Source organism: Trachypithecus francoisi, unplaced genomic scaffold, assembly GCF_009764315.1.
Source record: "Trachypithecus francoisi isolate TF-2019V2 unplaced genomic scaffold, Tfra_2.0 Lachesis_group11, whole genome shotgun sequence".
Classification (NCBI taxonomy): domain Eukaryota; kingdom Metazoa; phylum Chordata; class Mammalia; order Primates; family Cercopithecidae; genus Trachypithecus; species Trachypithecus francoisi.
Window position 1 is genome coordinate 22,806,587 of NW_022681456.1, and position 288,358 is coordinate 23,094,944.

At 43.8% G+C, this 288,358-nt stretch overlaps 5 protein-coding genes across 15 annotated transcripts in view; 2 read left to right on the forward strand and 3 right to left on the reverse strand.

Annotated features, from left to right (window-relative positions):
• The first annotated feature begins 9,966 nt into the window (after nt 1–9,966).
• On the forward strand, nt 9,967–42,347 carry ANAPC7 (anaphase promoting complex subunit 7). 3 transcript variants are annotated; one of them, XM_033220641.1, is made up of 11 exons: nt 9,967–10,184; nt 17,496–17,682; nt 18,520–18,639; nt 24,664–24,775; nt 25,392–25,545; nt 27,221–27,363; nt 31,332–31,449; nt 32,787–32,983; nt 37,406–37,630; nt 39,548–39,698; nt 41,432–42,347. In XM_033220641.1, the coding sequence occupies exons 1-11, from the start codon at nt 9,982–9,984 to the stop codon at nt 41,619–41,621; spliced, it is 1,800 nt and encodes a 599-aa protein (XP_033076532.1). In that variant the 5' UTR covers nt 9,967–9,981; the 3' UTR covers nt 41,622–42,347. The 3 variants fall into 3 exon arrangements, with proteins under 3 accessions (XP_033076532.1, XP_033076534.1, XP_033076533.1); XM_033220642.1 differs by lacking the exon at nt 9,967–10,184 and adding an exon at nt 11,743–11,965 and having other exon boundaries at nt 41,432–42,285; XM_033220643.1 differs by lacking the exon at nt 37,406–37,630 and having other exon boundaries at nt 41,432–42,285.
• Nucleotides 42,348–43,140: 793 nt separating this feature from the next.
• LOC117089419 lies at nt 43,141–45,921 on the forward strand. Its single transcript, XM_033220644.1, is given in 2 exon segments — nt 43,141–43,599; nt 43,601–45,921. Coding segments are annotated over 2 exon segments (723 nt in total). The 5' UTR covers nt 43,141–43,273; the 3' UTR covers nt 43,998–45,921.
• Nucleotides 45,922–65,810: 19,889 nt separating this feature from the next.
• ATP2A2 (ATPase sarcoplasmic/endoplasmic reticulum Ca2+ transporting 2) lies at nt 65,811–139,340 on the reverse strand. 3 transcript variants are annotated; one of them, XR_004439588.1, is made up of 21 exons: nt 138,559–139,214; nt 137,847–137,864; nt 137,677–137,759; nt 127,655–127,759; nt 122,814–122,952; nt 95,717–95,797; nt 91,740–91,825; nt 90,176–90,640; nt 84,817–84,905; nt 84,225–84,327; nt 83,062–83,193; nt 77,778–77,900; nt 77,459–77,677; nt 75,864–76,199; nt 74,381–74,601; nt 73,461–73,663; nt 71,922–72,007; nt 71,515–71,648; nt 70,787–70,904; nt 69,442–70,701; nt 65,811–66,601 (listed from the first exon to the last, which is right to left on the reverse strand). XR_004439588.1 is itself a non-coding variant. In XM_033220646.1 (21 exons), exons 1-21 carry the CDS (start codon nt 138,674–138,676, stop codon nt 66,588–66,590), a joined length of 2,994 nt encoding a protein of 997 aa, XP_033076537.1. In that variant the 5' UTR covers nt 138,677–139,214; the 3' UTR covers nt 65,811–66,587. The 3 variants fall into 3 exon arrangements, 2 of the variants coding, with proteins under 2 accessions (XP_033076537.1, XP_033076536.1); XM_033220646.1 differs by having other exon boundaries at nt 70,581–70,701; XM_033220645.1 differs by having other exon boundaries at nt 65,811–70,701; nt 138,559–139,340.
• A 26,122-nt stretch (nt 139,341–165,462) lies between these two features.
• Nucleotides 165,463–166,549, reverse strand: LOC117090967 (prohibitin-like). The gene has a single exon (XM_033223513.1). It carries the CDS (start codon nt 166,427–166,429, stop codon nt 165,611–165,613), a length of 819 nt encoding a protein of 272 aa, XP_033079404.1. The 5' UTR covers nt 166,430–166,549; the 3' UTR covers nt 165,463–165,610.
• Nucleotides 166,550–207,174: 40,625 nt separating this feature from the next.
• IFT81 (intraflagellar transport 81) overlaps nt 207,175–288,358 on the reverse strand; it is a 95,168-nt gene continuing 13,984 nt past the window's right edge. For 3 of the 7 annotated variants that reach the window (XM_033220651.1, XM_033220653.1, XM_033220654.1), the window contains 10 exons: nt 278,950–279,045; nt 262,492–262,638; nt 244,581–244,730; nt 234,144–234,272; nt 232,501–232,590; nt 220,732–220,818; nt 218,543–218,614; nt 218,377–218,462; nt 214,725–214,770; nt 207,179–207,920 (listed from right to left, as the gene is read on the reverse strand). In XM_033220651.1, coding sequence (XP_033076542.1) covers nt 207,738–207,920; nt 214,725–214,770; nt 218,377–218,462; nt 218,543–218,614; nt 220,732–220,818; nt 232,501–232,590; nt 234,144–234,272; nt 244,581–244,730; nt 262,492–262,638; nt 278,950–279,045 — 1,086 coding nt within the window. In that variant the 3' untranslated portion in view covers nt 207,179–207,737. Of the gene's footprint in view, nt 207,921–214,724; nt 214,771–218,376; nt 218,463–218,542; nt 218,615–220,731; nt 220,819–232,500; nt 232,618–234,143; nt 234,273–244,580; nt 244,731–262,491; nt 262,639–278,949; nt 279,046–282,759; nt 282,924–288,358 lie in introns of those variants that run through there. The other 4 variants (XM_033220648.1, XM_033220649.1, XM_033220650.1 and 1 more) reach the window with 3 other exon arrangements.

Here is a 288,358-nt window from a genome sequence, read left to right on the forward strand (position 1 = left end):
TCCAGCCTGGGTGACACAGTGAAACTTTCAAAAAAACAAAAAACCGGATTACTTCAAATTTTAAAATCCAGATTTATGACTATGAATTCTTTTAAAAAGTCAAATGATACAGAAAATTCCCAGCTGCCTGGGACTAATATGTTCAAATTAAGTTGCAGCTGCCCCTGTACATAGGGCACATTCCAGTTGGTTACAACTTCCCTGCTCCTCCCAATGTGCTGAGTGGTGATGTCAATTGCCATTTGTCAAGATGACAATGTTATATATTGGTTTTGGATACATACATATTTAGAAAAAGTATTTAAGGCTGGGCACGGTGGCTCACGGCTGTAATCCCAGCACTTTGGGAGGCTGAGGTGGGTGGATCTGCTGATGTCGGGAGTTCAAGACCAGCCTGGCCAACAGGGCAAAACCTCATCTCTACTAAAAATACAAAAATTAGCTGGGCATGGTGGCACCTTCCTGCTATCCCAGCTACTTGGGAGGCTGAGGCAGGAGAATTGCTTGAACCCGGGAGGCAGCGTTTGCAGTGAGCCGAGATCACGCCATTACATTCCAGCCTAGGCAAGAAGAGTGAAACTCCATCTCAGAAAAAAAAAAAAAAAAAAAAAAGAAAGAAAAGAAAAAGTATTTAAAAGTTCACAGAAGGCCAGGCATGGTGGCTCATGCCTGTAATCCCAGCACTTTGGAAGGCCGAGGCTGGAGGATCACCTGAGGTCAGGAGTTCAAGACCAGAGTAGCAAACATACTGAAATCTCGTCTCTACTAAAAATACAAAAATGAGCCAGGCATGGTGGTGCATGCCTTTAATCCCAGCTACTAGGGAGGCTGAGGCAGGAGAATCGCTTGAACCCGGTAGGCGGAGGTTGTGGTGAGCAGAGATCCCACCACTGTACTCCAACCTGGGTGACAGTGAGATTCCGTCTCAAAAAATAAATAAATAAATAAATTTTGGCTGGTTGTGGTGACTCAAGCCTGTAATCCCAGCACTTTGAGAGGCTGAGGTGGGCGGATCACCTGAGGTCAGGAGTTGGAGACCAGCGTGACCAACATGGAGAAACCCTGTCTCTACTAAAAATACAAAATTAGGCTGGGTGCGGTGGTTCACGCCTGTAATCCCAGCACTTTGGGAGGCCAAGGCGGGTGGATCATGAGGTCAGGAGATCGAGACCATCCTGGCTAACACGGTGAAACCCCGTCTCTACTAAAAATATAAAAAATTAGCCGGGCGTGGTGGTGGGTGCCTGTAGTCCCAGCTACTTGGGAGGCTGAGGCAGGAGAATGGTGTGAACCCGGGAGGCGGAGCTTGCAGTGAGCCGAGATCATGCCACTGCACTCCAGTCTGGGCAACACAGCGAGACTCTGTCTCAAAAAATAAATAAATAAAATAAATAAAAATACAAAGTTAGCTGGGCGTGGTTATCAGGCCTCTGAGTCCAAGCCTGCAGGTATACATCCAGATGGCCTGCAGTAACTGAAGAATCACAAAAGAAGTGAAAATGGCCAGTTCCTGCTTTAACTGATGACATGACCTTGTGAAATTCCTTCTCCTAGCTCAGAAGCTCCCCCACTGGGCACCTTGTGAGCCATACCCCTGCCTGCCAGAGAACAACCCCCTTTGATTGTACTTTTCTACTACCTACCCAAATCTTATAAAACAGCTCCACCCCTATCTCCCTTCGCTGACTCTCTTTTCAGACTCAACCCACCTGCACTCAGGTGAAATAAACAACCTTGTTGCTCACACAAAGCCTGTTTGGTGGTCTCTTCACATGGACACACGTGACATTTGGTGCCAAAACCTGGGACAGGAGGACTCCTTAGGGAGACCGGTCCCCTGTCGTCACCCTCACTCCGTGAGGAGATCCACCTACGACCTCGGGTCCTCAGACCAACCAGCCCAAAGAACATCTCATGAATTCCAAATCGGGTAAGCAGTCTTTTCACGCTCTTCTCCAGCCTCTCTGGCTACCCTTCAATCTCCCTGTCCTTCCAATTCCAGTTCTTTTTCCTCTCTATTAGAGACAAAGGAGACACATTTTATCCATGGACCCAAAACTCCAGTGCCGGTCACAGACTTGGGAAGGCAGCCTTCCCTTGCTGTTTAATCATTGCAGGAATGCCTGCCTGCTTATTCACCCACACTCCATTGGTGTCTGATCACTGCGGGGACACCTGTCTTGGTCATTCACCCACATTCCCTTGGTGGCAAGTCAATTGTGGAGACACCTGCTTTGGCTGCTCACCCACATTGCAGCCCAGGGCTGCTCACCATCCCCTTCTCCATGTCTCTACTTTTCTTTTTAAATTTACCTCCTTCACTATGGGCAACCTTCTGCCCTCCATTCCCCCATCTTCTCCCTTTGAGAGGCTGAGGTGGGCGGATCACCTGAGGTCGGGAGTTGGAGACCAGCCTGACCAACAGTGAGAAACCCTGTCTCTACTAAAAATACAAAATTAGTTGGGTTGTCAGGCCTCTGAGCCCAAGCCTGCAGGTATACATCCAGATGGCCTGAAGTAACTGAATAACAAAAGAAGTGAAAATGGCTGGTTCCTGCCTTAACTGATGACATTACCTTGTGAATTCCTTCTCCTGTCTCAGAAGCCTTAGAGCCTGTGCTCTTAAAAACTTAAAACCTCTTTAACTCTCACCTGACCTAAATATGTAAGCATCTTACTTTCTTCTGCAACACTGATTGGCCCCAATACAAACTACAATGGTTCTAAATAGGCAGAAAATGGCACTTTTGATTCTCCATTTTACAAGACCTGGATGATTTTTGTCAAAAAATGGACAAATGGTCTGAGGTGGCTGATGTCCAGGCATTCTTTTACATATCGGTCCCTCCCTAGTCTCTGTTCCCAATGTGACTCATCACAAATCCTCCTTCTTTCCCTCCTGCCTGTCCCTTCAGTCCCAGCCCCAAGCATCACTGAGTCTTTTGAATCTTCCTTTTCTACAGACCCATCTGACCTCTCCTCCCCAGGTTGCTCCTTACCAGGCCGAGACAGGTCCCAGTTCTTCCTCAGCCTCCGCTCCCCCACCCTATAATCCTTTTATCAGCTCCCCTCCTCACACTGGGTCTGGCTTATAGTTTTGTTCCACGACTAGCCCTCCCCCACCTGCCCAACAATTTCCTCTTAAAAAGGTGGCTGGAGCTAAAGGCATAGTCAAGGTTAATGCTTCTTTTTCTTTATCCGACCTCTCCCAAATCAGTTAGCGTTTAGGCTCTTTTTTGACAAATATAAAAACCCAGCTCAGTCTATGGCCTGTTTGGCAACAACCCTTAGACACTTACCATCCTAGACCCAGAAGGGCTAGAAGGCTGTCTTATTCTCAATATACATTTTATTACCCAACCCACTCCCGACCTTAAAAAAAAAACCTCCAGAAATTAGATTCTGGCCCTCAAACCCCACAACACGACTTAATTAACCTCACCTTCATGATGTACAATAATAGAGTAGAGGCAGCCAAGTAGCAACTTATTTCTAAGTTGCAATTCCTTGCCTCCACTGTGAGACAAACCCCAGCCACATCTCCAGCACACGAGAACTTCCAAACACCTGAACTGCAGCAGCTAGGTATTCCTCCAGGACCACCTGTCACACACGTCCATGTGAAGAGACTATCAAACAGGCTTTGTGTGAGCAACAAGGCTGTTTATTTCACCTGGATGCAGGCAGGCTGAGTCCGAAAAGAGAGTCAGCAAAGGGTGGTGGGATTATCATTAGTTGTTATAGGTTTGGGATAGGCATACAAAGTACCTTCTTTTTTTTTTTTTTTTTTTTTTTTTGAGATGGAGTCTCGCTCTGTCACCCAAGCTGGAGTGCAGTGGCCAGATCTCAGCTCACTGCAAGCTCCGCCTCCCGGGTCCACGCCATTCTCCTGCCTCAGCCTCCCGAGTAGCTGGGACTACAGGCGCCCGCCACCTCGCCCGGCTATTTTTTTGTATTTTTTAGTAGAGACGGGGTTTCACCGTGTTAGCCAGGATGGTCTCGATCTCCTGACCTTGTGATCCGCCCGCCTCGGCCTCCCAAAGTGCTGGGATTACAGGCTTGAGCCACCGCGCCCGGCCACAAAGTACCTTCTTAAGGGCAGAGTAGACTATATCGTATCAGTTAGGGTGGGGCAAAAACAAATCACAGTGGTGGATTGTCATCAGTTAAGGCTATTTTCACTTCTTTGTGGATCTTCAGTTGCTTCAGGCCATCTGGATGTAAAAATGCAGGTCACAGAGGATATGATGGCTTAGCTTGGGCTCAGAGACCTGACACTGCCTACCCCAGGATCTTGCTTCAAGTGCTAGAAATCTGGCCACTGGGCCAAGGATTGCCCGCAGCTTTGGATTCCTCCTAAGCCATGTCCCATCTATGCGAGACTCCACTGGAAATTGGACTGTCCAACCCGGCAGCCATTCCCAGAGCCCCTGGAACTCTGGCCTAAGACTCTCTGACTGACTCCTTCTCAGATCTTCTCTGCTTAGCGGCTGAAGACTGATAACTGCCCAATCAGCTCAGAAGCCTACAGGACCATCACAGATGCTTTGGGTCTTACAGTAGAGGGTAAGTCCATCCCCTTCTTAATCAATACGGAGGCTACCCACTCCACATTACCTTCTTTTCAAGGGCGTGTTTTCCTTGCCTCCATAACTGTTGTGGGTATTGATGGCCAGGCTTCTAAACTTCTTAAAATTCCCCAACTTTGTTGCCAACTTGGACAACATTCTTTTATGCACTCCTTTTTACTTATCCCCACCTGCCCAGCTCCCTTATTAGGTTGAGATAATTTTAACTAAATTATCTGCTTCCCTGACTATTCCTAGGCTACAGCCACACCTCATTACTGCCCTTTCCCCAGTTCAAAATCTCCTTCGCATCCTCCCCTTGTATCTCCTCACCTTAATCCATAAGTATACGACACCTCTACTCCCTCCTTGGAGACTGATCATGCACCCCTTACCTTCCCCTTAAAACCTAATCATCCTTAGCCTGCTATGCTTTAAAAGGATAAAAGCCTGTTATCACTTGCCTGTTATAGCATGGCCTTTTAAAGCCTGTAAACTCTCTTTACAATTCCCCCATTTTAACTGTCCAAAAGCCAGACAAGCCTTACAAGTTAGTTCAGGATCTGTGGCTTATCAACCAAATTGTCTTGCCTATCCAACCCATGATACCAAAGCCATAGACTCTCCTATCTTCAATATCTCCCTCCACAACCCCTCCATAACCCATTATTCTGTTCTGGATCTCAAACATGCTTTCTTTACTATTCCTTTGTACCCTTCATCACAGCCTCTCTTTGCTTTCACTTGGACTGATCCTGACACCCATTAGGCTCAGCAAATTACCTGGGCTGTACTGCCACAAGGCTTCACAGACAGCTCCCATTACTTCAGTCAAGCCCAAATTTCTTCCTCATCCATAACCTATCTTGGCATAATTCTTTGTGAAAACACATGTGCTCTCCCTGCTGACTGTGTCCGGCTAATCTCCCAAACGCCAACCCCTTCTACAAAACAACTCCTTTCCTTCCTATGCATGGTTAGGTACTTCACCTTTGGATACCTAGTATTACCATCCTGACTAAACCATTATATAAACTCACAAAAGCAAACCTAGCTGACCCCATAGATCCTAAATCCTTTCACCACTCCTCTTTCCTTTCCTTAAAAACAGCCCTAGAAGCTGCTCCCACACTAGCTCTCCCTAACTCATCCCAACCCTTTTCATTACACATAGCCAAAGTACAGGGCTGTGTGGTCAAAATTCTTTCACAAGAGCTGGGACTGTGCCCTGTAGCCTTTCTGTCCCAACAACTTGACCTTATTGTTTTAGGCTAGCCCCCACATTATTCCAGATACCACACCTGATCCCCATGACTGTATCTCTCTGATCCACCAGACATTCACTCCATTTCCCCATACTTCCTTCTTTCCTGTTCCTCACCCTGATCACACTTGGTTTATTGATGGCAGTTTCATCAGGCCTAATCGCCACTCACCAGCAAAGGCAGGCTATGCTATAGTATCTTCCACATCTATCATTGAGGCTACTGCTCTGTCCCACTGCACTACCGCCCAACAAGCCGAACTCATTGCCTTAACTCAGGCCCTCACTCTTGCAAAGGGACTATGCGTCAATATTTATACTGACTCTAAATATGCCTTCCATATCCTGTACCACCATGCTGTTATTTGGGCTGAAAGAGGTTTCCTCACTACTTGAGGGTCCTCCATCATTAATGCCTCTTTAATAAAAACTCTTCTCAAGGCTGCTTTACTTCCAAAGGAAGCTAGAGTCATTCACTGCAAGGGCCATCAAAAGGCAGCAGATCCCATTGCTCAGGGCAACGCTTATGCTGATAAGGTAGCTAAAGACGCAGCTTAGCATTCCAACTTCTGTCCCTCTCGGCCAGTTTTTCTCCTTTTCATCTGGTCACTCCCACCTACTCCCCCACCAAAACTTCCACTTACCAATCTCTTCCCACACAAGGCAAATGGTTCTTGGACCAAGGAAAATATCTCCTTCCAGCCTCACAGGCCCATTCTATTCTGTCATCATTTCATAACCTCTTCCATGTAGGTTACAAGCTTTAGTCCACCTCTTAGAACCTCTCATTTCCTTTCCATCATGGAAATCTATCCTCAAGGAAATCACTTCTCAGTGTTCCATCTGCTATTCTAGCACTCCTCAGGGATTGTTCAGGACCCCTCCTTTCCCTACACATCAAGCTCAGGGATTTGCCCCTGCCCAGGACTGGCAAATTGACTTTACTCACATGTCCCAAGTCAGGAAACTAAAATATCTTTTGGTCTGGGTCGACAGTTTCACTGGATGGGTAGAGGCCTTTCCCACAGGGTCTGAGAAGGCCACCACGGTCATTTCTTCCCTTTTGTCAGATATAATTCTTTGGTTTGGACTTCCCACCTCTATACAGTCTGATAACGGACGGGTCTTTACTAGTCAAATCACCCAAGCAGTTTCTCAGGCTCTTTGTATTCAGTGAAAACTTCATACGCCTTACTGTCCTCAATCTTCAGGAAAGGTAGAATGGACTCATGGTCTTTTAAAAGCACACCTCACCAAGCTCAGCTTCCAACTTAAAAAGGAGGATTCTGTCAAGGATAGAGCCCAAAAACTCACCAACCAAGCAAGTAATTATGCTGAACCCCCTTGGGCACTCTCTAATTGGATGTCCCGGGTCCTCCCAATTCTTAGTCGTTTAATACCTGTTTTTCTCCTTCTCTTAATTCAGACCTTGTGTCTTCCATTTAGTTTCTCAATTCATACAAAACTGCATTCAGGCCATCACCAATCATTCTATACGACAAATCCTCCTTTTAAGAACCCCACACTATCACCCCTTACCACAAAATCTTCTTTCAGCTTAATCTCTCCAACTCTAGGTTCCCACACCACCCCTAATCCTGCTTGAAGCAGCCCTGAGAAAAATCACCCATCATCTCTCCATACCATCCCCAAAAATTTTCACTGCCCCAATACTTTATGACTATTTCATTTTATTTTTCTTATTAACATAAGAAGACAGGAATGTCAGGCCTCTGAGCCCAAGCCTGCAGGTATACATCCAGATGGCCTGAAGTAACTGAAGAAACACAAAAGAAGTGAAAATGGCCATTCCTTCCTCAACTGATGACATGACCTTGTGAGATTCCTTCTGCTGGCTCAGAAGCTCCCCCACTGAGCACCTTGTGACCCCCGCTCCTGCCCGCCAGGGAACAACCCCCTTTAACTGTAATTTTTCACTACCTACCCAAGTCTTATAAAACGGCCCCACCCCTATCTCCCTTTGCTGACTCTGTTTTTGGACTCACCCTGAGAGAAGACAGACAGACCTTCTCATATGGGTTTTTTTTTTTTTTTTTTTTGAGATGGAGTTTCTCTCTTGTTGCCCAGGCTGGAGTGCAATGGCACAATCTCGGCTCACCGCAACCTCCACCTCCCAGGTTCAAGCGATTCTCCTGCCTCAGCCTCTCTAGTAGCTGGGATTATAGGCATGTGCCACCACGCCCAGCTAATTTTGTATTTTTTAGTAGAGAAGTGGTCTCTCCATGTTGGTCAGGCTGGTCTTGAACTCCCGACCTCAGGTGATCCACCTGCCTTGGCATCCCAAAGTGCTGGGATTACAGGCATGAGCCACCGCGCCAGGCCTCTGATATGGTTTTATGTTGTTTTATACTCAGAAAAGGAAAGAAAAGCGAAACAAAAAGCCCATAACTCAGCACCTAGGAACCAGACCCCAAACCAAGGAACCAGACCCGAAACCAGGCCTAGGCCTGCCTGACCTAAGCCTGGTAGTTAAAATTCGACCCTGACCTAGCAACTAATGTTATCTATAGATTATAGAAAGACATTGTGAAACTTCCCGGTCTGTTCTGTTTCACTCTGACCACCAGTGCATGCAGCCCCTGTCACGTACACCCTGCTTGCTCAATCGATCATGAGCCTCTGACGTGGACCCCCTTAGAATTGTGAGTCCTTAAAAGGGACAGGAATTGCTCACTTAGGGAGCTCAGCTCTTGACACAGGAGCCTTGCCAATGCTCCCGGCCGAATAAACTCCTTCCTTCTTTAATTTGGTGTCTGAGGAGTTTTGTCTGCAGCTCATCCTCCTACATGCCCACCTGTACCCAGGTGAAATAAACAGGCTTGTTGCTCACACAAAGCCTGTTTGGTGGTCTCTTCACACGGATGTGCGTGACAGTGGTGGCAGTTGCCTGTAATCCCAGCTTCTCGGGAAGCTGAGGCAGGGAGAATCACTTGAACCCGGGAGACGGAGGTTGCAGTGAGCTGAGATTTTGAACTCCAACCTGGGCGACAAGAGCAAAACTCCGTCTCAAAAAAAAAAAAAAAAAAGAAAAGTTCACAGTGATCATGCCCACCAAAATCAAATCAAAGGTCTCATACATCCAGGAAACTAGAGTAGGTGATGAGATGGGAAAAGGATCACAGGAACTTCAACTGTGACAAAATGTAAGAGCTGAAAAAGTTGACTGGTGAAGATATACTGTGATTTTTTCAGAGCATTTTTTTTGCATCTGTTACTCTAAAAATCAAATGAAAAAAAAATATAGACCAAAACGACTGTCTCCTTCAAGAAAGGAGCGAAAGGCTATATCTGAGAGGGTGATTGTGGAGGATATTCGGATTCTGATTTAAATACCTAAACTGCCTCATTGGCTCAGTTACCTCCCTGGTCTCTGTATACGTTCGAGTTTGCGATCCATCATATTTAACCACTGACGATCTGATTCCAAGTCAACTATTTAACAACCTGAGCACAAAATTTAAGCAGGCAGTTTCTTCCCTTGTGAGAAGGAAAAGACAACTTCAACTTTATGGATTGTTGTGAATGTCCAATAACTTGTGTAAAACTTTTGTAAAACGTTAACTGTGCCAGACACATGCTGGTTTATATGGGTATCAGCTAATTCCTGGATCCAGTCTTTATTTCCACGGATTTAGGGAATCATTTTACATGGTAAAATACGCCCCTCGAACCAAGAAGTTCATCCAGGGCCAAAGCCTGACTTTTAGCAGGAATACACAACACCTGAGCAGCGGGGCGGCGGCCCCGGCCTGGTGCGCATGCGCGACTGTAAAAGCCGTTAGGTGTGTCCCTGGCGCCCGATTAGAATATTTAATTCCAGTTGGAGCGCTTTTCCTCACCTTACTATATTTTATTTCTCGTAAATGCCCACACATTTTAATTTCTGAGAGGCACAAATTCCTCTCCGATTCATTCAAATTGACCGAGTAGTCTTACTAAGGTGACTTTTGTCTCATTGTAAATCCTCAGTAAATTTTGCAGTTTAGGATGATGACGTAATTTTTGCGTAAAAGTAACAACTCATTTCACCGGAAAGGGACCACGACAGGAGCAGGGACTCTAGTTTCTTTTTATTCGGGCACTTCAGTAGTTACCTCTTGCTTGGGGGCGGTGCCGCGTGTGGACCCGATGGACCCCGGCGACGCGGCCATTTTGGAGTCTTCCCTAAGGATCTCTTACCGGCTTTTCGAGACAGTGCTGCTGCCGCTGCCGGCAGCCTTGCAGGGCAGGATGAATGTGATAGACCACGTGCGGGACATGGCGGCCGCGGGGCTGCACTCCAACGTGCGGCTCCTCAGCAGCTTGTTACTTACAATGAGTAATAACAACCCGTGAGTTGAGGCGGGGAGCGGCCTGGGGCTGAGGAGAAAGCGACAGTGGTCTGGGAGCGGGGGCTCAGGGCACGCGGGAACAGGCTGGAAGGAGCGGCCTCCCGCGCCAGCGGAGGCTCCGGGGTCTGCGAGGGCGTAGTGGAGCGGAGCAGACTTCAGAGCGCAAGTTGGGTTCACTGGGTGCCGACGTCAAGTCCCCGCGGGGATGTGGCGAGTGGCGGCTTGGAGAAATAGAAGGCAGAGGCTCTGAGGACGACCCAGGCGAGGGTTTTCTGAGGCACCTGTCGCGGGGTAGCGCGACTGTCACATTGCTGGGCCGAATCCTCCCCTCTCGGCTCCTTCCAGAGAACGTTTTTTTCTCTCGCTGCAGCTCAGGGACCCAGCCTCCTGGTTTTTATGCTCTAGCCCCGCATCTGAGATTGGTCACCCTATTAAGTGTATCAGGAGGGTCCACTTTCTCGCCTTGGGAGACCCATGAAAACGGGGCCGGGCGCGATGGCTCACGCCTCTAATACCAGCACTTTGGGAGGCCGAGGCGGGAGGATCGCTTAAGCCCAGAAGTTAAGACTAACCTGGGCAACATAGGGAGACCCTGCCTCTATGAAAAATAAAAATTAAACAATTGGCCGGGCGTGATTGTGCGTGCCTGAGGTTTCAGCTACTCGGGAGGCTGAGGCAGGAGGATTGCTTGAGCCCAGGAGGTCGAGGCTGCAGTGAGCCATGATCGCATCACTGTCCTTTACCGTGTGCGACACAATGACAGCCTGTCTCAAAAAAAGGAAACGGGAGATTCCATTAATGGGTGGGCGTGGCGCCTTTGTTTCATTGAAGCATTGGGCTGATTCCATCCTTGAGTGCATGTCCCTCTCCTGCTTAAAATCCTTCATTGGCCAGTTGCAGTGGCTCACGTCTGTAACCCCAGCACTTTGGGAGGCCGAGGCAGGCGGATCACGAGGTCAGGAGATCGAGATCATCCTGGCTAACACAGTGAAACCGCGACTCTACTAAAAAAATACAAAAAAATTAGCCGGGCGTGGTGGCGGGTGTAGTCCCAGCTACTGGGGAGGCTGAGGCAGAAGAATGGCGTGAACCCCGGAGGCAGAGCTTGCAGTGAGCCGAGATCGCGCCGCTGTACTCCAGTCTGGGCGACAGAGCGCGACTCCGTCTTAAAAAAAAAAAGTCCTTTATTGCACTCATGAAAATTCTTTCCCATGGCCTCCTAAGGGAAATATCTGCCCTCCACTTTCTGCTACTTCATCTCATTACTGTGTTCACTGCTCTCCAGCCTCTCTGGCTATTCTTTCTGTTGTTTGTTTTTTTTTTATTTATTTTTATTTTTTTGAGACAGAGCCTTGCTCTGTCGCCCAGGCTGGAGTTTAGTGGCGCGATCTCGGCTTACTGCAGCCTCCACCTCCTGGATTCAAGCGATTCTCTTGCCTCAGCCTCCCAAGTAGCTGGGATTACAGGCGAGCGCCACACGCCCAGGTAATTTCTGTAATTTTAGTAGAAACGGAGTTTCACTATATTGACCAGTCTGGTCTTGAACTCCTGACCTCAGGTGATCCCACCACCTCGGCCTCCCAAAATTTTGGGATTACAGGCGTGAGCCACTGCGCTTGGCCTCTTTGTGTTATTTGAATGCACCAAGCGTGTTCTCTACCCTGGGCCCTTGTACTTGCTGTTCCTGCTGCAAGGGTCTTCATCTCAGCGCTGCCTCCTCCTTCAGGTTTTAGCCCGAACATCTCTCCTAGAGAACCTTCTCTGACTCCCAGGACTCTCAGGTACTCCCAGTTTTCTACCCTTCTCATCACCCACCAATTGAAAGCGCAGTGGCTGTGCGCAGTAAGCACTCACATGCTTATTGACTGTGTTGAGGAAGTGAGTACAACCTCAGGGAGGTGAAATACCCTTGTCTGCGTTCACACATCTAATGAATGGAGGAGTATAATGTCTGGACCTGGTCTTCTCTGACTGGAGAGTCTCCATTCTGAGCCACCAGTCTGCTACCTCCAAATGGCATTATCATGGAAACTTCTACTCTGTAGATGTATTAGTGTTTGGCCTGCTGTAGAAGCTGGTCTAGGTCAGAAGGGAAAGGTCCTTTAAGTGCTTACAATGCAGCTGCTGCTGCCCATTGGATTTTCATTAGTGTGCTTTGGTGTTTTGTTTTGTTTTGTTTTGCTTTTCAGACAGAGTCTTGCTCTGTTGCCCAGGCTGGAGTGCAGTGGTGCGATCTTGGCTCGCTACAGCCTCCACCTCCCAGGCTCAAGCGATCCTCCCACCTCAGTCTCCTGAGTAACAGGGAATACAGATTCGCACCACCACGCCTGGCTAATTTTTTTTTTTTAAATAGAGATGGAGTTTTATCATGTTGACCATGTCTCGAACTCCTGACCTCAAGTGATCCCCATGACTTAGGCCTCCCAAAGTGCTTGAATTACAGGTGTGAGCCACCGAGCCTGGCCTCATTAGTGTGCTTTGGACCTTACTAGTGAGACCCATCATTTTGCCATCATCCACTTCATGTTGACAGGAGTCCTGGTCTCTGTCAGCCTTCTGTGTTTATTCTGGAACCTTTCACTTGGTTTCCACGTTTGGAGATTTAGGCCCTACTTGCTCTTAGTTCTCAAAGATGTTACAGGAGAGTTTGAAACAGTTTAATTCTCTGGCTAGACCAAGTTTAGCCCATGCTTTTTCATATTAGGTTAGATTGGCAGTTTCCTAGCTTCAGGACATGTTCAGGTTCTGCCCTTCATGATTTATACTTTAAAATTTCTTGTGGAATAGGCAGTAGACACTGTTAAATTCAAACAGTGGAGCCTTAAGGGGCATGCAGATCAGTATCTTTCCCTGAGTCTTGAACCTCACTCCACCATTTCCTTTCTCCAGAGGCAATAACTATTTTTTCCTGTGTCATTACAGAGGTAACTTATGCATGTGTAAGTAGACATGTATGTTATATGAATATCTGAATGCTTTCTGTGGGTGTAATAATACTTTTATATCCAAGCATCAGATGGTTCTCACTACATACCTAGAATCACAGAGTTTGAAGAGAACTTAAGTCATCTAGACTATACTTGTTGTTGTTTTTTGTTTTTTTTTCGGGGGGGAGACTGAGTCTCGCTGTGTCACCAGGGCTGGAGTGCGGTGGCGTGATCTTGGCTCACTGCAGCTTCCGCCTCCTGGGTTCAAGCAGTTTTCCCTCAGCCTTCCAAGTAGCTGGGTTTACAGGTGCCCACCACCATGCCTGGCTGATTTTCGTATTTTTAGTAGAGACAGGGTTTCAACATGTTGGCCAGGCTGGTCGAACTCCTGACCTCAGGTGATCCTCCCACCTTAGCCTCCCAAAGTGCTGGGATTACAGGCATGAGCTACCGCTCCTGGCCGTTTTTTGTTTGTTTGTTTGTTTGTTTGTTTATGAGACAGAGCCTCTCTCTGTCACCCAGGCTGGAGTGCAGTGGCGGGATCTTGGCTCACTGCATCCTCTGCCTCCCGGGTTCAAGTGATTCTCCTGCCTCAGCCTCTAAGTAGCTAGGATTATAGGCGTAAGCCACCGTGCATGGCCACAACAATGCAATTCTGTGGGTTTTAGAGTATTTACAAAATTGTATGATCACCACCGTGATCTAATTCCAGAAAGTTTTCATTACCTCAACGAAAAGAAACCCTGTGTCTATTAGCAGTCACTCTCCAATTGTCCCTTCCTCCTGCAAACACTAATGTATGATACCTGTTTTGTTTTTTTTTAAGAGACAGGATCTCACTAGGTTGACCAGACTCTAGGCTCAAGCAATTTTACCACCTCAACCTCCCAAAGTGTTGGGATTACAGGTGTGAGCCACTGTGCCTAGCTTGTTGAGAAATTATCTACAGAATTATTCGACTCGGCCAGGTGTGGTGGCTCACGCCTGTAATCCCAGCACTTTGGGAGGCTGAGGCAGGTGGATCACGAGGTCAGGAGTTTGAGACCAGCCATGGACAACGTGGCGTAACCTCGTCTCTACTAAAAATATAAAAATTAGCTGGATGAGGTGTCAGGCGCCTGTAATCCCAGCTACTCAGGAGGCTGAGGCAGGAAAATTGCTTGAACCCGGGAGGCAGAGGTTGTAGTGAGCAGAGATCGTGCCACTGCACTCTAGCCTGGGCGACAGAGTAAGACTCCTTCTCAAAAAAAAAAAAAAAAAAGTAGAATTATTCGACTCTTTCTGTTCTTTCATTATAAGCAACTACAGCTTTGGTTTTTTTTTTCTTTTGTTTTTGGAGACGGAGTTTCGCTCTTGTTGCCCAGGCTGGAGTGCAGTGGCGCTCTATCTTGGCTCACGGCAACCTCTGCCTCCCAGATTCAAGCGATTTTCCTGCCTCAGCCTCCAAAGTAGCTGAGATTACAGGCGTGCGCCACCACGCCCGGCTAATTTTGGATTTTTAGTAGATATGGGGTTTCTCCATGTTGGTCAGGTCCTGAACTTAGGTGATCCACCTGCCTTGGCCTCACAGAGTGCTGAGATTACAACAGGAGTGAGCCACCATGCCCGGCCTGCTGTAGCTTTTACTTGTCAAAGAAAAACACTAAACTTCCTCTTATCTGGGAAGGAGTGGAATTGGAGGTTGAAAATATGAGCTCCTCATTAGGAATGGTGATCAACTTCTAGGCAGTTGTAATTCTTGACTGTAATACTCAAGGTTAAATAAACAGTTTTAAAACATTGGTTCCTTTAGACTGTCCTGAAATCCCTGAGACTCAAGGAGGTAAGAATTCTAGTGTTGGTGAAGCTAGTGAAGTTTCCTTTTTTTTTTTTTTTGAGACAGGGTTTCACTCCTCATTGCCCAGGCTGGTGTACAATGGCATGATCTGGGCCCACTGCAACTTCTGGCTCCTGGGCTCAAGCCATTGTCCTGCCTTAGCCTCCTAAGTAGCTGGGCACCACCATGCCTGGCTCATTTTTGTATTTTCTTTTTTTTTTTTTTTTTTTGAGACAGAGTTTCACTTGTCACCCAGGCTGGAGTGCAGTGGCACAATCTTGGCTCACCGCAACCTCTGCCTCCCGGGTTCGAGTCATTCTCCTGCCTCAGCCTCCCAAGTAGCTGGGATTACAGGCACTCGCCCCCACACCTAGCTAATTTTTGTATTTTTACTAGAAACGGGGTTTCACTGTGTTGGCCAGGCTAGTCTCAAACTCCCAGCCTGCCTCGGCCTCCCAAAGTGCTGGGATTACAGGCTTGAGCCACTATGCCCAGCCCCCCATTCTCCTTTTATAGTGGCATTTTCTTTAGTTGTTTTGTTTTTGTTTTGTTTTGTTTTGTTTTGAGATGGGGTCTCACTCGGTCACCAGGCTGGAGTGCGAGTGCAATGGTGCAATCTCGGCTCACTATAACTTCCGCCTCCTGGGTTCAAGCAATTCTCCTGCCTCAGCTTCCCGAGTAGCTGGGACTACAGGCACCTGCCACCACTCCCAGCTAATTTTTGTATTTTTAGTAGAGCTGGGGTTTCACCATTATGGCCAGGATAATCTTGATCTCGTGACCTCGTGATCTGCCCATCTCGGCCTCCCAAAGTGGTGAGGTTACAGGCGTGAGCCACCGCGCCCGGCCTTTCTTCAGTATTTGAAGAGCTTTCAGGTTTTTTCAAACTTCTTTTTGTGCAGCATTTTGTTGTTGTTGTTGTTGTTGTTGTTGAGACGGAGTCTGGCTCTGTTGCCCAGGCCCAGGCTGGAGTGCAATGGCATGATCTTGGCTCACTACAAGCTCTGCCTCCTGGGTTCATGCCATTCTCCTGCCTCAGCCTCCCGAATGGTTGGGACTACAGGCGCCGGCCACTACCCCCCGCTAATTTTTTGTATTTTTTTTTTTTTTTTTGAGACGGAGTCTTGCTCTGCCACCCAGGCTGGAGTACAGTGGCCGGATCTCAGCTCACTGCAAGCTCCGCCTCCCGGGTTTACGCCATTCTCCTGTCTCAGCCTCCCGAGTAGCTGGGACTACAGGCGCCCGCCTCGTCGCCCGGCTAGTTTTTTGTATTTTTAAGTAGAGACAGGGTTTCACCGTATTAGGCAGGATGGTCTCGATCTCCTGACCTCGTGATCCGCCCGTCTCGGCCTCCCAAAGTGCTGGGATTACAGGCTTGAGCCACCGCGCCCGGCCTAATTTTTTGTATTTTTTAGTAGAGATGGGGTTTCACCGTGTCAGCCAGGATGGTCTTGATCTCCTGACCTCGATATTCCCCCCCCTCGGCCTTCCAGAGTGCTGGGATTACAGGCGTGAGCCGGTGCACCCAGCCTGTGCAGCCTCTTTTTAAAAAGGATTGAAAGTGGTTGGGCCGGGCGCGGTGGCTCAAGCCTGTAATCCAGCACTTTGGGAGGCCGAGACGGGCGGATCACGAGGTCAGGAGATCGAGACCATCCTGGCTAATACGGTGAAACCCTGTCTCTACTTAAAAATACAAAAAACTAGCCGGGCGACGAGGCGGGCGCCTGTAGTCCCAGCTACTCGGGAGGCTGAGGCAGGAGAATGGCGTAAACCCGGGAGGCGGAGCTTGCAGTGAGCTGAGATCTGGCCACTGCACTCCAGCCTGGGTGGCAGAGCAAGACTCCGTCTCAAAAAAAAAAAAAAAAAAAAAGAAAGTGGTGAGGTTTCTCTATACTTGGTCTTAATATGAGAGTGTGGATAGATATATATCAAACTGTTGAAAGGGCCTGGTGGTCAGGCATGGTGGCTCACGCCTGTAATCCCAGCACTTCGGGAGACCGACGCAGGTAGATTACTTGAGGTCAGGAGTTTGAGACCAGCCTGGCCAACATAGCAAAACCCCGTGTCTACTAAAAAAAAACAAAAATTAGCTGGGCGTGGTGGCACGTGCCTGTAATCTCAGCTACTCTGGAGGCTGAGGAAGGAGAATCGCTTGAACCTGGGAGGTGGAGGTTGCAGTGAGCTGAGATCGCACCACTGTACTCCAGCCTGGGTGATAGAGTGAGAATCCATTTCAAAAAAAAAAAAAAGTTGGGGGAGCTTGGATTGAAAGGGAAGAAAAGATGTATTACATTTTCTCTATCTCCTACTGGATTTGATTCATAGGTATCATTGCTTTAATGTTAAATAAAGATTATATTGAACAATAGATGTATTTATCTTATTAGCATAGAGTTCAGCTTTCAACTTTCATGTTTCTTACTTTAGGGACGAGTACTCAGGGTACATCGACTCTTTTGTAAGCTGTCATTATACAAGGCTTTGCGCTAGGCTTATGTAGACACAACAGTATTCCTTCTAAAATTTCAAAATAACCTACGTAGGGGATATACTTTCTTTGTTTTCTAGTGAGTTATTCTCCCCATCTCAGAAGTACCAGCTTTTGGTGTATCATGCAGATTCTCTCTTTCATGATAAAGAATATCGGAATGCTGTGAGTAAGTATACCATGGCTTTACAGCAGAAGAAAGCGCTAAGTAAAACTTCAAAAGTGAGACCTTCAACTGGAAATTCTGCATCTACTCCACAAAGTCAGGTAATTGAAGATAGAATTGTGATTTTTTTTTTTTTTTTTTTTTGAGAAAGACTCCAAAAGTTTAGAACAGGGGTCCCCAGGCCCCAGTGCCTGGTCTGTTAGGAACCAGGCTGCACAGCAGGAGGTGGGTGGAGGGTTAGTGAATATTACTGCCTGAGCTCCGCCTCCTGTCAGATCAGCTGTAGCATTAGATTCTCACAGGAACACGTGAGAGAACTATTGTGAACTACACGTGCTAGGATCTAGGTTGTGTGTTCCTTATCATAATCTGACTAATGCCTGATGATCTGAAGTGGAACAGTTTCATCCTGAAACCACCCCCTCACTCCCCATCTGTGGAAAAATTGTCTTTCATGAAACTGGTCCCTGGTGTCAAAAAGGTTGGGGACCGCTGATTTAGATGATAGCTAATTAGATGTAAAAGATGAGGCCAGGCACAGTGACTCACACCTGTAATCCAAGCACTTCGAGAGGCTAAGGTGGGAGGACTTGAGGTCAGGAGTTTGAGACTAGCCTCAGCAACATAGTGAGACCCCTGTCTTTACACAACTGGGCATGGTGGCACACACCTGTAGTCCTAGGTACTGAGGAGGCCAAGGTGGGAGGATCGCTTGAGACTAGGAGTTCAAGACTGCAGTAAATTATGTTGGCACCACTGCATTGCAGGACTCCAGCCTGTCAACTGGGCTTTGCAGCCTGGGCAACAGAGCAAGACCCTGTCTCAAAAAAAGAAAAAAAAGAATTACTGGGTCATATGATAACTCTGTGTTTAACGTTTTGAGGTACTTTCATATTGTTGGAATAATGTTTCAAAGAGATATTTTCATTGTCTTTTAGTGTCTTCCATCTGAAATTGAAGTGAAATACAAAATGGCTGAATGTTACACAATGCTAAAACAAGATAAAGATGCCATTGCTATACTTGATGGGATCCCTTCAAGACAAAGAACTCCCAAAGTAAGCTGAATGTTTGTGTGTTTTTCTCCTCAGCCCTCCTAACCTTGCTCCCTCCCTCCATGTTTTCTCATGCATTAAGGAGTCCATCTGAACATTTTACTCGTGATTCTAATTCTCATTTTCTTCCTCTTCATGGAGTGGGGGACCCTGAAAATTCAGCTGATGAAAATGATAACTGGAGAATACTACACATGCTTATTCTTTGGTTTTTTCTTTCTTTCTTTTTTTTTAATGTTTAACTTAGTATTTTTTGAGACTGAGTCTCACTGTCACCCAAGCTAAAGTGCAGTGGTGTGATTCTGGCTCACTGCAGCTTCAACCTCCCAGGCTTAAGCAATCCTCCCACCTCAGCCTCCCAAATAGCTGGGATTACAGTTGCAAGCTGCCACACCCAGCTAATTTTTTTTTTTTTTTGAGATGGAGTTTTGCTCTTGTTGCCCAGGCTGGAGTGCAATAGCATGGGGGCTCACTGCAACCTCCGTCTCCTACGTACAAACGATTCTCATGCCTCAGCCTCCCGAGTAGCTGGGATTACAGGCACCTGCCACCATACCAGTCTAATTTTTTTGTATTTTTAGTACAGATGGGGTTTTGCCATGTTGGCCAGGCTGGTCTTGAACTGACCTCAGGGGATCCGCCTACCTTGGCCTCCCAAAGTGTTGGGATTATAGGCGGGAGCCACTGCACCCAGCCAATTTTTTTTATTTTTGGTAGAGACAAGGTTCCACTGTGTTGTCCAGGCTGGTCTCAAACGCCTGGGCTCAAGCTATCCTCCCACTTTGGCCTCCCAAAATGCTGGGATTATAGGCGTGAGACACCACTCCACGCCTATTTTTTATTTTTGTTTTGTTTTTTTGTTTTGAGACAGTCTTGCTCTGTCTCCCAGGCTGGAGTGCAGTGGTGCAAGCTCGGCTCACTGCAGCCACCACCTCCCAGGTTCAAATGATTTCTCCTGCCTCAGCCTCCCGAGTAGCTGGGACTACAGGCACCCACCACCACCACCACCACTCCTGGCTAATTTTTGTATTTTTGGTAGAGATGGTGTTTCACCATACTGGCCAGGCTGGTCTTGAACTCCTGACTTTGTGATTTGCCTGCTGCGGCCTCCTAAAGTGCTCGGATTACAGGCATGAGCCACCGTGCCCGACTTTTTTTTTTTTTTTTTAGAGGGAGGTTCGCTCTTGTTGCCCAGGCCGGAGTGCAATGGCGCAATCTCAGCTCACTGCAACCTCCGCCTCCTGGGTTCAAGCGATTCTCCTGTCAATCTCCCGAGTAGCTGGGATTACAGACATGCACCACCATGCCTGACTAATTTTGTGTTTTTAGTAGAGATGGGGTTTCTCCATGTTGGTCAGACTGGTCTCGAACTCCTGACCTCAGGTGATCTACCCACCTTGGCCTCCCAGAGTGCTGGGATTACAGGCATGAGCCACCGTGCCTGGCATATATATATATATATATATTTTTTTTTTTTTTTTTTTAGAGATAGTCTCCACTGTGTTGCCCAGGTTGGTCTCAAACTTCTGGGCTCAAATTTTCCTCCCACCTTAGCCCCCCAAATTGCTGGGATTACAGGTACGAGCCACTGCACCTGGCTTCTTCATGTTTGTTTTTGTTTTTAAGTGAAAGTGAGTTTATTAATAAAATAAAGGAATAAAGAATGGCTACTCCATAGGCAGAGAAGCCTTTGATGTTTCTTATTATAGGAAATAATGATTTGCAAATAATGATTATTTGCAAAACACTTCCAGGTGGCAAACATACTTTTTTAGAACTTCATTTTTTGCCTTCCATAGGTGTACCCATTTGGTAATGGGGGTGGTTTTATTCCTTTGTTTTCAAACTTAATACTGTAAGATTCTTTTATCCTTATTTATGTGTAGAATATGTTTTTGTGTTTGATTTGGCAGCATATTACAGTGAAGAAAACACCTTTAATTAAAATCAAAGTATCTGGTGTCTGGTTTGAGTTTAGGGCATACAAGCTGTGTGCAGTGGGAACTTGGGCATGTTACCAATTTGTGAGCTTTACTACTTTTTTATTTATAAAATGAGAAGAATAGTATTTTTTCTGTTAGTTTTATAAATGCTAAATAAGTTCATGAATGTGAGACTGTATCCGTATTTAATATTCTAAGAATACTATCATGTCTCCTGCCTTGCTCGCTTTGTTGAAAAACTGTTTTGTGCAACTTGTGCTTAACAATAAGGAATTTTATAGGTAAAATGACGTGTGTATCCTCCTGCCTTTAAAAGATACAAAATCGGCCGGGCGCGGTGGCTCAAGCCTGTAATCCCAGCACTTTGGGAGGCCGAGACGGGCGGATCACGAGGTCAGGAGATCGAGACCATCCTGGCTAACACGGTGAAATCCCATCTCTACTAAAAACTACAAAAAAAAAACTAGCCGGGCGAGGTGGCGGGCGCCTGTAGTCCCAGCTACTCGGGAGGCTGAGGCAGGAGAATGGCGTAAACCCGGGAGGCGGAGCTTGCAGTGAGCTGAGATCTGGCCACTGCACTCCAGCCTGGGCAACAGAGCAAGACTCCACCTCAAAAAAAAAAAAAAAGATACGAAATCTAAGCAGTAGGGGCCTGGTGTATTTTAGTTAGTGCTGCTTCATCCAAGTCTTGCCGAACTTTAAAAGGAACCAAACTTGATGAGAACATGTTTAAGCACCTCCTCATATTAAGGTATTATTTACTCTTTTCTGAGTTTTTGAAGCTATTTCTTCAGCATGATTTTGGCTGCTATTAAAAACACTTGAAAGTTTATTGTGAATTAACCTCTCTCATAATAAGCTTGGATGCTGTATACTAAATCCTGTTCTGGTAACCTATGAAAGTCTTCTCTTACTCCAAGAATAATCTTTTTGCACAGATGAAGAATGTCTGCTGTAATACTCAAGGTATCTTCCTTTTGTAAGAAGCCTTTTTTTTTTTTTTTTTTTTGAGACAGAGTCTTACTGTGTCGCCAGACTGGAGTGCAGTGGCACGATCTCGGCTCACTGCAACCTCCACCTCCCTACCTCAGCCTTTCGAGTAGCTGGGACTACAGGCGCACGCCCCCATGCCTGGCTACTTTTTTGCATTTTAGTAGAGACAGAGTTTTACCATGTTGGCCAGGATGATCTCGATCTCCTGACCTCAGGTGATCCGCCCACCTCGGCCTCCCAAAGTGCTGGGATTATAGGTGTGAGCCACCATGCCCGGCCAAGAAGCCATTTTAATTATAAACTTTGAAGGATACTGTTCCTTATCTTATTAGAAATATACCATAATCTCCTTCGAAATGACTTGTGGATATTTGTAGGACTTTTTTTTGGAAAATAGTAATGGCAAAGCATCTCAACTTTATAGCATCCACTGCTTGATTTTCATTGCCATCATTCTTAGAGCAACTGTATAAGTCTGCATTTGTCAGTAGTATGTATCCTTCATTCTGTAGTGCTCTTACATAGCTAGGAGCAAAGATGTGTGCCTCAAACATAAACCTATAATATTTACAGTTTTTCTTTCTTGTCCGTTAGGGAGTTAACTGGCTTCTCAGTCTGTGTAAAGGACAAGGAAGTGAGTCAAAATATGTCTAAATGAGTGTCTGTTAATGTAAACATCGCCACACATTCCCTCACATTTTAAAGGAAAATTTCAGTGTTAGATTATTAAATCTTGGTAAATGTTCACATTTTAAGAGTAAACATACCAACATAGAATTCTTACTCAGTTTTTAGAAAATGATGACTGCCTGTTTTTATAACTGGTGGAATGTGGCTTTATGATGTTCTTACGTGAGGATCTATTTTTAAAATAGTTGACTTTTTTTTTTTTTTTTTTTTTTGAGATGGAGTCTCGCTCTGTTGCCCAGGCTGGAGTACAATGGCATGATCTCAGCTCACTGCAACCTCCGCCTCCTAGGTTCAAGCGATTCTCCTGTCTCAGCCTCCTGAGTAGCTGGGACTACAGGCACATGCTGCTGTACCTGGCTAATTTTTTGTATTTTAATAGAGACAGGGTTTCACCACATTGGCCGGGCTGATCTCGAACTCCTGACCTTGTGATGCACCCGCCTCGGCCTCCCAAAGTGGTAGGATTAGAGGCGTGAGCTACCACGCCCGGCCAATAACTGACTTTTTCATTAGGTATTACTCAAAACTCATTCTTTTAAAGTGACAGGTAGCTTAAAGGAAATTTTGATATTTGTTGAGACATAGTCCATCAGTCATAGTTTGTTAATATAACCAGCAGTCAAGAAGGAATCTTAAATTTAACTTTTTATTCTTTACAAGTATTGACATCAATCCTGGAGTTTTCCTTTAAGTATTTTTCTTTGCATTTTCAAAATAGTAGCCTAATAAGGAAAATCTGAGGCCAAGTAAAAAATAGTTTTATTTTTAGTGTTTCATTATTCCATTGTTTGAATTAGTGTGAATTAATGCTATATTAGATTGTTTTATGTAATGTAGGTCTGTAATTGCAACAGATGTTCTTTATCTTCAGAGCCACTCTTTCTAGTAAATATCTGGCATACCAAGCCACAGATAATCGAAGAGATTGGGGGTTGACCTTTTTTCTTTTGTGCCCTCACATTGACTGCTTCCTTAGGTTAGTGATCTAGCAAATACTGTTATGTTTAAAATCTACTAATTTTGCCAGACACGGTGACTGACACCTGTAATCCCAGCACTTTGGAGACCGAGGTGGGCGGATCACCTGAGGTCAGGAGTTCGAGACCAGCCTGGCCAACATGGTGAAACCCCATGTCTGCTGGGCGTGGTGGCGGGTGGCTGTAATCCCAGCTACTCAGGAGGCTGATGCTGGAGAATCACGTGAACCCAGGAGGCAGAGGTTGCAGTGAGCTGAGATGGCGCCATCACACTCTAGCCTGGGTGACAAGCGTGAAACTCCGTCTCAGAAAAAGAGAAAAAACCTAATTTTAAATTGGAATATTGTGTTTACCTGTGTACTGTTAGGAAGGTCTTTTATCACTTGCCTATAACTTCTACATTCTTTGGAACTTACAGATTTTCTTTTTTTTTTTTGAGACGGAGTCTCGCTCTGTCTCCCAGTCTGGAGTGCAGTGGCACGATCTTGGCTCACTGCAAGCTCTGCTTCCTGGGTTCACATCATTCTCCTGCCTCAGCCTCCCAAGTAGCTGGGACTACAGGTGCCCGCCACCACGCCCAGCTAATTTTTTGTGTTTTTTAGTAGAGACGGGATTTCACCATGTTAACCAGGATGATCTCGATCTCTTGACCTTGTGATCCACCCACCTCGGCCTTCCAACGTGCTGGGATTACAGGCATGACCCACCACGTCTGGCCAGAACTTTTAGATTTTCTTGAGTTTTCCCAGTTCCATGTTAGGTAGGATTATTTTAATTTAGCTTTATGAAGTTACATATTTAAATTATGCTAAAATGCAGCTGTCTGCACTCACTGGATTTAAATAGTGTAGCTGATTTTTGTAGCATTACTTTAGTGAGTTAGACAGTACCTACGGGCCAAAGCCTTAAGTGTTAGGCTAGAGTCTAGCCACAAGTCGAATTGTCAGAGAAAAGCCAAGTATTACACTTCTTTATCTGTCTTTCTGTATCATTTCCTTTTTAGGAAAAACTGATCTGATCCTTCTTAACTAGCTATGTCAGGAGTTTCTCACTTTCTTATGTGAGATAGTTCATCGTCTGTTTTAAGATCAAGAAAGAATCAAGTTAACTAGCATTCTCTACCATTTCTTAAATGAATGTTCCAGTTTCCAAAGGGCAGCGTCTTTTGTTCAGATATTACTGGGCCTTGTTAGAAGGTAATGTGACTTTCCTCTTAGGGATGGGAGGAGCTAGGGAAAGGAAAGATAGTAATTTCTTCTTTGTTTTGAAGAATGGGGTCAGTCTCCCTTTATTTGCACAGGGTTGTGGGTAGATTTTCCAGTAAAAAGTAAATAACTGGTCATGAAAATTAGGACTTCTTCATGGTGAGAGATTTTCTTTGCAGTATACACTTATTTTACTATCTGTTGTTTGTGTTTATACAGATAAACATGATGCTGGCAAACCTGTACAAGAAGGCTGGTCAGGAGCGCCCTTCAGTCACCAGCTATAAGGAGGTGCTGAGGCAGTGCCCATTAGCCCTTGATGCCATTCTAGGTAGAGATATTTTCTGCCTGTTTTCATGGCATGTTTACTGTCAAAGATAGTAGTTCTCAATCTTGGCTGTACATTAGAATAACTTTATTTTTTAAAAGTTCCCCTCCAGAGAGTGATTTAATAGGATTCCTGTTGTCACATATTCAGTCAAGAAATACTTAATCATGGTTTTTGGCCAGGCACAGTGGCTCACACCTGTAATCCTAGCAGTTTGGGAGGCTGAGGTGGGTGGATTGCCTGAGCTCAGGAGTTTGAGACCAGCTTGGGCAACATGGCACAACCCCGTCTCTACTAAAAATACAAAATTAGCCAGGCATGGTGGCACACGCCTGTAGTCCCAGCTTCTCGGGAGGCTGGGGCATGAGTATCACTTGAACCCAGGAAGTGGAGGTTGCAGTGAGCTGAGATCATGTCACTGCATTCCATCCCAGGGGGACAGAGCAAGACTCTGTCTCAAAAAGAAAAGAAATACTAAAATATGTTTTTTCTGTCATGCATTGCTCAGAATAGGGAAGCAGTTGCCTTTTAGCCGAGGAAATACATAGCTCGTTGCTCCTTGCATGTGGAAGAGAAATATCGTGCCTTACTTTCTTTCTTCTGCTTTTTGTTCGTTTAGGCTTGCTGTCCCTTTCTGTAAAAGGGGCAGAGGTGGCGTCCATGACAATGAATGTGATCCAAACCGTGCCTAACTTGGACTGGCTATCTGTGTGGATCAAAGCGTATGCCTTTGTGCACACCGGTGACAACTCAAGAGCAATCAATACCATCTGGTGAGAGCCACAAAGTTAATTCAGTGTTTTTGAGGCCTTTGCTTGTCTGCAATTCTGGTGTATCTGAAGTAGCAAAAAGAAAAATGAGATGCTTCTCTCTTGGTGCTGCAGCCAGTCTCTGGGATGTATTAGTCTTTTATACTGAATGGTCCCAATATAATCATGTAATCATCTCTGTTGGGGACCTGTAAAAATATAAATCTGACTGAGTTTAGCTCTGCGCCTGCATAGGTAGTAAGCCTTGCGAAGCAAAGCCGGCTACCTTGGTGCGTCATTTTTTTTTTTTTTTTTTTTGAAACAAGGTTTCTTTCTCACCTAGGCCGGAGTGCAGTGGCATAGTCACAGCTCAGTGTAGCCTTTTTTTTTTTTTTTTTTTGAGGTGGAGTCTCGCTCTGTCACCCGTACTGGAGTGCAGTGGCCAGATCTCAGCTCACTGCAAGCTCCGCCTCCCAGGTTCACGCCATTCTCCTGCCTCAGCCTCCCGAGTAGCTGGGACTACAGGCGTCCGCCACCTCGCCCGGCTAGTTTTTTTGTATTTTTAGTAGAGACGGGGTTTCACCGTGTTATCCAGGATGGTCTCAATCTCCTGACCTCGTGATCCGCCTGTCTCGGCCTCCCAAAGTGCTGGGATTACAGGCTTGAGCCACCACGCCTGGCCTCAGTGTAGCCTTGACCTGTCAATCTCCTGGGCTCAAACCATCCTCCTGCTCAACCTCCTGAGTATCTGGGACTACAGGTGCACGCTACCACACCCAGCTAATTTTCGTATTTTTTTTGTAGAGATGGGATTTCACCATGTTGCCCAAGCTGGTCTTGAATTCCTGGGCTCAAGTGATTCTCCTACCTGGGCTTCCTAAGTACTGGGATTATAGACATGAGCCACTATGTCTGACCTTGGTGTATCATTCTTCAACCTGGAAGAAAATAATTTTGCACTCACCAGAAGCTTAGTTTATTGCAACATCTAACCCGGCTTGCCTTCTTGGGACTAGGGATTTTCTTTATATTCAGATAAAGTTCAAGGACAAGAAGAGGCTTGGGCTTGTGTTATGCAAAGTCGTTTACTTGAGTAATAAATAGGTGTCACTTGTGAATGACATTACTTTTAACACCATGTAGCGTATGTTGTGTTCTGAAGAACTGCCACCACAGTTACTTGTCTGTACTGAGAGATTTCTGCTTTATTCTGTGTTTTTGCTATCCTGTCCTATATAACTTTTTTTTTTTTTTGAGACGGAGTCTCGCTCTGTCGCCCAAGCTGGAGTGCAGTGGCCAGATCTTAGCTCACTGCAAGCTTCGCCTCCCGGGTTCACGCCATTCTCCTGCCTCAGCCTCCTGAGTAGCTGGGACTACAGGCGCCCGCCACCTCGCCCGGCTAGTTTTTTGTACTTTTTAGTAGAGACGGGGTTTCACCGTGTTAGCCAGGATGGTCTCGATCTCCTGACCTTGTGATCCGCCCGCCTTGGCCTCCCAAAGTGCTGGGATTACAGGCTTGAGCCACCGCGCCCGGCCCTATATAACTTTTTTTAAAGTCATAAGCTTAAAGTTTTTTATTATGAAGACTTTTATATTTATGCAAAAGAAAATAGTATCTGTATGACCAATCATCCAGATTCAACAACTAAGAGGATTTATAATAGATTTAAAGGTTCAGTGTTTAATAAATATCTTCAAGTTCACTAGAGAAAAAATCCTTATTGCGAGATAACGTGGACCTACTGGGAAGCTTAGCAGATCTGTACTTCAGAGCCGGAGACAATAAAAACTCTGTCCTCAAGTTTGAACAGGCACAGATGTTGGATCCTTATCTGATAAAAGGTAAGTAATTCTTGGGCAGGAAGACAGTGGCTGTTGTGGGGGGGATCAGAGATAATAGGGAGAATATGCAACATGAATGCTCGATACCAAGTTTCATAGAAATAGCGTATAAAACATATAGTAGTCTTTTAGTTTTTTTAGGTCATGACACATGTTTCTAACGCTTAGGTAATTCCATTTAAGCAGTTGTTTTTGCTTGAATTCAAGTGTCTTCTCCCCATAGATCATTATTTGGCTTTTTTTCTTTTGAGGGGGTCATAGCTCCTCCTTATGACTTACAAGTTTATGATGTGCCTGACTGAGAATTTGGATGGCATCCCTAAATCCATAATATCCTTTTAGGGAATTTTGTTTTACCGTATCCTTAGTATAATTAAAAAGGAATAAGAAAGGGATAAGGTGATTAAAGACAGTAATTAGGCGTGAACAACAGAAAAATCACTGATCTTAAAAAAGATTGCAGGTGACAGGTAATCTTCACAGGGACCTCCAAGAGATGGCAGTTGGAACACTGGCAGTGAGTACTCAGGAATAGTGGGAAATAAGGTCAGATAAATATGCTATTTGTAAAGGCCCAAAAAAGGCCATCAGAAAAACAGGGCCTTGTGACAATAAACAGTCTTGTGAGCTCTTAACCCAGGGGAATGGCGGAGCTGGGAAGGGGCCATCCCAAGCATTTAGATGAGGAAACAGATCTAGAAAGATGGATTTGTTTGCACAAGATCTCCCTCTCGCCTCCAGTGCTTATTCCTCTTCTGCAAGCTGCCTGCACCCATGATGAAAATGGTGTTTTAGAAATACTAGTCTGGCAGCAGCTGGCAGCTTGGAATGGTAGTGACAGCTTGGAATCTCAGACCCAGGCCCAGGAGCCAGCAGGAGCATTGCAGTAATCTTGGCTTGAGAGGAATTTTCATGGGAATCTGAAGGGGGATAACAAGGGATGGAAGAGAATGGTGGCAAGAGATAGGTAACAGTGAGCATAGATCCCTTTTTATAGAATGTGGGTGAGAATAAAACGGGAGCTGGGGAGAGGCAGTGATTTTTTGTTTGCTTGTTTGTTTGAGACGGAGTTTGACTCTTGTCGCCCAGGCAGGAGTGCAGTGGCACAATCTCGGCTTACTGCAACCTCCGCCTCCTGGTTAAAGTGACTCTCCCACCTCAGCCTCCCGAGTAGCTGGGATTATAGGTGCCCGCCACCACACCCAACTAATTTTTGTATTTTTTTAGAGGAGACGGGGGTTTCACCATGTTAGCCAGGATGGTCTGCAGCTCCTGACCTTAGATAATCCACCCACCTCAGTCTCCCTTAGTGTTGGGATTATAGGCCTGAGCCACTGTGCCCAGCCTGAGGCGGTGATCTTTTTTTCTGATACAGAGTCTCGCTCTGTGGCCCAGGCTGGAGTGCAGTGGCCGGATCTCAGCTCACTGCAAGCTCCGCCTCCTGGGTTTACGCCATTCTCCTGCCTCAGCCTCCCGAGTAGCTGGGACTACAGGCACCTGCCACCTCGCACGGCTAGTTTTTTTGTATTTTTAGTAGAGACGGGGTTTCACCGTGTTAGCCAGGATGGTCTCGATCTCCTGACCTCGTGATCCGCCCGTCTCGGCCTCCCAAAGTGCTAGGATTACAGGCTTGAGCCACCGCGCCCGGCCAGATCTTTTTTTTTTTTTTTTTTTGAGACAGTCTCCCTCTGTTGCCCAGCCTGGAGTGCAGTGGCTGGATCTCAGCTCACTGCAAGCTCCGCCTCCGGGGTTCACGCTATTCTCCTGCCTCAGCCTCCTGAGTAGCTGGGACTACAGGCGCCCGCCACCTCGCCCAGCTATTTTTTTTTATTTTTTAGTAGAGACGGGGTTTCACCGTGTTAGCCAGGATGGTCTTGATCTCCTGACTTCGTGATCCGCCCGCCTTGGCCTCCCAAAGTGCTGGGATTACAGACTTGAGCCACCGTGCCTGGCCGAGGTGGTGATCTTTAATGAACTACATTCTGGATAGAACTACGAGTTTTTTTGGAATAGGCCAACTTTTTCTAAGACTGACTGGCTTTTCAGCAGCATGTTTCTGATGGTCTAGAACTCTTGAAAGAGAGACGTTACTTGATGCCTTTTTTTGGGCCTTTTCTGATTGGGTTGGGTTAGGGTAGCTGTATATCACGCCACAGGATAGAGGGACAAACACTTCCTGAAAATTGCGGGGTTTCAAATTGTGAGGTAGGTTGTTCTGCTCCTTTGGGTTTTTTTTGTTTTTTTTGTTTTTTGTTTTTGTCTTTTTTTGTGTGTGTGTGAGACGGAGTCTCACTCTATTGCCCAGTCTGGAGTGCAGTGACGCGATCTTGGCTCACTGCAACCTCCACCTCCCGGGTTTAAGCAGTTCTCTGCCTCAGCCTCTTGAGTAGCTGGGATTATAGGTGTGTGCCACCATGCCCAGCAAGTTTTTGTATTTTTAGTAGAGACGGGGTTTCACCACCTTGGCCAGGCTGGTCTTGAACTCCTGCCTCCCAAAGGGCTGGGATTATAGGCGTGAATGACCGTGCCTGGCCTCCTTTGGTTTTTGGTTTTGTTTTTGTTGTTAGAGACAGGGTCTCACTCTGTCACTCAGGCTGGAGTGGCTCAAACATAGCTCACTGCAGCCTTGACCTCCTGGGCACAAGCAGTCCTCCTGCCTTAGCCTCCTGAGTAGCTGGGACCAAAGGCATGTGTCACTGTGCTTGGCTAATGTTTTTTTCTTTTTCTTTTCTTTTATTTATTTATTTTTTTAGACATAGTCTCACTCTGCCGCCCAGGCTGGAGTACAGTAGTGCAATCTCAGCTCACTGCAGCCTCCGCCCTCCGAATTCAAGCAGTTCTCCTGCCTCAGCCTCTCGAGTAGCTGGGATTACAGGCGCCTGCCACTGTGCCCGGCTAATTTTTTGTAGTTTTAGTAGAGACGGGGTTTCACCATCTTGGCCAGGCTGGTCTTGAACTCCTGACCTCGTGATCCACCCACCTTGGCCTCCCAAAATGCTGGAATTACAGGCATGAGCCACCACGCCTGGCCCTTCTTTTTTTTTGAGATGGAGTCTCGCTCTGTAGCCAAGGCTGGAGTGCAACGGTGTGATTCGGCTCGCTGCAACCTCCGCCTCTCTGGTTCAAGCGATTATCCTGCCTAAGCCTCCTGAGTAGCTGGGATTACAGGCACACGCCACCATGCCCAGCTAATTTTTGTATTTTTAGTAGAGATGGGGTTTCACCTGTTAGCCTGTTCTTGAACTCCTGACCTTGTGATCTGACTGCCTCGGCCTCCCAAAGTGCTGGGTTTAAAGGCATGAGCCACCACACCCAACCACTTGGCTAATATCTTAAAATTTCTGTAGAGACGGGGTCTTAGCGTATTGCCCAGGCTGGTCTTGAACTTCTGGGCCCAGGTGATACTCCTGCCTCCGCCACCCAGAGTGCCAGGATTATAGGTGTGAGTCACCATGCCCAGCTGGGTTTTGCATTTTCTTTTTTTTCTTTTTTTTTCTTTTTGAGATGGAGTCTCAGTCTGTCGCCCAGGCAGTGCAGTGGCGTGATCTCGGCTCACTGCAACCTACGCCTTCCTGGTTCAAGTGATTCTCCTGCCTCAGCCTCCCAAGTAGCTGGGATTACAGGCACGTGCCACTATGCCCGGCTAATTTTTTGTATTTTTAGTAGAGACAGGGTTTCACTGTGTTAGCCAGCATGGTCTTGATCTCCTGACCTCATGATCCACCTGCCTTGACCTCCTGAAGTGCTGGGATTACAGGTGTGAGCCACTGCGCCCGGCCTGGGTTTTGCATTTTAATAGTCACTTTGTAGGAAACTGGAAATAGTAGTGGGAGGAGCCTGTGATGGTGGAAAGGGCTTAGCCCCTGCAGGAACTGGGGCCTCAGCATGGAGTCTGATGTTGGGTGCTACTCCTGTATGTGGGACCCCTGCTTCTCTGCTTAAAACACCTCTTCTGTGTCCTTTTCTAGGAATGGATGTATATGGCTACCTACTGGCACGAGAAGGGCGGCTGGAGGATGTTGAGAACCTTGGATGCCGCCTTTTCAATATCTCTGATCAGCATGCAGAACCGTGGGTGGTTTCTGGGTATGATTATGCCTTCTTTCTCCCCAGTTGTCAGTAGGTTAAGAGATTGTGGTTGCTCCTGAAGAGAATATAAATTGAAAGCTCAGGTTTAAGAGGTAATCGCCTGGCTAGGCATGATGGCTCATGCCTGTAATCTCAACACTTTGGGAGACTGAGACAGGTGGATTGCTTGAGGCCAGGAGTTCGAGACCAGCCTGGCCATCATGGCAAAACCCCTGTCTCTACTAAAAATACAAAAGTTGTGTGCGGTGGCTCACGCCTGTAATCCCAGCACTTTGGGAGTCCAAGGTGGGTGGATCACTTGAGGTCAGGAATTTGAAACTAGCCTGACCAACATGATGAAACCCCATCTCTACTAAAAATACAAAAATTAGCCAGGCACGGTGGTGGGCATCTGTAATCCCAGCTACTTGGGAGGCTGAGGCAGGAGAATTGCTTGAATCTGGGAGGTTGAGGTTGCAGTGAGCCAGGATCACACCATTTCACTCTAGCCTAGGTGACAGAGCGAGAGTCCATCTAAAAAAAAAAAAAAAAAATTAGTCGGGCATGGTGGCGCACGCCTGTAATCCCAGCTACTCGAGAGGCTGAGACAGGAGAATCACTTCAACCCAGGAGGCAGAGGTTGCAGTGAACCAAGATCGTGCCACTGCATTCCAGATGGGTGGCAGAGTGAGTTTTTGTCTCAAAAATAAATTTAAAAAAAAAAAAAAGAAAAGAGGTAATTACTTGAGGCCAGGAGTTTGAGACCAGCCTGGGCAGTGTAGCAAGACACTCTCTCTCTCTCTCTCTCCCCCCTCCCCCCCCATATATATATACACACACACACATATGTATATGTATATATTTTTAAAAGGATAATCAGTCCTGGATTCAAATCATGGTTTATGACTCTGGATGCATTATTTACCTATCTAGTTCTGTATTCTCATTTGGAAAATGGGCTAATCTCTCCTTCTAGGGTTAAGCATTAACTGAGTTGGTGAATGCGTTGTGCTTAGTACTGAGCCATCAGTGATGGGGCCAGAAGATGCTCCTTTGTTATTAACCTGGCTTTACAAATTCTCCTAATGCCTCTCTGCTAATAACTAATATCTAGATCATAGGTTCTTTTTCATAATTTGTCCCTTCCGTATCAAGATTTCCCCTTAAAAATAAATATTTGGTGGATTTTTTGGTTTGTTTTGCTTTTCTACTAATATTATAGGTTAAAACTGTAAGTGTGGTTTGGAATAAAGATTATGTTCAGGGCCTTCAGTATGATTTTTGGATGAAGTTTCTTTGTAGTCTTCTCTTAAATAACTTCTGGGGTTTTTTTGTTGTTTTTTTGTTGTCTCCAGCTGTCACAGCTTCTATAGCAAACGCTACTCACGGGCCCTCTATTTAGGAGCCAAGGCCATTCAGCTGAACAGTAATAGTGTTCAAGCTTTGCTACTTAAGGGAGCAGCACTTAGGAACATGGGCAGAGTCCAAGAAGCAATAATCCACTTTCGGGAGGCCATACGGCTCGCACCTTGTCGCTTAGATTGTTATGAAGGTAAGATAGAAAACATAGGTGAATGGTGTGAATCTGTGGGTATGGCAACAGTCCTCAGATGGAAGGTTTCATTAGGCCAGCACTTCCCAAACTCTGTTAGAATAAATCTGGGGAAGCTGGCCGGATGTGATGGCTTATGCCTGTAATCTCAGCACTTTGGGAGGCTGAGACGGGCGGATCACGAGGTCAAGAGATTGAGACCATCCTGGCCAACGTGTTGAAACCCCGTATCTACTAAAAATACAAAAATTAACTAGGCATGGTGGCACACGCCTGTAGTCCCAGCTACTTGGGAGGCTGAGGCAGGAGAATTGCTTGAACCTGGGAGGCAGAGGTTGCAGTGAACTGAGATCACACCACTGCACTGCAGCCTGGCAACAGAGTGAGACTCCCTCCCAGAAAAAAAAAAAAAAAATCATCTGGGGAAGCTTTTCAAATCCTGATGTTGCGTCTCTCCAGTGTAGATGGAAATATATGGAGTTGGGGATAGACATTGACATATCTGGAGGTCCCCAGGTATTATCAATGTGCAGACAAGTTTGGGAACCAATGCACTAGGCATTTTACATTTATTTAGGGCTTTCACTGGATTTGTCACCCTCTACTTTCAGAATCCATTTTTTCTGATTCTTTTTTTTCTGGTTTTTGGTGAGGGGAGAGTTGGGATGGGGTTTTTTTTTTTTTGTCCTCCCACCCCTCGCCCCCATCCAATGTGGCATACTCATTAATATGAATCTCTCTGTGTCAGGCACCATGCGAGATCACTTAGTTTGCCTTTTTTTTATTATTATTATTCCTTTTTTTTTTTTTTTCCGAGACAGAGTCTCACTTTGTTGCCTAGGCTGGAGTGCAGTGGCACAATCTCGGCTCACTGCAAGCTCCACCTCCCGGGTTAATGCCATTCTCCTGCCTCAGCCTCCTGAGCATGTGGGACCACAGACGCCCAGCCACCACACCCGGCTAATTTTTTGTAGTTTTGGTAGAGACAGGGTTTCACTGTGCTAGCCAGGCTGGTCTCAATCTCCTGACCTCATGATCCGCCTGCCTCGGCCTCCCAAAGTGCTGGGAGCCACTGTGCCCAGGCCCTGTTTTTTTTTTTTGAGACAGAGTCTCACCCTGTCGCCCAGGTTGGAGTACAATGGCATGATCTTGGCTCACTGCAGCCTCCACCTTCCAGGTTCAAACGATTCTCCTGCCTCAGCCTCCCAAGTAGCTGGGATTACAGGCGCCCACCACCACACCCAGCTAATTTTTGTGTTTTTTTTTTTTTTTTTTTTTTTTTTTTTGAGACAGAGTCTTGCTCTGCCGCCCAGGCTGGAGTGCAGTGGCCGGCTCTCAGCTCACTGCAAGCTCCGCCTCCCGGGTTCACGCCATTCTCCTGTCTCAGCCTCCCGAGTAGCTGGGACTACAGGCGCCCGCCTCGTCGCCCGGCTAGTTTTTTGTATTTTTTAGTAGAGACGGGGTTTCACCATATTAGCCAGGATGGTCTCGATCTCCTGACCTCGTGATCCGCCCGTCTCGGCCTCCCAGAGTGCTGGGATTACAGGCTTGAGCCACCGCGCCCGGCCAATTTTTGTGTTTTTTAGTGAGATGAGGTGTCACCATGTTGGCCAGGCTGGTCTCGAACTCCTGACCTCGTGATCTCCCTGCCTCGGCCTCCCAAAGTGCTGGAATTACAGGCATGAGCCACCACAACTGGCCTATTTCTTTTTATTTTTATTTGAGATAGAATCTCACTTTGTTGCCCAGGCTGGAGTGCAGCCGTGCAATCTCAGCTCACTGCAACATCTGCTTCCTGGGTTTAAGTGATTCTCCTGCCTCAGCCTCCTGAGTAGCTGGGATTACAGGCGTGCACCACCACACCCAGCTAATTTTTGTGTTTTTAGTAGAGACGGGGTTGTGCCATGTTAGCCAGGCTGGTCCCAAACTCCTGGGCTCAAGTGATCTGCCCACCTTGGCCTCCTAAGGTGCTGGGATTACAGGCGTGAGCCACTGTACATGGCCTGTTAGGCCTATTCTTTTTCGTGGCCATCTTACTTACCTTGGGCCAGAGTTAGTATTCATGGGATAACTCCACATCCATATGATAGTGTTGGCTGTGGGAATGGGTCTGTTCATTGTGACCTCCAGAGTGGGCACAATCGGGGTCCAACTTTGTTTTGTTATGTAATATTTTAAGTTCATGTGAACTGACCCTAGGAGTTCAAAGGACCTGTGCCAGCTTCAGCAATGTTTGGTGACTCAGTCACAGACATTAAAATAGATCTTTCAAGATGCAGTTCCTCCAAAACATATTTTTATAAGCACTTAAAAATATACCCAGGAGTCTAGGAGTGATTTGCTCTTAACAGGAAGATGAGTTCAAATTTGAGAAATAAAATTTGGATGTTGGGAAAGAGAACAGATCTGCTTATATAGCCAGAGAGCTATGCCTCTGGATTTGTTGGGGGGAAAGAGGATTGTCTTTGTTCTTAAAGAAGCTCCAGCAAACTAGCCATTGATTTCAGATTAACTTCTTGATCCTGAAACTGTAACTTCCCTATCGTCCCAGCTGCTGTTATCATGTTAATTCCATTATATTGCATGCTTATTTCACCAGAGATCAGAGATGCAGTTGAATAACCTGTCCTATAATATTTGGACAGCAGATGTTTCCCAGTTGGCCAGTGAGGCTTCTTAAGCTGCCATTTGGAGATTTGGGTCAGGGCAACTCTGACTACACCCTTTGAGGTTTCTCACAGTTTCCAGTTGGAGCTTCCTTCTTTTGCTGGTAGAGGTTTAGGTTAGGCAAGTGCATTCTGTTTTCTTCTTAAGTTCCAGTAGGGCTTTAGCAGGGAATTAAAACTGTTCAATAAGTAATTGCAAAAAACTGTATGTGGAATCCAGCATGGATTAAGAGTTAGGTAATTGGCCAGGTGTGGTGGCTCACGCCTGTAATCCCAGCACTTTGGGAGGCTGAGGCCAGTGGATCAGCTGAGGTCAGGGGTTCAAGACCAGCCTGGCCAACATGGTAAAATACCATCTCTACTAAAAATAGAAGAAAATTTAGCTATGCATGGTGGCGCACGCCTGTAGTCCCAGCTACTTGGGAGGCTGAGGCAGGAGAATCGCTTGAACCCAGGAGACATGGGTTGCAGTGAGCTGAGATGTCACCACTGCACTCCAGCCTGGATGACAGAGAAAGACTCTGTTTCTAAAAAAAAAAAAAGAAAAAGAAAAAAAAGAGTTAGATAATTTCTGGTTAAGTAACCATAGTGTGTGGAAGGGTGTGCATGAATGTTATAAATGCTGCTAGGGTGGAGGAGTATGCAGAGAAAATCTGCCAAGGATTGTGTGGGTTTGGGGTTTAAGCTGTTTTTTTGTTTTGATGAGCGCTTTATGCCAAGAAGTTATTCCTCTGTTCTCCTCAACTTCTTGGCATGAAGAGTTGAGCGTTGACCAACTCTGTCCTATGAGGAGGAAGGTGGCCTCCTCATAGGACATCTCACTGTGGGTGTGGAAAGAGGCAAGGGCTGCCAGTTCCAGTCTGTTTGGTGCACCTGATAAAGTATTCTTCATCTAGTTTAGGGAAGCCCTCAGCAAGTGCCTTTTGAGACAGCTGTTATGTTTCAAATAAAAGAGTCTTTCTCCCTAGGTTGCTTGACAATAAGTCCTTTATTTGTCAAACTGGAAATTCACTTAAAGACTCTAGGAGCCAGGCCAGGCACGGTGGCTCACACCTGTAATCCCAGCACTTTGGGAGGCCAAGCTGGGCGGATCACCTGAGGTCAGGAGTTTGAGACCAGCCTGACCAACATGGAGAAACCCCGTCTCTACTAAAAATACAAAACTAGCCGGGCGTGGTGGGGCATGCCTATAATCCCAGCTACTCAGGAGGCTGAGGGAGGAGAATCACTTGAACCCGGGAGGCGGAGGTTGCAGTGAGTGGAGATGATGCCATTGCACTCCAGCCTGGGCAACAAGAGTAAAACTCCGTCTCAAAAAAAAAAAAGACCCTAGGAGCCTTCCATCTTAAACCTAGCCTTACAGGTGACCGAATGCAGCTGGAGAATAACAGCTTGTTAAGAGGCAGCAAAACCTTGGGTTTTCTTGGGAACATCATCTCTCACTACTTTGATCTCTTGGCCATATGACAGACTAATCATTAGTGTTGCATTTATTCTTCCAGCGGTCAGATGGGGTGCTCACATGCTGTGAGTTCCTTACATGTGTTTGTTTCCTTCCCTAAACTGAAGGTGCCTTTGAAGGCAGTCTTTTTCCACATCCATCAAGTGCTCTGGGGAAGAGCACTTCTTAGCTATTCCATCAACACACTTGCCTGTCTAATCTTTGAAGGTTAGCAATGTGGATAGCTGTCAGAGTGGAAGCATGGGTTGGAGTGGTAATGGCATTGAATGTCTTCATGTGTTTTACTTTTTTCAGGTCTTATCGAGTGTTACTTAGCCTCCAACAGTATTCGAGAAGCAATGGTAATGGCTAACAACGTTTACAAAACTCTGGGAGCAAATGCACAGACCCTTACCCTTTTAGCCACCGTTTGTCTTGAAGACCCAGTGACACAGGAGAAAGCCAAAACGTTATTAGATAAAGCCCTGACCCAAAGGCCAGATTACATTAAGGCTGTGGTGAAAAAAGCAGAACTGCTTAGTAAGTGTGTCTTATTTTCTGCCCTATTCATCATTGATTTTTATAAAACCTGACCTCATTGGACACCGTTGTCCCAGCTAGTTACAGATGACCAGACAGGTGTGTATCTTTTGCAGCAGGTCTGAGCCTGCTTGGATTGGTTTATATTTAGCCCAACCAAATGTAGCTGGCTTAGACCTGCTTGGCTTGGCTCCAGCCACCTATAATTGGTTGGAATCTGTTTGGCTCACTCCTTTTTTTTTTTTTTTTTTTGAGACGGAGTCTCGCTCTGTTGCCCAGGCTGGAGTGCAGTGGCCGGCCGGATCTCAGCTCACTGCAAGCTCCGCCTCCCGGGTTCACGCCATTCTCCTGCCTCAGCCTCTCGAGTAGCTGGGACTACAGGCTCCCGCCACCTCGCCCGGCTGGTTTTTTGTATTTTTTTTAGTAGAGACGGGGTTTCACCGTGTTAGCCAGGATGGTCTCGATCTCCTGACCTCATGATCCGCCCATCTCGGCCTCCCAAAGTGCTGGGATTACAGGCTTGAGCCACCGCGCCCGGCACTTTTTTTTTTTTTTTTGAGACGACCTCTCTGTCACCCAGGCTGGAGTGCAGTGGCGTGATCTCAGCTCACAGCAACTTCCGCCTCCCAGGTTCAAGTGATTTTTCTGCCTCCGCCTCCTGAGTAGCTGGGACTACAGCCATGCACTACCATGCCCAGCTAATTTTTTTTTTTTTTTTTTTAAAGTAGAGACAGAGTTTCACCATATTGGCCAGGCTGGTTTCGAACTCCTGACCTCGTCATCCACCGGTCTCGGCCTCCCAAAATGGTGGGATTACAGGCGTGAGCCAACGCGCCCAGCCTTGGCTCACTGTTAACTGGTTTGAGTTGTCCTGAAGTAGTTTGAGCTGAATATAACTAACTTGTTTTAGCCAGTTTGAACTGTTTGGTGCTATCTGAATTATTTTATGACTTCCCATTTGGTCCTGTTTTTTTTTTTCAGTCCTGATTTATGATGAACTCATAATTTGGTTCATTGAATTTGGGCTAGTTGGCAAATGCAATTTGGCTTTTTAAAGTTAAGAGCCCATTTAAAACATTATAATTCAAACTGCAGATTTTTTTTTTTTTTTTTTTTGAGACGGAGTCTGGCTCTGTCGCCCAGGCTGGAGTGCAGTGGCCGGATCTTGGCTCACTGCAAGCTCCGCCTCCTGGGTTTACACCATTCTCCTCCTTCAGCCTCCTGAGTAGCTGGGACTACAGGCGCCCGCCACCTCACCTGGCTAGTTTTTTGTATTTTTTAGTACAGACGGGGTTTCACTGTGTTAGCCAGGATGGTCTCGATCTCCTGACCTTGTGATCCACCCGTCTTGGCCTCCCAAAGTGCTGGGATTACAGGCTTGAGCCACCGTGCCCAGCCAAACTGCAGATTTCTTAACTGAATAGGACATCAGGTGTGCTTGCCCTCACTTTGTGTTGCACCAGTGTTATCTTGAGGATGTCTGCAAAGAGATTGTCAGAATGGTAGTTGTGTTTTTTTGTTTGTTTGTTTGTTTGTTTGTTTTTTTGAGACGGAGTCTCGCTCTGTCACCCAGGCTGGAGTGCTGTGGCCGGATCTCAGCTCACTGCAAGCTCCGCCTCCCGGGTTCACGCCATTCTCCTGTCTCAGCCTCCCGGGTAGCTGGGACTACAGGCGCCGCCACGTCGCCCGGCTAGTTTTTTGTAGTTTTTAGTAGAGACGGGGTTTCACTGTGTTAGTCAGGATGGTCTCGATCTCCTGACCTCGTGATCCGCCCGTCTCGGCCTCCCAAAGTGCTGGGATTACAGGCTTGAGCCACCGCGCCCGGCCTAGTTGTGGTTTTTTTGTACGTGACTTAAGATGGGAATATATTTTCAAAATGTTCAAGGAGGACAGTGAGGGTCTTTTTTATTCCACCAGGCAGAGAACAGAAATATGAAGATGGAATTGCTTTGCTGAGGAACGCACTGGCTAATCAGAGTGACTGTGTCCTGCATCGGATCCTAGGAGATTTCCTTGTAGCTGTCAATGAGTATCAGGAGGCAATGGACCAGTATAGTATAGCACTAAGGTAGGCACTAGCCTCCCTTGGGGGAAGGCCACTGAGGAGGGTAGAGGAGGCAGTGAGCTGGGTCACAGGAGTTAGGGAGTTATGGAAACACACACGCACACTTTGTGTCCATGGTTGAAAGCAGAATAATAATAGTAATGGTAGAGAAGTTATTTGTGGATTCATGACTGCTAAAAATTTTTTCTTAAAATATATTAACAACATTAGAGAACTGTTTCACTCATAACCATCCCACACCACTATAACATCTGTGTTCGTTTGTATAGCTCATCTTCTGTCCTTGCCCACACATATTTTTATAGGGTTGTACCTAGTATATATTTTATATTCTTTTTCAAATCAAAGTATTGTAAGTACTTTCCCATGTTTCTATCTACTGTAGTCATTAAAAACTTGAGATCTGAAGTTTTGAATACTACCTTCACCACCTGTGATCTTGGGCAAGTTACTAACACATTTCCTTGTCTATATCTAGCTACCTTATTAGATATTAAATGATCAAATGAGGGTTAAATGATTATTTCATGTAAAGCTCTTAGCCCTGTGCCTGGTACATAGTAAATACTAAATAAATAGTGGTATTCTTACTGTTTAATACAGAAGTGGTTTCTTTGAGGGTTGTCTGTGTGTCTGTAAGGTTATGGTGAAGGGCTGTCTTTAATATAGAGTCTGATCACATTCAGTTGTTCAGCGCACAGTTGAGCACCACTTGTGTGCCTAGCATCTCAGCGACGACTGGAGATGCTATGTTTCGGGAGCTGTCAGTCTCAGACATGCAGACTGACCATACCACGTGCTAAGGGCTTTCATAGCAGTCTGTAGAAGGGAAGGTGGGAGTCCAGAGGGCAAGACCCCTGGGTTTGGGTGAGAGCTTCAGAGTACAGGATGTGGAAGGCTTCAACCAGGAGATGAGGAGATGTTACAGATCGGTCTGCATTTGTATCGGTAGAAACAGGGTGCCAACGTGGGTTTTAGTTGCTTTTTAGAATCCCAGAAGCAAGTGAGAAAATAAAATACCAGACTTCCACTAGAGGTGGTGTTTGCTAGGGGTGGGACACCTGCTGGCTTGGGTGATGGTCACCAAGGCAAGAGGAAAGATTGCTTAGGAGGCAAATAAATGAATGTTCTAGAGGCTCTGAACTTTGGGGTGGGGGTAGCATATGTACGGACACTCAGCTGCTAAATGCGAATGCTTGGGTAGAGGTAGCCTTGGGTCCTGGGGTCTAACCTAGGTGTTTACAAGTCTGTTCCATGGTACAGCGTGATGTTTTTGGTTGGCTCTTGAAATGCTGATATGTTTAATTACATCATAAGAACATGGGACACCTATACTCAGATAAATTCCTATTTTTTGTAACCCTGTAGCTCAAAAACCCAACTTTCTGGGAATTACATTTGAATTTACCTGTTAATGTTTGTTTGCCACTTTTTCATTTGTGTTATCTGGTAGCCGCCTCTAGCAGCATGCTAGGGGTAATAGGTATGAAAAAATATAAGAAATTTGTGGAGAAAAACTCAAATTGAAAATTCTAAAAATTAGGAAAAGACTCCTTTTTACACTTCTGGTGGTGGACTCCCTCAGCCCAGCCTTGGAAGCCTGAGTTGCGAGCCCAGGCTTTAGCACATTCTCTGGGACTGTGTGGTCATTTCACTGCCGGGCCAGGGAGATGACGAATCAGCCAGCAAGAGCAAGGCAGAGATTCAGGCGTCTCCTTTGTTTTGTTGTCCCCTAGTTTGGACCCCAATGACCAGAAGTCTCTAGAGGGGATGCAGAAGATGGAGAAGGAGGAGAGTCCCACGGATGCCACTCAGGAGGAGGATGTGGACGACATGGAAGGGAGTGGGGAAGAAGGGGACCTGGAGGGCAGCGACAGTGAGGCGGCCCAGTGGGCTGACCAGGAGCAGTGGTTCGGCATGCAGTGAGGGGGCGGCAGCTCCATGGCCGCACTGGCCTGCCCTGCTCTGAGCACTTCCGTGGACTGAAGGAACCGTAGGAGCCTGCTCTCAGGAGGACAATGATTCAGCATGTGATTGCAGCAGGGGTCTCTGCCCCCTCGCTCCCGATTCCTAGTCGTGACTTCATTTCTAAAACAGAGCCTGACCAACCTTCCATGTATCTCCATCCTCTCCTGCTCCAGCCAGGGAGGATTGAGGGAGTGCCCCAAGACCCACACACATTTTGGGGTTTCTGGGCCAAGAGTACTTTTTATATAACTAATTTCTAAATCCAAAAGCTCAAGGAATAGACAGTGTTCTGTGACATGGATGGGTTTGAAAGAGTTACCCACCATCCCAGCACGATAGTGTCATCTCCCAAGTTGGATGGCAGCACGATCTGGCCCTAGGGAGCTTCCTGTTCCCAGAAGTCACTGTCCTGGGCTATCCAGACATCCCTAGTAATCTTGCTTCCTTCTGCAATGTTAGTAATGCCTTAAGCTGACAGTTGCTATTTTGCAGAACAGTTTTCCTCTTTGCTTAGCTGGTAACTTCTCTCCGAGCCTGGGCTGATTTGAGAAACAGGTGTGATGAGAGCATGAACAGAGATGCACCTGGGGCAGTTCCCTAATAAAACTGGTTTGTACAGTCATGGTGTTGGGGTGATCAGAATGGAAGCCCTTTTTAAAATAGACTCTTAGTATTTTTGTCTTATTCAGAATGCATTGATTCAGCCCCAGAAGTATTTGCCAAAAATAGACTCTCTTCCCCTAGTGTTGGGAGCCAGGAGGGTTGGAAAGCTCAGGAACCCTGAGCTGGTTCATCTGTTTGCATATTGGATAGGTAAATTTCCCTGGAGCCTGAGAGTCTTTGACCAGATTTCAGCTGAGTCTGCCTGGCTCTTTCACTGCCCAGCAGTCTGTCACTGGTCAGCTTGAGTGTCATACCCTGAGCTCTGGGACTGGGAGTTTCTTCCCACACCCTCTCCCTTGTATCTTAAATTGCGATGGCTCTGAGTATACACTTAATCGGAGGTGGGGGGTGGGTGTCACAGCTAATCCCAAATTCAAAAATTAGTCCGAGGTGCTGCAAAATACAAATTAGATGTCAATAGAAAGTCGTATCCCAAAATGTAAACTGTAAGTGTACAGTAGTTAATGAGCTCAGAACATCTGGTAACTGCAATTTAAAATGGGCAAAAAGTTTCTGTGAGTCGGTCTAAAATCCAAAGCCTGCACAACATCACTTGATCTGAGCCACCTCTAAAGAGACATATAAGGTGGGGTATGCTTACCTGTAATCCCATCACTTTGGGAGGCTGAGGCAGGTGGATCACTTGAGGCCAGGAGTTTGAGACCAGCCTGGCCAACATGGCGAAACCCCCTCTCTATTAAAAATACAAAAATTAGCTGGCCGTGGTGGTACACACCTATGATCCCAGCTACTCAACACTCGGGAGACCGAGGCAGGAGAATCACTTAAACCCAGGAGGTGGAGATTGCAGTGAGCCAGGATCTACACTGCACTCCAGCCCGGGCGACAGAGACAGTGTTTTAAAAAAATAAAGCCCCACAGATAGTGGGGTCACACCAGGTGAGTGTGCGGCCAGGAGAAGAAGCTGCCTGCCCCTTGGCCTAGACATGCTCTCCCGGATGCAGCCTCACCTCATGGGCTTCCTCAGCTCTAGGACCTGTCACTACTGTGATGAGAGAGGAGAGGTGAAGCCTCTTTGCCTTTCCCCTGACTCTAGGAGGAAGCCCAGCCCCACTGCGCAGTCTCATCTCTGCATGGCAGGCTCGCAACCGCACTCACATCCACTGGATCAGGGTCCCAGAGCCCAGGCCCCATGCATCGTCCTCAGCTGGCACCCTCCCACTGTCCCCTTCCTTGACATGCCCCTCGGCTCTGCTGAGAGCCCCTGTGCTCTCTTGGCTCCTCGGGCCCAGCACTTCCCAGGATGGATCCTCTCCCTGCAGCTCCAGCCCCAAGGTGAGAGCCAGGTTGGAAGAGGCGGCTGAAGTTGTGAAACCACCTCACACGGGATTGAGAAAACACTCGGTCTGCATCAAAGAGTGGTGCTCAGAGGGGGCTGAAGCTGTCTCTTGGCACTGCCGCCGTCACTCTCACCCAAAATCTCAAGGGCAGGGAACTCCAGGAGGCAGGGACAGAACCAGGCTGCTCAGCCCTGTGGCTCTCCTGCCGAGCCACCTGCCAGGAGACCAGGCCCCTGACCAAGGACAGCCCCCAAATTCCCAGTCACCACAAGTTCTTTCTGGGTTCTGGAGTCCCACATGCCAGTATGGGGGTGTTTTAACTGAGTCATTTCTCCACCTTCCAGATTGTTCAGAGACCACCTGGGTCTGAAAAGCCCCGCCTCCCCCTCAGAACCCATGGGCTGCTGGGGCAGTTAGCTATGCAGCCCCTGCTGCCTCCCCTGCCTCCTAGGGTGAGGACTAAATGAGCCCATGTGGCATTCAGCGTGTCACCCTTTGCGACATCCTCACAGGGGGAATGCCAGCTGGCCAGGCCTCCCTGGGGAGCTGGGGGTGGTTCTGTCCTGGAGCCCTCGTCCCTGAAGGACCCTCAGCCAAGCAGGGAGGCAGGCTCTGGAGTTGGGCTGAGCCTTGCCCTTCAGTGGGACCTTTCATTTTTCACTTTTCAACCCCTGCTGGGCTCCAGGAACCTGGTAGCTGTGTACCCTACTCACGGCTGATGGCAGGAGCTCTCCCTGCAGCCACAGCTCGGGGGCCACACTCCTGCCTCTGAATTCCTCTAAATGAGGCCAGCTTTTGCCCAAATCTGCAATCCGCAAACTACAGCATGCATCTCTGATGCAGGTTCCCAGGCCCAGCACCAAACTTTTATTGGAATCCAGAGGCCTGGCCCAGGCCCAGTGGTCTGTAGCTTTCACTTCCCACCCTGACTTCCTATTCTATGCAGGTGTTCCCTGAACAAGTATTGAGAAACCTGGGAGAGGGGAGCTCGAAGTTCCCAGCAGCTGCAGGCCTGACCCCAGAGGGCCCTTAGGAGATACACGCTGCAGCTGTCCGTGGGTGGGAAGAACCGGCCTCCGAAGGCCTCACCTGTGGCTTCCTGCGTTCCCAGTCCTACACTGGCTTACCTGTGGCAGGCCAGGGCCTGTGTGGAGCTGCTTCCCAGAGCTCAGGTGAGCTGGCCCTCTGAGCAGCTCTCTGGGGTTGTGCTCAGGCCTGCATTCCCTGCTGACGACAGGCAGTGAGTCCAGACTCTACATGCACCTCACCTCGTCCTCCAGGCACGGCTGTGGCCAGGTCACCAGGAAGCCCTGTGCTGGGAGGGGCCATTGAGGTAAGTGCCTTACTAAGGTTTTCCACTTTCTGCAGGAGCCTCTCTGCCCCAGGGCAGCAGGAGGGGCCTCAGTTGTCACCTCCCCTCTTGGGGTACGGTGCAGGTCTGCTGTCTAGATGCCTCCAGGCCTGGGCAACCTCAGCACCCCTGCCCCTGCCGCACCTGGGCCACCACCAGCCTGTTCTAGGGTGTGGGGTTTTCCCAGATTGCTGTGGAAGGTCATTGGCAGCACAGCACTCAGCACCAGCAAGGTCAGGAACAAACCAAGAAGCTCACAGTGCAGCCTCCACAGCAGCCATGAAAAGAAAACATGAATTTTAAAATAACAGTGCCACCATGCACTGCTGGTGGGAATGTAAGGTGGCGCAACCGCTGTGGAGAACAGTCTGGCGATTCAGAAATTCAAGCAGTACTACCTTAGGATCCAGCGTTCCACCTCCGGGTGTATACCCGAAGAAGTGAGAGCCGGAACACCAAAAGATTGCACATCCTTGTCCACGCAGCACTGTCCACAGTAGCAAAAGGTGGAAACAACCCATGTGTCCTTAGATGAGTGGATAAACAAACCAAGGTGCGTCTTTCGTACAATGGAATATTACTCAGCCTTCTAAAGGCAAGTGACATGCTACAACATGGAGGAACTTTGAGAACGCTATTCTAAGTGGTAGAAGCCAATCACAAAAGGACAAATGCTGTATGACTCCATGAATCTGAGGTATGCCTGGCACAGTCAGATTCATAAAGACAGAAAGTAGATTAGAGGCTGCCAGGAGCTGAGGGGAAGGAATGACTTAGTTTCTAATAGGGACAGAGTTTCTGCTTAGAATGTTTAACAAGTTCTGGATATGGTGCAGATGGTCGCACATTTTATGTTATATATGTTTTATGACAATTTAAAAAAAATGGCCTGTAAGCCTGCCATCTGGATAACCCCAGTGAACACATCTTAATTTATGTGAAATATGGTGTGTATTTGTAATATATATGTGTTACATAAAATTACACACGGTTTTAAAAAATTCAGGCCAGGTGCAGTGGCTCACATCTGTAATCCCAGCACTTTGGGAGGCCGAGATGGGCAGATCACTTGAGCTCAGGAGGTCAGGGCCACCCTGGGCAACATAGTGAGACCCCATGTCTACAAAAAAAATTTTTAAATTAGCTGGGCATGGTGGTGCATCCCTATGGTCCCAGCTTCAATGCACACAGGAGCTACTCAGGAGGCTGAGGTGGGAGGATCGCTTGAGCCCAGAAGGTGGAGGTTGCAATGAGCTGTGTTTGCACCACTGTACTCCAGCCTGGGTAACAGTGACACCCTCTCCAAAAAAAAAAATTTAAACCATGAAAGGCATAAAATTAGAAATACATGTACTTTCCAATCCACTGAATTTATTGTCTCTCCCCAAAATAAGTTTCTGGTTCTACTTTTGTAAAAATAGTTTTGTGCCTTTTCTTAACTATATATATTATAAAAAATACTCTGTCAGGCACGGTGGCTCATGCCTGTAATCCCAGCACTTTGGGAGGCCAAGGCAGGTGGGTCACCTGAGGTCAGGAGATCGAGACCATCCTGGCTAACACGGTGAAACCCTGTCTCTACTAAAAATACAAAAATTAGCCGGGCGTGGTGGTGGGCGCCTGTATTTTCAGCTACTTGGGAGGGTGGGGCAGGAGAATTGTTTGAATCCAGGAGGTGGAGGTTGCAGTGAACCGAAATTGTGCCACTTCACTTCAGCTGGGGCAACAGAGTGAGACTCCGTATGAAAAAAAAAAAAAAATAAGAGGCCGTGCTGTGCATAGGGACATTCTGTGCAGTGTCAGTGCACCCCTTAATCATCAGTACTGCAGAATCCATTCTGCAGAAGGAACAATTTCTGCAACCCTTCTGCTACTGGTGGACACTTGTTTTCCAGTCTTGTACATAATTATTTCAGTCTGTGCTGTCATGAACATATTTTGCCATAATATTCCAAGGATATGCAGAAGTCAAGTTCCTTGCAGTGAAATTCCTGGGTCTCAGAGTGTGTGCATTGACATGTCTCATGGGTGCTGTCGGGTTACTCTCCAACAAATAACAGGTGTGAGTGTCTGTTTGCCTGCCCCTCATCAGCACCACTGTCATAAGTGCTTTCGTTTGGGTTTTTTTTTTTTTTTTTTTTTTTTTGAGACGGAGTCTCGCTCTGTTGCCCAGGCTGGAGTGCAGTGGCCGGATCTCAGCTCACTGCAAGCTCTGCCTCCTGGGTTTATGCCATTCTCCTGCCTCAGCCTCCCGAGTAGCTGGGACTACAGGCGCCCGCCACCACGCCCGGCTAGTTTTTTGTATTTTTTTTTTAGTAGAGACGGGGTTTCACCGTGTTAGCCAGGATGGTCTTGATCTCCTGACCTCGTGATCCGCCCGTCTCGGCCTCCCAAAGTGCTGGGATTACAGGCTTGAGCCACCGCGCCTGGCCTCGTTTGGTTTTTAATGTTTTTCCAACCTCAGATTTGATCAGTACTCCTTTGCTTTTATTTGCTTTAGCTACTATTCTTTTTTTTTGAGACAGAGTTTCACTCTCTGTCTGGCACATGATTACAGGCATGTGCCACCACGCCTGGCTGATTTTGTATTTTTAGTTGAGATGAGGTTTCTCCATGTTGGTCAGGCTGGTCTCGAACTCCTGACCTCAGGTGATCCACCTGCCTTGGCCTCCCAAAGTGCTGGGATTACAGGCGTGAGTCACTGCACCTGGCCTTTTTTTTTTTTTTTTTCCCCCAAGACAGTCTCGCTCTGTCGCCCTGGCTGGAGTGCAGTGGCACAATCTTGGCTCACTGCAGCCTCTGCCTCCCGGATTCAAGTGATTCTCCTGCCTCAGCCTCCTGAGTAGCTGAGATTACAGGAATGTGCCACCACACCCATCTAATTTTTGTATTTTTAACAGAGATGAGGTTTTGTCATGTTGGCCAGGCTGGTCTCAAACTCTTGACCTCAAGTGATCCATCTGCCTCGGCCTCCCAAAGTGCTGGGATTACAGGTGTCAGCCACCACACCCTGGCTAGCTGCTATTTTTTTGTGTGTATGACAAGAGTCTTGCTTTGTCACCCAGGCTGGAGTGCAGAGGTGTGATCTTGGCTCACTGCAACCTCTACCTCCCGGGTTCAAGCGATTCTCCAGCATCAGCCCCCTGAGTAGATGGACTACAGGCTTGCACCACCATGCCTGGCTAATTTTTGTATTTTTACTAGAGACGGGGTTTTACCATGTTGGCCGGGCTGGTCTCCAACTCCTGACCTCAGGTGATCCACCTGCCTTGGCCTCCCAAAGTACTGGGATTAGAGGTGTGAGCCGCTGCACCTGGCCCCTAGCTGCTATTTCTTTCTTTCTTTTTTTGAGACGGAGTCTCACTCTGTCACCCAGGCTGGAGTGCAGTGGTGCTATCTCGGCTCACTGCAACCTCCACCTCCTGGGTTCAAGCAGTTCTCCTGCCTCAGCCTCCCGAGTAGCTGGGATTACAGGCATGTGCCACACACCTGGCTAATTTTTGTATTTTTAGTAGAGATGACGTTTCACCATGTTGGTCAGGATGGTCTCGAACTCCTGACCTTGTGATCTGCCTGCCTTGGCCTCCCAAAGTGCTAGGATTACAGGTGTGAGCCATGGCGCCCAGCCCCTAGCTGCTATTTCGTGAGTGCTCCTCTGAGCAAGCCCATGAGATATGGCCTTTGCCTACATTACCACATCTCAGCCTCACAGCCCCTGAAGTTGGAGAGGTAGAATTGGCCCCTTTCACAGATGAGCACACTGAGTCTCAGATGGACACATTAGCTGTTTTCATCTGTCCAGAGCCTCCTGCCCTGGAGCTTTAGTATGGTCTTAATGGATCTCTCCACAATTGTGTAATACATTCTGTTCCAGAGAAAACAGCCGCACTAAGCCCGCCTCACCGTCTGTTGCTGCAGGCCTCAGCCTTGCTGTGTCTAAAGGCTGCAGACAGTCTGGCAAGGACAGCGTGTCACGACACAGCTCTCGCTGGCCCCTTAAATCTTCCAGTGTCTCTCTCTTTGTAAACAACCCTCTGGTGACCTCCTTTGTGCTATTTTTTCTCCTTCTTTGGGTAAATTCTCAGCAGGGGGATTTTGGAGTGACAGTATAATCTTCTTTGGAACTTTCAAGGGGCCTGACTGGCTTGTCCTCTCTGTGTGGCAAACCCGTATGCCCAGGTTGGCCCGGCAGCCTCCCTGTCTACCCAGGGAGCCCCTCCTTGGGCTTCAGGTTAGGGGCAAACCAGGAGCTCTGCAGTCTCTGAGCGTCTACCACGCTTCCTTTTGCTGGAGCTGGGAGCTTGTGTGCTCTGCGGTCCTCCCAGGCCTCCCCCTTAGGTTTCTCCAGGCTGTGGGATTTGGGGTCCCTCCCCCTTGCCTGGCTCTGCAGTTGGGGTGTTTCCTGGACTGAGGTCAGTTCCTCCCCTGTTGAGGGCTGAGGGAGACTGCGCTTGATGAGGTTTTGTGGGGGTGCAGGCGCTGGCTGCTTGTATCATCCCTGAGTCCCCCTCCTTCTTTCAGTGCCACCTCATAGGTACCCACCCTCCCCACCAGGAAGGCTGAGGCCTGGGGGAGGGCCTCTCTCCACCCTCAGGGGAAGCCTCCACCTCATGGCCTGTCACTGGCTGTGTGGCCGTGGGCAGCTCCCCTAGGTTCTCTGTGCCTCCGCATTCCTTTGGTACAGGACTCAGAGAGCTGGGTCCCCCACCCTGTTGTCAGGTGGGGGCATAACATGGAAGGGGACTTGTAGCAGGGGTGGCAGCACTTGGAGCCCTGGGTGGGGAGCAGCTTCTGAGGGCTAAACCTTCATCCTTGTCAGAACAGCGTCCCTGAGGATGGTGACCTTGCCTTCTGCCCTGTGGGCTAGGACCCCTTTGGCACTAGATCAGTGGATTTGACCTGAACCCCTAAGTGCTGGGCCTGGTCTTGCATAAGCAAGAGGCCCAGGGAAGTTATTTTTTTCATTTTTGGGTCATCCTCTACCCATGACCTAGTCAGCTGGCCCTCGGCTCCCGGGCCCATCTTCCCTGTTTGTCTCCACGGGGCAACAGAGGTTTGGTCTAGAAATTGAGTAGGAACCACAGCCAGCAGGGGTCTGTCCTTCAGAAAAGGTGGCTCCCAGACTGAAGCCCTAGCCTTGAGGGGCCCAAACGAGCTGACCCCAGGACCCCTGCCGGCCCAGGCCACTCCCAAATCTGTGCTGCTGCTGTTTGGTGAAGCCTACTAATGTGACAGGAAGGGACAGAGGTGACCCCATGTACATCCCCCTACTGGAACTTGTTCCAGAATGTTGGGCGTATACACATGCCACGCAGTGACCTGGGGGCAGCTTCTGTCCTCCTAGGGGAGGCCAGGGAGGGGGCCTCTCTGAGTCAAGGCTGTGTGGAGACCCCTGGGCAGATCTGGGAGAGTGGTCCCCATGCATAACGAACCTCCAGTGAGCCCAGACCACGAGCCTCCCTGGGGCCTGGCAGGGATTTCTTGATTATTTTAATAAAAATGGGACATTGGTGAAATACAGCATACATACAGAAGCATGTGAAAGCATAGTAAAAGTGTTTACAAAACCACAGGAAAAATGTACACCACCACTCAGGTAACAAAACAGAACATTTCCAGGACCCCCACATGCCTGTGCACCAGGCTGATCCCAGCTGGCCCTACCCCTCTAGCCCCACCCCTGCCAGAAGTACCCATGAGTCTGAATTTTGTTTTATTACTTCCTTTATTTTGTGACCCTGAAAGTGTTTTGAAGCTTGGGTGGATAACAACCTCATTTTTCTTGTCTGTAAAATAATACCATTATTCCCTTGTTTCATTTTTATTTTTACCACATTTTTATCCTAAACAATGCTTTTTTTTTTTTTTTCTTTTGTGGCAGAGTCTTGCTGTGTCACCCAGGTTGGAGTACAGTGGTGTGATCTTGGCTCACTGCAACCTCTGCCTCCCAGATTCAAGCAATTCTCCTGTCTCAGCCTCCCAAGTAGCTGGGATTATAGGTGCCCACCCCACCATGCCCAGCTAATTTTTTTTTTTTTTTTTAGGCAGAGTCTCAGTCTCTCCCCCAGGTTGGAGTGTTCAGTGGCACGATCTCGGCTCACTGCAACCTCTGCCTCCTGGGTTCAATCCTCCCACCTAAGCCTCCCAAGTAGCTGGGATTACAGGTGTGCACCACCATGCCCAGCTAATTTTTTTTTTTTTTTGTATTTTTAGTAGAGACAGGGTTCTACAGTGTTGGCCAGGCTGGTCTCAAACTCCTGACCTCGTGATCCACCCACCTCGGCTTCCCAAAGTGCTGAGATTACAGGCATGAGCCACCGTGCCCGGCAATTATTTGTTTGTTTTGAACTTTGTTGTATATTGTTCCATGGTATCTTTTCTGTATGTATGTATGTATGTATGAGATGGAGTCTAGCTTTGTCACCCAGGCTGGAGTGCAGTAGGGCGATCTTGGCTTACTGCAAACGCCACCTCCTGGGTTCAAGTGATTCTCCTGCCTCAACCTCCCAAGTAGCTGGGATTACAGGCATACGCCACCACACCAGGCTAATTTTTATATTGTTAGTAGAGATGGGGTTTCACCATGCTGGCCAGGCTGGTCTCGAACTCCTGGCCTTAAGTGATCTGCCCACCTCAACCTCTCAAAGTGCTGGGATTGCAGGTGTGAGCCACCGCTCCCGGCCCCTAATTTTTTTTTTTCTTTTTATTCAAAAAAAAAAAAAAAAAAAAACATCTAACAGAGATGGGGTCTCACTATGTTGAGCAGGCTGGTCTCAAACTCCTGGCCTCAAACAGTCCTGCATCTTAGCCTCCCAAAGTACTAGCATTACAGGCATGAGCCACCACACCTGGACTAATGTTTTGTAGAAATGGGCTTTCACCGTGTTGGCCAGGCTAGTCTCAAACTTGTGAGCTCAACTAATCTGCTTGCCTTGGCCTCCCAAAATGATGGGATTATAGGTGTGAGTCACTGTACCCGGCCTAGACTATTTTTAATAGATTATTTTTAGAACAGTTTTAGATTTGCAGAAAAATTGAGCAGATAGCACAGAAAGTAACCACATGTCCCCTCCACACAGTTTCCCCTATTGTTAATATCTTACATTACCATGGAACATTTATCACAATTAATGAACCAACATTGATACTTTTTTTTTTTTTGAGATGGAGTCTCGCCCCATTGCCCAGACTGGAGTGCAACGGTGCAATCTCAGCTCACTGCAAGTTTCACCTCCTGGGTTCAAACAGTTCTTCTGCCTCAGCCTCCCAAGTAGCTGGGATTATAAACGCCCACCACCACGCTCAGCTAATTTTTGGTATTTTTAGTAGGGACGGGGTTTCACCCTGTTGTCCAGGTTGGTCTCGAACTCCTCACCTTGTGATCCGCCCACCTCTGCCTCCCAAAGTGTTGGGATTACAGGCGTGAGCCACCATGCCTGGCTGATACATTATTATTAACTGAAGCCCATGGTTTATTTAGATTTGCTTTTTTTTTTTGAGATGGAGTCTCGCTCTGTTACTAAGGCTGGAGTGCAGTGGTGCCATCTCAGCTCACTGCAACCTCTACCTCCTGGGTTCAAGTGATTCTTCTGCCTCAGACCCCCACCACCACGCCCAACTAATGTTTTGTGTTTATAGTAGAGTCAGGGTTTTGCCATGTTGGCCAGGCTGCTCTCGAACTCCTGACCTCAGGTGATCCACCTGCCTCAGCCTCCCAAAGTGTTGGGATTACAGGCATGAGCCACTGCACCCAGCCCAGATTTACTCAGTTTTTTTCCTAATGTCCTTTTTCTGTTCCAGAATCTCATCTAAGACTCCACGTTAGTCATCATGTCTCCTTAGGCTCCTCGTGGCTATCAGTTTCTCACACTTGTTTTTTACTAACTTTGTCAGTTTTGAGGAGTACTGGTCAAGGGTTTTGTAGGGTGCCTTATTCATTTTTCATTACGATATAAGAATCTGTAGGCCGGGCGCGGTGGCTCAAGCCTGTAATCCCAGCACTTTGGGAGGCCGAGACGGGCGGATCACGAGGTCAGGAGATCGAGACCATCCTGGCTAACACAGTGAAACCCCGTCTCTACTATATACAAAATACAAAAACTAGCCGGGCGAGGTGGCGGGCGCCTGTAGTCCCAGCTACTCGGGAGGCTGAGGCAGGAGAATGGCGTGAACCCGGGAGGCGGAGCTTGCAGTGAGCTGAGATCCGGCCACTGCACTCCACTCCGGGCGACAGAGCTAGACTCCGCCTCAAAAAAAAAAAAAAAGAATCTGCATGGATATAAGGTATCCATTTTATTCTGTTGATGGACATTTTTTTCCTAACTTTTTGTTTAAAACTGCTTCTGCTATGTATTTTATTTTTACAGAAATATATAATGTACAAATCAGCATGCTCACCTGGAGCTCTTGGTTCTGTTTCCTCACTAGCTTTGGGTCTTACCAAGATTTAATTTTCTCCAACACACTGTGTGTGAGATGACATAGTTACTGTAATTTAGATTTTCCTGTTCTGTAATGATATTTAACAATATTTTATATATTTAAGAATGATTTTGCAGAGGAATGATTTCCTTTTCTCTGAAATTCCTATTGTTTTGCCTACCTTTCTATTGGATTATCTTGTTCTTATTCACAGTCATTCTTTGTATATTCTAGATACAGTTTAGAACATGAGTTGGCAATATCTTCTTCCAGTTTATGGCTTGTCTCTTTATAGTATCTTTTGGTTAACAGAGGGTTTTAATTTTAATATAGTTGAATCTTTCTTTGTGGTTGTGCTTTACAATTATTTTTTTCTTTTTTGGGGGGGAGGGGGGATGGAGTCTTGCTCTGTCACCCAGGCTGGAGTGCAGTGGCACCATCTCGGCTCACTGCAAGCTCCACCTCCTGGGTTCACGCCATTCTCCTGTCTCAGCCTCCTAAGTAGCTGGGACTACAGGTGCCTACCACCACGCCCGGCTAATTTTTTGTATTTTTAGTAGAGACGGGGTTTCGCCATGTTAGCCAGGATGGTCTCGATCTCCTGACCTTGTGATCCGCCCGTCTCGGCCTCCCAAAGTGCTGGGATTACAGGCGTGAGCCACCGCACCCAGCCACAATTCTTTTTTTTTGTTGAGATGGAGTCTCTGTCCCCCAGCCTGGAATGCAGTGGTGTGATCTCTGCCCACTGCAACCTCCACCTCCTGGGTTCAAGCGATTCTCCCGCCTCAGCCTCCCGAGTAGCTGGGACTACAGGCGCGTGCCACCACGCCTGGCTGTTTTTTGTTTGTTTGTTTGTTTGTTTGTTTTGGTAGAGATGGGTTTTCACCGTGTTAGCCAGGATGGTCTTGATCTCCTGACCTCGTGATCTGCCTACCTCAGCCTCCCAAAGTGCTGGGATTACAGGCGTGAGCCACCCTGCCCAGCCCGTGTTTTACAGTTCTTAAGAAATCCTTACTCAAGGTCAAAATGTGCTCTCTATGGTGTGATGTAGGGATTCAATTTCATTGGTTTTTATTATTATTTTTTGAGACAGAGTATTGCTATGTCACCCAGGCTGGAGTGCAGTGGCGTGATCTCAGCTCACTGCAATCTCCTCCTCTCAGGTTCAAATGTTTCTCCTGCCTCAGCCTCCCGAGTAGCTGGGATTACAGGCATGCTCCACCACACCCAGCTCATTTTTTTGTATTTTTAGTAGAGATGGGATTTCGCTATGTTGGCCAGGCTGGTCTCAAGCTCCTGCCCTCAAGTGTTCTGCCCACCTCAGCCTCCCAAAGTGCTGGGATTACAGGCATGAGCCATTACTCGTGGCCTATATATATCCTTTTAAGATTCACACATAATAAGTCAGAACAGTTTTCTTTTTTTCTTTCTAAATAGACTAGACAGCAATTTTCAAAAAGGGAAATTATGAAATTTCCCCACCCTGCCTACCTTCTAGTTGCCTCTCTAGAAGCAACCATAGTTACTAGTTTCTCATGTATTTTTCCAGAAATAATTTGAAATCACACAAGTGGATATGCATATGTCACCCCCCTTTTATATTTGCACAGTTTATCAGCAGAGTTTACAAAAAGTAAAGTCTTTTTCTTTTTTTTTTTTTTGAGACGGAGTCTGGCTCTGTTGCTTAGGCTGGAATGCAGTGGTGCACTCTTGGCTCACTGCAACCTCTGCCTCCTGGGTTCCAGTGATTCTCCTGCCTCAGCCTCCCAAGTAGCTGAGATTACAGGCGCCTGTCATCACGCCGGACTAATTTTTGTAGTTTCAGTAGAGATGGGGGTTTCACCATGCTAGCCTTGCTGATCTTGAACTCCTGACCTCAGATAATCCACCCACCTCAGCCTCCCAAAGTGCTGGGATTACAGGCTTGAGCCACTACGCCCAGCCAAAACTCTCATGTTGTTTTTCTTTTTTTGTTTTTGAGACAGTGTCTTACTCTGTCACCCAGGTTGGAGTACAGTGGCGTGATCACAGCTCACTGCAGCCTCAACCTGCTGGGCTCAAACCATCCTGCCACCTCAGTCTCCCACTTAGCTGGGACCACAGGCACGTGCCTGCACATCTGGCTAATTAAAAGAAATTTTTTTGCCAGGCACAGTGGAATGTGCCTGTAGTCCCAGCTACTTGGGAGGCTGAGGTGCGAGGATCGCTTGAGCCCCAGAGTTCTGCAGTATGCTATGCCAGTCAGGTGTTCGTGCTAAGTTTGGCATCAATATGGTGACTTCTGAGGAGTAGGGAGCCACCAGGTTGTCTAAGGAGGGGTGAACTGGCCCAGGTCAGAAACTGAGCAGGTCAGAACTCCTGTGCTGATCAGTGGTGGGATCATGCCTGTGAATAACCACTGCACTACAGCCTGGGTAACATAGCGAGACCTTGTAATTAAAAAAAAATTGTGGCTGGCCATGGTGGCTTATGCCTGTAATCCCAGCACTTTGGGAGGCCGAGGCAGGCAGATCACGAGGTCAGGAGTTCAAGACCAGCCTGATCAACATGGTGAAACCCCTTCTCTACTAAAAGTACAAAATTCAGCTGGGTGTGGTAGCACGCACCTGTAATCCCAGCTACTCAGGAGGCTGAGGCAGGAGAATTGCTTGAACCCAGAAGGCGGAGATTGCAGTGAGCTGAGATTGCGCCACTGCACTCCAGCCTGGGCGACAGAGCGAGACTGTCTCAAAAAAAAAAAAAAAAAAAAAGGCTGAGGTGGGTGGATCACCTGAGGCCAGGAGTTTGATACCAGCCTGGCCAACATAGTGAAGCCCTGTCTCTACTGAAAATGCAAAAAATTAGCTGGATCTGGTGATATGAACCTGTAATCCCAGCTACTTGGGAGCCTAAAGCAGGAGAATTGCATGAACCTGGGAGATGGAGGTTGCAGTGAGCCAAGATTGTGCCATGAGACACAATCCTGGTTAAGTCTCAGTTTTTAATGGAATCTATTTCTTAATAGATTATGATTGATTAATATCAAAAAATATAAATGTTAAAGTTTGTACATTCTTAGTCACAAATCAAGGCATTTTGAGTAATTTCCAAACTTTACAAAATACATTTTATGATTTCTACTTATTTATTTTCTTTTTTTTTTTTTTTTTTTTTTGAGACGGAGTCTCGCTCTGTCGCCCAGGCTGGAGTGCTGTGGCCGGATCTCGGCTCACTGCAAGCTCCGCCTCCCGGGTTCACGCCATTCTCCTGCCTCAGCCTCCCGAGCAGCTGGGACTACAGGCGCCCACCACCTCGCCCGGCTAGTTTTTTTTTGTATTTTTTAGTAGAGACGGGGTTTCACCGTGTTAGCCAGGATGGTTTCGATCTCCTGACCTCGTGATCCACCCGACTCGGCCTCCCAAAGTGCTGGGATTACAGGCTTGAGCCACCGCGCCCGGCCTCTACTTATTTATTTTCTTGAGACAAGGTCTCACTCTTGTGCAAGCTGGAGTGCAGTGGCATGATCGTGACTCACTTCAGCATCAACTCTCGGGCTCAAGTGATCCTCCTGCCTCAGCCTCCCTAATAGCTGCGACTACAGGCACATGCCACCACACTCGGCTAATTTTTTTTTTTTTTTTTAAGACGGAGTCTTGCTCTGTCACCCAGTAATTTCCAAACTTACAATTTTTTTTTATGATTTCTATTTATGCACCACCATGCCTGGCTAACTTTTGTATTTTTAGTAGAGACGGGGTTTCACCATGTTGATCAGGCTTGTCTTGAACTCCTGACCTCATGATCTGCCCACCTCAGCCTCCCAAAGTACTGGGATTATAGGCATGAGCTACTGCATCCGGCCTTGGCTAATTTTTTGTGGCGACAAGGTTCTCACTATGTTGCTCAGGCTGGTCTCAAACTCCTGGGCTCAAGTGATCCTCCTGCCTCGGTCTCCCAAATTACTGGGATTACAGGTGTTAGCTACTGCGCCCAGCCTCTACTTATTTTGATGGAAAAACATCCAATTTAAACTTTATCAACACTCACTGGCTCACTACTGGACGTGTTTTTCTCTCCTGCCCCTGCAAGGAGCCCTGTTAGAAGTACAGATTACTAGGCTGGGCGTGGTGGCTCACACCTGTGATCCCAGCACTTCGGGAGGCTGAGGCGGGCGGATCACAAGGTCAGGAGATCCAGACCATCCTGGCTGACACAGTGAAACCCCGTCTCTACTAAAAATACAAAAAAAAAATTAGCCAGGCGTGGTGGCGGGTGCCTGTAGTCCCAACTACTTGGGAGGCTGAGGCAGGAGAATAGCGTGAATCTGGGAGGCGGAGCTTGCAGTGACCCGAGATCACGCCACTGCTCTCCAGCCTGGGCAACAGTGCGAGACTCTGTCTCAAAAAAAAAAAAGAAGTACAGATTGCTTTCCAAAATAGGAACGTCTCAGAATTCTCTTGGAATAGAGGAACAGGAATAACATATTTAGTATATTCTTTTTTTTTTTTTTTTTTTTTGAGACGGAGTCTTGCTCTGCCACCCAGGCTGGAGTGCAGTGGCCGGATCTCAGCTCACTGCAAGCTCCGCCTCCCGGGTTTACGCCATTCTCCTGCCTCAGCCTCCGAGTAGCTGGGACTACAGGCGCCCGCCTCGTCGCCGGCTAGTTTTTTGTATTTTTTAAGTAGAGACAGGGTTTCACCGTATTAGCCAGGATGGTCTCGATCTCCTGACCTCGTGATCCGCCCGTCTCGGCCTCCCAAAGTGCTGGGATTACAGGCTTGAGCCACCGTGCCCGGCCGTAGTATATTCTTAAAATGTTGTTATTGATTATATTTGGGGTTGGAATCTATCATCTTATCCTTTCTATTCTGTAAATTTACGTTCCTTTTTTCCTTCAGCCAACTTGCTAGTCTTGCCTGTGTTTCTATTCCTTTAGTGGTTATCCTAGGAATTGCAATGTACTTATTTAACGTATCCACACCTAAAGTTAACTGATGTCTTTACTGTCTATCCTCTTGGATGACAAAAGCTCTCAGATCATTTAGGCTCTGTTTACCTCCATCCCCATCTGGAGTTTCCCTTAGTGTGGGTCTGCCAATGAAGAATTGTTTGTTGCTTTCCTTTCCCCTTTCCTTTTTCCTTTCCTTTCCTTTCTTGACAGGGTCTCACTGTGTTGCTCAGGCTGGAGTGGTGTGATCTCGGCTCACCATAACCTCCATCTCCCAGGCTCAAGTGATTCTCCTGCCTCAGGCTCCTGAGTAGCTGGGATTACAGATGTGCATAACTATCACCCAGCTAGTTTTTATATTTTTAGTAGAGATGGAATTTCACCATGTTGAGCCAGGTTGGTCTCAAACTCTTGACCTCAAATGGTCCTCCTACAGCCTCCGAAAGTGCTGGGATTACAGGCATGAGCCACTGCGCCTGGCCTGAAGAACTCTGTTTTTGTCTGAAAATATCTTTGTTTCACCCTGAATACTATATGCTTAAATACTACATACTCTCTCCAGGTTGCCATTAATCACCTTCAGCACATGAAGCTGTCATCCCGTTGGTTTCTGGCTTTCATTGTTACTGCTCTAACGTCAGTCTCCTTTGAAGATGATGTTTACCCCTGCCCCATCCCCCACTGCTCTTAAGATTTTCCTTGGTTTTCTGCAGTTTATTATACTATGTCTAGAGCTGGAATGATTGACTTCTCTCTCTCTCCTTTTTTTTTTTTTTTTGAGATAGGATCTGGCTCTGTCACTCAGGCTGGACGTGCAGTGGTGCAATCTCAGCTCACTGCAACCTCCGCCTTCCAGACTCAAGCCATCTTCCCACCTCAGCCTCCAAAGTAGCTGGGAATATGGAATACAGGAATGTACTACCATGACCACCTAATTTTTTTTTTTTTTTTTTTTTTGGTAGAGATGGGATTTTGCTTTTGTTTCCCAGATTGGTTTCGAAGTACTAGGCTCAAGCAGCCCTCCCACCTTGGCCTCCCAAAGTGCTGAGATTATATGTGAACCACTGTACCCAGCCTGGATTTCTTTTTATTTATTCTGTATCCTGGACTGAAGCGATCCTCCCACCTCAGCCTACTGAGTAGCTGCACAGGCATGCGCCACCACACCTAGTGAAAAAAATGTTTTTTAATTAGCCAGATGTGACGGCATGTGCCTGTGGTACAGGCTGCAGTGCAGTGATATGCTCATGGCCATTGCAGCTTCCACCTCCTGGCCTCAAGCGATCTTCCTGCCTCAGCTTCCCAAGTAGCCAGGACTGTTCTCATACTCCTGGGCTCAAGTGATCCTCCAACTTCAGCCTCACAAAGTGCTGAGATTACAGGCGTGAGCCTCTGTGCCTGGCCCTCTTTTGAAGGTACAATGAAATGTATATTTGACTTTGTCATTTTTCTCAGTCTGTCTTCTAGATATCTTACCTTTCTTGCATCTTGAATGTTGACTAGCCTTTTTCCCCATCCTCACCTTCTGCTGCATTCTAGTTAATTTATTCTCATCGACCGTTTCATTATTATTATTATTATTTTTATTTTTTTGAGACAGAGTTTCGCTACTGTTGCCCAGGCTGGAGTGCAATGGCACGATCTCGGCTCACTACAACCTCTGCCTCCCAGGTTCAAGTGATTCTCCTGCCTCAGCCTCCCAAGTAGCTGGAATTAACAGGCTCCTGCCATGATGCCGGGCAAATTTTGTATTTTTAGTAAAGACAGGGTTTCTCCATTTGGTCAGGCTGGTCTCAAACACCCCACCTCAGGTGATCCGCCTGCCTTGGCCTCCCAAAGTGCTGGGATTACAGGCGTGAGCCATGGCACCCAGCCTCATTCATTATTTTGCTGTGTCAATTCTGTTGCCACATACAACCATGAAGTTGTTTTTTGTTTTTGAGACAGGCAGGGTCTTGCTCTATTCAGGCTTGAGTCCAGTGGTCCAATCAGCTTACTGTAACCTCAAAATTCTGTGCTCACATGATCCTCCCGCCTCAGGCCCCTCAGTAGCTGGGACTACAGGCATGTGCTACTATGCCAGAATAATTTTTAATTTTTTTTTTTTTTTTTTTTGAGATGGAGTCTCAATCGCCCAGCCAGGCTGGAGTGCCGTGGCACGATCTTGGCTCACTGCAACCTCCGCCCCCTGGGTTCAAACAATTCTCCTGCCTCAGCCTCCCAAGTAGCTGGGATAACATGTGCCTGACACTTCACTCGACTATTTTTTTTTTTTTTTGGTATTTTTAGTAAACACGGGGTCTCCCCATCTTGGCCAGGCTGGTCTTGAGCTGCTGACCTTGTGATCCACCGTCCTCAGCTTCCCCAAGTGCTAGGATTACAGTTGTGAGCCACTGTGCCTGGCCAATTTTTAAATTATTTGCAGATTCGAGGTCTCACTATATTGGGCTGGCCAACCTTTTTTTTTGGTGAGACGGAGTCTCCCTCTGTTGCCCAGGCTGGGATGCAGTGGTGCAGTCTCGGCTCACTGCAAGCTCCACCTCCCGGGTTCATGCCATTCTCCTGCCTCAGCCTCCCAAGTAGCTGGGACTACAGGTGCCCACCACCACGCCCAGCTAATTTTTTTTTTTTTTGTATTTTTAGTAGAAATGGGGTTTCACCATGTTAGCCAGGATGATCTCAATGTCCTGACCTCGTGATCCGCCCACCTCGGCCTCCCTGTGCTGGGATTACAGGCATGAGCCACCACGCTCAGCTTTTTTTTTTTTTTTTTTTTTGAGACAGAGTCTCTCTCTGTCATCCAGCCCAGAATGCAGTGGCTTGATCTCGGCTCACTGCAACCTCCACCTCCTGGGTTCAAGCGACTCTCCTGCCTCAGCCTTCCAAGTAGCTGGGATTACAGGCATGTGCCATCATGCCCAGCTAATTTTTTTGTATTTTTAGTAGAGATGGGGTTTCACCATGTTGATCAGGCTGGTCTTGAACTCCTGACCTCAAGTGATCCAACTACCTTGGCCTCCCAAAGTGTTGTGATTACAGGCGTGAGCCATTGCACCCGGCCCCATTCATTTTTACATTCTGATGATTATGCTTTTCTCACTTTCCTGGTTTAATGACCTCAACAATTTTGAGGAGTACCAGTCAGGGATTTTTCGTTCGGGGATTGGTCAGGTGTTTTCTCGATGATTAGACTGAGGTTGTGTATTTTGGGAGGAAGACTACAGAGGTAAACTGCCGTTTTCATCACTTGAGATCAAGGGCCCATGACACCTCCTGGCTGAGGTAGTATGTCAGGTCTCCACAGTGACGGGCACTTTCCTGTCCCCACTGTATGTGCTCTTTGGGGCATTGCACAGCCCACAGAGCCTCCACCTCCTGAGGCAGTGTCCATGTAAATTACTTGGAATTCTGCATGGAAGATTTGTAGTCACCCCCATTTATTTATTTGTTTATGTCAGCGTGGACTCGTGGATATTTATACTTTGGATTCTAGTCCAATACTACTTTATTTTGTTGCTCACATTCTTCAGCTTTGGCTGTTGTGGCTTTTTCAGTTGGCTCCTGTGTCCCTTTCACATAACCATATGTTTGATTGCTGTTTTTGAGCCCTTCATTTTATGGCGCTCTGGTATTCTCCAGGCATGTGCTGTACGTTTTCTGTCCCATCTCTAGAATCAGCCATTTCTCCAAGGAGCCCTTTTTTATTGGAGAATGGCATTAGAAACCTAACACTGGGGCCGGGCGCGGTGGCTCAAGCCTGTAATCCCAGCGCTTTGGGAGGCTGAGACGGGCGGATCACGAGGTCAGTAGATCGAGACCATCCTGGCTAACCCAGTGAAACCCTGTCTCTACTAAAAAATACAAAAAACTAGCCGGGCGAGGTGGTGGGCGCCTGTAGTCCCAGCTACTCGGGAGGCTAAGGCAGGAGAATGGCGGGAACCCGGGAGGCGGAGCTTGCAGTGAGCTGAGATCCGGTCACTGCATTCCAGCCTGGGCGACAGAGTGAGACTCTGTCTCAAAAAAAAAAAAAAAGAAACGTAACACTGGGAGCCCAGTGTGTTCATTGCCTTCTGAGCTGACAGTACAAGGAAATGCATGTGTGCAGTGACCTGTGTATATACACATCAGTCAGCAGTTTTTCTTTTTTCCTTTTCTTGAAACAGGCTCTCACTGCATCAGGCTGGAGTGCAGTGGTGTGATCTTGGCTTCACTACGGCCTTGTTCTCCTGGGTTCAGGTGATCCTCCTGCCTCAGCCTCCAGAGTAGCTGGGACCACAGGCATGCACCACCATGCCTGGCTAATTTTTAAAATTTTTCATAGATACGGGGTCTCACTGTATTGCCCAGGCTGGTCTCAACTGCTGGGCTTCTTATCCTCCTGCCTCAGCCTCCTAACGTGCTGAGATTATAGGCATGAGTCACTTACTGTGCCTCGCCACTGTCAGTATTTCTATATGAAAACATCCATACATATGAAGCTAAACATGACTTCATCCTGTATCTCCAGCTCTAATTCATTACCACATGGATTATTCTAGCCTCCTCCCCTTGCTTATCTTAGCTTCTCCCCTTGCTTCCTGTTTCCTCCCACTCCAACAGAGAGAAACCTGGCTTCCACCATCTGCCATCTATATGCAGCATTTTGTTATTCTCAGCAACTGTCATTACTAGAAACTGTTAACTTCCGTTTTTTTTTAAATGGTAGATTATAATACAAACTACTCTGTAATTGAATATTTCTCTGGGCAGACAACGTATATCAGACATCCATTCCTTGCTTGTACACACGTGTACCTTGTCTTTTTCAAAGGCTGCATGGTATTCCATGGTTTGAATGCTCTCTAGCTTATTCAATTCTTGCCTCTTGATGAACATCAGCTTATTTCCAATCTTCTGCTACAAGAGTACAGTAGGGATTATACATTTTGAACATAAGGGAGGATTTCAGGAAAGTGAAATGCTTGATCAAAGGATACAGATGTTTAAAAATCTGAAAGCTGTGTGTGGTAGCTTATGCTTGTAATCCCAGCAACTAGGGGAGCTGACATGGGAGGGTCACTAGAGGCCAGGAGTTCAAGACCAGCCTGGGCAAGTAGCAAGATCCCATTTCTAGCAAAAATTATAAAATTCGCCAGGTGTAGTAGTACGCACTTAGCAACTCAAGAGGCTGAGGCAGGAGGATCGTTTGAGCCCAGGAGGTTGAGGCTGCAGCGAGCCATGATGGCACCATTGCACCCCAGCCTGGGAGAGAGACTCTGTCACCTCCCACCCTCCCCAAAAATGAAAATCTGACACACAAACAGGCATTAATGAACACGTCCATCTACACCTTCCTGATAGGTAAAGCTCTACCTGCCTTTCCTCGTCTCAGCCCCTCTCCCTCGCTGAATTAACCACTGTCGACTCGGGCTTTCACAGCCTCTGGCTGATGTCCACAAACTCCTTACCAATCTGTTTGGTATCAGTCCACGTTGACGTACGCTCTGGTGTACACTCTCTCTCCTTAGCTAGCTTGGCCTGTGGGCCACATTTAGAGAATATGAGGTGGTATTATTGTGTATGTTGATATTTTGCTGCACTTGGCTTCACTGTTGAGGATTTATTTAAGTTGATACTGTAGTTCTAGCTTATTTCATAGCCGAGTATCATATGCCTGAATGTACTCACCCATTTTCCTGCTGGTTTCATTTTTCTCCAAAAACTCTGCAGTGGCTCTTCCCCATGTGTGATTCTCTAGGCGTATCTAGGAGTGGACCTGCTTGGGGTGGGGGTGGGGGTGGGGGTGGGGGTGAGGGTGTTGAGAGCACCTCTAGGCTGAGTGATTTTGGTCATTCCTTAGAATGCATGCTCGCTAGCTGCTCCATCCTTGGCGTCAGAAGACCCACTTCTCGAGATGTTACCTCGTGATTTTAATTTGCCAGTGGAGTTGAGCATCTTTTCACATGAGCTATTCATTTTCTCATTTATACCATTTAACCATGTTTCTTTTGGGGGTGTAGTTGCATTTTCCAAATATTTTGATCCATTTGCAATTTATTGGGTATAAGGGATACAGCTTTATTTTTCTCAAGATGACCACCCACATAATAATCCAACTTTTACCTACTAAACTGAAACACCGCCCTTCTCAAGTGATGCATTGAATTACTATAGCTTGAAGAGTTTGGTGTGCTTCCTTGGTTTTTGTCTGCCTGATGTTTGTTAGGATCGGCCTGTGTTAAAGCCACCACTGGTATTCTCATATATCAGTATGAATTATGTGTCACTCCCATTCAGCTGTCAATTTTCCCTGAATCATTCAACATTTCTCTGTAGGAACAGCATAGTTCCTGTCTAGGAACACTGACCCAGTATGACCCTGGTAGCCTTTTGTTCATTCCAAGGCATTTTTCCTTCTCATGCCCGATTGTACTGACTAGCACCTCTAGAACAGTGTTTGGTAGTGGGCAACAGTGGACTTCGAATGCAACTCTAAAGCGTTAACACTTTTGGTTTCTCGTTATAATAAATGGTACGTAGGGATAATTTTTAGAAGATGGATGTTAAATTTTATCAAAAATTTTTTTCTCCATCAGCAGAACTGATCAGTAGAGTCTAGCTGTGTCACCCAGGCTGGAGTGCAGTGGCACGATCTCGGCTCTCTGCAAGCTCCACCTCTCAGGTTCATGCCATTCATTCTCCTGGCTCAGCCTCCTGAGTAGCTGGGATGGGGTACAGGTGCCCACCACCACGCCCAGCTAATTTTTTGTTTTTAGTAGAGATGGGGTTTCACCGTGTTAGCCAGGATGGTCTCGATCTCCTACTTTGTGATCTGCCCACGTCAGCCGCCCAAAGTGCTGGGATTGCAGGCGTGAGCCACCGCGCCTGCCCAGAACTGATAGTTTTAAAAATTAGATTTATAATCATCCATCTATCCTTGTATCCTGGTATTTTTAAAAGTGATAAAAGAATCATCTTAGGGAATTTGCAAAACCAGAAGCCCAATCCCAAACCCATCACTGCCAAATAAGCACTAAAGTAACCAGTAAATGAATTCAGTTCTGTTCACCTCTCCATCCCATACCTGTCAGCAATGGGGAGTGTGGAAGTTTTGGATCTGAACAGCCTAAGCAGCATCTCTCCATTGCTAGTCTCCAAATCTTTCCAGGCTGCTAACAATGTAGAGCGCGGAGTCTTGGCTTCCTTCACCACACTGACGAGTGAGGCCTTGTGTGTTTAAGACCCCACTGGTGACACTCAGCTTCCCCATCCTTAAAGGGCAGGGAGCCAGGGTGGGCTTCACATGGGCGAACCTGCTACCAGTTGGCCTGTCTACTGTGTAGTCAAGTCCAAGAGGTTCCTGTCCCCTCCAGTCACACGGCCTCCCTGCCCAGCATGAGCCTCCCCTGCTTCCCCACAGAGGGGCAGGCCCGGGTGTGGAGTGGAGGCCCTTGGTGCCCATCACTCCCCCTCCCACAGGAGAACAGTCACCACCACACTGAGAATTTATCATAGAATAGATTTATTTACCTGAAACCATGTCTGTGCCACACTCATTGTTACCAGCACAGAAACAAACTGATCTCTATTTACAGTCTAAAGTCAAACATGCGTTGTGATAAATTGACATTTAGCATTTTATTAAGATAAATGCATCACAATATTTGTATTGCACCAACACCTGTCTACTTCTGATTTCATTAAATAAGTTACATTTAATATAGTGCGAAATAGCTGTCTACACATTCAGAAAATAACTGAAAACAGGAGGCCTACACTTTAACCATTCAACACCTGTAGTGTTTTTAATGAATTTATAAATAAGCAAACTGTACAGGGCCAATTAAAAAGTAGCATGTTCCAATGTCACTGGAGAGGAATCTGGCTACTTACAACTGAAGGCATGCATTACAACTGAATACTGTACATTTATATAAACTATGACATTTTGCAGAGAAATGTGGCGACTTGGCTGACGGCTTCCAAGTTCTTAGATAAGGTTTCAGAGCCTCATTCCTCTTGCAGCAAAGAAACCAAACTTCTCTGGAGAGGCTTTCTGATTAAGCTAAATTGTACATTTGTAATCATTATTTTGATTTAAAAGCTAACAACCCCATTGGTAATACACATTTCCTCCACATAACACACAGTGAGTTGGGAACTTTTTTACTTTTCTTTTTCCCCAACATCAATCATGCAGAGGGTTGGTAGATGTGTTGCCAAAAACGCACATGCACGCAACCGAACACCCTTACATTTCTGCAAAATGGTTTAGGAAGCGGTTACTCCAGTATTGCTGAAAAGGAAAGAGAGAGGAAATCAGCTTCATGAAAATACAGGGAGGAAACGTTAGAATACCTATTTAAATAGATGAAGATCAATAGCGACAGATGAAAAGGAACATTCAGCTTGATCTTTTCAAGGTTTCAAGACCAGCATTTCTGATTTACTGTCCCTGAGGCGCCGCCCACACAGGGCAGCATCTAGAAGCACTGGCTCAGTGACACAGACTCCTCATGTCTTCTGGCTACAGAATAAAGGTTCTGGAGGAAAATCCCATGAGGCAGACACAATCATTGCAGGTATGAAAGCAGCGAGACACGCAAAAGGACAAGGTCTTGGTTAGTGGTGCAGAGGGTGAGGTTGATGAAGTGAGCAGCCAGTAGCAGCACAGCCTTCCTGTCCCTGCCCTGTGGGCACCCGGCCTCTGGCTGCTGGCCTGCCTTGCCTAGCTCTGGAGTGGAAACTCCTCCGCATCATTCTCCTCAGTAAGGGAGGGTGAAGCCTACCCTTCTTGCTAACTGCAGGGGGTGTTTGGACAATTTGGTGGTTACAGTCATAGGGCAACTGATGCCTCTGCTCACAGGCACTGCAGACGTGGTAGACTCTGGCCCTGGGCAGTGGCTAGATGCTTGGTAGACACTGAGCTAATGCTTGTGGTCTCAGATCTCCTGAGGTCTGCCCGCCTCAGTCAAGGCTGAGGCTCCAGTCTGAGGGGATGTGGGAGCAGCTGTTGTGAGGGAAGTCGGCCAGATGCCCTGCTTGCCTGGGAGCTCACCGAGCTCAAGGGACGGCTTCCTCCAGAATGGATCATCTGCATTCTGCAGTAATGGTTTCCCAGTTAGGGTATGTATGAGATTGTTGTTGTTCTGGGCAAAGCTCAAAGAGGCCAAGGGAGGCACAGGGTGGCAACAAGTGACACTGATGGCTGGGCCTTCAGCCACCTGCACATCAGGAAAGAATGTGGAACTGAGTTTCAAACAAGAGCCGCCTTAGTAGACGCACTGCGGGGCTGGGCAGTTGCTGCCTCACTGTTGGGTGAGGGCCTGAGGCCAGGGATGTGCTAAGACCACGGTGCTGGACCTGGTCTTTATGGATTGACCTGAGGAGGAGATGCTGAAATGTTTTCACCCGGCAAAGCCTTACAGTGAAATGGACCAAGTGGCCCTGCTCAAAGCAGCAGTGGGCCTAACCCGCTCCCAGCTGTCTGGGCCAAGGGAAGTGGGTCCCTCCATGGGCTCCTCTGTGGGCTGGAGGGGTCTGAAGCTGAGAAACCATGAAGCTAGCCAGGGGCTGTGTGACAGCACGCCACACTACACTTTTTGTAAAGGCCACTAGGTCAAGGAACTGAGTCAGGAAAAGCTGAGTTTTGTTTGCACTGAATAGTAATAGTGCAGCACTCAAGTCAGTTTGCAGCCCAGAGATGTACTCCTTGCATTTGGCCCATTCAACCTATTTCTTGTTACACCTCATGATGCTCAAACTGGCAAAATTTACCCCCTGCCCCAAATGTTCCCTGCTGAGCAAAGCAGCCTCCCTTCCCGAGAGCCACAGCTGCCTGCAAGCAGCCTTGGAGGCCTCACAGTAAGCCTGATTTTTTTTTGACAGGGCCTCACTCTGCTGCCCAGGCTAGCCTCGAATACCTGGGCTCAAGCAATCATTCTGCCATGGCCCCCAAAGGGCTGCGACTACAGGCATGAGCCACCACATCCAGCCACGGGGTGTGCTTTTAAGAGTCGGTCTCCAGGTTCCACCTCCACCCCTTGAACATGGCCCTCTGAACTAAGCAGCACCTTGTCCTGCTTGATGTCTCCTAACCCTCCCCAAACTCCATCTGCATTACATCTACTGGTCATCCCAGTAACGAGAGCCTAAGTACATTTTCAAGAATATAGTCGAGGCCTCACACTCTGGCTAAGGAGTAAGCTGGTTTTTGGGCTGTGCAAAGCCATGTCCTACTAACTGCGCTTTAACATCCCCTGGAGTGATACGTCTTAGCCACAAGGACAAGACCAAGAAAGGGGGGTGGGGGGTAGGGCGGTGGGGGGGTAGGGGGTCGGGGGGTAAGTGGCCTATTTAAGATGAACCTATTGATAGCCAGAGTTCACTGGTTCAGTTACTTGCTTTCACTAGTTTTTAGCTTTTTAATGAACAAGTAGCAATGTTCTGGGATGATTCCTGGCAGCTGTGAACCCTCATTTTAGCACTATAGACGGCACAGCTCCTTCAGCCTGTTGGTCTGGCTGAAATGCCTCTCCCCACTCTGGCTTTTGTCTGGCTTGGGCCCTCCCGGTCATCTTGTGGAGCCGCTGTCCTGGGCAGCCTGTGGAAGTCTATGAAAGCCACACCTCCAGCCAGCTGATGCCGCACCCAAGTCACATGGCAGGCGCCACAGGCAACCCCGCTGCTCACAGGGCATCAGGGAGCACAGCAGCGTCTGACATGGGGGTGGCTTATATCTCCCTTGGTAGCAGTCACCTTTAGGCTAAAGCATCCAAATCCCAGGGAAGAAAATACTCACGTTAGTTGATGGATGTTGGAAGGCATTGGAGGAAAACACCACAGTTAGGACTGTTACTGACTTATACACTGTTGGTGAGACTCATCTTGAACATGCGCAAACATTGATCGTAGTAACGGTGGTGGTGGTTAGTGCCACATTCAAATAAAAATAGTTCTATACAATATGTTCATTTGGTCATGTGCTATTTACAGATTTTACAAAACACACACATACACACGCACACTTGCCCTTATGTTCTCTACACCAGGCCAGCAGAAACTTGCATAAAATGTACACCACAGATGACAAGTAAGTGCCTGTACATTAAGAATACAATTCCTATGACTACCTACGCAGCAGAGCAGGAGCCTTCTTCCCCTCAAGCAGAGTACAACTAAAGTTCTGAGCTAAGAACTGGAGAGAAAGTTGGACATGTCTGTTAGTCCCAGGTAAGCCACTTAAGAGTTAAAAACAAGACAGTTATTTTTCTCTGTCCATTTAAAATGTTTTATTTTTTTAAAACTAGATTGTGATGTGCCACTGAAATAGGCAATGTTGGCAAAACAATGTCTGTTACAATAAAATACATTAGACATTTAAATAAATAACCTTAAAAACTATGTGAAGGGACATAAACCCAGTCGATTGAATCTGAAACAATGTTTTCTGCACAAGCGAGTACAGGCATACCTCTCATTAAAACTGATGTAAACTGAACGAACCATCACAATCCTAAAGAAGAAGCCAAGCAGGGCAGGGGTGAGGTGGAGAGAGGCAGGGGTGGTGGGGTGGGGTGAACGGAGGCCGAAGTGGGTGAGGGAAGTAGCAAACCAAAACAATACTGACTGAGGTAGCAAGACTCTGCTCAGTGCAGAAAAATTGGCTTATGAATAAAAATTAGACTCTGATACCAAATTAAATCCAGATCATCATGCAGAAGACACAATACATGCTATTTAGTTTTAGGAAAAAAACCACACACATTCATTTCCTAAAATCTGCTGCCAATTAATTTGCTGACAATGTCTGCTGGCTCAACTATTTTTTTTATACAAGGATGAGTATTAAACAGAACACTGTACATGCTTTTTCATCTACAAAAAAATATTTGCATAAAATAGTGTTAGTTCTCTGTACATGTCAATGGACACTTTAATTATGTGTATAAAAAAGGAAAATCTTGCCCCACTGGAGTCAGAAAAAGCAAAACAAAATCTAGAGTATGAAACCTCCATCACCAGCCAGTATGTTCATGTGAAAATTCAGCAGAAATAGACAGTTGCTTTAAACAATAAAAAAATTAATTGATTAAGTTAAACATCTTCTTTATGGAAAACTGTCAGTCAAGACCAGAACATATCACTAAAGTTAGTGTCTGTGCTATAGACCCAGATCACCAGGGGCATTATGAGCAGCACAAACGGCCAGGAAATCCCATCGGTGCATGCCGAGAATGAGCAGGATTTGGTGGCAGGCTGCACACACTCTTTACCAGGTTCCAGGTAGTTGCGGGCCACAAACTTGAGCGTCTCGTCCATGAGAATCACGGGCAAGGAGATTTTCAGCACCATCAGCCACTGGGTCACGTTCAGCGGTGTGATCTGGAAGATGAGCTGACACACAGAGAAGATGTGTCATGCCTCCAGTCTCCCCAGGAAGGTGGCTGGTCCCCAGCCCAAGCCCCACCCAACCACTTACTGGCAAGGGTTCGACATAGAGGATCAGGAAGTGGAGTGACATGGACAGGCAGATGGAGCCCACGAGCCAGATGTTCTCCCAGGGGGGCATCCTCAGCAAGGACTGGTTTTCGGACAAGCTGCAGAGCAAGGAGAGGTGGTGGAACGTACCCTCAAAGGCAAGGCACATGTCACAGTGGTAGTAAGACCCTGTTGGACTACACTTCAGTAAGGTGGCTATTAATCTGGCACCATCTGCTGACCCAACTCCACTAACTTTCTACAGTGGCGAAGGCAAAGAGAATGTCCTAATGTAGGACAAACTGAGTTGTATGTCTATGTTCTGGCACAGCAGACCCCAGCTTAGTGGGTTCAAAGCTGTTTCCAATTGCCTTGGAGACATGGGCTATTTAGAAATTTCCATTTTTGTCACGGGCTTAATTGGATGGTACCATTTGTGTGAAAGGGTGAGGTTCCTTCCCTGTGGGTGCTGGCATACAGGGGTACCAAAGTTCCTATTTTTGGCCCCCCACGGTTTCTTTTAAGGAAGAGCTCCTAAGAAACACAGGGCTAAGCACTCCCACTACTTCCTGGAGGTGACGACAGCTCATGCTTTTAAAACTGGTGTTGCCTGTTCTCCTTTTTGGAAGGGAAGAACTGTCCTGTGATCCTTAATCAACCGTGACTACACACAATTCCCCGGTGCCCTGGCAGCATGCTCGCTTCAGCCTGCCGTGAAGGTGCACTAACCTGTTGAGGGCGTTACACATTTCTATAGTTACTAGAACAGAGAGCGCCATTGTCATCGGGTATGGGGATTCAAAGATTGCACAATCCACGCCTTCAAAGTCCGGGTTGTCCTCTTTACACTGTAGGAAATGACTCTGCAAGAAAATCCAAATTCCTATCAGCCTAGTATATTTTCCAAGTCCAGGCACCAACCCCATACCAAGCCTAGCACAGACCAGCCCGAGTGCAGAGCCAGCCAAGAGGTTCACCCCAATTTCTCAGAGAAGCCCTGGTCCTTCAGAATCATCTTAGATGTAACTGTTCATCATTTGAGTCTTAAGATGATTTGATAGATACCCAAAATACAGAAAGGTCGAGGCCTCACAACACTTCTCATGTAAGGTACAGAAAGAAAAGTGACTGAGTACCAGCTGGTAGAAGGTCACTCTTGGACCACCGTCAGCAGCAATGAACCACCATGCAGCAGCACCCACGGTAGCAGCGCCGACGTAACCTGGGAACAAATAACGACACTGACGCATTTGCCTCTGCAGGGCTCGCTGCCACCAAGGCCACGCAGGCCAATCCCCACAAGGATGAAGATTATAGACATGGGACGGTGATGGAAACCAGAGCCTGTGGTGCTACCACCACCTGCTCACGCCTGGTAGCCAGAGCAACTAGACCCTGGTTTCCGAAGGACAGGGGTATTTCTGGTACAGAAGAACTGGATAACTTCTCCTCCAGAATGTGAGAAAAAGCACTTGCTCCATCCTGTGCCAACCTTTCCCCTTGCCATGCCTTCTGCTCTCAGCGGGTAGTACTTTAAGGCTGCAAGTGTGTGTGTCCTCCATGTAAGGCTGCACAGTGTTGGTGGACTAGATCACACCATGACTTTTGGGCAAACTAATGCTGCTACTTGTACACAGATTTATTTGCTCCATTAGAGGGCCAGCAGCAGCCTTCTAAGGAAATGCCGTCAGGAGCTAGGGTGGAACACTGAGCAGCATGGCCCTGCCCTCAGCAGCTCCTGGGATTTCCCCCAGTATTAGCTTTGAGTTTAGGAAGTTTACTGCAAAGAAGCAATAAGGTGCAGCAGAGAACACACAGAATTCAGACGAGGTGAATATCCCCATGTGGTAGCACCAAAAATAAGTGCATATACCCACTAACCCACGAATTATAATGGAGCACGAAAGCCGCTGGCTGCAACGATGAGGCGCTACGCATGTCCAGATATGGAAGAATCTGACAAGCAGGAAGAAGGCAAGACAAGGGTCAGCATGGAGGTGTGCACAGCATGCTGCCATCTTTCCGGAAGGGCACAGGGTACATGAGCATCTCAACGCCAGAGGGAAGTGACTGGCCCAAACCCTTTCAACTCTATGCCATAGTGTGCTTTTTGAATTTTAAGTCATGTGAATATATTATGAAAACACAATGCCTTCCTATGGGATCCCAGGGAAGTGATTTCACCTTACTTTCCCAATCTATGAAATGTGGAAGAACCAATGGCACCTGGGGTGAGGAAGATGAGGACTAAATAGATGATTTATGTATAAAAAGGACCAGCCACTGCGCAGTCCTTCTCTTACTTATGGAAATAGGGACTAAATTTTTTATCTTGGTGACAATTATCTATTCAAATCCCACCTATGAACTCTTAGAAGGCAGAACCTAGCATGAATCATTCTTATCCCTTTGCACACAGGGCTAAATCTGAAAATGCTGATGTTTAATTGCTCATTCACAAAAGCCCAAGTAAGGGCAGGATGCTCAAACTGGAACTAACTGTGAAAGGACTTTAGTAAACTGGGTGTATAGTTCATCGAACTGTAAGAAGGCATCTCTGTCTTTTGCTACCCTATACAGGGATAGAAGAAAAAATATGCTTTTAAGGGATGAATTTACAAAATTTCAGATGACATTTTGTTTAAACATCTGTAATATAAAAAAATTGTACTCACAGCCAATAGCCAAGTAACGGAAAAAGAGCCACCCGCTGATCAATGGTTCCTTTGGGTTCCGGGGAGGTTTATTCATGATGTCCAGATCAGGAGGGTTGAAGCCCAGTGCAGTGGCAGGCAGGCCATCTGTCACCAGATTGACCCAGAGCAGCTGAACAGGAATCAAAGCCTCGGGAAATCCAAGGGCTGCTGTCAGGAAAATACTGTTTCCAATCAAGAAAAGAAGACAGAGAGCCCAAATGACAACGATTAAATAACTTCACGTAATCTGTAAAACGCTTATACCCAATTTTGAATTAAAGCTTTTACTTAGTTTATTACTTAAATTCAGATGACTTGAGGCCGGGTGCGGTGGCTTATGCCTATAATCCCAGCACTATGGGAAGCCAAGATGGGCAGACTGCCTGAGCTCAGTAGTTAAGAGACCAGCCTGGGCAACATGGTGAAACCTCATTTCTACTAAAATACAAAAAAGTGGCCGGGAGTGGTGGCACATGCCTGTAATCCCAGCTGTTTGGGACGCTTGAACTTAGGAGGTGGAGAGGGCAGTGAGCTGAGATCGTGCCACTGCCTGAAGCCTGGATGACAGCGAGACTATCTCAAAAAAATAAATAAAAATAAATAATTAAGCTGACTGAGATAAAGCCAACTTTTAGAGGGCAAGAATTTCACATGACTATCTGATTAAGCTCAGTTTCATGTTAAAGAGGATTCTTTGCATGTTGGGGCAGCTGCAGACAACCCTCCCGAGGGCCAAAGCACCACTGCTTCCAGAAGGCATTTGTCTTGCCCACTCCCCTCTTCCAACTCAGGCACAAAGACCAAAGCTGCTGCAATCTGGAGAGCAAACCGGGAGAACTGGGCTCCATGACCCATTTAGATAAAGGCATACAGTAAGTGATGCTGTCACAGAGACCTACCAGACAACTTCCCCAACGTTGGACGAGATGAGGTAGCGGATGAACTGTTTCATGTTGTTGTAGATTGCCCGCCCCTCCTCAACGGCAGCCACAATGGTGGAGAAGTTGTCATCCGCCAGGACCATCTCAGAGGCAGTTTTAGCCACCGCAGTGCCAGAGCCCATAGCAATGCCAATCTCAGATTTCTTCAGAGCAGGAGCATCATTCACGCCATCACCAGTCTGAAAGGGAAAGCAATGGTTGGGTCAGCCAGTTGGCATGCCACACTCACACCCCTGGGCAAAAGCCCACTGAATGGGAAGCAGGAGGAAAATGAATAGAGCCGTAGGTCTCTTGACAAAGAGTTACGGAATTTTTGTTCCTTAAGTTGGCGTCACAAAACACGTTTTACCTAGGAAATGTAAAATTACCAAATAAGTTTACCGAAGTGGGACAAAGGGGACTTCAAATTTATCTGTATTATCTTACTAAAAACAAAAACAGAACCTATGTGGCAGTCAAGAGGAAGTACTTGTATCCACATGGATAAATTTTAAGTAGAAAGGTGAAGATTGCAAAAATATGCAAATTTTTATGTTTCTGAGATGGAGTCCCACTCTGTCGTCCAGGCTGTAGGGCAATGGCGCACTCTCAGCTCACTGCAGCTTCCGCCTCCTCGGTTCAAGTGGTTCTCCTGCCTCAGTCTCCCAAGTAGCTGGGATTACAGGTGCCCACCACCACACCCAGTAATTTTTTGTATTTTTAGTAGAGACGGAGTTTCACCATGTTGGCCAGGCTGGTGTTGAACTCCTGATCCTAAATGATTCACCTGCCTTGGCCTCCCAAGTGTTGGGGTTACAGGCGTGAGCCACTGTACTCAGCCAAAAAATATGTCTTCAAAAACATGCAAAAATAATATTATCTACAGACACAAAAACAGCATTCCCATGTTTTTAATATTTTTGCTGAATTCCAACTTCAGTTACCTCGGGGGGAGAGGAGAGTACACTTACAGTATGTTTCAAAACTAGTATTTTTTTTTTTAAAGAGAAGAAAGTAAATTTAACATAATATATCTGGATGAAAATCAGGTGAGGGGAAGAATACTGGAAATGCTTCATTAACAGCCAGCTCTTAAAGAACATCCAACTTAAAAAGCAGGGCAATCCAAACACAGGGTGACAGACCACTGACTGACTACATCCTCAATTTTTGGAAAACTTAAGATAAAAACATGTCGCCTTTAAAAAAGAGACTGTTTCACCAGATTGTTCCTCTGGGACTGATCTGGAAGGCCCTTCTGGGTTTTAAACGACTCTAGGATCTTCCCTGCAAGTAGTACACAACATGCCAACCACTGATTCACCGAATTCTAGAGAAAATACCCAAATCATGACAAATTCCAAATGAGGGAACAATGACAAAAAAAATCCAGCGGTCAAAATTAGAGTTCACTGTGTGCTTGTGTAGCCCGAGTCACCTGAACATGTTCAAACATGCTCACCATAGCTGTAATCTCATCAAAAGACTGAAGAAATTCTACAATTTTAGACTTGTGGGAGGGTTCAACTCGAGCAAAACAGCGGGCGTTCAGGCAGGCATCTCGCTGGGCAGAGGGGTTGAGTTCATCAAACTCCCGGCCTGTGAAAGCTTTTGACGTCACATCCTCATCCTGTCCGAAGATGCCGATGCGGCGACAGATGGCCACAGCAGTGCCCTTGTTGTCCCCAGTGATCATGATGACCCGGATGCCTGCTTGCCGGCACAGCTTCACGGAGGAGGCCACCTCGATTCTTGGAGGATCCAGCATGCCCACACAGCCAACGAAGGTCAGATTGGTCTAAAATAAGAGCATCACTTTAAATAAAAGTGGCAAATTCTAGGTTTTGTCCCCCAGTTTGAAAAATGCCTCAACACGGCCGGGCGCGGTGGCTCAAGCCTGTAATCCCAGCACTTTGGGAGGCCGAGACGGGCGGATCACGAGGTCAGGAGATCGAGACCATCCTGGCTAACACGGTGAAACCCCGTCTCTACTAAAAATACAAAAACTAGCCGGGCGAGGTGGCGGGCGCCTGTAGTCCCAGCTACATGGGAGGCTGAGGCAGGAGAATGGCGGGAACCCGGGAGGCGGAGTTTGCAGTGAGCTGAGATCTGGCCACTGCACTCCAGTCCGGGTGACAGAGCGAGACTCCGTCTCAAAAAAAAAAAAAAAAAAAAAAAAAGAAAAATGCCTCAACATTGAGACAGGCTTCTGCATTTTCTTTTCTTTTTTTTTTTATTTTTGAGGCGGAGTTTCACTCTTGTTGCCCAAGCTGGAGTGCCATGGCACAATCTCAGCTCACGGCAACCTCCGCCTCCCGGGTTGAAGCGACTCTCCTGCCTCAGCCTCCAGAGTAGCTGAGACTACAGGTATGCTCCACCACACCTGGCTAATTTTGTATTTTTAGTAGAGACGTGGCTTCTCCATGTTGGTCAGGCTGGTCTCGAACTCCCAACCTCAGGTGATCTGCCAGACTTGGCCTCCCAAAGTGCTGAGATTACAGGTGTGAGCCACTGCGCCTGGCCGGTTTCTGCATTTTCTTATGAGGGAAAAAAAAATACCACTACACTGCTGTTACCAAACCATTCTTTAACTCTTGTGCTATTCTGAGCCCACAATACCAAAGCTTCTTCATTTTGTTCACAGCTTTAGGATGTCACATCCTTGATCTTAAAGAATTCTATTCTAAGTAGAAAAGTGGAAGGAATCTCCAACTTGGATCTTTTGACCTTCAGTAACTAATGAATATTCTAGAAATATCCCCAATTAAAAAAAAAATCATGATTTAGATGAGCTGCAAAATGGGGTTTACAAGCTTATTTAAGCTCATCTTGATTATTCTACTTTGAAAATAACAGACTTTTATGAAATTATTAACTATGTATGTTTGAAGCAGCAATCTAAATTTTAAGGGTGACATAGCTGGCATGGAGAAAAACAAATAACCACACCTCTTTCTTGGCAAAAGTGAGAACTGTTTGACCTTTTGCTTGAAGGAGTACTGTTTAAACACAATGAATTGTGCCGGGTGTGGACAAAGAAACTTTTCATTAGCTAACCTCATATTTAATAAAGTTGGCAGAGTCTTCAAGGTGCATTTCTTCTCTTCTCAGTGGGTTGTCGTGAGTGGCCAGGGCCAGGCATCGCAGGGTGTCGCTGCCACTACCCCACTCTCGAATGACAGACATGATCTTCTGTTTGACTCCAGAGGTCATAGGAACCTTAGTACTTCCAACTCGAATGTGGGTGCACCTGTCAATGACACCTTCAGGAGCACCCTGGAAATGTTACAGATTTAGATCAACAATTTTGTTTTTACTGGTTCACCAGGATCTTAACCCTGGTAAGAACATCTCAATTGCAATCTGCCATACTTGCCTTCACAAACATCTTGCTCATTGATGTCCTGCTTGGTTTATTTGGTGTACAATAAACCGACATTGACTTTCTGTCACGTGAAAACTCGAGAGTAAATTCCTTTTTCATCAGCTGTTTAATGACCTACAAAGGGAACAAATATGGAATACTACTGCGTGGCAATTTCTAAACTTTTTAACCTAACAAATAGTAAGCACCTATTACATGACAGATGCTAGGGATACAGCAATAAACAAAACGGACAAGTTTTTGCCCTCATGAAACTTGTCCCCTATTTTAGGGGAGAGAGACTAAAATGCAAAAGTGACACAAGTGCTATGGAGAAAAAGGGAAGGGGGACAGAAAATTTGCATATGTACAGATCGTACTGTTACCTAAAGTGGTCAGAAGACAGTGACATATGAATAAAGATGGCCCCATGGGGCCTGAAAAGATGTGCATGAACCTGATGGGTGGTGGTGAAGACCCACCAGGCAGAGAACGGGAAGTGCAGCCTGGCAAGTCCTGGAATGGTGAAGGAGTGCCAACGTGGCTGGAACAGTTTACATGAGCAAAAGGTGAGACAGGAAATGGCAGAGGACAGTAGAAGCAGGTCATAATATCTCAAAAGTCATTATGGGGCATTTGGCTTTTATGACAAGTAAAAAAGGAAGACAACGGAGGGTCTCAAGCTCTAGTTGTCAAGAATTGGCTGAAGGTGGTCAGGTGCAGTGGATCACCCGAGGTCAGCAGTTTAAGACCAGCCTGGCCAACATGGTGAAACCGTCTCTACTAAAATTATAAAAATTAGCCAGATGTGGTGGCATGCGCCTATAATCCCAGCTACTAAGGAGGCTGAGACAGGAGAACTGCTTAAAGCCGGGGGGCGGGCAGAGATTCTAGCGAGATGAGATTGCGCCACTTCACCCTGGACGAAAGAGCAAACTCCGTCTCAAAAAACAAAAGAATTGGCTGAAGGGAGACAAGGAATGCCATTCAGTACAATGACACTGACTTGAAAAAGGGAGCATCGGAGGTGAAGAGACGGCCCCAAGCGGAGCTGTCCATCAGAACTCTCTGAAAGATGGCAATGCTGTGGCCACTATTCATGTGGTCGTCACATGTGATGGATAAGCACTTTAAGTGAATATGGCCTATAGGGCACCTAAGGAAGTGTTTTTAGGTATTCTAAGTAGTTTTTTTTTTTTTTAAGTATTCTAAGTAGTTTTAGATAGTTAGTGGCCACTGATTATAGTCATGAGACCAGAAGAGATCATGGGAGTAACTATACACAGAAATGGCTGAGGACTATGGGGCCTTCACCTCCTGGTGCTATGTGAAAGACCCAGCTAAGAAGACCTCGAATGAGAGGCCAGGGAGGGAGAGCAAGTGTGGGATCATGGAAGATAAGTGAAGAGGTGCTTCAAAGAGGGAGCGAGTGACAGCACCAACAAAATAGGTAAGATGAGGACTGAGAATTAACCTTTGGCTTTCCACCGTTACCTACAACTAAAGATACCCCTTCTCTTCTAGTTTTTATACTTTTCTTGCCTATTACACAGACCAGGAATGCCAGTATAATACCGAGTAGAAATGGTGAGAATTCTGTTGTGTTAGCATGGTCTCTGTATAAACACACCGTCAGCGTTGAAGACATGCTTTTACAGTCTTAGTTTGGTGTGATAGATGAGTTTCATCATATGCACCTACTGAGGTGATCCTACCGTTTTTTTCCACCTTAATTTGGTTAATGTAGGGAGTTAATGACATTAATTTGCTCCCACTCACACACATTTAAAAAATCATCACAGAAATCCCCAAGAACATCAGCATCTAACCTACGAGAGGACTGAAGCCTGCTGAACTGACTAGATGGGGCTCAGGGCCCTGCAGCAATCCTGCTGGACTGCCAGCCACTGAACTGCCTCAGGCAGCAAAGGAATGGGTATGAGTGCTACGCTGGATTCTGTATCATCTCAATCACATGTGTGTTTAGTTTCAATTAAGCATTTGCACCAATGGCACTGGGATGACTAGAAGAACACACAATGATTCTGAGGAAGGCGTGGACCTACCCAGGTGAGAGGTCTTGGGCTGGGAGTGGGGGAGGGAAATCCCTTTCTTTCAGTACTATGCTGGCCAAGAACCACGGACCTAGCCAAACAAGCCATGGGGCCAAAACGCTGGACCTGCTCTCTCTGCTTCTAAACTACACATGGGTTCCTGCTGTCTCAAGTGGGAAGGGAGGCAAAGAGCTTCTGTTTGGAACTCCTTAGTGAACGAGCAGCATGACAGCTATTTCTGATCCTTTGGTGAAGGGATGTGAAAAAGATGGGACAAAGGAGCTCTGGAGCAGGGAGACATGAGGATGACAGTGTTGCCCGTACTTGTGTGGTCACTGGCTAGTGAGCCAGGGCCAGTTCAGCCCTATGACATGACTTGTTTCCCATCACTGGGCAGGAGTAGTCAGAGGTCTAGAATCAAACGACTCAAACCCTCAATCTGTGAAGCTGAGTTTTCAGGCTGCCTCAGATTTTTAGTTATACCAACTAATAGATCACAGGCAGCGCGGCTCTGCCAGGATCCACCTACTTGCTTACTGGCAGAGTGAATGGTCTAAAATGGAGGCAAGGAGCCTGGAGTGCTTCGGGTTCATGGAAGACACATGGGTACAGGGAAGAAGCCAAAGGTGTGGTCCAAGGCCTTCATGGCTCTGAGATTGCTATTTGCGAATTGTGTATCAGTTTATTGAAAAGGAAATCTGTACTTCAGCTGAGATAGTCAATTCCAGTGTGAGTTTTGTTTTCTCAGGACAGTACAAAGGAGACAAAATGCTGCCTCACACTATCCAGAAGACCATGCCACACGGTCATGGAAGGGCTCGGTGTCCCTACCTGCAGGCTGGACAGGAAGGTCTAGAACTTTTCATCCTGAGATTTTGTGTGGTCACTAAAATGCTTGATATCTGAGGTTATTAAGAAAACAGGTATACTCCTCCCCTACCCAACTCAGGCTGTACTACCCCCCAATGACACAATGCTTCCTCATTTACCGCTATTACCCAGGAAGGGAAGAAACGGTTTATGACATACAAAAAGCATTAAACGTGGTGACAACTGATCATTTTGCTAAATGAGGCCTGCCTTTATACAGCTTTGTATGACAACTAGAAAAGGCTGAGTTTTACCTCTCTCCTCCCCCAGACCCGTTCCTTCAGGCATGCAGGACCTCTCCCCTTCCCATCGCTCCTTATTCTACCTGGGAACCCTAAGTTACAACAATGTCCTATAAAGAGGCTGCAAATACTGACTGGCAACCCCATGGTGATGACAGACAGGTAGGTCTGACGCTAAAAAGAGGTATGTTCGGCAGAACCCAATTCCATGGGAATCCAAGCTCCACAGCTAGGAGACAGTGGGCACTGAGGATGAGGCTCTTTGTAGGCAAATGGTCTGGTGGACCTATTAGAGGACCACGTGGCTGTGCAGACCCTGGACTGCAGACAGAGGGTATTCACTCTTAAGATAGTGTAGGAGGGCTCTTGCTCAACAAGCAATCAGCCTATCTGCCATATAAAAGGAGCAGCTGCTGCCGCCACACAGCCCAGGAATGATGTTTCCTGAGTGGTGGTTTGTGGGGGCAAGAACCAGACATAGACTTTGGGACCCTGACTTGTGTCCCTAAGCTCCTTCTGCTCCTCCTTGGCTGCTTTGAGGGCATCACACTCCTTCATCCAATACATCCGGCTTCCACAGTTCCCATTCTTGAGCTGCTTCTGTAGCTTGCTTCTTCTCTCCCACCTGTCCCTGGCACCCACATGACTGACTGACCCACACAGACTTTGTGTATTGTAATATCTTATCTGCATATCGCTTCTCATCCAAGCAATCATCTACCACTTTGGCCAGGATAGAATAAAGGGAGTTACCCTTCAAGTTGAGCCACTTCAGGCCTTAGTTTTTTTTAGATGGGGTCTGGCTCTGCTGCCAACGCTGAAGTGCAGTGACGCTGCAACCTAAACTCTTGGCCTCAAGTGACTCTCCTGCCTCAGCTTCCCAAAGTGTTGGGATTACAGGTGTGAGCCACTGTGCCTGGCCCATTTCAAGTTTTTAAGCTGAGCCAAGTGACAGGCAGGGGGACCAGTCTTTCGAGGAGACCCAGGTGCTAGAGACTCAATGAATGGCCAGTGTCCACCAGCAGCCATTACAAAGTGTTTCTACTGAGGTCTAAGCTCCCCAGGCTTGTGAGGCCACAGAAATCTAAGGGCAGTACTGCAGGAGTAGTAGCTCTTTGACAGGAACCTCACTCAGGTCCAACTCACTGTGGAGACTCCCATCCTTGCTACTGGCCCTTGTCATAGTGATGCTGGTCGAATGAGCCCTGGCTCAAAGACTCTGACAGGCAGAAAGAAAAAGGCTCAGAGGCCACTCATTTGTTCAGTGTATAGTGGACAATGTCCGTGCCCTCTGCCACTGCCACCACCACCACCACCACACTGACCTTTGGTATTTGGTTATGCTGGTCTCAACAAATGATTTAAGAAATGTTTGATGCCCAGGCGCGGTGGCTCATGCCTGTAATCCCAGCACTTTGGAAGGCCAAGGCAGGCGGATCACCTGAGGTCAGGAGTTCGAGACCAGCCTAGCTAGCATGGTGAAACCCCATTTCTACCAAAAATACAAAAAATTAGCCAGGCATGGTGGCATGTGCCTGTAATCCCAGCTACTACGGAGGCTGAGGCAGGAGAATCGCTTGAACCTGAGCAGCGGAGGCTGCAGTGAGCCAAGCACTCCACGTCACGGCACTCCAACCTGGCGACAGAGAGAGACTCCATCTCAAAAGAAAAAAAAAAAAAAGTTTAACTGAACAGGAAAAGAAAGTGTGGTAGTGTCGTAGCTGTCAGGGGAAATAAGGTCAAAGGAAAGTTTTAAGATAGAAAGACACTATTATTTCCCCTATGCTGAAGAACATCTAGTAGAGATGGAAATCAATAATGCAGCAAAGATGTTGGGAGGAGGTGGCTTCTGCTAGGAGCAAGAACACTGTTCACAGAACTATGGGAGAAGGCAGCCCCTGTGGGCACAGATGGTCGCTCACGGAAATTAGCTATTCATTGCTTTTATTTTCTTGGTCAAATACACAGGAAGAGCATCTTACGTGAGAGGGAATATGGGGAAGGAAATATTGTAAGTTTGAGGAGATAAGGTATAATTAGTTTTCTAAGAGAGTAGGACAGTGCAGACACTAAGTGTATATAGTACGACTGATAAGCAGCATGAACAATAAACCAGGCTCAAATACTCACTGAGTTGCAGGCATTTGCACGTTCTATTTTAGAAAGACCCTTCAATTCGGTATCAAATACATTCATCTTCTCTACTAGGCAAGTGAGAGCAGTCTCTGTAGCTTCTCCAACTTTTTCATACACACCCTTTGCCTGTATTGGTTAAAGACACAGAAAGTAGAAACAAGGGATAAGTACATAGATAAATCTCTCTTTAATATTTTTTTCCACAAAAGCACAATCTGCCCTCTATTACAACCTTTTTTTTTTTTTAAACGGAGTCTTGCTCTGTTGCCCAGGCTGGCGTGCAGTGGCGCGATCTCGGCTCACTGCAAGCTCCGCCTCCCGGGTTCACGCCATTCTCCTGCCTCAGCCTCCCGAGTAGCTGGGACTACAGGCGCCCGCCACCATGCCCGGCTAATTTTTTGTATTTTTAGTAGAGACAGGGTTTCACCGTGTTAGCCAGGATGGTCTTGATCTCCTGACCTCGTGATCCGCCTGTCTCGGCATCCCAAAGTGCTGGGATTACAGGCGTGAGCCACCGCGCCCGGCCCTATTACATTATTGTAAGGCCATTTTTATCCTTCTCTGGAACAGGTGACCCAGATAATTAAAAACATACTCAAAGTACAGGTATGTATGTGATCTTATTCTAATAAGTAGGTTTTTCATTTCCCTTAAACATAAGATGACATCAATCACAGTATTTATTATTTCACCCAAACATAAGAAGCCACTGATCACACTATTAATTCAAAGAGCGCCTTCACATAATAATGTAATTCCATATCACTGCTTATCATTCTGAAGAGTTCACATTCTGTCTTCTGTCAGGGACTGGCTTACCTTTGAGACAGAAACATACCCTTTGCTTTCAGGAAAGCATTTTCTATCCTGGTTTTATTCATTTATAGTAAGTATGCTATCAACAGATAAGAATATCACATATACTACAACTTTTAGTTAACTAACTGCAATGCTCAGTCACAGAGGATATGTGAAAGTCTCTCAGCTTTCTTTGGTGAGGTCATGCTGGCCCCGCCATAAGGTCCTGAATGGAAAGGGGAAACAAAATCAGGCACCCGTGACTTTCGAAAGGGAGGAAGGAAGGCTAGACTTTCATTCCACCCACCCCACCCCTGAACTAGGAACAGCTATTTCTTCTAATTTATGAAGAGACTTACCTCATTGTAATCCAAAGCAGAGTCATTACAAAGAGCACAAATTGTTGCTAATTCTACCAGCCCATCATACTGGTGACATTTCACTGGTTTATCATCTTTATGCCTGCCCAAAGAGAAAACACTCTTAGAGCAGGGTGTGGTTGCCGCTATTGATTCCCCCCCGCCCCCCAATTGTTTAATAATGAAAACAGAATTTTTGGGACAATATACTGGAAAAAATTCCAAAGAATCTGATGCCAGAGCCAATATTACACAAAAACAAAAGAGAGAATGCATCTCTGATATCAGAAATCAATCAGTAAAAAGACCAGAAATTCTTAGTCAATTCAATTCTTCCACCACTGACATCAGTGAATAACAAACACAGATCCCTCTTGAAAGTTTGGAGCCCAGAAGATGCAAAAAGATGACTGGATTATAACCTTTGTTTCATCTTTCAAAGTTTCTGTTTTAAAAACATTTACTACTTTAGTAATAAGTGTTGTCTTGAGCCACATTCAGAACGCTGTCTTAACTCTGTAGACATGCTGCAAATCGATACAAATACTAAACTGCCACATGGATCCTTTAAATGAGGAGGAGGGTTACTCACACTTCTCCAATAGGTGCATAAGTTGATCCAGTTATGGTAAATTCATTAAGGGAACAAGTATCACCTTCCACTCTGTCCAGAATGAACATCTGTAGGGGTAGAGGGCATCACAGTATTTAAAAGGGATTTTAAAGAAATACTACACAAATAAACTACCTTTGTTAGCTTAAGATAAAGGCAAACAACCTTTTTCATTTACAAAAACAACTTTAATAAAACTCACTGAGGCTCACTTGGCATCAGCAGTACTCTAACTAGCTTATTTATAAGCTTACTCTAACTAGCTTAATTATATTAGACTGCCTCACCCATCACACCCCTGACCAATCGAACAGTATGAAAAACAGCATCACTGAGGTGCTGAATGAATGAGCAGCAGTGGCACCAAAGACAAAACAACCCACACAAAACCCAAGTTATGAGGACTACCGGTCAGGAAAAAGGTCAGTTCCAGAGAAAAGTTACTCTTTAGATTGCTCAGAATTCCAGATTTCAAATGGCTGGCTGTGAGAGTGGTATTAGGCAGTCCTGCCTTAGAGCTAAGCACAAAAGCTTGGGAAGAATAAACTCACATTTCAGAGTTGCATAAACATTTCCCAAGTAAAATAAGACAAACTGCTTCTCTGCTCCTTCCCACTTATTTTTATTGTGGCAATAGCTCATGTTCTATGAAGCTGCATAACTGTATGTATACAGTAAGGAGCCCACAGAGCTGAATGAACTGATGTTCCCTAGACAATACAGATGGAAGCATGCTTAGGAAAGGATTAATTTTATTTTTTAAAGTGACATAAGCTATTTTCTTTTTTTTTTTTTTTGAGACGGAGTCTCGCTCTGTCGCCCGGGCTGGAGTGCAGTGGCCGGATCTCAGCTCACTGCAAGCTCCGCCTCCCGGGTTCACGCCATTCTCCTGCCTCAGCCTCCCAGTAGCTGAGACTACAGGCGCCCGCCACCTCGCCCGGCTAGTTTTTTTGTATTTTTTAGTAGAGACGGGGTTTCACCGTGTTAGCCAGGATGGTCTCGATCTCCTGACCTCGTGATCCGCTCGTCTCGGCCTCCCAAAGTGCTGGGATTACAGGCTTGAGCCACCGCGCCCAGCCGCTATTTTCTTTTTTTTTTTTGTTTTTGAGACGGAGTCTCGCTGTGTCGCCCAGGCTGGAGTGCAGTGGCGCGATCTCGGCTCACTGCAAGCTCCGCCTCCCGGGTTCCCACCATTCTCCCGCCTCAGCCTCCAAGTAGCTGGGACTACAGGCGCCCGCCACCGCGCCCGGCTAGTGTTTTGTATTTTTAGTAGAGACGGGGTTTCACCGTGTTAGCCAGGATGGTCTCGATCTCCTGACCTCGTGATCCGCCCGTCTCGGCCTCCCAAAGTGCTGGGATTACAGGCTTGAGCCACCACGCCTGGCCGCTATTTTCTTTTTCTTTTTTTTTTTTTTTGAGGCGGAGTCTCGCTCTGTCGCCCGGACTGGAGTGCAGTGGCCGGATCTCAGCTCACTGCAAGCTCCGCCTCCCGGGTTTCCGCCATTCTCCTGCCTCAGCCTCCCGAGTAGCTGGGACTGCAGGCGCCCGCCACCTCGCCCGGCTAGTTTTTTGTATTTTTAGTAGAGACGGGGTTTCACCGTATTAGCCAGGATGGTCTCGATCTCCTGACCTCGTGATCCGCCCGTCTCGGCCTCCCAAAGTGCTGGGATTACAGGCTTGAGCCACCGCGCCCGGCCCGCTATTTTCTTAAAGATAATTTTTCCACTGCTTGATTTGCATTCACAAATTATAATTCAGAAGCCCAGTTTGGAAAAGTAAGATTTAAGCTTGTGTTTTCTTTGCAAATGAAAAGTTTTAAAACCTCCTCTAAAAAGAAAAAATTACAGAAAGTGATGTCAAAACTATAGTTTCTCATGCTTTCTCTGAAAGATGAGCAATTAATAATCTGATCAAATCATTCTCTAAGGGGAATTTAAAAACTCAAGTTAAAAAGGCCATGTTGAGTCGGGCGCGGTGGCTCATGCCTGTAATCTCAGCACTTTGGGAGGCCAAGGTGGGTGGATCATGAGGTCAGGAGCTCAAGATCAGCCTGGCAAAGATGGTGAAACCCCTCTCTACTAAAAATACAACAAATTAGCCGGGCGTGGTGGTGGGCACCTGTAATCCCAGCTACTTGGGAGGTTGAGGCAGAGAAGTGCTTGAACCCGGGAGGCGGAGGGTGCAGTGAGCTGAGATTGCACCACTGCACTCCAGCCTGGGCGACAGAGTGAAACTCCTTAACAACAACAACAACAACAAAGCTATGTTGTGTTTTAAAAACATCATTTCAGAGCAATTCGTCTTGCATTCAATAAGGAAATTAATCTTTATTTTAAAATAACTCTTTTTTTGAGGCGGAGTTTCGCTCTGTTGCCTAGGCTGGATGGAGTGCAATGGCACGACTTGGCTCACTGTAACCTCCACCTCCCAGGTTCAAGTGATTCTCCTGCCTCAGCCTCCCGAATAGCTGAAATTATAGGTACCTGCGACTCACGCCTAGCTAATTTTTGTAGTATTAGTGGAAATGAGGTTTCCCTGTTGGTCAGGCTGGTCTCGAACTCCTGACCTCAGGTGATCCACCCGCCTCGGCCTCCCAAAGTGCTGAAATTACAGGTGTGAACCACCGTGCCCAGCCAAAAATGTGAAATTCTCTGAGTCTATAACAAAGCCCAAAATATTCTAAAAGACATTCAGAATTTGAATCTACATGGGCTACATCTAAATGTACTTAGACATTTTTGACTGTGAACAAGTCAACCATTTAGGATATGCAGGATGAAAATCTTCCTAAGTCAAGGGCAGTTATGCAATACCCACTGCAAGAAGCCTCCTGCAGAATACCAATTAGCACCAGCTTTCTGTTGTGAGGTAGAGCTTCACTCAGAACAGGCAGGCTTTTTCTTTATTAAAGAGAGCATTTTAAGTCAAGCCATTCAAGGGAGAATAGAACAAAAAAATTTTTATAATGAACTGGGAAACTGACATTTTAAAAATTACAGTTTTACACATGGCTTACTTTCATGGACATAAAGACTATTCTGAGGAATTAAACGCTTTCAGGCTAAGTGAGACACAAAATAGTAAATAAGAAATTCCCTTTCTCTTCCTGAAACAACCAGTATGATAAAACTGACTTTTAGCCAATTCATCCAACCTTTTGGTTCCAAAAAGTAAGAACTTAAGTAGCTCAGTCAAACACCTTAATATCCTGGAGAAACCTAAGACAAACCTAGAAGCTTTTCACTTTGAAAGTTGGAACACCCCAGTTCTGTCAATTCTAAATGTGGGTTTGGACTCACAAGGAGCTTGCGGGGGAGGGAGAACCTGTATCTAAAAAATCATCATGAACTTAAAATTGGCAAGATAAAAATTCACAGGGCTTCACTGATTATAAAACAATTTCCGATGTTAAAAATAATTATCTAAAACCTGACGATAAGGCCAAGATAACTACATCCTTTCAATATCATACAGAACCATTATTTAACAAGCCCATTCTAGGAAAACATAACACTGTGCTATTAAATGCTCATATTATATGAGGTTTCCCTATAATTCAGCTGTATAATTATTGCATTTATTCAGTTGTTACTTTTCTAACAGCAGGTTTAAATTATTTATTTTATCAAAGGATGGTCAAAAATTATACAATGGCCAGGCACGGGGGCTCACGCCTATAATCCCAGCACTTTAAGAGGCCGAGGAGGCGGGTGGATCACTTGAGGTCAGGAGTTCGAGACCAGCCTGACCAACATGGAGAAACCCTATCTCTACAAAAATACAAAAACTTAGCCAGGTATGGGGGGCACATGCCTGTAATCCCAGCTACTCGGGAGGCTGAAGCAGGAGAATTGTTTGAACACAGAAGGCGGAGGTTGTAGTGAGCTGAGATTGGGCCATCACACTACAGCCTGGGCAATAAGAGTGAAACTCTGTCTCAAGACAAAACAAAACGAAAACAAACTATACATATATATATATATATATGATGAATACACACAATAAAGCAAGTTAAAAGCAATTTTAGTCAGCCCTCTGTATCTGTGGGTTCCACATCCACTGTCAACTAAACAGCAGATAGAAAAATAACTGTCTGTACTGAACATGTACATTTTTTTCTTGTATTATTTCCTAAACAACAGTTTAACTATTTACATATCATTTATAATATTACATTAGGTATTGTAAGTAATCTGGAGATGATTTCAAGTATACAGGAGGATGAACAAGGTTATATGCAAGTACTGAAGCATTTCATTTCAGTGACTTGAGCATCTGCAGAGTCTGGAATCTGAGGGAGGTCCTGGAACCAATCTCCAGTGAATACTGAGAGATGACTGTATCTACTTTTTAGGAAAAAGCAGGCTTCATTCAACATGTGATAGAAAAACCAACTAGGACTTTAGGTAGAGAGGTTAAGTAGCAGCTTTCTCTAGAACTTGTCTGTTAACATACACCTAGAGACAGAGGATCAGGAAAATAAGAAAGGAGGCTGAGTGTGGTGGCTCATCCTTGTAATCCCAGCTCTTTGGGAGGCCAAGGCAGGAGGATCACTTGAGCCCAGGAATTCAAGACCAGCCTGGTGACATAGTGAGAACCTATCTCTACAAAAAATAAAATAAAATAAAATAAATAGTGGGGCATGGTGTCATGCACTTGTGGTTGCAGCTACTTGCAAGGCTGGGGTGGGAGGACTTGAGCCTGGGACGTTGAGGCTATAAGTGAGTCACAGCTGTGTGTCTTTTTTCTTTTCTTTGAGATGGAGTCTTGCTTGTCGCCCAGGATTGAGTGCAGTGGCACGATCTTGGCTCACTGCAACCTCTGCCGCCTAGGTTTAAGCAATTCTCCTGCCTCAGCCTCCTGAGTAGCTGGGACTACAGGTACATGCCACCACACCCAGCTAATTTTTGTCTTTTTTGTAGAGATGGGGTTTCACCATATTGGTCAGGTTGGTCTCAAACTCCTGACCTCAGGTGATCCACCTGCCTTGGCCTCTCAAAGTGCTGGGATTACAGGCGTGAGCCACCGCGCCTAGTCTTTTTTTTTTTTTTAATTAAAGGAAAATATAATTTCTCTAATTCTCTTACATCTAATACAAGTACATCAGCCATGCAGATGTCCTGTATTTCATGAAACAGTTTTAGGAATTAAATGATTAGATTTAATCTCAATATTAGATTCATATTAGACTCTCATATACTAGAAATTAAGCTCAGGCTATACACACAGCCCACAGAAACGTATGAAATTACAAACCAAAAGTTTTGATGGCATGAAGGCATATTGGTAGGATGAACAAAGAACTACCACAGGGAATATCCTAAACTACTCCTCTTACCCTGCAGACTGACATCTGGTTTGTTGTAAGTGTACCAGTCTTGTCCGAGCAGATAACAGAAGTACAACCAAGGGTTTCCACAGACGGGAGGCTTCGAACAATAGCATTTTTCTTTGCCATTCTGCGAGTTCCAAGAGCCAGGCAGGTGGTGATGACTGCAGGCAGACCTTCAGGAATGGCTGCTACAGCCAGGGCCACTGCAATTTTAAAGTAGTAAATAGCACCTCTGATCCAGGACCCTCCATGAACTGGGTCATTGAAGTGACCAATATTTATGATCCAGACTGCAATGCAAATAAGGGAGATGACTTTGGAAAGCTGTTCCCCAAATTCATCTAGTTTTTGCTGAAGGGGTGTTCTCTCCTGTTCTGTTGCCACCATTTCATCCCGGATCTTGCCAATTTCAGTGTTAACTCCAGTTGCTACCACCACTCCCATAGCTTTCCCAGCAGCAATGTTTGTACCCTAGGACAGAAGTAGAGAATTGGTCACAAGATGAATACCACATCCCAACTTAAATACCGACACTGGATTTTGACTAGGGCACCCAGATTCTCAACACATTCTACTAGGCCTTCCACTGGCTACTGTTCAAGCAACCAGCCATACAACTGTGACAACAGGCAATGCTCCATGTGGTACTTACTTATACCAGGCAGCTCTGTAATGACCCACCTAGATTTCTATTTGCAGACCATCTTCAAGCAGTGCTCTAACCCTTCTGTGTTCCCAATTTTTCAAACTCGTATAGTTCAACTCTAAGCATTCGCCACCTCTGGCTCCAACAACTCAAGGCCCCTACTTTTCTCACTGTAATAGGAAAGGCAACTAGCCCCATGGGCTATCTTGAGAACCCCAATCATGTGCCAGCATCCAAAAACCAATGAAATTAAGTGCGCGCAGTCTCTCCTACGCCATTTTAATTTCTAGTGTTATAAGAGAAGGACATGGCTTCATTATTTTCAGGGTAATTCTATTTACTTACTATGGGTAGTAGTCAGGCTCTCATACAAACTCACAAATGTCCCCAACTTAAAATCATTACAGATTCCAAACCAAAAATCCATGCATTTCCTCACTCTTCCAAAATTTTTCACATCAACAGAAGAAGTGAAATAGTAAAATGAACATTCATATACTTTGCACTTAGATTCTCCAGTATTAATGGTTTGCCACATTTGCTTTCTCTCTCTCTAAACACACACTTTCTTATTGTGAACCACATACAAATAGCAGCTGTCATCTACATAATTTTGAAAATACCCTTTATTGGCTAAGGCTTTTCCAAACAAATCTACTTTTCACCTACGTTTGCAGGTAAGAGTTGGAAGATGTTTGAGCTGGTCTTTTTTTTTTTTTGGTCCCCCAAAACTTGCCAATTAAAAGACATCTAACTCACACATTATGTTACTGCCATATTCTGACAGCTAAGACTGACCATGAAAAGTATGATTATCCTTTAGAATGATAGCCAGTGATGGTTGGCTGTGAAAAACGTAACATTTGTGGACCATGAGACTTTAGAAATGTCTCTAATTAAAAACACATTTCATAAAGTACTTACAGAAAACAGCATGTTCTTTTTATCTTGGTTGACAGCTCGTGGGTCAGGGACGGGGTCAGTGTGCTTGATGACAGAGACAGACTCACCTAAGCGGGTTGTGAGACAGAAAAAACAGATCTCTGTGACCCACACCAAGAACCTAGAACTCTCATTCATGCCTACCTATTACCACTCTTAGGATAATGTCAGTGAGAGAAAAGGGGCAAAAGGCCAAATTCATTCAAAGGAGGTAAGCTGGGAAAATTTAGTAATGGAAATTAATACCAGAACAAAGGGTGTCAGGATAAAAATCAATACAATTCCAAAATAAAAAAGTGATTTTTCAAGTAGAATCCCCAATGATTACCTTTATTTTCTGGAGTAACTATTCAAATTAATTCATTTTTCAGTAATCACTTTATACTCTGATACTGTGACTATATTATTTACATATTTGTTGTATACTTTAATAAATACTTTAACATAATACTGATACTTTTTTTTTTTTCTCCCAAGACAGGGGTCTTGCTCTATCACTCAGGCTGGAATGCAATGGCACAATCAAAACTCACTACAGGCTCAACTTCCCGGGCTCAAGCCATCTTCCCAACGTGGCTTCCTGAATATGAAGGGCACCCAATATCATGCCAGGTTAATTGTTTGGTATTTTTTTGGAGAGACGGGGTTTTACTCTGTTGCCCAGGGTGGTCTCCAACTCTAAGCAGACCATTTGCTCATCTTGGCCTCCCCAAAGTGCTGGAATTACAGGCGTGGGCCACCACATCTGGCTATACTCTGAAGTAGCAATTAGCAAGTGTACTGGAAAGATCACACAGTAAATAAAGAACTACTTTTTTTTTTGAGATAGAGTCTTGCTTTGTTGCCCAGGCTGGAGTCCAGTGGCACAATCTCGGCTTACTGAAACCTCTGCCTCCCGGGCAATTCTCCAGCCTCAGCCTCCTGAGTAGCTGGGATTACAGGCGTGTGCCACCATTCCCGGCTAATTTTTGTATTTTCAGTAGAGATGGGTTTTGCTATGTTGGCCAGGTTGGTCTCAAACTCCTGACCTCAGGTGATCTACCCACATCCGCCTCCCGAAGTGCTGGGATTACAGGCATGCGCTACCATGCCCGGCTGATTTCAATTTAAAAATCACGTCACAGGCCGGGCGCGGTGGCTCAAGCCTGTAATCCCAGCACTTTGGGAGGCCGAGACGGGCGGATCACGAGGTCAGGAGATCGAGACCATCCTGGCTAACATGGTGAAACCCCGTCTCTACTAAAAATACAAAAACTAGCCGGGTGAGGTGGCGGGCACCTGTAGTCCCAGCTACTCGGGAGGCTGAGGCAGGAGAATGGCGTAAACCCGGGAGGCGGAGCTTGCAGTGAGCTGAGATCTGGCCACTGCACTCCAGCCTGGGCGACAGAGCGAGACTCCGCCTCAAAAAAAAAAAAAAAAAAAAAATCACGTCACAGATATAATTAGGGTCAATCTGAGTAAAATATGTCTCTAAATAAGTCACAGGTAGCAAACTTCACTCTCAATATTTGACCAAAAAAATTGATTCCACAAAGTTAGCCAAAAACTACATTATGATTACCTAACGAAAAAAAATATTCGAGAACCTCCATGAAGCTTAAAAATTTTTTTTTAAATTTTTTTTTTTTTTTTTTTGAGGCGGAGTCTTGCTCTGTCGCCCGGACTGGAGTGCAGTGGCCGGATCTCAGCTCACTGCAAGCTCCGCCTCCCGGGTTTACGCCATTCTCCTGCCTCAGCCTCCCGAGTAGCTGGGACTACAGGCGCCCGCCACGTTTTTGTATTTTTAGTAGAGGCGGGGTTTCACCGTGTTAGCCAGGATGGTCTTGATCTCCTGACCTCGTGATCCACCCGTCTCGGCCTCCCAAAGTGCTGGGATTACAGGCTTGAGCCACCGCGCCGGCCTTTTTAAACTTTTAAAGTTTTTTATTATAGGCTGGGTGTGATCACTTAAGTCTGTAATCCCAGCACTTTGGGAGGTTGAGGCGGGCAGATCACTTCAGGTCAGGAGGTAAAGACCAGCCTGGCCAACATGGCAAAACCCTATCTCTACTAAAAATACAATTAGCCAGGTGCAGTGGTGTGCGCCTGTAATTCCAGCTACTAGGGAGGCTAAGGCATGAGAATTACTTGAACCCGGGAAGCAGAGGTTGCACTGAGCTGAGATTGCGCCACTGGGCGACAGAGTGCAACTCTGTCTTAAAAAAAAAAGTTTTTCATTATAGGGACTATAACTGCTCTCTCAAATGCTTGGCCACAAGTGATCCTACTGCCTCAGCGTCCCAAAGTCCTGAAATTACAAGCATGAGCCACTGTGCCCAGCCTAAACAGTTTTTAAATGCCTGTAATCCCAGCACTTTGGGAGGCCAAGGCGGGCGGATCATAAGATCAGGAGTTTGAGACCAGCCTGACCAACACAGTGAAACCCTGTCTCTACTAAAAATACAAAAATTAGCTAGGCGTGGTGGCACATGCCTGTAATCCCAGACACTCAGGTGGCTGAGGCAGGAGAATAGCTTGAATCCAGGAGGCAGAGATTGCAGTGAGCCAAGATCGTGACACTACACTACAGCCTGGGCAACAGAGCGAGATTCCATCTCAAAAAAAAAAGTTTTTAAATGGCAACTGTGTCTTTAGGGCACACTATAAGAATTTCACAAATATAACCCAACCATTTCCCCAACATTTTATGGCTTAATTGGCCTCCAGTTTGTTGTTGCTAATCAGAGTTTTAGTAAGTAAGCTATTTATAAAGAAACAATACCAAAAAAAAAAAAAAAATAGAGCCCAGGTTACTCACATCACTGTCTCCACATTAGTTGTTTTTCAAAACTGATAATCAGATAAATCTTGAGAGCCTTTAGACTTTATATTTACTATTTAATCCAAGTTAGCATTGTATTTAAAGTTAATTCTTCTGATAAACTTACTTCCAGTTAATATGAACCCTCCACCCTAGATTGTACTTTTATCACACAAAAACGGGAAAATGTTTCAAACAATTGTGCAAACTCCAGGTAGTACAACTTTCATCTCTTATGGGGCTAACTTTTGTTAACTGTGTATCTGCATATTGTAAAGATGGACGCAACATTAGCACTCCTCCAATGAAAAACATTACAGCACTGGAGTCTATTTTTCTTGCCTGGAAAAAGGACATCGAATAAGTAATTTGCTTTCCACAAAACAGACAAGTCAACCTTAAGATTCTTACTAATGGTAATGAACAAATTACAACTTGTTTTTTTTTTTTTTGGAGACAGAGTTTTGCTCTGTTGCCCAGGCTGGAGTGCAGAGGCACAAGCGTGGCTCACTGTAGCCTTGACAGGCACAAGTGATCTTTTCACCCAGCCTCCTGAGTAGCTGGGATTACAGGCCTGGCTAATTTTTGTATTTTTTGTAGACATGGGCTTTTGCCATGTTGCCCAGGCCGGTCTTTAACTCCTGGGCTCAAGCCATCTGCCCGCTTCAGTCTCCCAAAGTGTTGGAATTACAAGCGTGAGCCCCCATGCCCAGCCATTTTATTTTGTTTTTAAATCATGCCTTTAAAACCATATTGGCAGCCAGGTGCAGTGGTTCACATCTGAAATCCCAGCACTTTGGAAGGCTGAGGCAGGTGGATCACCTAAGGTCAGGAGTTCAAGACTAGCCTGACCAACAAGGTGAAATCCTGTCTCTACTAAAAATACAAAAATTAGCTGGGTATGGTGGCAGGAGCTTGTAGTTCTAGCTACTCAGGAGGCTGAGACTGGAGAACTTCCTGAACTTGAGAGGTGGAGGTTGCAGTGAGCCGCAATCACGCCACTGCACTCCAGCCTGGGCAACGGAGCGAGACAAAATAAGTATCTTAGAGAGGATTAAGATGGGATACCATAAAAGGACAGTGAGGCAAGAGCCAACTCTATTGGCATGGGACATGAGAAGGTCTTCAGAAATTCAATGACCTAATATATCATATTTACCTGTGAGAATCGACTGGTCAACTCTTAGTGTGGTAGATTTGATGGAAGTTAACCTTATATCAGCAGGAACTTTGTCACCAACTAATTAGGAGAAAAAAAAAGGCAGCTGAAATGAGCAACTTTTACAACTATGTTATCTAAAGATGAATTTGTCTCCAAATCAATTTTTAAAGATAATAAATGATCTGCATATAATACAAATACATAAAATTCTGTTAAAGCAAGCAATGTGATCAACCTTTCTTGGGGTAATAAAAAACTTTAGATGGATTCAAGATTTGAATTAGGAAGGAAGAGAATGAGGCTTAAGGAAACCTAACTACATACATTATTCTAACAAGTTTTGCTCTGTATCTTCAGACAGGCCTGCAAGCTTTCACTTTAAAGAATACTTTCCTAGTTAGCAATAAGAAGTAACATATTTTCTTAGGTTTACAAGGCACAGCAAAGAGAATAAAGTTGTGTATGCCATGATTCATTCCATCAAAAAGGCTAAATTATTGTGAACAGGAAGCAAATGGCCCCCTTTAAAAAGATACTCAACGAAACACATGGCAAATGCAAAATCAAACTATACACTAACACTTTTTTTTTTTTTTTTTTTTTAAAGACAGGGTCTTGCTCTGTCACCCAGGATGTAGAGATCAGTGGGGCAATCACAGCTCACCGCACCCTTGACCTACAGGTGCACATCACCTGGGCAACAAAGCTAGTCTCCATCTCAAAAAGCAATATAAAATAAAATGTTTATTTCCAAGTTAGTCTTAGCTCTTTCACTATTTCAAACCCTTTGATATGCTCATAAACATGTAATGAATCATACTAAAATGACAACTTCCGAAGGTATAAAGAAACACCTCGGCCGGGCGCGGTGGCTCAAGCCTGTAATCCCAGCACTTTGGGAGGCCGAGAGGGGCGGATCACAAGGTCAGGAGATCGAGACTATCCTGGCTAACACGGTGAAACCCCGTCTCTACTAAAAAATACAAAAAAAAAACCTAGCCGGGCGAGGTGGCAGCGCCTGTAGTCCCAGCTACCCGGGAGGCTGAGGCAGGAGAATGGCGTGAACCCAGGAGGCGGAGCTTGCAGTGAGCTGAGATCTGGCCACTGCACTCCAGCTTGGGTGACAGAGTGAGACTCCGTCTCAAAAAAAAAAAAAAAAAAAGAAACACCTCTGGGAAGGTGTAGCAAACTAGTAACACTGGGCAGCTGGGGCATATATCCTTTGATACCTTTTGAAATATCAATTAATGGGAGGCTGAGGCAGGAGAATGGCGTGAACCCAGGAGGCAGAGCTTGCAGTGAGCTGAGATTGCGCCACTGCACTCCAGCCTGGGTGACAGAGCGAGACTCCATCTCATTTAAAAAAAAAAAAAAGAAATATCAATTAAATGAATAATAAACCTCTTGTATAACCTGAAGATCTTTAAGTCAACTGAGTCTTCTTTCCTAGGCCAACAAGTTCCTTTAATAGCTCTAAAAGGGCCCAAATCTCAGCCCCTTTCCTTGATGTGTATCAAGTGAAATGCTGCAACATAGCCCAAGTAACAGATAAAGCCATGCACCTTGAGAATAGTGCCCAGCCCTCTGCTGGTATTCAAATATTGCTGAATGAGTGCACAATCACACGAAGCAGCTGGACATAAAACAGCTGTCCACTAATCCCAACACTTTGGGAGGCTGAGGCGGGAGGATCACTTGAGGCCAGGAGTTTGAGACCAGCCTGGCCAACATGGCAAAAACTCATCTCTACTAAAAATATAAAAAATTAGCCAGGAGGAGTGCCTGTAGTCTCAGCTACTCAGACGGCAGCAGTGAGCTGAGTTCACACCACTGCATTCTAGCTTTGGAGACAGAGCGAGACTTTGTCTCAAAACAATAACAACAAAACAGCTGTCTGTGATTTTCTGAAAGATAATTAACATGGTTTTCTAAGTCTTATGCAAGGGCGCAGCTACAAATTAGATAAGCAAATTCTCCCACACTTGCAGATGGCATTTTTAGGTCAAATCATTTTTCAGACTTAACTCTCCATACTGAATTGCATGCTACCAGTCATATACAAAATGGCAAAATAGCACTCCTGTCCAAAAAGTAAACACTGAACTTCTTATTTTTTTATTTTCTTTTCAGAGACAGAGTCTTGCTCTGTCGCCCAGGCTGGAGTGCAGTTGCATGATCTCAGCTCACTGCAACCTCCACCTCCCGGGTTCAAGCAATTCCCCTGCCTCATCCTCCTGAGTACCTGGGACTACAGGCGTGTGCCACCACACCTGGCCTAATTTTTGTATTTTCAGTAGAGACAGGGTTTTACTATATTAGCCAGGCTGGTCTCAAACTCCTGACCTCAGGCAATCCACCCGCCTTGGCCCCCCAAAGTGCTGAGATGACAGGTGTGAGCCACCACACCCAGCCAGCATTGAACTTCTTAAACCTTCAAATTAGTTCTGATTTTTCTCCACTTCGGAGCTTAAGTTCTGGGAGAATATGGTTTACTTTTTAAATCTGAGTGCATAGAAACAACCCTATAGCCTAAGTAAGCAATGTGGTCACAAGGTGGCACAGAGTTTGTCAATATATAATCTCAAGAGGCAAAGATCACCCTTGCATTTGACTGCAGGGACACATAAGCTAAGGTGAAATTCCTGCTGGAAATGCTTATGCAATGAACAGCAATATTCAGACTGAATCAATGAGAACCTTTCATTTTAATATAATTCTGCTCTAACTACACTGAAGAGAGTACATCTAACAGATAATTTATGACAACAAAGTAACTATATTCTAAACTCCAGTGGTCTTTAACAGCTAACACGCCTTATACTGCACTATTTCTGCCTGTCATGATTAACCTGATCCTACATGCCCTCGAACATTTCAAAAAGAGGACAAGTGCAATGATGAATATTATGACCCTAAATGGAAAATGTATTTCCAAATGTTCATTTGGTGTCTGAGGATCTGATTTATGTCAATGTCATGATCCTATGTAGTAGAAGACTTCTGTCCAATGTGAGATAGTGGTTGTCAATCTAAAAACACTATTTTATTTCTGCACTGTAACTGATGACCACAGATTTAAACAATTCAATATATAAACCCTAGCTCATACTCTCATATACTTGATAAATTTTAAAAGGCCAACAAATCTAATATTTAAATTGAGTACAACCTACAGGAGGATGCAAAAGCAATGTTTTGGCATGTATTTTGCTGTGTTTCAGCAGAAGCTCAGAGGATTTGAAATAAATAGAAAATGTATTTTTCAGGTAAGAAATACTAAGGTTAAATTTCCCGGATAACACTGCCAACATATTACAGGTTGAGTATCCCTTACCCAAAATGCTTGCAACCAGAATTTTAAAATTGAAATTTGGAGTGTTTGATTTATATTCTTACTGCTAAACATCTCTAAACAAAAAACCCAAAATCTGAAATGCTCCAATAAGCATTTCCCTTGAGCATCATATGTTGGTGCTCAAAAAGTTTCTGATCTTTGAGCTTTTCAGATTAGGGATATCCAATCGTTATCTAACAATATAGCACATATATACTATCATATATATATTTAGTATTGGTCCTACCTAACACTAATAGTTACATCTACAGGACCAACAGGTAGTATAAGACTATAGGTCTTACCTATTGGTCGTATAGTATAAATATACAGTATGTGTAGTATATATTTATTATATACAGTAAGGCCTGACACAGTGGCTCAAGCCTGTAATCCCAGCACTTTGGGAGGCTGGGGCAGGTGGATCACGAGGTCAGGAGATCGAGACCATCCTGGCTAACAGTGTGAAACCATGGCTCTACTAAAAATACAAAAAAATTAGCCGGGCATGGTGGCGGGCACCTGTAGTCCCAGCTACTTGGGAGGCTGAGGCAAGAGAATGGTGTGAATTTGGAAGGCGGAGCTTACATTGAGCTGAGATCGCGCCACTGCACTCCAGCCTGGGCGACAGAGTGAGACTCCATCTCAAAATAAATAAATAAATTATATTCAGTATTAATATATACTATATATTATGTATATGAAAAATTATATTTATACTGGCATTATAAGGAAACCAATATGTACTCTTTCCCTAAGGGTCTACTAAAATATACGAAAGGGGTTTCTTTGCTGTGCAGAAAGTGTATTGATACACATTTAACTGTTGGCCAAATACTGAGGAACATCTTAAATGTCAAATGCTAGAGGAACAAATGCTAGAGGAACAAATGTCAAATGCCTGGGAAGCCCTTAAATACTGACCACAGCTGTTCTGAATGTTTCCATCTTACAACTTCCGTTCTAATCAAGTGGCAATTAAATATTTAGAAACGACAAGAAGAGTTTTCTGGGGGTCTTTTACAGATTCTTTAAGAGTATGATTAAATGCATTTGGAGTGGGGTCTAGGAATCCACATTTTTTTTTCATTTTTTATTCTTACAGACAGGGTCTCACTCTGTCACCCAGGCTGGAGTGCACTGATGTGATCACGGTGAACTGCAGCCTTGAACTCCTGGGCTCAAGTGATCTTCCCACCTCAGCCTCCCAAGCAGCTAGGACTACTGGTATGTGCCACTGCACCAGGCTAATTTTAAAATTAAGAATCCATATTTTTAAAAAAGTTCTACAAATATACTAGAAAAATTAATACAACAGAAAAATGCAGTAACTAGGGTCACGGATCCTATGAACCACTTTTCTGTTGTGCTGTTTCTCATCTACCAGGCACACCAACTCGAAGCTAAAAAGCTTCAAAGCCTCCCAACACTTGGGAAATGTGCTACCTTAGAGTTTCTATGTTTCATTGGCTTCTATTAGAAACTGATCTTTGTAGAAAGATATTGAAGAAACATAAATCCAAACCGGTTTTAAAAACCTGCCACAGACTGGGCGCAGTGGCTCACGCCTGTAATCCCAGCACTTTGGGAAGCTGAGACAGGCAGATCACCAGAGGTCAGGGGTTCGAGACCAGCTTGGCCAACATGGTGAAACCCCGTCTCTACTAAAAATACAAAAATTAGCCAGGCATGGTGGTGGGTGCCTGCAATCCCAGCTACGTGGGAGGCTGAAAAGCAGGAGAATCGCTTGAGCCCCGGAGGCAGAGGTTGCAGTGAGCCGAAGCTGCGCCACTATACTCCAGCCTGGGTAGAGGACTCCATCTCAAAAACAAACCAACCAACCTGCCATATTCTAGTATTTTCTTAGCTAGAAGGACCATCACATCATCTTGACCAACCAATGTCCTCTTCATTTTATGCACAGCAACTCAGGCTAGGAAGTAAAAGGAGCCTTCTCTAAGGAAGCTCAGTTAATGAAAACCTTTGTTCAACTTGCTGTGTGACTGTTATATTCCTTTTGTTGATATTAGAGTCAATTTAGGGTTGACTCTATTAGGAAAACAGGTTCTCTTAGAGTTAAAAGGTCCATGAAAGTAAAGGTCCACTGAATACTTTTAAAGTGAAGACACAACAATTTCCCTTTGTCTGGAGAGGCTTCTGTGAATTTCAGACAAAGGATTTTGTGCATGAAGAGCAGGCAAGGCTGTTCCGATGATCACATCCTGTAACATTTCCCCAGTGAGGCATGTCAATGCCCTTAGGGCAAGTGGTAGTGGAAAATTCACACTCTTGCCAAAGGGAGGCTCCGCAATTTTTTCTTTCAAAAGTTTTTCTCTGACTCTTTGGATGGAGGCAGGTATAATAAAACAATAAACTCTGAATTACCTTCCATTTAACACCTGACATCTTTCAAATTCAGCTCTTGAAAACCCACAGCTCTTTAATTTGCTATTACAATAAAGATTTCCAATCTGAACAAAATCCTCACAGTATACTTAAAGTTGGGTTACCAAGAGTGCAAGTAAGAGTTCATTAAATTAACAGTTTGCCACATTTTAGAACTCATGCAAGCGTTCTTTTAACCTTACAAGAAGTGTTTATAAGCCATGATACTTAAACATTATGTGTACCACTTATGTCAAATATAAATACTGATGGTTAAAACTAGCATTATTTAGGCCGGGCATGGTGGCTCATGCCTGTAATCCCAGTACTTTGGGAGGCCAAGGCGGATGAAGCACTTGAGGTCAGGAGTTTGAGATCAGCCTGGCCAACATGGTGAAACTCTGTCTCTACTAAAAATATAAAAATTAGCCTGGCATGGTGGCTGGCGCCTATAATCATAGCTACTTGGGAGGCTGAGGTTGCAGTAGGCTGAGGTTGCAGTGAGCTGAGATTGCGCCACTGCACTCCAGCCTGGGTGACACTGTGAGACTCCATCTTAAAAAAACACAAACAAACCAAAAACCAGCATTATATTTTTAAAAATTCTTTTTACTAATCAATTGTATTATGCATTTAAAAAACCCTAATTTATTGTGGCAAATACCAGAGTTATTAAAATCTTTTATAAGAAAAACACTATGTAAGACCAGAAATTACCTTCTAAATACCACTATTGTTTTTAAATCTAAATGGCTCCTAGGAAAAGCAAGCCATAACAGAATTATCCTAAACTACTTAAACATTTGTGATTCAAACATTTTCACTGTGTTTCCAATTTGAGTCATAAATTTTGTAGTTTAGCAGACTGAATGAAATTCTTCATTTGAGAAGCTCTACTTGACTACTTTAAACTACTTCCAGGCCTCACAGTGAACAGGGAAGGAACATTACACAATACCATAGTATACTACTATGGTTTGCTTCCAATCTGTTTCTTAGACAGTACTGTCTTTAAAATGGCAAATGTGATCTCCTCCTGTTTTAAAATCTTTCAACAGCTTCTTTGGCATCCCAACCCGGGCTTATAACAGCCTCCACGACCCAAGTGCTGTTTGCCTCTCACCCTCTCACCTCCCTCTGAGCACCACACACTATGTTCTTCAGTTCCTCTAACTTGTTTCTGGGCCTTCACATACCCTTCCTTCTCCCATAAATAGTAAGGCTTTCCTCTAACTCCCAGATTAGGTTGGCATCCCTCACTGTGTCCCCACAGAGCATCCTGTCCTTTCCTTACACTCGCATGGTTTTCATGAATCTTCCAAACTAAAACCAAAAGCTCCATACAGGCAGAGTCACTCAGACACCACTGATCTCCTAGCCCTACCACTATACCTGGCACATAGTGGGTGTCGAATAAAATATTTGTCAGTGAATAAAGTACTTAGTACACATACTTCCTTTAGTATACATGTATCAAAAGACTTCTAATTACCAAGTTGAAGAACATCACAAAGCTAGAAACAATAAAAAATTAGGGTCCAAAGAGATAACAGCTTTGGTTAAGCTAAATGAGGTTCAATAATGGTAGTTGCTTAAATTCTACAGTTAGACTAAAACCAAAATAATCCATGCCAGGAAAAGTCTAGAAATTTAGGAATGGGGGGATGGGAAGAACACCTGAGAAAGACTGTGATTTTAGCTGGTAGAGTAATTAAGGCTGCCAAAGAAGTTTCCATAGACTGTCAGAAGACAAAAAATGTCTAGAATGACAACCAGACTCCATTTACATAACTGCATTCAATCTGGGTACCAAAGAGAACTACCAAGATGGTGAAGGGTTTGACACAAACGCTAAGACTAACTTGGAAATAAACATTTTATTTTATTTTACTTTTTGAGATGGAGAATAGCTTTGCTGCTCAGACTGAAGTGCAGTGGCATGGTCTTGGCTGGCTGTAACCTCCACCTCCCAGGTTCAAGTGATCTTCCTGCCTCAGCCTCGCGAGTAGCTGGGATTACAGGTGTCCATCCCCACACCCAGCTAATTTTGTTTGTTTGAGATGGAGTCTTGCTCTGTCGCTCAGGCTGGAGTGCAGTGGCGAGATCGCAGTTCACTGCAACCCCTGCCTCCCGGGTTCAAGCAATTCTCCTGCCTCCCTCCCAAGTACCTGGGACTACAGGCATGCACCAATGTGGCCGGCTAATTTTTGTATTTTTAGCAGAGATGGGGTCTCACCACGTTGGCTAGGCTGGTCTCAAACTCCCAATCTCAAGTGATTCACCCACCTCGGCCTCCCAAGGTGCTGGGATTACAGGCGTGAGCCACTGCACCCGGCCAAAAAATAAAAATTTTAGGATACAACATACTGCTAACATTTGACAGTCCTAGGACTGCCACAAATTGCAACATGCTCCTGGATAAGTTACAAACTTTTGAGTTTTAGTCTTCTCATCCCCTAAAATAAGGTTTCATAAGCTCCCCTCCAGATCTAAAATGGTAATAAATAAGATTTCTATGTGGTCCCAAATTAAAAAGCTAACATTAAAAATTAATTTAAAAAATTTAAAAAACAGACAAAATATACTTTAGCTCATAAGGAGTATTTTATAATGAACTGACTAAAAAAATGACATTGGTCATTAAGCAAGCAAGTTTCCAGTTACTAGAGTTATAAGGGGTAGAAAGGTAACCAATTCATTAGATGTTGCAGAGGCAACCATGCACTAAGCAATGTTAGAGTACTCCCGCCTACCTACCAACCAATAGAGATTCTTATCCCAAAAGAAAAATGTAGGCCGGGCGCGGTGGCTCAAGCCTGTAATCCCAGCACTTTGGGAGGCCAAGACAGGCGGATCACGAGGTCAGGAGATTGAGACCATCCTGGCTAACATGGTGAAACCCCGTCTCTACTAAAAATACAAAAAAAAAACTAGCCGGGCGAGGTGGCAGGCGCCTGTAGTCCCAGCTACTCGGGAGGCTGAGGCAGGAGAATGGCGGGAACCCGGGAGGCAGAGCTTGCAGTGAGCTGAGATCCGGCCACTGCACTCCAGCCCGGGCGACAGAGCGAGACTCCGTCTCAAAAAAAAAAAAAAAAAAAAAAAAAAAAAAAAAAAAAAAGAAAAATGTGCACTTAAAAGGTCAAACACCATTCCTCTTCCCCTCTTTCAACAAATACATAGTTAACAGTATACATTCTGAACATCTCTTTATGCATAACATTTACTAAAACGTCCCTAAAACAATATCAGACCCTTTATATTTATCCACACCTGTCTCATTTTTAAAAGTGGCTGTATAGTAATAATAAGCAGTGAAATTTTGAGATTATTTCTAGACCAGGTACTGCTGGAAGAGCTTCATAGGTTACTAATTCAATCTTCACAACTCTAAGGAAGGCTCTATTATCTTTACTCCCTCCCTGTTTATAGATGAGGAAAATGAGGCACTAAAAGGTACTTATTCAAGGTCACAGTATTTCACAACCATACCATGAACTAAATGAATCAACCTCCATTTTTATGGCTATCTAGTTATTTCTAACATTTCCTTTTACAGTGTTACAGGATTAACATCTTTGTCTGTATCTTTTACTTTTGCATACAAATATATACTCCCACCAAGTTTATGTCCCCCCTATTTCCCCATTCTCTCAATCTTGTATTTTTCTGGCACTGGTAATGCCAAGCCCTTTGTTTTACTTTTTTTTTTTTTTTTTTTGAGACAGTGTTTCATTCTTGCTGCCTAGGGCTGGAGTGCAATGGCACGATAGCGGCTCACCGCAACCTCTGCCTCCTATTCTCTCAATCTTGTATTTTTCTGGCACTGGTAATGCCAAGCCCTTTGTTTTACCTTTTTTTTTTTTTTGAGCCAGTTTCACTCTTGCTGCCCAGGCTGGAGAGCAATGGCACAATAGCGGCTCACCGCAACCTCTGCCTCCTGGGTTCAAGCGAATTCTCCTGCCTCAGCCTCCCGAGTAGTTGGGATTACAGGCACACACCACCACGCCCAGTTAATTTTGTATTTTTAGTAGAGACAGAGTTTCTCCATGTTGGCCAGGCCAGTCTCCAACTCCCGACCTCAGGTGACCTGCCCGCCTTGGCCTCCCAAAGTGCTGGGATTACAAGGTGTAAGCCACTGCACCTGGCCGCCAAGCCCTTTGTTTTTCATGCCTGTAACCCCAACACTTTGGGAGGCTGAGGGTGGGTGGATCTCTTGAGGTCAGGGGTTCGAGACCAGCCTGGCCAACGTGGTGAAACCCCATCTCTATTAAAAAAAAAAATACAAAATTGCTAGGTGGGGTGATGCACACCTATAATCCCAGCTAATGAGAAAGCTGAGGCAGGAGAATCACTTGAACCCAGGAGGTGGAGGTTCCAGTGGTCTGAGATTGTGCCACTGCACTCCAGCCTGGGTGACAGAGTCTCGCTCTGTCTCAAAAAAAAGTTCCATTATCTTTTAATATAAAAGTTGGTCATAGTTAAATCTGGCCATCTAGGTGGTTTTGTGTCAATGCTTAGGAAAGGTGGTTCCCTTGGCTGGCCACGGTGGCTCACTCCTGTAATCCTACGACTCTGGGAGGCGGAGGCAGGCGGATCACGAGGTCAATAGATCGAGACCATTATGGGTAACACGGTGAAACCCCCATCTCTACTAAAATAGACAAAAAATTAGCCAAGCATTGTGGCGGGCACCTGTAGTCCCAGCTACTCGGGAGGCTGAAGCAGGAGAATGGCGTGAACCCAGGAGGCGGAACTTGCAGTGAGCCAAGATCACGCCACTGCACTCCAGCCTGGGTAACAAGGCAATTCCGTCTCAAAAAAAAAAAAAAAAAAAGGAAAGGTGGTTCCCAAACCACATGGTTTCTTCTCCTTTGTCCAAAATCTTCATCTCAGTAGCAAGAATGAAAAGGTTGGCACTTCCTGGTACTGTGACTACCACTGAATCATGGGGAGTGGAGAGTAGGTGATTACAGGAAATCAGGAAGGAAATGCCAGCCCCATGAAAATCAGGTCAGGCTTCAAGATCAACTGGCCTATCATGGTCTGATGGTTGAGGAGATCTCTCATTTCTCACAGTTCTTAATGTCTTAGCTATTCTGATAGTGCTCAGGAGCTCTCAAACTCAAAAACTCTCTCTCTTTTTTTTTTTTTTTCTTTGAGACGGAGTCTCGCTCTGTCGCCCAGGCTGGAGCGCAGTGGCCGGATCTCAGCTCACTGCAAGCTCCGCCCCCCGGGGTTTACGCCATTCTCCTGCCTCAGCCTCCCAAGTAGCTGGGACTACAGGCGCCCGCCACCTTGCCCAGCTAGTTTTTTTTTGTATTTTTTAGTAGAGACGGGGTTTCACCATATTAGCCAGGATGGTCTCGATCTCCTGACCTCATGATCCGCCCGTCTTGGCCTCCCAAAGTGCTGGGATTACAGGCTTGAGCCACCGCGCCCGGCCTAACTCTCTACTTCTAATTCATCTATGCTGATTTTTGTTTTAGATTATTTTGCTCTCCTGCTTATCCATTTTCTAGACTAGTAAGTTATACTTTGGCTTTGGAAACACAGGTATGGCTTCCAGGATTTACAGAACAACTGAAACAATTTCTTTTTTTTTCCTTTTGAAACAGAGTCTCGCTCGGTCCTGGAACGCAGTCGTGCAATCCTGGCTCACTGCAGCTTCCATCTCCTGGGTTCAAGTGATTCTCGTGCCTCAGCCACCGAAGTAGCTGGGATTACAGGTACCCACCATCACACCCAGGTAAGTTTTGTATTTTCAGTGAAGACGGGATTTCACTGTGTTGGCCGCGCTGGTCTCGAACTCCTGGGCTCAAGTGATCTGCCCGCCTTGGCCTCCTAAAGTGCTGGGATTACAGGCATGAGCGACCACGCCCGGCCTGTACTTCAGTTTTTAAAACCAAATAGCTAGAATCCTGAGGTGGACTTTCTAAGGAGGAGGACAAATGAACCTCCTGAAGTTGCACGTAAGATTTCAGTATATGTTTTTGGGGAAGAAAGTCCGTAAGTTTCATTAATTCTCAAAGGGACTGTGATCTAGAAATGATTAAGATCTGCTCTAGAGCTTTGCTACTCTAATTATTGACCTGGGACCATGTTAGAAATGCAGAATAATCAGGCCCCATTTCAGACTGAACCAATCAAAACATACATTTTAACAAAATCCCCAGGTTAATTCCTACACACATGAAGTTAGAGAAACACTGATCTAAGCAGTGTGCGAAATCTTAAGGCTCCCCACCCCCCAGCCTTTTTTTGGGAGACAGGGTTTTACTCTGTCACTCAGGCTGGAGTGCAGCCTCCTGGACTCAAGCCATCTTCCTCTACCTCGGCCTCCAGAGTAGCTAGACTACAGGTACACACCAACACATCTTGCTAATTTTTTTTTTTTTTTTGAGACAGGGTCTCATTCTGTCACCCAGGCTGGAGTGTACTGGCACAATCTTAGCTCACTGCAGCCTTGACCTCCCAGGCTCAAGTGATCCTCTCACCTCAGCCTTCCGAGAAAAGGGGACTACAGGAGTGCGCCACCATGCCCAGCCAATTTTCATTTTTTATTTTTTAAGAAATGGGGTCTTTCCATGTTGCCCAAGCTGGTCTCAAACTCCTGAGCTCAAGTGAACCTCCTGCCTCAGCCTCTCAAAGTGGCGGCATGAGCCATGGCGCCCAGCCTCACTATGCAAATTTTTAAAACTTTTTTGTAGAGACAAGGTCTCAGTATGTTGCCCAGGCTGGTCTCAAACTCCTGGGCTCAAGTGATCCTCCTGCCACGGCCTCCCAAAATGCTAGGATTGCAGGGATAAGCCACTGTACCCGGCCAACACCCCCTTTAAAAAAAAAAAAATTCTCATTTCCATATTTTACAAAAGACTTTGGTACAGAGATTATTGTGGCCCACAAAACCCAAAATACTGGCTGGATGCTATAGCTCACATCTATAATCCCAGCATTTTTTTTTTTTTTTTTTTGGGAGATGGAGTCTCGCTCTGTCGCCCAGGTTGGAGCGCAGTGGTGTGATCTCGGCTCACTGTAACCTCCGCCCTCTGGGTTCAAGCAATTCTCCTGTCTCAGCCTCCCAAGTAGCTGGGATTACAGGCACCTGCCACTGCACCCGGCTAATTTTTGTATTTTTAGTAGAGACGGGAGTTTCACCATCTTGGCCGGGCTGGTCTTGAACTCCTGACCTCGTGATCCACCGGCCTTGGCCTCCCAAAGTCCTGGGATTAAAGGCTAAGGCAGGAGGATCATTGAGGCCAGGAGTTCAAGACCAGCCTCAGTGACACAGTGAGATCTCATGTCTATAAACAAACGAAAAACCAACCAACCCACAAAGATAGTATGCCAACTCCTCTGCTCTACAGCATACTCTATTTTGTGTTAAAGAGCATTTAATGTTTGCTAAATGTTTAAAGCCAATTTCAATCCCAAAAGGTTTCTAAAAGCGAAAAAAAAGTCCACATACTATCTAAATCACACTTTTAGAGCAAGAAAGCTCCTTAAAACATTACTCCAATTACCTAATTCTGCAGAGGTTAATGTACATAGTCCAATGTCATGCAGAACTGGGATCATAATCCAGGTTATTTTATGAATCCAGTCATCTATTTCACAACTCTGCCTTTTACTCAACTGCCTCAAATGCAGTTTACACTTGCTATTAAATTGCTATTGCAGTTTACACTTGCAACTACATGTTGACTGTCTGAAATGAAAGTTTCCTTCCTTTAAATTGCTGTCAAGTTTAAGAATTATTCTTTTTATTCCCAAGTAAATCTTGAAATTGCTGGCACCACTATTGGCTATTAAGTCTTTATTTTAGGAAATAAAATTATCAATTTCTGTACAAGTGCTAAAGCAAATGCAATTTTATGTTAAGATGATCGTGTCACTTCCACTACTTACATAATCTTAAAAGATGATTCGCTCCAGAGTATATACTACAAGACAGAAGTCATCTGAGGATATTATTTCCTAGTGCTATTCATCAACTCTGGGTTACCAAGATACGTAAAGTTTGTTTTAAACAACCCTGAAAACAGTGTTCTTGAGAAGTCAATAAATAACCCCTGGGGCATATACTAGAAGCCCCAAAATTCTAAAACTAAGACTTCTGGCCAGGGATGGTGGCTCATGCCTGTAATCCCAGCACTTCGGGAGGCCGAGGCAAGAGGATCCCTTGAGCCAGGAGTCTGAGACTAGCCTGGGTAATACGGGGAGACCTTGTCTCAAAAAAACACCCCACAAAACCATGGCTGGGCACAGTGGCTCATGCCTGTAATCCCAGCACTTTGGGAGGCCAAGGGAGGCAGATCACTTGAGGTCAGGAGTTCGAGACCAGCCTGGCCAACATGGTAAAATACCGTCTCTACTTTAAAAAAAAAAAAGGAAAAAGAAAAAAAGAAAACAGAAATGACTCAGGCTATTATAGCTTGATTTACTTTCATAATGTCAGCAGACAATACAGAAAGCTTAAAAACAATGATGTGCATTTCTCATAAGATTATGGTTTCCATCCATCCAGACAAGTATTTTCTTGGCCTTAAGATAATGCAGAATTACTGTGGCTTCATAAGACGTGAACATGTAGGTCATTTTCTCTCTCTCTTTTTTTTTTTTTTTTTTGGAGTCAGGGTCTTACTCTGTTGCCCATGCTGGAGTGCAGTGGCTTAATTTCAGCTCACTGCCGCAGCCTCGACCTTCTGGGCTCAAGTGATCCTCCTGCCTCAGCTTCCCGAGTAGTTGGGACTACAGGTGCGTACCACCACATCTAGCAAATTTTTGTATTTTTTGTAGGGATGGGATTTTACCATGTTGCCCAGGCTGGTCTCGAACTCCTGGACTCAACTGATCTACATGCCTTGGCCTCCCCCAAAGTGCTGAGATTATAAGCATGAGCCACTGAGCCCAGTCTGTGTGTGGGTTATTTTCTCCATGTTTTTATTTGCCGTATCAATTTCATTTGGCTCTTGTGTTCTAGATACTTAAGATTCATATTAGCATTTGCTATGTATGCTTACCCAATTTCTCTTTGAAATGATTAACTGGTATAGCAACATCTAAAATTTAGTTTCCTGGCTGGGCACAGTGGCTCATGCCTATAATTCCAGCACTTTGGGAGGCTGAGGTGGGTGGATCACTTGAGGCCAGGACTTAGAGACCAGCCTGGCCAACATGGTGAAACCCTGTCTCTACTAAATATATAAAAATTAGCTGGGTGTGGTGGTGGGTGCTTGCAATCCCAGCTACTAGGGAGGCTGAGGAAGGAGAATCGCTTGAACCCAGGAGATGGAGGTTGCAGTGAGCTAATCGGTCACGCCCTTGGACTCCTGCCTGGGCGACAGAGTGAGATTCCGTCTCAAAAAAAAAAAAAAAATTAGTTTCCTTAACTCTCTCCATATCTCCCTCAAAAAACCATCTATTCCAGCTTAGTCTTTGAAAAGTTCAGCCAGAACCATCCTACCAGATATCTTCCAAAAGCTGACAAAGAATTTTAAAGTCAGGAGATGACCTTTACATTCCAAACAGTGACTACAAAAAGGTCTGTTCCTTTCTGCAAATATCAAAATAGTTAAGTCAGTACTTTTTATTTTCAGCTTCAAATTAGTTTACAACATTCTCCAGTTTTCCAACACATCTGAAAGACCCCTTCACATCCAATTTCATAATGTAAATGAAAATATAAAAGTTGCCAGGTCTAAAAGCACAATTTATGCCATTTAATCTTTCAGGCTACGCAAATAATACTTCGACTGACAAGAAAAAATTCAGAATTGAAGTTCACTGTACACTTTTCACAAACCTGAATTACCAGGCTAAATGCTAGATTGCACGGTCAATTTGATTACTAATTCTAAAAGAGACAGAAGTTTAAAAGGCTCAACATGTATAGTCTTCATAAAATAAATACCTATTTATCTGGCCCAGGTTACGCAGTCACAGTATGCTTTTCCAAAATGTTCCATACAGTAGTTGTAAATGCCTTAGAATTATATCTTACCCAATTCAATGACCTGGCTGGTCCTAGTAACCCAGCCAACTATCATTTCTAATTTGGATATAAGTTTACAAACATCACGAAAGGTCACCAGAGCATAGTGACAACCTAAATATTACAACTGGGCTGGGCGCAGTGACTCACACCTGTAATTCTAGCACTTTGGGAGGCCGAGGTGGGTGGAAAAAAATGAACCCCCGCCTGAGGTCGGGGGTTCGAGACCAGCCTGACCAATATAGAGAACCCCTGTCTTTACTAAAAATACAAAATTGGCCAGGTGTGGTGGCACATGCCTATAATCCCAGCTACTAGGGAGGCTGAGGCAGGAGAATCGCTTGAACCTGGGAGGCGGAGGTTGCGGTGAGCTGAGATCGTGCCATTGCACTCCAGCCTGGGCAACAAGAGTGAAACTCCATCTCAAAAAATAAATAAATATTACAACTGTAACAAGGCTTCCTCAACATGATAAAGGGCACCCATGTATGAGACCCACACCTATGTCATACTTCAGGGTGAAGGACTGGACGTCTTCCCCCTATGATCAGTAAGATAAGGATGTCTGCTCTTGGTACTTCGACATTGTATTGGAGATTCTAAGCAGGGCAATTAGGCAAGAAATAAAGGGCATCCAGACTGGAAAGAAGTAAAAACATTTTCATTTGCAAATGCATGATCTTGTATTCAGAAAATCTTCATGAACCCATAAAAACTATTAAAGCTAATGAGTTCAGCAAGATTGCAAAGTACAAGATCAGTACATAAAAAACAACTGTATTGCTACATGCTAGCAAAGAACAATATGAAAATGAAATTGAAAAACTGAAAAAAGAATTCCTAACTCAAGGCAGATTAAAGACTTAAATGTAAGGCCGCAAACTGTAAATATCCTAGAAGAAAACCTAGGAAATACTCTTCTCAACACTGCCCTAAGCAAAGAATTTATGACTAAGCCTCAAAAGCAAATGCAACAAATAACTTGACAATTGGGACCTAGTTAAACAAAAGAGTTTCTGCACAGCAGAAGAAATCTATCAACAGACTAAACTGACAACCTACAGAATGGGAGTAAATAACTGCAAACTATGCACTCAACAAAGGACTAATAACCAGAATCTGTAAGGAACTTAAATCCACAAGAAAAAAACCAAGTATCACTGTTGAAAACTGGGCAAAGGGTATGAAAAGACACTTCTCAAAAGACAACAATTGAGTAGTCAACAAACATACGAAAAAACGCTCAACATCACTAGTAGAGACATGCAAATCAAAACCACAATAAGATAGCATCTCACACCAGTCAGAGTGACTATTACTGCTAGGCACGGTGGCTCACGTTTGTAATCCCAGCACTTTGGGAAGCTGAGGTGGGAGGATCACTGGAGCCCAAGAATTCAAGACTAGCCAGGGCAACATAGTAAGACTTCATTTCTACGAAAAAAATTAAATATTAGCCCGTCATAGTGGTATGTGCCTATAGTCCCAGCTAACTTGGAAGGCTCAGGTGGGAGGGTCACTAGAGCCTGGAAAGCCACGGCTGCAATGAGCTATAATCATGCCACTGAGTTCCAGCCTGGTCAACAGACTGAGACCCTGCCTCAAAAAAAAAAAAAAAAAAGAAAAGAAAAGAAAAAAAGAAGAAAAAACAAGGAGGGGGAGAATACTTACACACTGCTGGCAAGAATGTAAACTAGCTCAGTCCCCGTGGAAAGGAGTTTGGAGATTTCTCAAGAAACTAAAAACAGAATGACCATTCAACCCAGCAATCCCATTACTGGGTATATATCCCAAGAAAAAGAAATTGTGGCCAGGCGTGGTGGCTCACACCCATAATTTCAGCACTTTCGGAGGCCAAGGCGGGTAAATCACTTGAGCCCAGGAATTCGAGACCAGCCTGGGCACCACGGTGAGATCTTGTCTCTATGAAAAACACAAAAATTAGTAGGGTGTGGTGGGCACCTGTAGTTCCAGCTACAAGGAGGCTGAGGTGGGAGGTTGCACTGAGCCGAGATCGCACCACTGCACTCCAGCCTGGGCGACAGACTGAGACCCTATCTCAAAAATAAATGGGGTATATATACACCATGGGATGCTACGCAGTCTTGCAAAAGAATGAAATCGTGTCCTTTCCAGTGAAATGGATGCAGCCAGAGGCCATTATCCTAAGTGAGTTAACCCAGAAACAGAAAACCAAATACCGTATGTTCTCACTTGTAAGTAGGAGCTAAACACTGGGCACACACATGGTCATTAAGATGGGAACAATAAACACTGGGCACTCCAAAAAGTAGGAGGGAAAAAGGGGCAAGGACTGAAAAACTATCCGTGAAATACTATATTCATCATCTGGATGATAGAATCAGCAGAAGCCCAAACCTCAGCATCATACTTTATATCCACGTAACAAACCTGCACATGTACCTTGAATCTAAAAATTTTAATTAAAAATAAATACCACCAATAGGCCAATTTCAAGTTACAAAAAATCATTCCAATTACAAATATTTTCCCCCAAAAAACCAATGCAATACTTAATAAACAAAAAAAGCACAAGACTTGTACACTGACAACTAGTGTTGAAAGAAATGACAGACCTAAAAAAAAAAAAAAGGAAAGACATTCCTATGCTCATGGATCCAAAGACTTGCTATCAAGACACATGGTACTGACCTAAGGACAGAGACCAATGGAGTAAGAATAGAGAGTCTAGAAATAAATTCTTGCATTTGTAAATTAGTTCCATCAACTAATAAACATTATTCAGCAATAAGGAATGAAATACATGCTATATTCATGAACAAAATATAACACTATGCTAAGAGAAAGCCAGTCACAAAGACTGATTCCATTTATATGCAATATCCAGAAAAACATAGTAATCCACCAAACAGATAATAAACTGTGGTTGTCAGGAACTGGTGGGAGGAAAACAGGGCAACAACTGCTGATGGGTATGAGTTTTTTTGAGGGTGACGAAAATGTTCTGGAATTAAGATGATAATGAGGATCACACAGACCTTGACTATACTAATAATCTGGCATTCAATAATTGCATTGAAGGCCAGGTGCAGTGGCTCACGCCAGCACTTTGGGAGGCTGAGGCAGGTGGATCGCTTGAGGCCAGGAATTCAAGACTTGCCTGGCCAACATGGCAAAACCCTGCCTCTACTAAAATTACAAAAAAATTAGCCAGGCGTGGCCAGGAGCGGTGGCTCACGCCTGTAATCCCAGCACTTTGGGAGGCCGAGGAGGATGGATCACGACGTCAGGAGTTTGAGACCCTCCTGGCCAACATGGTGAAACCCTGTCTCTACTAAAAAATATAAAAATTAGCTGGGTGAGGTGGTGCATGCCTGTAATCCCAGCTACTCGGGAGACTGAGGCAGGGAGGCTTGGCAGTGAGCCAAGATCATGCCACTGCACTCCAGCCTGGTAACAGAGCGAGACTCGTCTCAAAAACAAAAAAAAAAAAGAAAAGAAAAAGCAAGCAAGCAAGCCAGGTATAATGGCCCACGCCTGTAATCCCAGCTACTTGGGAGACAGAGGCAGGAGAATCACTTGAACCTGGGAGGTCCACAGGTTGCAGTGAGCGGAGCTCACACCACTGCACTCCAGTCTGGGTGACATAACAAGACTCTGTCTCAATAATAATAACATTATAATAATTGTATTGAACAGACACATACATTTCAACTGTTTCTTCTGCACAGCAACTATGTTTCCATTAGGTGAACCTATCATATACTTCTGATTTCAAATTTCATTCATAGAGAACTTACGATAACATTACAACAGTCAATATGACAGTTCTGTCCTTAAGGTGCTCACTGCCTAGTAGTATAACGACAGTATTTAATAAAATGTCCACATGTATTCTAAACCTAGATGTCTGTTTTGCATTCCTGTTAGAAAGGTCACAATTTAAGAAGCAAGCAAGCAGCACTTAAGAGCCCAATGTCTCACATAGCTGGGCTTAACTAAAATAATAGTAGGTCAGGCGTGGTGGCTCACGCCTGTAACCCCAGCACTTTGGGAGGCCGAGATGGGTGGGTCACTTGAGGCCATGAGTTTGAGACCAGCCTAGCCAATATAGCAAAACCCCATCTCTACTACAACTACAAAAATTAGCTGGGTGTGGTGGTGCACACCTGTGAGCCCAGCTACTTGGGAGGCTGAGGCACAAGAATCACTTGAACAGGGAGGCAGAGGGTGCAGTGAGCTGAGATCATGCCACTGCATTCCAGCCTGCACAGCAAAGTGAGACCCTGTCTCAAAAATAATAATAATAATAATAATAATAAAAATTAAAGAAAAAGAGCCCAACATCCAAGCAATGTACATGCTTTTAAACAATTACCATACTGTGGGGGAAGAGCTGGGGCAAAAAAAGTGGTAAATAACTACCAGAATCAGCACTATCCCTGAAGGATTCAGAAACAGGTGAAAGGAAAATGGATTTAAATTTGTACTCCGCTTGGTAGCAGCAGTATATTCACCTAAGGGATTTAAACTCAGAGTTTTTTTGAATATTAAATTCATTGTCTTTTGAATATTCAAATATAGGGAATGGTTGCCAGGGGCCAGGGAAGAGGGGAACAGGAAGTTAGTGTTTAAGGGGTACATTTCAGTTAGGGAAGATAAAAGCTCTGGATGGTGACAGTCCCAAAACAATGTGAATGTACTTAATGCCACAGAACTACATGCTTAAAAATGGTTAAAATGCTAATTTTATAATATGTATATTTTACCACAATAGAAATAAGAAAAATTCTATTAGACTGAAAATCTTAAGTCACATACACTGCAGATCAAACATTATTTGACCTTTCTAAACTATCAAATGCAACAACAAAACTATACTACCATATACAGAATGAAATTTCAGTGTGAAAAGCGGGATAAGGGCCGGGCGCAGTGGCTCAAGCCTGTAATCCCAGCACTTTGGGAGGCCGAGGCAGGTGGATCACGAGGTCAGGAGATCGAGACCATCCTGGCTAACATGGTGAAACCCCGTCTCTACTAAAAAATACAAAAAACTAGCCGGTGAGGTGGCGGGCGCCTGTAGTCCCAGCTACTCGGGAGGCTGAGGCAGGAGAAGGGCGTAAACCCGGGAGGCGGAGCTTGCAGTGAGCTGAGATCCGGCCACTGCACTCCAGCCTGGGCGACAGAGCGAGACTCTGTCTCAAAAAGAAAAAAAAAGAAAAAAAAGCGAGATAGGTCAGGGTAATAACCAAAGCTTCACCACTATGAGATCTGTGCGCTTAGCAAATTTATTAATAAACTCTAAAAAATCTGCCTAACTTTCCAAAAAAAACGTGGCTTTGGTGGTACTGAAAACTGAAAAAAAGGCCTGGATGTCTGCAGCATAAAGGAGCAGCATTGGCCAGGCACGGTGGCTCAAGCCTGTAATCCCAGCACTTTGGGAGGCCGAGACGGGCGGATCACGAGGTCAGGAGATCGAGACCATCCTGGCTAATACGGTGAAACCCCGTCTCTACTAAAAATACAAAAACTAGCCGGGCGAGGTGGCGGGCGCCTGTAGTCCCAGCTACTCGGGAGGCTGAGGCAGGAGAATGGCATAAACCTGGGAGGCGGAGCTTGCAGTGAGCTGAGATCTGGCCACTGCACTCCAGTCCGGGCGACAGAGCGAGACTCCGCCTCAAAAAAAAAAAAAAAAAAAGGAGCAGCACAAGATGAAATCATAGAAGAAAGCAGGAGGTACACACACACAATGAAAGTTTATCAGGTCAGAGAATTTTGTATTGTAAGTGCAATGGGAAAGTCCCTTAAGGGTTTTTCAGCAGATGAATAAATAACACAACCTTTAAGAAACCGCTCTGGCACTTGTGTGGAGAATGGACTGGAGGAAGACAACAAAAGAAGCCAGAGCCTAGTTAGGAGATGATGACAGCTGCGGTGTGAGATGATGGCTAGACTAGTGTGCTGACTGAGGAAACAGAGTTCACGAACTTGGGTGTGTTCTGGAGATAGAATCAGTGGTCTTATGGACAAATCAGAGGATAAAAGAGGGGTAAAAAACATCAAGATGACTTCCAAGTTTCTCAGTTAACTAGGTTAGAGTGTCTTACAAGAGACGGGAAGGACTGGCAAGAACCAGGATTCAGAGATACAGAGAAACCAAAGTCACCAATTGAAGAGAAGCTGGCTTTTGTTTGTTTCTTCAAAAAGGATGGTGCTTTGAGGTATCACGGTTATGGTTACCTCCGAAGCTGTCTACCATTGCCATCTACTGATGCTAACTGAGGATAATGGCTTTGGGGGTAATTTCTCTAAGTCTTCAAGTAGACTCAACACACTAAAATAGCCCCAACAAGGCAAAGCATAGTGGCTCACACCTGTAAATCCCAGAACTTTGGGAGGCCAAGGCAGGAGGATCACTTGAGGCCAGGAGTTTGAGAACAGTCTAAGCAACATAGATAGACCCTGTCTCTATTTTTTAAAAAAAATTAAACAAGAAGAAGCTGAAGAAATGGTAAGCATAAAATCAAACAGAATCTCATACACATATTTAGGTGATGTCATCTACAACCTCCCCCACCACATATACTTGCGGAAAAACAATCTCCTTTCCAATGTTTCCTTCTACAGGTAGTAGAGTACCATCACACCCAGTCACGTAAACTAGAAATCTTGTCAGTATCTTTGATTTACACACTCTCTTATCTATTCAGTTATCAAAATTTGTTGCTTTGAGTCAGGCACAGTGGCTCACACCTGTAATTACAACACTTTGGAAGGCCAAGGAAGGAGAATCGCTTGAGCCCAGAAGTTTAAGACCAGCCTGGGCAACAAAGCAAGACCCCATCTTTACTTTAAAAAAAACAAACAAACAAACAAACAAAAAAGGCCAGGCGCAGTGACTCACACCTATAATCCCAGCACTTTGGGAGGCCGAGGCGGGAGGATCACAAGGTCAGGAGATCGAGACCATCCGGGCTAACACGGTGAAACCCCGTCTCTACTAAAAATACAAAAAATTAGCTGGGCGTGGTAGTGGGCACCTGTAGTCTCAGCTACTTGGGAGGCTAAGGTAGGAGAATGGCATAAATCTGGGAGGCAGAGCTTGCAGTGAGCCAAGATGGTGCCACTGTACTCCAGCCTGGGCAACAGTGCGGGACTCCGTCTCAAAAAAACGCTGGGCATGGTGTCATGTGTCTGTATTACCAGCCACTCAGGAGGCTGAGACAGGAGGACCCCTGAAACCAAGGAGTTTGAGGTTGCAGTGATCATACTACTCCACTCTAGCCTGGACAAGAGAGCAAGCCCATTTCCAAGTTAAAAAAAAAAAAAGAGAAAGAGAGAGAGAGAGAAAGAAAGAAAACAGGGAGGACAGAAAGAGGGAGGGAAAGGAGGGGAGGAAGCGGAGAGAAGGAAGGGAAAGGGGGAGGGAGAAAGGAACTTCTTTAGCAGGGCGTGGTGGCTCACTCCTGTAATCCCAGCACTTTGGGAGGCTGAGGCGGGCGGACCACCTGAGGTCAGGAGTTCGAGACCAGCCTGATCAACATGGAGAAACCCCGTATCTACTAAAAATACAAAATTAGCTGGGCATAGTGGCACATGCCTGTAATCCCAGCTACTTGGTAGGCTGAGGCAGGACTGCCTGAGCCCAGGAGTTGAGAGACCAGCATGAGTAACATGGCAAGACCCGTCTCTACAAAAAAATACAAAACTTAGCCAGATGTGTGGTGGCTCATGCCTGTGATCCCAGTTATTCAGGAGACTGAGGTGGGAGAATCACTTGAGCCCAGGAGGTCAACGTTGCAATGAGCCGTGATGGTGCCACTGCACTCCAGCCTAGGCGACAAGAGCAAAACTCCATCTCAAAACAAAACAAAACAATCTGCTGCTTTGTAACTAAGTCAGAGGCTCACTTTTTGAACTACTCATGACCAGAGTTCTGTACCCACTAGAGATTCAGAGTTAATATTCTAGGTTGAGACCTGACAAAAACTTTTTTAAAAAGAGTGCCCCCAGATGATTCTGATGTGCACTCCTGCTTAAGAGCCACTCTTCATGAACTCAAAAATCTTTCCTTCATTATTCTTTTTTTTCTTTTTTCTTTTTTTTTTGAGATGGAGTCTCGCTCTGTCGCCCAGGCTGGAGTGCAGTGGCCGGATCTCAGCTCACTGCAAGCTCCGCCTCCCGGGTTTACGCCATTCTCCTGCCTCAGCCTCCCGAGGAGCTGGGACTACAGGCACCAGCCACCTCGCCCGGCTAGCTTTTTGTATTTTTTTAGTAGAGACGGGGTTTCACCGTGTTAGCCAGGATGGTCTCGAACTCCTGACCTCATGATCCGCCCATCTCGGCCTCCCAAAGTGCTGGGATTACAGGCTTGAGCCACCGCGCCCGGCCCATTATTCTTAATGTTACTGTCCTCATTATCTCTTGCCTAGACTACTAAAATAGCCTCCCTATATCTCCAGCCTTCCCCATTCTGACCTATTTTCTTCATCACTATCAGAATTCCCTAACTCAAATATTTTTTGCTATTAAAAAAAATGTGGGCCCGGCGCAGTGGGCTCACGCCTGTAATCCCAGCACTTTGGGAGGCTGAGGCAGGACTGCCTGAGCCCAGGAGTTTGAGAGACCAGCCTGGGCAACATGGCAAGACCAGTCTCTATAAAAAAATACAAAACTTAGCCAGGTGCGTGGTGGCTCGTGCCTGTGATCCGTTATTCAGGAGGATGAGGTGGGAGAATCACTTGAGCCCAGGAGATTGACGCTGCAGTGAGCCGTGATGGTGCCACTGCACTCCAGCCTGGGTGACAGAGCGAGACCCTGTCTTCCCCTCATCAAAAAAAGTGACAACTGGTAAATTCTGAATAAGATCTTACATACTATTGTATCCATTTCCTAATTCTGATAATCATACTGAGGGTATATAAGAGAACATCCTTGATGTTATAAAACAAATGTTATTTAGGAGTAAAGGGGCATCATGTCTGCAATATACTCTCCAACAGTTCATACGAAAATGTGTGTACACAGAGTGAAAGAATAATACACCCGTGATAAAATGTTAACATTTGTGTCAAAACAGAAATTTTTTTGCTTTGAGATGGAGTCTGGCTCTGTCGCCCAGGCTGAAATGAAATGGTGTGATCTCAGCTCACTGCAACCTCTGCCTCCTGGGTTTAAGCAATTCTCCTCAGCCTCCCGAGTAGCTGGGACTATAGGTGGGAGCCACCACACCCAGCTGATTTCTGTATTTTTAGTAGAGATGGGGTTTCACCACTTTGGCCAGGATGGTTTTGATCTCCTGACCTCATGATCCACCTGCCTCAGCCTCCCAAAGGGCTGGGATTACAGGTGTGAGCCACCGCGCCCAGTCAAAATAGGACCTTTTAAAAAATCCAATAGCCAAGACACTTCATTCTGAGTTGTACTTTTCTTAACACTCTACTTAAGGAAGGTGTTAAATCATTTACACACAAATACTACACAGTCCCAAATAATCGACTTACTGACATATATGTAACACTATCCTTTTTTTCTGGAAGAACAACAAAAATTTCTGGATGAGAGAATATGACAAGGCAATTTCCTTTCAGAGGCCAAAGTTGGAGCATGGGTTAAGGGATGCAGCTCTTTGAATTCTTTTCATTAAAATGAGTAAGACAATAAAAGACAAAGCACACCCTTCCCAAGTATAAAAGCATTACTACGAGGTAATTCACAAATAGCAACAAAATAAATAGTATACTTAACTCAGAAAGGTATGAAAAGCCAGATAATCTGAATAATAGTAAATAATGACTCTCTAAGTAAAACAGCCAAAACAAGCAACCCACCGAGACTACTCTGGTTGGTTCCAGGGGTGTTGTGATTTTGGACTGTCAGAAATATGACTGCTGGGCACACCTGTAATCCCAGCACTTTGGGACACCAAGGCAGGATCACTTGAGCTCAGGAGTTTGAGACTAGCCTGAGCAACATGGCAAAACCCCCCCTCTACAAAAAATATAAAAATTAGCTGAGTGTGGTGGCATGCACCTGTGGTCCCAGCAATTTGGGGGACAAAGTGGGAGGATTGCTTGAGCTTGGGAGGTGGAGGTTGCAGTGAGCTGAGATCATGCCACTGCACTCCAGCCTGGGTAACAGAGAGAGACTCCCATCTCAAAAAAATAAATAAATAAAAAAACAACAGCACTAATCTAGAGCAGTGAGGATACTGACCCCTCACCCCAGTGAGGTCTGTGGAGAGTTCTGGACTCACAGTGAATTCATGGACTCTTTGAAGCTGATCTCTGGAATTCAGGCAGAGACTCCTGGCTCAGGGTAACACATAAGTATTTTTAAGCATATCTTTTTTTTTTTTTTTGAGATGGAGTCTCACTCTGTCATCAAGCTGGAGTGCAGTGATGCAATCTCGGCTCACTGCAACCTCTGCTTCCTGGGTTCAAGCGATTCTTCCTGCCACAGCCTCACAAGTGGCTGGGACTACAAGCATGCGCCACCATGCCCGACTAATTTTTGCATTTTTAGTATACACGGGGTTTCACGTTGGCCAGGGTGGTCTCAATCTATTGACCCCGTGATCTGCCTGCCTTGGCAACCCAAAGTGCTGGGATTACAGGCGTGAGCTACCACGCTGGGCCAAGCATAGCTTTTAGAGTCTAGAAATTACCCTTGACCATGAACTCAGATAGTTGTAGGTATGACTTAACATTTGTGCCAAGAACCAAAATAGGAAAAACAGTGTCGTCATTAGCCAGTATTCTAACAAATTGCTCACTATAATTAATTGTCAAATCAACATTAGGTTTTACCTCTCTAGCACTTGTGTTCTACAATGTATTTAAACAAGTAGAATTCAAAATACCTTGTTTAAAAATAAAAACCAAAAGCCTTATCAACGACAGGAAGGGAGGTGCTAAAACACTTCAAAATAATTTTAGAGAATGCAGGATTTGTATGAATGGCACTAAAATGTGTTAATTGATACATGAAAACAATTTTTTTTTTTTTTTTTTTTTTTTTGAGACGGAGTCTCGCTCTGTCACCCAGGCTGGAGTGCTGTGGCCGGATCTCAGCTCACTGCAAGCTCCGCCTCCCGGGTTCAGGCCATTCTCCTGCCTCAGCCTCCCGGGTAGCTGGGACTACAGGCGCCGCCACGTCGCCCGGCTAGTGTTTTTTTTTGTAGTTTTTAGTAGAGACGGGGTTTCACCGTGTTAGCCAGGATGGTCTCGATCTCCTGACCTTGTGATCCGCCCGTCTCGGCCTCCCAAAGTGCTGGGATTACAGGCTTGAGCCACCGCGCCCGGCCAACAATTATTTTAAATATAATTATGAGCCTTGAGAAAAAGACTACATTCGGAAATACAATCTAGAATAAAAGAAAAATAACCAACTCAACTCACCAGCAATTTCTACAATATCACCAGGAACTATGTCTTTAGCTTTAATCCGCTGTACACTCTTTCTGTCCTGTCGATACACTTTGCCCATTTCAGGCTCATATTCCTTAAGGGCTTCAATGGCATTTTCAGCATTTCTTTCCTGTATAAAAGAAAACAGAACAGTAGTAAAGACCTGCCTGACACTGCAATTATTTCTAACCCAAGGAATAAAATTTTAGAGGTCTCATCTTTAAAAAAAATTAAAAATTTAAAAAAAAAAAAAGCAGCCCACTAGTAACATTTGCACTAAACAATTCACATCTACGGCAACAGACACAAGGACACTTATTATTTTGCATTAAAACTGAAACGTAAGTACATTCAATTAAGGTAAGGGGATAAAACAACGAAGAAAAGCAATTATAGACTCTGCCGTCCCTAAGACTGTAAAACACAGCTTTCACCTTTAGCCAAATCCCCCTGCCATTTAAAATGAATTCTGTCTCATGAGAAGCAGTACAGCCTAACGGTCTGGGCTCAGGAGGCTGAGGCAGAAGAATCGCTTGAATCCGAGAGGCAGAGGCTGCAGTGAGACGAGATCCTACCACTGCACTCCAGCCTGGGCAACAGAGCAAGACTCTATCAAAAACAAAAAAAACAAAAAACAAAAAACCACCCAACTCTGGGCTAAGCTGCCTGGGTTCAATACAGGCTCTTAGCGCAGTTACATCACTGTATAGAGGTTACACAACACACAAGTTTACTTTCTATAAAATGACAACACTAACAGTTCCTACCTCAAGGTTTGTGAGGATAAGTCATATGTAACATGCTTAGATTGTGTTTGGGCACACAGTAAATGCCATGAGTGATGAATCTCTCTCACAAATTCTAAGAACTATCCCTCCAGTTGTAAAGACCAATGAATGGCTGAACTCTCATCAGAGCACTGCCAGTCACAAGCTATGTATTTCTCATGACATCATATATGAACTATCAACCATTAGTAGTCACCGTAATTTTCTTCCCGATTTCAAAATGGAAGTTGTAGAATCAAACCAGCCTAAAGAAAATCAAACGACACAAGGATGAAAGCTGGTAACACGTGTACCTCGGTTTTGATGTATATACCCCTGAAAAAGTATTAAAAAATCTTAAATTTGGGAAATTCATGATAAAGTTAATTTCAATCTCAAATCAGACATTCTTACTCTTCAAGATCATGTTGGGCAGAATTTAACTGGACTGCCCAAGGTTAAACAAATATCCCATGAGCACTGTATTTTGCATATGCTTAAATTATGAGCTGAGCACAGTAGCTCATGCCTGTAATCCCAGCACTTTTGAAAGGCAGAGGTAAGAGGATCGCTTGAGCCCAAGAGTTCCAGACCAGCCTGGGCTGAACATAAGGAGACAGTGCCTCTACGAAAAATGCAAAAATTATCCTGACGTGGTGCCATGCACCTGTAGTCCCAGCTGCTCAGGAGGCTGAGGTGGGAGGAGGATCTCTAAGCCTGAGACAGAGATTTCAGTGAGCTGCGATCATGACACTGCACTCCAGCCTTGGCAAGAGTGAAGCTGTCTTGGGGGGGAAAAAAAGATAAATTATCTCTGAACCTGAGGACAAAGATGACAATTACAATCAATGAAAAGGCCAGGCATGGTGACTCACGCCTATAATCCTGGCACTTTGGGAGGCTGAGGTGGGAAGATCGCCTGAGGATGGAAGTGCGAGACCAGCCTGGCCAACATGGTGAAACCCTGTCTCTACTAAAAATACAAAAAATTAACCAGGCGTGGTGGTGTGCGCCTTTAATCCCAGCTACGTGGGAGAATCTCTTGAGTCCGGGAGGAGGAGGCTGCAGTGAGCAGAGATCGTGCCACTGCACTCCAGCCTGGATGACAGAGCGAGATTCCGTCTTAAAAAAAAAAAAAGAAAGAAAGCCTTCCTTGATGACACTGGTCAGAAAAAAGATATGCCCTCCATACTACCTTATACTGTCATAATTTTCCTTACTTTCAGAAGGCCAGAACCCTCTATTGCTGCTCATACCATTCAGTATACTAAAGACTTAAGAATGTTCTTTTTCTAAAAACTCAAATCTTTTCTTTCTGAGACAGAGTCTAGCTCTGTCGCCCAGGCTGGAGTGCAGTGGCACGATCTCGGCTCACAGCAAACTCCGGCCCCTAGGTTCAAGCCCTGCTTCAGCCTCGCAAGTAGCTGGGGACGCATGCTAACACACCCAGCTAACTTTCTGTATTTTTAGTAGAGACGGGATTCGCCATGTTGGCCAGGCTGGTCTCGACCTCCTGACCTCAAGTGATCCACCCCTCAGCTTCCCAAACTGCTGATACTACAGGCATGAACCACCATGCCCTGACCAAATATAATTTTTTTTCGGAAAAACATGAGAAGGCTGGGTGCGGTGACTCACACCTGAAATCCCGGCACTTTGGGAGGCCTAGGCGGGCGGATCACAAGGTCAAGAGACCGAGACCATCCTGGCTAACATGGTGAAACCCGTCTCTACTAAAAAAAAAAAAAAAAAAAAAAGGCAGGCGTGGTGGCTCACGCCTGTAATCCCAGCACTTTGGGAGGCCAAGGCAGGCGGATCACAAGGTCGGGAGATCGAGACCATCCTTGCTAACACGGTGAAACCCCGTCTCTACTAAAAAATACAAAAAAAACTAGCCAGGTGAGGTGGTGGGCGCCTGTAGTCCCAGCTACTCAGGAGGCTGAGGCAGGAGAATAGCGTAAACCCAGGAGGCGGAGCTTGCAGTGAGCTGGGATCCAGCCACTGCACTTCAGCCTGGGCGACAGAGCGAGACTCTGTCTCAAAAAAAAAAAAATAGCTGGGTGTGGTGGCGGGTGCCTGTAATCTCAGCTACTTGGGAGGCTGAGGCAGGAGAATGGCGTGAACCCGGGAGGCAAAGCTTGCAGTGAGCCAAGATTACACCACTGCACTCCAGCCTGGGTGACAGAGTGAGACTATGTCTTAAAAAAAAAAAAAAAAAAAAAAAGAGCCAAGCGTGGTGGCAGGTACCTATAATCCCAGTTACTCGGGAAGCTGAGGCAGCAGAATTGCTCAAACCCAGGAGACAGAGATTGCAGTGAGCCAGTATCACACCACTGCACTCCAGCCTGGGCAACAGAGGGACACTCCATCTCAAAAACAAACAAACAAAAAAAAACAAAAAAAAAGAGAGAGAAGAATATAGCACAATTACAAATTTCTAAGTAGGCCCTCTTTCTATGAGCCTACCACATAAAGATCATTAACATTTATTAGTAAAGATTAGAAGTTTACAATTTCAACAGGACTAAGTATGTTTCTAAGATGTGTCGGGCATGGTGGCTCACGCATGTAATCCCAGCACTCTGGGAGGCCAAGGCGGGGGGAATAATCAACTGAGGTCAGGAGTTTGAGACCAGTCTGACCAATACAATGAAATCCCGTCTCTATTAAAAATACAAAAATTAGCTGGGCATGGTGGCACGCACCTATAATCCCAGCTACTCGGGAGGGTGAGACTGGAGAATCACTTGTACCCGGGAGGTGACAGCCTGGGCAATAAGAGTGAAAGTCGGTCAAAAAAAAAAAAAAAAAAAAAAAAAAAGGCCGGGCCTGGTGGCTCACGCCTGTAATCCCAACACTTTGGGACGCCAAGGTGGGTGGATCATCTGGTCAGGGGTTCGAGACTAGCCTAACCAACATGGTGAAACTACTTAAAATACAAAAATTAGCTGGCGTGGTGTCGGGCGCCTGTAATTCCAGCTATTCAGGAGGCTGAGGCAGAACTGTTTGAGCCCGGGAGGCGGAGGTTGCAGTGAGCCGAGATCGTGCCACTGCACTCCTGCCTGGGCAACAGACTCCGTCTCAAAACAAAACAAAACAAAACAAAAAAAAGTATCTACTTCAGTCCTCAAAGGGGTGATTACATCCATCAAATACCTAAAAGATCAACACTTAACATGAATTTTCAGTCTCAGAGTCTGTAGTAAGCACTGAAGGGGAAACAATTTTTATAGCTAAACCTACCAAAAAACCCAAGGAGAATAAAAATGACATGGAGCTTTTAAAGTTTGTCACAGGAAGCAACTAGGAGACATAAAGATAGATACTGGTTCTCACATTCTCATTTCCTTAAGCAGCTTCTCTCACCCACTTTAATTCCTTGCTACCATAAAGAATGAACAATTTTTTTTATGAGACACGGTGTTGCTCTGTTGCCCAGACTGGAGTGCAGCGGTATGATCACGGCTCACTGTAGCCTTGACCTCCTGGGTTCAAGCAAACCCTCCCACCTCAGCCTCCTGAGTAGCAGAGACTATAGGCCGGTGCCACCACACTTGGCGAAGAATGAGCAATCTTAACTGCGAAGTTTATATACATAAGGTCAAACATTTGTAATTAATTAAATTAATGGGCGGGGCATGGTGGCTCACGCCTGCAATCCCACCACTTTGAGAGGCTGAGGAGGGCGGATCACTTGAGGTCAGGAGCTCAAGACCAGCCTGGCCAACATGGTGAAACCCTGTCTCTACCAAAAAATACAAAAATGAGCTGGGCGTGGTGGTGCATGCCTGTAGTCCCAGCTACTTGGGAGGCTGAGGCACAAGAACCACTTGAACCCGGGAAGCAGAGGTTGCAGTGAGCCGAGACCACACCACTGCATTCCAGCCTGGGCAACAGGGTGAGACTGTGTCAGAAAATATTAATTAATGGAATAAAGGGAAAATACATGTAAACTTCCCGCAGACATATTTTTACTAAACACATCAGGAAAAACAGAAAGATTAATACAGCCCTAATCACTTATATAACTTATTGAAATTTTGCAGTACAGGAATTTTTGCTTACCTGCCATACACCCACAATTGCATTGGCTACTAATATGAGTAAAATTACAAAAGGTTCTACAAAGGCTGTAATTGTTTCTTCACCTTCTTCAAACCAAGCCAAAACCTAGAAGAGAAATGGCACATTAGAATTTGTGTCTTTTTAGGCTTAATGTCACTTTTTAAAAAAGTGGCTAGCACTGGCCGAGCATGGTGGCTCAGGCCTGTAATCCTAGAACCTTGGGAGGCCAAGGCAGGCAGATCACCTGAGGTCAAGAGTTTCAGACCAACCTGCCCAACATGGCGAAATCCCATCTCTACTAAAAATACAAAAAATTAGCTAGGCATGGTGGTGGGTGCCTGTAATCCCAGCTACTGAGGAGGCTGAGGCAAGAGAATCACTTGAACCTGGGGAGGCGGAGGTTGCAGTGAGCTGAAGTCATGCCATTGCACTCCAGCCTGGGCAACAAGAGCGAAAACTCAAAAAAAAAAAAAAAAAAAGTGGCTAGCACTAAAGGGATCATGATAGACAAAATCTCTTTTCTTTCTCTAGAAACAAATGGTAGCAAAATGCAATTATATAAACAACTGGCTATATCTTGTTCATAACAATTATTGGAAGTCAAGACTATACTTCAGCTGGGCACAGTGGCTCACACCTGTAATCCCAACACTCTGGGAGGCTGAGGAGGATGATCACCTGAGGTCAGGAGTTCCAGACCAGCCTGGCGAACATGGCAAAACCCCTTCTCTACTAAAAACACACAAAAATTACCTGGGCATGGAGGTGCATGTCAGTAATCCCAGCTACTGGGGTGGCTGAGGCAGGAGAATCACTTGTACCCAGGAGGCAGAGGTGGCAGTGAGCCGAGATCGTGCCATTGCACTCCAGCCTGGGCGACAGAGCAAGACTCGGTCTCAAAAAACAACAGAAAAAAGCCGGGTGCAGTGGTTCACCCCTGTAATCTCAGCACTTTGGGAGGCCAAGGCAGGGGGATCCACCTGAGGTCGGGAGCTGGACAGCCTGATCAACATGAAGAAACCCTATCAATACTAAAATTACTAAATTAGCGGGGTATGGTGGCGCATGCCTATAATTGCAGTTACTCAGGAGGCTGAGGCAGGAGAATCACTTGAACCCAGGAGGCAGAGGTTGCGGTGAGCTGAGATCGCACCATTGCACTCCACCCTGGGCAACAAGAGCAAAACTCAAAAAAACAAACAAACAAAAAACTGTACTTCTTGGCTGGGCGTGGTGGCTCAAGTCTGTAATCCCAGCACTTTGGGAGGCCGAGGCAAGTAGATCACCTGAGGTCAGGAGTTCAAGACCAGCCTGGGCAACAAGGTGAAACCACCTCTACTAGAAACACAAAAAATTAGCCAGGTGTGGTGGTGCACCCCTGTAGACCTATCTAGTTGGGAAGTTGAGGCAGGAGAATCACTTGAACCTGGGAGGCAAAGGTTGCAGCGAGCTGAGATCACACCACTGCACACCAGCCTGGGTGTCAGAGCAAGACTCAGTCTCAAAAAAACAACTACATTTCTTAAAAATACCTTATCTTCTGATATAATAATTCCATTTTAGAATCCAAATAAAATCTGGGGAGAGGGAATAAATTTCATTCATTTTATATGTATCTATTTAGAAAAAATAAAACTTCAATTCTTGATTAAAGTAAAAGGTGATCATCTAAGTCATGTTCATTTGGTTATTATTCATATCAAGTAATATCCATGTGACATAAATTCACAGTATAAACAACTTGATCATTGACTTAAATTTTAGAGCATATAGGCCGGGCGCGGTGGCTCAAGCCTGTAATCCCAGCACTATGGGAGGCCGAGACGGGCGGATCATGAGGTCAGGAGATCGAGACCATCCTGGCTAACACGGTGAAACCCCGTCTCTACTGAAAAATACAAAAAACTAGCCGGGCGTGGTGGCGGGCGCCTGTAGTCCCAGCTACCTGGGAGGCTGAGGCGGGAGAATGGCGTGAACCTGGGAGGCGGAGCTTGCAGTGAGTTGAGATCCGGCCACAGCACTCCAGCCTGGGTGACAGAGCGAGACTCCATCTCAAAAAAAAAAAAAAAAAAAAAAAAAAAAAAAAAATTTTTAGAGCATATATAAACTGTTAATTCTAGGCCGGGAACAGTGGCTCATGTCTATAATCCCAGCACTTTGGGAAGCCAAGGCAGGAGGATCGTTTCATGCCAGGAGCTTGAGACCAGCCTGGGCAACATAGCGAGACCCTCATCTCTATAAAAGAAACAAAAAAACCAGTTAATTCCCTATTTCTTTTTAGTGGTACTACTGAAGGCTGTTTCAGAACCACAAAGTTGTTGGGAGATACGAAGTGTATTTTGTAGATTATCTTCCATAAGACATCTATACAGCAACACAGCACTTCAGAGATAACTAAGTCCAAAAATGTAACTGGTCACAGAGCACTGCCCCAAAAAAAAGGGGCAGAGGATTAAACTTTTAGCTCATACAACTATAACCTTGTTAAGATTTAAAAACCACAGAGTAAGAGTCACATTGCACTTCTCAATCCAACAACTATAAACGTGGTAAAAAGAGAGAACCCACCACAATGAATACTAAAAATAATGAATATGGTAAAGAGTGGTCTATGTGGTTAAAAATTTTAAAACCTCTTTTTGTGGAAACTTACCAATCCAGACACAGTGTTAACCATATCTAATGATTTAATCTTGGAGGTCGAATTTTTTTTTAATTAAAAAAAATTGCTTAAAATGTTTGCATATTTCACAATAACATCTTCTTTAAAAGATCTACTCAGTAAATCATGAAAGCACTCCTCCAAATGATTTATGGTAATAATGAATCCAAATGACTCATTAGAAGAAGGTAACCATGAATAAGAAATATCTGAGCAGGACAAAAAAACAAAAACAGAAACAGGAGGCACCAGGACCAACCAAGTCCTGACAGATGCCAATCACCACCGGCGTCCAGTAAGCTAGGTCAAGCAGAAAAACAGAATGAGTATGATAAATGTTACTGTATGCTCTCAACAGGGCGTTCTAGTGTTAAGGCCAGGAATAATGCCAGAATGAAAACTTCTCTAGGAAGTTATAAATTTTGATAGTTGCAGGATCACAGCTGCTCTGATACTAGACTTTCAAACATCTGCCAAGGAGAGCATATCAGAAATAAGAAACTTTAATTCGCTCTTGGGGGAGAAAAATCACTCAACTTGAAGAGTAACTATGACCTTTCCAAAAGGTCAGTGAGGCATTAGCAACTGCAAGATAAGCTTCACACCTTGTTAAAGTGGGTATGAATTTCCCTCTTGGCAGTAAAGCCTGGGGAACAAACTTAAAGCAACATCCCGTCAGCTAGAGCAAAAGGAAAGACAATGGCAAGCAGTGATGGGACTGTCAGAGCTAATCTCTACTTTAAAATATTACAGCCCAAAATGAAGAACAAGCGTATCAGATTATGTTGGGCAGTCCTTCACAGTTCTGTTCTATTGGTAAGAAAACCTCTTGCCTTGTATAAGGAGAAAGAGGACTGCTGACAAAAGAATCCACGAGACTGGGAGGGAGATGGGGTAAGAGAAAGGGGAGGAAAACTGGATGAGTGACATTACTGAAATGCAAGATCCCTTATTGCAGTATTATAGCACTGGAGTAAAGTGAGTTCATAATTACGGTTTGCCATAAGTTATACAAAGTATATTTATACAAGGAACTGGGAAAATGTTTCTAAAAATCTTGACAATCAGTTAAATATAAACAATTATCTGTTTCAAGCCAGACGCGGTGGCTCACACCTGTAATCACAGCACTTTGAGGTGCTGAGGTGGGCAGATTACCTGAGGTCACGAGTTCAAGACCAGGCTGACCAACAGGGCAAAACCCCATCTCTACTAAAACACAAAAAATTAGCGAGGTGTGGTGGCAGACGCCTGTAATCCCAGCTACTGGGGAAGCTGAGACAGGAGAATCGCTTGAACCCAGGAGACAGAGGTTACTAAGGGCCGAGATCACGCCATTTCTCTCCAGCCTGGCTGACAAGAGCAAAACTTCATCTCAAAGGGGGGGAAAAAAAAGAATTATCTGTTTCATCTGGGTGAGGTGGCTCATGCCTATAATCCCAATGCTTTGGGAAAATCTTTAGAGGCCAGGAATTGGAGACTAGCTTGAGTAACATAGCGAGATCCTATCTCTATAAAAAAAATTTTTTTTAATTAGTTGGACATGGCAGGGCAGACCTGTAAGTCCTCACTACTGGGGAAGATGGCTTGAAACCAGGAATTTGCAGTTATAATGGGCTATGATCGTGCCACCACTACATTCCAGCCCAGGTGACAGAGTAAGACTTCGTCTCAAAAAAAAAAAAAAAAAAAAAAAGGCAAAGCATGATGGCTCACACTTATAGTCCCAGCTATTTGGGAGGCTCAAGAATCAGGCTTCAGCCCATGTGTCTGAGGTTGCAGTGAGCTGTAACCACACCACCGCATTCCCCCGCTGGGTGACAGAAGACCCTATTTCCAGGAAAATAGAAAATTTTAAGCAATGTGTAAAAAGGATTATCTGGGCTGGGTGAGGCGGCTCATGTCTGTAATCCCAGCACTTTGGGAAGCTAAGGTAGGCGGATCATCTAAGGCCAAGAGTTGGAGACCAGCCAGGTCAACATGGAGAAACCCCATCTCTACTAAAAATACAAAAAATTACCCGGGCGTGGTGGCGCATGCCTGTAATCCCAGCTACTCAGGAGGCTGAGGCAGGAGAATCACTTGAACCTGAGAGGTAGAGGTTGCAGTGAGCTGAGATTGCACCACTGCACTCCAACCTGGGTGACAGAGTGGGACTCCGTCTCAAAAAAAAGACAGCAAAAAGGTAACAAGCTTCATGAACAGCAGCAAAGAAAAGTGAAACAGAAGACCACTGCCCCATAGTTTTAGACATAAACAGTATTCCTTCTTCCCTTTGCTTTGTGCTAAATACAATAATACTTGTCTTCTGGGACTTATATCAATCAAGTTCAATGCTTCAAATATGCCAGTATTATTCAAGGTAACCACTTGCTAATGAACACTCAATTACATTAAACTGCTTAAAATAGAGTAGGGATAGAGTATCTTCCAATTATTAGCCACAAGATTAATCTCTGTACAGCACTGAAATACTGTATAACACTCTGTACTGCATTATACTTCTGATAACTATAAGAAAGCAATTTTTTTTTTTTTTTGAGATGGAGTCTCACTTTGTCGCTCAGGTTGGAGTGCAGTGGCACAATCTCGGCTCACTGCAACCTCCGCCTCCCGGGTTCAAGTGATTCTCCTGCCTCAGCCTCCTGAGTAGCTGGGACTACAGGCACCTGCCACCATGCCCGGCTAATTTTTGTATTTTTAGTACACGCAGGGTTTCATCATGTTGGCCAGGCTGGTCTTGAACTCCTGACCTCAAATGATCCACCTACCTCGGCCTTCCAAAGCGCTGGAATTACAGGCATGAGCCACTGCACCCGGCCAAATAAAGCAAATTTTAATCCAAGGTAAAAAGCACATTCTGCTGTAAACTGGAAGACAGTCATGATGTTGTGACTCAGATATCTATACACTGTGATAACAGGAAGAGCTCTTAGTATCATAAAAAGAAAATGAAAGAAAAAAAGTGCTTAAACAAATCATAAGCACATTTTGCTCCTAGTATTCTCAGAAACTTGTACTGTGCCTTTGGGCCCTCAAACAATTGCTCAATAAATGAAGAAATTTACATCAAGTTGTTTTTTTTTAAAAAAGAGGAAATGGAATTAAACATTTCAAAAAAGATACAAAGAATTACCAATAAATGTTACGATAATTTCCGGGGGGGAACAATTCTTTCAGTCATTAATAAAATGCGAAAAAAAAAGCATGAATTAGAACTCATTCTCTTCTGATCCAGATATAAAGCTATGTAAAAACATTCAATGTTTACAGGCATGAGAAAACAATCTTCTTTTAACAAAGTACTCTATTAAATCCGCCCTTCAAACCATTATTTTAAGAAAAGCTCTAAATAAACTAGTTAAACCAATCAGTAATTTGCCTTTCTTATCCCATTTTTAAAATCAACAATTAAAAGACAGAAGAAAATTTAAATCACTACAAATCCAGTATCAAATACTTTGAGTATTTTCTTCTGAGAAATCACAGTAAAAAGGTCTCATATATTTTCAGAAAATTCTACTGAAACAAACTCACCCAAATATTTGTGACATCAAAAGCACTAACTTAGGCCAGGCGCAGTGGCTCATGCCTGTTTTCCCAGCACTTTGGGAGGCTGAGGGCGGGCAGATCATCTGAGGTCAGGAGTTCGAGACCAGCCTGGCCAACAAGGGGAAACCCTGTCTCTACTAAAAATACAAATTACCCGGGCATGGTGGTGGACACCTGTAATCCCAGCTACTCAGGAGGCTGAGGCAAGAGATTCGCTTCAACCCGGGAGGTGGAGGTTGCAATGAGCCGAGATCACGCCACTGTGCTCCAGCTCGGGCAACAACAGTGAGACTCTGTCTACATATTTTAAAAAAAAAAAAAAAAAAAAAAAAGGCACTAACTCTAAAAAATAGGTGTACTTTTCAAGGGGGTCTAGTAGGAAGAAAAAGACACACACATGCAAATGGTCAAATGTAACATAAAGGCTGAGAAGTGCCATAGCCTAGGAAGTTTTATTAGCATTTTAGGGTCAATCTAAGTAGCTGACATGAGAAATGACGGTGGAAGGTAGAGAAACCTATGCAAGTTATTACCATATTAATTATGACTTTATGATTTAGACAGATGGGAGTGAGACCAACATGGCCCTAATGCCTACCTCCTTCAGGTCTTTTCACTAATGTCGCCTTCAAGGACTTCCCTGACCACCCAATTTGAAAACTGTACCCCCTTTCACATGCTCTGATAATCCGAACCCCCTTGTTTTATTTTTCTCAACAGTATTATCCTCCAAGTAGGGCTTCCTCTCCGTTTTATTCACTACTGTACCCCCAGTGTCTGTGACAGGTGCTCAATAAATATCTTAACAAAGCAGGAAGAGAGAAAAGGGGAGGCTTTCCAGTCAAGCAACCATATGATGTGTTACATTTAGAGCAAAGATGGTAATCAAGAAGAGAATGAAAAGATAAAGTGAATGATGGCGGGGGGTCTTGAATGTCAAATTAAGCAATTTCTAATGTTCCTATGCACTGGGAGATGAAGCTTACTTCTTTCAATCCAAGTGACCGTTTCAAAAAAACACTTTGGCCAATATTACAAATTAAACTAGATCCCTACAGGTCACAAGCATAAAACATTAATGCAGCTTCCTATTTTATGGCACAGCAAAATATTAACTATAGTTAACAATTTACTACTTAGATATTTGAAATAAATCACTAATATTCTTTCTCATATGAGCATGACTTGATGATGCATGATGTATATAAGAATCACCTAGTCACTTCTAAAAAAAAACCTGAATAGTCTACCATGTTTTTTCTGTTACATCAATAGGAATAAACAAACTGATACAAAAAAAGAGTCAGTGCTCTTTCTTTTCTTTTAAAAGACAGACTGGAGGAATGAAACACTAAAGACAATGTAGCGGCAGTACCCAACCCCACATGAAGAAAATCAACACCACAGGTCTTTTTTTTTTTGAGACTTTTTTTTTTTGAGTCTTGCTCTGCCGCCCAGGCTGGAGTGCAGTGGCCGGCTCTCAGCTCACTGCAAGCTCCGCCTCCCGGGTTCAGGCCATTCTCCTGTCTCAGCCTCCCGAGTAGCTGGGACTACAGGCGCCCGCCTCGTCGCCCGGCTAGTTTTTTGTATTTTTTAGTAGAGACGGGGTTTCACCGTATTAGCCAGGATGGTCTCGATCTCCTGACCTCGTGATCCGCCCGTCTCGGCCTCCCAAAGTGTTGGGATTACAGGCTTGAGCCACCGCGCCCGGCAACACCACAGGTCTTATATCTGCAATTCCTTGATCAAACAAACCAAAGCAAATTAATTCTATACAAGTACTCCCGAAACACTTATACTTTTGCTGTTTACCAACTCATAAAATAAAAATGTAACATAGTTCATTTTCTGAGCAGTGACTCCACAGTTACCAAAAAGGAACTCAAATTTCAACTCCAAAATATAGCTCTATAATGCTCCAAAAAGCCAAGGTCCTACCTTATTAAAAAAATTAAAGCATTTATTTAAAAACCTGCTTGAAATGCCTACAAACTAGAAGCCTCTAATTACTTCAAAGTAAAAAACAAACTAAACCCACACCATCATTAATTTAAAATGCTAATATAAAGTCAAACTGGCCACTCAAAAGAGAGACCCAATGCAACCTCAATAGTAACACCAGTAGCATTGTTTCCTATACTGCTTCAACTTGTAACACAGAGAATTCAGTAAAACTGTATTTTGCTTCTGGCTCCTATACGTCAGCTGATTAACTTCTAAGAAGTTCCCAATGACCTTATCGGACCCCATTATTTAACTGCCAACGCTATTTCAGAATTATGTACCCGGTTAAATACATATCTTACACTACACCTCCAAATGTATCATTTATTTTGCCCCATGACAATGTACTGATAAACTACAGTTAATCAAACAGCTCTACTCATTTCCCTTAATTGGTAAAACAGCAGCCATTTTCTAGGGGAACATTTTTTAATCAAGGAGAAACAGATTATGTCAGAGGTACACTGTGATTGACTCATAATGCTGAATGGTTTGCTATGTAAGTCCCCATTTTAATCAATGAAAACCACAGAAAAAGTTCTTGGGGACTGAATTATTAATGGCTACACACCACTTGGCTAATATGGCATAATAAAGTCTCACAGCAGGCTTTACATAAAAATTATTCCAAAAATTTATTTCCTGCTGCCACTATCTACTTAAAAGATGGGTATACATTTAATCTTTTCCTCATCTGAATTAGATAAACGCCCACTGCTTTATTTCGTTCTCAAAATAGCCCTCTATGGTATGATTGTCACAAAGACTGAGGCTGATCCCTGGGACCTGCATATACATATACGTACAAAACCGAAACCATGAAGTTTTGTCAATTTTGTTTTAACTACAAAGAAGTACTACACTGGGTGGATTTCACTTATTGTAGTTTTTGTAATACTGTAATTCAAGAATAAAAGGCATCTCATGCTACTAGCATTAGGAACATCTGTGTCCTATTCATGATTATTTTTAGGAAAACTACAAAGCAGTCTACTGCCCAAGGAAAAAAAATGCAACAAAAAATTAATACCGAACATTAAAAAAAAAAAGTTAAAAACCTAGAAATATACTCGCCACCCCAACACCTTTTTTTCTGCTGTAGTTCTTTGCATTTCACTAGTTTCTTAGCAACCATACAGCACTCAAGTGGGTAAGCACACACAGAACAAGAAAAAACACCATGCTGGTTTTTTTCCTTTAAGATCTAAAACAAACTGTACTAAACCTTGTTCTTCCAACCTAAGAATCACTTAAGACAGGGGTCCAATTTAGATAAATATACCACCCTAAAGGTCAGTGACCAAATTTGGTCAACAAGGGTGCCATCACAGCCGTCATCATTCTTGTCACCGTCAGGAACAACTGTCACCTTGCCATTACCAGGAAGGGAAAGCAACTGGAATATTCCTTTTGTAAGTTCTATTTACAGACTACAAAGAGTCCAACATCATCTTAGTATGATCTTACAACACGGTAACAATGGAAGAACCCAAAACATTGAAGGCTTCCCAGTGAAGAACTTTTTGATATTAAAAGCTGATAAACCACAAGAATTTATAAGACCAAGCCACACTCTGGGACAACTCCTAATTGCATTATAAATGTCAGGCATCTATTTTCTGAATATCAATGGCTTCAAGTGTTTTGTTCGTAATTTTAAAATGCCCAGATTGCTTTTAAACATGGAGACACAGCTTGTAACACCCAATATGTTTTCACCCAATGGACACTATTTGTTTTCTGATTTATCTATGGAATACTTTCACCTTTCTGGGGGAAAGAAAATAAATTTTTTCATACTTACAAAAGATATACATGCTGCCAGTAATAAAATCCTAACTAGCAAGTCTTCGAACTGCTCAATCACAAGTTCCAGCAAGGTTTTTCCTGTAAGAAATAAACACATGTGTTGTAGCTGTCATCTTACCATCAGCACACCAAGAGAGGGGAAAAAAAAAAAAATGTTAAGATTACCTTCTTCAGCAGGTAACTCTGTAGAATGTAGAAATTCGCCAGGCAATGTGTCAAGAGGGAGGTTAAAAAAAAAGAGAAAGACATTTTAGCACTCCGTCTTTCTAAAAAGAACTGCTACAATTCTAAGCATCAGTATCTTTAAAACACAGACCTAGCTATAGGAATATATGATTTTTTTAGCAGAAGGCATACTACAAAGATATCTCAAGAAAGCATGCACTCTTTGTAATCAATGGCCTGAGGTCTAGCCCTAAGCGTGAAATCACTTAGGGCTCCTGAACTGAGGAGTGGTTTCAGCGATGTCATCACTTCTGCCAGATGTGTAACTCTGGGTAGGACAAGAACGGTCAGAGGCTTTCCAACGACCTCGACGCCTCATAAATCGGCAGGGGACGAGAAAACGTCTTGCCGGGCTCAACCCAGCTGCAGGAGCCTCGTCCCTCCCTCCACCGGGGCCGGCTGCTGCTGGAGAGAAGCCTCCGAGCCTTGCGCGCCGAGAAGGTCCAGGGCCCGAGACACGAGGAGGTCCAAGGGAGGCGAGGCGAGGCCCGCAGCCCCTTTCTTCCCCGCGGGGCCGCCGCGCCGGCCCGACCCTCCGCCCGCAGCCGTCGGCGGGCGCGGAGCCGAAGCCCACGAGGTGGAGCCCGGTCAGCCATCTTCCCTGGCTCTCCGGGCCGCGCTGGGCCCCTGCAGCCGAACGCCCGGCACCTACCGTTGGAGCCCCATCTCTCCTTGAGCTTCTTGACCTGCTCCAGGCTCAGCCCCGTACTCTCGTTGACGCCGAAGTGGCCCAGCACCTCCTCCACCGTCTTTGTGTGCGCGTTCTCCATGGCTTCGGGGGCCCGGCCGTCCTCGCCTCCCGTCCCCGCGGCCTCCTCGCCTCCGCCTCGCACTCCGGCCGCGGGCTCGTGCCACCCCGGGAGCCCAGGCGCGGACGGGCGCTCCCCTCCTCCTCCTGCGGCCGCTTCCGCCTCGCCGGGCGCTGAATCACCCCGCGCCCCCTCCCCCAGACAACCGCCCCTCGCGCGGTCCCGAGCTCCGCAGGGCGGGTGGGGGGCTCCTGACCCTCCCTCCCCTCGCAGAAGGGAGGGCCTCCCTCGCCCTCAGCCGCCCGCGGGGCGCGCAGGCCGCGGCCCCCGAGCCCCCTCCCCGTTCTCTTGAGGCGATCAGAGGCCCCGCCCGGGCCGGAGGAGGGGGCGCCCGGCCGACCTCCGAGGGCGGAACGCGGCAAGGGAGGCGAGCCGGCGGGGCGATGCGCAGCGCGCTCGACCGGGTCCCTCAGCTCCGCACGCACGACAGCGGCGGAGGAAACTGCGGCGAACGAGAAGGAGGTGGCGTCGGGGACGGCTCCGCGGCGGCTGCTCTAATAGCATTTATCGGCCGCTGCCTCCCCTCTCGCCGCCGCCGCGGCATGTGGACGCCGCTCATTGGCCGAGAGCGCCCAGCGCGGCGCGGGCGGCGCGGCCCCGCCCCCTCCCCCCGGCTCCCTCCTCCAGCGCGCCTGGCGCCCACGCTGCCGCGCAGGCCCCGCCCCCTCCCGCGCGCCGCCCCTAGGAACCCGGATCGAGGCCGCGCGCGCCGCGGTCCCGGGGTTGGCGGAGGGGAAGCCGGGGTCTCTCTTCGCTGCGTGCGGTTCTCTGGCCCACCCATCTGCGGAGGCAGGGTGGGGCGCTCACAGTGGGCTCGCTGCTCTGGGGCCGGTGGGCGGATGGTTGGAAGGCGAGGCCGAGGAGCTTGGAGCGCGGTCCACGCGGGGCGTCCTCGAGGCGCGCTCGGGCTGGTGTCCTTGGCTCGCCTCCTCGCCCTCGGTCGCCCGGGCTGCGCTCTGCATCCTAATCTGTCTCCTTCGGAGCCCCCCTCAGGAACCAAGGGGAGGAATTCCGCAGTTCCCTTCCCACACAACCCAAATCCTTCATCTGTCTCCTCGGGAACACCGCATCCCACACCCCCTACCGCCAGCTCCTTCGCACGCCAGCCCCGATTCTACCCCAGCGGGTTCTGGGCCCTGACGAGGGAACCCCCCTCGCGGGGGGGCAGGGAGAAGAGTTGATTTTATTATTAATAGCTCACGCAGCGCTTGATAGGTGTCTGCAGGGCAGTCACAGGTCACGCCGCTGGAGCTGCCACACAGCAGCTAGACTTGGGCTAGGAGGTGCTTCGCTGTGGCTTTCAGATGAAGGCCGGTTCATAGACTCACTTCCCTCGATAGGAGAAAAGGGGACTTGAATCCAAAGCCTGCTGTTAAGCCACAGATGATTTGCTCTGCTCGGGAGGACGAAACGCAGGTCACAGCGAGATAAAGGGAATTTTGCCAATATAAAGAAGCTACATTACTTAACAAGGGGATGGGAAATTGCATGGAATTCATGAACAAAACATGAGTATATTCGCTTCACAAAGAAGAGCAGCTTTCTTCAGGGAGTAGGTTGCAGAATGAAGCGTTTAGTCCACTTTTGTGTTTAGCAATAATACACCATCCACATGAGCAAAAGCAGAGCAGAAAAATCACCTCAGTTGTCTCAAGTGGCTGGGCTTCAGGACTTAGGATAAATTCCTTCAACAGGTGCAAATTACAGTGCATCAGCAGCTGAAAAAAATGAGGCACGCCATGTCATTTATTTCCAAGGAGTGGAGATTGGCATGTAGTTTTGATTGATACTTGCAAAAGAAGCAACAAAACCCTACACGAAACAAACAAAAATTCTCCTGTATGGCAACGCACTGAGAGAAGCCAGGTGGAAACTGGTTAGGTCACAGGATCAAAGCCGCTTCAAGAGGGGCACATGACTGCACGGTGGGGGTGTGGTCATGGAGGGCTGGTTGTTGTTGCCCTCTGAGACCAGCTCTGCACCATTTCCTACCAATTCTTCTCCCTTACCTCATCTCTCTCTTTCAGGACCGATAGAAGACTGCAGGCAAGAGAAGGATGGTTTACCTTACTCAGTCTAGAAATTAGCTTAGGCATTTGATGTTGAATATTCTGTGCCACTGTCACTGCTTGGGGTTGTAAGCACCTCTGGTGCAATTATGAGCTTCTGGAGGAGTTCCTGACCCCAGCCTTTGTATGGAATGCTCTCCCCACAGATCTTCACTTGTGTCATTCTCTTTCGATTCAGATCGCAGCTTACATGTCCCCTCCTCAGAGATGTCTTTGCTGTCTAAAGTGGCTACCTAGGCACAGTGGCTCATGTCTGTAATCCCAGCATTTTGGGAGGCTGAGGCAGGAGGATCCCTTGAGCTCAGGAGTTTGACACCAGCCTGGGCAATATATCGAGACTCCATCTCTACTAAAAAAAATAAAAAATAAAACAAAAATTAGCTGGGCGTGGTGGCCTGCACCTTTAGTCCCAGTTACTCAGGAGGCTAAAGAGGGAGGATCGCTTGAACCCAGGAGGTCAAGACCAGTGATCTGTGATCACACCACTGCACTCCAGCCTGAGCAACAACAGAGTGAGACCCTGTCTCAAAAAAAAAAAAAAATTAAAAAAAAGTGGCAACTCTTGGCAATTCACCTTCCATCACATTTTTCAGTTTTCTTCTTTTTTTTTTTTTTTCATTGAGACAGAGTCTCACTCTGTCACCCAGGCCGGAGGACAGCAGCGCAATCTCAGCTCACTGCAACCTCGGCCTCCTGGGTTCAAGCAGTTCTTCTGCCTCCACCTCCTAAGTAGCTGGGAATACAGGTGCATACCACCATGCCTGACTAATTTTTGTATTTTTAGTAGAGACTGGGTTTCACCATGTTGGCCAGGCTGGCCTCGAACTCCCGACCTCAGGTAATCCACCTGCCTCGGCCTCCCGAAGTGCTGGGATTACAGGCATGAGCCACCGTGCCCGGTCAGTTTTCTTCAGAGTGCTTACTCGTGATGTTGTATTTTGGTTTAGCTGTTAACTGCTGTCTCCTAGTGTCTCATGGAGCTCTAGGACAGAAGCTCCATAAGAACAGGGCCTTGTCCATCTTGTCCATCCTCAGTACAAAGAACAGTCTATGCTCCTTATTTATTAAATGACTGCTGTTTGAATGAATGAATGAGTCCCACCATCCCTAGCCCATAAGCGACTTGCAAAGGGCCTCCCCCATAGGAGGGCCTCAGCAAATTTTCGGTGAACTCAAGTTCATTGATTTCCAATTTGTGAAATAAACTAGAGGGCCTCTCTGAACTACTTACCTCATGAGAATGGCTGTGAAGTGTAGTCAGTTTAAAACAAACAGACAAAAACAAAGCTAAACAGCATTACAGTTTTCTCAGAAAGGAGGAAGGTTCAAGTTCACATTGGTACTGTTACCACACTGCCATTGCCCTCCTAGACTGTCCTCCGCAAGCTTTCTATTTACTGGAGGCTGGAATATTCCCTTAAGCTGTAACAGTGTGATTTTAAGCCCAGAATTGGCCCCCTTATACATCATCATAACAATTATGCTCTTGGTTCCTCAACCTGCTGGTGTCTCTGAAAGCTGTTGTTGATGGGTTGCCAAAATTTATCAGAAACGCAGTCTCCCAAAGGCAGAAATATCTAGTTTCTTTCATGTAGAAATAAATTTGTGCTTAATTTATTTTATGCATCGTGTTATACTTGCTTCTTGTTAACAAGGGTTTTTAAAAGTAAGAATAGGTTTTAGAAATACTCTATTTTTCAGCAAGAATTACAGGCACATTCAATCAATTGAGGACAGGGAGAGAAAACAGAAACTGATTCAGAAAGATAGATGATTTGATCAAAGAACTTCAAAGACATTAATAAAGGAGGACATTAGCTGCTAAAAGGCAAGCTGGTTTAAAAAGCAAGTTAGACAGAAATGGACAGTGGAAATGAGTGACTTGTAAAAGAGGCCCCAGCCAACTTCCCAGTGCTCTACAGCTCCCTGTAAAGCAGTGGAGATTGCAAAAGGCAGTCCGTTCTGTATTTGGACAGCTCTAATCATTAAAGCAGTCTCATTCTAGGCTGAATCCACCTCCCATTGGCTAACTTCATCTATACATTGGATCTTGTTTAGCTCTCTGGAACCATTCCAAACGAGTTTAATCCCTCTTTGGTGTGAGATCCCTTTGAGTATTTCAAGCTATCTACTGTGTTAAAAAGTCTCTTCCCAGCCGGGTGTGGCAGCTCACGCCTATAATTCCAGCACTTTGGGAGGCCAAGGTGGGCGGATCACAAGGTCAGGAGCTCGAGACCAGCCTGGTCAACATGGTGAAACCCCATCTCTACTGAAAAAAAAAAAAAAAAAAATACAGAAATTAGCCAGGCGTGATGGCATGCGCCTGTAATCCCAGCTACTCCGGAGGCTGAGGCGGAAGAATTGCTTGAACCTGGGAGGCAGAGGTTGCAGTCAGCCGAGATCGTGCCACTGCACTCCAGCCTGGGTGACAAAGCAAGACTCTGTCTAGGAAAAAAAAAAGGAAGTCTCTTCCCAGCTTCTTCCTAGATCATGAGTTTGTAATCCCTCAGCAACTTTGTCATCCAGTTCTAGAGGTACCCAGTACTGAGTACAAAAGTCTGGGCATGGGGCTGGGTGAGGTGGCTCACGCCTATAATCCAACACTTTGGGAGGCCAAGGCGGGTGGATCACATGAGGTCAGGAGTTTGAGACCAGCCTGGCCAACATGGTGAAGCCCCGTCTCTGCTAAAAATACAAAAATTAGTTGGGCGTGGTGGCATGCCCCTGTGATAGCAACTGCACTCCAGCCTGGGCGACAGAGCAAGACTCTGTATCAGAAAAAAAAAAAAAAAGAGTCTGGGCATGGTCTTGCAGAGGAGTTGTCATGCCCACCTTTGCACTGGATCTTTTCCCCTGCACACTGTAGATTTGTGCTAACAGTCAACTCAAAACAGAGTCCTTTCTATATAAACTACAGTCGGTAAATCTCATTGTGCACTTGCACTATTGTTTTTAACCCAGGCACTGAACTCTGCGTGTGCTTGAATGTTCTCATGCTCTAGACCCATGTTTAGCGTCTGTTCTGGTCTTTTGAGTTCTTCATTTTCAAGTACTTTAGCTCTATGTCCCAGCTTTGGGTTACATACAAATTTGATAAGCATGTCTTCTATGTCTCTATCCAGTAGAACTTCTAGACACTCATTCCAGATTGAAAATATCCAATTAAATGTGTTTAATTGTTCAACTATTATAAAAATCAACTTGACTACAGTGTCCAAAATCAGTAAAGTGAAAATCTTATAAGGCACTCCCTGCCTCCTTATCTTCTAAAATACTTTATTACACAGTGTTGGAACAGATCATTTTTCTTTTGGTTGAGTGCCTGATGTAGTCAGCTTGACCTAAGGGTCATGTTATATGAAAACACCCATTTATGTACCAAAATCAGAACTGGCACAGTCAGATGCTTACACTGAGACACCGATGAGAACTAAGGCTGTTCAACCAAGTTACATCTGTCATCTCTTATTTTGGGGCACATACTTGTTGAGTAGAATAATGAGAATTGCCTGCAGTATTTAAATTGTCACTTAAGATGATTAGGCAGACATTAGTCTACCACCCACCTTTCTCTGCTTTGTCCATAAGAAGTTAATGAGAGGACTGGCCGGGCGTGATGGCTCATGCCTGTAATCCCAGCACTTTAGGAGGCCAAGGCAGGTGGATCACCTGAGGTCAGGAGTTCAAAAACCAGCCTGGCCAACATGGTGAAACCCCATCTTTACTAAAAATACAAAAATTAGGCAGGCATGGTGGCAGGTGCCTGTAATCCCAGCTACTCAAGAAGCTGAGGCAGGGAGAATGGCTTGAACCCAGGAGGTGGAGGTTGCAGTGAGCCAAGATTGTGACACCGCACTCCAACCTGAGCAACAGAGCGAGACTCCATCTCAAAAAAAAAAAAAAAAATGACCGGGTGCAGTGGCTTACTCCTATAATCCCAGCACTTCAGGAGGCCAAGGTGGGCAGACCACGAGGTCAAGAGTTTGAGACCAGCCTGACCAATACGTGAAACCCGATCTCTACTAAAAATACAAAAGTTAGCCAGGCATGGTGGCATGCGCCTGTAATCCCAGCTACTCAGGAGGCTGGGGCAGGAGAATCGCTTGAATCCGGGAGGCAGAGGTTGCAGTGAGCTGAGATTGCACCACTACACTCCAGCCTGGGTGACAGGGCAAGATTCTGTCTCAAAAAAAAAAAAAAAAAAGAGAGGAAGATTCAGAGACATTGTCCATAACAGGCTCCAAATCCACACTCTAGTGCTCTTTTCACAGAAGTGCAGAAATGCATCCACTTTGACATGGCTTATGTTACTGAACATACACCAGCTCCTAGTGACCACCACTTTTTCTACATGCCCATGAACTATAACTTTAATATCTGAGAATTTGTCAAACTTAACAGAATGTCGTTTCCGGAATCTGCCTTCCCTGTACAGTGCACGATTATAAGCATTATTTAGACGGCTGAGTGTTAAAAATCCAACTTACTATCTTATGCTTATAAAAAAAGGGACTTATAGGGAATAGACTCCAAATTTAGAACAGCTTGATCCAGGTGCTCAAAAAAAGTCACTGAGAATCTCTCTCCACCTCTTAGCTCTGCCGCTTTCCTATTTATTTATTTATTTGAGTTTCCCTCTTGTTGCCCAAGCTGGAGTGCAATGGTGTGACCTCAACTCACTGCAACCTCCGCCTCCGGGGTTCAAGTGATTCTCCCGCCTCAGCGTCCCACGTAGCTGGGATTACAGGCATGCGCCCCTACGCCCAGCTAATTTTTTTTATTTTTAGTAGAAATGGGGTTTCACCATGTTAGCCAGGCTGGTCTTGAACTCCTGACCTCAAGTGATCCACCCACCTCGGCCTCTGAAAGTGCTGGCGCCCAGGTTGGAGTGCAGTGGCACGATCTCGGCTTACTGCAACCTCCACCTCCCAGGTTCAACTGATTTTCCTACTTCAGCCTCCTGAGCAGCTGGGATTATAGGCACGCATCACCATGCCTGGCTAGTTTTTGTATTTTTAGTAGAGACGGGGTTTCATCATGTTGGCCAGGCTGGTCTCAAACTCCTGACCTCAGGTGATCCGCCCATTTCAGCCTCCCAAAGTGCTGGGATTACAGGCATGAGCCACCACGCCCAGCTTTTCCTTTGCTTTTTACTCTCAGTCAGCCTCTCTCCGGGTGGTGGCAGACATGGTCCCAGCATCTCCATTTTCCAATTCTCTGGTTTAGTGCTTTCGGAGCACTAAACTGGAGAGAAAGGCCTAAGATTTTCTGTAGGATTTGTGCACACCCCTGGAAGCAAAGACTATGGTCAGCACCATCTGAATTGCACGAACTGAGACAGGGGAAGTAGTAGTTCCCTACGGGGGTGGTTTTCACACGCATGCCTCAGCATCACCTGGAGGGCTTCTGAAAACACCTTTTGCTGGGACCTGCCTCCAGAATGCTCATTCAGTAGATCTGGGGTGGACCCCAGAATTTGCATTTCTGAGTTCCCCGGTGATATTGATGCTGCTAGTTCAGGACACACATGCTGGAAAACGAAGCCTCAAAGGAAAATCTGGGTGCTGTTATCAGAAGAAAGGGCTGCAAATGTTAGATCTGCCAAACAACAAGTGTTCACTGAGGAAAGTCAAAAATCTCACTGGTCGGCCGGGCGCGGTGGCTCAAGCCTGTAATCCCAGCACTTTGGGAGGCCGAGACGGGCGGATCACGAGGTCAGGAGATCGAGACCATCCTGGCTAATACGGTGAAACCCTGTCTCTACTTAAAAATACAAAAAACTAGCCGGGCGACGAGGCGGGCGCCTGTAGTCCCAGCTACTCGGGAGGCTGAGGCAGGAGAATGGCATAAACCCGGGAGGCGGAGCTTGCAGTGAGCTGAGATCCGGCCACTGCACTCCAGCCTGGGTGGCAGAGCAAGACTCCGTCTCAAAAAAAAAAAAAAAAAACTCACTGGTCTGAAGGAAGCAGAGGTAACTAGCACAGGGCTGGGTGTGGTGGCTCACTCATATAATCCCAGCACTTTGGGAGGCCAAGGTGGGTGGATCATTTGAGGCCAGGAGCTGAAAACCAGCTTGGTCAACATGGCAAAACCCCATCCCTACTAAAAATACAAAAATTGGTTGAGCGTGGTGGCGCGCGCCTATAATCACAGCTGCTCAGGAGGCTGAGTCAGGAGAATCGCTTGAACCCGGAAGGCAGAGGTTGCAGTGAGCTGAGATTGCACCACTGTACTCCAGCCTGGGCGACAGAGTGGGACTCTGCCTCAAAAAAAAAAAAAAAAAAAGAAGTAACTAGCACAACACTGAAAATCCTGTTTGGAGATGCCCTACATTCTTCCATTGCAGTTTGCAATGTCATCTGCTATACATCCACCAAGACCTCTCCTCCAATTCCAAGCTCCTGACACAATGACTCATTATCCCTTCCTTGGGACCTCTCCTCAGGCTGTGCCTTCTGCTTGGACCTGCCTGGTGAACCTCTATCACCCTTCAAGACGAAGGCTGAGATTCCGCCTCATCTTGGAAGTCTTGCATGATAGCGGCCTTCTCTAACACTTCCATCATCAGTAGCCCAGAAGTCTCAAACAGCACTTTGTTTATTTGTTTTAGACAAGGTCTCGCTCTGTTGCCCAGGCTGGAGTGCGGTGGCACAATCTCAGCTCACTGCAACCTCCACCTCCCAAGTTCAAGTGATTCTCCCGCCTCAGCCTCCCAAGTAGCTGGGATTACAGGTGTACACCACCATGCCTGGCTAATTTTTGTATTTTTAGTAGAGACGGAGTTTCACCATGTTGGCCAGGCTGGGCTTGAACTTCTGACCTCAAGTGATTCACCCACCTCAGCCTCCCAAAGTGCTGGGATTACAGGAATGAGCCATCTGTGCCTGGCCTCAAATAGCATTTTATATCACTCAACTTGAGTATAGTAACCTGGGTTTTCCTTTCCCTTCTCTGGTTGGTTGTTTTCAACCTCCTTTTCATGTGCCTCCTCCTCTTCTACTTAACTTTACTCTTTTTCCTTTTGAGATGGGGTTTCGCTCTGTTGCCCAGGCTAGAGTACAGTGGCACCATCATGACTCACTGCAACCTCAACCACTCGGGCTCAAGCAATCCTCCCGCCTCAGCCTCCTGAGTACCTGGGACTACAGGCATGTGCCGCCATACCCTGCCAAATTTTTTTATTTTTTGCAGAGATGGGGAGTCTTGCCATATTGCCCAGACTGGTCTTAAACTCCTGGGCTTAAGCAATCTTCCCACCTCAGCCTCCCAAAGTGCTGGGATTATAGATGTGAGCCACTGTGTCCAGACTCTTCTACTCAACTTTAAACCTGGAGTGTCCCAGGGCTTAGGACGTGGCAGTCTTCCTACCTATAATCTGTCCTTAGTCCCAATGCTTTAAACTTCACCTACGTAATGGGTTTGCTTGTTTGAGACAGGGTCTCACTCTGTCACCCGGGCTAGAGTGCAGGAGTGTGATCTCGGCTCACTGCAACCTCACCTCCCGTGTTCAAGCTATTCTCCTGCCTCAGCCTCCCAAGTAGCTGGGATTACAGGCATGCACCACCACGCCTGTTTAATTTTTGTATTTTTTGGTAGAGACGGGGTTTCAATGTGTTGGCCAGTCTGGTCTTGAACGCATGAACTCAAATGATCCGCCTGCCTCGGCCTCCCAAAGTTCTGGAATTACAAGCATGAGCCACTGCGCCTGGCCCACCTACATATTGTTGACTACACATTTGTATGTCTGGATGCATATACTCAGCTGCTGATCTGACATCTCCACTTGACTGGGTCATGGACTCACATTTGAGAGTGACAGGAGGAGGGCCAGTAGGGTGATCACCTCCCTCTGAGAAGTGAGCCAGGAATAATACAGAGCCCCTTGAAAATTTAGAGCCAAGAAGAACAGCATTTTGGGCAGAAGGAATAGCAAATGGGCAAATGCACATATGAGTAATACTCCTTCCTTCATGGCACTTAATCACCCTAAGTCACTTGTTTATTGTCTCTCCTCTTCCACCAGGTTATAAACTCCAGGAGAATAGAAATTGTCAGAGGTGTGTGAACCAGAGCAATTCCATCTAGAATAGGAGCTGGGTAAAATGAGGCTGAGACCTACTGGGCTGCATTCCCAGATGGCTAAGACATTCTAGGTCACAGGATGAGATAGGAGATTGGCACAAGGTACAGGTCATAAAGACCTTGCTGATAAAACAGGTTACAGTAAAGAAGTGGACAAAACCCACCAAATCTAGGATGGCGATCAGAGTGACCTCTGGTCATCCTCACTGCTACACTCCCACCAGCGCCACGACAGTTTACAAATGCCATGACAACATCATATGATCTAAAAAGGGGAGGCACAGATAACCCACCCCTTGTTTAGCATATCATCAAGAAATAACCATAAAAATGGGCAACCAGCAGCCCTCGGGGCTGTTCTGTCTATGGAGCAGCCATTCTTTTATTCCTTTACTTTCCTAATAAAGTTGCTCTCACTTTACTCTGTGGACTCGACCTGAATTCTTTCTTGCGCAAGATCCAAGAACACTCTTTTGGGGTCTGGATTGGGACCCTTTCCTGTAACAGAATCATATGCACTTAGAAGGCATGCAATCAAAACTTCTTGAATAAATGCATGATAATTATTTGCAATGAGGACCTTGAGTCCTTCCTTATTTATTTTGTGCCCCCAGTGACCAGTGTAGTGCCAGGCACATAGCAGATGCTTAGTGAATATCTACTAAATTAATTAGTGAAGCCCTTTGCTTCCTTTGCAATTACTGCTCTGAAGAAAAAAAAATGTTGCCATCTTAAAAAAAAGGAAGAAAAGAAACCCATATAGCAGTGCCAAACAAAGTACTGTGGAATGGTTCTCAAAACCATAGCTCCCTGATGGGATAATGTAGTTTAAATATAGCAGCTATTTTTCCCTCTAGTTGGTTTGTTCTTTGATTTTTGTGGAAAGATTTCAAAAGTTCTCCTCCACTGCCCTCCTTCCTCACCCCCAAGGTGCTTAGATTTTGAACGGTGAAACACTTAAAATGCAGAGTTGGCCTGGCCTCCTGAGCCTGGTAGAAAAAAGAAGAGTGATTAAATGCAATTTTAATTTTAAAGGATGAGTTCTCTGATTCTGCCTTCCCTGCCGGGTGCCAGGGTGTTGCTCTCACAGTAGTGGTAGCAGCCCAAGCAGGTTGTGTTTCAGTCTGGCAGAAATCCAAGGACAGTGCACGCAGCAGATAGGGTTGCTGTGGACAAATTCCTAGAATAGGATCTTTGTTCCCAAGCTGACCAGCTTGCTCCCTTGATGTCCCACAATAGAAAAAAAAAGGGGGGGAGGATGGTGGTGGAGGCATGTTTAGGTCTTCTATTGTGATCCTGCTGTAGTTACCTGATAGTTCACGAAAGATTCCCAGGAGGTTGGCTGCCCTCCCAAGTTACCTTGTGATTCTCTCCTGATTTCAAATAGGGGGAGGGAGGAGGACACCATGTATCCTAAGAGAAGCTTGTCTGACATGCCTGATCCGTTCCATCTGGGAAGATGCATCATGAACCCCATCTGGCTCCAGCAGTCTGGCTAAGGCTGAGGCTGAGGCAGCCGTGGGCTCCCAGCACACCCCCACCAGCTCCATCCCTCTCAAGTCCGCTCATCCTTCATCTTCCCCTGAAAGAAACAGATCACAGCTTCTGTCATTTGCAAGACCTCCCCTGACTCCCTATGCTCTGGCCATCTTTTCTGCAATCCCCTCTGCTCCTTCTCCAACTGTGGCTTCTCTGATCTCCCAGCCCTCTGCAGATGCCGTATTGATTGGAAGCCCTCTGCAGAGGCCGTATTGATTGGAAGCCCTCTGCAGAGGCCGTATTGATTGGAAGCCCTCTGCAGAGGCCGTATTGATTGGAAGCCCTCTGCAGAGGCCGTATTGATTGGAAGCCCTCTGCAGAGGCCGTATTGATTGGAAGCCCTCTGCAGAGGCCGTATTGATTGGAAGCCCTCTGCAGAGGCCGTATTGATTGGAAGCCCTCTGCAGAGGCCGTATTGATTGGAAGCCCTCTGCAGAGGCCGTATTGATTGGAAGCCCTCTGCAGAGGCCGTATTGATTGGAAGCCCTCTGCAGAGGCCGTATTGATTGGAAGCCCTCTGCAGAGGCCGTATTGATTGGAAGCCCTCTGCAGAGGCCGTATTGATTGGAAGCCCTCTGCAGAGGCCGTATTGATAGGAAGCCCTCTGCAGATGGCAGGGCCCCTGTGAAAACCCAGTTCTTTCACCTGATCCTCCTGCACCACCCAGAGTATGTCCTGATTTGGAAGATGTATACACCCATTGTAAGGTCCTGTTCCGTGTCTTGCAAGCTGGAGTCTAGAGGTACTGGACAATCGTTCCCGTTCTCTTAGCTGCTTCCCATCTCTACCGGTAGAGCCATGGCCTCTTTGGCCTTCAACCTTAACATTTAAATCTTCTCACGGGGGGTTCAATCTGCATGGGTGGGGGATGGGTGGAGTCCAAGAAAGCAGAGGCTTGGCTGGAGACGTTTGCAAACATTAGACGTTTCTCTTCCATGACTCATCAGAAGAGAGCAGTCCTCCCTCTTCCTGGAATGCAGCAAACCCTTGGCCAACTCCTACCCCCATCCCATCCCCAAAATAAAACAACCCACACCTAGAGCTCTGTCCTCAGAAATCAGATTTCCCTCAAACATCTGACATGGCAACTTGGGGGCAGGGAGCATTTTGAGACCACAGAACAGCCTCTAAGAGGATTCTCTGACCTGAGGGGAGAGAGGGGGCTGCAGTCACAACACATGTGTCATTAGGATGGGTCTTTTCCAGAAAGCACCTTCACCCTCCTCTCCTCCCCACACCGTTCTTCTTAGTAGCCTCCCAATATAAAACTAGGGGTAGACAACCGTTGGACCATTCCACCAAGGCTTGATTTCATTGGTACATAAAAGGGTTCTAGAAAAAAAAAATAGGCTGATGCAGATAAAAAGGAAGGAAGGAGGCAGAATGCAGTGGATTACACCTGTAATCCCAGCACTTTGGGAGGCTGAGGCGGGCGGATCACCTGAGGCAAAGTTCAGTTCGAGACCAGCCTGGTCAACATGGTGAAACCTGTCTCTACTAAAAATACAAAAATTAACTGGGCATGGTGGCACATGCCTGTAATCCCAGCTACTTGGGAGGCTGAGGCAGGAGACTCGCTTGAACCCGGGAGGCGGAGGTTGCAGTGTGCAGAGATCATGCCACTACACTACAGCCTGGGGGACAGAGATTCTGCCTAAAAAAAAAAAAGAAGAAGAAAAAGGAAGGAGGCTGGGTGAGGTGGCTCACACCTGTAATCCCCGCACTTTGGGAGGCTGAGGTGGGTGGATTACTTGAGGTCAGGATTTTGAGATGAGAGTGGCCAACATGGTGAAACCCTGTCTCTACTAAAAATACAAAAATTAGCCGGCGTGGTGGCGCTCATCTGTAGTCCCAGCTACTTGGGGGGCTGAGGCAGGAGAATTGCTTGAGCCCAGGAGGTGGAGGTGGCAATGAGCTGAGATTGCTCCACTGTACTCCAGCCTGGGTGACAGAGCAAGACTCGGTCTCAAAAAATAAAAATAGGCCGGGCGCGGTGGCTCAAGCCTGTAATCCCAGCACTTGGGAGGCCGAGACGGGCGGATCACGAGGTCAGGAGATCGAGACCATCCTGGCTAATACGGTGAAACCCCGTCTCTACTAAAAATACAAAAAACTAGCCGGGCGACGAGCGGGCGCCTGTAGTCCAGCTACTCGGGAGGCTGAGACAGGAGATGGCGTGAACCCGGGAGGCGGAGCTTGCAGTGAGCTGAGATCCACCACTGCACTCCAGCCTGGGCGACAGAGCAAGACTCCGTCTCAAAAAAAAAAATAAAATAAAAAATAAAAAATAAAAAATAAAAATAAATAAATAAATAAAAAGAAGGAAGGGACAAAAAGGAAGACACCATTTAGTAGACATGCATTTGCTGTGCATGCAATGTGCTGGGACCTTTTCACATGTTGTCTTAGTGCATCCTTTGGACAAGCCTGTCTGGTGGGTATCATTATCATTCTATTTTTCCAGGTACTGAAAGTTGATTCTCAGAGAGGTTAAGTGACACAAATTAGAAATCACTATTCAATAAACATCTTTGGGAATAGAGTATTCCCAAAGAATATGGAGAAGAATTAGCTTGGATCTATTTCTAACACAATGAAATGCAATCTGGCGGGGCACGGTGGCTCACGCCTGTAATCCCAGAACTTTGGGAGGCCAAGGTGGGTGGATGACCTGAGGTCAGGAATTTGAGACCAGCCTGGCCAACATGGTGAAACCCCATCTGTACTAAAAATACAAAAAACTAGCTGGGCGGGCATGGTGGCAGGTGCCTGCAGAGGCAGGAGAATCACTTGAACCCGGGAGGCAGAGGTTGCAGTGAGCTGAGATTGCACCATTGCACTACAGCTTGGGCAACAAGAGTGAAACTCTGTCTCAAAAAAAAAAGAAAAAAGAAAAGAAAAGAAATGCAATACATTTCATATTGGAAAGAGTGTTAAACATTTTTTTAAAAGTATGTAAAACAATGAAAAGAAGCAACAAAAGTATATAGGTGTGGAGGTCGAGGTGGGTGGATAACTTCAGGTCAGGAGTTCGAGACCAGCCTGGCCAACTTGGCGAAACCCCGTCTCTACTAAAAATACAAAAATTAGCGGGGCATGGTAGCACATGCCCGTAATCTCAGCTACTCGGGAGGCTGAGGTAGGAGAATCATTTGAACCCGGGAGGTGAAGGTTGCAGTGAGCCGAGATTGCAGCACTACACTCCAGCCTGGGTGACAGAGCAAGACCCCATTTTGGAAAAAAAACAAAAACAAAAACAAAACAAACAAACAAACAAAAAAACCATATAGTTGAGGAGGGGAGAGAAAACTTCTAAGTACTTCAGGTATAGAAACACTTTAAATTTGCATAATAAAATGTTATAAAACACATGGAGGGAATGGATCCATGGAGTTTTAGAAAGAAACTAGATGATTCCTGAAAAACCTTTTAATACTAGGAATCTGTGATTCTCTGCGCAGAAGCACTCAGAGACACACAAAGATTTTTATTATAGTAAATACCTCCTCAGCTGGTTCTTGGACCAGTTTAATTTCCTGATTCCAGATCTGTCCCTACTTCCCACCATGGCAAGGGGAGAGAGGATCATTCTGAGTCACTGAAATGCATCTCTGTTCAGGGTGGGGAAGGGACAGCTGCTTAATTTGCAGCACATGTTGCTGAGAAAAGAGGCAAAGCAGAGTTCCCCTTCCACTGAAAGCTGCACAAGGAGTCTTCCACCAGCAGAATGCAGTGACCTGAGCTGGAATTCTGCCAGGACAGTGGGATTAACTTCCCAAGTGCTGGCCAAAAAGGGCCCCAGGATTTTTATTTTTATTCATTTTCCATTACAACTGCACAGCAACGCAAACAAGCCCCACAACAATGTGAGCCACCAAGAGTCATTTTCCTTTGCTGGGTGCCATGTCAATACCACACATCTTGCTGACCTCATTTTACCGAAGTTTTAAGATGCGGAGCTTGATTACTTACTTCCCTGCTGACGATAATGGGAGAAAGGCAGTATGATTGCCCAATTAAAGCTGTATGCTTTAAAGGCAAAATAAAGCAACACATGCACACGGAGTTCACTGTACCCAGGGATAATAGTTTAACGGGAAGAAGTGGAAATCCAAGAAAATGTGGGTCTAGCTCCCCGAGTCCCCTAAGATCAGGCGCCCAGAGGCATGGGGATTGGAGGAAATCTGACTACAGGCAATTAAATGTCAATTTAAAAGGGAGTCCAGTGGGGAGGGAAAGGAAAGGGCTTAGTGCATTAGAACCAGGCTCCAGGCTGATGAGACCCCTCAGAGAGGGCTTTGCACATGTTAGACAGGGGGTGTGTTTTAACTTGTGATTTGTCCTGTTTTTCCAGTCACATGATTCAATATTATCACAGTCTTCAAAACATCACCTTTTGGAAAATGTGGAGAGACAAATTCAGAGAATTGAAGGCACCAGATAATATTGTATGCTCTTAGGTAAGCCACTTAATCTGTGTCCTTATTTCCTCAATTATAAAGAGTGGATAATTGAATCTACCTCATGTAGTTTTTGTGTGAGGTACATGAGAGACTGTGCATGTGATGTGCCTCGCACATGCCTGGCAGCACTAGTAGAGAGACATTGCACACGCCTTTATCTTAGGCTGATCTTAAGGCCCAACCCTCCTAAAACGTAAACCATTTGGTTTAATCTTGTAACAACAAACATATCCCATCTATGCACCATTTAGAAATAAAACATTATTGGTAGAACTGAAGTTCCTTGTATGTTCCTTAAAACTCATTCGCAACCTTTCTTTCCCAGCAGTAACCTCTATCCTAAACTTGGGGTTTATCATTCTCATGCATATTCTTGTATTTTTACTGTAGATATGTATATCCATAAACAATATAATAGTAATGGGCTAGGCATGGTGACTCACACCTGTAATTCTAGCACTTTGGGAGGCTGAGGTGGGTGGATCACATGTGGTCAGCAGTTCGAGACCAGCCTGGCCAACATGGGAGACACCATCTCTACCAAAAAAAATAAAAAATTAGCTGGGTGTGGTGGCGCGTGCATGTAATCTCAGCTACTTGGGAGGCTGAGACAGGAGAATTGCTTGAACCTGGGAGGCAGAGGTTGCAGTGAGCCGAGATGGTGCCACTGCATTCCAGCCTGGGCGACAGAGCAAGAGTATGTCTCAAAACAAACAAAAACGCCGGGCGCGGTGGCTCAAGCCTGTAATCCCAGCACTTTGGGAGGCCGAGACGGGCGGATCACGAGGTCAGGAGATCAAGACCATCCTGGCTAACACGGTGAAACCCCGTCTCTACTAAAAAATACAAAAAACTAGCCGGGCGAGATGGCGGGCGCCTGTAGTCCCAGCTACTCGGGAGGCTGAGGCAGGAGAATGGCGTAAAACCCGGGAGGCAGAGCTTGCAGTGAGCTGAGATCCGGCCACTGCACTCCAGCTTGGGAGAAAGAGCAAGACTCCGTCTCAAAAAAAAAAAAAAAAAAAAAAATTGCAGACTGTATTATTTGGTATTTTTCATGGTTTACACAAACCTTACCAAAATTGTACATATTTGGCATCTTGTTTTGTTTTACTCACTATTACGGTTTTTTCAAAATTTTATTTATTTTATTTTTTGAGACAGAGTCTTGCTCTATCACCCATGAGTGATCTCTGCTCACTGCAACCTCTGCCCCTCAGGCTCAAGCAATTGCCTCAGCCTCCTGAGTAGCTGGGATTACAGGCATGAGCCACCATGTCCGGCTAATTTTTGTATTTTTTGTAGAGATGGGGTTTCTTCATGTTGCTCAGGCTGGTCTTGAACTTCTGAGCTCAAGTGATCCACCTGCTTCGACCTCCCAAATTACTGGGATTACAGGCGTGAGCCATGGCGCCTGGCCTGGGTTTTTTTTTTTTTTTTTTTTTTTTTTTTAGGTTTATTCATATAAAGTGTAGATACATGTAACTCTACTGACTTCCGTTTTTTTGCTTTATAGTTACATATATATTTAAAATAAACAAGTAAAAGAGAAAAAGCTGAAATTCTCATTGTTTCCTTCCCTCTGCAGTCTCTCTTTTAGCTAGTTTACAATGTTTCCCAGAGAAAATCAAAGATGAAATTTCACTTTATCTTTCTTCACCAAAAGACTCAGCTCTGTTTTTCTCCTGTTTCCAAAATGGATAAGGCTTCTTTTATGGCTGTTAAATTTTATGCTATAGGTACCTGTCTGCTCTGCACTGTGGAGGATTTATCTTTGCGTGATAATCAGGTCCCAGGCCCTCTTTCCTACTGTGAAGGCTGTTCCCGTGTTGAAGACAGTGAAGGCTGGCATTGCCATGGGGTCTGGCACTGTGGTGATACTGGCTGATGACTATTTATCAATTGTCAGTTTTTTTGTTTTATTTTGAAACAGTGTCTTGCTCTGTTGCCCAGTCTAGAGTGCAGTGGCGTGATCATGGCTCACTGCAGCCTCGACCTCCAGGGCTCAAGCAATTGTCTCACCTCAGCCTCCTGAGTAGCTGGGACCACAGGTGCACACCACCATGCCCAGCTAAATTTTTAAAATATTTTGCAGAATGGCGGGGTTGGGGGGAGGGGGGGTCTCTCTATGTTGCCCAGGCTGGTCTTGAACTCTTGCACTCAAGTGATCCTCCCACCTTGGCCTCTCAAGGTACTGGAATTACAGGTGTGAGTCATCATGCCTGGCCTCAACTGTCAGACTTTTCTTTTTTTTTTCTTTGACATGGAGTCTCACTGTGTCACCCAGGCTGGAGTGCAGTGGCGTGATCTTGGCTCACTGCAACCTCCACCTCCTGGGTTCAAGTGAGTCTCCTGCCTCAGCCTCCCGAGTAGCTGGGATTACAGGCATGCAACACCACATCCGGCAAATTTTTGTGTTTTTAGTAGGGACGGGGTTTCATGTTGGCCAGGCTGGTCTTGAACTCCTGACCTCAGGTGATCTGCCCACCTTGGCTTCACAAAGCACTGAGATTACAGGCGTGAGCCACAGCACCCAGCCAATTGTCAGACTTTTGATAGAGCTTTAATATTAAAAGAATTGAGTACAACCTGCAGGTCAGCAGAAATTTTTCACTCAGTCACCCCCTCCCAGATTCCCTATTTAAAATATTTCCGTTATCTTAAAGATAGAATGGTGTGAATGCCCAGACATCTACACGTCACCTTTCCTTTTGATTTTTGCTCTGAGCTACCTCAATCATTCTAAAACTTTAAGTTTGCTTGGAAATTACTGTATAGGGCTGCTGTTTGTACTAGATCATGTATATTGTATTTTGTTGGCAATTTAAGGTACTTTCAAAGCTTGTTGACTACAGCTAATTTTCACCTTACTTATATATGATGTAATTCCTTTGGAGTAAGTTTTCAGTAAATGCTAGTTACTAATTTTGTCACTCTTTTTTTTTTTTTTTTTTTTTTGAGATGGAGTCTCGCCCTGTCACCCAGGCTGGAGTGCAGTGGCGCGATCTCGGCTCACTGCAAGCTTCGCCTCCCGGGTTTACGCCATTCTCCTGCCTCAGCCTCCCGAGTAGCTGGGACTACAGGCGCCCGCCACCTCGCCTGGCTAGATTTTTGTATTTTTTAGTAGAGACGGGGTTTCACCGTGTTAGCCAGGATGGTCTTGATCTCCTGACCTCGTGATCCGCCCGTTTCGGCCTCCCAAAGTGCTGGGATTACAGGCTTGAGCCACCGCGCCCAGCCCTAATTTTGTCACTCTTATTGGAGAGCTGAAGTGCATAACTGATTTGCAAAAGTACTGAAGAACAAAATCGGTTTGGGGTATGATAGAAAATGGCCAATATGTGTGAAGATGGTGCTTCGAGATTTCCAGATAATCTGTTCCGGGTGGACCAGGTGGCCTGGTGAGGTTTGGCAGGGGAGCCTGCCAAGCCATGCATGTGGGGTACACCGGCACAACAAACAGGCTTCCATCCCAAGATTCATTGCCAAGCCAGCCCTTGGCACATGTGTAATTCGATTTACCTCCTTTTTTCTTTTGTGATCAAAAACATAGCATAAAATTTATTATCTTAACCATGTTTAAATGTACAGTAGTACAGTAGTGTTAACTATATAAGCACCTTGCACAACTGATCTCTGGAACTTTTCCATCTTCCAAAACTGAAACTGTATATCCATTGAACAACTCCCCATTGCCCCCTCCCTTGGGTCCCTGGCAACCACCATACTACTTTGTTTCTAAGAGTCTACTTTACATACCTTACATAAGTGGAATCACGCAGTATCTGTATTTGTCCTTTTGTGATTATCTTATTTCACTTAGCCAAATGTCCTTAAGGTTTATCCATGTTTTAGCAGATGACAGGATTTCTTTCTTTAAGGCTGAATAGTAATTTTTTTTTTTTTTTTGTGAGACTGAGTCTCACTCTGTCGCCCAGGCTGGCATGCAGTGGTGCAATTATAGCTCACTGCTGCCTTGACCTCCTGGGCTCAAGCAATCTTCCTATTGAAGCCTCTCAAGTAGCTAGGACTAAAGGCATGCACCATCATGCCCAGCTAAGTTTTAAAAATTTTGTGTAGAGGCAGGGTCTCACTATGTTACCCAGGCAGGTCTCGAATTCCTGGGCTCAAGCGATCCTCCTGCCTCAGCTTCCCAAAGTGCTGGGATTACAGATGTGAGCCACCTGTGCCTGGCCATTATTTTTCACTTCCTAAAATTGGGAAGCATTGCTACTTGCTATTTTCATCCTCTTTCTTCCAAGGAGGCAGATGTAACTGTCAGAAGGAGTCTATCGACCTCATTCTGTCATTCTGTTCTTGAGGCCACTGAAGGGGATAAAACCCGCTCTTAGAGGCCCAAGGGCATGGAATCTAAACCATTGTTGGAAACTTCTCAGTGCTCTTGCTCCTCAGGGTTACCTGCTCTAAGTGTTTAATATCACTGAACTTTAAAAGGGAAAGACCCCGAGTCATGCAGGATTTAATTTCCAAGTCACAGATGGATGGGTGCTTGCTCAGATCTTCCCTCTATGCCCCATATAAGACCAGAAAGTTTCAGTCTTTTCTTTTTTATTCTTTTTTGAGACAGGGCCTCGCTCTGTCACTCAGGCTGGAGTGCCGTGGTACGATCTCGCTCATTGCAACCTCCACCTCCCAGGCTCAAGAAATACTCCCACCTCAGCCTCCCAAGTAGACAAAAAATATGAGAACATAGCCAGGTGTGGTAGTGGACACCTGTGGTCCCAGCTACTTGGGAGGTTGAGGTGAGAAGATGGCTTGAGCCCAGGAGGTCAAGGCTGCAGTGAGCCATGCACTCACTCTGTCCTGGGCGACAGAGTGAGACCCTGTTTCAAAAAAAGAAACAAAGAAACATGGTCAGGCTGGAACCTGTATCAATTGTATCAATTAACTGACCTATCTTGAATTAGCCTTGGAAAAATGAGGTGTCATCCCTAAAGGGGGTTTATGATGAACTTAATTTCCCTCTTTGGAGCCTAAGGCTCTACCAAAAAGACACCCAGTTGGATAATTTGGGAATAGGGAAAGATAATAGGATCTGACTCCACAGGAACGTAATGACAAATTTATTGGGTCTTTTTTGCCCTTAATTTTCCCCCATTTTGGTTCATCCTGTACACATCCTGCCAACTTAATTTTTTTTTGAGACGGAATCTCGCTCTGTCTTCCAGGCTGGAGTGCAGTGGCGCGTTCTCGGCTCACTGCAAGCTCCGCCTCCCAGGTTCACGCCATTTTCCTGCCTCAGCCTCCTGAGTTGCTGGGACTACAGGCGCCCGCCACCACGCCCAGCTAATTTTTTTTTTTTTTTTTTTGTATTTTAGTAGAGACAGGGTTTCACCGTTTTAGCCAGGATGGTCTCGATCTCCTGACCTTGTGATCCACCTGCCTTGGCCTCCCAAAGTGCTGGGATTACAGGCGTGAGCCACCGCGCCTGGTCTTAATTTTTCAAAATAGCTTTTATTATAGAAATCCTCAAACATAACAAAAGTGGAGAAAAATGGTATAATAAACCCTGATTTACTATGATCTGGCATTAGCAGTTATGAGCATTTCTGCAGTCATCCCACGTCATCCCTTATGGCTGTAAGTGGGCTCTCTAAGCTTCAGTTTCCCTGTGTGTCCTTGCCACATGATTTTGGCTGTATCCAAGTGTTATCTTTCTGTTATTTACATTGGATTTTTCTTTCCATTAGAACCCATTTTAAATTTAACTAAATATATATAAATATATACATACACATACACACACCTATATTATATATATATACATATATATATATTTTTTTGAGACTGAATCTTGCTGTGTTGCTCAGGCTGGAGTGCAGTGGTGCGATCTCGGCTCACTGTAGCCTCTACCTCCCAGGCTCAAGCAATCCTCCCACCTTAGCCTCCCAAGTAGCTGGGACTACAGACGTACACCACCACACCTGGCTAATTTTTGCTAATTTTTCATAGGGACAGGGTCTTGCCAAGTTGTTCAGGCTGGTCTTGAACTCCCGGCCTCAAGTGATCCTCCTGCCTTGGCCTCCCAAAGTGCTGGGATTACAGGCATGAGCCACTTTGCCCTGACCTAAGTAAGTATATTTTATTTATTTATGTATATTTTTTGAGACAGAGTCTTGCTCTGTCCCCAGGCTGGAATGCAATGGTATGATCTTGGCTCACTGCAAACTCCACCTCCCAGGTTCAAGCAATTCTCCTGCCTCAGACTTCTGAGTAGCTGGGATTACAGGTGAGCACCACCACACCTGGCTAATTCTTGTATTTTTGTAGAGACGGTTCAGCATGTTGACCAGGCCAGTCTCGAACTCATGACCTCAGGTGATCCACCAGGCTCGGACTCCCAAAGTAATGGGACTATAGGCGTGAGCCACCATGCCTGGCCATAAATATATTTTAAAAGGAAATATTTAATTATGAAAAAAAGAAAACCAAGATTACTTGCCATATGTGGAAAATAATTGTGAAAGTAAATAAATAAATGCATAAATACAATGAAAATGTTCTTATTAATAAATACTGTCGCCTATAATCCCAGCACTTTGGGAGGCCAAGGCAGGTGGATTACAAGGTCAGGAGATCGAGACCATCCTGGCTAACACGGTGAAACCCAGTCTCTACTAAAAAATACAAGAAAAATTAGCCAGGTGTGGTGGCGGACGCCTGCAGTCCCAGCTACTCGGGAGGCTGAGGCAGGAGAATGGAGTGCATCTGGGAGGCAGAGCTTGCAGTGAGCTGAGATCGCGCCACTGCACTCCAGCCTGGCTGACAGAGTGAGACTCTGTCTCAAAATAAATAAATAAATAAATAATAAATAAATAAATAAATAAAATACTGTCCAACACTGGTGACTAACAGCTTCTGCTCATTTTGCTAAAAAAGGGAGGTTATCAACAAGTTTAGAGATGTTAAAAAAATCAAGCCAGCACCAAACTGGGACATTCTCTCAGTTAATCAGAAGGGCTGAGAGAGGGTTTAAACAGGAGTTAGCTTTTCCTTTCTCAACTCAGTGTTATCTTAACACCAAGCTCCTGTATCTCCAACAGTCACCCTGTGTGCCATCTTCTCACAGACCTCTAGTAGCAGGATTTCACGTTTTGGAAAATACTGTTGATCCCATTCTCTTTCCTCTGTCCTTTCTGATTGGTATTTGTGATGGTCAGTTTTGTGTGTCAACTTGGCTAGGCTATAGTCTCCAGTTTTTCAATCAAATGCTACTTTAGTTGTTGCTGTGTAGGTATTTTGTAGATGTGATTAACATTCATAATCAGTTGATGTTAGGCTGAGCACAGTGGCTCACACCTGTAATCCCAGCACTTTGGGAGGCTGAGGCAGGAAGATCACTTGAGCCCAGGAGTTGGAGATCAACCTGAGCAACATGGTGAAACCCCATTTCTACAAAAAATACAAGAATTAGCCGGGTGTGGTGGTGTGCACCTGTAATCCCAGCTACTCAGGAGGCTGAGGTGGAAGGATCATTTGAGGCCAGGAGATTAAGGTTGCAGTGAGACATGATTCTGCCACTGCACTCCAGCCTAGATGACAGGGCAAGACCTTGTCTAAAAAAATAATAATGAAAAGTTGACTTCAAGTTAGTGATTTGAGATGTCCTGGGTGGGCCTGATCCAATCAGTTGAATGACTTTAAGAACAAGGCTGAGGCTTCCCCAAAGAAGAAATCCCCAAAGAAGAAATGGCAGCTTCAGGTCCTGGCTGAGTTTCCAGTCTGCCCTTCCTAATGGCCTGCTTCAAGAATTGAGAATTTTCCTAGCCAGCCCCTACAATCACATAAGCCAATTCTTTGCAGTAAATCTCTTGCCACATAGCTCCATCTCCTACTGGTTCTGTTTCTCTGGTGAAGCCCTGCTTGGTGCACACCCTATACATGTGTTCCATAGCAGCTAGAACGATCTGGCTATTCCCAAATGCACCAGCTGCCTTCTCACCTCTGTGGTGTTGCCTGCTTCTCACCCCCTTGAGGGAATGTCCATTTCTGCGAGGCCACCGTTCATGTCTTACATCTTGCCTTCAAGGCCCACCTTGAGTAGCTGTCTCTGTGAAGCCTTCCTGGGGTCTCGGGTCGTAGCCCTGCCGCTGAACTGAACAGCACTGTGGGTGCTCACTCACGTGGCCTGCAGGCCACCTTTATCTCATTCTGACCCTAAAAGGGCTTCTACATCTGTTTCTCTAACCCTAGCTGCTTCTCTACTCAGCAAATGCCCTTGGATGCTTGTTTTTTTTTTTTTGAGATGGAGTTTCACTCATGTTGCCCAGGCTGCAGTGCAGTCACGTGATCTCGGCTCAGTGCAACCTCCTCCCGCCGGGTTCAAATGATTCCCCTGCCTCCGCCTCCTGAGTAGCTAGGATTATAGGCATGCGCCACCACGCCCATCTAATTTTTGTATTTTTAGTAGAGACGGGGTTTCACCAAGTTGATCAGGTTGGTCTGGAACTCCTGACCTGGTGATCCACCCGCCTCGGCCTCCCAAAGTGCTGGGATTACAGGCGTGAGTCACCGTGCCCGGCTGATGCTTGTCTTTGAGGCCACTGAAGCTCTGTCAGCAAAAGTGGAGGGCCACCTTTAGCTTCCTGCCGCACCTCATCATTCCCGTTCCTTCAAATGGCCAACCTTTTCATGGAGTGGAACACCCACCCCACCCCACCCCACCCCATCTTGGGCTGGGACACCCCACAAGAACACAAGGGGGCCTTTTGAAAGGGGACTCAGTAGGGGACAGAGTTGAAAACAGGATCCTGCTGTAAGACACTCAGGAGTCCAAGGGCTAAGGAAATGTTCTCTTGTCCATTCCCAAGGCCGGCTTCCACCTTCTCCATTTTCCCAAACTGCAGGGATTTGAAGTCCCCTCCACTTCCACTCAGGGAAGATCTGATAGAACTGAATGTCCAGGCTGGGCGCGGTGGCTCACACCTGTAATCCCAGCACTTTAGAAGGCTGAAGTGGGTGGATCACCTGAGGCCAGGAGTTCAAGACCCGCTTCGCCAACAATGTGAAACCCTGTGTCTACTAAAAATACAAAAATTAGCCAGGTGTGGTGCATGCCTGTAATCCCAGCTATTTGGGAGGCTGAGGCATGAGAATAGCTTGAACCCAAGAGATGGAGGCTGCAGTGAGCTGAGATCACACCACTGTACTCCATCCTGGGTGACAGAACTGAATGTCCAGTATATGGGCCAAAGATCCAAGAGAAAGAAAGATCTTAAGTGGAAGAAGCAGGGAAATGTGAGTTTGGCCTCGGAGAGAGTCCCTAGAAGGGAGAGTACCAAGTTCTTCAGTGACAGGGAGAGGTGCAAGCTGATGGGAAGCCTGGGAAGGAGGCATTTGGTGTTCCTGGAGCAGCTGGCAGGACAGGGTAACTGCAGTGCAGTGGGGCAGGAGCCCCACCCCAAAGGAGTGGGCACCATCCATCTGGATGGCAGCTGGGGCCAGCAGTGAGGATGCAGTGACTAACCAGCCAGCACCTGCTTCTCCTCAGCTCGGGGGCTGCACTTTCTGCCCTCCCGATGCTCCAGGCACATGAAGGTGATTGTGTAACCTCCTGGAAATGAAAGTGCATTCCTCGCTGGCTCCAAGGACCCCAAGGCTCCTCAGTCAGGGGAGCCCAGTCAGAAGCTCAGCAGGGAAGTCCATGCTGCCTCCACCACAGGCCTCATGGGGAAGCGAGTTTCTTCTTCTGGCCCCCGTCCCACTCTCACTTCCCCTGAGAAAAAAGGAATGTAAGTGTCCTGAGAAGAGAAAGCAGAGGGCATGGGCCGGCTGGCTTGGCTTGGTACTTCCTGAATAAAACTGTACTATCTCCAGGACAGCCTGACAGTGCACATTTGAGCTTCTGTTTAAGGGAAATCTCAATCTCTGACCTTTCCTCTGAGGTGGGGCAATTCTGCAAGAGCCACACAGTATGGCTGCAGGTGAGAGGGAGGAAGGAGGTGCCACAGGGACACAGTCCTCATTAAGACTGAGGTTCTGCGGGAAATGCTGAATCTGAAAACATTCTTCCCCTCCATGATGCACCCCTAAAGTAGCCTTGTCCAGACTGAAACTCAGGACTGGGTGTGGTGACTCATCCCTGTAATTTCAGCACTTTGGGAGGCCGAGGTGGGCGGATCACCTGAGGTCAGGAGTTCAAGACCAGCCCGGCCAATGTGGCAAAACCCCATCTCTACTAAAAATACAAAAATTAGCTGGGTGTGGTGGTGTATCCCTGTAATCCCAGCTACTTAGGAGGCTGAGGCAGGAGAACTGCTTGAACCTGGAAGGTGGAGGCTGCAGTGAGCCAAGATCATGCCACTGTACTCTAACCTGGGTGACAGAGCAAGACTCCATCTCAAAATAAAATAAAAACAGATAAACTAAAAATCAACACACGCACACACACACACATACACACACACAAGTGCTAACAGGAATGATGACATTGCTCTCTGTGATAATTACTCATGGATCTACAACTGCCTAATACATGCATGAAATAAAAATTCAACCCCACTAGTAGTCAAGAAAATGTAAATCAACTCAGAGAGAGGATTCCCACCTATCAAATGGAATTTTTTCTTTTTTTTTCTGAAGTGATTTTACCTTTATTTCCTTCACTTTAAGCCAATCATGAAATTTCACAGTGATTTCTGGGGTGGGGGCAGAAGGAAGGCGGTGTTAAGAATCATCGGGGCTATGGCCCAGTCAGCCCACGGAGGTGCGGGCAGAGTGGACCCTCACTGGGGCAGCTGGAGGAGCACGGACTGCCCCGCCAGCAGGTAGGTGATGTTCCGAGAACGTGACAGCTGGTATGCAATGTCCTCCGCAGCTTCCAGCTTGCGCAGCTTGATCAGGCCGTCCCCTGCAGTGGCCAGTGAGTTGGCAATCAGTTCAGCTGCCTTGGAGTCGCCCTCAGCAGAGATGATGGCTGCCTTTTTCTGCTGCTCAGCCTTTTTTACCACAAATCTGGCCCTCTCTGCTTCCTGCTGAGCCACCTGTTTGGCTTCCACCGCTTCTGTGAACTCCTTCCCGAAGGTCAGATGTGTCAAGGACATATCATCCAGGATGAGCCCAAAGGTGGCTGCTCGCTCTGTAAGATCGTCGCTCACCTGCCTGGAGACCAGCTCTCTCTGGGTGATGAGTTCTCCAGCATCAAAACGAGCCACCACTGACTTGAGGATCTCGGTCATGATGGACGGCAGCACACGCTCATCATAGTCCTCTCCAACGCTGGTGAAGATGTGAGGAAGCTGGCTAGCGACAGGCGGGAAGAGGATGCACAGTGTGATGTTGACATTCTGTAAATCTTTGCTACCAGTGATGACTGGCACATGAGGTGGTCGAGAACAGCAGTCAAAGATAATTGGTTTCTGTATCCACGGGATGAGAAAGTGAGTCCCTTTCCCTACCACAATGTCCTGTACTCCATGGAACTGGTCCAAGATGACAGCTCTGTGCCCAGCATCCACATTATATAAGGCAGAGTTCACTACGCCTCCTGCAACAGCTAAGGCCAGACCAAACTTGCCAATGGACTCAAACACTTTGGCAGCCATGTTTTCTTCTGCTGGACCCTCTCACACCTGCTTCCACTCTGACGACCACATGACTTCCCCAACCACGCATACTGCGCATGCGCTCCTCTCGGAATTTTTTTTTTTTTTTTTTTTTTTTTTTGAGATAGAGTCTCGCTCTGCCGCCCGGGCTGGAGTGCAGTGGCCGGATCTCAGCTCACTTCAGCTCACTGCAAGCTCCACCTCCCAGGTTCACGCCATTCTCCTGCCTCAGCCTCCCGAGTAGCTGGGACTACAGGCACCCGCCACCACGCCCGGCTAGTTTTTTGTATTTTTTTAGTAGAGACGGGGTTTCACCGTGTTAGCCAGGATAGTCTCGATCTTCTGACCTCGTGATCCACCCGTCTCGGCCTCCCAAAGTGCTGGGATTACAGGCTTGAGCCACCGCGCCCGGCCCGGAATTGTTTTTAAAGAGGGCCTTCTCTTCCACGTGCTGGTGGGATTGCAGTGCTGGCTTTCTGGAAAGTCACTTTATAACCCGTTAATGATACTTTAAAAAGAATGACTCAGTAATTTCACTTCTAGGAATAATTCTAATGAAATGACAAGCCAGGCGCAGTGGCTCACACCTGTAATCCCAGCACTTTGGGAGGCCGAGGCGGGCAGATCACCTGAGGTCAGGAGTTTAAGACCAGCCTGACCAACATGGAGAAACCCCGTCTCTACTAAAAATACAAAATTAGCCGGGCGTGGTGGCACATGCCTGTAATCCCAGCTACTCGGGAGGCTGAGGCAGGATAATCACTTGAACTCGGGAGGCAGAGGTTGTGGTGAGCCGAGATCATGCCATTGCACTCCAGCCTGGGCAACAAGAATGAAACTCAGTCTCAAAAAAAAAAAAAAGAAATGACAAGAGATAAGAACAAAGATGTTTTATGCAAAAATGCTCATTACTTCATGATCATAGCAAAAGAAAAAATCTTGAATGTCCAACAACTTTAACTGTTTATCACACTAAGTCCATACTGGAGACTACTATGGAGTCATTAAAAATGGTCATTGGGGCTGTAATCCCAGCATTTTGGGAGGCTAAGGTGGGAGGATTGCTTGAACCCACGAGTTTGAGACTAGTCTAGGCAACATGGTGGGACTCTGTCTGCACAAAAAATTAGATTTCCGAGCATGTTAGCACACATCTGTAGTCCCAGCCACTCAGGAGGCTAAGGGTGAGAGGATTGTTTGAATCCAGGAGCTTGAGGCTGCAGTGAGCCGTGACTGCACCAGTGCACTTTAGCCTGGGCAGAGCAAGACATTGTTTCCAAAAAAAAAAAAAAATTGGGCCACGTGTGCTGGCTCACGCCTGTAATCTCAGCACTTGAGAGGCTGAGGCGGGAGGTCACGTGAAGCCAGGAGATCTACCTTGGAGGGTTGTTGCGAGAATCACACGTGATAATCTATGTAAACTGCTTAGCAGAGAGTTCCTGGTTTATTATACAACTAGGTAAGGCTGGGCATGGTGGTTCATGCCTGTAATCCTAGCACTTTGGGCGGCTGAGGTGGGCAGATTGCTTGAGACCAGGAGTTCAATACCAGCCTGGGCAACATGGCAAAACTCTGTCTCTGCAAAAAAATACAAAAATCATCTGGGTGTGGTGGTGTATGTCTGTGGTCCCAGCTACTCGGGAGGCTGAGGCAGGAGGATCACTTGAACCCAGGAGGTTGAGGCTCCAATGAGCTGTGACCATGCCACTACACTTGACCCTGTCTCAAAACAACAACAAAAAAGACTAGATAAATATGAGCAATGATTATTTAATAATGGACATGTGGCCAGGCACGGTGGCTCACACCTGTAATCCCAGCACTTTGGGAGGCCGAGGCGGGTGGATCACCTGAGGTCAGCAGTTCAAGACCAGTCTGGCCAACATGATGAAACTCTATCTCTACTAAAAAATATAAAAATTAGCTGGGCATGGTGGCAGGTGTGGCTTTCTGGAAAGTCATGTGATAACCGGTAATGATACTTTAAAAAGAATGACTCAGTAATTTCACTTCTAGGAATGATTCTAATGAGGATTAGAGCAAGATATTGTTTCCAAAAAAAAAAAAGTCATTGGGCCAGGTGCTCAATGCTACTTGGGAGGCTGAGGCAGGAGAATCACTTGAACCTGGGAGGTGGAGGTTGCAGTGAGCTGAGATCGCGCCATTGCACTCCAGTTGGGTGACAAGAGCAAAACTCCGTCTCAAAAAAAAAAAGAAAGAAAGCAAGCAAGCAATGGACACGTATAATTTTTGATAATGAAAAATATCCCAGTTCGTGCTTTTTTTTTTTTTTTTTTTTTTTTGAGACAGAGTCTAACTCAGTCACCCAGGCTGGAGTGCAGTGGCATGATCTTGGCTTACTACAACCTCTACCTCCCTAGTTCAAGTGATTCTTGTGCCTCAGCATCCCAAGTAGGTGGAATTACAGGCGTGTGCCACCATGCCCAGGTAATTTTTTTTTTTTTTTTTTTGAGACAGAGTCTCATTCTGTTGCCCAGGCTGGAGTGCAGTGCCACAATCTTGGCTCACTGCAACTCTGCCTCTCGGGTATAAGCAATTCTCCTGCTTCAGCCTACCAAGTAGGTGGAACTACAGGCACATGCCACCACGCCTGGCTAATTTTTATATTTTTAGTAGAGACGGGGTTTCACCATGTTGTCCAGGCTGGTCTTGAACTCCTGACCTCAGGTGACCTGCCCGCCTTGGCCTCCCAAAGTGCTGGGATTACGGAGATGAGCTACTGTGCCCGGCCCTTGTAATTCATGCTATTTTAAAATAACATTTCAGAAGAACTTTTTATGAACTGGAACACAAAAATAATGAATTAAATAGAAAAGCAAGATACAATGTGTGTGCGTATAACCCCATCTTCCAACCTACACACATATGCATGAATACATGCGTGCATTTCAAAAACAAAGAGATTGTTTTGCCCCAAATACTACCAGTAGTTAAATTGTAGATTATGAATGATTCTTCTCCTTTATTCTTTAATGTATTTTCAAAGATTTCTAAAATAAGCACTCTTCTGGTTTTTCAAAAGTAAAACTTTAAAAAAGATCTAGAATCTGCTGTTGGGAGAACACACAGAGGGAAACCGTGACCTCCAGACGTGAGCGGCCCGGCTGCTGGTGTCATGCTCCACAGAAAGCCGAGTCATCCCTTTGGGGCCAGGGTGTCCTGTGAAATATATAGACCAGGGTCAGGCCAACTCATGAGGCCCAATGGCCTCGGCAGACCTTTCCGGGGAGTGGGCACTCTGCCACCCCGGCCCATATCTTAATGAGATAATGTATGTGAAAGCACTTTGCCAAAGAGAAAACTCTATCCAGATAGGTGATTGCACGGGTTATTCTGGAGAAAGTAGGCTCTCAGAGCACATTCCATTAAGGAATTTCACACTCTATCTCCTCCTCCAAACTCTTCTCTTTTTCTCCCTCCCCTAAACAGAAATATATTTAGCAACCCTATCTAAATCCTCTTCTTTCCCTTAATTTGATTAAGGAGCAAGGGGAACAAGAGATGGAATGGAGGTGAGGGGAGTGGGGTGGCTGAGCTGCGGGGAAAGATTAGAGGAGCTGCATGTGTATCTCCGGCAGAGCGATGGCTGAGTGTGGACAGGACGAGGGCCTCCTGGTACTTAGAGGCACAGAGGACAGAGGGAGGGGACACAGTGGATCACGAACACACTTCTCTGGGAGAATGAGGACCGAATCATGGAGGGTCCACCTTCTGGGACTAACTTGGGGAATGGGGGCCACTTCCTAGCGGGGGCACTGGATTCTGAGTCTCCTCTGCTTTCATGGCGGCTTGGGTCCTCAGAGCCTCAAAAAGTCCCAGGAGGCTGCATGCGCTGAGCTCTTGCTATGTGTTTGGTACTTTCACATACTCACATAGAACAGCGAATGTATTCTGTTTTTCCTTTTTTCTTTTTTTTTGAGACACGGTCTTACTCTGTTGCCCAGGCTGTAGTGGCACAATCACGGCTGCAGCCTCAACCTCCCAGGCTCAGGTGATCCTCCCACCTCAGCCTCCCAAGTAGCTGGGACCATAGGTACACACCATCACACTCAGCTAATTTTTTTTTTTTTTTTTAGTAGAGATGAGGTCTTGCTATGTTGCCCAGACTGGTTTTGAACTCCTGAGTTCAGGCCACCACACTCAGCCTGAATTTATTCTTTTTTTTTTTGAGGCGGAGTCTCGCTCTGTCACACAGGCTGGAGGGCAGTGGCACGATCTTGGCTCACTGGAACCCTCTGCCTCCTGGGTTCAAACAATCCTCCTGCCTCAGCCTCCCGAGTAGCTGGGACTACAGGCACTCACCACCATGCCCGGCTAATTTTTGTACTTTTTTTAGAGATGGGGTTTCACCATGTTGCCTAGGCTGATCTCAAACTCCTGGGCTCGATCCCCCTGCCTCAGCTTCTCAAAGTACTGGGACTACAGGTGTGAGCCAATGTGCTCAACCTGAATTTCTTCTTTTTTGCTTGTTTGTTTTGTTTGGTTTGTTTTGAGACAGGGTCTCGCTCTGTCACCCAGGCTGGAGTGCTGTGGCACAATCTTGGCTCACTGAAGCCTCCGCCTCCCGGGTTCAAGCAATTCTTCCATCTCAGTCTCCCAAGTAGCTGGGATTACAGGAATGTGCCATCATATCTGGCAAATTTTTGTATTTTTAGTAGAGACGGGGTTTCACCATGTTGGCCAGCTTCATCTCAAACTCCTGACCTTAAGTGATCCAATCACCTCAGCTTCCCAAAGTGCTGGGATTACAGGCGTGAGCCACCGTGATTGGCTGGCCTGAATTTATTCCTATGAAGTAGTTTGTTTTTACCTAGGACGCTGATGCTGAGAGATTGTTTTGCCCAAAAGAATACAGTTGTTAATGTGTGGGGAAACAGAATTGCAGTTCAGTTCTGCCTGATTCCACTGCTCTCCCTGGCAAATATTATCCTCAGGAGAAAATAACAGCAGCCAATGCTGACTTAGCCCTACTCACCAGGCACTGCTATGTGCCTTAAGATATAGTATCTCATTAAATTCTCACAGCGCCCCTATGAGGTAGATACTACTATTTTTATTTTTTTCAGATGGAGTCTCGCTCTGTTGCCCAGGCTGGAGTGTAGTAGCGTGATCTTGGCTCACCGCAACCTCTGCCTCCTGGGTTCAAGTGATTCTCTTGCCTCAGCCTCTTGAGTAGCTGGGATTACAGGCGCACGCCACCATGCCCAGTTAATTTTTGTATTTTTAGTAGAGATGGGGTTTCACCATGTTGGTCAGGCTGGTCTCCAACTCCTGACTTCATGATCCGCCCACCTCAGCCTCCCAAAGTGCTGGGATTACAGGCATGAGCCACCGCCCCCAGGCGAGGTATACTATTAATAACCCCATTTTACAGATGAGGAGCCTGAGGCATACAGTAAACCATTTACATTATAGAGCTGGGAAATGGTAAGAGATAGGGACTTGGAGAGCCTGGGAGAGTGGAGAAATGTTGGGTACAAGGCATGCAAAATGAGCAGGCCCCTCTGTTTTATGTGTGTCTCTTCTGATGGTCTGGTTGCTCAGCAAGGACAGGGACCTTGTCTTGTTTATCCTGTATTGCCAACCCGAGCACAATGCCTGGAACAGAAGGAATGTTTGCTGCAAGAACTAGTGGTACCTGATAAACTTGGCTAAGCAATTGTCTCCACTGGGGGCCAACTTGGTGAGGATTAAGTGAGATTTATTTGTCTAGGGATTTCCAAGTCTAAAATGTCATGCTACTGGGCTTTGGAAAAGGCTCCATTGGCACTGGGGATCCCTGCAGGAGGCTTCAAAGGTGACCAGGACCTTGACAATGGGCAGGCCCAGGGAGATGCAGGGAGATGGCTCCAGCTCCCCTTGTGGGGTTGGATTCAGACCAAGGTGACAATGGGCGGGGGAGATCTGGCACACACTCCCCACTGTCCCCTTCCACAGGGACATCTCCAAATCTCAGGGGATAAAACAGGATAGGAGATGGAGGGAGTGAGCGGGTGGGTAGGAAGTGTGCCACCCAGGCTGCTCATAGAGACAGGAGAGAGGGAAGGTAGGAGATTGGTGTTTGAATTAACAGGAACCCTAAAACTTTTCTAGAAGTAGATTTGAAAGAATAAAGGGCAGGTATTTGTTTTCTTTTAGAAAAGAGGACTCCTCCAGGAAGCATCCTCGGCTTCAACAAGAGTCTCTTGTTGACTAAGAAGCCCCTCACTGCCTTGCAGTCTTCTATGCCTCACAGTGAGGATTCAAGCTTCTCTCCCTTCTATACCCCATGAGGAAGGCTACCAAGGGGCGGAGAACAGAAACAGCCACCAAGTTCTTGGGCCAAGTCCAGGGCTTCTTGGACTGTATTCAGAGAGCTGCGGCTTTTCTCTACCACTTGCAACAGCTCTTGGTGTCTTTATGTGAGTTGCTTATTAACCAGAGGATATCAGGACACTGGGAGGGCAGAGCTGGTGCTGGTTGCCAGTGAGAATAATTCGGAAACACAGAGCGGGGCAGAGCTGATGTGTGCAGCTGATGTGACGGACAGAGGTGCCTGGCAGCGTGGAACCAGGCTCTGGGCACCATGCAGGAGCAGCAGACTGGAGGGGCCTGTGGCCTATGGGGATGGCCAGGAAAGGCAGGGTCCCCTACCAACACTGCAGGCCACCCCCAGGACGAAGGCATGGCGAAGGGCACTGATGGCAACTAGAGGCCACCTGTCGGGATGGGACACGGCACTGGACTGACACTTCCCTCTCACGGCCGCACATCTATCATCCTCCTTTTCCAAAGAGACTGCTTTTCCAGAAAAGGCCCTGAGTAAAAGACTCAAATCCCAGACATCCTCTTCCCTGTCTTCCGTAAGCTGCTACTGACAGTCCCCGTCTACAGAGTCAGTGTTGGCTTCACCTGCCAGCTGACCCCTTGGGGTCAAACCAAGGAAGCAAAACAGCCATGGCCCTGAGATGGTTCCTGACACCAGGCCACAGAGCAGCTTCCTGCTGTGTTTAAAGAAACACGGATTAGCCACGCTTCGGCCGGGCTGCAGTGCTATGTGTCTTAGGTTTCAAGCTGGTACCAGCTGCACCGAGGGGAAATGGTTGGGGAAGTTCTCCCATTTGGCTTCTTTCCACGTGGAGGACAGCAAAAGGAAGAGGGAGCTTAGAGCTGCTATGCTGGTACCGATGCCTTAAAAATGATGATATAAACACAGCCACAGGAGTCAGCCTGTGAGTCCCTGATGGGGACCAGAGGAGAAATGTCCTGACTTACCCTTCAGCCCACGCTCTGCAAACAGAAGTGACCCAGCCCTCATCTATCACCTCAAAAGCTAAACAACTTCCTCAGACGGCCCCATGGAATATAAATCAGGAGGGCCCTAGCTTCTAAGAAACCAGTACACAACTACAGCCCTCAGAAATACTTATCCTCATCTTCTTTCTTCCTCTTCTTTCAGAATAGGGTGCTAGCAAGTCATATCTGCAGATGAGGCCAGGCAAGGTGGTTCATGTTTGCAGTCCCAGCACTTTGGGAGGCTGAGGTGGTTGGATCACTTGAGGCCAGGAGTTTGAGACCAGCCTGGTCAACATGGTGAAACCCCATCTCTACTAAAAATACAAAAATTAGCCAGGCGTGGTGGTGCATGCCTGTAATCCCAGCTACTCAGGAGGCTGAGCCAGGAGAATTGCTTGAACCTGGGAGGCGGAGTTTGTAGCAAGCAGAGATTGTGCCACTGCCTTCCAGCCTGGGCAACAGAGAGAGACTCCATCTCAAACGAATAAACAAACAAACAAAATAACTGCAGATGTATGTCGGAGGTCACCTTAAGCATGTTATTCAAAGTCTCTGAGCATGGGACCTCATCTGTATCTCTGAACATGGGTTTGAGGTGGGAGGTAAATGAGATCATCCATTCAGAGTTCTTAGTATACTACTACCTTGATAAATATCATCATTTCAGCGGCTGAAGGCCATTCTCAGGTATAAAAAAGGAGAAACAACACTTCTATACTAATCCCAAACAAGAAGGCTATGGGCCAGGGCTTCAGTGATTCATGATGTCCAAGCCTTCTTGCTCCTGCTCTCTCTCATGCCAAGTCTGTGCCAGACCTGGTCGCACTTGGCAACCTCAGCGGCCTCCAACTTGTTTGAATTCTCACAGAGAATCCCAATGGGTACTCCGACCTGCTGGCACACAGACAAATTCAAACACACTGGAGTGGCAGTGAAATGTAGTATAAGAAATAGTCACAAGGAATGTTCAAGCTCTCAGAATGCCTGCAGAGCTGCGGTTTACACAGAGGGCCCCACTTTTCCAGACAGGCAGGGGAGCAAGCTTACAAATTATTTCCTCTCATGCATACTTTCATGATAGCATCATAACACGCACAATAAACACCTTTGGCTCCCTACTGAACAGGTACAGACACGACGGCTTTTCTGTTGTAAAGCTCCTGAATGCCCAAGCCTTCTCTGCTGCTCTGATGCCCCAACTTTCGCTGCCTGAGAATTGGATCTGGGGTAATGAGTGACGCAGCAGGCAGAGATGACAGATTCCTGCTTAATGTAGCAATGCCGGGACAACCTGGAGTATCTGGCGTGGCGGGCAGGCACAGGCAGGATGGGAGAGGTAGCCGTGAGTACACCAACCTTTGTCCCTGTTTGCTCTGGGAGAGGGCAGGCCCTGCCAACGCTGCTCTCCTCTCATGGTGCCTCTGCCTGGGGCTCTTGGCTAGTCAAACCTCCCTGGGGACCTGAGGCAACCTGACCTTGGTGGGTGGCAAGCCGAGACCTCTTCAGGCAGTCAAAGGGTGCTCTGGCACCTCTGACATGACACAGCAGGTGTGGGGCTTGTAGGCCTTGCCTGCTCCTGACCCCTGAGGAAGCCTCTCCTTCTGGCTCCTTCCCAGTAGAAAGCTTATCATTAACTAGCTGCCCAGAAAACGATGACCTACCCTGGGGCACTCCTTGGTTCAAACCACTTACAGGGTCTGAGGAAAACAGAAGGACGGTGCGGAGCCTGAGCTGGGCGGTGTTGTGTGCCTTCCTCTTGCCAGCCTTTGTCCTCTGGGGCAGGGGAGCACTCCTTTTTTAGCCTTGCTCACTGCCATATAAGTGGGTGTCTTGAGGAACCTGTGTGTTCTTTCTTCTGGCAAGGCTGCCCAGTTCTCTGGTTCCCCAGGTTAGGTACAAACAGGGTGACAGAGATACACGTCTGGTGGGGAGGTGGGGACACTCTGGCTCTTGTGTGAGAAATTCTCCTGCTTGCTCTCTTTCTCTCTCTTTTTTTTTTTTTCTTGGATGACACTGCTGGGGCTTGAAGCAGGCTGATCCTGAAAACCTACTTTTCTTGAGAAAAGTCTGAGGGTTTTCTCTTTTCCTAGGAAGTTAGGCCCTGGTCCCCTGGCCCCTTCACCTTATGGAGGGCACCCCCTCTGCCAGGTCCCTCCCAGCTGGCAGGAGCACTTACGAAGGTCAGAGAAAAGCATCCTTCCCTTTCACAAATAAACAAACCCAATCCATGTGCTGGAGGACTTAGGGTATATTAATAGCCAGATATTTTGTTTTCCTATTCTGGTGCTTATCCCCTTCCACTAGGATGAAAGATAAGAGAACACAAAATGTTCTCCATCAGCCACCCTTCTCCCCTCCCCCAGGGAGAGGCAAGCCGGGGGCGTGCGCTCTTGTTTAAAACCATTCCTGATGGAGAAACCCTGAGAAAATAGACTTAAAAGTTTATATTCAGTCTCTCTTGGCTACTGTTGCTGCTCAGCAAAGAAACTCTATATTGTTTAAACCCTCCAGGCGAACGGGTTGCAAGGCAACCTTCAAACAATAGAAAATACCCCAAACTAAAAATAAAGGCATTAAGAGATGGAAAGCATGGTGTCACTTTGGTGAAGTGATTCCAGAATTAGGGCAAGGGAGAAGGTTGTCGATCAGGCTGCTTGTGTGTGACGTCAGCCAGTTTGCCTGCTCTCACCCTTATCAATTGAGTTTCTTATAATCCAGACATATGGGGTCCTGCTTCTTTTTATTTCTGGACTCTCTATCCTCTCACTGGTCATCAACTGCTTTGTGGGGGAGGGTGTCAAAGGCCTGTAAAGTTGGGTGCCTCCTGTCCTCAGGAAACTTCCTAATCAATGCACTTATCCCACTGGCTCCCAGCTGACAAGGAACGGCACTCCCGTTACTGAGAAATCCTTAGAAACCCAAGAACAGACAGGGCTGGGGCCCAACTTAATATAAGGTGCTTACAGGAAGAAAGCAGGAGGGTCAGAGTTGGGGAGGACATGAGCTGATGGAAACAGGCTGGAGCCTGTTTTGAAGACGAGGAAGAGGCCATAAGCCAAGGAATATGGGCAGCCCCTAAAAGCTGGGAAAGAAAAGGAAATGGCTCCTCCTCTAGAGCCTCCAGAAGAAACACGGCCAAGCCAGCACCTTGATTTTAGCCTTGTGAGACCCACTTTGCACTTCTGGCCTCCAGAAATGGAATATCATGCATTCATGTTGTTTTAAGCCACTGGATTTGTGGTGATTTGTTACAACAGGAGATTAATACAATCATGAAAAGGAGAACCTGAGGAACTTTCATAAGGACAAGGAGTTGACAGTGAGTTCCTGGGCACTGCAGGCAGGTGACTCAGAAGCCTGGTAATGCCCTGGCCCTGGCCCTCAGTGACTGCTGCTCTCTGGCTGTGTGCTCTTTGCTGCAGATAGAGACCAGTAGGGGGCACTGAGCCAGCGGGGCAGCCTTTAAACAATTAAACACACATCAATACAAAGGCTGGGGCTTTGCCCACAGAGAGGGCAGGCTGATGGGTACATTATCCAATAGGCAATGGGGACATTGTTTTCACCCATGACCCTTGGCCCACCCCAATCAGTGTCACTCAAAGAGAGATCAGACTGGAAAGGGAAACTGGAAGAAAGAAAAATACATCACCTCCACCTCCTACTCCAGGTTGCTGGCCAGAAATTACTGAAGATTCCCTTGGACTTCTCTGGAAGGAGATATATAAGAGACTACAAGGCAGGTTGTGAGCAAGTTTGCCTTCTCTCTGTTTATTCTCTGATTAAATGTCTTCTAAGGACATTTTCTTCTCTGGTATAACAGAGCCTAGGAAATCCTACCTCAAAAAAAAAAAAAAGCAGAAGACCAATAATTTACTCTGTTCTCATGACATTTCTAGGAGACAAGAACCATCAGTCCCATTTTATAATTTGGGACTCTGAATTACAGAGAGGGCAAGCAACATGGACATGGCCACACAGCCAACCAGAGCGTTTCACTTAAAGCAAAACGCAGCTCTGCTGGCACCTGCACTGGTACTGCCTTCTGTACTGCTCACGCTTAGTCTCAGGCTCTGGCTAACCCGGTCAGTAGGGCGTGGCTTCTGGGTTGGTGGTCCCAGTGGAATGCAGAGATAGAAAATCATTAAACCTGTCATCACAGGGCAAGCCACTGACGCCTCAGTGGGAAGATTTTCCAGACCAGAGCTCTGAATTGCTCTGGGGTGTATGTGTGTGTCATTTTGGAAGGTAATCAGGGGAGGAGGGAAGGTCCTAAATAACAGCCAAGTCAAGGTATTAGCACTGTACATAAATAAACCCACAAAGAGCTCTCATTATTTTCTAACATCAATCCAAATCTTTTTCTAGCTTTTTTCTCATTCATCTGCCCTGTTTCTCCCTCCCTTTATCATTCTTCTGAGAGTACCTGGAATCTACCTTTAGGAGCGAAGCTAAAAGATTCTCCAAACTCACTGCCAGGGGATTGAAGTGGCTTATGCCAAACAAACAGCTGCTGAACCTTCAGGACCAGCTCTGCCAGGGCCCATGGCTCGGCATGAACGCCAGCAGCTCCGCACGCTGTGGGCCATCTCCACTGCCCTTTCACTCAGAGGGGCTTCTGCAGAGTCACCCTCATTTCTTTCTTTCTTTCTTTTTTTTGAGACAGAGTTTCGCTCCGTTGCCCAGGCCAGAGTGCAGAGGCATGATCGCGGTTCACTGCAACCTCTGCCTCCCGGGTTCCAGCGATTCTTGTGCCTCAGCCTCCCAAGTAGCTGGGACTACAGGAGTGTGCACCATACCTGGTTGATTTTTTTTTTCTTTTTTTTTTGAGACAGAGTCTCATTCTTGTTGCCCAGGCTGGAGTGCAATGACGTGATCTCAGCTCACTGTAACCTCCGCCTCCCCGGTTCTAGTGATTCTCCTGCCTCAGCCTCCCAAGCAGCTGGGATTACAGGCGCCCACCACCACATCCAGCTAATTTCTGTATTTTTAGTAGAGACGGGGTTTCACCATGTTAGCTAGGCTGGTCTCAAACTCCTGACCTCAGGTGATCCACCCACCTTGGCCTCCCAAAGTGCTGGGATTATAGGCATGAGCTACCACACCCAGCAATTTTGTATTTTTAGTACAGATGGGTTTCTTTTTTTTTTTTTGAGATGGGGTCTCACTCTGTTGCTGAAGCTGGAGTGCAGTGGTGTGATCTTGACTCACCACAACCTCTGCCTCTTGGTTTCAAGTGATTCTCCTGCCTCAGCCTCCCAAGTAGCTGGGATTACAGGTGTGCACCATTGCACCTGGCTAATTTTTGAATTTTTAGTAAAGACAGAGTTTTGCCATGTTGGCCAGGCTGGTTTCGAACTCCTGATCTCAGGTGATCCACCCGCCTCGGCCTCCCAAAGTGCTGGGATTATAGGCGTGAGCCACTGCGCCTGGCCAGATGGGGTTTCACCATGTTGGCCAGGCTGGTCTTTAACTCCTGACCTCAAGTAATCCACCCTCCTCCGCCTCCCCCAGTGCTGGGATTAGAGGTGTGAGCCACCACGTCTAGCCAACCCTCATTTCTTGCCACCCAAATTTTGTGACTCTCAAAGACTATGAAAGGATGCCTCTGTTTTCTTTAAGGTATAAAGAGAGTGAAATGGAATGATTTGGTTTCAAATGATATTGTCAGGTCTTAAGTATTTAAAAAGTGTAACAAGCTTGGGCAACATAGTGGGGCCCCATCTCTACAAAAAAATTAAAAAATGAGCTGGGCATGGTGGTGTATGCCTGTAGTCCCAGCTACTCAGGAGGCTGTGGTGGTAGGATCACTTGAACCCAGGAGTTTGAGGCTGCAGAGAGCCATGATCATGCCACTGCACTCCAGCCTGGGTGACAGAGTGAGACCCTGTCTCAAAAAAGAAAAGTGTGTAGCTGAGGCAACTGTGAGCTTTCAATCACTGGGGACCCTCTGCCCACCCTACATGATAACTGCTGCTCTTGCATCACCACAGCCAGCGCACCTCCCCCACTGTGGGCAACTGGAGAAAACTGTACAACAGTCAACTGTCCTCTAATTAAACTAAAGAATGAGTATCAACAAATGGGGAAATGGTCTGCAAGATACTGACACAAGGAGAAACCTCACGCCCAAGAATTTGGCAGTACTTACATAGCATTATACAGACAAGAACAGAGACACAGTCTCCTGGCCAGTTAGCTGGTCACACAGAATTGTACTTACACAGGTAGAAGTCAAGATACCCCTAGAGTCTGCAGCTGCTTTCTAGGCTCCCATAAGAGCTCCTGATTAGCATCTGGGTGTCCTGGATCCCTTTATAACAGAAAAAGAGGTAGTTTGGGGGCCAGAGAAATATTCTAGGTCCTAGGATTCAGTTTCCAGATCTTCAAAATTTTTTTAATTGTAAAAATATGCGCAATAGGCCAGGCGTGGTGTCTCACGTCTGTAATCCCAGCACTTTGGGAGGCTGAGGCAGGCAGATCACCTGAGGTCAGGAGTTCGAGACCAGCCTGAACAACATGGAGACACCCTGTCTCTACTAAAAATACAAAACTAGCTGAGAGTGGTGGCGCATGCCTGTAATCCCAGCTACTCAGGAGGCTGAGGCAGGAGAATCATTTGAACCTGGGAGGTGGAGGTTGCAGTGAGCCAAGATCATGCCACTGCATTCCAGCCTGGGCAACAAAAGTGAAACTCCGTCTCAAAAAAAAAAAAAAAAAAGCATAATATAAAATTGCCATTTAAAATGTTTAAGTCCAGTGGCATTAAGTACATTCACACTGTTGTGCAACTATAACCACCATCCTAGATAGTACAAAACTTTTTTTTTTTTTTTGAGATGGAGTCTCACCGTGTTGCCCAAGTTGGAGTGCAGTGATGTGATCTCGGCTCACTGCAACCTCCACCTCCTAGGTTCAAGTGGTTCTCCTGCCTCAGCCTCCCAAGTAGTTGGGATTATAGACACCCGCCACCATTCCTGGCTAATTTTTTGTATTTTTAGTAGAGACAGGGTTTCACCATGTTGGCCAGGCTGGTCTCAAACTCCTGGCCTCAAGTAATCCACTCACCTCAGCCTCCCAAAATGCTGGGATTACAGGCGAGAGCCAGCGTGCCCAGCCCTACATAGTATAAAACTTTTTTAGTGTGTGCGTGTGAGACATGGCCTCTTTCTGTCACCCAGGCTGGAGTGCAGTGGCACCATCACAGCTCACTGACCTCCCAGGCTCAAGCGATCCTCCCACCATAGCTTCCCAAGTAGCTGGGATTACCGGGGTGTGCCACCATGCCTAGTTATTTTTTTAAATTGTTGTTTTCTGTAGAGACAAGATCTCACTATATTGCCAGGGCTGGTCTCGAACTCCTGGGCTCAAGCCATCCTCCCACCTCAGCCTCCCAAAGTGCTGGGATTACAGGAGTGAGCCACCACACCCAGCCAGTGCAAAACTTCTATTAACTAGACTCTGTGAAGACCACAGCAAGGTGATTTCCTTGAAAAGGCTCTGCCTGAACGTCTTTCATGGTATCTCAAACTATGATATCCCTAAGAAAGGTACCAAAAAACCCTTTTGGCCTCAAAAAGAGTAGTAACAAACCCACTTGTGTGCCAATTCCCAATTCCACTTTCTTTTCAGGCTCCACCATCCCCACCACTTAGCAGTGACTTCAGAGACGACCTAAATCTGAAGAGGAGCTTCATAAGCTCCTTTTAGTATCCAAATCTGCCCCCACCCCTGCTCGTCCCTTTTACTTTCTCTGGGTAATTGCATGTTTTCATACATAAATGAAAAGCGACGATTGCAAGGCTGAGGGGTAAAGGTGGTATGGGCAGGTTCCATAACAGAGAGGTTTCCAGAGAATGACAAAATGGGGGAAGACTCCCTGATCTGGAAGAAATGTGAAGCTGTAAGAAAATAGCTTGAGAAAGGACTGTTGGGGGAAACTCAAGAGAGCACAGAGGGATGGAGGTATGAGTGGAAAGGGGTGGTGAGACCTATACATTATTGATTCCAAAATCTTTATTTATCTTTATCTATAGCCCTGACCTCTCTCTGGAACGCCAGACTCATAAATGTAGCTCCTACCTGACAATTCCTCTTGGATGTCCAATTGGTACTTAACATGGACAAAGCAGAACTCTTCATGTGACCTGCCCTACCTAAGTCTGCTTCTCCCTTAATCTTTTCTTTTTTTTTTTTTTTTTTGTTGAGACGGAGTCTCACTCTGTCGCCCAGGCTGGAGTGCAGTGGCCGGATCTCAGCTCACTGCAAGCTCCGCCTCCCGGGTTTACGCCATTCTCCTGCCTCAGCCTCCCAAGTAGCTGGGACTACAGGCGCCCGCCACCTCGCCCGGCTAGTTTTTTTTATTTTTTTTTTAGTAGAGACGGGGTTTCACTGTGTTAGCCAGGATGGTCTTGATCTCCTGACCTCGTGATCCGCCCGTCTCGGCCTCCCAAAGTGCTGGGATTACAGGCTTGAGCCACCGCGCCCGGCCGCTAATCTTTTCTAACTCAATTCATGAAAAAATCTGAAAGTAGGCCCGGCGCGGTGGCTCAAGCCTGTAATCCCAGCACTTTGGGAGGCCGAGACGGGCGGATCACGAGGTCAGGAGATCGAGACCATCCTGGCTAATACGGTGAAACCCTGTCTCTACTTAAAAATACAAAAAAAAACTAGCCGGGCGACGAGGCGGGCGCCTGTAGTCCCAGCTACTCGGGAGGCTGAGGCAGGAGAATGGCGTAAACCCGGGAGGCGGAGCTTGCAGTGAGCTGAGATCCGGCCACTGCACTCCAGCCTGGGTGGCAGAGCAAGACTCCGTCTCAAAAAAAATAAAAAATAAAAAATAAAAAATAAAAAATAAAAAATCTGAAAGTAACCGCTAATAGCCCTTTTTGTGACTCCCCCCCAACCCTGCAGAAAGTCTTACTGACTCTATTTCCACAAAAAATGCCATGTAGCTGTTCACTTTTCTCTATTTCTATTTCAATTGTCCCAGTCTAAGCCATCATCATCTAACATCGCTCTACAATGACCTCCTCAACTGACCTGCCTGCTTCCATTCTACAACCCCTACACCATCCATTTTCTACTTGAAGTTAGTGATCTTTTAAAATTCAGATCAGCTCATGTCACCTTCCTTGCTTAATAGCTTTCAAGGTCTTCTCATACTTTCAGAATAAAATACAGGCCGGGCACGGTGGCTCACGCCTGTAATTCCAGCACTTTGGGAGGCCCAGGCAGGTGGATCACGTGAGGTCAGGAGTTCAAGACCAGCCTGGCCAACATGGTGAAACTCTGTCTCTACTAAAAATACAAAAACTAGCTGGCGTGGTGGTGCATGCCTGTAATCTCAGCTATGCGGGAGGCTGAGGCAGGAGAATCACTTGAACCTGGGAGGCAGAGGTTGCAGTGAGCTGAGATTACACCACTGCACTCCAGCGGGTGACAGAGTGAGACTTCATCAAAGAAAACAAAAACAAACAAACAAAAAATGCAATTTCCTTATCCTAGCTACAAAGCCCTCCATAAGCTGGACTCGGCACATTTTTCCTACCTCACTTTTTTGTTTTGTTTTGTTTTTTGGGACGGAGTTTCACTCTTGTTCCCTAGGCTGGAGTGCAATGGCACGATCTCAGCTCACTGCAACCTCCAACTCCTCGGTTCAAGTGATTCTCCTGCCCCAGCCTCTCAAGTAGCTGGGATTACAGGTGCCCACCAGCACGCCCAGCTAGTTTTTTGTATTTTTAGTAGAGATGGGGTTTTACCATGTTGGCCAGGCTGGTCTCAAATTCCTGACATCAGGTGATACACCTGCCTCGGCCTCCGAAAGTGCTAGGATTACAGGCATGAACCACCGAGCCCGGCTTCCTACCTCACTTTATATCATTTTCCCCTGATTCTGCCATGGCCACACTGGCCATCCTGCTGGTTCTCAAACACAAAGAACTTTTTCCTACCTTGTGGACTCTGTATGAGTTAATAGCATGTTATGTCTGGAATGCTTCTCTCACATGTCTGTCTATGGATGGCTCCTTCTTATCATATCTCAGCTTAAATGACACATCTTCAGAGAAACTTGCCCTATGCATCTCATCTAAAGTGGGCAAGACATTAATTTACTACTATGTGATATCTTCTGGCTCATTTAATTTTTTGTGTCTTACTCCATAGCATATAAACTCCATAAGAGAAGGACTTTGTCTTTTCTATAAGGGATTCCCAGTGCCTAAAATAGCGTCTGGCATAGAACAGGTGTTCCATAAAGTAAGTTGGATGAATAGGTTAAAAAAATATGATCATTCTATGCAATAAATGATCAAAAGGAACAAAGCAAAGATCAAAAGTAAGGTAGGAAACTAGACAAAGACATAAGAAAACTACAGACCAATGTATCTTATACATATTGAAGCAAAACACTCTCAAGAAAATGTTAGCAAACTGAGGCCCCGTCTGGTGGCTCACACCTGTAGTCTCAGCACTTTGGGAGGCCAAGGTGGGTGGATCACTTGCGGTTAGGAGTTAAGAGACCAGCCTGGGCAACATGGCAAAACCCCATCTTGTCCTAAAAATACAAAAATTAGCCGGGCATGGTGGTGTGCATCTGTAATCCCAGCTACTCAGGAGGCTGAGGAAGGAGATCGCTTGAATCCAGGAGGTGGAGGTTGCGGTAAGCCAAGATTGCGCCACTGTACTCCAGCTTGGGTGACAGAGTGAGACTCCATCTCAAACAAAACAAAACAAAACAAAACAAAACAAAACAAAACAACAACAAAACAAAAAACAAAAACAAAAAACCTGGCAAACTGAACCCAGCACATATAAAAGCGATAATACACCATAACCAAGTGGGATTTATCCTAGGAATGAAAGGTTGGTTTAACACTTGAAAGCCAATTAATATATACAACATAATAATAGAATAAAAGACAAGACTGATCTATAATCTTCTCAATAGATGCAGAAAAACACTGAACAAAACCCAACACCCTTTTATGGTAAAGACACTCAACAAACTAGGAATAGAAGGGAACTTCCTCAATCTGATAAAAGGCATCCACTTAAAACCCACAGGTAAAATAATACTTAATGGTGAAAGACTGAATACTGTCTACTGAAGATCAGGAACAAGACAAGGATATCCACTCTCATCACTTCTACTCAACATTGTACTGGAAGTTCTAGCTAAGGCAATTAGGCAAGAAAAAGAAATGGCATCTAGATTGGAAAGGAAAAAGTAAAACCCTATTTGCAGATGGTGTAATCTTGTATATAGAAATAGTATTGTATGGCCAGGCATGGTGGCTCACGCCTGTAATCCCAGCACTTTGGGAGGCTGAGGCGGGTGGATCACAAGGCCAGGGGATAGAGATCATTCTGACTAACACGGTGAAACCCCATCTCTACTAAAAATACAAAAAATTAGCCGGGTATGGTGGCAGGCGCCTGTAGTCCCAGCTACTCAGGAGGCTGAAGCAGGAGAATGGCGTGAACCTGGGAGGTGGAGCTTGCAGTGAGCCAAGATCGCGTCACTGCCCTCCAGCCTGGGTGACAGAGTGAGACTCTGTCTCAAAAAAAAAAAAGAAAAGAAATAGTATTGTATATAGAAATAGTATTTTCTATATTTAAAAAAACTGTTAGAATGAATAAATGAGTTCAGCAAAATTGCAAGGTACAAGATCAATATACAAAATCCACTTTTTGTTCATTAGCAATGGTAATCTGAAAATGAAATTAAGGGAATAATTATATTTATAATAGCATCAAAGGGAATAAAATACTTAGAAATAAATTTAACAAAAGAAATATAAGACTTGAAAACTGAAAACTATAGAAATGGTCAAAAATAAATGAAAGAAGACCTAAAGCCAGGTGCCCTGGCTCACGCCTGCAATCCCAGCACTTTGGGAGGCTGAGGTGGGTGGATCACCTGAGGTCAGGAGTTCGAGACTAGCCTGACCAACATGGAGAAGCCCTGTTTCTACTTAAAATACAAAATTAGCCAGGCGTGGTGGTGAATGCCTGTAATCCCAGCTACTTGGGAGGCTGCGGCAGGAGAATCGCTTGAACCTGGGAGGTGGAGGTTGCGGTGAGCCGAGATTGCGCCATTGCACTCTAGCCTGGGCAACAAGAGTAAAACTCCATCTCAAGAAAAGTAAAAAATAAAAGAGAAAAAGAAAAAAAGAAAGAAGACCTAAATAAACGGAAAGATATCCTATATTAACAGATTGGAAGATATAGTACTGTTAAAATGACAACATTCCCCACACTGACTTATAGATTCAATTAATCCCTAACATTTTGCAGAAACTGACCAACTGCTCTTAAAATTCGTGTGGAAACGCACAGGATCCAGAATAGAAAAAAAAAAAAAATTCTGAGGAAGAAGAACAAAGTTGGAAGACTGAAATTTTCCCAATTTCAAAACTTATTCCAAAGCAAAGGTAATCAAGACAGTGTGGTACTGCCATAAAGATAGAGATATACATCAATGGGAAAGAATGGGAAGTTCAGAAATAAACCCTCACAATTTCTCTCTCTTTTTTTTTTAGATGAAGTCTCACTCTGTCAGCCAGGCTGGAGTGTAGTGGCCTGATGTCAGCTCACTGCACCCTCTGCCTCCTGGGTTCAAGTGATTCTCCTGCCTCAGCCTCCCAAGTAGCTGGGATTACAGGTGCGTGCCACTGTGCCTGGCTAATTTTTGTATTTTTAGTAGAGACAGCGTTTTGCCATGTTGGCCAGGTTGGTCTCGAACTCCTGACCTCGGGTGATCCGCCCGCCTCGGCCTCCCAAAGTGTTGGGATTACAGGCATGAGCAACTGCACCTGGCCAATTTTTTAAAAAACAAGATTAAATATATATGTTTAAAAGTAGGCAAAGGAGGCCAGGCATGGTGGCTTACACGTGTAATCCTAGCACTTTGGGAGGCTGAGGCGGGTGAATCACCTGAGGCCAGAAGTTTGAGACCAGCCTGGCCAACATGGTGAAACCCCATCTCTACTAAAGATATAAAATTAGATACGTGTGGTGGTGCATGCCTGTTGTCCCAGCTGCTTGGGAGCCTGAAGCACGAGAATTGCTTGAACCCAGGAGGCAGAGGTTGCAGTGAGCTGAGACTGCGCCAGTGCATTCCAGCCTGGGTGACAGAGCAAGACTCTGTCTCAAAAAAAAAAAGAAAAAAAAAAGTAGGCAAAGGACTTTGAATAGACATTTTGTCAAAGAAGATATGTAAACACATGAAATACAAATCAAAACCACAGTACTTCACATCTATCAGGTTGGCTGTAATAGAAAAAATGGAGGCTGGGTGTGATGGCTTATGCCTATTATGTAATCTCAGCACTTTGGGAGGCTGATGCAGAAGGACTGCTTGAGCCCAGGAGTTCAAGACCAGCCTAGGCAACATAACAAAACTCTTGTCTCTACAAAAGATTAAAAAATTAGCTGAGTGTGGTGGCACATGCCTGCGGTCTCAGCTACATGGGACGCTAAGGCAGGAGGATTGCTTGAGCCCAGGAGGTCGAGGCTGCCATGAACCCTGTTAGTGTCACTACATTCCAGCCTGGGTGACAGAGCAAGACTTCGTCTCAAAAACAAACATTCTAGGCACGGTGGCTCATGCCTGTAATCCCAGTACTTTGGGAGGCCAAGGCAGGCAGGTCACCTGAGGTCAGGAGTTCGAGACCAGCCTGGCCAACATGGTGAAACCCCATCTCTACTAAAAATACAAAAATTAGCCAGGTGTGGTGGCGTGTGCCTGTAGTTCCAGCTACTCAGGAGGCTGAGACAGGAGAATCGCTTGAACCCAGGAGGCAGAGGCTGCAGTGACCCAAGATCACGCTACTGCACTCCAGCCTGGGGAACAAAAGCGAAACTCCTTCTCAAAAATAAATAAATAAATAAATAAATAAATAAATAAATAAATAAAAAACAAAAAACAAAACGAACAAAAAACCCCCCAGCTACTCAGGAGGCTGAGGCAGGAGAAGCACTTAAACACAGGAGGCTGGCTGGGCGTGGTGGCTCACACCTTACTCCCAGCACTTTGGGAGGCTGACGGGGGTGGATCATCTGAGGTCGGGAGTTTGCGACCAGCCTGACCAACATGGAGAAACCCCGTCTCTACTAAAAATACAAAATTAACCGGGTGTGGTGGTACATGCGTGTAATCCCAGCTACTTGGGAGGCTGAGGCAGGAGAATCGCTTGAACCTGGGAGGCAGAGGTTGCGGTGAGCCGAGATCATGCCACTGCACTCCAGCCTGGACAACAAGAGTGAAACTCCATCAAAAAACAAACAAACAAACAAAAAAACAGAAAACAAACAAAAAACCCAGGAAGCAGAGGTTGCAGTGAGACAAGATGTCACCATTGCACTTCAGCCTGGGTGACAGAGTGAGACTCCATTTCACAAACAAACAGAAAACCAAATAGATGGATAGATAGATGGACAATAAGAAGTACTGGTGATGGATGTGGAGAAATTGGAACCTTCATACTTTGCTGTTGGGAATATAAAATGACATAATCGCTTTGAAAAAGTTTTTACAGTTCTTTAAAAAGTTACTATACGGAGTTACCATATGACCCATTAATTCCACTCTGTCATGTGGAATTACTCCAAGAACAAACTTGTACCTGAATGTTCACAGCAGCATTACACATAAGATCCAAAAAGTGGAAACCACCCAAATGTCAACAGATGAATAAACAAAATGCAGTATATCTCTACAATGGACTATTAGTCAATTGTAAAAAAGGAATAAAGTAGGAAGGAAATTCTGACACATCCTACACATGGATGACATGATAGCAATGTTCTTGAGGACATTATGCTGAGTGAAATAAGCCAGTCACAAAAAGACAAATACTGCATAATTCCACTTATAGGAAATACCTAGAGTAGTCAAATTCATAGAGATAGAAAGTAAAATGGCAGGTGCCAGAGGCTGGAAGGAAAGAAAAATGGGGAGTTGTTATTTCACGGGTCTAGAGTTTCAGTTTTGCAAGATGAAAAGAGTTCTGGAGATCTGTTGTACAACAATGTGCACAGTTTACTGTATGTCACACATAAAAATGGTTAAATGGTAAATTTTATGTTCTGTTTTTTTAACCACAATTTAAAATTAATTTTTTTTAAAAGCACGGTCTTGAGTAAAAAACCTTAATAAAAATTCATTTTTATCACGCTATTAAAGTATAACAGACATGGAAAGAATTTTCAAATTTGATAAAGAAACTTGCTGGCTGTGTTTACCTTTATTTTTTACTCTTCTTAGAGTAGTGAAAACAGACCACTTGGTTTAATTTTGATTATTTTTACTTCCTGGTTCCTGCCTGATTATGCAATTCTTTTGGTTACAAATAGAGAGGGGAAAGTTTATGTGCTAGTCTATTATATTTATGTCATTACATGAAAGAAGACTGATAAATGTTTCTATTTATATCAAGTTTTAATAAAAACTTAAATCTTCTCTAAGGTCTATGAGCTGTTGCTATTTTATATTCTAAATTCATTCTTATTTTAACTGATTTTATAATACACTAGCTTCCTCTTTCAACAAACCTTAAGGTTATAGAATCTATCTTGAATAATACAGAAAATGTTGCATAGCTTTTGAAAATTTCATCACAACTTCAAAATGTAACTACTGCTTGTCTTTGACAATTTGATAGAAGATATGCTAAAAAGGACAGATGTTCATTACAATCACATGCAAAAGGCCAGCTTCCAGAATAGCTACTATTCCATACGTGCATCATGTGATTTCCCAAGTTAGCATCTCTGCCTTTAAACAATAATCACACAGATGCATTTTTAAGTGTCTTAAAGTCACAATAGCATCCATTTGCTATGAACTTTATCCTAAGCCTTGTGTGGGCTCTATTATTAAAATTATGTACCTAGAACTACTGAGAAAGCAGTTGTGACTAAGATGTCAAAGTCCCCAGGACATACTACTTCAACATTTTTCATTACAATCAGGATCCCTTAAATTGTTCTCTGGTAAATTCTGTGACAATATCACTGGCTGCTTCTTTCTGTATAAGAGGACACAAGTGTGTTTCCATGTAAGGTATACCAGAGACACTGGGGATGGTTATTTGTAATTATAAAGTGATATTACATTTACTTTATTCTCTGTTTAGCCAAAAAAATTGAATGCTTGGGCAGTTGCTATATACTAGGACCTGCTTGACTGGGGCCTGAATGGGAACCATATTGAGCTTTGTGAAAAGAATGAGGAGACAGTCTCCTTGGAGAGGGTTCCCAGTCTCATCTACCATTTTCATACATTACTTGATTTGATCCTTTCAATAATTCTTGGATGTTGTAGGGAAAGAAATTGAGGTTCAGAGCAACGAAGTGATTTGCTCAAGGCATACTCTTTCCCTTTCATTCATTCTTCATTTAACTAATATATATTCATCAACCCTGCCTATCTGCCTAAGGAGGCGCAGGGAATACAACTGTCAACAGAAACCAATCCTGTATTCCATGCTCTTACAGTCCAAAAGGGGAAACAGATACGGAAGCATCCAGGGTGTGTGTCTTTGAATGGCTGACCCTACATGCTAATCATTTACCATCCCCCAGGGTTCACCACACCTTTATGTTCTTGTCCTGGCTCACTGACCTCATCTCCTGTTTACATATTATGTATGTGTAATTATAATATATATACACACACAACCATAAACATATATGTGTATGTAAATACACACACATATATTTAAGGAAATGTATATGCTCCTTTTTAAAGGTATAGATTTTAAAGGTAAAGATTCCTCTATCTTCCCCGCCATTAAGGGATCATCGAGCTGCATCTCTGCCACTAACAGACCTACTGGCTCCGAGGAAATCTCATCCAGTTTGAGACTTGGTAGTGACAGGACAGTGTCAAGGAAAGAATGTTAATGATTTTTCCACTAGCTGATCCCAAAAGCTTGGCAGAGGGGAGCTCAGTCCACTGAATATTTATATAGCACCTTGATTAAAAGAGCTCAAAGTAGTACTCTAAGTAGCTAAATTATAACTTCATTTGATAAATTACATATTTTTTAAAAAGCTCCTTTACCAACCTTCATTTTTTGTTAAAAATAATCACAAGATGATCTTCATAGAAAGAAGCCTAAAGAAAAATTGTAAATGGTAATAATCTCTGGGTGATCTTAATTATCTCCTGTATCATTCAAAATTTCTACAATAATTATATGGACTTCTTTTTCAAATACAGAAAAATGTTACATAAGAAATTCAATCTGGGCCATAAAAAAACTCAACCACACTCATAATTGTTAAAATATAAATAAAAATGATTCTTTAAACCTATCATATTGGCAAGACTATTATTAAGCTAGTATACCTAGTATAGGCAAGGGGACAGCAAACTCAGCATGCTCATATCCAGCTGATGGGTGTACAAATTGGCACCGGTTTTTTGGAGGGTAATTTGGCAATATCTATTACAATTTTAAATGCACATACTTCTGAACCCAACAATTCTAATACTTTTCTTAGATATATACTTGTATAAGGGTGCAAAGATATATGTAGAAGGACATTCAATAAGGAACTTAATTGTGCTAGATCCATATAGAAGAATATTTGCAACTATTAAGATAACTCTATACCTATGATTAGAATTTATGGTTTAATTCAAAAAACAAGTTGTAGAACAGTGAATATAACACTTTCTTTCTTTCTTTCTTTCTTTTTTTTGAGACACAGTCTCGCTCTGTTGCCCAGACTCAAGGGCAGTGGCGCAATCTCGGCTCACTGCAACCTCCGCCTCCTGGGTTCAAGAGATTCTCCTGCCTCAGCCTCCCGAGCAAAGTAGCTGGGATTACAGGCACACACCACCACACCCAGGTAATTTTTGTATTTTTAGTAGAGATGGGGTTTCGTCATGTTGGCCAGGCTGGTCTCAAACTCTTGACCTTAAGTGATCTGCCCACCTCGGCCTCCCAAAGTGCTGAGATTATAGACTATGAGCCACCGTGCCCAGCCCTGTTACAAAATTTTAAAACGATGTAAATGTATTTATGTGCTTGTGCATAAAATTACAGCATCTGGAAGAGTATTTCAAAACCGAATTGTGTAAATACCTCTGAGGAGTGAGAAGACTGGGGCAGGAGAGGGCTTTTTATTTTTATTTTTTAATTTTTATTTTATTTATTTATTTTTTTGAGACAGAGTCTCGCTGTGTTGCCCAGGCTGGAGTGAAGTGGCGCGATCTCTGCTCACTGCAAGCTCCGCCTCCCGGGTTCACGCCATTCTCCTGCCTCAGCCTCCCAAGTGGCTGGGACTACAGGCGCCCGCCACCAGGCCCGGCTAATTTTTTTGTATTTTTAGTAGAGACGGGGTTTCACAGTGTTCGCCAGGATGGTCTTGATCTCCTGGCCTCGTGATCCGCCCGCCTCGGCCTCCCAAAGTGCTGGGATTACAGGCGTGAGCCACCTTGCCTGGCCGGCTTTTTATTTTTTAATCGAATATTCTTTGATATTATTTGAATTTTGTTACATTAAGCATGCATTTTAATTTTTAACAGTTTTATTGGGACATAATTCATACATCATACAATTCACCAATTTAAAGAAGACTTTTGTGCATTTATACATTCAGTGGTTTTTAGTATATTCAGAGTTATGCAATCATACCTACTGCATATATTTTTTAAAATGAAAAAATATTTTTGAAAGATGCTTCAAAAGTGAACTTACTATTGCCAAGAAAATTTGTGTGAGAGAGAATCAGAAAAAATTTGAATAGTATAACACTCATAAACAGGGAGGAAAAACATATATGAACAAAAAAAGATGGAGAAGGTCAGAGACAGAAAACAAAGAAAGATTTTTTTTTTCTTTTTTTAGAGTCAGGGTCTCATGCTGTTGTCCAGGCTGGAGAGCAGTGATGCAATCATAGCTCACTGCAGCCTTGAACAACTCCCCTGCTCAAGAGATCCTCCTGCTTCACCCTCCTGGGTAGCTGGGACTACAGGCCACCATGCCCGGCTAAAGAAAGATTTTTAAATGAGTTTTAACTAAAAGCATGTTAGATCTGTATCCTTAAATAAACACATCTGGATTTTGTAACTAAAAGATCAAGGTAAGATATTTGGGCACGATAAGAAAAAGGAATCTTTGATTTGACGGGACTGCAAATATAGCATTTGGATAAACCAGATTTCATATAAATGTGCAGAGAGCTGGATATGAATTCCATCTATGGAAGACACATAAAAGAGTTTAGAGAACCATGTTATTCTGTAATTTCCAGAAATCTCTCCTGTCTTAGGAATGCTGACAGAGAGGTTCTTACTCTCAAGCAATGAATACTCACTGAACATCAATAATGCTGATTTGGTTAAGTGTATCTGAAAATATAAGGAGAGATGGATAGAGAGAAAAAGATTCCTGAAACATACGACAAACTTTTTTTTTTTTTTTTTTGAGACGGAGTCTTGCTCTGTCGCCCAGGCTGGAGTGCAGTGGCCGGATCTCAGCTCACTGCAAGCTCCGCCTCCAGGGTTCCCGCCATTCTCCTGCCTCAGCCTCCTGAGCAGCTGGGACTACAGGCGCCTGCCACCTCGCCCGGCTAGTTTTTTGTATTTTTTTAGTAGAGGCGGGGTTTCACCATGTTAGCCAGGATGGTCTTGATCTCCTGACCTCGTGATCCGCCCGTCTCGGCCTCCCAAAGTGCTGGGATTACAGGCTTGAGCCACCGCGCCCAGCCATGACAAACTTAATAACCACAAACCATGCAGGAATATTCTGACCTTTTGGCTCAAACTTTTGTCAACGAGAAAACTTACTCTTGAAAACACACAGTGTTTTATGAAAACATTCAGCAAAACTCAAATTTAATCTATTACTTAAAATAAAATTACCTTTTCTCTGAGACATTTTCCTCATTAAAATCATCCTTGAGCACTACAGATCTTAGGAACATTCTGTAGATCATCTTGTTTTGTTTTTTCAAGCCTTTAAAAAGCACAGTTCCAAAGTTGTGTAGCTGGAGGCATCTCTGACATCAGGAAAAGCAAACTTTACTTTTCCTGTGTATTCTGTAAAATCAATTAGCTTGATTAGTATATGATCTTATTTACTTAATTAGGGCAGTGTGGTGACTTTAGCAATTGTAGTTCAACTTCACTACAATAATGGAAATGTACACAGGATAGCCACTCCCATGCAAAACCTGTTTTTATAAAGGAGTAAATGTTAGATTAAAAATAAAAGTCACTAGTTTTTGAGTTAGGAGACTGCAAAGTAATGCTGGTGCAATAATGTGTAACAAAAACTTAAGATCAGTATGTCATCTGATAAGACGGGTCATCTTTAAAAGTATCTTAAGTGGTAACAGGGTAATAGTTTATTTTTTATTTACTTTGTGGTAATAGTTTAAAAATTTCTCGACTATCTTTTCAAAATCACTCACCTTGTGGCTAACACATGATTAATACTTGATTCCAAATCAATCAAGAAGGAATCCTTGAGAACAAGCTATCCTTTAATAAAGTGTTATAATATGGTGTATCTATTTCCACATGTGCATGTTTGCATGTGCCTATGTGTAATGCAGAATTTTTTTTTTTTTGAGACGGAGTCTCGGTCTGTATCCCAGGCTGGAGTACAGTGGTGCAATCTCTGCTCACTGCAAGCTCCGCCTCCCAGGTTCACACTATTCTCCTGCCTCAGCCTCCCAAGCACCTGGGACTACAGGTGTCTGCCATTACACCCGGCTAATTTTTTGTATTTTTATTTTTAGTAGAGATGGGGTTTCACTGTGTTAGCCAGGATGGTCTCGATCTCCTGACCTCGTGATCTGCCCGCCTTGGCTTCCTAAAGTGCTGGGATTACAGGCATGAGCCACCGCACTTGGCCTGTAACGCAGCATTTTATTAGGAATTAATGTATTGCACATGCTGGAGACTGTAACTAACAATATATTAATCTCTATAAATGCTCTAATTGCCTATAACATATTAGGAAACCATATGAAAATAGAAAATGTGGCTATCCCTGGTAATACGCCATGTAGGACAATTATCAGACTAAAATTCTTATTTAATTGCTTAAAAGTAAAACCACCTTATCAGAAAGGTTACCTACATCTTATCCTGTGACCATGACAACAAATTAAAAATGGAACTGCTAAAACCTCCAAAATATGCAAAATGGTAACTGAAAGGATGTCACTTTAATGATAGTTAAAACATCCATCTCCATGGGCTAAATGTAGACACAATTGGAAGCTAACCTTGGCATTCAGGCTTGAGGTTAGACCAGCAGGACTTCTATTGTCATCTGGACAGGTGGCAATAGCCTTAGAAGGGGATGTCAGGGCCTCCAAAGTCTTCTTTTAGATCTTACATCAAGCTACAATGAACCCTGGCTTCAAATGAAAATATGAATGCCAGAAAGCAAAGGCGAAGAGTTAACTGCGGGTTGTTTTTTTATTTCTTAGATGTTAAAATATTTTAAAAAGCAAGGATAGCTCAATTTAGATTACAAAAAGGCACTCTGATGAAAAGCAAATGTGTTCCTAAATGTATGTCGAAGTAGATGGTTAGAAAGCTAATATAGAGTTTGTGGGCTAAATATATCATTTCGTTTAGAAGCAGAACATATTGCTGGGAGAAAAAGTCCTCTATCACAGGACTTATGGCATATAGTAACTAAAATGTTTTTCCATTCGTTGAATTTTCAATGTTGGGGAATATTATTATTCAGTAGACCTAGAGAGAAGTCCTAAATTGGAAAAGCAGCTGAGTCCAAGGTCATCTCTTTGTTTCCAAATATATCTTGAAACAAATGCAAGAAGGGCACTTTGCTGAGTGTTATCTGGACATATATAGTTTCAATCAAATTCTTCAAGAAGTGTCAGAATAAAAGTTGAACATTTGTTTGACACTGCCAAGTCACTAGCAAGTGGGTCTCTTCAAGGGCTGAGGCTCTCCTTGCCGACTTGGCAATTATTCTGTAAAAAGTTCTTTTTCTTCCTCTTAAGAAAAAAAAAAAAAAATCAAGCACAGTGAAAAACCAGCTTTGAATTCTTCTCACATTTTTTAAAATATAGGAAATCACATAAACTTATAAAAATGTCTCCCAATAAAAATATAACTCTAAATATTCTGTTTCTCAGCTTAATTCCTTGGAATTACCAAATCTTTTTCACAAATCTGAAAATGTTAAATGTAACAAAGAAGTGATAGCATAGATGATATAGAGTTGTAAAATGAATCAAAGAATAAAATGAGGCCGGGTGTGGTGGCTCACGCCTGTAATCCCAGCACTTTGGGAGGCCAAGGTGGAAGGATCACTTGAGGCCAAGAGTTCAAGACCAACCTGGCCAACATGGTGAGACCCCATCTCTCTCTAAAAAACAAAAAACAAAACAAAACAACAAAAACAAAAACACAAAAGAATAAAATGCGGAATCTTTGAATTAGTGTAAAAAATAACCCCCAAAATACAATGAAAGAAATTAACTGGCTTACCAACTGTATTGCTCTTCTGTGTCACAAAAAATAAACCAAACTTAGTCCATGATGGCAGTCTTCTGTGGGAGATGATAATTTGTCATTCCCTACAATGCAGTGAATCTCATTTCATCAATATTAAGAAGAACTCCTATTGTTATTACCAACAGACCATGGCTGATTATCGCACCAACTAGAAACCTTCAGCTTCGATCTCTCACTCCCTTTCCAGCTTCATCTTCTCTGTTTCCTCCAGCCGGGTCTGGCTCATACCTCAGGGCATTCCCTTTTGGGGCTTCCTCTTCTCCACGGAGCTCTTGCTCCCTCTTGGAGCCAATTTCTACTCAAGCTTCCATAAGAGTTTTAACTTGAATGTTTTCTCCTCTAGTCTGACCAGATTGCTCCAGCCTGTATTTTCTCCCGCTTTGAGTTCTGTGGGGATTATTAACTCTACTATCTATGTGGTTTTTATCCCATTCCAGGAAGCTGAACTAAAAATTTTAGAGACCCTAACTCTAACTCCCAAAAAATTATAGTTCTCCTCCCCACTACATGCAACGAGAAGAAACAAAAACTAAACCTTAAAACGAATAAGGACGTCTAATAGAGTTCTGCTTTCTTTCTCTCTTTCTTTTTTCTTTCTCTTTTTTTCTCTCTTCTTTTTTTTTTTTTTTTTTTTTTGAGACAGAGTCTCACTCCATCACCCAAGCTGGAGTGTAGTGGTGCGATCTCGGGTCACTGCAACCTCTGCCTTCTGGGTTCAAGCGATTCTCGTGCCTCAGCCTCCTGAGTAGCTAGAATTACAAGCGCGCGTCACTAATCTGGGTAATTTTTTTTTTTTTTTTTGAGACGGAGTCTCGCTCTGTCACCCAGCCTTGAGTGCAGTGGCGCAATCCCGGCTCACTGCAAGCTCCGCCTCCCGGGTTTACGCCATTCTCCTGCCTCAGCCTCCCAAGTAGCTGGGACTACAGGCACCCGCCACCTCGCCCGGCTAGTTTTTCGTATTTTTTAGTAGAGACGGGGTTTCACCGTGTTAGCCAGTATGATTTCGATCTCCTGACCTCGTGATCCGCCCGTCTCGGCCTCCCAAAGTGCTGGGATTACAGGCTTGAGCCACCGCGCCCGGCCAATCTGGGTAATTTTTGTATTTTTAGTAGAGACAGGGGTTTTGCCATGTCGGCTAGTTTGGTCTCAAACCCCTGACCTCAAGTGATCTGCCTGGCCTCAGCCTCCAAAGTGCTGAGATTGCAGGCGTGAGCCACCGCGCCAGGCTGAGTTTTGCTTTTTCTAATGGAAACTTCTTTGATTTTTGAAATATCAAATACTTTCAGAAAATCTGTAGTGCATGTTTGCCTACTGGCTAATCCAGCACTGCTTTGCTGGTTACATCACTTATCTTGATAACTCGATTTTAAGCTGCTTAGAAGTGACAGCCATGCTTTTCTTGCTCAATATACTTGCTATAGAGCTGGATAAGGGAGAGGTTGGTGATGAATACTTGCTGGTTTCACTCCTGCTGTTCTGCCATTCTCTCCCATTCCCCTGTCCACATCTTACCCATCCTTCCAGGCCCAGATCAATTCCTACCTCTTTGCTAAAGCCTCCTTGACTCTACTCTTCCTTGACCTTCTGGTCTTCCCTGTAGCTCCAATTTGATTGAATTTCTACTGCTCTACAAAATTTAGTATTTGGTTATTACTTCTTGATGTGTCTACTGTTGTTTAATGCATTGCTAGTCCTGTTAACAACAGGGGCCATATCTTATATTTTTACTGCACCTTTTCATTCAGTCTAGCTGAGTGTCCAGCACATTACAGAACCCAAGAGCTTGATACAAAATAGGAATTCTTTCCCCGTCCCCCATGCACCTGTGTAACTTACTGAGCCATACTAGACTTCTTGTCCTTTCCTTAACATGCCGTATCGTTAAATGCCTTTACGTCTTCACTTTTCCCATGCCTATCAAAATCTTAATTCATCCTTATAAATCAGCTCAAGTCCCATCTCCTCTGTTAATCTTTTCACAATCCCCCATCAGTATTAATTGCTGCTTCCTCTGAGCTCCCTGTTCTTTGTACGCACAGCACTTATTTTGCTGCATAATATTTGAGTCTTCTAAACTGTGAGGTCTTTGAGAGCAAAAACTAGGTCATGTTCAATTTCTATTTTAGCACTTAGCACAGTGTCAGGCACACAAGATAACAAATACCTGCATAAAAATAAATGAATGGACTTTTAATTTCATTCTCCTATTAATGAAGTGTTATCTTGCTAATTTCTTTGGTTAAGAAAGAAATTGCCTGTTGGTATTTTCACAGAAAGAGACAAGAAATATCTATATAAAATATCTATAAAACTGTTCAGCAGATTCTGGATTTCACCAAATTTGATAAATTTTGTGGTTTTGCTTTATTATCTTATTGTATTTCAATCTTCTTTTTAAATTTTTTAAATTTTTATTTTTTGAGACAATCTTGCTCTGTTGCCCAGACTGGAGTGTAGGGACACGATCTTGGTTCACTGCAACCTCTGCCTCCTGGGTTCAAGCGGTTCTCCTGCCTCAGCCTCCCAAGTAGCTGGGACTACAGGCGTGCGCCACCACACTCGGCTAATTTTTTTGTATTTTTATTAGAGATAGGGTTTCACCATGTTGGCCAGGCTGGTCTCAAACTCCCAGGCTCAAGCAATCCTCTTGCCGTAGCCTCCCGAAGTTCTAGGATAAGGTGTGAGCACCGCACCCAGCTATATTTCTTTCTTTTTCTTTTCTTTTCTTTTTCTCCAGATGGAGTCTAGCTCTGTCGCCCAGGCTGGAGCGCAGTGGTGCGACCTTGACTCACTGCAACCTCTGCCTCCTGGGTTCAAAATTCTCCTGCCTCAGCCTCCCAAGTAGCTGGGATTATAGGCACCTGCCACCACGCCCAGCTAATTTGTGTATTTTTAGTAGAGACGGTGTTTCGCTGTGTTGACCAGGCTGGTCTTGAACTTCTGACCTCATGATCCGCCCACCTTTGCCTCCCAAAGTGCTGGGATTACAAGCGTGAGCCACCGTGCCCAGCCACCCAGCTATATTTCAATCTTTAAGTTTCATTACAGCATTGTTCATAAAGTGAAAAACTAGAGTTGATCTAAATGTCCAGCAATTGGAGACATGCATGATATTAACACACTCACAGAGAGATTTAAATAACCCTATAAAGTTTCAGTTTACTCTGTATTTAAAACTACTACTCATTTCTTTCATTCATTTACAGGACATTTATTTTCAGTATAATTCCCTCATCTGGTTGGTTGAGGTTACCTTTAACCATTTAGTAAAGTCTATTCTTTAGGTATAATAAGCAAACACATTTTTTTTAAAAAGGTACTATAATTTTATAATAAGCACTAAAAATTATTTCATACCATAACTAACAAATAGACATCAATCTGTTTGTTTATATACAATAGGTATATATATGGGTCACACTGCAATATAAGTACTTAAGAGCACAGGTTTTGGATCGTGGCTCTGCCACAATCATTAGTTGTATAATATTGTGAAAGTCTCTCTGTGCTTCAGTTTCCTTATCTATAAAATGGGGATAATTGCAGCTGCCTCATAAGGTTATTGTGAGAGTTATGTTAGTTCTACATGTAAAGCACTCAGGACAGTGCCTGGTACAAGTACATGGAGTGCTCAGTACCAGGTTAGTTGCTTGAATCACTCATATGATCATGGTCATGATTACAGCTTCAGAGAATAAAATTTGTTAAATCTTGATTTGCATAACTGATGTTCATAAAAAGTCCTTTGTAAGTCTGCTTCAGTTTCAGAACCAATAACTGAATTAGGCTGTGCTCTAACAATGAAACAGGCTCCCTCATGAGGAGTGAGCCGCATTGCGGGTACACTGCCATGGCTGGAAAGTGATTTGCTACACGCGCTACAGAACTGATTTCCACACTGGAGAGAGGTTGGAAGAGATCCCTCAAAGCTCCCGATCTAATAAATGATTATATGAATCATTCTGAGGTTCCTTTCAAGCTCCAAAATTCTATGACTGTTTACCAGGATATCACGTGCAGCATTAAGAAGCCAAGCCAGGAACCTGCTGTTACACTCTGAACTGAGGTGGAAACACATACTTTCACTGAAAAACAAAAATCTTTAATTTCTTCCTGTGCTCGGAATAGTGAATTTCCATAGCAGTAAACCGAGTTTGGTGACTCAAGCCTCTCAGCAGTTCTAGAAAGGAAATTGTGAAAATATCGATGTTTGCCAAGAAAGTACTTCCAGTTTGCCAAAAGAGGGAGCATAGGAGCAGAAAGCATATGTTTGTCCAAGTCTCTTAAAAATACTTATTTGGGATCTGCGTTTTATTTTTTTATCTCTTTTGCAAGGATGGGGTGGGGCTAAATAATATTTACAGTCAACTTTCTCTTTTTAAGATTATCTTAAGACAGTAGGGTCAAAGATAAAAAATACATAGGTAACTTTTAATGATCCCTCTCCATCCCCTGAGACAAAACGCTCATCCCAGGCCTGGCTGCCATACACAAAGCAGCTCTAATTAAACTGCTCTCATTAAAAGGAAGAGGAAGAGGAGCTAAGCCAGTATGAGTGGAGGAATAATTTACATATTTAATAAAGATACAGCTTATGTCTCTCCTGGCTGCCATGAATTGTCTAAAAAAGATCTGTTGCATATGTAATCTACTCCTCACCTCACTACAACAATGACGTTACTGATATAACCAAGTTTAAAGAAAGTTAATCATCAGGATGCTATCTTACCCGCTCCCTGGGGCTAAAGACTCCTTCATGCCAGGCAAGATGAATGATGTAAGCACCTAGAATCCTTTGTAGAAACAAGTCATTTACTCACACTCATTAGTCACTAATACAGGGTAGAATGCCTGTGTAAGACAAGGCTTCTATATAAGACACACACCTGCATACAAAGTCATTTTTCTTTTTCTTTTCTTTTTTTTGGGGGGGAGATGGAGTTTCGTTCTTCTTGCCCAGGCTGGAGTGCAGTGGCGCAATCTCAGCTCGCTGCAACCTCTACCTCCCAGGTTCAAGCTATTCTCCTGCCTCAGTCTCCTGAGTAGCTGGGATTACAGGCATGCACCACCACACCTGTCTAATTTTGTATTTTTAGTAGAGACGGGGTTTCTCCATGTTGGTCAGACTGGTCATGAACTCTTCAGATGATCTGCCCACCTTGGCCTTCCAAAGTGCTGGGATTACAAGTGTGAGCCACTGCGCCCAGCCACAAAGTCATTTTTCAATACAAACTTTGACTTTGTCTTTGTAAAGACAGCTTTGGCAAGTTACTAATTTGTCATATTTTCATATTCAATTCAGAAAAATTCTGCAAATTTGTATATTTTTAGTTTCAGCAATATATTTAGCCTTTTATTTTAGTCAAATTACTAAAAAGTGCTCTGCATTGTGTTACCTTAAAAAGTTAAGAAACAGGCCGGGCGCGGTGGCTCAAGCCTGTCATCCCAGCACTTTGGGAGGCCGAGACGGGCGGATCACAAGGTCAGGAGATCGAGACCACCCTGGCTAATACGGTGAAACCCCGTCTCTACTAAAGAATACAAAAAACTAGCCGGGCGACGAGGCGGGCGCCTGTAGTCCCAGCTACTTGGGAGGCGGAGGCAGGAGAATGGCGTAAACTCGGGAGGCGGAGCTTGCAGTGAGCTGAGATCCGGCCACCGCACTCCAGCCTGGGCGACAGAGCCAGACTCCGTCTCAAAAAAAAAAAAAAAAAAGTTAAGAAACATACTTGGGGCCGGGCGCGGTGGCTCATGCCTGTAATCCCAGCACTTTGGGAGGCCGAGGCAGGTGAATCACTTGAGGTCTGGAGTTCAAGACCAGCCTGACCAATATGGTGAAACCCCATCTCTATTAAAAATACAAAAAGTTAGCCAGCCATGGTGGTGCATGCCTGTAATCCCAGCTACTTGGGAGGCTGAGGTAGGAGAATCGCTTGAACCCGGGAGGTGGAGGTTGCAGTAAGCCAAGATCCTGCCACTGCCCTCCAGCCTGGGCAAAAAGAGCAAAACTCTGTCTCAAAAAAAAAAAAAAAAAAAGAAAAGAAAAGAAACAGACTTGGAAAGTGCATAGACCTTAAAACTTATAAATGTTAATTAGGCAAAATAACATATTTATATTTATCTGATAGTTTAAATAAAATTTCTTTTATTATTATCTCCTGAATTAGAGCAAAATAAGGGCAAGTATTAATCTAAAGAAAAAGGTAGGTGTTCTGCAATTTCTGGTTTCATTTCCATATGGATTTGAACAGTGTTCTAAGACCCTTCTGGTACATTCCCCAGACCTAGAAAATACATGGCTTTGGAATTCAGTTGTTAATAGATTTATAACAGAAAGCACATTATCATATTATAAGATTCTTCTTAAAAGACACCATTTAAAGTTGGATTGTTTCCTGAACTAACACAGAAAGCAATTTAAGCAGTGGCCTTTTGAAATTTACAATTATACAGTCAGTCCCATGCAACAGCTGGCAATTAGAAGAAGGAAATCTGTGAACACAGAGGCAGATTTCACAGGCTGCATTCTTCTCCTTTATTTGGGCCATCACATGAAAGACGAATTAGTTTCTGAAATGATTAAGTACTCTGATCAATTAGCTAGCCAGAGTATCAATCCTGGAGGAAAAATGTAATAAGCTCTTCAGTAAGTGCCAGCTGTCAAAGACTGTCAGGGTTAGTTAAAGCTTTTTAATGTTCTAATCAAATCATGAAATGAGTGGAAAGTCACTGCATTAAACCCATTAAGCTGCATTACTAAATGTCCAATGTTACATACAATCTATAAATAACTTTGTACTTTTAGAGTTTTTTTTTTCAATTTGCTTTTCTTGAAGTAATAATGATGTTCTGCTTCAGTGAATAAAGTAATTTGGAGCTGCCTTTGTGTTTAATCCACACATTCTTTCTGTATGGAATAAAGGCGGCAAGTAATAATCAAATCAGTAGAATTCTAAGGATTCTGTGGAGTATCTGTCATTAACCATTTTAAAAATCAAGAGGAGTACCAAAGACAGTGAAGAACATCAAGAGGAGTACCAAAGACAGTGAAGGGCTAAAAAATAATAATCACTAGGCTTAATAATTTTGTGAACTGACTTTCCTCTGGAGGAATAAAATGCTGTTTCTATAAAGGGCATCTAGTCTTTTTCAAATACTTGCAAAGGAATTCATATTCTGTTTAAAGTAGCATCACTTACTATTGGCTTAAAAACAACATGCCAGTAGCCAACACCACACAAATATATCTATGTCGTTATCCAAAAAATGATGATTGAATTAAGGATTTGTTTCTACTCACTGAGACACAGCTTTTCCTCTTTTGGGGGACTGCTGGTCTGCTAGTTGATCTAAAGGCACAAATGACAATGATGGCAGCTGATACTTGCACAAATAAGAGGATAAAACAAGGCAGAGGACCAATTCAAATCACTTATGAACACTGAAATTCTTCTGTTTTCCTTATAAAAATTTAAAAGATATTTCTCTCCATATTTTCCTGGTAAGTCCAGTTCTTCCTTATTCTGATGGACCCCATCTCTTCTTGCTACAGCTCCTAGCATTACCAATTATCTCTAGCTAGTGAGGCCCTTTGATTACCAATAAAAAACCTTTCAAACAAAAATTAAAAGTAGGACACACATGGGAACAGAGAGATCCATATTTTTTACAGGGTAGAAACAATTTTATTCTTTAAAAAATGTTTTTGGTGGTGGTGCATGCCTGTAATCCCAGCTACTTGGGAGGCTGAGGCAGGAGAATGGTTTGAACCTGGGAGGTGGAGGTTGCAGTGAGTCCAGATGCACCACTGCACTCCAGCTTGGGCAACAAGGGCAAAACTCCAACTCAAAAAAAAAAAAAAAAAAAAGTTTTGGGCCAGGCATGGTAGCTTATGCCTATAATCCTAGCACTTTGGAAGGCCAAGGTGGGAGGATCACTTGAAGCCACAAGTTCAAGTCTAGCCTGGACAACAAAAGGAGACCCCATCTAATATGGTTTAGATGTTTGTCCCCTCCAAATCTCATGTTGAAATGTAATCTCCAGTGTTGGAGGTGAGGCCTGGTGGGAGGTGTCTAGATCATGGAGGTGGATCCTTGTGAATAACTTAGTGCCATCCCCATGGTGATGAGTGATTTCTAGCTCTGAATTTACACAAGATCTGGTTCTTTAAAAGTGAGTGACAGGCCAGGCGCGGTGGCTCACGCCTGTAATCCCAGCACTTTGGGAGGCCGAGGTGGGCGGATCACAAGGTCAGGAGATCGAGACCACGGTGAAACCCTGTCTCTACTAAAAATACAAAAAATTAACCAGGTGCTGTGGCGGGCGCCTGTAGTCCCAGCTAGTCGGGAGGCTGAGGCAGGAGAATGGCGTGAACCCAGGAAGCGGAGCTTGCAGTGAGCCGAGATCGTGCCACTGCACTCCAGCCTGGGGGACAGAGCGAGATTCCATCTCAAAAAAAAACCAAAAAACAAAAAAAACAAAAAAGTGAATGACACCTGCCCCTGACCTCTTGCTCCTGCTCTTTCCATATGATGTGCTGGCTCCCCTTTCACCAGGAAGCTTTTGCCATGGCTGGAAGCTTCCTGAGGCCCTGGCCAAGAGGAGATGCCATCACTATGCTTCCTGTACAGCCTGCAGAACCATGAGCCAATTAAACCTCTTTTCTTTATAAATTAGCCAGCCTCAGGTATTTCTATATACTGACACAAAAACAGCTTACATAGCATCTCTAAACAAAACAAACAAAAAAAATTAGCCAGGCATGGTGGCATGTGCCTATAGTCCCAGCTACTCAGGAGGCTGAAGCAGGAAGATCACTTGACCCCAGAAGTTTGAGGCTGCATAGAGCTATGATCATACCACTGCATACCACTGCCTTCCAGCCTGGGCAACAGAGCAAGATCCTGTCTCTAAAAAAAAAAAAAAAAAACTTAAAGACAACTGAAAAGAACTAGCCTAAGATGGACATGCTAACAATTTGAAATTTGAGTTTTCAAATCTAAAGCCAAGATATTTTGAAAAACTACTAAAATTGAATTAAGTAAAGCATGGCACATGAATTTGGTATCTTTCTAAGGGAAACCAAAGAAATCTTCAAGTACCTTGTCCAAATGAAGCAGAGATTGGAAGCATTTTGAACTCTTGAATTTCACTTTGAGTCTTGTGCTACATTTAATATGTGATATCTATATTCTATGACAATTTTTTTTATATTTAAAATATCAGGCCAGGTATGGTGGCTCATGCTTGTAACTGTAATCCCAGCACTTTAGGAGGCCAAGGCAGGTGGATCACTTGAGCTTAGGAGTTCAAGACCAGTCTGGCCAACACAGTGAAACCCCGTCTCTACTAAAAGTACAAAAAACTAGCCAGGTGTGGTGGTGCATGCCTGTAATCCCAGCTACTCGTGAGGCTGAGGCAAGAGAATTGCTTGAATCTGGGAGGCAGAGGTTGCAGTGAGCTGAGATTGTGCCACTATATACTCCACCCCGGGCAACAGAGCAAGAGACTATCTCAAAGAAAAAATAAAATAAAATAACAGTTCCCATAACTATCAGATTATGATGATGATGATGATTTTTTTTTTTTAGACAGGGTCTTGCTCTCTATTGCCCAGGCTGGAGTACAGTGGCATGATCTCGGCTCACTGCAAACTCCACGTCCCAGGTTCAAGTGATTCTCTAGCCTCAGCCTCCCAAGTAGCTGGGACCACAGGTGTGCCACCACACCTGGCTAATTTTGTCTTTTTTTGTAGAGATGGGGTTTTGTCATGTTGCCCAGGCTGGTCTCGAACCCCTGACCTCAAATGATCTGCTTGCCTTAGCCTCCCAAAGGCTGGAATTACAGGCATAAGCCACCATGCCCACCCTGGTTATTATATTATTAAATCTGTAATAGACCAGGCATGGGTGGCTCACGCTTGTAATCCCAACATTTTGGGAGGCTGAAGTGGGCAGATCACCTGAGGTTGGTTGGGAGTTCAAGACCAGCCTGCTGGTCAACATGGCAAAATCCTGTTTCTTTTCCTTTCTTTTTTTTTTTTTTTTTGAGACGGAGTCTCGCTCTGTTGTCCAGGCTGGAGTGCAGTGGCACAATCTCGGCTCACTGCAAGCTCTGCCTCCTGGGTTCACACCATTCTCCTGCCTCAGCCTCCTAAGTAGCTGGGACTACAGGTGTCCACCACCACTCCCGGCTAATTTTTTGTATTTTCAGTAGAGATGGGGTTTCACCATGTTAGCCAGGATGGTCTTGATCTCCTGACCTTGTGATCCACCTGCCTCGGCCTCCCTAAGTGTTGGGATTACAGGCATGAGCCACTGTGCCCGATTAAACCCTGTTTCTACTAAAAATACAAAAATTGGCCAGGTGTGGTGGCAGGCGCCTGTAATCTCAGCTGCTTGGGAGGTGGAGGCAGGAGGATTGCTTGAATCCTGGAAGCGGAGGTTGCAGTCAGCTGACATCACACCACTGCACTCCAACCTGGGCAACAGAGTGAGACTCCGTCTCAAAGACAAGAAAAAAAAATCTGTAATAGATTTTTGGTGAAAATAAGTAATAATCTGGCTGAGTGCGGAGGCTCACGCCTGTAATCGCAGCACTTTGGGAGGCTGAGGCAGGTGGATCAAGAGGTCAGGAGATCGAGACCATCCTGGCTAACATGGTGAAACTCTGTCTCTACTAAAAATACAAAAAGTTAGCCGGGCGTGGTGGTAGGCGCTTGTAGTCCCAGCTACTCAGGAGGCTAAGGCAGGAGAATGGCGTGAACCCTGCAGGCGGAGCTTATAGTGAGCTGAGATCGCGACACTGTACTCCAGCCTGGGCAACAGAGCAAGACACAGTCTCAAAAAAAAAAAAACGGAAAAGTAATAATCCCAATTTAATATTAGATGTTAATACTTACTTTAAAAAGAATAAATTTTGACACAACTTTACATTTTTTAAATAGACATAAAATATGTACCAAGTTTATTTGCCTTTAAATTATACAAACAGAACATGTTAGTCAAAATATTAAATTTTCTTGCATTTTACAGAAGAAAAATAAACTGAAGTGAAACTGTATGAACTGCTGAACTTCAGATAAACGTTTCTTCAAAACAAGTGATACTAATTCCTAAAAGATTCTTCTAAAGTTTTTTAAAAAAGATTAAGAAAAACAGTAAGCCATTGGGTTATTACATCCTAAAAAAAACCTACATGTTTCTTAATGGACATATGTTTACATTTACAGATAGTAAACTTAGTTTCCTGTCTCATAAAACTCAGAAGATGCCAGTGATGTCTAAACTACGGAAAATAATAAAAGCCTCTTTTTCATATGAAAAAACATTAAAACTAAATCTACCTTAACATTATTTTCTACGAAAACTTAATAAAGAATGGCTAATCTGAAAATAAAACGCTATACAAATCAGTTTCAAAAAAGAAATACATTATGAAATTAGGCTTATAGCTAGTGGTATCAAGTAAAACTCCAAACGATGACACAATTCACAGTATTAGCCGGTCCTCTCCTCCCTCCTGAATTACCTGACCAATGGAAGTTTGGCTTTGTTGCTTCAGAAAGCACTGTTTCTTACATTCCATTAATTGTTCCAAATCACGCCACATTTTTGCTTGTTTCATATTTGGACCATGACTTTCTCGTACAACTTTTTGTTTTTCCCGAAGTTTCTACCACAAAAAAAAACCAGGAACAATTAAATCTCAGTTACAGGGGCTTACTTCTACTGCTATAGTCAGAGGAATATGGTATGTTTTCTACACTAGATAAATAATAGTTAGCTAAACCACATACTCCTATAATGTATCAAAACTAAGATTATAAAAGTTAGCTAAGGCCAGACGTGGTGGCTCATGTCTGTAATCCTAGCACTTTGGGAGGCTGAGGCGGGCGGATCACGAGGTCAGGAGATCGAGATCTCTACTAATCTCGACACTAAGTCAACCTGTTTGCCTTTCTAGTTCTCCAAAAAAACACAAAAAAACAAAAATTAGCCACGCGTGGGGGGTGTGCGCCTGTAGTCCCAGCTACTAGGGAGGCTGAGGCAGGAGAATCGCTTGAACCTGAGAGGCAGAGTTTGCAGTGAGCAGAGATCATGCCACTGCACTCCAGCTTGGCAACAGAGCAAGACTCCGTCTCAAACAAAACAAAACAAAACAAAACAAAAACAAACAAAAAAAACCACACAAAACTATAGAAGGAAGTAAGAGAAACAGATACTTAGGAAAATGGAAGAGTATCATGGTGTGAAAAGAAGAATGTAGAGTTTGGAAGTCAGAAGACTTCAGTTTTAATCGGTTTTGTCTCCTCTAGCAGTAAGAAAGGCACTTAATTTCTTGGGACTTCAGTTTTCTCCATTATCAATAAAGGTTAATAGACCAGGCGTGGTGGCTCACAACTGTAATCCCAGCACTTTGGGAGGCTAAGGAGGATAGATCACTTGAGGTTAGGAGATCGATATCAGCCTGATGAACATGGTGAAACCCTATCTCTACTAAAAATACAAAAATTAGCAGGGCATGGTGGCGTGTGCCTGTAATTCCAGCTACTCAGAAGGCTGAGGCAGGAGTATGGCTTGAATCTGGGAGGTAGAGGTTGCAGTGATCTGTGATCGCACCACTATGAGACTCTCAGTCAAACTGCTTGCCTTTCTAGTTCTCCAATGAAAACCAGCTAGGAGGATGTACATGACATATTACTCAAGAATAATGTATAGTTATAGCTCAGATAGCTTTAAAATAATTCGTTTATTAGCCTAAGCCTGAGAAATGTCCACCTTTTGTTTTAGAATTTCCATATACATAAAAATTTCTCAAGAAACCAACAGGATCAGCATATTCTATATACTAAAACCTAATCCTTATTTATTCAAGATATAATTATGGAGCACCTGTTATGTGTCAGGTATGCTTGGAGTTTCAAGTGGAAAACAGGACTCATGCTATATAGGTGGGCAGATCACTTGAAGTCAGGAGTTCGAGACCAGACTGGCCAACAGGGTGAAATCCTGTCTCTACTAAAAATACAAAAATACAAAAATTAGCTGGACATGGTGGCATGTGCCTGTAATTCCAGCTACTCAGAAGGTTGAGGCAGGAAAATTACTTAAACCTGGAAGGCAGAGTGAGCCAAGATCGTGCCACTGCACTCCAGCCTGGGTAACAGAGTGAGATTCCGTCGCTAGAAAAAAAAATAAATAAAATCAGGTGAATAATAGGAAGCTGGGAGCTGGGCGCAGTGGCTCACTGCCTGTAATCCCAGCACTTTGAGAGGCCGAGGCAGGAGGATTGCTTGAGCTGGGGAGTTCAAGGCCTGCCTGGGTAACATGATACCCTGTCTCTACAAAAATAAAAACTAAAAAATTAGCTGGGAATGGTGGTGGCATGTGCCTGTAGTCCTAGCTAGTTGGGAGGCTGAGGTGGAAGGATCACTTGAGCCAGGAATTTGAGGCTGCAGTGAGCTATGCTGTCACCACTGCATTCCAGCTTGGGCAACAGAGCGAGACCCTGTCTCTTAAAAACACAACACAAAAAACAAATCAAGGCTAACAATAGGGGAAAATAAAAGTATTTACTTGATAAGATTATGTTTTCAAGTGACATAATAGATATTGAAATACTTGATAAATTATCATGTATTATAAATATTCTTGTTATTAAATGTTGTATTCTATCCTATCCTGAAACAGTGTATACTCTATTTATGTCCAAATAAATAAAATTGTATGCACATATACTTCAGGGAGCAAGCTCAGTGATTATAAAAATAGTACACTATTAAATAAGCCAAAATCCTTCTCAGAATTGTTTTTGTTACTAACATATTAGACAGTCCACTTGCCAAAACTGTTTTACTCATTGACTCTAAAATTTTAAACAGGAATAAAAGAATCTCCAATACATTGCAAAAATATACTTTGGTTCCATATTACGGCAAATTGAGAAAGGGTGACTGAAAGCAAGAGTAGACCCAAAGTCAGAGACAATAGGTGACAAGGTAGGAAAAAAGAGAGAGAGAATTCAGCCTGGGCAACGAAGTGAGACTCCCCCATCTCTACAAAAAAAAATTTTTTTAAATTAGTTGTGTATGGTGGCACATGCCTGTCATCCCAGCTACTCAGGAGGCTGAGGCAAGAGGATCAGTTGAGCCTGGGAACTCAAGGCTGCAGTGAGCTGGAGTGCCACTGCACTCCAGCCCAGGTGACAGAGTGAGACTCTGTCTCAAAAAAAAAAGAAGAAGAAAAAGAAAAGGAAAAGAAAGGAATTCATTCATAATCCCATGCTCTAGAGACAACTACAGTTGACATTTTGGTAGAAAAGGTGATAGTGCACATAGAGGGAAACGCAGTGTGTCACAAATACCTGTACTGACACCGAGTATGAGAAAATTACCAAGACAGACAGAAAACCAAGCAGAGACACAGAGGCAGAGTGCACAGGAACATCCTCATCCTTTCCTCTTTTAACATAGGGTCAATATACTAGTTGATCTGAGACACAAATGAGAATGCTGGTAGTTGGCACTTGCGCAAATAAGAGGATTAACTAAGCTGAGGACCAGATTCAAACCACCCATTAAAATACTGCCCACCCAGCTATGCATAATGAAAGCAAAGTTAACAGCAAACAGGAATAGAACACAGAATTTTAAAAATATAAATATAACCAGTACATTTTTTGATGCAATACCTGGCATATTAATACATCTATTTAAGTTTACATTACAAATAATGTATCTTACAACAAATATTTTATCTTCATAAACTAAAAAGTATTTAGAAAGGCTGTTAAGGCAGACCAAGAATTTTAAGACTTCTGCACATGATTTTAAATTAAGGCACTATTTAACCTGTAACTTTTCTTATATTATTGGAATAATTTCCTTGTCAAAAAATTCTAACAATCTATAAAAGTTATTTAAAGAACCAAAGACAGGATGTGGGCACTGTCTGTGTCAGAAATATTGCATTTAATTTGCTTCATAACCATGTGTGTTTGAAACCTTTAACTTTATGAATACAAAGTTAGTATGTATATTAGTATGTATATATTTTAAATATTATTATTATTTACATTTGTTTACGGTTGCAATGTACAAAAATCACTAATCACATATTTCATTGTTCTTTAAAGGAGGTGGTGGTGTAGAAGGGGGGAAACTCAGTTGGCCTGAGTTGGTCTATGGATGCCCAGTTTATATTGGCTTAGAGGGCTTAGACTATCATCACTTTGAAAGGCTAGGTTTGTTCTGTCTGCCTTGAAAATTTAGATCTACTCTAAAACATTGAGGATTAAGAAGCTTTGTTTCTTAAATGATACAGCCTGACATCTGAGGAATGAGCCAGTCATTGGTTCACTTGCTTAAATATACTTGATGTTATATTGCCACTTTTCCCAATGATCCTGCAAGAAAACACTACACTGGATGGGGGAAAATAATCTTTAATCAGATTTGGCAATTAAGGTTGGGTCTTTGAAAGGATTTCAGGTTTGAAAAATATTTATGTATGTACAGCATCCATCCAGATACTTTGCAAAAGAAAAAAAAAGAGGAATGTTTTCATATGAAAAAAGTACATTACTTTACACGAAATCTTTGGATGAAGTCCATTTTGGGCCAGGCACAGTGGCTCACACCTGTAATCCTGCACTTTGGGAGGCTGAGGTGGGTGGATCACATGAGGTCAGGGGTTCGAGACCAGCCTGGCTAACCAGGTAGAAACCCCATCTCTACCAAAAATACAAAAATTAGCCGGGTGTGGTGGCACACTCCTATAATCCCATCTACTCGGGAGACTGAAGCATGAGAATCACTTGAACCTGGAAAGTGGAGGTTGCAGTGAGCGGAGATCACACCACTGGACTCCAGCCTGGGTGACTGAGTGAGACTCTATCTCAAAAAAAAAAAAAAAAAGTCAATTTTGACAATCATATCAAATCTTACAAATCCAAAAATCTCTAGTTAAAATATTATACAAATGAATGTTTATAATTTGATTCACATACATGCTTTCAAATATGAAAATTATTTCTTCTTTTCCTTTTAAGTATGGTGTGTCATCCCATAAGTGAAATAATGTACACGGAATTCACTATTCTCCCAGTAAATGGAGGAATCAGCTTTGAGAAGGCTTCCTTTTATTTTTTATTTATTTTCATTGATATAATGGTCACTTATCAACAAATCACAGGTGAACACTTTTTAGAGAAATGGCTAAGTTCAGGTTTGAGAAAGAAAATGTACAGTATGAAATTAGAACATTCTGTCACACCAGAAAACAAAGAAGCCATCAAAGTCTACTAGGGTTTTTTCAAAAGGATTCAAAAGCTGACTTCAGAGGCTTCCACTGGCCAAATTTGAGTACTAATGGGACTAATAATCACAATAGATTGAAACATATCAAATGTGCTCAATCTAAAAGTCATAAGATTACTTTTGAAGGATGATAAAGAACCAACTCATCATTTTGAAAACCAGTAAAGAGTGAATCAAGCAGTTATTCTACCTTTCTTATACGAATGTAACTCAGGGTAAGTAAACAGAAGATAAGGAGAAGTTGCTCCTTACAGAATTATTCCAGCCAATAAATGAAGAAGGAATGACATAATCAGAATGTTACCACTGTGCAACTTTCTAATGAATTATGGATGCAGGAAATGATTATCAATGGCTGTCTACATCATAAGAAGAAAGCCTCCTGACAGAAGTACATACCACCATTTATGAAGTATTCTTGCCAAATATCAAAACATATTTAATCAAGCTTCTAGATCTAACTACCAATTCACAGGATATACTGGGAACAGAAGAACATGCTAATTGACACCAAGGGGTTACCAACAGCAAAGTTCAAAATGTTGAAAACCCACTAGGACAAATTATCAGTTTTTTTTTTTTTTCCTTTTCAACAAAAAATTGTAAGGAAAAAATGATGGGGGAGTAACCTAGAGAGAGCGAGACTTAAGAGAGATATAAGCTAATAACAATGTATGGACTGTTAGTAGGATCCTGATTTAAACAAATAAATCATGGTGAAGTTTGAACATTGGGTATTAGATGTTATGTAATTATTGTTAAATTCTTTTTGGTAGGATAATGGTATTGTGGTTATGTTCAAAAACAGTGTTTATGATACATACTGAAATGTGATGAGATAAAATAATAAGAAGTTTGAGATGTGCTTAAAAATAATTTAGAAAAAAATTGGGGGCAGGTACTGGATGAGACTATAGATAAAACAAGGCTGGCCACGAATTTAATAATTAGAGTTGGATGATGGATATATATGGATTGATTAAAATACAGGTTTGAAAATTTCGATAATAAAGGCTATCTTTTTTTTTTCCTTTGAGATGGAGTTTTGCTCTTGTTTCCCAGACTGCTCACTGCTCATCTACCTATTGCAGTTTAAATATGAAGAATTGAACTCTAAAGTGATTAGAGGGCTTGTTTAGAATCACAAGTCTAAGAGTGAAGCCAAGTCACTTGATGACTGGTCATCTTTCCTCTGAATTATTAGTAAGCATATGTTTTTTCTTTTTTTCTCCTAAGAATGCAAAGCTGGTGTCTTTGTTAAACTCGTTGCTTTATGAAGTCAGCTAGAATAACTAATCAGTTGGTCATTTAAGTCCTGATGGTCAAGGCCATAACTTACTCTCTACCACTTCTTGGAGTGGCTCAGAGAACTAAGAACAATAATCATACAGTCCTATTTCAGTTACCATCTGATAACTCTGGCAGGAGGGAGATGAGTATCTCAAGCAAGGTTTTTCAGTTGTTTGTATTAAATAAATTAATGTTTGTAAAGGGCTTAGACCAGGGCCTAGATCATAGTAAGAGCTTTATGTTTATTAAATAAAGTAAATGAATAAATTTGTACCTATCACATAAAGAGGTATCTGAGAATAATTTTTTTTTTTTCTTTGAGATGGAGTCTTGCTCTGTTACCCAGGTTAGAGTGCAATGGCCCAGTCTCGGCTCACTGCAACTTTTGCCTCCCGGGTTCAAGCGATTCTCCTGCCTCAGGCTCCAGAGTAGCTGGGATTACAGGTGCCTGCCACCACGCCTGGCTAATTTTTGTATTTTTCATAGAGACAGGGTTTCACCATGTTGGCCACGTTGGTCTTGAGCTCCTGACCTCAGCTGATCCACTGGCCCTGGCCTTCCAAAGTGCTGGGATTACAGGCATGAGCCATCGTGCCCAGCCTGAGGATAATCTGAAAACTGTAATGCAGAACATTATTATGAACTCTTTGTGATTTAAAAATAGATAATTTTTTCTTTAAAAAATCCATTGTGCCTTTATTTCTATAAAACTAAATTCTTAAGGAAGTCTTCTATCTTTAAAAAGAATGAACAATTTCCTCTCAAAAACTGTACTATGACCTTTTGGAAAGAATGACAGTCATAAACCATACACAGTACTGAAAGCCTGAATCACTCAGACACATGTAAAAAAAAATAATAATTCTTACCTTTCCAAGGTTTTCTTGTTCAGCAATATTTTTGGTATACTGTTCCCTAGGGAGTCAACATAATGATTTACTTTCAATTTTTACTTTCAATCAATAATTTGATCATACAAGTGAATTATAAATTAATATATCTATCTAAAATACACTAGGCAATATAGTTTAGGGTACTGGAGTCAGAATGAAACCCATTATCAAATTCTTTGTCTTTCGCCATCTTTAGTTCTTCAAGTAAATAGTAATTTAAGGAAAAAAAAGATAGCAAAACATTCCATAGGAAATTAAGAGAATTAAAATGTTAAATACTATTTCTGGTTAATCTCCCCTCAAAACAATGGCAACCCATTTGCTTAAATTACACATTGTTTTTGAAGAGGCTTGTAGAAAGGAGAAAGGATATACATTTCAACTAAACATTAAGTAGCACCTAATCTTACAATTCTACTTCTAGGAAGTCATCCTACAAAAATATCCCATAACTTAAATAAACATAGAAGCAGATTATTTACTTCACCAATACTTATAATAGTGAAAATATGCAAACAAACTAAATGTCTGTAGATGGAAAAATGTTTAAGCAAATTATGGCACATTTATTCAAACAAATAATAAGGAGTTATACAAAAGAATGAGGTAAGTCTATAAATACTGAAGTGGAAAATATTCTAGATCAAGAGAAAAACAGTATATGTAGTTTAATCTTTTTTTTTCCTTTAAGACAAGGTCTCACTGTGTTGCCCAGATTGGAGTGCAGTGGCATGATCACACCTATTGTAGCCTCCACCTCCCTGGCCCAAGCGAATCTCCCACTTTAGCCTCCCAGGTACTGGGATTACAGACATGTGTCACCATATTGGGCTAATTTTTTTGTAGTTTTTTGGTAGACACAGGGTTTTGCCATGTTGCCCAGGCTGATCTTGAACTCCTGGGATCAAGCAATTCGCTCATCTCAGCTTCCCAAATGCTGGGATTACAGGTGTGAGCCACCACACTCAGGTGTAGTTTAATCTTATTTTTATATACATATATATGTATACATTTGTGTATACACACATACATATAACATTTCCCATTCATTAACTAACACACATATATACAGATGTATCAGCAAACGCATGGGAAAAGAATATGGCATAATGTACACCAAAGTACTAATAGTAGACATTTCTGAGGCATGGCAATATGGACAGCATTCAACTTCTGTGCACACTACTTCATAATGGTTACTTTTGTTTTTACAAGTATTTCTTTTGTAAGCTAAAAAAATAATAATTTTAACGTAAAAATTAAAAACATAATAACATTGTATTTTACTTATAAACAAAATTATATTTCAATACTATTTAAGACAAAATGTGAGATTTAAAGCAGGTGACATGTTAAGGATAAAGACTGAAGGATGAGGGTAAAGGAACACACAACAAAGAAGAGACTGTTTTTCTGTGTAAAGCTACACTGTAGTATTTAAGAAAAAAGTAAACAATATAAAATTGGGACTCCAAGAAATCATAAGCCACAAAAAAAGAAAATATAGCAGTCTAAGTAAAGGAAAAGTTTGCAATTAGTCCTGATGAATCCTCATTTTCGGTGGGGCGTGGTGGCTCATGCCTGTAATCCCAGCACTCTGGGAGGCTGAGGAGGGTGGTTCACTTGAGGTCAGGAGTTTGAGACCAACCTGGCTAACATGGTGAAACCCCATCTCTACAAAAATACAAAAATATAAACTAAAAAAACACAAATAACAAAAATTAGCCAGACGTGGTGGCATGTGCCTGTAATCCCAGCTACTGGGGAGGCTGAGGCAGGAGAATACACTTGAACCTGGGAGGTGGAGGTTGCAGTGAGCTGAGATCGCGCCACTGCACTCCAGCCTGAGCGACACAGCAAGACTCTTGTCTCAAAAAAAAAAAAAAAATCTATATCTATATCTGTATCTATATCTATATCTATCTATCTATATATATATCTATCTCTGGCTAGAAGACAGATCAGAAAATCAATAGTTCAAGAGCACTTATTTCCTTCTTTACTATTTATATCGATAACTTTGGAAGAAATAGAACTTAATTTATAAAAATTTTTATTTTTGGCCGGGCGCGGTGGCTCAAGCCTGTAATCCCAGCACTTTGGGAGGCTGAGACGGGCGGATCACGAGGTCAGGAGATCGAGACCATCCTGGCTAACACTGTGAAACCCCGTCTCTACTAAAAATACAAAAACTAGCCGGGCGAGGCGGCGGGCGCCTGTAGTCCCAGCTACTCGGGAGGCTGAGGCAGGAGAATGGCGGGAACCCGGGAGGCGGAGCTTGCAGTGAGCTGAGATCCGGCCACTGCACTCCAGTCCGGGCGACAGAGCGAGACTCCGCCTCAAAAAAAAAAAAAAAAAAAAAAAATTTTTATTTTTTAAGAACAAATTTAACTTTTCTCATTTCTTATCATTGGCCATATAGATTTATATGAACCAAATTTACATTCAATGAAATAATATGAATAAGTACATTTTAAGTTTAGTATGTTAGAGTATTAGAAAAAACACTGCTCTATTTATATAATATTTTCAGTCTGGTTTGCATTCTAGTGCATTACATTGAAAAAAAATTCAGATTCTGCGAGACACTCTATTTCTTAGATTCCTTTTTTCTTTCTTTCTTTTTTTTTTAAGACAGAGTCCCCCTCTGTCTCTCAGGATGGAGTGCAGTGGCATGATCTCAGCTTACTGCAGCCCCTGCTTCCCAGTTTCAAGTGATTTCCATGCCTCAGCCTCCTGAGTAGCTGGGATTATGGGCACTCACCACCACGCCCAGTCTCTTTTTATAACATTAATGTACATGCCACTCAAAATCTCAATGCAATCTAGAATAAACGTGAGTCCTACATTTTATCTGAATTTTTACTGAATAGTAATAACAAAACATTTAACATTTGAATTGTGATGAGGGGCAAAGAAGGCTTTTGTTGTTCAATGACTGCATTTTATCACAGCTAGCAATTCAACCATAAATGTATTTTTTTTAGGCAGGATTTGATTTATTACAGTATGCCACAAGCTGGGATTGCAAAAAAAGCACCATATAAGGACTAAGCAGTATTTATACATCCTTCTTGTTTTGAAGACTGGTACACTGCAATCACACAATTTCCAGCTAAAATGCAGTCATCACACTGCACAATTAGCAGGCAGATGACTAGAGTCTAGGCCATGTGGGACTTTAAAAAGAGACCAATTTTACTGCTTATGACAAAGCATTTATGAAATTATATATATTCCTGGGTGAGGGAGAATGAAGAATTATTGCTTAATGGTTACAAGAGTTTTTGTTTGGGATAATGAAAAAATTTTTTACCTATACAGTGGTGAAGGCTGTACAATGTTGTGAATGTAATCAATGCCAATGAACTGTACACTTAAAAATAGGTAAAGTGGCAAATTTTACGTTTTATATATTTCACCACAATCAAAAAGTAAGCAAGCAAGAAATAAAATCATAGGTATTCCCACTTAGCAGGGCTGAAATATCTAGATGTTTAGTAAGATTTAGTATTAATAGCTTAGTGTCTACTTAAATATGCTAAATTTGTATAATTCTATCTTATTTATAAAACTTTTATTGGTGAAAATATTAAGTATCTCAATATAAAACAACAAAATTACTTGCCTAATTGCCTTTCTTTTTTCTTGTTGATCAGAAGAGATATATGCCTTCATCTCATCAGTAGCACGACGAAGTTGAACTTCTAGGTTCTAAATAGAAAGACTTAAGTTTTAGGGAAGACTTTGCTATAGAAAAAACTCAGAAATGTTTTTGATCTGCTTTGTCTTACCTTAATCATACAATTTGTATAATGGTATCTACTTTCTTCTTGAAGACATTCTTCACGGAGTCTTCTAACTTCCTATAATATATAATTTTAGATAGGCGACATTATCGAAAGAATGAGACAGACATGGTGATGATGACTTTAGATGTACAACAAAGGACTACCATCAGAGTCATTTTCTCTTCTGCAATTTTAACTTGTTTATTCTATCACAATAGGAAATAATCTTTTTCTAGAGAAACTCATATCACACCTGCAAGTCCAATTGTATTTAAGACAGAGTCTTGCTCTGTCACCCAGGATGGAGTGCAGTGGTGCAGTCTTGGCTCACTGCAACTTCCTCCTCGCGGGTTTAAGCAATTCTTGTGCCTCAGCCTCCTGAGGAGCTGAGACTACAGGCATATGCCAGCATGTCTGGCTAATTTTTGTATTTTTAGTAGAGACGGGGTTTCACCATGTTGGCCAGGCTGATCTCGAACTCCTGGCCTCAAGTGATCCTCCCACCTTGGACTCCCAAAGTGTTGGGATTACAGGCATGAGCCACTGCACCTGGCCCAATCATACATTTATTAAGTACCTACTGTGTGTCCAGCACTGTTCTAAGTGCTGAGAACACAGAAGTGAACAGGCAGGTTCCCTGCTTTCACTGAAGTGGAAGAAACCAACATAAACAAGGAAACATAATGAAGGATATTTGAGATGGGGATAAGTGCTATGAAGGAAATTCATCAGTAGAATGTGATAGAGGGACTGGGTGGGCCAGGCTGGGAAGGAGAGTGGATAACATCAGGTAATCAGAGATCTCTGAGAGGTGGAGACACTGAGGCTGAGACCTAGTGATGAAAAGGAGAGAGGAGGGCAAAGAGTTAGGAGCAGAGTATATCACGCAGAAGGGAAGAGTACATGCAAAATCCCACAAGTGAAAACAAGCTTGGCCTGTTTGAAGTTTAGGAAGAAGGTCAGAGTGGCTGAAGCTCCATGGATGAGGAGTAGAGCACATGGACATGAAGTTCATAAGGCAGGTGGAGCCTTGTAGGTCACAGTTTGGTGGTTAGATTTTATTTTAAGTGCAACAGGAAGCCAATGAAGGGTGGCAAAAATTTTAAACAGGTTTCTTAGGCTGCCCTATGGAGAATAAACCTTAGGAGAGCAAGACTAGAAGCAAGAGAATAGGTAAAAGGTTTCTGTGGAGGCCAGGCAGCAGATAATGAGCCTTATACTTTACTGGGAGTGGTACAGATGGGAAATTCAGTGTGTACAAATTAAAGAAATAAAGAGCTTTGGAGACAGGCTTGGGAGATAATGATAAAGATTTGGGAATCTTTTTTTTTTTTTTTTTTTTTTTTTTTTTGAGACGGAGTCTCGCTCTGTCGCCCAGGCTGGAGTGCAGTGGCCAGATCTCAGCTCACTGCAAGCTCCGCCTCCCGGTTCACGCCATTCTCCTGCCTCAGCCTCCCGAGTAGCTGGGACTACAGGCGCCCGCACCTCGCCCGGCTAATTTTTTGTATTTTTTAGTAGAGACGGGGTTTCACCATGTTAGCCAGGATGGTCTCGATCTCCTGACCTCGTGATCCGCCCGTCTCGGCCTCCCAAAGTGCTGGGATTACAGGCTTGAGCCACCGCGCCCGGCCGGGAATCTTTTGACATTGATGTAGTGAAAATGTGCACACACAGGCAGTATTTAAAACATTTTTTTTAGAGACAGAGTCTTGTTCTGTGGCCCAGGCTAGAATGCAGTGGTGTGATCATAGCTCACTGTAGCCTCAAACTCCTGGGCTCAAGCGATCCTCCTGCTTCAGCCTCCCGAGTAGCTGGGACTATAGGTGTGTACACAGGTAGTTTTTGCTAAATTGTTAAAATAAAAAATCTCTTCTTTTTTTTTTTTTTTTTTTTGAGACGGAATCTCACTCTGTTGCCGGGGCTGGAGTGCAGTGGCCGGATCTCAGCTCACTGCAAGCTCCGCCTCCCAGGTTCGCGTCATTCTCCTGCCTCAGCCTCCCGAGTAGCTGGGACTACAGGCGCCCGCCACCTCGCCCGGCTAGTTTTTTGTATTTTTTAGTAGAGACGGGGTTTCACAGTGTTAGCCAGGATGGTCTCGATCTCCTGACCTCGTGATCCGCCCGTCTCGGCCTCCCAAAGTGCTGGGATTACAGGCTTGAGCCACCGCGCCCGGCCAAAAAATCTCTTCTTACCTGTTCTAATTTGGACCGATTGCTTTCGAGGCCTGCTGCACAGCTATCATACTGGGATTTCTTTTCATCACACTCCTGGGTCAGTTCCTAGTATAAAAAGGGAAAATGATTGAATAAGTGAAAAACAAAGGTCCCAGACATGGCTCTGAAACAATGCATGCCCTTGTCAGTCTTGTAACTTAACCCTAAGCTTCTTGGCATACTTAAGAGTTATTTATACAACAACCAGACATTTGAGAATTATGATAGATGAAGGTGCTGATAAGAATAATAGCTACCATGTATTGAGCTGTGTGCCAGGTTCTTTGTTAGGCGCTGGGGAGACAATAGTGAATAAAACAGCCAAAAATTTTTCCTCTCAAGTAACGTTCAGACAAGTAAACAGGCTGCTGAGAGCTATGATAGGAAAACACAAGGTGTTACAGAAGGCACACAGGACTCCGGGGAACCTAACCCAGGTTTGGGGATCAGTGAGGACAACTTCCTGGAGAAACTGATATCTAAGCTAATCACGAAGGATTAGTAAGAACAGTTAGGTGGAAGATGAACAAGGGGAAGAGAGTATTTAAAAACAGGAACACTATGTATAAAGGATTGGAAGCTACAGAGAACAAGAACAATTAAGAAACTTACAAGTAGTTTACTATGTTGGTTTATTTATTTATTTAATTTATTTTTTGAGACAGAGTCTCATTCTATTGCCTAGGCTGGAGTGCAATGGTGCCATCTTGGCTTACTACAACCTCCGCCTCCTGGGTTCAAGCAATTCTCCTGCCTCAGACTCTCAAGTAGCTGGGATTACAGGTATGTGCCACTCCGCCTGGCTAATTTTTATATTTTTAGTAGAGATGGGGTTTTACTATGTTGGTCAGGCTGGTCTTGAACTCCTGATCTCAGGTGATCCACCCGCCTTGGCCTCCCAAAGTGCTGGGATTACAAGTGTGAGCCACCGCACCCAGCCTATGCTGGTCTATTTCTGGGAAACGGTGAGGGGAGGCTGAAGACCTACCTAGGCAGGGGCTTAATTAAAACTTCGTAAAACATTCTAGGGTGTTTGAATGATAATAACTAAATCTCATAATGACACCTCAAAAGAGATATTAATACCACCACATAATGCTTGGAGAAAGTTCAGGGAGTCAAGTACCTTGCCAAAGATTATACTGCTAAAAAAAGGTGGAGTCTGCCAGGCACGGTGGCTCATGCCTGTAATCCCAGCACTTTTGGAGGCCCAGGCGGGCAGATCATGAGGTCAAGAGATAGAGACCATCCTGGCCAACATGGTAAAACCCCATCTCTACTAAAAATACAAAAAAAAAATTAGCTGGGCATGGTGGCACGTGCCTGTAGTTCCAGCTACTCAAGAGGCTGAGGCAGGAGAATCGCTTGAACCCAGGAGGCAGAGGTTGCAGTGAGCCGAGACCGTGCCACTGCACTGCAGCCTGGCCACAGAGTGAGACTCTGTCTCAAAAAGACAAAAAAAAAAGGTGGAATAACAATTTGAATTCAGGTTAAGTAGTTTCTTTATTGTGAAGGGACAGGGAGGAATTTTAAATTTTGTTTAAGTTGTTTCAAAATTTCTTCTAATGTAGTATTTTGAATGGGATAATTTGAAAATCTCCTGCTACAAACACATAGAAATGCTAAAAATACTGTCATGCATGGGAAGATGTTTCAGTCACAATGGACCACATATATCATGGCAGTCCTATATGATTATAATGGAGCTGAAAAATTCCTATCACCTTAGTGATATCATAGGCATCATAATGCCATAGTGCAACAAATTACTCATGCGTTTGTGGTGATGCTGGTGTAAATCAATCTACTGTCAGTTGTATAGAAGTATAGCAATACAATTACGTACTGTATACAATACTTGATGATGATAATAAGCCACTATGTTACTGGTTTATGTATTTACTATGCTATATTTTTTATTGTTATTTTAGAGTGTACTGCTTTTACTTATAAAAAGTAAACTGTAAAACAGCCTCAGGCAAATCCTTCAGGAGGCATCCAGAAGAAGGCATTGTTATAGAAGATGACAGCTTCATGTTTGTTATTGCTCTTGAAGACCTTTCAATGGGACAAGATGTTTCAAGGTGGAAGACAGTGATATTGATTATCCTGATGCTGTGTAGGCCTAGGTGTGTGTTTGTGTCTTAGTTTTTAACAAAAAAGTTTAAAACATGAAAAAAGGCTGGGTGTGGTGGCACACTCTTGTAATTCCAGCACTGTGGGAAGCCAAGGAGGGTGGATCGCTTGAGCCCAGGAGTTTGAGACAAGCACAGGCAACACAGCAAGACCCCACCTCTATAAAATAAATAAATAAATAAATAAAAATTAGCCAGATTTGGTGGTATGTGCCTGTGGTCCCAGCTACTCCTTAGGCTGAAGTGAGAAAGCTGCTTGAGGCCAGGAGGTTGAGGCTGCAGTGGGCCACTGCACTTAGCCTGGGCGACAAGAGCAAGACCCTATCTCAAAAAAAAAAAAAAAAATTTTAACCTTTTTTCTTCTAGAGACAGAGTTTTGCTCTTGTTGCCCAGGCTGAAATGCAATGGCACGATCTCCGCTCACTGCAACCTCTGCCTCCCGGGTTCAAGCGATTCTCCTGCCTCAGCTTCCCAAGTAGCTGGGACTACAGACATGCGCCACCACACCAAGATAATTTTGTATTTTTAGTAGAGACAAGGTTTCACCATGTTGGCCAGGATGGTCTCAAACTCCTGACTTCAGATGATTTGCCCACCTTTGCCTCCCAAAGTGCTGGGATTACAGGCGTGAGCCACTGCACCTGGCCAAAATGTTTTTTTAAATAGAGAAAAGCATATAAAAGAAGGATATAAAGAAACAATATTTTCATACCACTATACAATGTGGTTGTGTTTTAAGCTGTTATTACAAAAAAGTCAAATTTTTAAAAAAAAATTAGAAGTTTATAAAGTAAGAAAAGTTTTTAAAAGTTTTTTTCGAGACAGAGTCTCGCTCTGTCGCCCAGGCTGGAGCACAGTGGCGTGATCTCGGCTCACTGCAACCTCTGCCTCCCAGGTTCAAGCAATTATCCTGCCTCAGCCTCCTGAGTAGCTGGGATTACAGGCGTGTGCCACCGCACTCAGCTAATTTTTTTGTGTTTTTAGTAGAGACGGGGTTTTGCTATGTTGGCCAGGCTGGTTTGGAACTCTTCACCTCGTCATCCACCTTCCTCAGCCTCCCAAAGTGTTGGGATTGCAAGTGTAAGCCACCATCCCCGGCCAAGAAAGCTACAGTAAGCTAAGGTTATTTTTTTTTTTAATTTTACATAAATTTAGAGTAGCCTCAGTGTACAGTGTTTCTAAAGTCTATCATAGTGTACAGTAATGTCCTAGGCCTTTCACATTCACTTACCACTCACTCATTGACTCAACCAGAGAAACTTCCAGTCCTGCAAGCTCCATTCATGGTAAGTTCCCTATAAAGGCATACCATTTAAAATCTTTTATACTATAATTTTACTGTACCTTTTCTACGTTTAGATGGGTGTAGATACACAAATACTTACCATTGTGTAATAATTGCCTACAGTATTCAGTATAGTCACATGCTGTACAGGTTTATAGCCTAGGAGCAAAAGGCTATCTACCATATAGCCTAGATGTGAGTAGGCTATACCATCTAGGTTTGTGTAAGTACACTCTATGGTGTTTGCACAATGATGAAATCACTCAATTATGCATTTCTTAGAACATATCCTCATCATTAAGTGATGCATGGCCGCATCTATAAATGCTTGGTAAGAGAGCAACATCCTTTCAAATCCTGAGCTGAACTGAACTCTCAAAGAAAGAAAAGAAATTAACAGGACCAAAAAGAAAGGGTAATATTATGGCTATCCTTGGTGAAAGGAATTGGTAATGGCCAGTCTTGGTAACATAGTGATTTTAATGTTCAGGCAGAGCAGATGCAAAGCCTTATGTCTGTGCAGAGTGGGAAGTTAGAACTGAGGACCCCATAGTAAATCTTAAGTTGTTTTCAACCTGCGAAACTGTGAGTAAAGGGTTAACACCATCCTGAGAATGACCTTGCATGGTTTCCTGCTGCACCGTTTCCTTAGAAACAGGATAGTTAGCACAGATGAGTGATGTGTATGCTGCCTTTGTTGTGTGGGACTGCATCTGGGTTGGGGTCACTAGTACAGAATAAAAGATTGCTGGGAGAAAGGGGATGTGGCTTCTATGTATCAAAGTGACCTACAGACACCCAAGGCTCTCAAGGGTGAAAGTCACATCCAAAATGGGAAAAGGGGCCATAGAGCCTACGTACTTAGGTAGCTGCTTGCCTCTCAATGAGATGAAGGTGCTATAGTTGATAAAATCCTTTTTTGGTCACAAGTCTTATGGTCAAATTGATCACTATGCAGCTGTGATAGTGATCACAGCTGTCCTCAGGCAGCTCTGGAGTTTGAATTTACCCTATCTACATGGTCTAGGAACTTCCAAGCTGAGAAATTAACTCAATATTAGCTCCAAGTTTGTGATATTTCTAAAACACCTGGCAGAAAAACTGCAAAACCATTGTAGAGGGACACACCCTCCATCCTGGATGCCAGGATTCAAGAGACAAACTCTGTTAATGAAAGCTCACAGTCCCAAAGTATAAAACATATAAGGGAAAAATCAATTCATTAGGAGTGAGAAACAGAAGATATAAATAACAGGACTATGCCTAAAGGAACTTTGGATACTAGAAATAAGCCAACTAAATAAGTATATTTAAAATAATAAAAACTATAAAAGAGGAACTGAAAACAAAAGACTACAAACAGTGAGGCCAGGTTCGATGGCTCATGCCTATAATCCCAGCACTTTGGGAGACCGAGGAGGCCAGATCACTTGAGGTCAGGAGTTTGAGACCATCCTGGCCAACACGGTGAAACCGTGTCTCTACAAAAAATACAAAAATTAGCCAGGTGTGGTACGCATGCCTGTAGACCCAGCTACTCAGGAAGCTGAGGCAGAAGAATAGCTTGAACTTGGGACACGGAGGTTGCAGTGAGCTGAGATTACAACACTGCACTCCAGCCTGAGCTACAGAGTGAGACTGCCTAAAAAAGAAAAAAAAAAGAAAAAGTGAGAAAAAATAAAAATGAAAAAGACAGTCATTGAAATTAAAAATTAAATGGATGGAATAAACATAGTATTAGACGCCACTGAGGAAATAAAAGAATGAACTAAAACACAGAGCTGGCCGGGCGCGGTGGCTCAAGCCTGTAATCCCAGCACTTTGGGAGGCCGAGACGGGTGGATCACGAGGTCAGGAGATCGAGACCATCCTGGCTAACACCGTGAAACCCCGTCTCTACTAAAAAATACAAAAAACTAGCCGGGCGAGGTGGCGGGCACCTGTAGTCCCAGCTACTTGGGAGGCTGAGGCAGGAGAATGGCGTAAACCCGGGAGGCGGAGCTTGCAGTGAGCTGAGATCTGGCCACTGCACTCCAGTCTGGGTGACAGAGCAAGACTCCATCTCAAAAAAAAAAAAAAACACAGAGCTGAAGAAATTATCTAGAATTCAACACAGACAAAAATATGAAAGTGAGATTAAGTAACAGGGAACAGAATAAATATCTCTAACATATCTCTAATATGAGTAGTTGGAAAATAGACCACAAAAAATGGGAGAGAAAATATCTGAAGGTATTATGTAGACTTTTTCCGGAATTCATAGAAGACACAAAACACAAATTCAAATTCACAAAAGTAAATAAAATTCAATACACACTCAAAACATGGTAGTGAAATTTGGACAACACCAAAGAAAAAGATAAAAATATGAAAACCAGTTATAGGGAAGATATTACCTAAAAATAAATGATAAACTGATAGCCGACCCTTCAATAAAACAAAAGAAAGCATGAAAATATATTTTTTTTCTGACCACGCCATTATTTAAGGAGAAAAAAAAAAGATGGTTTACTTATTGTAATGATTCTTTACTGAGAACACTAAACACACACATACGCACACACACAAAACAAGGAAATTGTATTTCAGGAAAAAGAAAACTGAATCCAGAAATAAGGAGTAAAATACAAGCAGTGATGGTGAAAACTGCTAAATATATAGGTAAATCTAAACAGGAAATGATTATATAAAGTTGTTATTATAATGCTAACCACCACCATGACAACTACTTTCAGAGATGTACAAATAAAGAAGTAAGGGCTGGGTGCAGTGGCTTATACCTGTAATCCCAGTACTTTGGGAGGCCGAGGTTGGGCGGATCACCTGAGGTCAGGAGTTCAAGACCAGCTTGCCCAACATGGAGAAACCCTGTCTCTACTAAAAATACAAAATTAGCTGGGCGTGGTGGTGCATGCCTGTAATCCCAGGTACTCGGGAGGCTGAGGTAGGAGAATCGCTTGAACCTGGGAGGCGGAAGTTGCGGTGAGCCGAGGTTGTGCCATTGCACACCAGCCTGGGCAACAAGAGCGAAACTCCAGCTCAATAAATAAATAAATAAAACAAATAAATAAATAAATAAAATGCCAGAGGATAACAACACACACGTAAGGTAGAAGAGGGTGTCAAATTATTCTAAGGTTCCTGTATTGTGGAGATGTTAACAATTTTAGACTTTGTTAAGTAAGGAATATATATATATATGATAAAAACCTAACAGTAAATCATATCAGAATTGAAGATAAAAAAAAAGAAAAAAGAGAAAACAGAATTGGTACAATGGATGGTTAAAAAAAAAAAGCGAAGAGAAAACACAGTAAATAATAGGATGTACAAAATAGAAAAAAATTCAAATGCTTCAAAAATTAGAGTAAACATAAATGGGATTAAACTTGCCAGTTAAAAGACAGATTCTCAAACTGGATGTAAGAAACTACACCCACACAAAATACATCTATCTATCTATCTATCTATCTATCTATCTACCTACCTACCTATCTACTTATCTACCCACCCACCTACCTACCCATCTACCTAGAGTGCAGGTCTTACTCTGTCACCCAGGCTGGATGCAGTGGTGCTGTCATGTCTCACTTCAACCTTGAACTCCTGGGCTCAAGTGATCCTTCTGCCTCAGCCTCCTAAGTAGCTAAGACTATAGGTGTGTGCTCCCACGCTCAGCTAATTTTTCTACTTTTTGTAGAGATGGAGTCTCACTATGTTGTCCAGGCTGGTATTGAAATCCTGGGCTCAAGAGTCTCCTACCTCAGCCTCCCAAAGTGCTAGGATTACAGGCATGAGCAACTGCTGCCTGGCCCTACATGCTATTTATGAGACATATATAAGACAAAAATAAGGACATAGGTAGCTGAAAGCAAACAGAAATAAGAAGCAATACTAATCATAAGAAAGCTGGCATATACACTTTAATAGTAGACAAAATAATACTCTGAGGCAAAAACCATTATGTACCATAATAAGGAATAAAGTTTAAAAATAAAGACAGAACATAAAATTCAATAGGAAGTTTTTTTTTCTTCTTTCTTTCTTTAAAGACAGGGTTTCACTATGTTGTCCAGGCTGGTCTTGAACTCCTAGGCTCAAGTCATCCTCCTGCCTTGGCCCCTGAGTAGCTAGGACTACAAGCATGTGGCATTACTCTGGGCTGGTTTTTGTTTTTTAACTGGGAAGATTTTGTTTGTTTGTTTTCTCTTTTTTTGAGATGGAGTCTCACTCTGTCACCCAGGATGGAATGTAGTGACATAATCTCAGTTCACTGCAACCTCTGCCTTCCAGGTTCAAGTGATTCTGCCACCTCAGCCTCCTGAGTAGCTGGGACTACAGATGTGTGCCACCATGGCTGGCTAATTTTTGTACTTTTTGGTAGAGACAGAGTTTCACCATGTTGGCCAGGCTGGTCTCGAACTCCCGACCTCAAGTGATCCACCCGTCTTGGCCTCCCAAAGTGCTGGGATTACAGGCATGAGCCACCACACCCAGTCTGTTTTGTTTTTTGGTGTAATAAAATACACATACCAAAATTTGCCATTTTAACCATTTTTTAAGTGTACAATTCAGTTGGCATTAAGCACATTCATAATGTTGGGCAACCATTACCAGCATCCATCTACACAACTCTTTTCATCTGAAAAAGTTTCAGTGAAACATTTCACTCATTCACTAGGAAGTTTAGAACACACTTTTATAAGCCTGATCTGATGAACACATGGAAAACCCTGTACTCAACAACTGGAAAATAGACATTCTTTTCAAGATCAAGTTACCAAAAAAATTAGGTTGGCCTCGGATCTCTCCATAGCTACATTTAACCCTAGAAGACTATGGAGCCACACTTAACAAAATCCTCAAGGAAAGAAAGCATGATCTAATAGTCAAATGGCTGTTGAAATGTTTAGGCAATAAACTAGAACATGCAAGAACTCATCAGGGAATACTGTTCTTATGAGTCTTTTTTGAGGACTTAACTAGACGACAAGTTCCAGGCAATCAAAAGAGAAGTGAGACAAGGGGCAGTCAGTGGATTGGTAATGAGCACTGGATCTAATCATTACAGGTCTAGAGCTGAAAACCAAAGTAAGCAGTAGGGTAATAGAAGAGAATGTAAATGTTATATGCAGTGACAAGTTAGAAATGATACAACAAAGCCTTCAGGAAGGAGAAGGGGAAAAGAAGGTGGAAGGTAGAATAAGTAAGCTGGTTTCCTCATTTTTTTAATTGCTAGGGGTGGGTGGGGGAATGTCAAAGAATATCATTTAAAGCTAACAAGTCATAGTATAAGCATATTCAAGGTATAACGGCAAACACTAAGACAATACAATCTACTAAAATCAGGTGCTAGAGGAGAGGGAAGGGAGGGAGGAGGAACAAGAAATATACCAATTTCATGAATTCTCATAGTGGGGATTAATAGATGCCATCTAAAGAAATAAATAATGAGGCCGGGCACGGTGGCTCAAGCCTGTAATCTCAACACTTTGGGAGGCCGAGGCGGGCGGATCACGAGGTCAGGAGATCGAGACCATCCTGGCTAACACGGTGAAACCCCGTCTCTACTAAAAAATACAAAAAAACTAGCCGGGCGAGGTGGTGGGCGCCTGTAGTCCCAGCTACTCGGGAGGCTGAGGCAGGAGAATGGCGGGAACCTGGGAGGCGGAGCTTGCAGTGAGCGGAGATCCGGCCACCGCACTCCAGCCTGGGAGACAGAGCGAGACTCCATCTCAAAAAAAAAAAAAAAAAAAAAAAAAAAAAGAAAGAAATAATGAATAGTAGAGTTAAGAGGCTAAAACTAAAACCATAAGCCAGAACACACACATGAGGGAGAGAAGTCGGGGGATGAATGAGGAGGGGAAAAAGGAGGAGAAGGTTTTTTGTAGGCTTTAAAATTGAAAGCCAAGCATAAAGTAATGCCACCCAAACCAAATGTATTTGCATATTAATATATAAATTTACCTATTAAAATAAACCTTTCAGATGATACGACATAGCAAAACCTAACTCAAGATCTATTCAAGAGACATACCAGAAACAAAATACTTTTTTTAAAAGTGGAAAGTATAAGGTGGGCAAAAAAAGTACAGCAACCAAATGTCAAAAAAAAGAAAGCAGATATTTTGATCTTGCTATCAGTCAAGGTTGATTTCAGTCCTCCCACCTCCTGAAAAAAGCTTTTGTTTTTAGAAAGTAGAACAAAAGCGTGGAGAACAAATTTAAGGTAGTTACTAAATAATTATCTGTTCATTAATTCTCAGAAAATTTCTGGAAAACACATATGGAGCTGTTAAGTCATGTGCTGGGGATGCTGAAAGAAATGATTTTTATTCTTTTCCTTAAATAACTCTGTATAGCTTTAATTATTGCTAAGAACATGATTTTACTTTTATATGAAAAAGTAATAAACAATAGATATTTCATGGAAACTAAAAATTATCAGATTGCATACTCTAAAATATAAACAGGCTCGGTGTGGTGGCTCATGCCTATAGTCCCAGCATTTTGGAAGCCTGAGGTGGGAGGACTGCTTGAGCCCAGGAGTTCGAGACTAGCCTAGGCAACAGTAGACTCCGTCTCTACTTAAAAAAATTAAATGAATAAAATAAAATATGAATATTTCAGTTTTTTTCCTACATATTAGCAATTATACATAATTATTCCATTTAATTACATATAATTTATAGAACTGCTCCTAAGAAAATAAACATAAAACTTTTCAAAATGCTATTCTATTTCTAGATGACTATAAAAGATTTAGATAAATTTAAGTTAGACATCTTTCATTGTTGATATGGTTTGGATCTCTGTCCCTGCCCAAATCTCATGTCAAACTGCTACCTCCAATGTTGGAGGTGGGGCCTGATGGGAGGTGACTGGATCGTGCGGGTGAAATTCTCATGAATGGTTTAGCCCCATTCTCTTGGTGCTGTTTTCATGATAGTGAGTTCTCATAAGATCTCGTTGTTTAAAAGTGTGAGGCCCCTCCCCCCACCCCCTTGCCGCTCTAGCCGTGTGATATGCCTGCTCCCTCTTTGCCCTCTGCCATGATTGTAAGCTTCCTGAGGCCTCCCTAGAGGGTGAGTAGATGCCTGCATCATGCTTCCTGTATAGCCTGTAGAATCATGAGCCAATTAAGCCTTTTTTCTTTAGAAATTACTCAGTCTCAGGTATTTATTTACAGTAATGCAAGAACAGACTAATCCAGTGGTGATGCTCTAATATTCAAACAGTTGTTAATATTCAAATTTAGAAAAAAATGCAAGTACCACACAAAGGAAATATACTCACACTTCCCTATAAAATTTCCTAATAGTTGAGGGTTGTCCATTAAGGTAAATAATGTATTTTTAAGTATTTCTGCTCTTTAAAAGTGTCATAATGTATTTTTGTAGTTTCAAGTATTAAATATAGTTAAACAAGTTAAAAAAATAAATAGTATTAAAAATAGAGAACAGTGAATGTCAAATGGTGGAGGCCACCTGATCTGGATTTGTAGAGGGCATTTACCTTCTGACAATTTATGTTTAAAGCAGTGGTTAGAACTAGTTTCCAAGTAATGGTATTTGATCACTTCTCATAATCTATCATAGTTTGCTGTGCACGATGCCTCCTCGCAGTGCAAGTTCATTAATCTAAAGTTAACTTGTTACCACTCATGGGCAGACTCTGAGCTTTTACCTGGACACAGAAGAGTGTGATTTCCTATTTATAGCTGTAACATCCATGTGATTTAAAGAAAAAAATCTCCTCTGGCTGAATTTGAGGATTTCAGCTTAAACTACTTTTTCTCCTTCTCCCACGCCTCCAATAATTTATGGCTAAATAAGCAGCATAAATTAAACAAAAACCTTTGTAGGTCATTTTTTTGGGGGAGGGGTGGGAGACAGGGTCTCACTCTATCACCCAAGCTGGAGTACAATGGCACGATCATGGCTTACTGCAATCTTGACCTGCTGGGTTCAAGCAATCCTCCCACCTCAGCCTCCCGAGAATCTGGGGCTACAGGTACATGCCACTAAGCTCAGCTAATTCTTTTATTTTTTGTAGAGACAGGGTCTTGTTGTTAGCCAGGCTGGTCTCCAATTCCCGGGCTCAAGTGATCATCCTCCTGTCTCAGCCTCCCAAAGTGCTGGGATTACAGGCATAAACCAACACAACTGGCCTATATGTCATGTTGTAATTCTCTTTTGAAGAATTGTATCAATAAGATAATAATGATAATTTGTTTTCTATATTACCCATGTAAAATATTCAGGGTTCTAACTAGCACATGTGAATAAGATAGAATACTAAAAGTATCATAAAGTCAAATTCACTTACTTGACATTTTTGACGCAACTGTCGTAGCTCTTTTATAACTGAGGCAAGAGCTGACTTTTTTTCAGATACCAGTGAATTCAGTTTTTTCACCTGTTATTTAAACAAAAAATGTAACACCTAAAAAAGAATTCAAAAGAAGAAAAATACTACATACATAAAGATATTAATTTCAGTGTTAAATATGAGTAAAAAACTATAAATTATGTCAGTTCCAAACAACAGAGAAGTGCTTTAGAAAATCCTGATTCCTCAGCAAGGTGGAATACTAGACTATTTAATCATTCAAAATGTCAGTTCTCAAGACTGTAAACCATTATGGGAAAATCTTTATAATCTAACATTGAATAAATAAAATAAATTATAAAATTGCCTTATATAACTCTAATCATGATGTATTATTTATGTAGGCATAAAAAATATACATAAATATAGATGGAGTGACATTCAAAACACTACAGTATAGTCCAAATAGCATAAGTAATGATCCATCAGCATGGACACCAGTCAGAGAGATGAACAGGGTCTTTTCTTTTTTGAGACAGAGTCTTGCTTGGTTGCCCAGGCTGAAGTGCAATGGCGTGATCTTGGCTCACTGCAACCTCTGCTTCCCAGGTTAAAGTGATTCTCATGCCTCAGCCTCTTTGAGCAGCTGGAACTACAGGCGTGTGACACCATGCCCAGCTAATGTTTGTATTTTTAGTAGGGACTGGGTTTCACCATGTTGGCCAGGCTGGTCTTGAACTCCTGACCTCAGGTGATCCGCCCACCTCAGCCTCCCAAAGTGCTGGGATTACAGGTGTGAGCCACGGCGCCCAGCCTATACAGGGTCTTACATGCTAACCCTTTTAGGAGTTAGATTGTGATGAGATCCAGAGGGTTCTGGGGGAATGGCCAATGTGGGCAAGGCAACTGGAGGGGGTACTCTGAGGGTTTGGGGCAGCTATTTACCAACAAGTAGTATAAGATTTCAACATTTTAATGCCTGGTGAAAGTGTACTAGTACATCCTGATTAAATACCAGTCCTAAAAATGGAAAGATTCTAAGAACATACACAACAATTAAATAATTCTATTAGGGTGGTATGATCTGGGAAAACTTATTTTTCTTCTTAAATATTTATTTAATGTTATATAACTTTTGTACATAAAAAAACAGAAAATGCATAAACAATTTGAATTTAAACAACCTTACTAGGATGAAAAAAATTTAAAAGAGATTGATAAAGACAGATAAGGCCAGGCACAGTGGCTCATGCCTGTAATCCCAGCACTCTGGGAGGCCGAGGCAGGTGGAGCACCTAAGATCAGGAGTTTGAGACCAGCCTGGCCAACATGGTGAAACCTGTCTCTACTAAAAATACAAAAATTAGCCGGGCATGGTGGCACACACCTGTAGCCCCAGCTACACAGGAGGCTGAGGCATGAGAATCACTTGAAACCCAGAGGTAGATGTTGCAGTGAGCCAAATTCATGCCACTGCACTCTAGCATGGGCAATAGCGCGAGACTCTGCCAAAAAAAAAAAAAAAGATGAAAGAATATAATGTGCAGAAATTAACAGGTAAATGTTTCACTGAAAATAAAAACAAAACACCTGCCTTCTAGCTACACAATAAAAGAAAATTTAAATAAAAGTATCATCACCATTTCAGACATATCATCCAATGTTCGTCCTTTCATTTCATCAACTTCACTCTTCAGTGCAGATACTCTTTCTAGCTCTTCCTGGGTGTAACTATATCCGGATATACCCTTTTTCTCCTCCATAGTTTGCTATAAGTGAAAAATAAAAAGGCCACAAAACGTGTCAAAATCTTGCTGGCTCCCATAAGAAATATTTCATATATAACAAAAAATTGTAAATAGAATTAGTTTAGAATCCTAAAGGACAATCTTCGTTGACTTCAATTATTAGTTCATTCAATTACAAGCCTTTATATATTATAAATCTATGGTATCTTCAGGTACATAGGAAGTATTTCTAATTGTAGACTTTATAATAATGTTATGTACTTAGCACAGAACCTAAAACATAGGATAAATTCAATAAACATTTGATGAAAGAATGAATTCTCAATTGATTAGCTGTACTTGCATTTGTTCACTCATCCTATATTTATTATATATTTAAATGTGTCAAGCACAGTTCCAGGCACCAGGTATACAGCAGCAATAGAACAGGAAAAAAAGATCCCTTCCCTCACAGAGCTTACGACTAGTGGGAATAAATAAGCAATATGTAAATAAGTAAATAAATAAATATAGTATAACCACAAGGTAGTTAGAGAAGATGATCCTGAGAAGATGACATCTGAGCAAAGCCCTGTAGGAAGTTAGGGAATCAGCAAGTGCAAAAGCTGGGAGCAAACTTGGCCAGTTCAAGAAACAGTAAGGAGGTGCAGTGAGAATAAGGTGGGGATAAAGGAGGGGTTACATGGAGCTCAGCTGGTTTGCTAGGTCTCAGTGTATATCTACTGTCCCTTGCACTCCCTAAAAAGTATCCTAGTTTAGATAATAAGTTATATTGTTATCTTATTTTTAAGCCGATGAAACAGCTTTGTTTTATTTAAAATGAGATGGGAGGCTGTTGAAAGGTTCAGAGTTAGGGCAATTTAAAAATGATTACTTTAACACCTGTGCTGAGATCAGGCTAGGTAGGAGCAGGGAGAACAATTAGAAGACCGTCTCAATAATTCAAGTTAGAGAAAATGGTAGTATGAATCAGGGTGGTGGTGACAGAAGTAATGAGAAATGGTTCTTTTGAAGGCAGATCCAACAAGATAATGTGAAAATTAGATGTAGGGATGTGAACAAAAGTAAGGGATAAAGAATGAGTTCAAGGTTTCTGACTTGAGAGACTAACAGGATGAAGCTTCCATTTGTTGAGATGAAGAAGAATGGGGACTAGTTTGAGGAGGTGATGCAGATCAGAAGTTTATTTTTGGACATGTTAAAAAATTTGAAATATATATTAGGTATCAAAATGGAGAGGATAAGATGCTATATGTGTAAGACTGGAATTAGTCCAGGTCTGGTGGCTCACACCTGTAATTCCACTACTTTGGGAGGCTGAGGCAGGCAGATCCCCTAAGATCAGGAGTTTGAGACCAGACTCGCCAACATGGCGAAATCTTGTCTCTACTAAAAATATAAAAATTAGCCGGATGAGGTGGTGGGCACCTGTAATCCCAGCTACTTGGGAGGCTGAGGCAAGAGAATCACTTGAACCCGGGAGGTGGAGGTTGTAGTGAGCCAAGATTGCACCACTGCACTCCGGCCTGGGCAACAGAGTGAGACTCCGTCGCAAAAAAAAAAAAAAGTCTGGAATTAGAGGAGAAATCTAGGCTGGAGATATAAATTGGTGAGTTGTCACAATATAAGGGGGGCCTTTACAACCATGAGATAGGATAAGATCACCAAGGAAGTAAAGATAGAAAGGAGATCCAAGGGCTAAGCCTAGGGAACCCAACATGTAAACTTTAAAGAAATGTTAAAAAATCGCAACGGAATAGGAATAGGAGTGTTAGTTTGGAAGAAAAACCAGGGAAGTGTAGTGTCTTAGAAGACAGAAGAAGTTTTACAGGAAGGTGGAGTGATCAACTATGCTAAATGCTGCTACTAGGTCAAGTAAGAAAAGGACTAATAATTAATCATTGGATTTGGCAATGTGAAGGTATTAGTGACCTGACAAAAGACTTTTTTTTTTTTTGAGATGGAGTCTCGCTCTGTTGCCCAGGCTGGAGTGCAATGGCGCAATCTTGGCTCACTGCCACCTCTGCCTCCTGGGTTCATGCCATTCTCCTGCCTCAGCCTGCCGAGTAGCTGGGACTATAGGCACTTGCCACTATGCCCGGCTAATTTTTTGTATTCTTTAGTAGAGACAGGGTTTCACTGTGTTAGCCAGGATGGTCTCGATCTCCTGACCTCGTAATCTGCCCACCTTGGCCTCCCAAAGTGCTGGGATTACAGGCGTGAGCCACCGTACCTGGCCTTTTTTTTTTTTTTTTGAGACAGAGTCTCACTCTGTCAACCAGGGTGGAGTGCAGTGGTGCAATCTTGGCTCACTGCAACCTCCGACTCCTGAGTTCCTGACCTGGTGATCCACCCACCTTGGCTTCCCAAAGTGCTGGGATTACAGGCATGAGCCACCGTGCACGGCCTGACAAAAGATATTTTAGTGGAATGGTAAATGTGAAAACTGTATTGAAGAGAGTTCAGAAGAGAATGAAAGAACCAAAATGAAAGAAAGACAAGGAAAGGCAGAATGGAAGAAGAGTTAAGATTTTGGCCTGTCAGTAGGACTGGGACCTAAAGAGAATTAACCCCAAATTCTGTATGCAGTCTCCTCTTTAGGCATTACCAAATCTTAGGATATGCACAAGCAGAGTAAGACTCTCAAAAACCAAGTGGGAATCAACAGATGGGTTATTAAAGAGCTGAGCAAAGATTGCAGCACTCTCACAGTACTAGACAGATAAAGGTAGGAATTCAAGACTTGCCAGGGTGCACGGGCTTTGGTAAATGCCTCACATTATCAACTGAAAACCTAGAAGGTCTACTCCTTAGAAGGGCTATAACCTAGGAGTAAGACCTATATCCTTGGAGTAAGGACTACTTCCTAAAGTCTCTACCACAGGTATAAGAACTGTATCTTTGGATTAAGAGAAAACTGGAGAAATACCAGCTTAAGGAAAAAAAAACAAACAAAAAAACCTACCCTCAACTTGATCAAGGTAACTTTCCAGAAAAAAATTAAATCCTCCTTATAGAAAAACAAATATAGTCAGAGCTTCTAAAATTTAATGACACTTTATACCCAACATTCAATAAAAAATTAAAAACAAATATAGTCAGAGCTTCTAAACTTTAACGACACTTTATACCCAACATTCAATAAAAAATTAAAAACAAATATAGTCAGAGCTTCTAAAATTTAACAACACTTTATACCCAACATTCAATAAAAAATTAAAAACAAACATAGTCAGAGCTTCTAAAATTTAACGACACTTTACACCCAACATTCAATAACAAAATTACTAAGTAAGCAAAGTAATAGGCCCAAATGAATGAAAATCAAGAGAAAAAAATACATGGCCAGGAACAGTGGCTCATGCATGTAATCCCATCACTTTGGGAGGTCAAGAAGGGCAGATCACTTAAAGTCAGGAGTTCAAGACCAGCCTGGCCAACATGGTGAAATTTCGTCTCTACTAAAAATACAAAAAATTAGCTGGCTGTGGTGGTGGGTGCCTGTAGTCCCAGCTACTCAGGAGGCTGAGGTGGGAGAATCACTTGAACCCAGGAGGCAGAGGTTGCAGTGAGCCAAGATCACACTACTGCACTCTAGCCTGGGTGATAGAGTGAGACTCTGTCTCAAAAAACAAAAACAAAAACAAAAAACAGACAACAGAAATAGGTGCTCAAATAAATTTCAAACACGAACTTTAAAATAGCTGTGATTAATATATTCAAGAAAATAAACAAAAAGTTGAAGAATGTTACAAATAACTGCAATCTATAAAATTGAGTCATATGGAAATTCTAAAGCTGAGAAATATAATAATTGATATTAAGAATTCAACAAATGAATTAAATATCAGACGAGACACACAAAAAAGAAGAAGATTAATCAACTGGAAAATAGCACAGTAGAAAAAAATACAGATTGAATCACAGAGAGGAAAAAAATAATAGAAAATGGAAAAAAGAAAAAGAAAAACAACAAGCCCATAAGAAATACATGGAAAATGGTGAAAATGTCCAACATGCATGTAGTTGGAGTTAAAGTGAAAGAGGACAGAATAAGATTGAAGTAATAATTGAAGAAATACTGAGCTGGGCATAGTGGCTCATGCCTGTAACCCCAGCCTTGAGAGGCTGAGGCAGGTGGATCATTTGGACCTAGGAGTTCAAGACCAGCCAGGGCATCATGGCAAAATCCTGTCTCTAAAAAAACTACCAAAAATACACACACACACACAAAGGCTGGGCATGGCGGCTCAGGCCTGTGGGCCCAGCTGCTTAGGAGGCTGAGGTGGGAGAATTGCCTGAGCCCAGGAAGTCGAGGCTGCAATGAGCTGAGATCACACCACTGCACTCCAGCCTGGAGAACAGAGTGAGACCCTGTCTTAAAAAAAAAAAAAAAAAAGAAAGAAAGAAAGAAAGACATAAATAAATAAATAAACATGGCTGAGAACTTTTCAAAAATGAACAAAGACAGCAAGCCACATATTCAAGAAGCTTCACAGACCCTAAGCCAGGTGAATAAAAAAGAAAATCATACCTAGAAAAGTCATAGTAAAACCACTGAACAACCAAACACAGAGAGAAGATCTTAAAAACAACCAGAGAATAACAGACTACCTTGAAAAAAAAAACAAGGTGTACAGTTGATGTTATGAAATAAATAATGGAAGCCAGAAGAAAATGGAATTAAATCTTTAAAGTGCTGAAAGAAAATAGCTGCCAACCAGAAATTCTACATTCAGTAAAAATGTGTTTCAAAATGAACGTAGAACACAGGTGTCTTAAGGAAAACAAAAACTGAGAAGATTTCAGCAGGCCTGAACTAAATGAAATACTTAAGGTGAGCTCATTAGGCAGATACCAATAGAAGAAAGATGATGAAGGAAGAAAAGAAGAACCATGAAAAGAATAAACAGGTAGATAATCTAGAATAATATTGAATACAATATCATGTACAATTTAAATTCTATCTAGGCCCAGGCACAGTGGCTCACACCTGTAATCCTAGCACTTTGGGAGGCTGAGGTAGGAGGATTGGCTGAGCCCCTGAGTTTGAGGCCAGCCTGGACAACATAGTGAGACCCTATTTCTGAAAAAAATACACACAAAAATTAGCCGGGTGTGGTAGTGCAAGTCCAGGTACTTGGGAGGATCACTTGGGGGATCCTCCAAGTCCAGGTACTTGGGAGGATCACTTGGGCCCAGGAGGTTGAGGCTGCAGTGAGCTCTGACTGTACCACTACATTCCAGCCTGGGCAACAGAACAAGACCCTTTCTCAAGAAAACTGTACTTAGAATTAAAAAAAATTATCAACCATAGCACTAAATATGGGAAGGTGGTAAACAAAGTTAAAGTGTTTTAGGTTCTTGCATTGCCCAGGACATGGCAAAAGTAAAAATTTAGTGAAGACTGGCTGGGCGTCGTGGCTCACACCTGTAATCCCAGCACTTTGGGAAGCCGAGGCAGGTGGATCACAAGGTTGGGAGATCGAGACCATCCTGGCTAACAAGGTGAAACCTGTCTCTACTAAAACAAAATACAAAAATATAGCCGGGTGTGGTGGCACGCTCCTGTGGTCCCAGCTACTTGGGAGGCTGAGGCAGGAGAAACACTTGAACCTGGGGGGTGGAGGTTGCAGTGAGCTGAGATCATGTCACTGCACTCCAGCTTGGGCAACAGAGAGAGACTCTGTCACCAAAAAAAAAAAAAAAAAAAAAAAAATTAGTGAAGACTGTAATCAGTCAAGGGTGTATATTATAATCTCTGGCATAAGCACTAGAGTGCAATCACTCACTGGCTAAATGGAACTAAGGACTCTATCACTGTGGCAGGTAGAGTACTGACAGTCCCGGGCATGTTGTAGCAGTGCAACTAATAAGACTTTCACTTGTGGTGAATTGGGGAAGAAGAATACAGGTGGATGGGGATTGTAGTGGCCAGCAAAATTTTATGGCTCAGATTGCTTTCAAGAGAACTGGCTGAGGGGAACAGAGCTGACTGATATCCATAGCTGCCCCTTTGGGTTCATCACCATGTTTGCACCAACACTATGCTTCCCTGGAGCTGCTCTCAGCCAATGACTGAGCACAGCAGTAGTACTAGTGTTGGCCCAGTCCTGCCTGACAAGGGACTCCTCTAATAGGTGACTGGCTCAGGAACTCTTCATTAACCTGACCAAAACTTTCTCAGAGTTGTGCTGAAGTTTGAGGCTATTTCTACCCAATCTTCATTCCTTTGCCCTCTCCCTTCACAGGTGTCAGACCTGGATCAGAGCCTGAAGGCTTTCCCTGCCTCCTCCTGCTCCCTTCCCTTTATCCTTCATAAGTGTGTCCTTCAATAAATCTCTTGTACATGTAATCCCATCTCAATGTCTGCTTCTTGGAGGATCTGAACTGATACAAAGATGTACTAGACAGTGTAATGTTTCTGGCATTTGAGGAGAAATAGTAACTACAAGGACTATGGAAGTGGGGTGGCTATCACTAATCTCCGCTGATGGTTGAAGAGATAACAGGCTCAAATCCATTAATTGTAATTTAAAGCAAAGTGATCAAGTTAGAGAACCTCCTTAAGGGCTTTAAAGAAACCCTCATTTCCCATGGCTAAAGGGCAGAGTGAGCTGAAAACCAGGCACAGGACTTAATTTTAAGACTGGCAAAACTCCAGAGAAAGTTGAATTCTTAGTCTAGGCAAATTCCATGCCAAAGTCAGGGCCTTGACAGAGAAGAAAAAGGGTGCTGAGTCTGGGATGAGGGTATATGGATAGACCCACTTAAGAATCTTGAATCCCCAGATAATCCTGTATCCTCTGGGCAGTGGCAAATGGCTCAGCTTGTTGGTCAAGGCCCTGGAAGATGCAAGAGAGCAAGGACAAGGAGGTCCAGGAAAGAGGCATGTGGATGAACCTATGGGTGTAGGCACTAAGTATAAAGATCTTTTCATTACATGGAAACTGGAAAATGTCCACTGCAGAAGAGGCACTGAACAACTAAGTGGAAAGGATGATTTGGCCAGCAGATGTCAGTCAGCCTCTGACACTGGCCCACACAGTGCTTAAACAGTGGACTCACAAACAGAATGGCTTTGTTAGTAGAGATGGAAGTTATGTATGAGCCAAACAGCATGGGCTCTCTCTCATCCGTGCTCATCTAGCTACTGCCAATATCAAACATCTGACCCGCCAGCAACAGGGACCAATCCTGAGCTCTGGGTATGGAATCATCCCTTGAGGAAACTAACCCCCTATTTTGTGGCAATTTAATAACATCAGACTCTTTCTGCCCTGAAAAGGGTGACATTTCATCCTTAATGGGACTGATCCATATTCTGGGTATAGGTTTGTCTTTCTTGCCCATTGTACTTCAGCCAGCAGTACTATCCAAGGGCTAAGAGCATTCAGTCTACTGATGTAGAATCTCACATAATATCACCTCAAACCAAGGGATACACTTTACAGCAAAGGAAGTATGATAGCTTTCATATGACCATATAATTCAGTAATTTTACCACATACTACACTATCTGGAAAGCTGATGGCCTGACAGAATAGTGGACCAGTGTCTTAAACGTAAGGCCCCAGCTGGGAACTGGATGGCCTATGAAAACGAGTTCTACCTTTAGGATGGGGTATACACCTTAAACCAATGCCCATGATATGGTGCTATGTTCCCAACAGAAAGCACAGGTCTCAGAACCATGAGATGAAAGTATAGGTGTCACCACTAACCACGATCCCCATTGATCCACTTTAGGGAATTATGCTTCCCTTCCAGACCAACTTTAGGCTCTGTGGGTATAGGTGTTCTGGTTGCCAGAGTGGGCATGCTTCCATCAGAAGGCACGTTAAGAGGCCCTTGACATTTAATGTTCTGACTACCATCTAGTCACTTGGGCTCCTCATGTCAATAGGATAGCAGGCAAAGAAAGCAGGATATCATAAGGCTATATAGATGCTGCTATATAATAGGGACAGAAAGAAATATATTTAGGACTCAGATGATCCATTAGGGCATATCTTAGTATTCCCATGCCCAGTTTTAACTGTAAATGGGGAAGTATAGCAACCATAGCCTGGTAAGGGCATGATTACTAGAGTCTCACACTTCTCAAGGATAAGGAACTGGGTCATCCCACCAAGTAAGTCATCGAAACCAGAAGAGGTGCTAGCTGAGGTGAGGGAACTCTAGAATAGACAGTAAAGGAAGGAGATGTTGAATATCAGTTATGTCCTTGGAACCAAATGTAGCAGTGAGAGTTTCCATTTCTCTCTCTAATCTTTCTCCTATAAGTTTTCCTAGAAATTGTGACCAACCAGAATCCTATAGAAGCTATAGCTGGGTGGAGTAAATTTAATGCGACAAACAAGTAGATTCTACTAGTGCAAGGGGTGAACTGTAGTAGATGTTGCTGGTGCCCCACTCAGACCTCATTTGCAAACTGTTATGAGTGTTGACTGCTAAATAGCTCATAGTTACACTCTTCTCCAGAGAGTGCCCTCAGCCAAATGGGAGGTGTCTCACCTAAGAGGTTACACCTGACCACAGCCAAATGACTGACTGCCATGCAGTACAAAAGGCCAGCCCCCTTGCATCAAGGTGGAATCAACTCCAGTGCAACTTGTTCCAAAGTTGATCGTGGGATCAGAATGAAGCCAACTCCAGTTCAGACCATGTCTTTTTCTTGCTTGGCTTTTTTCTGTTGCCTCATCTGCTTCCCTCACTCTCCTCCTTCTGAAGGTACTCCCTCAATAAATCACTAGCACAAAGAATTCCCTTCTCAAGCTCTGCTTCTAGGAACCCAACTTAAGAAAAAAATATAAAGCAAAAACTGATGGAACTAAAAAAAGCAACAAAGCAATAATTATAGTTAGAGATTTTTAACACACTTATCTCAGTAACTGATGGAACAGGCAGACAAAAAATCAACAGGAATATAGAAGATGTGAATATCATGGCTAACATACTGACTGAATTGACATACTTAGAATACTATTCCTGGCCGGGCGCAGTGGCTTATGCCTGTAATCCCAGCACTTTGGGAGGCCAAGGTGGGCGAATCACGAGGTCAGGAGATCAAGACCATCCTGGCTAACACGATGAAACCCCATCTCCACTAAAAATACGAAAAATTAGCCAGGTGTGATGGTGGGCACCTGTAGTCCCAGCTACTTGGGAGGCTGAGGCAGGAGAATGGCGTGAACCTGGGAGGTGGAGCTTGCAGTGAGCCGAGATCGCACCACTGTACTCCAGCCTAGGTGACTGAGCAAGACTCCATCTCAAAAAAAAAAAAAAAAAAAAAAAATGAATACTATTCCCAACAATTGCACAATATACATTCCTTTCATTGCACATGAAACAATTACCAAAACAGACCATACGCTGGGCCATAATGCAAGACTACAAATTTCACGGGACTGAAATCAGAGTGTGCTCTCTGGTCACAATGAAAATAACCTAGAAATTCATTATAGAAAGGTAACTAGAAAATCCCCCAAATGTTTGATTTTAAGCCATAACCAAAAGGTCAAAGAAATCACAATAGAAATTAGAAAATATTTTGAAGTAAACAATAATGCAGTTACTACTATCAGTTTTAAAGTTAGTGCTGTTAGAATCCATGTTGATTCACAGTAAATTTTCAACCTTAAGTTCCCTAAAAGCAAATAATATTCACCAGCATGAGACAGTTCATATTGCCAGTTAAAAGGAAACACAACAGGTTGAAATTCCACTTACCTCTACCAGATTATTGCTAGCTGGTAAACCAGCACCCAGATGAAACAGTTTCCCCATTGGTGAAAGAAAAAATAAAAGCCAAATGAAGAAAACCCTGAGGAACTGGCATCCACAATTAGAACAACCTTGCTGTTGGACTACTTTGGGTTTAACTCTTCTCAGACAACTAAGGCACAAACACATAAGGAATAAGCCTGGAAGCAGACTTCCACACAGCACTTTCCTGGATATTTCTTTCTAAAGCTTCTTGGAAGTGGCTGCTTAGAAATTCCTGCCCAGCAGGCCATGATAAAAAAAATTTTACAGTCACTCTCTTGGTATGATAATTTTACTCATATTAACTAACCAAAAGAAAAAACCTACTTGGAATTCAAGTTATTCTATTAATAACCCCAAAGTCAGCACACACACAAAAGCCAGTGCTTACTGCTACATTAAAAATAAATGAATCAACTTATATGACATGTCTGTAATTAATCAGAGAAAAGTAATACTTTTATGATTTTTCCAGTAAAAACAATGACCTCAGTATAAAGCTGTAACCCATAAATCTCCTGGCATTTGTATTTATAGTAGCCCAAGAAAATACCATATTACCAATTGTTGTTGAATATTTTCATGACGTTGCTTAAGAAGTTCTTCAGTCCTCTGCAAAAGACCGAATTCAGCTTTAAGTTCAGCTATTATCTGATGTTTCTTTTTGAAAACTGTACTCTTGCTTCGAAGTTTACTGACATATCGTTTGAACTGTAAAAGAAACACAGTATGTAATCCAATGAGTAGAAAAGTAGTAGCTAAATATCATACATCTGTATAAACTCAATGTATTAATATTTTTTCTTTTCTACTTCCCAACATGTGTCACACATATATAACTTCGTTTTAAGACTTTATAGAATTATATAATAACTTAATAATTTAGTTTTATTAGAAAACTTCTCAAACCCCACCTTCCTGTCTTCATCCCTACCCAGGTTAAACTCCTGTTACTTATTTGCAGAGCCTATTCAGTTCTGTGTAACGATTGCCACCATTTTAAATTTCAGTTCAGTATTTGTTTTCCCCACTATTCCTTAAGCTTGATGAGGGCAGGACCTGCAAGTATCTTGCTCTAAGCAACTCTGCGTTGTATCCTCTATATCTGGCACAGTGCCTAATACGTAATAGATAATAAACAGTACTTACCAAATGAATTCCTATATTTATTTATTTATTTTTTTGAGATCAAATCTCACTCTGTCACCCAGAGTGTTTAAATATTTTGTTTTTAATATTTTGACTCATATGTACAAATATATGTATATATTATGTGTATATGTATATGTATACATATAAAATATTTATGTGTATATATATATGTTTGCATGTATATATATATATATATTTGAGATAGGGTTTGTTCTGTTGTCCAGGCTGTAGTGCAGTAGTGGGATCACAGTTCATTGCAGCCTTAACCTCCTGGGCTCAAGCAATTCTCCTGCCTCAGCCTCCTGAGTAGGAGGCCCCCAGGTGCAGAGCAACATGCCTGGCTAATTTTTGCATTTTTTGTAAAGATGGGATTTCACTATGTTGCCCAGGCTGGTTTGAAGTCCTCGACTCAAGTGATTCACCCGCCTTGGCCTCCCAAAGTGCTGGGATTACAGGCATGAGTCACCGTGCCTGGCCTTAAATATTCTAAATCCTTATATAAAAGTTATTCATTTTAGACTTTACAAATAAGGATTAGGAAAACAGAAACACAATCTTATAAAAATAAAAAGGTTTAAAAAAGAAGAAAAAGGAGGAGATAATGACCACAATTCTGGTTGTGGTTTTATCACGGTATATCTCATGTACTGTACTATTTTGGTAGCAGTCCATTGGACTACTGGGACTAATATAGCCAACCAGAACCATCAACACTCGTGGCTACTATTTATCACTTAAGAAATGTACTGTGACTATATATTGCTATCAGACATCTGAGACACTGGGATGGTACCCATCCCAAATGTTAAAAAGCTAAGAATATCCCAAGTTAGTGAAAACTCGTAGTTATCTAATTTATCTATTTACCTACCCATGATATCAACGTTATAACTAATAATGGAAAAAAGTTACAACTCTAATGGAAACACCCCATTATTAAGTAATACCAACTAGAGTTTGGAAGAGCAAACAAAGTAGCATAATATTTAAAGGAATTCAAGGCTGGGTGTGGGGGCTCACGCCTGTAATCCCAATACTTTGGGAGGCCAAGATGGTTGGATCACTTGAGGTCAGGAGTTCGAAACCAGCCTGGCCAATATGGTGCCTGCCCCTCCTTCAATGGTGAAACCCCATCTCTACTAAAAATACAAAAATTAGCTGGGCGTGGTGGTACTCACCTGTAATCCCAGCTACTCAGGAGGATGAGGCAAGAGAATCGCTTGAACCCAGAGGCACAGGTTGCAGAGAGCTGAGATCACACTACTGCACTCCAGTCTTGACGACAGAGTGAGACTCAGTCTTGAAAGAAAAGAAGAGAGCAGAGGAGAGGAGAGGAGAGGGGAGGGGAGGGGAGGGGAGGGGAGGGAAAAAGAAAGAAGGAAAGAAAAAGAAAAAGAAAGAAAGAAAGAAGAAAGAAGGAAAGAAAAAGAAAAAGAAAGAAAGAAAGAAAGAAAGAAAGAAAGAAAGAAGGAAAGAAGGAAAGAAAAAGAAAAAAGAAAGAAAGAAAGAATTCTTTGTATAATATTACAATATCATATACACAATTTTTTAGATGGAGTCTTACTCTGTCGCCCAGGCTAGAGTGCAATGGCATCATCTTGGCTCACTGCAACCTCTGCCTTCCCAGGTTCAAGCGATTTTCCTGCCTCAGCTTCCTGAGTAGCTGGGATTAGGGGCACCCACCACCACGCCTGGCTAATTTTTGTATTTTTAGTAGAGATGGGGTTTCACTATGTTGACCAGGCTGCTCTTGAACTCCTGGCCTCAAGTGATCTACCAGACTTGGCCTCAAAAGTGCTGGGATTACAGGTGTGAGCCACCGTGCCTGGCCTACAATACCATAGTTTCACTGTACCTTTTCTAAGTTTAGGTCTGTTTAGATAAACAAATAATACCTACCACTCTGTTACAGTTGCCTACACTATTTAGTATAGTAACATGCTGCACAAGTTTGCAGCCTAGGAGCAATAGGCTATGGCATACAGTCTAGTTGTGTAGTAGGCTATATCATCAAGGTTTGCGTAAGGTCTATGATGTTCACACGACAACAAAACTGCCTAACAGTGCATTTCTCAAAATGTATCCTTGTCATTAAGCAATGTATGACTGTACAGTATTGCTCAATGTAAGAAGCAAACGCCAGAAGAAAACGCCAGAAATTTCTGATATTTCTGAAACAGAACATAATACTTTAAAAACACTTCCTCTTCTGTATTAAGACTACTAATAATTTCCAGATTTTTGTTCTATATAAAATAATTTTGGCTGGGCAAGTTGGCTCACGCCTATAATCCCAGCACTTTGGGAGGCTGAGGCAGGGGACTGCTTGAGTCCAGGAATTCAAGACCAGTCATGTGCCTGTAGTCCCAGCTACTTGGGAGGCTGAGGCAGAAGAATTGCTTGAACCTGGGAGGCAGAGGTTGCAGTGAGACTGAGCCACTGCACTCCAGACTGGGCAACAGAGTGAGACTCCGTCTCAAAAAAAAAAAAGAATCTTAGCCTTTTTAATGTCCACTGCTTCTTAAAGCTAATTTTGGGGGATAGTTAATAAATAATTTTATAAATAATAAAAGTAATGAACATATTGTTGAAATTTTGGAAAACAGAAAAAAGGAAAAGTTCACTCAAAGCCACTATCCCAACACAAGCTCTATTACCATATTGTTATTTTTCTTTTTTTGAGATGGAGTCTTGCTCTTGTCTCAAAGGCTGGAGTGCAGCGGCGCAATCTCCCCTCACTGCAACCTCCATCTCCCAGGTTCAAGCGAATCTCCTGCCTCAGCCTTTCAAGTAGCTGGGATTACAGGTGCCTGCTACCACGCCAGGCTGGTCTCGCTCCTGACGTCAGGTGATCCACTCACCTTGGCCTCCCAAAGGGCTGGGATTACAGGCATGAGCAACTGTGCCCAGCCCATATTGGTATTTTTCCTTCCAATTTTTTTTTTCTTTGAGACGGAGACTTGCTTTCTCACCCAGGCTGGGGTGCAGTGGCACGATCTTGGCTCACTGCAGCCTCTGCCTCCAGGGTTCCAGCAATTTTCCTGCCTTGGCCTCCTGGGTAGCTGGGATTACAGGCACACACCACCATGCCTGGCTAATTTTTGCATTTTTAGTAGAGATGGGGTTTCACCATGTTGGCCAGGCTGGTCTCGAACTCCTGACCTCAGGTGATCCGCCCACTTTGGCCTCCCAAAGTGCTAGGATTAGAGGCATGAGCCACTGTGCCTGGCTTTTCCTTCCAATTTTTAAAGCAAATTCTAAGGTCAATAATTCTAACTTATAAAGTAGTAAAATAGAAAGTACAGCATCTCTAAAATTTAATTTTTTTCTAAAATACTTGATTCCTGAGTATACAAACATTCCTTTAAAATATTAAGATGAAAAATTCTTCACGTTAAATAAACTTCCAATTCCTAGTTTAGACATCTTTTAAACTTGACTTAAACTTTCAAAGAGTTGGCCAGGTGCAGTGGCTCACACCTGTAATCCTAGCACTTTGGGAGGCTGAGGTGGTGGGACTGTGTGAGCTCAGGAGTTTGAGACCAGCCTGGGCAACATGGCAAAACCTCATCTCTACTAAAAATATAAAAAATTAGCCAGGCGTGATGGAGTGTGCCTGTAATCCCAGCTACTCAGGAGGCTGAGGCAAGAGAATCGCTTGAACCTGGGAAGCAGGGGTTGCAGTGAGCTGAGATAGTGCCAGTGCACTCCAGCCTGGGTGACAGAGCGAGATTCTATCTCAAAAAAACAAACAAACAAAACAAAAGCAAACAAAAAAAATTTTGAAAGAATGGAGGAACACACTGTGTTTTAGAAGAAGAAAGTTTAAAATATTTTTCTATCCATTAGGTTAGTTTTAATATTAAGGAATCCAGCCCTCACACCACAAATTTTCAATGACTGCATTATAGAAACTTCTTTAAAAATTAAAAATTTAAGTCATACTAATGTACCTGAAGTCTAATAACTTGCAATTTTTCCTTCTAAAGAATAAATGTGTAAGCCTGACATAACCACAGATTCAGAATCCCTAGAGTAACTATATATGCTATTAAAAGTGTCCTGGGCAAAGTGCCCAAAATGAAATCAACCCTGTTCATCTGCTATCCTCTGTAATATAGAGGCCAATTTTCCCCTTCTCTATCTTGCTGTGCTCCAGAACTATTTTTAAAAGCTGAAAGCTATAAATGTTTCTGATGAAAGAACAAACCTACAAATTACTGAGTGTGCTTTATGCTGATTGGTTATTATTTGATATTCATTATATATAATACCTATTAGAAGAGTAGTCTGGGTCAGATTAATCAGTTACATATGATTAAGCAATAGGTAGCCATCAAACCATTCTAAGAGCTCTACTATTCCACAATTATTTAGAACAAAGAAAACACATTATCAATGTTTTTTCTTCCATTCGTGGTTTCTTTTAATTATCATTTGGATTTTAGGTTATTTCTGAATCTTCAATGTCATACAAAAACCAAAACTGACGAACACATTGAAACTAAATCTTCAGACTTATAAAACACAAGTACTAATTCCATTAGCTGCCAGAGCAATGGCCTGATCATTTGTGAAGCCTCTGGTAAACTCTGCTGTACACTCAGATGAGAGTAAGGGTAAAAATTGCCCTCCTCTTCCCTTCCATTCCTGGTTCACAGGGGTCAAAATGGTGGCTGGAGAGGTGGGCAGTAGATAAGAGAGCTGCATGAAGGTGCCAGTAAGGTTGGGGAGCTGCATAGAGGTATGGCGGGGTACAGGGTTCAGAGGTCGAGGATACTGGGAAACGAGGGGACTTGGGAAGTTGTATTAGAAGTGTGGACCAGGAGGCTGGTGACTGGGGACACAGGGGAGTAGGGGGAGTTAATGGAAGTACAGATCAACAGGCTGAATGGCTAAGGATATGCAATGATGGGGTTAGGGGCTGAGGAAACACACAGAGACATAGGCTAGCAGGCCTGGCAGCTGAGGACACAGAGGGGTGAGTGAGGAGTCACGGGGAATATAGACACAGAGGGTTAAAATGTGGTTGGTGGGATAGGGGCACAGAATTGGTGTGTAAAGAAGGAGGCCGGAGTAGTTGATAGATTGTTTAAATCGAGCAAACATGCAAGTTAACTGATTGAGCAAATAAATAAATGCAATATAGAAAAAGGGAGCCAAATTTCTCAAAGCCAGAGAAGATACTGGGCAACAGAGAGAGACTCCATCTAAAAAAAAAAAAAAATTAAGACAACAATGAGATGCCACTTTCACACCTACCCAATTGGCAAAAATAAAAAATCTTTCAATATCAAGTGTTGGTGATGATGTGGAGGAAGTAGAGAGCAAGATATGTAATTTAGAGCAACAGTCTGGAAAACAACTTGGCTTGTCTCCTGAAGTAGAAACTGTACATATTCTATGGCTCACCAACTCCACTTCTACGAGTAGCAGGACTTCTCAAACTATCTGTTGAGGATAAAGGACCAGTTTTTAAAAAAATTTCTAAACATTTGTTCATCGGATACTTTTGTAAAATAATGAAAATACCGAGGTCAAATGACTATAAGGGTTTCTAAATGTTTCCTCTCAATTTATATGGCTGCAGATTAGAAGAAACTAACAGTCTCTGAACTGAAACTAGCCTACAGACCACACTTTGAGTAGCACTGCTCCGGAGCAGAGCTTCCTAAATGGGGTATGCTCCGGTACACACACGTGCCACAAATACTGCAGGTGTGCCAAGATATTAATCCACTCAACCTTTGCAGTAGCTGGGCAAGATATTATAAAGAACTCTCAGTCAGTCACCTTTAGCTATAAATGAAAAAAATAATTTTTAAAGGCATAGGAGGTAAGCAACAAATTCTTAGAACATTAAGGAAAAACCTTCCCATAGTGTATCGTTAACAGGTAAACCAAACGAATTTGTCAGTAAAGTGAACTACAAAGCTTGCCACTGGGCAGGAAAGCCCATTATAGCAGCTATTACTAATCATTTGTACTCATATACATTTGTAATCTGTTAGTCTTCTATGAAAGAGCAGCCATCATTTTAGATGCTGAGATCAAATAAGATTAATACTTTACGATTTATGCTAGCAGGTGCTGAGAGAGTACTCAGTTGTGTGAAACTCTCATCTTTATCTCTTTTGTAATGGACTAATGCTTTATAGTGCTAGCTTCTGGCTTCAGGACCAATTTTAAAGACTCGGCTCCCTTGTGATCAGAATGGAAACTGACAGATGTTCTTTTTCCTTTTGTGTATTTAATATGTTTTACAGCCTTTAAGAGTAATGATTAGAGTCTCAGCTAGCTTCTGTAATAGATAGGCAGTTTATTTCTCTAAGAATGTAACCATTTATAAATGTTTTTTGCTTATCAGAAAACTCAAAAGAATTAATGGATTCCAGGCATCATTCTAGAAATTTATGTGAAACAAGAACTGCTGCTCCTACTGTAAATTTTCTCCCTCAATATCTGGCATGAAAATGATTTTCAAAGTAATTAGCTGTGAAGACTTAAGACTATCATATAATAAGCACTTTATATTGTTTAAGAACCACAAAGCCATTTTTTTTTTTTTTTTTCTGAGACTGTGTCTTGCTCTTGTCTCCCAGACTGGAATGCAATGGCACAATTTTGAGTCACTGCAACCTCCACCTCCCAGGTTCAAGCGATTCTCTAGCCTCAGCCTCCTGAGTAGCTGGGATTACAGGCATCTGCCACCATGCCTGGGTAATTTTTTTGTATTTTTAGTAGAGATGGATTTTCACCGTGTTAGCCAGGATGGTCTCGATCTCCTGACCTCGTGATCTGCCTGCCTTGGCCTCCCAAACTGCTGGGATTACAGGCGTGAGCCACCGTGCCTGGCCTAATTTTTGTATTTTTAGTGGAGACAGGGTTTCACCATGTTGGCCAGGCTGGTCTAGAACGCCTGACCTCAGGTGATCCTCCCACCTTGACCTCCCAAAGTGCTGGAATTACAGGCATCAGCCACTGCGTCCAGCCAGAACCATTTTTTAAAATAAAAAAGCACTAGGAACCCATAGAAAAATTAATACTACTTACCAAAGTTCAGTAAGTTAGAAAAAATAACTAGAATGAACACTTTTCAAATACTGTTAGTACAACATCCAGGCTATTTTCCATTTCTTAATTAAATCACATCTTTGTCAGTTATTTCATCAAATGATGTATAAGCATAGACAACTACAGGAATTGGCTCAAGGGAGTTAGGCATGAGATGAGATAGAACCAACTGTTTAGGAGTGGCATGAATACACACAAAGGCCACAGTCTTTCTGCTCATTTGTCAGTGTCTTGTGCTCTAGACAGAACTTCAGACTTGAAGAAAACCTGAAAAGGTCATCATGTCACACTCCAATAAATTATTTGGATTCCCTGAAGTCTGGTCTCAGAGTTGCTGAGTTGTTTTAAGGCAAGAAAAAATGTTTCAAAGCAGCCTTTGTAATCTGCTAAAATGACAGTCTTTTTAAATCACCCATCATAACTAGTGCCATATAAACACACATACAAATACTATACTAACCTTTTCTAACCTGTTAGTGGCACATTTTCAACTGTAAATTAGAAAATCTCACCAAGTCAAGCATAACCAATGTAATTATCTACATATGGTAGTGGCTAGTTAACTGCTCAATCTTTTAAGAGAGTCTGTAATAATCAATATGATATATGTGGGTAGAAATCTGTATTAAATGAAATTTGTGACACAGGAACATCCATCTGTGGAACACAGTCACACCATCCAAGGTCTCTGTGCTTCCATTATAAATCAAATCACCACCACACAGCTGTTACTATCTCTAATGGGTGCTTCGACTGCTGTCCAAGCAATTAAGTATCCAGAAAAAAAAAAATCCATGAAAAGTTTTAAAATTTGGGGTTAAAAGTGTGGCATTACCTAGACTGCATGCATAATGCACTACACTTCTATTACAGTGAACTGAGCCAAATTTATTTGATTCTGTTTTGTTCTATCTCTTGGGAAATCTTAGGGGCCTCAGGTCCTGCTATGAACTCTAAAGAGTACAATGTGATTTGAAAGGTTCTAAAAATATCACAGGTTTGCCTGGGCTCACTTAGAAGGGTGGATGATTCAATTACAAGTGTCAAAATTTGATTCCTAATTTTTCAGGACCTGACAGCTGCAGCACATCTTGCCAGGATTCCCTTATCTTCATTGTGCTTCTCTTTGAAGTATTTTAAGAAGATTTCATAATCTTTCCAATTTAGCTCTAGGATTTCTGTCAGTAGCTGCAGAATGAATTGGCTGGCCCTTTCTAAAGCTGCTTATAAATATTACTTGACCAAGCATATTTTAAAAGTAGCTATAACTGCAAAACAGCTGAGCTTCTTGTAATGGTCAGGGGAGAAAACACAATGGGCTATAATACACCCATACACCATAAACCAGGGGTGACCTTTCATTGCATGAGTTCCAATGGAACCTTAACCAGAGGTTCATTTGTTGCTATAAAAAAAATTCAGATCCCAAAGGCATGCATTCATACAAATGACCACCTTGGGAAGGGCACTAGTACTGTATATCATTGGGACTGGTTTTTTGTTTGCTTTTTCAAATTATGAAAACAGAGAATCAGAGAGATCAAGGTGACTAAGATGGTAAAATCACTAGCTACTGGCACTACTACAAGAGGCACATGTTCTATTCTTTGTCCTTCCAGTAAGTGAGAGAAAGTCTTCAAGCTTAGATTGCTGCCTATGAAACAGCAAAAATCATACCAAAAGAGGTAGCTGAAGGCTACCAGATTAAATGGCAAATTTAAGTTTCCCACCAGGTATTTAAAAAATAATACAGGCATGAACCACCACACCTGGCATAATCAGATTTTTTAAGATTAAAAAACCCAGCCAGGCACGGTGGCTCAAGCCTGTAATCCCAGCACTTTGGGAGGTCGAGACAGGCAGATCACAAGGTCAGGAGATCGAGACCATCCCAGCTAACATGGTAAAACCCTGTCTCTACTAAAAATACAAAAAAATTAGCTGGGCGTGGTGGCAGGCGCCTATAGTCCCAGCTACTCAGGAGGCTGAGGCAGAAGAATGGCGTGAACCTGGGAGGCAGAGCTTGCAGTGAGCCAAGATAGCGCCACTGCACTCCAGCCTGGGTGACAGAGCAAGACTCTGTCTCAAAAAAAAAATTAAAAAACCCAAAATACTGATCCAATGTTCTTCTACTTACTGCACACATTACTTCAAAAATGTCCCTTATCTGGGCTGGGTGAGGTGGCTCAAGCCTGTGATCCCAGCACTTTGGGAGGCTGAGGTGGGCAGATTGCTTGAGGTCAGGAGTTCAAGACCAGTCTGGCTAACATGGTGAAACTCCGTCTGTACCAAAAATACAAAACTTAGCTGGGCATGGTGGTGGGCGCCTGTAATCCCAGATACTTAGGAGGCTGAGGCATGAGAATCGCTTGAACCTGGGAGGCAGAGGTTGCAGTGAGCTGAGATCATGCCAGTGCACTCCAGCCTGAGTGACAGAGTGAGACTGTCAGCCTGCTCCATTACTGAAGAAAGCTCAAGTGGTAGACATTTTTCTCTAGTCAATCAAATATTTCATTCTAATCACCATTCGTTGATCCTAATTTGGCTTTCTCATAAACAAACAAACAAACAAAAACCACTAATCCATCTGTGTCAGGGGTCCCCAAGACCATCTCTAGATTCAGTGATTCACTGGGAGGACTCAAAGCATACAGTCATACTCTTGGCTATGATTTATTACACTGAATACCAAGCAAAATCAGCAGAGGGAAAAGGCACACGGGGTGAAATCTGGAGGAAACCAGGTGCAAACTTCTAAAAGTTGTCTCCCACTGCAGTCACAGAGGGCATAATTAATTCCTCCAGCGATGAGTTGTAACAACACACATGAAATGATCAGGGAGGCTCATTGGAGACTTAGTTCCCAGGGTTTTTACTAGGAGCTGATCATCTAGGCACATTCTGCCTACCCTGTACCAATAGTCCAGCAAGAGGAGAGAGAGAGACAGAGAGAGAGAGAGAAAAGAGAGAGAGGGAGAGAGAAGGAAGGAAGGGAGGAAGGAATGAAGGAAGGGAGGGAGGAAGGGAGGGAGGGAAGGGAGCAGAGAGAGGGAGGAAGGAAAGGCAAGCAGGAGCTCGACATAAACCACACTCTTCATATACTTTAGGCAAGGTGAGCCATTCTTATCAGCGAATGGCAGGAATCCATCCAAGAACCAAGTTCCCCCAGATGCCAGCCAAGGGCCAACTTTGCAAGCAGACCTTTCTGGGGATAGCAGTCTCAGGCCTGCATGTTAATTTTTTTCTGAACACCATCTTTTTCATAATCCTTTAACTATTTATGATGTTGTTCTTCAGTCTTTTATTCCTTAATACATAATCAATTCCCACTGTGTCTTTCTCTAGTCTTTTGTTTCAGTTAATACGTAATCAATTATTGATATGAAAGTTTCCAGACTTTTCATCCATTTTAGTCACCCTCATATGGGACTTTGGCATGACTGTCTCTTAAAACATGAAGTCGGCCGGGCGCGGTGGCTCAAGCCTGTAATCCCAGCACTTTGGGAGGCCGAGACGGGCGGATCACGAGGTCAGGAGATCGAGACCATCCTGGCTAACATGGTGAAACCCCGTCTCTACTAAAAATACAAAAAACTAGCCGGGCGATGTGGCGGGCGCCTGTAGTCCCAGCTACTCGGGAGGCTGAGGCAGGAGAATGGCATAAACCCGGGAGGCGGAGCTTGCAGTGAGCTGAGATCCGGCCACTGCACTCCAGCCTGGGCGGCAGAGCGAGACTCCGTCTCAAAAAAAAAAAAAAAAAAAAAAAACATGAAGTCAAAAATATGAAATAATACTCCAGGCATAATTAGACCATAAAAAGGATACTTTTTAAAAATTAATGTAGTATAATCATTTATGCATTTTTTAAAGCTGCGTTAGTAATAGATGATGTGTTGAATTGGCAAACAAAACCTGAATTCTACCACATTATATTTATTATAATCCCATTAATGGCATTTTGTTTAAGCACAGTGCCTCTATCTATCAAGATGATTCTGAACTATAATTCCATCATGTTTCAGGTTGACTATTTCTTCCAGCTTTTTGTCATATGCAAACTATTGATGGCTCTACAGCCAGACTGCTAAATCCAACTCCTGGTTCTACTACTTACAAGAAATGGGGTGTCAGGCAAGTCAGCTTGTATGTCTCAGATCCTTTATCTGTAAAAACTGGGAACAGTAATTACAGCCAGGCGCAGGCTCATGCCTGTAATTCTACCACTTCAGGAGGCTGAAGTGGGAGGACTGCTTGAGGCCAGGAGTTTAAGACCAGCCTGGAAAACACAGTGAGACCACATCTCTACAAAACAAAACAAAACAAAAGAAAAAAAGAAAATTAGCTGGGCATGGTGGCTCATGCTTGTAGTCCAAGCTTCTCAGGAGGCTGAGGTGGGAGGATCACTTGAGCCTAGGAGTTTCAGGCTGCAGTGAGCCATGATCACACCACTGCACTCCAGCCTGGGTGACAGAGTGAGATCCTGTCTCTGAAAAAAAAAAAAAAGAAACTTAAATAAAAAAAAAATTGTACTTACAGAGTTGTACAATGACATAAATGAGAATAATGTATATAAGAAGACTAGTATGATATCTGGCACATTGTAATTGCATAATTTAAAAAATTATTATTTATCTAAAGTATTGATAATAACAAACAAATTAGGATAAAGGGCAAATCTCCATGGCATTTTTTGTGTGTACACTTCCTCAGAGATGACAGCAATCAAAATATTTTGAGACTATCAATTCAACCAGATTTATATTAAGATATACTTAAAATCCAATATAAAAACCTTTGAGATGGCCGGGCGTGGTGGCTCAAGCCTGTAATCCCAGCACTTTGGGAGGCCGAGACGGGCGGATCACGAGGTCAGGAGATCGAGACCATCCTGGCTAACACGGTGAAACCCCGTCTCTACTAAAAAAAAAACTAGCCGGGCGAGGTGGCGGGCGCCTGTAGTCCCAGCTACTCGGGAGGCTGAGGCAGGAGAATGGCGTAAACCCAGGAGGCGGAGCTTGCAGTGAGCTGAGATCTGGCCACTGCACTCCAGCCTGGGCGACAGAGCGAGACTCCGTCTCAACAACAAACAAAACAAAACAAAACAAAACAAAAAAAACCTTTGAGATATAAAAACAGTAAAATATTCATTACTATTTATTTTCAGTTACGTTAGCAGGGTGTAATCGCTAAACTAAATGTAGTCATAGTGATAGTCATAGTGATAGAGTGTAGTTTCTATCATAGTCATAGTGATAGAGTGTAGTTTCTTTTTTTTTTTTTTGAGACGGAGTCTCGCTCTGTCACCCAGGCTGGAGTGCTGTGGCCGGATCTCAGCTCACTGCAAGCTCCACCTCCCGGGTTCACGCCATTCTCCTGCCTCAGCCTCCCGGGTAGCTGGGACTACAGGCGCCGCCACCTCGCCCGGCTAGTTTTTTGTAGTTTTTAGTAGAGACGGGGTTTCACCGTGTTAGCCAGGATGGTCTCGATCTGCTGACCTCGTGATCCGCCTGTCTCGGCCTCCCAAAGTGCTGGGATTACAGGCTTGAGCCACCGCGCCCAGCCAGAGTGTAGTTTCTATCATCTTCCAAATACTGGTATGAAGAGAAAGAAATCAAGATTGACTGGATGGGTAGGAAAATGTATCTTTTATCACTGAGAAGATCATTTCAACTGTTCAAGCAATTCCTACTTATGTCAGGACTCTGGCAGAATAAGAGATAAATAGATGCCTGTGCTTATTCCTGTGTACTGTCTTACTTTATGAAAATAAAATGTTAAAATGATAAAGTACAATGGAGGGAAAGTAATTCTAGAAACTTCATCTTTTACTTATAAGGAAAACCAATGAAATACTAATAAAAAGGCCTAGTAAAGAAAAAATGTCTGTAGCATCTGCAATCAGAAGAGCTAAAACTCTTAGACAGTATGTAACATCTGGAATATTAACTTTAATGGCAGTAGGAAGCATCAAAATGTATACTTCACCACCAAACTAAAAACTGCTAATGGACCTCTAAAAAGAAAATGACAAACGAATATAAATCACTGTATCACTGTATACGTCTAGAACTTGCTACATTTATGTTTATTAACACGTTATGTTCCTAAATTTTTCCAAGATAAGATCAATCAAACAACTACATATGGACAATCAAGGAATAAAGTTTTACATCCAAACAAATGGCTGTCATATAATTTCCCGCAAATAAACACTTCCAATTAATGATTGTTCACAGTGTAGTCCTCTTTAGAGTCAAATATGAATCCTAAAATTTACCCATTCTAATGGTGCCGTCTCCAAGGCACTACTGGAATGGGTAAATTTTAGGATTCACATTTGATGGCAATATTCTCTTACCTGCTAACTGTGTGACTTTGGGCAAATTATTTCAATGTCTCTGTTTCTTAGGTTACAAAATGGAGGTAATATTTACTTCAGAGGCTTTCCAAGAGGATGAATTAGGGTATATTGTGAGATAACATAAAATTTACCGCTTTAACCATTTTTAAGTATACAGTTCTGTGGCTTTAAGTACATTCACGTTGCTGTATAACCATCACTAAAGCTGTATTTTTTAAGCCCTCAAGACTGAGCATGCAGTAACTGCTCAGAGAATGGCACCTAAAATTACTCTCATTAGTGCTATCTTATTCTATCTTAAATTTGTGTAAATTATTTATTCCTAAACAGAAACTATTTCATATTTATTTCCACTAAATTGCTCCCAGTCTGAGAAATACTAGTTTCACCTTTTAAGCTGTAAACTATATTTCTAGCTTTCAAATTCTTCATCCAAGTGAATAACAAAAATATACAAATACTAAGAACTAACACACTGAGCATTTACTATGTGCCTAGTGCTGTTCTAAGCATGTTCAATTAATCCTCAAAATAATTTTAGAAGTTATATCCTACAAACATTCACATTTTACAGCTGAGCATAAAGAGGGTAAGGAACTTATCCAAGGTCATCCATCTGGTAAGCGGCAAAACCAGGATTTGCACTCAAACAACCAAGTTGTAGAGCCACTCTTAACCACTCCACTGTGCTGCCTCTCACACACATAGCAACATACCACCCATGGGAATGATTACTTTCAGATGCCAGGTGTTATATGTTGACTGAGCCTTTGAGTTTCTCAGAAGCTTTAGCATCTATTATTTCATGTGCCTTTCCCAGAGATAATAAAGAGTAATAAGCCCCATTTTACAGACAGAGAGGCCTCAGGGAGGTCAAGTAATTTGTTCAAGGTCAACAGACCTTGGAGAGGTCCTGGGTTTTAGCTTGGCCACTTACTAGCTGTGTGAAACTGCAGTCTCCTTGAGCATCACTCAACTGTGAAAGGGAAATGATAACAACACCTTTTATAAGAAGTAAAAAAGTATCTGTTTGCTAAGTACCTGGCATAGAGCTTTGTATAAAAAGTGCTCAATAAACGTGATTCCCCCTTATTTTGCGTGTGATTCCTGGCATAGTGTTCTTTCCAAACACCATGCCACTAATTATCAATACCTTCTCACCAACTATGTTAACAGATGGGGGGCAAAGGACATAACTTTTTGGAGATTACTATGTGATATCAAACCAGAAACCTCAGTGAACCATGTGATACCAAATTAGGCACCTCAGTGAATTATACTTCCAGCTGTATTATATAATTTTAAATATAAGAAACTTCTTTTATTTTGTCCATATGGCCTATCACTTTATCAAAGTAGAAAATAAAATTGGTATACCAAGATTTGTTCTTTATAAAATTATGCTTAATGTTCCCCAATACCTTCTGTTCTTTTAGGTAACTGCCAAATACCTTACTTGATTTGTTCTGTTTCCGACCAGATATTGTTCAAAAATTATCATTTCCAAATGCTATCTTTTTCCCCTTAAAAAAAAAAGAATGCTTTTTCTTCCTGTCATTAGATCCTTCTCCTGTTCACCTTGATTTCTCAAAAATAAAGACTAATAGGCCGGGCGTGGTGGCTCACGCCTGTAATCCCAGCACTTTGGGAGGCCAAGACAGGCGGATCACAAGTTCAGGAGATGGAGACCATCCTGGCTAACATGGTGAAACCCCGTCTCTACTAAAAAATACAAAAAAAAAACTAGCCGGGCGAGGTGGCGGGCACCTGTAGTCCCAGCTACCTGGGAGGCTGAGGCAGGAGAACGGCATGAACCCGGGAGGCAGAGCTTGCAGTGAGCTGAGATCTGGCCACTGCACTCCAGCCTGGGCGACAGAGTGAGACTCCGTCTCAAAAAAAAAAAAAAAAAGACTAATAACTTGGCACTAGGTTTTTTCCCTCACATTTGCACAGAGGGAACATCTAATATGAATTATAAGTACTATTTATGCCAAATACAGCCATAACAATTAGTATTTTTTGTCATTTAGGCAGCATTTTCTTAAGAAAAGATAAAAATGCCAGGAGGTGGCATACTCTCTTATAAAGCGAAATTGCTGCATAATTAATCTTTTGTTTTTTCCTCCAGACAGCAAGGATGTCATGAAGCATACACTGTTGACTTCCAAATATCGTTTAAAACACTCCCATGTCTTAAAACAATTTGGAAGTGGATGTTAAAAGCCAAGGGAATTTTTCAATCACATGTTGACTTCCTGAATCTACTACTTCCCCAACAAGCTAAAAGGCACATTGGGAGGGTACAAGCAGAAGTACCACAGAGAAAAGTGGTACTATGGGAGCAATTCATTTGTTTGGCACAGTGAAGGTTCATGCCAATTTGTAACAGTATGGATTCAATAACTTTTCAAAGTCAAAAACGAGGTTTGGACAAGAGTAGCTTTCCACAATAGCTTTTGCTGAGATCTTGTAGCTAATACAAAATTTAAAAGCCTGTAAAAATTGGTGAAGTCCAGACAATGTTTAGGAATTAAAATATGACCTATCACTTTATTTTGCTAAAAAAGCACCAAGCTAAGATATTTGACTTCATGTATTCATTCATTCCTGGGCTAATTTTATGAAAAGAGGATGGAAAATTACATTTTTGGTGCTTGAGTTTAGCCATCTATAAAAAAATATTATTTGTCCTACTAATCTTATGAGTCTGACAGAAGGATAAATGAAACAAAAGCTGTTAAAGCATTGTTCAAAATTTAAAGTATATAGCAATGTGAGATACAATTGTATTTTTTTAAACTTGTAAGCCTCTATGATGAGGTCATTTTAATCATGTCAGTCCCACCAGACAAGTATACATTACTGACAAAATAACTTAATGATATTGTCTTAGCCCTTTATGGAAATACATTTACCAACAAATATAGATTTTTGTATTATCTGTTTGCTACTAATGTTTTTCACTTTTATAATTTAATATTTATAAATAATTAAATCCAATATAAATTCACTTAATTAAGAAATGAAAATTTGGGGCCGGGCACGGTGGCTGACACCTATAATCCCAGCACTTTGGGAGGCTGAGGTGGGTGGATCATGAGGTCAGGAGTTTGCCAGCCTGACCAACATGGTGAAAGCCCATCTCTACTAAAAATACAAAAATTAGCCGGGTGTGGTGGCATCCACCTGTAATCCCAGCTACTCACGAGGCTGAGGTAGGAGAATCACTTGAACCCAGAAGGCGGTGACTGCAGTGAGCCAAGATCACGCCACTACACTCCAGCCTGGGTGACGGAGCAAGACTGCATCTCCAAAAAAAAAAAAAAAAAAACACAAAAAAAGTGAAAATTTGGAATATAGTATCTCGTAAAATCACTAACATATCTGCCATTTTACATCAAGAAATTCTCAGTATGGCCGGGTGTGATGGCTCATGCCTGTAATCCCAGCACTTTGGGAGGCCAAGGCAGGCGGATCATCCAAGGTCGGGAGTTCGAGACCAGCCTGGCCAATATGGTAAAACCCTGTCTCTACTAAAAACACAAAAATTAGCTGGGCGTGGTAGCAGGCATCTGTAATCCCAGCTATGTGGGAGGCTGAGACAGAAGAATCACTTGAACCCGGTAGGTGGAGGTTGCAGTGAGCAGAGATCCCGCCATCGCACTCCAGCCTGGGTGACAAGAGTAAAACTCCATCTCAAAAAGAAAAGAAAAAGAAAAAGAAATCTTGGTATTATTGCAAAAAGACTATTCAGTTTTAAATAAGTTTTATAAAGTAAGATTAACTTCCCAATATTAACATTCAAACTAAGAAAGTCAAACACACTAATAGTTTCACATTAAAAACAATACTTACACCCTTGTCCCATGAAATGGTTCAGCTTACCTCATCTCCCTTTAAAACTTCAGTACCATCAAATTCACGGGTCTGATTTCTCTTTACTGATGCTTCTCTCTCTAGGCTGGCTAACTTCTCCTTGGCCTCCTGAAGTTCTTCAGCTTTGGCTTCTTTTTTACGGGAAATGATAGATGCCTGATTGAGCATTAAATATGAATGTATAATAAGATATACAAACAGCTTCCCATTATCTTGTGAAATTATCTACTTTTTAGATTTTACCAAGTTATATTTTCAATATCAGCTTGGCCTCTCCTAACCAATACTCCTTACCCTACTACTCATCATCACCAATTATACTGAATATGAATATACAATGTATATTAAACACCAACCTACAAACACTTTGGAAGACAAAGCTCTGAAAATGTAAGACATATCAGCAGAGAAACAAAAATGTGCTAATAAGAAAAATATTAGGCCAGGTACAGTGGCTCAAATCTGTAATCCCAGTACTTTGGGAGGCCAAGGCAGGTGGATCACGAGGTCAGGAGTTTGAGACCAGCCTGACCAACATGGTGAAACCCCATCTCTACTAAAAATACAAGAATTAGCCGGGTGTGGTGGTGTGTGCCTGTAATCCCAGTTACTCAGGAGGCTGAGGCAGGAGAATCCCTTGAACCTGGGAGGTGGAGGTTGCAGTAAACCGAGATCACGCCACTGGGCTCCAGCCTGGGTGACAGAGCAAGACTCTGTCTCGAAAAAAAAAAAAAAAAAGAAGGAAAAGAAAAATATTAAAGACTTCTCAGATAACACTCAAATGCTAATGAAAATACATCCTAGTTCAAGTCAATAGAAGGTAACACCAAGTCTACTGTATTTTTACATGGCGGGTTTTCCTTTATTGGAAGAAAAAAAATGCTTCATTCTCAAAACTACAACACGGGTCATCTTACTAAATTCAATATCCATACTTTTAAAATGAAATGTTAAAACATCTATTATATTTGGGCCATTCTAATAAATAAAATGCAGGTTCAAACTCAAACATCTGACTCACCAGAATTAGGCAAATGTTTACAAAATGCAAATGGCCACTCTTAGTAGCATTTTATATTAGCTAATAACTCTTGGGAGATTTCCTTAAATGAACCATAGGTGTACTAGTTTAAGAAAAACATTAGCCAATCTGTCTTAAGAGAAAGGATACAAATAATTTTTCAAGAAAATATGACAGGGGAGCGAAATCTCTAGCACAAATCCTTAAAAAAATTCTATTGTCCTTTTTTTAAAAAAATGAAAAGACAGGTGATGATGAAGGAATGTTTCACTCCATAGAACTATTCTAGCTTAAACAGTGAAGGAGGCTGGGTGTAGTAGCTCACGTCTGTAATCCCAGAACTTTGGGTGGTCAAGGTGGGAGGATCACTTGAGCCCAGGAGTTCAAGACCAGCCTAGGCAACATAGTGAGACCCTGACTCTGAAAAAAAAATAAATAATAAAAGAAAAATAGCTGGGTGTGGTGATGCACACCTGTGGTCCCAGCTACTTGGCAGGCTGAGATGCGAGGATCATTTGAGTTTAAGAGGTTGAGGCTACAGTGAGCCATGATCACGTACTGTACTCCAGCCTGGGTGACAGAGATCCTGTCTCAAAGCAAAAAAAAAAAAAAAAAAAAGTGGGTCAGGTATGGTGGCTCACGCCTGTAATCCCAGCACTTTGGAGGCCAAGGAGGGCGGATTACCTGAGGTCAGGAATTCAAGACTAGCCTGGCCAACATGGTGAAACCCTGTTTCTACTAAAAATACAAAAATTAGCCAGGCATGGTGACGTGTACCTGTAGTCCCAAACACTTGAGAGGCTGAGGCAGGAGAATTCCTTGAACGTGGGAGGCGGAGGCTGCAGTGAGCCAAGATTGTACCACTGCACTCCAGCCTGGGTGACAGAGTGAGACTCCATCTCAAAAGAGAAAAAAAAAAAAAGTGGTGAAGAAGGAATGATAGAACACCAAACTGTGTAAGAATTGATGGTATACTTCAATAATAAAAGAAGTAACATAAAATAAATATAAACTTCATTCCCAAACCAGGATCTTATTTAATAGAAAAATATGAGAGTATTTCCCACTAAACTCAGGAACAAGAAAAAAAAGCCCACTACCTTTACTACAGTTTAATTACTGTGTTGAAAGTATTAGCTAATAGACATGAGAAAGCAGTTAGAAGCATAAAAATTTGACAGGAAAAATTGGAATTTGCATGTTATATATAATTATGTGTCCAAAAGAATCAACAGAAAAACTACAGAAACCAAATCAATAGCTTTCATAGACAAAATCAGTCGGAAGACATAAGGAAAGAAAAGCCCTCATTTATAAAAGCAAAAATGAAAGTAAATATGTGTGATGGTTAATATTAGGTGTCAACTTGCCTGGATTGACGGATGTCTAAGTGGCTGGTAAAGCATTTTTTCTGGGTGTGTCTGTGAGGGTGTTGCTAGAGGAGACTGACATTTGAGTCAGTGGACTGGGAGACAAAGACCCACTCTCAATGTGGTGGGCACCGTCCAATCAGCTGCCAGTGCTGCTAGAACAAGGCAGGGAGAGGAAGGTGGGATAGCTTTGCTTGCTGAGTCTACTGGCTCTCTTTGTTCTTCACATGTTGGATGCTTCCTCTCCTACTGTCCTTGGATATCAGACTCCAGGTTTTTCAGCTTTTGAGACTTACACCAACAGCCTCCTTGGGCTCTTGGCCTTTCGGCTGCACGCTGAAGGCTACACTGTTGTCTTCCCTGGCCTTGAGGCTTTTGGCTTTGGACTGAGCCACTACTGGATTTTCTCTTTCTCCAGCTTGCAGATGGTCTATCATGACTTTGTCTTGTAATTGTGTGAGCCAATTCTCCGTAATAAACTCTCTTTTATATATACCTATATCCTATTAGTTCTGACTAACCAATAGGATATATGGTTGATTAGGATAACCCTGACTAATACAATATGTAGACATAAATTTTACTTTTAGTTTCGAAACTGTTTGAGGAGGCGAGATTCTGAGAGGGTGGTGGAGTAGGAAGCACCTGAAATCTGTCTCCTCACCTAGTGAACAATTGCTCTGGTATTCCAAAATAATTACAACACACGGATTCTACCAGTGTAATTGTTGGAATACTGAGTGCTTGCAACATCCAGTGGAAAGCTTGGACAGCAAAGTGAGGCTAATTTCAATCAATTTCAGCCCTTAGCACAGTAGCAGGTTTCATCTCCCACCCCCAGCCCCAAACACATGTTCCTGGTGCAGCGTGCACACAGCTTGCTGGAGCAAGAGTGAACAGAAAGGACCTAGTCCTCCAATACTGGGAATCTGTGACCTGAGTGCTACTTCTGATCACAGAGGTGCAGACAAAGAGAGGGAGGCCATTGTTTTGCATCTTCTACCATTATTGCAAGTCCTTCCCCTTCTGACTGAAGTGACTTCTAGAGGATTTATAGGTCTGGATCCTTTTTTCTGTCCCTTTAATTTTTCTCATTCTCCCCTTTTGGAAACCAGACATTTAAGACTAAGACATTAAAAAGCAACTGCATATATGGGAAAATTTAGAAAGTGACCACACATGTCCAGAGAAATGCAATGGCTCAGAAAAGACCTGAGATAATTTTTTTTTAATTTAATTTTTTTTTTTTTTTTGAGACAGGGTCTGGCTCTGTCACTCAGGCTGGAGTGCGGTGGGTGCAGTGGCCCAATCTTGGTTCACTGCAACCTCCGCCTACCAGGCTCAAGCAATCTGCCCACCACAGCCTCCTGAGTAGCTGAGACCACAGGTACACACCACCACACCAAGCTATATTTCTGTATTTTTAGTAGAGACAGGGTCTTGCCATGTTGCCCAGGTTAGTCTCAAGCTCTTGAGCTCAACCACTCATTTTGGCCTCCCAAAGTGCTGAGATTGTAGGCATAAGCCACTGTGCTCACCCTATCTTAACTTTACACTTTAGCCTATTCTTTGGCCTAGTCTACACCAATCAAAAAAACAAAAACAATAACAAAAAAACAGTAAACCCCTGGGAAAAGAGAGAACCTAATTTCCAGAGTTACTGCAGTATGAGATTCCAATGTCCACTTTTCAACCAAAAAAGTCACAAAGCATAAAAAGAAACAATAAAATATGATACATCTAAAGGAAAAATACGAGGCCAGGCACAGTGGCTCATACCTATAATCCCAACACTTTGGGAGGCTAAGGCAGAAGGATCCCTTGAGGCCAGGAGTTTGAAACCAGTTTGAGCAGCATAATGACACCCTGTTTCTATTTTTTAGAATAAAATTTTTTTTTTTTTTTTTTAGTACAGACGGGGTTTCACAGTGTTAGCCAGGATGGTCTCGATCTCCTGACCTCGTGATCCGCCCGTCTCGGCCTCCCAAAGTGCTGGGATTACAGGCTTGAGCCACCGCGCCCGGCCATAAAATTGTTTAAAAAATTTGAAAACAGACCAGGCACGGTGGCTCATGCCTGTAATCCTACCACTTTGGGAGGCCAAAGCAGTTGGATCACTTGAGGTCAGGAGTTCCAAGATCAGTCTAGCCAACATAGTGAAATCTGTCTCTACTAAAAATACAAAAATTAGCCAGGTGTGATGGCTAATTTTTGTATTAGCCTGTAATCCCAGCTACTCAGGAGGCTGAGGCAGGAGAACTGCATGAACCCAGGAGGTGGAGGTTGCAGTGAGCTAAGATCGTGCCACTGCACTCCACCTGGACAATGGAGTGAGACTCTATCTCAAAAAAATAAAATAAATAAAATAAAAATAAAAACAGAGGAAAAAATGAATCAATAGAAGTTCTCTGAAAGAGACCTGATGGCATATCAACTAGATAAGGACTTTAAAACTACTGTCTTAAAGATGCTCAAAGAACTCATGGAGATGTGGAGAACATCAAGAAAACGATGTATTAACAAAATGGAAATGCCAATACAGAGAAAACCTAAAGAGAAAGGAAAAAGAAATCTTGGAGCTAAAAAGTACAATATTGAAATTAAAAATTCACTAGAGGGATTCAAAGGCAGATTTGGGAAGGCAGACAAAAGAATCCATGAACTTGAAGACAGGTCAATGGAAATTATTAAGTCTGAGAAATAGAAAGAGAAAAATATTGAAGAAAAGTGAACAGAGCCTAAGGAACATGTGGGATACCATTAAGTAGGCCAGTATATGCACTGTGGGAGTCCCAGAAAGAAAAGACAAAGGGACAGACAGAATATATGAAGAAATAATGCATGAAAACTTCATCAATTTGATTAAATATAAATATAAACATCTAAGAAGCAGAATAAACTCCAAGAAAGATGAGCTGAAAGAGACACACACTGAGACACATTAAAATCAAACTGTTGGTGCTTGACCTTCTTTCTTTAAACTTCATGTGCCTGCTTGGGTCTCTTCCAAGTGCACTTCCTTTCTTTTCTGTTCTAAGGCCTTTTATTATTATGATTATTTATTTATTTATTTATTTTTTGAGACAGGGTCTCATTCTGTTGCCCAAGCTGAAGTGCAATGGCGTGATCTTGGCTCACTGCAACCTCTGCCTCCCAGGTTCAAGCAATTCTCCTGCCTCAGCCTCCCAAGTAGCTAGAACTATAGGCGCACGCCACCACTCCAGGCTAATTTTTGGGTTTTTTTGGTAGAGACGGAGTTTCACCATATTGGCCAGGCTGGTCTCAAACTCCTGACCACATGATCTGCCTGCCTCGGCCTCCCAAAGTGCTGGGATTACAGGCGTGAGCCACCACGCCTGGCCTCTAAGGCCTTTTAAAATAAACTTCTACTCCTGAAAAAACAGTAACAACAAAAAAATCAAACTGTCAAAAGCCAAAGGCAAAGAGAACATTCTGAAGGCATAAAGAGACTGACTAGTCACATACAAGAGATCCTCATTAAGATCATCAGCAAATTTCTAATCAGAAACTTTGGAGGCCAGAAAGCAGTGGGATAATATATCAAAATACTAAGAGAAAGAACTGTCAACCAAGAATCATATATCTGGCAAAACTGTCCTTCAAAAGTAAGGGAGAGGCTGGGTGTGGTAGCTCATGCCTATAATCTCAGTACTTTGGGAGGCTGGGGTAGGCAGATCACTTGAAGTCAGGAGTTCTAGACCAGCCTGGCCAATGTGGCAAAACCCCATCTCTACTAAAAATACAAAAATTAGCTGGGCATGGTGATGCACACCTGTAGTCCCAGTTATTCAGGAGGCTGAGGCAGGAGAGCTGCTTGAACCCAGGAGGTGGAGATTGCAGTGAGTGGAGATCATGCCACTGCATTCCATCCTGGGCAATGAAGTGAGACTCCATCTCCAAAAAAAAAAAAAAAAAAGTAAGGAATAAATTAAGACATTCCCAGATAAACAAAAGCTACATTCCCAGATAAGCAAAAGCTAAGAGACTTTGTTTTGTTTTGTTTTGTTTTTTTTGAGACGGAGTCTTGCTCTGCCACCCAGGCTGGAGTGCAGTGGCGCGATCTCGGCTCACTGCAAGCTCTGCCTCCTGGGTTCACGCCATTCTCCTGCCTCAGCCTCCTGAGTAGCTGGGACTACAGGCGCCCGCCACTACGCCCAGCTAATTTTTTTGTATTTTTAGTAGAGACGGGGTTTCACTGTGTTAGCCAGGATGGTCTCGATCTCCTGACCTCGTGATCCGCCCGCCTTGGCCTCCCAAAGTGCTGGGATTACAGGCGTGAGCCACCGCGCCTGGCCCCGAGACTTTGTTAAAACTACACTTGCCTTGGAAGAAATGCTCAAATAAGTCCTGCAAGGTAAAGTGAAAAGATACTAGGAAGTAACTCAAAGCTGTATAAGAAAGAAAGATCTCAATAAAGGCAAATACATGAGCAATTATGAAAGCTAGTATTAGTGTAACAATGGTCTGTAAATCCACTTTTTGTTCTCTACATAATTTAAGAGACTATACATTTAAAACAACACAATTATTAATAGCTGAATGGCTAGCATTACTGTAATTTTGGTTTATAACCCCACATTTTGTTTTGTATATAATTTAAGAGATTAACACATTTAAAAGAGTTATTAGTTTATGTTTTTGGGCACACAATGTGTAAAGACGTCATTTTGTGACATGAACAACTGAAAGGGGTGGGGATGTAGCTGTAATGAGCAGAGTTTTTATATGTTATTGAAGTTAAATTTGTATAAATTCAAATCACAGTGATAGAACTTTAGGATGTAATCCCCATGGTAACCACAAAGAAAATAGCTATAGAATATACACAAAGGAAAGGAGAAAGGAATTTAAACATTTCACCATAAAAAATCAACTAAACACAAAAGACAGTAAAGCAGGAAATGAGGGACAAAAAAGCTATAATGCATATAGAAAGCAAATAGCAAAATGACAGAAGTTGCTGTTTATCAGTAATCACTTTAAATATAAAGAGATTGACTATCCAATGAAAGGACAGTGATTGGCAGAATGGATAAAAAACATGTGATCCATGCCGGGCACGGTGGCTCATGCCTGTAATCCCAGAACTTTGGGAGGCCGAAGCGGGCAGATCACCTGAGGTCAGGAGTTCAAGACCAGCCTGGTCAACATGGTGAAACCCCGTCTCTACTGAAAATACAAAAAATTAGCTGGGCGTGGTGGCAAGCACCTGTAATCCCAGCGACTCAGGAGGCTGATGCAGGAGAATCGTTTGAACCAGGAGGCAGAAGTTGCAGTGAGCTGAGATCATGCCATTGCACTCCAGCCTGGGCAACAAGAGTGAAACTCCGTCTCAAAAAAAACCCCCCAAGAAACCACATGATCCAAGTAATGCTGTCTACAGGAGACTCGTTTTAGATCCAAAGACATAACTAAATTGAAAGTGAAAGGATAGAAAAAGATATTCCATTCAAATAATAAACAAAAGACAACAGGGTGACTATATTAATATCAGATGAAATAACTTTAAATTTTAAAAGAGTACAAGAGACAAAGAAGGACATTATTAATAAAAGGTTCAATACAGCAAGATTATAAGCAATTATAAACATTTTCACATCTAATGACAGACCATCAAAATATATGAAGCTAAAACTGACAGAATTGAACACAGAAAAAGACAATTGTATAATAATAGTTTGAGACTTCAGCATTCAGTCTCAATAATGGATAGAACAAGCAGAATATAAGTTAGAAAATACAGGACTTAAACAACAAAATAAACCAACTAGATCTAGCAGACATATAGAAAACTGAGACATATAGAGGCTGCGATCTCGCCACTGCACTCCAGCCTGGGTGACAGAGTGACACTGTGTCCAAAAAAAAAAAATGTTTCAGTAGATTTTAAAAGATAGATATCATACAGAGTATCTTATTTGACTACAATGGGATGAAGTTCGAAATCATTAACAGAAACAAAACTGGTAAATTAACAAACTTGTGGAAATTAAAAATACATTTTTTCTTTCTTTTTCTTTCTTTCTTTCTTTCTTTTTTTTTTGTGAGGCAGAGTCTTCCTCTGTCACCCAGGCTGTAATACAGAGGCATGATCTTGGCTCACTGCAACCTCTGCCTCCCAGGGTCGATTTTTCCATCTCAGCCTCCCGAGTAGCTGGGATTACAGACATGTACCATCATGCCTGGATAATTTTTGTATTTTTAACAGAGACAGGGTTTCACCATGTTGGCCAGGCTGGTCTCAAACTCCTGGTCTCATGTGATCTGCCTGCCTCAGCCTCCCAAAGTGCTAGGATTACAGGCGTAAGTCACCGCACCCGGCCAAAAATACATTTTTTTTTTTAGATGGGAGTCTTGCACTGTTGCCCGGACTGGAGTGCAATGGCATGATCTCAGCTCATTGCAAGCTCTGTAATCCCAGCACTTTGGGAGGCCAAGGTGGGTGTATCACGAGGTCAGGAGTTCAAGACCAGCCTGGCCAAGATGGTAAAACCCTATCTCTACTAAAAATAAAGAAAAATTAGCTAAGGGTGGTGGCCTGTAATCTCAGCTACTTGGGAGGCTGAGGCAGAGAATTGCTTCATCCCAGGAGGCAGAGGTTGCAGTGAGCTGAAATTGTGCCACTGCATTCCAGCCTAGGTGACAGAGCGAGACTCCGTCTAAAAAAAAAAAATCTCCCACCAAAGAAAAGCCCTGGATCTGATGGCCTCACTGGTGAATTCCACCCAACACTTAAATTAACGAATACCAGGGTGGGTGCAGTGGCTCACACCTGTAATCCCAGCACTTTGGGAGGCCGTGGCGGGTGGATCACCTGAGGTCGAGAGTTCGAGACCACCCTGACCTTTAGTAGAGCCATGGAGAAACTCTGTCTCTACTAAAAATACAAAATTAGCTGGCGTGGTGGTGCTACTCAGGAGGCTGAGGCAGTAGAATTGCTTGAATCTGGGAGGCGGAGGTTGCGGTGAGCCGAGATCACGCCATTGCACTCTAGCCTGGGCAACAAGAGCGAAACTTCGTCTCAAAAATAAAAAAGTAAAAAATAACAAACACCAAATCCTTCTCAAACTTTTCCAATAAGTTGAAGAGTAGCATAACTTCCTAACTCATTCTCTGAGGCCAGCATTACTGTTAGGGAACAGCATAAGACTGTTAGAAGGAAACATAGGGTAAATGTTTCACAAGACTGGATTTAGCAACGATTTCTTGGATATGACATCAAAAGCACAGGCAACAAAAGAAAAAATTAGACAAACTGGACTTCATGAGAATTTAAAACTTTTGTGTATCAAAAGACACTGACAACAGAGTAAAAAGGCAACACACAGAATGGGAGAAAATATTTGCAAGTCATGTATCTGATAAGGGATTAACATCCTGAATAAGCCAGGCATAGTGGCTGATGCTTATAATCCCAGTACTTTGGGAGGCCCAGGCGGGAGGATCTCTTGAAGGGACTGAAGACCAGACTGGGCACTGTAGGAAGATCCCATCTCTACAGAAAATTAGCCAGGTGCAGTGGCAGGTACCTGTAGTCTCAGCTACGTGGGAGGCTGAAGAGGGAGAATCACTTGGGCCCAGGAGTTCAAGGCTGCAGTGAACTATGATGGCACACTCCAGCCTGGGCAACAGAGTGAGACCCTATCTCTAAGAAAAAAAAAATCCAGAATATACAGAGAACTCCTAAAACCCAACAACAAAAAACCAAACAACCCAATTCAAAAATGGGGTTAATATCTAAAATATATAAGGAACTCAACTCATATAAAAAAAAATAGATAACCTGATTAAACAATGGGCAAAGAACCTAAAGAGACATTTATTAAAGACATACAAATGGCCAACGGGTATATGAAAAAATGCTCAGCATCCCTAATCATCAAGGAAATGTAAATTTTAAAATGAGCTATCACCTCATAACTGTTAGAATAGCTATTATCAAAACGACACAAGATAACAAGTGGTGGTGAGGATGTGAAGAAAAGGGAACTCTGGTACACTGTGGAGGGGAATGTAAATTAGTATAGTCATTATAGAAAACAGTATGGAGGTTCCTCAAAAATTAAAAATAGAACTAGTATATAATCCAGCAATTCCACTAGTGTGTATATATCCAAGGGAAATAAAAATCAGTATATTGAAGAGCTATCTGCATTTACATTGTCATTGCAGCATTAATTTTAATGGCCAACATATGGAATCAACCCATGTATCCATCAGTGAATGAATACATAAAGAAAACGTGGTATATGCAAAATGGAATACTATTCAGCCTTCAAAAAGAAGGAAATCCTGTCATTTACAACAACATGGATGAGGCTGAAGGACACTATGTTAAATGAAATAAGCCAGGCACAGAAAGACAAATACTGCATGATCTCATTCATATGAGGAATCTTAAAAAGCTGAACTCATGGAAGCAGAAGAGTAAAATGGTGGCTTTCAGGGGATTAGGGAAGTATACAGATTGGAAAGATACTGGTCAAAGGATACAAAATTTCAGTTGGGGGAATAAATTCAAGAGATCTTTGTATAATATAATTATAGTTAATGTATCTTACACTTGAAAATTGTTAAGAGGATAGATGTTAAATGTTCTCACCACAAAAAAATTAGTATGTGAGGTAATGCATATATTTATTAGTTTGATTTAGCCATTCCATGATTTCAAAACATCAGGTTGCATACCATAAACATAAAAAATTTGTATTTGTCAATTTAGAAAATAATTTTAAAATCCCATATATCCACACAAAAACTTGTATAAGAATGTTCATAGTAGCATTACTCATAATAGCCAAAAAGTGAAAATAACCTAAATGTCCATTAACCAATGAATGGACAAACAAAATATGATGTAGCTATACAATGGAGTATTATTCAGCAATAAAGAGGAATGATGTACTGATATATATACTACAACATGGATGGACTTTAAAAATGTTATGCTAAGTGAAAGAAGGAATAATATATTAAAATATTCCATTTATATGAAATGTGCATGACAGGCAAATCTATAGAGACTGATTTGGTCTCAAATCAGTTGAAATTGGGGGTTTAGAGGAGAAATGGAAAGTGGGTGCTAATGGGTTTGGGGTTTATTTTAGGGGTGATAAAATGGTTATAAAATTGATCGTGGTGATGTTTGCACAAACTCTATAAATACACTAAAATACCACTGAAGTGTACACTTTAAATGGGTAAATTGTATGGTATGTGAATTATATCTCAATCAAGTTATTTTTAAAAAGGAATAAAAGGTTTTCTACTATGGAATGGTCACCAGCATATATTGTTAAGAAGAAAAAAAATGCAAGGAGAAGAAAAGTGTGTTTAATATGTTCTTCTTTCCCTAAGAAGTGAGATATGAGTATATACATCTATATAATATTTCTAATGGAATAATAAAGTGTGAAATTTAAAAAATAACCTATGCAGGAAGGAAAGAATAGGGTGGAAGCACAGGGATAGATGCTAGAAACGTCTCTGAATATATACCCCAAGGACAAAATGAACTAAAAACCAATTTTCAGTAGTAATCATATTCTTGATGTTTTTTTTTTTTTTTTTTTTGAGACAGTCTCGCTCTGTCGGCTAGGCCGGAATGCAGTGGTGTGATCTTGGCTCACTGCAAGCTCTGCCTCCTAGGTTCACGCCATTCTCCTGCCTCAGCCCCCTGAGTAGCTGGGACTACAGGCACCCGCCACCACGCCTGGCTAATTTTTTGTGTGTTTTTTAGTAGAGATGGGGTTTCACCATGTTAGCCAGGATGGTCTCAATCTCCTGACCTTGTGATCCACCCACTTCGGCCTCCCAAAGTGCTGGGATTACAGGCGTGAGCCACCACGCCCAGTCTCTTGATGGTATTACTGGTACTTTTATTCTGAGACTGCTCTGTGTAAAATGTGGATTAATATTATACAAATGATAAATTATGTTGGTTCCACTGGACAAAAGCAAATGATGAATTAAATTATGTTGATGTTACCAAGAAGCAAGATTTTCAACGTGGGATAAGGAAAAAGATGCGATATTGATGAGACTAAGTAAAACCAAGTAGTCCTGAATCCAAACTGGAAGGATTAGTATGCACTGATGGTGTACTTTATGAAAAAAAAAAGAGAAAGAAATACCTCCTAGCCTGGTCCACTGAAAAGACCTAAAAACAACGGCTACTTAAAAACATAGCCGGGTGCGGTGGCTCACACCTGTAATTCCAGCACTTTGGGAGGCCAAGGCAGGTGGATCACTTGAGGTCAGGAGTTCAAGACCAGCCTGACCAACATGGTGAAACCCTGTTTCTACTAAAAATACAAAATTAGCCGGACGTGGTGGCACGTGCCTGTAATCCCAGCTACTTGGGAGGCTGAGGCAGGAGAATCGCTTGAACCCAGGAGGCAGAGGTTGCAGTGAGCCAAGATCATGTGATTGCACTCCAGGCTGGGTGACAAAGCGAGACTCTGTCTGAAAAAGAAAAGAAAAGAAAAAATCAGTGAGAACTCCCAACACCCAGACTGTGGTTTTGAAACAGAAGTGGGGCAGGGAAGTGCTGGGTAAAGGAGGGCATGGTCCCTGGTGAGGGCTCCACCCCCAGGTCTGTCCCCATGGACCTAGGTGAGGATAGGCACTCCTGCCTTCATGCTCAAATATTGCATTTCCCAAGACCATCCTGGTCTGCCATGCCCCAAGACCACCCTAGTCTGTCATGCCCCCATCCTGTGCCTATAAAAACCCCCAAGACCCTAGCAGGCAGGCACACAAGTGGCTGGACATCAAGAGAAGTAGACTGGCTGAAGAAGACACAAGTGGCTTGACACCTAGAGACACTGACAGGCACCGGCAGGGCACTGACTGACCTAGGCCATTGATCGGCAGAACGACGCAGAGTTAGGATGGGGCAGTGGGAGAAGAGTCAGGGTGGTGGGAGAAGAGTCAGGGTGGTCAAAGAAGAATCAAGCCACTTGGCGGCCTGACTCCAGGGGAAAACCATCTCCCTTCGGGCTCCCCTATAAGCTGAAAGCTACTTCCACTCGATAAAACCTTACACCCATTCTCCAAGCCCACATGTGATCAGATTCTTCAGGACACCAACACAAGAAACCCAGGATACAGAAAGCCCTCTGTCCTTGTGATAAGGTAAGGGTCTAATTGAGCTGACTAACACAAGCTACCTATGGATGGTTAAACTAAAAGAGCACACTGTAACACACGCCCACTGGGGCTTCAGCTGTAAACATTCACCCCTAGACACTGCAGTGGGGACAGAGTCCCACAACCTGCCTGTCTATATGCTCCCCTAGAGGTTTGAGCAGTGGGGCACTGAAGAAGCGAGCCACTCCCCCTGTCGCATGCCCTGCGATGGGGACAAGGAAACTTTTCCTATTTCAGTTTCTAAATATCATTTCCTGCTAAAACAAATCAGCTTCACGGAAGAAACTCTAATTCCAGGTCTAGAGTAGGAAATGTAAACGATGAGCCTAGAAATGTCTTAAATAATGCAGAAAGCAAGGAAATTATCAAAGGCCACTAGAATCTGAAAAGAACTCAAAAGTTAACTTGAAAAGCCTCCCATCAGCCAAAACTGGGACAATTTGAGCATCATTAAGGACACTGTTTAAAACTTATATGATGATATCTAGGATTCATAATGATATCATAATGAGATTAAACAAAAAACAACAAAAAATAGCCCTAATTGATCACTTCACTGTTGGAGGATGCAAATGAGTTAGAAGAAACAAATTCATTATGAAAACTGATAAATGATGATAAAAACCAAGCATGTACCCTGCCTATCCTATATGAACTATAACTCAAGACAAGCAAATAATTGATGAGAGGTTTTCTTTTTATAAAAGTATTCCAGGGCTGGGCATGGTGGCTCACGCCTGTAATCCCAGCAATTTGGGAGGCCGAGGCAGGTGGATCACGAAGTCAGGAGTTCAAGACCAGCCTGGCCAAGATGGTGAAACCCTGTCTCTAATAAACAAACAAAAATTAGCTGAGCGTGGTGGCGGGCACCTGTAATCCCAGCTACTTGGAAGGATGAGGCAGGGAATTACTTGAACCTGGGAGGCGGAGGTTGCAGTGAGCCGAGATTGCGCCATTAAACTCCAGCCTAGGTGACAGAGCAAGGCTCCGTCTCAAAAAAAAAAAAAAGAAAAAAAAAAAAAAGTAGTCCAGCTAATAAATGAAGAGGGAATCAAAATATGAACATTTTATAATTTATAATAAAGTGAATAGATAAGCAATGAGCAATGATAGTAAGTGGCTGCTCATGTCACAATTAAGAGACAACTAAGCATTATCACTTCCAAATAAAAGTACGTAATACCACCTAGAAAGTTTTCTTGCCAAAAAAATATCAAACCAGAATCTGTTCAAGCTCCTAGTTCTAATTTATAGGAAATACAGGAAACAAATGAACATGGTAAAACAACACCATAGGGTTGCAATCAGTAAAATACAAACTGTTGGAAATATCATGGGAAAAATGAACCAGTTTTGTCAACACATATATTGCCAGAAAGCACTAAATAGATAAATTGGTGAGAAGAGAACATATGGATTAAAAGAGACATACTTTCTAGGACAGACAGGTGACAGCAAAAAAAAAAAAAAAATCAGCCAAATGCAATATATGAATCCTATATGGATCTCAATTGAAAAAGAGACAAGGAAATGTCACTGATTTCCTGGCTGACCGAGTATTTTCTCATATTAAGGAATTATTAAAATTTTCAGATGTGGTATGTTATGGTTAAGTTAAAACGCCTTTATCTTTTAGATATATATTCTTTTTTTTTTTTTTTTGAGATGGAGTCTCGCTCTGTCACCCAGGCTGGAGTGCAGTGGCACAATCTCGGCTCACTGTAAGCTCCGCTTCCTGGGTTTGCGCCATTCTTTTGCCTCAGCCTCCCGAGTAGCTGGGACTACAGGCACCCGCCACCACGCCCAGCTCATTTTTTGTATTTTTAGTAGAGACAGGGTTTCACCATGGTCTCGATCTCCTGACCTCGTGATCCGCCCGCCTCAACCTCCCAAAGTGCTGGGATTACAGGCATGAGCCACCGCGCCCAGCTAGATATATATTCTTAAACATTTATAGATGTAATGATATGACGAACTCTAAAATATGCTTCAAAATAATACAGTTGGGGTTGGTAGTATAGAGGAAACAAGAATGGCCATGAACCCTGTAGCTCAGGGAAACATGAGCGTTTATTGAACAATTTGCCTCTACCTTTGTAATTGATCGAAATTTTCCATTATAAAGGTTTTAAAAAATTCTAATGTCCTTAAATAATGCTTTGTTATGTAGCTTAGTATTTTCTGTGGTTATAAAATGCTCTTCACACTAAAATCCTCCCACCTGGGTTCTTTTCAGATAAGCCATGGCCTTCATTTCAATCCTTTATAGAAATATAAAACAACGCTACTCGGGAGGCTGAGGCAGGAGAATGGCGTAAACCCAGGAGGTGGAGCTTGCAGTGAGCTGAGAACCGGCCACTGCACTCCAACCTGGGCGACAGAGCCAGACTCCGTCTCACAAAAAAAAAAAAAAAAAAAAAAAAAAAGAAATATAAAACAAGGTGAGTACCCTCAAAACTAAGTGACAATTTAGTTGTAGATAAAATAATAAATGCTTTAGAACTAAAATTTAATTTATTCTACACTTGCAAACTAACTTTAAACCTGAAAAAGCATACTTTTATTAACTCATTAAAAATTATAAATGTTTTTACTTATACCACCTAGGTAAGTTTTCATTTTAAAAATAAATTCCACAGTCACAGATACAAACACAAATAGCTCTATTACCACAGTTTGTACATGCTGAGGAAAGTAAGCATTATTAGGGGTATCAAATTTCAAACTTGAATAAGCATCTTTTGTGGCTTTTCCACTAATTTTTTGATATACTCTGGAGATTAGCAGTGACAGAACAACATTTATTCTCTACTTCTTTCTCACTTTAAGACTATAGATAACACAGCCAGTGGTTCACGAATATGCTTACAGATCTAAATATGTGAGCCAAAAGAATGTTCTTACCTGTTGCCTATACAGTGAGAGATTGCCTTCAATGGGCTCATTTCTCATCATTTTCTTTTCAATCAGCTGGTTAATTTCTGTGTTTATTTCATTTATCTAAAACAGCATGAGAGCAAAAAAAAAAAGTTAAATCTTTCCCTATAAGTACACAAACTAAGTGACACCTGGCAAAACTAGCCTTGAATTTATGGTTTTGTTTTTTTTTTTTTAAAGAGACAAGGTCTCAGTTTCACCTAGACTAATTTTTTTTAAGAGATGGGGTCTTGCTATGTTGCCCAGACTGATTTTGAATTCCTGGGTTCACGTGATCCTCCCACCTTGGCCTCCCAAAGTGCTGGCATTACAGACGTGAACCATGGCACCCAGCCTGAATTTACAGTTCTTAACATTAAGTCTCTGATGGGCAAAACAGTTCCATTAATGTTATGGGGAGCTTGTTATGATTACTTTTAGAAACAATTTACATTTCATGATATATAGTTACACAATTTGATTACTTATACAGATTTAATCACCCATGTCTAAATTATTCTAAAGTATTTTACATGAAATATTTATACATTACCACAAAGATGCTTTCTAAAAATCTGAAGCTATCCCCTCACCTAGGTTGTGACTTCAAGTCACTGCAAGTGATAAAGCAAATGTGAACAAACATGCACCAAGGATTTATTACAAGGATTCATGAACCCAATTGAGAGTTGACAGGGATAACGCCCTTCCTGTGCTAATAATCTGTGAATCTTCGATAGCTATCATTTATCCTAATCATTAATCTAAATATCTGCAAAACGTAACAAAACTGAATAAATCTGACAGAAGCATATAGTTCCTCAACAAATCAAAACAAAAACCATGGTTTTCAGTGTATCCATCCTTTGAAAGATTAGAGTTCTCTCTAACCCTAACCCTAATTCTGTGACATTAAATTTTAGCCAGATTAGGCCGGGCATGGTGGCTCATGCCTGTAATCGAAGCACTTTGGGAGGCTGAGGCGGGTGGATCATCTGAGGTCAGGGCGAGACCAGCTTGGCCAACATGGTGAAATCCCGTCTCTACTAAAAATACAAAAAATTAGCTGGGCATGGTGGCATGCACCTGTAGCCCCAGCTACTCCGGGGGCTGAGACAGGAGAATCGCTTGAACCCAGGAGGTGGAGGTTGCAGTGAGCCGATATCGCACCACTGGACTCCAGCCTGGGCGACAGAATCCCGTCTCAAAAACAAAACATAACAAAAGAAATTTTTAGCCAGATCTCACTTGGACATTTAATTTTTCTAAGTAAATTAAAAGCATAAAACAGTCAGGCCTGGGTGCAGTGGCTCACACCTATAATCCCAGCACTTTGGGAGGCCGAGGTGGGTTAATCACAAGGTCAGGAGTTCGAGACTAGCCTGGCCAACACAGTGAAACCCCTGTCTCTACTAAAAATACAAAAATTAGCTGGGCATGGTGGTGGGTGCCTGTAATTCCAGCTACCCGGGAGGCAGGAGAATTCACTTGAATCCAGGAGGTGGAGGTTGCAGTGAGCCAAGATCGCACCACTGCCCTCCAGCCTGGGCAACAGAGCTAGACTCCATCTCAAAAAAAAAAAAAAGTCAGAATTACGTATTTAATTGTAGTTTTAATTGTAGTGGCTATTAACTACATATTAAGCACACTACAAAATTAGCAAGTCAAAACCTTTCAATTAGGCTGAGTGCAATGGCTCATACCTGTAATCCCTACACTTTGGGAGGCTGAGGCGGACAGAGGCAGGCAGATCTTTTGAATCTGGGAGGTCAAGACCATGCTGGGCAACATGGCCAGACCCTGTCTGTACAAAAAAATTTAAAAAATTTGCCAGAACTGGTGGCATGCACCTTATAGTCCCAGCTCCTTGGGAAGCTGAGGTGGGAGGATCACTTGAGCCTGGGAAATGGAGGCTGCAGTGAGCTGTGATCATGTCACTAAACTCCAGCCTAGGTGACAGTGTGAGACTTCATCCCCCACAAAAAAAAAAAAAAAAAAAAAATTAGCCAGGCATGGTGGCGTGCACCTGTAATCCCAGCTAGTTGAGAGGCTGAGGCAGAAGAAGAATTGTTTGAACCCAGAAGGTGGAGGTTGCAGTGAGCCAAGATTGTGCCACTGCACTCCAGCCTGGGTAACAGAGCAAGTAAAAAAAAAAAAAACAAAAACAAAAACAAAAAACAAAAAAAAACGGCACTGAACCTGACCTAGTGTTTTAATTCTAGGGAACAAAAATGGTATAATCAGGCCAAGTACATTGGCTCACACCTGTAATCCCAGCATTTTGGGAGGCTGAGGTGGGCAGATCACGTGAGGTCAGGAGTTTGAGACCAGCCTGGCCAAATGGCAAAACCCCGTCTCTACTAAAAATAAAAAAATTGGCCAGGCATGGTGGCACATACCTGTAGTCCCAGCTACTTTGGAGCTACTTAGGCAGGAGAATGGCTTGAACCTGGGAGGCAGAGGTTGCAGGGAGCCAAGATCTCGCCATTGCACTCCAGCCTAGGCAACAGAGCAATACTCCATCTCAAGAAACAAAACAAGGCCCGCCTGTAATCCCAACACTTTGGGAGGCCAAGATAGGTGGATCACAAGGTCAGGAGTTTGAGACCAGCCTGACTAACATGGTGAAACCCTGTCTCTACTAAAAATACAAACATTAGCCAGGCGTGGTGGCACATGCCTGTAATCCCAGCTACTCAGGAGGCTGAGGCAGGAGAATCACTTGAACCCAGGAAGCGGAGGTGGCAGTGAGCCGAGATCATGCCACTGCACTCCAGCCTGGGCAACGGAACGAGACTCCATCTCAAAAAAAAACAAAAAACAAAAAACAAAACAAAAACAAAACAAAAAATTAGCCAGGCTTGGTGGTTCGTGCCTATAATCCCAGCTAGTTGGGAGGCTGAGGCTGGAGAATCACTTGAACCCAGGAGGCGAAGGTTGCAGTAAGCCGAGATTGTGCTACTGTACTCTAGCCTGGGCAACAGAGCAAGTACTGTCTCAAAAAAATAGAAAATGGTATAATCTGATACTAGCTTTCAATAAGCATTACAACATTTAGTAATTCCAAGGCAGGTATACCAGGTTAATAAAAATACTAGCTTTAAATATAAAATTGTGGCCGAGCACGGTGGCTCAAGCCTGTAATCCCAGCACTTTGGGAGGCCGAGACGGGCGGATCACGAGGTCAGGAGATCGAGACCATCCTGGCTAACCCGGTGAAACCCCGTCTCTACTAAAAATACAAAAACTAGCCGGGCGAGGTGGCGGGCGCCTGTAGTCCCAGCTACTCGGGAGGCTGAGGCAGGAGAATGGCGTAAACCCGGGAGGCGGAGCTTGCAGTGAGCTGAGATCTGGCCACTGCACTCCAGTCCGGGCGACAGAGCGAGACTCTGCCTCAAAAAAAATAAAATAAAATAAAATAAAATAAAATAAAATTGCTATAATATTTTGCTTGGAAATAAAAATTAATGATAATTAAAATATTTTTAAATTTCTCATCTAAATGCTGATATTATGAAGACATGAACCCACTGGTCAATTCATTCACATTAATTTACATATTTAAGTTACTTCATTTGCTAATCAATTGACTATGTTTTCATAACATCATGTGGATTAAGTAATAGCATAACATTCTATAATTCCTCACAAAGGACAAACCCTCATGAGAGTTGTCAACTCTTAGCATAGGTTAATTTAAGAGTCAATAGTGGGATACTACAGAAAGCAGTTCACATAATTTTATAGGACTGGGGATCAGATAAAATTGAGAACTATAAAAAGATGATTCTCACTTACTTTAGATTCAAGTTCAAGAAGATCAGAATGGCCCATTGCTGGCTCTGAAACTACTTTTTGTAAAATATGTAATTCCTTTTTCTTATTTTCTAATTCTTTAGGAAATTTTTCAGTTACCATATATAAATTAAATTTTATCTCCTCCTCTAGCCTCTTCATTAAACCTTTAAAAATAAAATAAATAAATATTCAGCCCAAAAAGTAGGTACAGTTATATTCTGTATACTATTTTAAATATAAGGCCTGGATAGGGCATATCTGTTGAAAACAATTTGTATAATATCTAGCATAGTACAATAAAAGATTGGCCATTGAAATATTTTATTTCAAATAAAATATTTTATTTGATTACAATGAAAATGAAGAAACACAATTTACATGGAAGAATATTTAAATAGTTATAGAAAAAGTGTTATTATGACCTTTTCAAATTATAATCTAATTCTTTTATAACCCACAATACGCAAAAATAACATGTGCAGAGTCAGATATATTGTTGGGTCATATTTTACCTTCTAAGTATTTAAAAGACCCATGAACCAAATGATAACAAATAAAATCTAACCCAGGTGCTCTTTTATTCAGATGATCATGTATTTTTTTTCTTTCGGAATACTTTTGATGCAGTATATATATATGTGTGTGTATACATACACACACACATATTTATTTATTTATTTATTTTGAGACAGGGTCTTGCTCTGTCACCCAGGCTAGAGTGCAGTGGCACTATTTTTTTTTTTTTTTTTGAGATGGAGTCTTGCTCATCACCCAGGCTGGAGTGCAGTGGCGTGATCTCGGCTCACTGCAAGCTCCGCCTCCCGGGTTCACGCCATTCTCCTGTCTCAGCCTTCTGAGTAGCTGGGACTACAGGCGCCTGCCAACGCGCCCGGCTAATTTTTTGTATTTTTAGCAGAGACGGGGTTTCACTGTCTTAGCCAGGATGGTCTCGATCTCCTGACCTTGTGATCCACCGGCCTTGGCCTCCCAAAGTGCTGGGATTACAGGCATGAGCCACCGCGCCCGGCCAAAAAATACAAAAAACTAGCCAGGCAAGGTGGTGGTCGCCTGTAGTCCCAGCTACTAGGGAAGCTGAGGCAGGAGAATGGTGTGAATCCGGGAGGCGGAGCTTGCAGTGAGCTGAGATCCGGCCACTGCACTCCAGCCTGGGCGACAGAGTGAGACTCGTCTCAAAAAAAAAAAAAACAGAAAAAAAAAAAAGAAACAAGGTATCTATCTACACAGAAATGTTTTAAGCTTTCCATGTTTTGGTATTTTTATTATTTTGTAAAGTATTATTAGTTTACAAAGGGGCAATTTATATTTTTAAGATTTTCGTTTTCTTATTTATGCAGATGGACAACTATATACACAGATTTTCAGTGAATAACAGTCTTGTTTTAAATTCCCACCCTAGAGAGATTTACAAAGTTTATTTCAGATCTTTCCATTGACACAATTACAAATTCTGACTTGAATGTTTTTTGGTTTTCTTGAGACGAAATCTCGCTCTGTCACTCAGGCTGGAGTGCAGTGGTGCATTCTGGGTTCACTGCATCCTCTGTCCACTTTCTGGGTTCAAGCAATTCTCCTGCCTCAGCCTCTTGAGTAGCTGGAATTAGTCGCACACTACCAGCGCAGCTAATTTTTTGTATTTTTAGTAGAGATAGGGTTCCATCATGTTAAGGCCAGGCTGGTCTCCAACTGCTGACCTCAAGTGATCCGCCTGCCTAGGCCTCCCAAAGTGCTGGGATTACATGTGTGAGCCACTGCATCCGGCCTGGCTTGAATTTTTAACACATGGAATTTCTGGTTTAAGTAATCTGTGGACATAGATTGCATAATACATCTGGCCCAAAGCCTTAAAACTATTTTTAGTTCCACTGTGCTAACCATATATTAACACGTAAAATTTTATTAACTGCAAATTATAAGTTTTCCATTCATTACTTCACTACTCCTTCTTTTTTCAGGATTAGAGAAAGGAAGAGAAGAGAAAGTGTTTAATAAATTATACTGTAGGCTGGGCGTGGTGCCTCATGCCTGTAATCTCAGCACTTTGGGAGGCCAAGACAAGCGAATCACCTGAGGTTGGGAGTTTTACACCAACCTGACCAACATGGAAAAACCCCATCTCTACTAAATATACAAAAAATTAGCTAGGCGTGGTGACTCATGCCTGTAATCCCAGCTACTCTGGAGGCTGTAAACACACTTGAAGCAGGAGAAGTGCTTGAACTCGGGAGGCAGAGGTTGCAGTGAGCTGAGATCATACCATTGCACTCTAGCCTGGGCAACGAGAGCGAAACTCCATCTCAAAAAATAAAAAAGAGGCCAGGCGTGGTGGCTCATGCCTGTAATCCCAGCACTTTGGGAGGCCAAGGTGGGCAGATTACCTGAGGTCGGGAGTTTGAGAGCAGCCTGACCAACATGGAGAAACCCTGTCTGTACTAAAAAAAAAAAAATACAAAATTAGTTGGGCATGGTGGCATATGCCTGTAATCCCAGCTACTCAGGAGGCTGAGGCAGGAGAATCGCTTGAACCCGGGAGACGGAGGTTGCAGTGAGCTGAGATCGTGCCATTGCACTCCAGCCTGGGCAACAGGAGCGAAACTCCGTCTCAATAAATAAATAAATAAATAGATAGATAAACAAACAAACAAACAAACAAACAAATAAATAAATAAAATAAATCACACTGTAATCAGTCAGTCATTCCTATGTGGTTTTTGATTAAATCTACATCCTGGCTTCTTTGTCTGTTAGATGACCAGCTTTTCCACCCTCAGGTTTTTAAACATACCCCATTTAATTAGAGATGCATGGAATAAAAAACTAAAATGTTTTTCAAGAGTTAAAATACTCAAGTAATATTTTCTGTATTTAAAAAAAAGTTTCTAATTCTAGAAAATATAAACTGATTTACAGTGACAGAAAGCAAATCCATGGTTGCCTGGGGAGGGACAGAGAGGCAGAAGGGGGCAAGAGTGAGACATTAAAAACAGTCAGTGGAAATGTTTGGGGATGATTGACAGGTTTGTGATCTTGATCAAAAGCTGATGGTTTCACCAGTGTATACATATGTCAAAAGAAATCAAGAATACACTTTAGGGTATGGTAGGAAAGGGGAAGAAGAGCATTCGAACAAATACTTAATGTGTGCGGAGTTTAAAACCTAGATGACAGGTTGATAGGTGCAGCAAACCACCATGGCACATGTATACTTATGTAGCAAACCCGCACGTTCAGCACATGTAACCCAAAACTTAAAGTAAAATTTAAAAAAATTTTTTAAAAATACACTTTAAATATATGCTATTTATTTATTGAGATAAAGTCTTACTCTGTCACCTAGGCTGGAGTGCAGTGGCATAATCATAGCTCATTTTAACCTCAAACCCTTGGGCTCAAGTGATCCTCCTGCCTCAGGCTCCTGGATAGCTAGGACTATAGGCATGCAACACCATGCCCAGCTAATTTTTTATTATTTATTTATTTATTTATTTTTGAGATGGAGTCTCGCTCTGTCACCCAGGCTGGAGTGCAGTGGCACGATCTTGGCTCACTGCAAGCTCCGCCTCCCAGGTTCATGCCGTTCTCCTATCTCAGTCTCCCGAGTAGCTGAGACTACAGGTGCCCACCACCATGCCCGACTAATTTTTTATATGTTTTTAGTAGAGACGGGGTTTCACCATGTTAGCCAGGATGGTATCGATCTCCTGACCTTGGGATCCACCCGCCTTGGCCTCCCAAATAATTTTTTATTTTTTGTAGAGATGGGGTCTTGCTATGTTGCCCAGGCTGATCTCAAACTTCTGGGCTCAAGTGATCCTCTTACCGTGGCCTCCCAAAGGAGTAGCATTATAGGCATTGAGTCACTGAACCACACCAAATATGTGCAGCTTTTTCTTTTCTTTTCTTTTTTTTTTTTTTTTTTGAGACAGAGTCTCCCTCTGTTGCCCAGGCTGGAGTGCAGTGGCACAATCTCAGTTCACTGCAACTTCCACCTCCCGGGCTCAAGTGATCCTCCCACCTCAGCCTCCCAAAGTAGCTGGGACTACAAGCGTGCACCACCACACCTGGCTAATTTTTGTATTTTTTTGTAGAGACAGGGTTTTGCCATGTTGCCCAGGCTGGTCTTGATCTCCTGGGATCAGGTGATCTGCTCACCTTTGCGTCCTAAAATATTGGGATTACAGGTGTGAACCACTGCACCAGGCCTTGTATGGTTTCTTATATGTTGACTTTACCTCAATAGAGTTATTTAAAACATAAAACCCAAGTTTCCATCAAATTTTAAATTACTCTCTTAAAAAATTTAACTTAGACCTTGAAAACTAATCATACGTTTCTATGAAAAGTTTTAAAAGCATTATCTTTCAAAATCCTGGAGAAATTAAATACAAGATCACTAAGATGTCAGCAAACTTTTCTATTAAAAACCCTTTGAAAACATCTCACTGATCCTACTATAATCAAATGAGTGTCTTCTTTTATGAAATAAATCTCACAGATGTGTGGAGTATAATGATGATTAGCCTTGGCCGGGCGCAGTGGCTCATGCCTGTAATCCCAGCACTTTGGGAGGCTGAGGCGGGCGGATCACCTGAGGTCAGGAGTTAAAGACCAGCCTGGCCAACATGGAGAAACCTCATCTCTACTAAAAACAGAAAAATTAGCGGGGCGTGGTGGCGCATACCTGTAATACCAACTACTCCAGAGGCTGAGGCAGAAAAATCACTTGAACTCGTGAGGCGGAGGCTGCGGAGAGCTGAGATCACACCACTGCATTCCAGCCTGGGCAACAAGAGCAACACTCCATCTCAAAAGAAAAAAAAAAATGATTAACCTCAGTGAATGTTTTATAATATAGCTGTTACTCTGCAAAAAGACAAATTACGCCGGGCGCGGTGGCTCAAGCCTGTAATCCCAGCACTTTGGGAGGCCGAGACGGGCGGATCACGAAGTCAGGAGATCGAGACCATCCTGGCTAACACGGTGAAACCCTGTCTCTACTAAAAAAATACAAAAAATTAGCCGGGCGTGGTGGCGGGTGCCTGTAGTCCCAGCTACTCAGGAGGCTGAGGCAGGAGAATGGCGTAAACCCGGGAGGCGGAGCTTGCAGTGAGCAGAGATCCGGCCACTGCACACCAGCCTGGGCAAAAGAGCGAGACTCCGTCTCAAAAAAAAAAAAAAAAAGACAAATTACACTGTCATACTAAAAATACTTTTTGTTATGTAAGTAAATAACAGCTTTTGTAAGCCTTTTTTGTTACTGAAAAGTTAGAGCTTGTTAAAATAAATACCATGATCAATTAAATATGTTTAATCTACCCTTTTCCTAGGCTGTGAATAGATCACTTAAGACTTTTCCACTTCCCAGAAAGATGTCAACAAAGTCGGAACTCCTTAACCTCCTGCTCCCTGCTCTTATAGAATTTCATAGATTACTACAGAAAGATGAATTAACCCTCTATCAGCTATTTACATTGGGACAGTTCTCCAATACAAATGAGAGCTTTCCACTGCTCTTTCAGTTTGTGTGGTCTTTCTTCTGACAAGCAAAAACGCTTTGTAAAATGCCTAGGATGGATCTGGT

Coding starts and splice junctions, on each gene's coding strand:
- LOC117090967 (XM_033223513.1), bottom strand. CDS start 166,429: ATGGCTGCCAAAGTGTTTGAGTCCATTGGCAAGTTTGGTCTGGCCTTA.
- ATP2A2 (XM_033220645.1), bottom strand. CDS start 138,676: ATGGAGAACGCGCACACAAAGACGGTGGAGGAGGTGCTGGGCCACTTC. Junction 127,760..137,676: donor TGGCAGCATGTATATCTTTT/GTAAGTATGAAA, acceptor TTTCTCTTCTAG/GTTTTGGCTTGGTTTGAAGA. Junction 72,008..73,460: donor CCGTTACTTGGCTATTGGCT/GTGAGTACAATT, acceptor ATTTGTTCCCAG/GTTACGTCGGCGCTGCTACC.
- ANAPC7 (XM_033220641.1), top strand. CDS start 9,982: ATGGACCCCGGCGACGCGGCCATTTTGGAGTCTTCCCTAAGGATCTCT. Junction 25,546..27,220: donor AGAGCAATCAATACCATCTG/GTGAGAGCCACA, acceptor AATATCTTCAAG/TTCACTAGAGAAAAAATCCT. Junction 31,450..32,786: donor GAACCGTGGGTGGTTTCTGG/GTATGATTATGC, acceptor TGTTGTCTCCAG/CTGTCACAGCTTCTATAGCA.